The sequence below is a fragment of the Lutra lutra genome, chromosome 4, assembly GCF_902655055.1.
Source record: "Lutra lutra chromosome 4, mLutLut1.2, whole genome shotgun sequence".
In the NCBI taxonomy this organism is placed as follows: Eukaryota; Metazoa; Chordata; class Mammalia; order Carnivora; family Mustelidae; genus Lutra; species Lutra lutra.
Window position 1 is genome coordinate 196,512,838 of NC_062281.1, and position 276,457 is coordinate 196,789,294.

The following is a 276,457-nucleotide window of genomic DNA, read 5'->3' on the forward strand; positions in this document are numbered from 1 at the left end:
AATGCACAAAGTGAACCAACACAGACGCACAACCCAGCCCCGAGGACACCCGCCCCCGCCTGCCGCACCTCCACACGTAGGGTGTAAAGGTAGGGGCATGGAGAGGGGGCCTGCCTCCACCCAGAGGCTGAAGGGAGGCCCCAGGTGTCACGCTGGGTGGAGGGACGACAGGTGCCCCAAAAGTGCCCTCACACCCGCAGGCCCCCTGCCCCCTGCCTCGAAACCCTGTCTCTGGTAAGTCCCCGGGAGCTCTGAGACCCCCCACTCCCGCAGCCACCCTCCCAGCTCGGCCCTCCAGACCACACGGAACAGTTCCTCCCCCCAGGCCAGTCTCTGCCAACTGGTGGGCCTGGGCAAACTCCCCTCTAGAAAACTCTTCCCAGGCCTCTACCTGCCCCTGGCCCCAGCCCCCGAGGCCCCCTAACCCCTGCCCACACCCCTTGCCCCCCGAACCACCCATGCCAGGAAGATCAGGTGGGCTGCCGTGTTGCACAGACCTGCCCAGAGGAGGCCAGCGTGGGCCTGTGGGGTGGTCGGCCCTGTGCACTCAGCAGCCCCAGGCCTCTCTGGCGGGGGACGGGGGCTGGACCTCCCCAGATGGTGCCTAGCAGGTGTCCGGCAGCTCCAGGCCCAGAAGAACCAGCACCCAGTTCAGGTGCCCAGCAGCCTCCGCTTCCACACCAGAGGGCCCCAGAGCATCAGGGGTACGCCAGAGAAACAGGCCAGCCTGCACCCCAAGAGTAGCCAGAGGAGCCCACACGTGCCCACACGCTCCTCCCCACACTCAGGAGCTCCTCCATGAGGGGACCTCCAAGGGCCCTGCTGGGGCCCCCACCCCCAGACCCTGGTCAGGAAGGCTGGGGCCAGTGTCAGGCCGCCCCCTCCGCACACGGCATTGCTGCTCCAGCCCCCAGAACGGGAGCTCTGCGGCCTACCCTGCCGCCCACCCACCCCGGAGGCAGCCACGCCACACCACGGCACACCAGGCTGGAGGGGTGGCTAAAGGGGGGGCTGGGTGAATGAGGGTGACGAGGACGGGTCACAGGGAGAGTGCCCTTGGACGGTCCACCCGGCCCCTCAGGAGCCCAGGCTGGCTTTGTTCTGAGGGGCTGAACCCCTGCCTGTCCCTCTCTCAGCCCCAGGCCCATCGAGGGGTGCCCCACACTCCTCTCCATGGCCTGCTGGCTGAGGCAGGCGCCCCCCCACAGCTTCGGAATGCTGTCATGGCCAAGGTCCCCAAGGCCTGGAGGAAGTGGGCCACAGCCTGCTTGCTCGGAACCTGTGGTGGTCACTGGGTCTGCCCTGCCACTCTGCCGGCGGAGAGGGGCTCCCCTGCTCACCCCGCCACCCCCTGCCCAGACCCTCCCCACCCCGCGAGGATCAGGCAAAGCACTGGTCCTCCGGTTCTCCACGGCCTCCCCTCCACCGCCTTCCTGGGGGAGGGGTGGAGGAAGGCCTTTCCCGGAGCCACAGCAGCCCTTCTATGAGGGGGACACCGGGGACACACGTCCTGACGGGTCCCACTGCTGGGCTCTGCCAGAGTGAGGATAGACGGGGGGGTACTGTCCATGGCCACGAGGGCCCCTGGAGAGCGACAGTAGCACGCGGGTGCTGGGCGTGGCTTCCGTCCAGAGGGACGGGGGATGGCAGGTCCTCCACTGGCCAACGGCAACAACAGCGGGGCAGGGAGGACCTGGCCCTGGGGCCCCCCAGGGAGAGTCCTGTGAGCCACCGCTCCCCCACTGAGACGGGAGGTGGAGTTAGGGCCCCCACATGGCACTCAGCCCACCTGGGACCTCCATGACACCTTCCATGCGGGACAGAGAGACCCGGACGTGGTGAGCTGACCCTGCACAGGCGCTAATGTTCACCACCAGCTGGTATCGCCTCCCCACTGTCTGCCGGCCCCGCGACCCCCGGCCGCTCACCAACCCCAGCCTCAACGTCTTCCTACGTAAAATGTGGCAATCACAGGGCCAACTCTGGGGGGCTGGGAGTAGCACCCATAACCAGGCCAACAGCCCAGGGCCCCGGAAAGGGAGGCTAGGAGCACGAGCCAAGCCCCTGTCCCCGCTGCCCGGGGAATCACGTGGGCACCTCCCCAGGCCCAGCTGCTGTCCAAGGCAAGTAGTGGCAGGTGAGTGACCTCTAAGCTCTGGGGGAGGAGGGGACCCTGCCCCTGGCAGAAGGCAGAACCGAGGGGCCCTGTCCTCTGAGCAGCACCCCCATCCCCCCACCAACTCACTGCAGGTGATGGCTGCTGCCTTCTAGACAAGAGGAAATCCTTCTGCCAGCTGCTCTCCAGGAGGCAAGGCCGGGTGGAGGGGCCTGATGGGGTCCCCGGCCAGGCCCCTCCTTGGGAACCTCAGGTCTGCTCCCTGAAGGCCGGCACCCACGTCTGGCACCAGGGCCGGCCGTCCCCAGGTCTCAGCTCTTTCCTTCTGTAAACCTGGGGGGACAGGGTGACTGCCATGGCTCCATGGAGCGGGGCGGAGTGACCAGGCCCCGGGGGGTGCCCCCTTCCGGTGGGGAGACCAGAGGCAAGCAGCCTTTCTTCCCTGAAGGGTCAGGCCTGGTGCCCGGGCAGAGGCCCTGCTCTGCCCTCCTTCCACCAGCTGGAGGGAGAACACAAACCCTACTTTGCAGGTTTGGCCTTTCTGAGGGATGACCGAGATCCCAGGGCTCTGCTGTGTGAACAGTCCCTCGCTTCACCAGCCTGCGGAGAACAGCACCTCCCCACAGCTCGGCCGGAATCACCGCCTCTGGTCAGGGCTGCCATGGCCAGAGCTGGGGGCACATACCAGGACTCGGTCGGGCATGTGCAGAGGCGAGATGGAGGGACGGGCCTGGCCTTCACACACCCACCTCTCCCCTCCGTGACACTGGCCCAGCCCCCCAGGGAAGGGACCGACCACAGTCCCCAGAGGAGACACTCGGTCCCCAAGGCAGAGTTTCAGTAGTGTCAGGGCAGCCATCTGCACTTGGTGGGGGGTCCTGGCCCACCAGGGTCACAGACCCACAGGGCTGCCACCTCCAGCGCAAAAATATGGGGGCTGTGGCCTGCGAGCCAGTCCCTGGGGCTGGAGGGAGACCAGAGGCCGGGGGAAGGAGGCCTCCTGGGAGGCAGGTCTATGGAAGTCCCCACCAGCTCCCGGAGTTAACCAGGCCTCCCCATGGCTTCCCTGGGTGACAAGACCCAAAAGAGCCAGCAAAGCCCATGAGGTGGGGGGGACCACCGAGTACCCGTGCGGCTCTGGGCTCCGGGCCTCATGGTTTGGACCCCCACCCCACCCTCAACTCAGAGGCAGCCGGACCTGGGGAGGCTGGAGGTGCCCTGGCCTTCCTCCTGGTACACGGGGTCCCTGGCTGCATTCCCCACCTGGGGTTATCCTAACTGTACCCAGTCCCGCTTCCAGAGGGCCAAGCAAGGCCCCCCAGAGTCCACCTCTCGGGAGCTTGCGCGGAGCCCCAGCCTCGGGAACGCGATCACCCTGTGGCACGTCCCTCACATTCCCTGCGGTGACGAGGGCCTGACGCTCAGAGAGGCCACTATCTGGCCTAGGAACACACAGCCCAGGGAGTGGCAGGGCCAGGCTTTGACACAGGCCGGGCTCTGCAGCCCCTCCCGCCTGGCCACGACCCCACACGTGGCCTCACATGTGGACCCTGCCTGCCCAGCCCAGGTGTCCCCTGCAAGGGGACCCAGGTAGGGGTAGAAGGTGTTAAGCAGGACCAGGCTCGTGAATTAGCCCCTTTTATACTCTGTGGAGGGCAGGAGGCATCCCTGAGGCTCAGCCATGTTCAGTGGGGCGAGCAGAGGCTCTGAGGAAATGGGGCGCGTCGTGATTAGCGGAGGAGATGACCAGAGGGCCGCCGTCCCACGCTGGACAGGCCCTGGTGAAGGAAGGAGAACCAGGCCCTTGACAAGAGGCCCCGGTGCCCTGCCGCACTCCACCTCCATGCTCGGCCTCAGAAAGGACACAGCTCACCCTGCGGTCCCATCTCTGACCAGCCTTCGGGGTAGGGTCCAGCGGGCAGGAAAGCCCCCGGGGGAGGGGGGACAGTGGCCGCAGCTCTGGATACAGACCAGTGGCTTAACTGCATCCCAAGGCACACTGAGACCCAGGGCTAGACGCAGGGACACGGAGGCCTCCCGCGCCAGAGGCCATTCCAGCCCAGAGCTGGCCTCCTGATCACGCACCAGAGCCGCCCGTGCCCCCCCCCCTCCTGGCCCCTGCGCCCTGCTAGGGCGGGTGGCTCTCCAGGGAACAGCGGAGCTCCAGAGAGCACCAGGGAGCAGGCTGGGAGGAGGCTCTGGCCTGTCCTGGCCTCTCTGCCTTGCTCCTTGGAAGCTGGGGAGGGCAGGCAGCCGTGGCTGCCAGCGGCGGCTGGACTCTCATCCCCTGCCCGCCGCACAGGTGAAGATGCTCAAACCAGTCCCCTGCCCGAGGCCACACGGGGGCCGGTGGCGGAGCAGGGGGACAATCCCAGTCTGCCCCGCTCTGGGGGTCCTCCTAGCCCCGGTTTCCCCGGGCGGGGCCTGGGCTGCACCTTCCCACCAAAGCCAGCCAGCCCTGGCAGAGCCCCCTGACCCGCTCTCCCCTCCCCACGCACCGTCACGCCTGAGTCCCTCCAGTGGGGCCCTCCGGCTGGCAGCGTCCCCTGGGAGCCCATTTCAAAGGCCCATCTCTATCTATGGTGATATCCCCACCTCTCTCCAGCTGCGTCTTCCGTGCTCCCAGGTAGCACCTGAAACCCACTATAGCTCGAGAGCCGCTCGCGGCCATGCTGAGACCAGGGGTGCCTCGGCAGAGCCGCTGGCCAGTGCCCCAGGGGCTGCCCAATCCCTCTGGTACAGAGACGCCCTAGAGACCCCAAGGCTGTAGGCCGCTCAGCCCCCCGGAGCCAGCCCTCCCCTCACCAGCAAAACAGCCCGCTCTGATGGAAGGGGCGCTTGGGAGTCCCCACCCCTCGGGGCGGCCATGACCGCCAGCTGGCTGGGTCCAGGAGCAGCCATTCACTGAAGCGGAACCCCCACCTCCCCCAGGAGGCCAGGACCTCCAGAGCACCCCCCCACCCTCCCCCAGGAGCCTCTGGGCAGCTGGGGTGGTAGGAACCCAGGCCTGTCAGGGGCTCTGTGTAGAGCAGCTCCGCTCCTGCCCTCCACACGTCCCCATCTGTAAGGCCTGGGGGGCTGAGATTTGGCTTCGCCGTCAGCCGGCAGGCCCTGGGCAGGGGCATGGCGGGTGCACAACAAGACCACCGTAGAGGGTCAAGGGCTGGCCTCCAAGAGGCGCACCCACACCCCGGAACTGGCGCAGAAGGTCTCTGCAGGTGTGACCAAGCTAGAAACGGTCGCCCCAGGTGGGGCGTAGATCCCACGACAAGCGTCTCTATGAGGAGGACGGGAGGACACGTGGGGGACCGGGGCATGTGAAGACAGAGGCGGGGACTGGAGCGACGCCGCAGGCCCTCAGGGCTGGAGAGCAGGAAGGGCCCTCCCAGAGAGCCTCTGGAGGGCATGCAGCCCTGGACACCTTGACCTGGGGCCCCCAGCCCCCCAGCAGGGAAGGAGGTTCCTGCTCTTTTGCTCTGGCCGCTGTGGGGCACCGCGCAGTCCCCTCGGGCTGGCCTGGAGGACCACCTCCCATGGCATTCGCGGAGAAAGCAGCCTTCCTATTAAGGTGGGTGTCTCTGCCGGGTCTAACTGCTTGGGGGGCTCCCAGACAAGGTCCGCAGTGGCCTTGGGGCCCCAGAGCCGCCAACACTGGCAGGAACTACACACTCTGTGTGAATGACTGGATCAGAGCCCCAAGCACTTCAGAGGGGCACAGAAGGACCGTAGGCTAGGTGCCCACAGCCAGTAAGGGGACCAGGAGAGGCCACGCTGGGGGTAGCAGGTGGCTAGCCTGGGTCAGAGGCTTCCCTGGGCTCTTCCACATGTTCCAAATGTGTCCGTGAGACACATTTCAGAGATGGCCCCCAGCCCTCCCTGTCCTTCTGCCTCCCAGGCCCACGCCGTCCCTGGTGTCCCCATCGTGCCAGTGTCTCTCCCGGCTCCTCACACTGGCCCGACTGCCAAGTCCCCTCTGAGTACAGCAGAGTCTGAGGATGGAAAGTGGGGAACCCAATATGCCCGCTGGCTCACCTCCTTCCCCTGAGCAGCCTGGAGGCCTCCCGTCTCGGGACTGCACGTCTACGCACATGCATGTGTGTTGGGGTCCACACGCGGGTGCGGCAGGGGAGCAGGGAGACGACCCCCCAGGACACAAGCGAGCTGAGTGCCTTCCCCACTCGGGCTCTGGGTTGAGTGGACGTCCTGCCCCAGGCCTCTGCACGCCCAGCGGCTTGCCGGTTCCCCCCGCCTCCTGGAGCCTCCCGTCTGCTCGCCGTGGGGAGAAACAGGTGAGGAGCCCGCTCTGCCCGAGGGAGGTGGAGACCCCAGAACCAAGCCCCAGAGGCTGCTGGGAGCGCAGAGGGGGCGGAAAGACTGGAAGAAGGGCCATGAGGGGCCAGACAGGGGCTGGGTCAGGCCCCCTCCGGAGACCACCATGCCTGTGAGAACACGTGTGCACACACGCAGGCTGAGGCCTCCATGCCACACTCAGCTCCGGGGAGTCCCAGAGCACCTGTCGGCCCAGGCCCCCTCGCCCCAGCCCCAGCTGTCCAGGTCTCGGCTGGGATCAGTGAGCAGGAAGCCTCCTTCGTCCCCCGCGCTGGGCAGGTAGAAGGACAAAAGCCCCATTCGTGGCTGGCTGGCGGCAGCCACTGGAGACAGCTCCCAGGAGCCCTTGCTCCCTATGCTGTGTCTGTTACACAACAAACCTAAGAATAATCCAGAGGGCGGGCAGTGCAGGGGGGACGGAGCTCTCCTGCTTCCCGGGACCTCTCAAGCTGGGGCTGGGGGCAGGGCCGATGGCACGGGGGTCCTGCTTCTGCCTGGGGCCTGAGGCCATCTGGAGACCCCAGGGCCAGCCAGGTGTGCACCCACCCCCAGCACCTGGGAAACCAGGTCACAGACAGAGTTCTAGCTCCCCAGGGCCAGCCAGGCAGATGGGGGAGGCAGGCAGAGCCCCAAAGGTCCAGGGCCATCGGTACCCAGTGGTCCTTGGGGTCCAAGGGCCTGGCCGGGTCTGCCGTGGGCGCTGTGGATATGATCATGTGGATATGATCCCACGCCTCCAGCAGCCACCCCTTCTCCGCACTCGGGGCCTGGGGGCTTCCGTGGATGCGACTGCACGAGACAGAGAAGGGAGACCTAACGGTGACAGGAGTGCCCGCTGGCAGCCCGGCCCTCGCCCCGTCCAGCGCTAGAGCCGGTGGCAGGCAGCCTGTGGATCTCCGGTCCAGACTCCCTCCCTTCCGGGGAGCAGGCAAAGGGCTGGTGTGACGGTCACACCCAACGAAGTAGCCCTATTAGGCACAGGGTAATAGAATATGTACCAATAGGCCCGCAGCTCTTTGTCTATCACAGGCATTAAAAATTAAAATCCAATTACAACTCCTATTGTCAAACCCGGCTCCTGCCACTTACTACAACCCGTTGGGGGGAGCGGATTATGTAACCTGAACTCTCAGCTTCAGGGACTGAGGGCCTGGGCGGGACCGGACCACCCGACCACACCAGGAGGGTCTGCACGGGTCACAGTACCCCCTGGCACCTAGGGGACCCCACAGACCTGGCTCGGGTACCAGCTGAGGAGGTCCCCAGCAGACCACGCTCAGGAGGGGGCTGGGCCAGCCCAACCTCCTCCCTGCTCACAGCTGCGCCCCAACAGCAGCCCATCAGTGCCGCTGGTGGCCAGAGGCCCCGAAGGCCCCAGACAGACCCCACCCCAGCTCTGTGCTCGCTTCCAAAGCCCAGGTGGGCCAGGGTCCAAAACGTGAGGGTCACCGGGCCCACCCTCTGGGAAGCCCCAGGATATGAGGGCACTGCCCAGCACAGGCTCACATTGAGTCCTATGACCCCCCAAGAAGTGTCAGCTCTCTTGCCTCTGGGGGAGGGGGTTGGGGGGGCAGAGCCACAGCCTCTGGCCAGGCACAGGCCAAGACAGGGCCACCAAGATGTTCAGGCTGGGGGAAGGGGGCTGAAGGACCCTTCGGTCAGACAACACGCCACCCGCCACAGACACCCTTCTTTCTGGAACCCTCAGACCCTCTCCTTAGGGCCATGCAGACGTGACCATGGGTTAAATTCAGTGAGAACTTCCGTGAAGTGGGGGCTGGGCAGCGGCAGAGCCCGTCCCTTCTGTTTCCCCAGGCAGGGGCCACAGTCAGGTCTCGGGGCACACATGCTGGCTCCTGACCCCAATTCTGACCTGCCCCCTGGGACCCGAACTCCCCTCTGTGGCTACAGTGCTCCGATTGAGGCTTTGGTCTCCAGGAACCCTGGCAGGACTCTAACGGCCTCTTCAGGACAAGCATCTCAGCCCCGTGGCCCAAGTGCCAAGAGAGCTGAGCCTCCTCTGTGGGAGATGAGGGCGGAGGGCACAGAAAGGACACAAGTATGGGACAGTCCCATCTGTGAGGGGTGGGGAAGGCCATGGGAGAAAGGCCACTCTGGCTGGGGAGTCAGCAGTCTGTCTGCCTCCAGGGTGTCTAAGCAGAGTGGGAGTGGGGGTGGGGGGAGCCCTCCTGAGCCCCTGGCATCTTCCCTCTGCCGGCTCCAGAAGTTTCCGCCTCCCCTAAAGTGTGCCCCTTACCTCTGCCAGCAGGCCCTGCACTCCAGGAGGTACTGCTTCCCTAGCGTCAGTGCCAGTGCCCTACAAACAGCCTGGGGAGCCCCCCCACAGCGCGACTGGGTCCCCTGCCAGGGCAGGCCCCACCACACCCCCCTGCCAGTGCTGGTCAGGGCCGGAGCCCCACATGCAGTGGAGCAGAAGGGCCGGGGCCAACCGTGGCCGCATTCTGCCCAGCACCTCCCCACAGGCTCAGATGATGGCCGTGCCCCTGCCGCACCGTCCACACCCAGTGAGGGGACGGGGTGGCCTCCCGGGGCTCAGCGGGAGGGTCAGCCTCTGCACAGGGTCACAGCCCCAGCGCCCCATCCGCCCGAAATCAGGGGAGGAAAGTTCGCAGCGGGTTGCCCCAGATGCCTCCACGCGCACTTGGGCCTCCAAGAGAGCCCCTCACCTGCCGGACGCGATCCCGCACCCACACCCCCGCCCGCCGCCTCCAAGATCCCAGCCCTCCCTCCCGGGTCTGGACCTCAGAGGCCGCTCGCGCCACCGCCCCGCAGCGCAGCGGAGCCAACGGGGCGCCCCCTCTCCGCGCCGGCCCCGACCCGCCCGAGCAGCGGCGCCCCCGCGCGTCCACCGAGCCTGGGGCGCAGCAGCGGGAGCGGCGCGGCACCTACTGTGCTTCGGCGGGGCGGCTCCCGCGTCCATTGTCTCCGCGGCGGCTGCGGCGGCGGGGGCGGCGGGGGCGCCGTCAGCAGCCGGCCTCTGGCTCGCGCTGGGGCCGGGGCCGGGGCTCGGGCGGCATCAGGCCGGGCGGCCCGCAGCGGGCTGTGCGCGCCGACACTGCGCCCCGTGGAGGCGCCGCGCGAGGAGAGCGCTGTCACTCGTGCCGCCCGCACCACACCCCCTGCCCGCCCCGTGCGCGGTGGGGGCCGGGGGCGCGGGCTCCGCGGCGGGCGCAGAGCGGGGAGCGGGGCGCAGAGGCGAGGAGCGCCGAGCGCAGAGCGGGGCTCGCGGCGCAGAGCCGGGGGTAGAGCCGGACGTGAGCGGGGCGCAGAGCGGGAGGCACAGTGGGGCCCGCAGGCTTTCCCCGCAAAGGTGCGGCCTCGTCGCTCCCTCTTCTTCCCCCTCCACGCCCCTCTGCGTGGCCCCAGGCGGTGGGACTGCGAAGTGGGGCACCGGGGACGCTTCCCAGTCCAGGGGCTGGGCGCTGGCAGAGCAGGCAGCTGGGCGCAGCGGGCAGGGGTGCTTGCCTGGCTTCACCCCTCCCCCAAGATGTAAGGTGGAGAAAGCGGAGAAAGCTGCACAAGGGTCTCGGCCTGGTGGGTTGAGGGGCAGCAGCTCCCCCACCAGGCGGGAGGCACCCTTAGTCCACGTGCGGGGCGGGGGGGGGGGGGGGGGGGGGGGCAGTGCCCCAGGCGGGGGGAGGGCTGCTTCCCACTGCCGTCTTGGAAATAGGACGAAGGGCGACAGTGGGGCTGGCCCACAGCCTCCTCTCCCCAAACCAGCCTCATACACCAAGGGGGCCACGATGTCAGAATACGTCCCCCTCACACTGCTCGGGATCTTAGAGGTCCCCCGAAGCAGCCACAGAGATGAGCCCTGAACCCTTTGGGGCCCTCCCTCATAGGACCTCCGCACCATACCAGGCTTCCTGGGGGCCCCCACCTCTGCCCCCTCCTCCCACCCCCTTCTGCAGGAGGCAGCAGTGGGAGAGGAGAGGGGACACAGATCGAGAGAACATGTCCAGCGGGCAACAGTGTCCAGGGAGGCTAAGACCCCACCAGCTGCCCCTGGGCCAGCGACAGCAGGTGGCCCGATGCCAGTGAGACCAGCACAAGCCTCAACCAAACTCTTCCCTTCTCTGGGCTTCGGTTCCTCCAGGTTCCGCCCACCCGGCCCCCAGCACCCTCCTCCCGACAGGCGGGGGGCCCAGAGCCCAGAACAAGGGCCAGGGCTGCTGGGTCTGCTCCCCACCCCGACCTACAACCCCGAGTGGCCAGGACCCTGAGATATGACAGAAGGCGGGTGGGTGACAGCCTCTGGGACATGCTGGGTGTGGCCCTGCAGAAGCCACACCCAGGCCAGGATGAGACTCTCGCTTGAGGACCCACAGCGTGTTGGGATCATACCTGTGGGTACCCACAGTTAGCTTCAGAGACATCACAGCAGGGCCCTGGCCGGGCAGAGGCTGTGGGCTTCCCTCTGCCCTTTGCCCATCCCAGGGCCTCCAAGGCTTTCCTCAGAGTGATAGCCCCGGGCCCCCCTGCGTCACTGCCTGGCTGAGAGCACCCCCACCCAGGCTGGGAGCAGGCCAAAGTAGGTGACACTGCCACCCGTCCCCATCTGCACACCTTTTCCCCAGCGGCATGGGGCTCAGCCAGGGGAAGAGGTGGCTGGTCTCAGAGGGACTGGGACGCCAGTCCTGGGGGCAGAGATGCCTGGACATGGCCACGTCCCGGACCTTGGGGGTGTGGCCCAGGGAAGGAGGCCCAGGGACAGAGAGACCGAAACCAAGCCAATGAAACAGAGAAGCCCGGACTCCCACTGCGAGCAAAGCTGGGATGCAGACCAGAGACCCCGCCTTCTGAACCAGACTCCAGACACTGTGAGAAGCAGGGGAGGGAGTCTGGGCAGCCCAGCCATGAGGATGGGGAGAGGCCATCGTGCAGGGCACGTGGTGTGTGGACATGCCCACCATGACCTCCGGGTCCTCTGGGAGCAACTCCAGCAGCGAGGACAGCCTGTTCTCCCCCGTAGCCCTCCATCACTTCTCCTGAGCACTGCCCTGGCCTGTCCTCCTTTCCCACATCTCCCAGACCCACTCTGGCCTCTGGCCTCCCCCAGCCCCAACCCACCGACGCTGCTGGAACACAGGCCTGTCCAGGCGGTTCCTGGCTCCAAATCCTCAAGGACTCTACTCTCCAGTCATGGAATATCAGACCCTTGAGCCTGGCACCCAGGGGGCCCCACCGCCTGGTTTCCAGGGCCTAGAGCAAGGCATCTCCTCCAGGAAGCCTTCTGTGCTTGCCTTGTCCCTGGTGCTCACCCACTTTGAGACCACAGCGTCCAAGGTCTGAGCCAGGGAACTTCACACACCGTGTCACAAGGGGCTTGCCCTTGTTTTGAGTGTCGCTGCCTAGGAAGATCACAAGGTCCCTGCAGGCAGGGCACCACGTGCCCCCTGCTCTCCCACACACACACGGCTTGGGCCCAGCTTCAGGGCAGCCTCAGGCGTGTGTCTGCTCAGCCTTGGCGGAGAGGAGTCCAGCCACACTGCCCAGCTGCCCCTGTATGCTGAGACTGTCCCTCCGGGCGGCGCTGCCTCCAGGAGTAACAGGGGAGCCGGTGAGAGCCCAGCGAGGACACGGGGGCCCAGAGAGGCACGCGTGGAGGCAGCCGGCGGCACAGCAAGTGAGGTGTGGGGAGCCGGCGCGCGCCGAATCGATACGCCTAATTGGGGGAATGTGCAATTCTCAACCGGCTAAATTTAGAAAGTGTGTGTTTCATTTTTCACCAGCATCTGGTCTTAAGACGTCGCGTTCTCAATCAGAACTCAAGACAGTGTGCGGGGATCAGGTCTCAGCATTGCCGGCTCCGGCCTCCCACACACACAGCCGGAGCCTGCGGACAGACCGCGGCCGGGCCCGGCCGGCACTAGCACAAGTGCTGTGCCAGGCATCTCCCATGGGCACAGGAGGACGCGAGGGCGGCTGACCCTCTCCCAGTGCAAGCATTTCGCTGCCCACCTGAGGAAGGGGGAGGATACCCTGGGAGGGCCACCTCTGATGAGCCAAAGGTCTGGAAACCACTGCCAGCCCTCAGGGATCACGGACTCCCAATAGCACCTTTTCTTTGAGGGGGACACTGAGGCACAGAGAGAAGGCACCTGCCTCAGGCTCCTGGAGACCAGGGAGCCAGCCCCCGAAGGGCCTCTGTCAGTGGATGCGGTGGGTGTATCCACCTAACTCTGGTCGGTCAAGGCAGGGTCCACAAGCTGGGTCAGGGCTGGGCAAGGCCACGTCTAATACGGCCATCCACACGGCCAGGGTCTCAGCTTCTGCAGGCCAGCCCAGACCCCTGGGCAGGGCACCCCAGCTCTGGAGCGGGGGCTGGAAATGCTCCATGATGCCCTGGCCACACCAGGGCGAACCCCCTGCAAGCCCCCCCTGGCCAGGGGAGGGGGGAGGCTGGTGAGCTGGAAGCACACAGTGGATGGTAGCTGGTCCCAGCCCAAATGACCCCAGACCAGTTGAGCAGAACATGGGCCCCGCAATGAGCAGCTTGTCTCCTCGTGTCATGGAAGCCAGCAGGGGAGGTGAGGGGGGTGCCGGGGCTCAGGGCCCAGAGGGCAGCTGGATGGGGCTTTCCCCGCCATGCATAGGGTGCTGGGGATACCCTGTGGCCATCCCAGCGTGGAGGTGAACATCCCCTCCCAGGCCTCCCCGTGGGCACCCCAACCCCAGAGCCATCACCCCAGATCGTTTCTGCCTTTGCCATGTGGTCTGTGCTGGGCGGTGGGGGGTGACTCTGGGGAGAAGGGAAGGGGGCAGGTGACACGGAGGGAGAGAGGTGGGGGCAGGGAGTGTGTCTTGGAGAGGGGGGAGGGGCACAATGAGAGGCCTTCCCACAGACCCTCGGCCCCTCAGCCACCCCGGTTGTCTGTGGAGCAGGGGACACAGGGCCCTGAGGCAGCAACATCCCACAGTAGCCAGGATGCTGGCTAGGCTCACCCTTCCTGCAACCTGCACATCCCCGGGCCCCCAGCTGGGAAGCTAGGAATTCAGTGTGACCCCAGCCCCAGCCCCCAGCCCTAGAGGAGGCCTCTGCCTACTGACCAGCATAAAGCATGCACCCAAACTACTCCCTGTGTAGTTTACAAAAACCATGCGGCTGACACTGGGAGGGCTCTTGGAGGGGCACAGCAGGAAGGGGCCTCAGATGGGGGCACTAAGCTTTACCCAGTGGAGGTGGGGTAAACAGAGGGAAAGGGGTTGGAGGAGAGGCAGGTGAGGGAAGCATGGGCCAGTGTCAGATCACTAAGGGTCTTAGAGATAAAAGTAAGAAGGTGTTACATGTAGTTGGGGCGGGTGCGGTGGGTAGAGGCAGGAGGAAAGGAGGGAAGGGGGGCGGGGGGAGCTGTAGGAAGGAGGCTGTCTGGCAGCCTGGGCAGCAGACACAGAGGTAGTTCAGACAGGGCATGGCCGTGCAGGTGGAGGGAAGTGAGGACCAGCGTCTGGGGGTGCTCTTTGCTGCAACAGGGAACCTGGGAAGAGGGGGGTCTGGGGTGGAGCTGTCCATGCTCAAGGTTTGAGAGCTCCAGGCAGAGCAGGCCCCAGAGGGTCCCAGGTGAGCTCGGGAAGGAGTGGGGGCTGGACATCCTGAATGGGAGTGACCCCCCCAATGGCAGGGGCCGCTGGCCAGGCTCCAAGAAGAGCCCCCAGCCCAGCTGGGCGGGACGCTCCTTGCCTGATGCTTATCTACTCTTTTCCAGCTGGCTGGAAAGATCTGAAAGACCCTTTCATTCCACGCTGTTCCCTCCCTGCCTGCTCCGGGCACAGGGGCCTGGGCCAGCGAGTGTCGGCTGTTGGCTCTGAGCTCCAGGGTGAGTCCTGGGGGGCGGGTAGCCGAGCTCACACCCCATGCCCTTCTGCGGCTGGCAGCAGGCAACAGGGACAGGGCTGGGCTACTCCTGCGGCCCCAGGGGGATGGAGGGAGGAGGGGCCCTCACCGGTTCCCCTCTGAGCCCAGCAGGCAGTAAATTCCACCCTGTGCCAGGCAGAGCTGGAGCCCCCAGGGCTGGGCTGCACCAGAAGCCAACCTCCCTCTTGAAATCAGGGGGGGCAGAGCCACCTTGCCCCCAACGCCGCCCTCCCCAGGCTCCACATGCAGGGAGGTCCTGCGACCCAGTGCACCAAGCCTGGTCAGGGGAGCCCCCTCCCCAGTCCCTCCTCCCCCATTCCCACCTTATAAGCACCTGCCTGTTGTGCAGTCTCAGGGAAACCCAAACACCTTCTGCTAAGCTTGCCGCTGGCTGGGCTGGCTCTCTCTGGCCTGCCAGGGCAGTCAAAGAGCCAGCCCCCAACCCAGAGAAGCCCCAGCCCCGCAGTGTCAGGACGTGGGCTCCCTGGCCCCACCGAGGAAATGCCACAAAACCAGGCTTCCCCTCCAGAGGAAGCAACCCCCAGACCGCCCGCCACAGCACCCACACAGCCTGGCCTGTCCACCGGCCTCCAGACACCCTGGGGACCACCACCAGCTCCATCCCCTGCTTCTGACCGCTGACCCCTTTCCTCCTCCCTAATGCAGAGCCCCTCTTCCTGGCCTCACCCAGGCTACTCGCTCCCCCGCAGACTGATCCGTAGGGTCTCAGTCTGTCAGGCTCCCATCTGCCAGCAGAGCCAGGTCTGTGTCCCAGGGCCCAGCACCGCTCTGACACACGTCAGGCTCCCATCCGTGGAAAGCTGGGAGCCGCCAGCCCCACGCTCATCAGAACCAATCTCCCATGTGTGACCAGCTTCAGGCCACGGGAAGCCACAGCTTCCGGAGGACCCCAGCCTGGAGTTCGGGTCACCCTGTGGGTTCAAGCACAGATATAACAGCTCATGGCCGCATTCACCCAGCCAGGCTGGCCTCCCGGGGACAAGAAGCATCAGCGCCCAGAGTGCCGGGGAAAGCGGCCACAACTGGCAAGGTTCAGGGAACCTGTCCCAGGAACCCCAGAAGCCTGGCGTGTCTGCCCTTGCTGGGGAGGAGAGACCCTTCCCACACTCCCCCCAAACTGGAGATTCGAACTGGCCACCAGCTAGAACTCTGTCTGCAGAGCGAGGTGGCCCCAGAGGAAGCCGACACCCACCGAGTCCTCGCAGCGGTCACTCCATCACTCTGGCTCGGGCGCAGGACATGATGTCACCTCCCCAAACCAGGCTGCGCCCTGGATACAAGGCTGCCTGGGGGGGGCGGGGGTGTCCCTGCCTGGGGAGCGAAGGAGCGCGGGGCGGGCACCGTCCAGGGAGCTGTGGTCACCTGCCCACCTGCTCCTCAGGGTAAGGTCTGCTCCCGGCGGGCTGGCTCCGGAAAGGCAGCGGGTGAGGCCACAGTCCCCTCTCTCTGGCCCCTGCTGCACGGCCGGCAGCTCAGCGAGAGGCTAGAGATGTGCACGTGCTTCCGGGGCCACAGTCCCGAAGACACAGGCCTCGGAGGAAACAGCGGAGGCACAGCCCCGCAGCCTCCTCTGTGACCATGAGTGCTTCTAGACTCCCCGACACTTGGTGGCAGCTGCTGGGCCGTGCCTACTGGACTGTGAGGCAGCCGTTAAAAACCAGGCTCCAGAAGAAAATTCCTGGGTTTGAAGGGAACGCAGGCCGCGTCCCAGCCCCAGGGTAGGGCTCCTCGGGGCACGGTGCCGGGAGCTCAGAGACCTGAGTGAGCTCAGAGCCTCCCGGAAGGTGCCCACGGCAGTGGGCAGACCCCATCTCTTCTCTATATTTTCCCGTATTTTCCAAAGCATCTCCTCTGAGGAAGTTTCGCTTCTTGCTTTCATAGTCAGGAAAAAAAGAACTACAAGCAAGATGACACACAGAGAGCTGGCGGGAGGTCCCAGGGGGTGGCAGGGGATCTGAACACACTTTGAAGGTCCACACATCCTGTTCCCGCCTGGTGCACACAGGTTTGCTTCCCCTCCCTCCGCCTCCCGGCCCCGGCTCCGCGAGGACACAGGCCTGGACATGCACCCCAGCCTCCCCAAGCCGGGCACCCACACGTGGAGAGGAAGGCAGCAGGACCAGTCAGCTCCAGGCCCCGCCGTCCCTCAAGCAGCCCCAGCCAAGCACTGGGGATGCCCAGAGAGGGCAACAGAGGCCTGCTGCTCCCGCTCCAGGAGACCCGCAGCGCCAGCCCAAGAGACCCCACCGTCTCCGTTCCCTCTGTGCATCAGGTCCAATGTTATGACCTCGTTCACCCCGCAGCATCCGGACCCTCTTGCTGACACTCCTCGGGCTGGACCCTCTGTCTGGAAATCTTGCTGTATGAGCTTGCAGGAGTGACTGAACATCTCTGAGCGTCCTGGGGCCGCATCACACCTCAGCACAGGGCTGGCCCAGGCCTTGGTGGGACAGGGCACAGTGAAAGAAAGACCCTTCTCAGCCCAATGGCCCAGCATCTGGGGGGGTCGAGCCATGGAGTGGGGCAGCTCAAACTGGCCTCCCACCCCCACCCCCAGAGCCCATGGGCTGTCCGACCCCTGCCGGAGAGCTCCAGCTGCTGCAGACGGCCCATCCCCGGGGATGCGGGCCCAGGTGCCCAACATCTGGGGCAGGTCCTCCAGAGTTCTCCCACTTTAAGCCCCTCTGTGCCCTTGGAGGAGAAAGGAGGCCATGATCTGGACCCCCCAAGAGAAAGGACGGCACGGCACGGCAGCCCCTCCCCACCTGGCTGTAGGAGACGCAGACTGGGGAGCAGCCAGGTGGCTCCCAAGACCGCAGGGTCCCCAGGGTGCCCCTCCCCTGCCAGCTCTGTTACAGAAGCCCTTTTCGGGTCCCCTTCATACGCACGCCAGCTGGGGCCGGGGTGAACCTGGTGCTCCCCTCCCAGAGGACAGACCCCAGCCTCCAAAGCCTTGGAGGGAGTGCTGGTCTGTGACCAGGTGGCCAGAGGACAGCCACTCCCGCTCCCCCGCTGAGGCCCTGTCCAGCACCCTGTGTGGCAGCACACCTGGTCCGGCAGGGCGTGGCCTCTATGTCTGTCCTGCTGAGTCCCACAGGCCTGGCTCTCACCCGGCCGGCCCAGCATCAGGACCCCAGGGCACCAAGAGCTGACCGGCCACCTGCAGAGCCCTGTGTGTTGTCTGTCGGAGCCAGAGAGTTGCCCAGACTGCGAGCTCAGGTCTCTACCGGCCCCCGGAAAGGACCCCGTGCAGCCCCCCCTCAGAGCCTGTGCCCGGCACCCCCGGCCCTCATCACACTTGTCTTGAGGTTGTCAGAGAGCAGCTCCAGTGGTCTCCCCGACCCTCACCCACGGAGCAGCCCCCAGTCGCTCGAACTGAAACCTGTGACCGCGGATACGCAAGGACAAGGGTGAGCAACCTGCCGTGGAGATGGCCACCTTCCAGGCACCGTCCCACTGTCCCAGCCCTGGTCCTGGGCCGCTGGGGTCCATGCACTCAGCTCTGGCAGGAAGCGACCTTTCTCCCCAGCACAAGGGGGCCGAGGGGCTGAGGCCACACTCACTTCCCCACCGGGAACTTGGTGCCTGCAGCCCATCGCAGGGAGTCCCGGGATGGGTGGCACAGAGCAGGCACCCGGTGACGGCTCTGCCCCCACACAAGCCACCGACCCAGGTCCTCGAGACCAAGAGCCCAGAACAGACCCCAACCACACACCCCCCTGGGCACGCCCTGAGCCTCACCCCCCCCACACACACACACCGTCTCCCCTCTGGGACTGAGCTGACATCAGCCAGGACGGCGCTGTGCCTCACGGCAACCGGACAGACATCAGTCCAGACCCGGAGGAATCCCCTGGCCACCAGGGAAACAGAACTATAGCCACTGACTGTCCCCAAGCAGCCGCCAGGACATGTGGGCTGCTCCATGGCCTTGCTGTTTCCAGGGCCCAGGGCCTCTCCTGCCCTGCCTTTGCTCAGTGGTGCTGCCCCAGGGAGCCTTCCAGAAGGACCGGCCGCAGCCCTTGGCCCAGAACCAAGCGCAGAGCCTGTCTCATCTGCATCTGCACCCATGAGCCAGGCATGGAGGGGAGGCAGAGCACAGGGTGCACCGGTGGGGTACAGAAACAGGAGGTAGGACAGGCAAGGGACAGGGCCACGGGGAGGGGACAGCAGTCCGAGGGTGAAGCCCGTTCCTCCCCCATGGCCCCTGGCTCCCACAGCCTCCCCGCAGGGCCCTGCCTGGGTTCCCCATTCTCTGTTCCAGCACCCCTTTCTCTGGGTGTCCGTCCCAGACTGAGCCGAGCAGCAGCCCCAGAGCCTGGGCAGGGGGCTGTGGGCCTCTGAGCAGACGTGTCCCCTTGGCAGAGGAGACCTGCTGGGACATGCCTGGGGAATGTGGGAGAACAAGCCGGGTCCGGCCCCTTGGGGCACAGGGCCGCACAGAGCACACACACAGCCCACTCCACACACACACACGTGCACAGAACCTCACAGGGTGCGCGCCAATTCCTGGCACATGCACGTGCCCACGCGCACTTCCACCGCCGCTACCCTGAGGGGCCTCCCCCCGAACAGGCAGCAGAGACCCTGGGGACGAGCAGGTCCTCCTGGGCAAATCTACCCACCGGGATGCACGCACATGGGCCACCGCCCCGAGACGCGGGCCTGCTGGCCGGGCCTCACCCCGATGGCCCTCCCTCTTGGCTCTCCTCCCCCACCTCCCGAGAGAGCTGAGTCCGGGTCCACACACTGCCCATCCATCCAGGAGGAGCCAGGAGGAGCCAGGGCCCCTGCACCAGCCAGCGAGGCCCACCCACTGCTGCTCAGAGACGAGAGCGGGAGAGCCAGTGGACTTGGAGCTGTCTGCTCCAGGTGGGTGCCAGCTCCAAGCCCAAACTCCCGAGTCAGGGGCTGGCAGGACCCCAGCCCAGAGGTAGCAGCTCCGCCCTGGCCCAAGGGGCCTGAGCCGTGGGACTGGGCACAGACGTGCCCCAGTGGCCTCCGCTGCACCCAGGGTGCGGGAGACTCAGGACCAGTTGTCCTGGGGCAGAAAAGGATAAGCCCCCTGCCTCTCGGAGAGCCTTGCCCGGCCTGCAGGCTCCCACCGAGCAGTATGCGAGTCTTCCACATGGACAGACCGTCTCTGGCTCGAGCAAATTATACGGCAGGAGAGCCACTGCAGCCCGTGTCTGCAGGCTAGCCGGTGTCTGCCGGCTCCCACCCTGCCCTTGGGGAGGGGCTCTCCCAGCTGGCCAGGCTCGCCTGCACCCTTGTACTCCTGTGTGCTTCCAGGCGTTGGAAGCCGAGATGCCACAAACAAGCGTAAGGCGGTGGTTCCGTGGCACATTCACGTGGCAGGACCTTCGCTAGCCACGTACCTGAGATGTGAGCGCTCCAGTGTGCACACGACACCCCAACTCTCCGGAAGTTGGAGAGGAGACCGCATGCTCCAAACCAGTGCTACCCTATTCCGGAGACCACAGATGCCACTGCCTACAGGCCACGGGGAGGCACAGACCAGACAGGCCCAGGGACACTGAGAGCCTCCCCGGGATGCACAGCCCGGCTGTGCTGAGGACCCCCGAGCTGGGCCAGGATCCCAGGGGTCCCACTGACACAGACAGAGCTGGCAAGCAAGCCAGCAGCCCCAAAGCCATCTTCCTAACAGGAAAGTCTGTTCCCTCTGCCAGCCTTGCCCTGGCCCTTGAGCGGAGGGGACACCCGGGCTGCAGGCAGTGGGGGCTTGACCTTGCTTGGGTCCCCTCTCCCACTCTTAGCCCCAGCCCTGCAGGAAGCCTGCATCGCCTTTGCCTGAAGCCGCGGGGAGCCCCCCTTGGACGCACTTGTTCCTGGACTACAATTCCTGCTCAACTAGAGGAAAGCCAGGGTCCTTGGGTGAGGCCACCTCAGCCCCCCATCTCGGAAAAAGACCAGCAAAGACATGTCACCCTTGTGCACTGGGGATGGGGCACACCAGCCACTGTTGGCATCGTGTGCTGGGCCCCCCGCCCACGGCAGCCCCCCTGTTCTGGGGGCACAGGCAGAACTCTTTCTCCCGGGAGGGAGGACTGGACTCCGAACCACGTCCGTGTCTGACCAGAGGCCTCACTCACCCACAGGCAGAATATTGATGTTCAGGAAAGACTGTCCAGTCCTCAGATTGGGCCCTGGGTCCCCTGGTGGGGGAGCCATCATGGAGGGTGGAGGCCTCTAGTCCGCCGGGGGCAGCAGGCGAGAGATGGGGCTGGCCTGGGTCACAGGCTGGGGCCAGCTGTGCGCGGGAGGCCGGAAGAAGCCGCTCTAAGGTCCCTCTGTCCCTGGGGCCCCCGGCGTCCCCCTCTGGAGTAGAGGCTGGACCTGCGTGTCATTACACACCTGGAGAGAGAGCAGGGCGGCAGGCGTGAGGCTTGGCCGGCCATCCAGGCCAACGGCAGGGTGGGATTGGGGCCCTTGTTGTAGGACAGCCCAGCTCACCGCCCTCCGGAGTGGAACAGCCCACCCAGGTGAGGGCCGGTCCCCACAGCATCACCAAAGTGTGACCGTTGCCCGGCGCTGGGACCTTCCCACAGCTCCATGAAGTTCAAAGACAGAACAGGCATCGTTTCACAGAAATCAGCCCGTGCCTTCGGCTGTGAAGGAGGAGCCGGTGTGCTGCGGGCCGTGGTGGGGCAGGCCCCGGGGCCCAGAAACGGCCGAGGAGGCTGCCCTCTCACCCTTCCCACAGCCCTTGGCACCGTCCCCCCCCCCAGCCCTGGGGCTCAGGCCCTTTCAGCCACCTGACGGTCTGTGCAGGAGATGGAGCGCCTTTGTTCTCCAAACCCCTGGTGGGGCCCCAGGTTCTGCCTGCCTCCTTGTGCCCCCCAAGTCTCAGCCCCACTGGCCTCTGCTCAGGCTCCTTTCCAGCTTGGAACCCCCACTCCAGCCAACCAGCTCTCCTCACTCCAGCCAACCAGCTCTCCTCACTCCAGCCAACCAGCTCTCCTCACTCCCCTGGCTGCCTCCTTCCAGGGACTTCCTCCTCCCTGGGGGCCAGAGAGGGGCTGCAGAGGCCAGGTGGGAGGCCACTGGGCCCAGGACAGAGTTTCCCGGCCTAGCCTTGGGGTAGACCTCGGGACACCTGGGCACTCCAGACACCCAGAGCCGTGCTCTGCCCAAGGAGGAAGCATGACTGAAGGTGGGCAGGCCCAGGCTCCCCACGGCACCCCCTCTCCCCAGGTCCCCTCAGATCAATCTTAGCACATGACGCTTGAAACCCAGGCCTCTGATGCCCCCTCCAACCCCCAGGAGTCTGTCCCTCCCTCATCCTGGCCCACTCCGGCCCCCGCAACCTCCATCTGGCCTACCCCCTCCAGTAGACCTAGAATTTGCCCGCCATGGGCTCCCCGGGGTCCCGTGCCTCAGAAGAGCATGGGGAGAGACCTGGTGGCCCAAAGGCCAGGGCACCCAGGGCTCATGGGTCCCTCCAGCCCCAGCCCGGCTCTGCCCACTACAGCCCTTCACGGGCGCACCCTCTGCTCCCGGTCACCCCTCTGCATGCCCCAGCCAGGCTCACCGGCAGGTGTGGGGTCTCCTGGCCCAGGTTCACCCGAGGCAGCCAGATCGCTACAGCCCACCAGGCCGGAGCAAGCTCCTGCCGCCGTCCCAGCCGGCTACTGCCGGGTCCCTGAGCAGGCACCGCGGCTTCCTGCCGCCCCGGGAGCCCAGGATCCGTGCCCGGACACGTCTGTAAGCGCGGGCCGGGCGTGGGGCTCAGCAGGGCTGGCACAGTAGAACCTAATTAGGCAACAGCACCCCACCACAAGCCGGGGCGCGGCCGTTACGGACCGTGAGGTCAGCCCTTGGCATAAGCCCGGCCGCACCTGGCCGTGTGAGTAGAGCCCCACCCCGCCGACCCCTGCTCCTCAAGCCATGCCAGGCTCCCCCGTGCTGCCCCCCTTCCAGCCACACTGGCACACTGGGCCCCCTGACAGTGTGGGGGCCCGCGGCCGGGTCAGCAGCCTCCGGAGTGGGCGCTGCGGGCAGGAGGCAGGGCCCTCAGCCGAGCCTCTTCCTCCTTGCAGGGCCCCAGGGGAGGAGGGGGCCTCCTCCAGAGCGCTCAGCCTCTGCCCAGACTCCCACCCAGATGCCAACATCAAGTCCTGGAAACTGGCCACTGCCCACAGGTGACCACTCACGGATGACATTGTTCAGAGCCAGCCTGGGCCAGGCCGTGGGACAGGGCGGAGAGGCCCACCTGACCCCTGACCCCCCAGCGCCGGCCTAGTTAATCAGGACATACAACCCAGGCCCAGACAGGTGGGAGGACAGCCCAGCCCAAGTCCATTTGCCAGGGGTGTGATGCTCACACCCAGATGGGCACGCCCACCCCCATAGAATGGCCACCTGCCCCCACCAAGCCCCCAGGGGACAAAGGGGTCCATCGCCTGCCCTTGCCAGTCCGTGGTGCCCCACCCACCCTTGCTGTCCTTGCGCACAGGGAGAGCCAGTGTGTGTCCCCCCACGCCCCAGGGGCTTCCTCCCCCCGTGACTCTGATGCCCGCCGCACCCCCTCGCTGTGTCCTGCAGACTCCTCGCAGGAGTGCCAAGGGGCCCACCGAAGCCCCAGCCTGTCCCCAGACACCTCTTCCTCCCGCCTCACCACCCCCAACCCCGTGCGGCGTCACCAGGTCTGCCTCTCCCCTCCACTGGCGTCCACCGGCCCGGAGCGACCCCCGGGGTGGGGAGGGGAAAACAGGCCAGACACAGGTACCAGCTTGGGACCCGGCCGCTCTGCCCCGGAGAGAGCACCACACAGGCCCCCCGGGGCGCGGGGAAGACGCCGGCAGGGGCGTTATCCAGGGCGACGCACAAGAGGAATGACCGGCTGCGCAGCAACAGCGGGAACAAGAAGCATCCCCTGAGCACAGAACCGAGCCAAGGAAGCAGAGGCCGGAGGGGGCACGCCGGAGGGGGCACGCTTCCCAAAGTGCGGCCACGGGGAGCCCCGGGGGTCCCCAGAACCCCCAGCACAGGGCACGCGGTCTGCTCTGTCTGCACAGCCTCCTCTTCTCCCCTGCGCCGACTGCAGTACGGCGGGTGAGGCTCTGCGCGGACCAGGCCCGGCTCCAGGCAGCACCGGGTCAGCCCTCCCCCCACCTCCGCCTGTCACCAGGCGCCCTGAGTCACAGAGAGAAAGCCACTGCCCTGGGGACTTCCGGAAGGCGAGCTGAGGTTCCCAGCGCCCTGTGTGAGCCGCCCGTGCACAGGCGGCTTGCGCGCGCCTCAGTGGGCACCGCGCTCCCAAAGCCCGCACGGCAAGCCCCGCCACCTGGGGGCAAAGCGACAGGATCTGTTGCCGATGACGTTCGAGCTGAAGTCGAAGTGAGCATTTTGGGGCGCACGTACCCGGCACGGCGAGTCTGATGGCTTCCAAGTGTCTGAAGGCATCTCCTCATGGCGGCGTGGCAGCGCTAGGGACAGACGGGTGTGTCAACGTCCAGGAAGTCTGCCCCCGCCCGCCCCGGCCCCCCGGCCCGCCGGCCAGTGCTCAGGTAGAGGGAGATCCACTCGTGGGGAAACACGGACCACTGGGACCGAGGAGGCAGAGCCCCATGCTCACCCACGACCCCCTCCGTCCTTGCCTGTGGCGGGGGTCAGGACCATGTGCTGTTCTCGGGGGGCTCCTGCGTGTGCGCCCCACCCACCTGACCCCCCCCCCCCCGACAGCAGGTGCGGTGGCCGCAGGGCAGCCACAGATCCAGAGCCCAGCCCCTTCCTCCTGCCCGGCATGGCAGAGACCTGCAACCCCAAACACCCCCTTCTCACTGGATTTGGTTTTGGGGGGAAAAGCTACTCTTTATAAAATATTATTTATATTAACGTAAACAGGTACAGCCACTGTGGAAAACAGTATGGAAGTTCCCCAAAAACTATAAATAGAAAGACCGTAGGACCCAGCGACCCGCTACCGCGCTGCCCGCAGACACACAACACGGATCCGGGAAGACGTGAAGCCCCCGTGTGTCCCGCAGCCGAGACACGGAAGCACGCGCGTGTCCACCGCCAAGTCGAGACGTGCCACACACACGACGGAGGAGACTCGGCCGTCAGCAAGGGGGAGCGCTCGCCACCTGCCGCTGCGTGCGTGGACCGAGAGGCGTCACGCTAAGCGAAGCCGGTCCGTCCCGGAAAGACAAACACGCGATTCCACACGCACGTGGAACCTCCACCCCACAGCCAACGAACAAAGACGCAAACGGACTCTTAAGTACAGAGAACACACTGGTGGTTTCCTGAGGGGAGGCAGCTGGGGGGCGGAGGGCTGCGGACTTCAGTCACGGGATAAGACGTCCCGGGGATGGAAAGGACAACATGGGGACCGCAGTCAGCAGGACGCAGTACCGTCCGCACGCTGGGCCATGTGCACGCCCAGGACTCCTGGGCCACCGCCTGGGCCCCGGCAGCCGCCGCGCACGGCTCTCAAGTCCGCCTCAACAGCAGACGAGAGACGTTCTCTGCAGTGACGCGTGATGAGTCGACGGTTATCCAGGAGGACTACGTCGAGAGAATTCTTTTAGATGACGAGTTTTCATACTTGGCGAAGTAAATACCAGATAATAATCATAACCAGGAGGCACTGGTACGATTCACCAGCAGCTCCCGGGGGGCAAAACCCTTGATGGGCGGTTGGGCGCTGTTTGCCAATTTCCACGTAAATGCGCCCGAGGCAGCCAGTTTCCCGCCCGGAGGAAACGCAGCTGCCGATGTCCCCGGGAATGGTCGCCGGGCAGACGCTGGGACCCCGCGGCTTCGAGATGAGGGCGCCGACGGCAGCGGGACGCGGCCTCTGAGGAGACCAGAAGCGTGACTGTTCGTTACCTCACGTTTCTGACACAACTCATATGTTTTACGTAATTTAATTAGTTTAATTTGATTTTAACAGCGGCCGTGTGTCACAGACAGCTCGCGAGCCCGTGCGCACGACCCAATCCCCACAGCATCAAACACCCCGGGGACCCCAGAAACGGCTCGGCCTGGAAACGGGCCCAGAGACCGCCTTGTGCTCTGCTAAGACTGATTTTTTAAAATTCCGGCAAAACCACCCCATCCGTGCTGAGAAGACGCACCTGAAACCCACCAGGGCACATCCAGGGGGGCCAGACAGGCAAGTGGCGATCCGTCGTGAGGACTGGCCCCTGCAGCCCTCTGTGCTTGAGGACTCCTGGGGTCAGAACGCGCTGGAAAGCATGGCCCGGGAGCTTCTCTGAGCCTTGGTTTCCTCACTGGTCAAGCAGGGTGCTGAGCGCCCCTTCCCCCACAGGAGATGGCAGGCGTGGGGTCCACCCGCGGTGGGGGCCTGGAGAAGCCCAGCCTGGCGGGCAGGCACAGGTCCCTCCCGGTCGTCACGCCCTGGGACCCCCGTGCCTGGGGACGCTTTCCCATGCTCGCACCAGGAGCACACCCTTGGGGGCAGGGCACACCTCATGACTGGAGACAGGCCTGGGAAGCTCCCACACCCCGCCCGGGGGCCGGAGCCCCTGCCTGCACTGCATCTTCTCCCCTCAAGGGCCACTCGGGCCTGACAAGCAGCTGCAGGCAGAGACGTAAGGAGGCAGTTCTGTCTCCACGCCACAGCCCAGGGCCCGTGAGGGACAGCAGAGACCCTGCCTTGAATGCCTCCATCCGACAGCTCCCCTCAGCCCAGGTGAGACGCTGAGTCTCTGGGGTGGGGGCCAGAGTCTGCAAGAGGCCAGCTGAGGTTTGGGACAGGAGGAGGGCAGAGGCGCAGGGCCGGTCCCCACATCCCTCTGTCCTTAACCCAGAGCTCACTGAGTTCCTGATCAATGACAAACCCTGCGGCAACCCCATACCCACCAGCCAAGCTGCCAAAAAGCTCCAGAGCAGAGGAGGGAAGAGGGGCTCAGAGGAGCCCAAGGGCTGGCCACGCCCCCAGGACCCTCTGCAGAAGGGGACCCTTCAGACAGAAGGGACAGCGTGTGCAAACGCTCTGCGGCAGGAAGGGCCCTGTGATCCGCGGGCCCAGGGCTGGCACGGAGCCCCGGTCCCAGTGTGGACGGAACTACAATGGGGCTCCCGGCGTCCTCCAAGGATTAGCCCGTAGGAGCTCGCATCTCAGTTGGGGGGCACCTCCCAAAGTCCTGCCTGCCAGGCCCAGTGCCTGCCGTCACCTGATGGCGCCCCAGGCCACCTGCTGGGCCACAGAGCAAGGGGAAGGAGGGGCTGGGGAAGGCTGCAAGGACCCTGTAGGCCTCCAGCCCAGGAGCCACTGTTTGGGGGCGCCCTTTCCTGCCCTCAGCACCAAAACAAGAGGTCCTTTGTTCCATTCTTGTTTGTTCAGGAACACTCTGAAGCCCCTTGTGGAACCAGGACCCCGCAGTGACCTGTCAGAAGTGCCACACTCGTGCGGCTCACTTCTCAAGGAGGCAGCAGCAGACCACATCCCCAATCATAAAGCACCGTGCAGGGGACCACGCCCGCGAAGGTGAGTGCAGCGGGGCGGGAAACTGCAGGGACCTGAAGGTGTCCTCCTGGGCGGGAGCAGCCTTCGCCTATCAGGGCACCCATGTTCCTGCACCCCTCTTTTCAAGGTGCCCATAATATCCACGGGGCCTCCAGTGCCAAGGTCAGACCCAGAACTCTGTCTTCAGGCACTGGGAGCCTCTGAAGATTCCGGAGCAGGGACAGGACGGTTCGGTGCCACAGGGGCAGTGAGGCGGGGGCCAGGTGCTGGCCAGGCGCTCAGCCCCACCACATGCCCAGAGCCACCAGATCCAGCGGGCCCTACTCGGCCCCGGCCTTTGGTGACACATAAGGTAGGTCACGCCTGTTTGTCAGTTTATAGCCAATAAACGGGCCAGAGCAATGAGCGTGCGGACCAGCTGGAACACCCAGAGCCTTTTGCTGGAGGCCTCAGACCCGCCCACCGGCCTCTCTGCTCACAGGAGAACCCCAGGGCACACTCAGGGCACCCCGGGCCACACGCGGGCCTCTCAGCCTGGCAGGGGCGTCCGTCCCACACGCGCACGAGGCCCCACAGGTCTTGTCGCTTCAGACCAGGAAGGTCATGGGCCCTCAACAGCCTCAGTTCTCCCAACTGTGCAGCGGAAATCTGCCATCTGCCTCTTCTTGGCTCACGGGGGTGTGCCCCGAGCGGGGCCCGAGGAACCAGGAGGAGCTGCTGCCCTTGGAGGCTGCTGATGTCGTGCAAACCCACGTTCAGGAACCAAGTGGCTGCACTACGGAAGCTGAGCACATGCTCCCAGAGCCCTGACCCGGAGGAAACACCGGCGGAACAGGCCGTGGCCTGGGTCCCCAGGAGCACCTGCCCTGCCCTGGGTCACCTGTCCACGCAGTCCCTCTGCCTTCCACAGGGGGGAGCCCCTGCTGCTGGCCAGTGCCTGCACCGGGAACAGAGCAGGGAGCCGGTCAGGAGGTTCCCCCAGACTGACCCCCACTCTGCTGGCAGAGGCTTTCACCACCTGCTGCCCCCTCTTCCCAGGACCCCGAGCCACTCAGGCCCCCAGGGCCATGCCCCCCAGCACCGCAGCCAGGCCCTGCGGCTCCCGGAGCCCGGGGAGCTGAGTGCCTCTACGGCCTCCTTTGGCAGAAGAGGAAACCGAGACCCAGGAAAGGTGGGGACCTGCCCAGACGTGGCAGCCACAACGAAGAGGCTGCCCGAGGACGGTGGCGCCCCAGGAGAGAGGAGGAGCCTCCAGCACCCAGTCCCTCAGAAGTGGCCACCTGCCCACAGCCCCACCCAGGACATGGCCCCAGGACAGGCCTGACCTGCCAGGGATGGAGGCCACACCCCTGGCTGGAGTGAGGGGAGCGCACGGGTGACCAGCGCCACTCCTGACACCCTGCCCAGCCTGCTGCCCCGCTGAGGCTTCCCCAGCGGGCTCTCCCTGGTCCGTGGGTCCTCACTCTTGGGAACCCCACTCTGCAGGGGCCTGGCCTCCCCCCGACTTTCTTTCTCCCTGCAGCCCCACAAGACCCCTCTCTCTCATACGGATGGAGCCCTCCCTCCCCTTCTGCCAGAGCAAAGCCTCCTCGTCCAGGAAACCCTCCTGAACAGTCTCTTCCTTGGGCCCTTAGCGCCTCCCACAACCAGCACGGCCCGGGACGATGCCGCGCCCGCGTGAAGACCCCGCGTCTGTCCAGCAACAGGCAAGGCCATTAGGGGACAGCTGTGGGACCGGACAGAACTGGGACCTGCCTGGTGCCTGCTTTTACCAGAGAAGAGCCTCTCTGACCTTTGGTCACTGAGCTCTGCCACGTGACGGTAACCCCTTCCTTCCCCAGCCCCTGAGTTCGGCTTCCTGTCCTGGCTCTGGTGGAACCCTGACCATTGTCCCGAGCCCCACAGCGCCAGGCTGGCTCTGCTCCTGCCAGACGTGCTATTCTGCCAGGAAAATGCCATCCCTGACCAGCACAAGAACATACTGGTTCCCAGCCACCCTCTGGCGTCCTGAATCACTGACATCACCCCCCAGACAAGGCAGAGCCCCAGGCCCAGGCTCGGTTCTCTGGCCCCTCATCCTGACCCCACCTGACAAGCCCCCCAACTGGGCAGTGCTATGGGACCACCCCTCAGTTGAGGCCTCTGCTCAGGGGGCTGGCAGGAGTCCCAGGGTTGTGTAGCCCTGGCTCTGTTCTGGGGTGCTGCCTCCCCGCACCCAGGGCTGCCCTCCCCTCCACAGGCTGCCCCCACCCCTTGCCCACTCATGGCCCCTGGATGTTCTTTTCGGCCGGTGGAGTGAGGTGCATTCCTGGGCCGCCAAGCCCTCCAGGCAGTCACGGGGCGGAGGAGCCTGTCCTCTGTTTGTCCAGAAGCTGCTCCCCACAAGGCAGCAGTGCCCTCCTCTGCTCAGCACCCACAGGGCTCCTGCCCCATAAGGGACACACACACAGCCTTCTCCATCATCCTGTGTCCCCCTGGATTGACATCTCTGCCTGGGAACCCCCACTCCCAGTCCCAGGACAGGGACGCACCCCACCTGGCATTTGACCCGAGGATCCTGAACCCTGGCGACAGCAGAGGAAGTCACATGCTGAGCCTTAGTGAGAATGGGGGCAATCAGCTGACCCACAGGGATTTTCCTTCTCTCCTGCTGGCACTGTCTTCCTCAGCACGCGTGTGTGCTGGGCTTGGCGATACGACGGCCACCCGAGCAGGAAGGCTATGCCAGGTGGAGCCGGCCTCCCTGGCGAAGCAGAGGGACACTGGCAAGCTGCCCAGCAGACCACTGGGTGGCCCCCTAGGCTGCTGGGCGGCACTGGGTGGAGGTGGGAGATGAGGTGGGGACCGAGGTTGAGGTATGCAGCGGGGCTCCCGTGAGGGGCCGGAGCAGACATCCGGGAGGAGGGACAGCGGACACTACATGCTGGGAGTTAGACTCCTATTCCACAGGTGGCCTGGGACCCAGGTGACTCGAGCACTGCCGTCATGGACCCCTAATAAACACCAGCAAATTCTATCAGTGTTCCCATTTCACAGCGCAGAAAACAGAGGTCCGGGGCTTAAGTCAGCTTGTGTGAATGTGAGAGCTCCCTGTAAGTGACCGAGGGCCTGCGAAGGTCACAGCTGGCACGTCAGAGACTGGCTGGCACTGAGTCAGAGATCAGCACAGCCAATGGCTCGGCATCCACGGGACACTCCGTTTAAAAACGGAGCAACCCCGGGCCGCCTGGGTGGCTCAGTGGGTTAAGCCGCTGCCTTCGGCTCAGGTCACGATCTCAGGGTCCTGGGATCGAGTCCCACATCGGGCTCTCTGCTTGCCAGGGAGCCTGCTTCCCTCTCTCTCTCTCTCTCTCTGCCTGCCTCTCTGTCTACTTGTGACCTCTCTCTGTCAAATAAATAAATAAAATCTTAAAACAAAAACAAAAAAAATGGAGCAACCCCTTACTGCACGCCCAGCCCACAGACAGCGGCCCCACATCAGGGCCGGACTCCAGCCGGCCACCTCGGCCCCACGCGGGTCCACACAGCTCTCTGCCTTCCTGACAGAGGAGGTCAGAGTCACTCTGCCACCGCTTTGAATTCTGATCCAGGTTCATTCTAGGGTGAAACTCACTCCCTGATCCCGGGAAAATCTGCCCACTGACCTGGCGGAGCAGGTGGGCTGACGGCACCACCTGCCGGCCGCTCTGCCTTGGGACTCCAACCCAAAGTCCTTTTAGGGCCCACGGGGCAGCCCCCGCGGTTGGGAACTTGAGTCTGAACCCAGGAGGGACCCAGGTCCCAGAACAACACACACTTGGTCGCATGGTTCCTGGCCCTGCCCTGTCCTGCCCAGGCCGAGGCCGGAGCGGGGGAGCTGCCGCAAGGTACCGTCCTGAGCAGCGCCCACGGGCCGGTGGGACAGGCCAGCGAGGGAAGGAAAAGCCACACCGCAGCCGGGTGCCGGTGGGCGGGGCTGTCTGCGCGAACCCACCGGCCAGGGCGTCTTTGGGACCAGGACGCGCGGAGCGTTTCAGGCTGGCGGACGCAGCTGGGCAGAGACTTGTGAAGGACTCGGGGTCTTCCACCGGCCACCCCCAGACGAGGGGTCTACCCTGCACTGCCCACTAAAGCCTCAGGCAGCCTCGGTCTGCAGGAAACAGGGCCAGGGGCAGGGGCTCGGCTCCAGAAGGGCACGGAGGATCCAGCGGCAGGCGGGACTGTGGGAACCGCCCAGGCCGCGCCTTCCCTCTCGGAGGAGCCCACAGCCCGGGGGCCGCCCGTGAGCTCCGGGCCGGTCTCCCCAGCCCGGCCGCAGCCTGGCGGCTTCTCCGCGCGCCGCGCGCCCGCAGAGGAGGGCAGCCGTGGGGCCCAGCCTGCGGCCTGGCCCGCCCTCCGTGCCCCCCCCCGCGCCTCGGGCAAGGTCGGTGCGGCCTCGGCGGCTCCCCAGCCCTGCGGGACCGAAAGCGCGCGGGGCTTCCCCTCCGCGGCCGGGCCTGGCGCCACGCAGGTGGGCCTGGCGCGCGCCCTGCCCTCCCTCGGCCGCGCCACAGGTGCGGCCCGCCCTTCCGCCCACCTCCCTCCCCCCGGCCCCTCCCCACCCGGCTCCAGTGCCGCGGTGGCCTGCGGCTGGCCCTCGGGCTGGCCCGGCACTCGCCCTCCGCGTGCGGCCTTCCCCGGCGGCTCCTCCAAGAGTCGGGCGGCGGGACCCTCGCGGAGCCCAGCGCCCGGCGGCCCGCTGGAGGAGGGGCGGCGCCCGGCCAGTCATCGTCACCGTGGACCCCCGAGTCCTGCTCGCTCCCCACACAGCGACCCTCGGGGCCGGGACCCCGCCAGCCGCCCCCGCGCCAGAACCAGGCCCCGCCCGCGCCACACCCCCGACTCCCGGCCCCGCCCCCGAGGCGCCGCTCCGTCCACGCCCCCAGCCCTCATTGGTTCTCCCCCCCCCGACTCCGCCCCCGGCCTCGGACCCTGCCTTCGTTCCCGTCGTCCCCAGCGCCGCACGGCTCCGCCCCCGGCCCCTGCCTGAGTTCGGACCGCCCCTCCACCCCTCGCGCTCCCGACCCCCGCCCCTGCCGGCTCCCACGTCGCCTTCAACCCTCACGGCTCCGCCCTCAGCCCGGATTCCCGCCCGTGTTCACGTCGCCCCGCCCCCTCGCGGCCGCGCCCCCGGTCCCTGCCCGCGTTCACGTCGCCCCCAGCGCCGCATGGCTCCTCCCCGCACGCTGCACGTCGGTTCCGCCCCTGCGCTAGGACGCGCAAGGCCGGCGCCGCACTCTTGCGTCATCGGGCAGCGCTCCCGTGGGCGTGGCCAGGCGGCTCCCAGGCCTCGGCGCGTCGCGGACATGGCCCCCGCCGCCGCCGGCCCCGCGCAGGTCGTTCGCGCGGCGCAGAAAGACGACTACTACCGCGGCGGGCTGCGGGGCGCGGCGGGCGGCGCCCTGCACAGCTTGGCGGGTGAGCCCGGGCCTGCGGCGGGAGGGAGGGGACCCCAGCGCGCGTCCGGCGGGCGGGGGCCGCGGGGCTGGGGGCCCCGAGCGTCGGGAGAAGCGGCTTGTGGCTACGCCGCGTCCCGCTCCGGTCTCTCTGTGCCGCTCTCGGCACTTCGCAGACGCCGCCCGGTCAGTTCCGGATGTTCCCGGGTCGGCTCCGGCGGTGCGCCCCGTGTCGCGGCGGAACATGGGGGTCCGTGGGCGCGTTTAGCTCGTCTGAGGTCGCCCCCGGCCAGAGCCGCCTCGCTGGGGCTCCGGGTCGCCGCCCCCCTCCCTGCGCTTGTGACCCGTCTGGGTCCGGGACGGTGGCCGGGGCGGGCCCTGCAGGGGACACGGCTGCGGGGGTGCGGGGAGGCCCTCCGGAGGCCAGGCCCGGCGGGGACGGCGAGCAGCGCGGACGTCCGCGCCGGGGGCAGACTGCGCTGTGGGACGGTCTCAGCCTGTGGAGCGGCGGCTGGACCTTGGCGGCGGGAGGAGCCACGCAGGGATTGGATCCTAACCGCCAGCCTCGCGCCCTCCTTCTCAGGTGCGAAGAGGTGGCTGGAGTGCAGGAGGGAAGTGGAGCTGCTGTCCGACGTCGCCTACTTTGGCCTCACCACGTTTGCAGGTAGCCCCGGTGGGACCCGGAGACCAGAGGCCCGGAGGTGGGGTGCGAGTGCCGCTGGCAGAGTGAGAAGCTCCTGGAGCGGCTTCCCAGTGTCCCTGGAGCTGGCCAGACGCAGTCTCGGGAAGGAGGGGACCCTGGGGCCTTCCCCTGAAGGAGAGGCCAGGCCCTGAGCCCCAACTGGAGCCTCTGAAATTTCCAGGGTGTCTTTTCTGTTCCCTTTTGTGTTCCTGGGGATCTTTGCCCTCGACTTTGCCCGGGGTGCCCATGGGACAGTTTCTCTGTAGCTGAGTTTTGTGGCTCGACGGGGGTCCTGGCACTAAGCCCTGGCGCAGGGCAGGGTCAGCAGGGCCCCAGTGGAGCGTCGTCCTTCAGAAAATGCAGGGACCTGACAGCAAAATCCAGCCCAGGGAGGAGGAAAAGGATGGCAGGCCCCTGCCTCAGTTTCTCAGGTGGGTCGCCCCCACACCCTCACCGGCAGGCTACCAGACCCTCGGGGAGGAGTATGTTGGCATCATCCAGGTGGACCCGTCCCGGAGCAGAGTACCCTCCAGGTTGCGCCGTGGCGTGCTGGTGGCGCTGCACACCGTCCTGCCCTACTTGCTGGACAAGGCCCTGCTGCACCTGGAGCTTGAGCTGCAGGCCGAGGCCGACAGCCCCAGGCCCTCGCAGGGCAGCCTGGCTCTGGGCGGGCGCGGCCGGTCGGGAGCCAGGCACTGGGTGCACCGGCACATGGCCACCCTGGCGGAACCGCAGAAGAGGACGTTCCTGCGCGCAGTGGTGGTGCTCAGGCAGGGCCTTGGCTGCCTCCAGCGGCTCCATGTTGCCTGGTTCTACATCCACGGGGCCTTCTACCACCTGGCCAAGAGGCTCACAGGAGTCACTTACGTAAGTCACCGGTGCTGTGGGGACTTGCTCGCCTCTGGCTGCTGTGTGTTCAGCTTCCGGCGGCTGGCATGGTCACAGGCCGGGACCCTCTCCGGAAAAACACGGTTTTACTGCATCGCGTTTGCTGGCAGACCCTAGAAAGTCAACCCTGAGGGAGAGGCTCGTCTGCCTCCCTGCCGCCAGCACTTGCAAGACGCCTGCCCCAGGCTCCAGGCCCCCGGCCCACGCCCACTCCTTCGCAGCTGCCCTGCCAGAGGGTCAGGTGTCGCAGTGCCTCGTGTCACCGCCAGGACTTTCCCTGGGCTGAGTCTGCCAAGCAGTCCCACCTTTCATCCTGTTTCTGTCCTGGTGCCTTTGTTTCCGCATCCACACGGGAAGCCTCAGCTCAGGACCCTGATCGCAAGGGTCACCCCCTTTCTTGCCTCACTTGGCAGCCCCGTCCGGTCAGCGCGCACTCCCGAGAGCCGCCGGCTCGCCGCCCCCAGCTTTAGCGAGGGTGTATGCCGCGCGGCCGTAGCAGAGGGGCCAGACACACGGCCTCGACCCGGGCAGAGAGGGTTTTGCGCTCCTGGGGTCTTCTCTGCACGGACACATGGGGCCTGCCTGGCTGGGGGGCTCCAGCTAACGGGAGGGAGAGCAGAAGTGGAGGGCAGCTACCTTTCCCTTCGGGGGTGTGGTCTGATGTTGGGTGCATCCCTAGCTGCGGTGTCACACCAACTGTCTCCTGTCGCTGGGGGAGCCAGGTGTCCTCCAGGAGCTGCTCTGTTCACGGGACAGAGAAGCAGGTTAGCAGCCGTGCCGGCGCGGCTTTTCCTCCTGTTCCCCTAGGCTGTTGTTCGCAAGACTCCTGCTGGCACTTTTCTCTGAGCTGTGAGTCCCCCGATGCATGCCCCCCCCCCCCAGATCATCGCCTGCAGCCGTAGGGACTGGACTGCAGACTTGGAGCCCGGTGGCTGTCTTCCTCACCGTCACGCAGCACTCACTGTCTCCTCCAAAGTGAGGACCTGAGCTGTCCAGCAGCGGCCCCCGCCTGCGCTCAGACCTGGCGAGGTGCTCCTGCCCCCCTCACTCAGCAGAGAGACCCCGTGATCGCTCTCTGTCCCCCCTTGTGCCAGGAGGGCAGGTTTTGGCCTCATTCGATGGGGCACTCTACTGCTGGGGGGTTGTGCCAACTGATCATGTGACTGTCCCTTGGGGTCCCTGACAGCTTTGCGTGCACTCTCCAGCTACGGAGGACCTGAGGGCTCGAGAAAGCTACAGGCTGCTAGGAGTCCTCTCCCTGCTGCACTTGGCCCTGTCCGTGGGCCTGCAGCTGTACGGCTTCCGGCAGAGGCAGCGCGCCCGGCGGGAGTGGAAGCTGCACCGTGGCCTGACTCTCCGCAGGTGTCGGGGGAGGGGGGCAAGGGGGGCTCCTAGCCCAGCTGCTGCAGCCCTGCGGGGGTGGGGGGGGCAGCGGCAGGGGCTGAGCAGCCTTGTGTGCGGCATTGCCGCTGGGGCTCTGGGCCAGCACTGCAAGGACTCTCGTGGTGAAATCTTGGTTTCTCCCTGCCCCGTCACCAGGAGCCACGCGGAAGAGAAAGCCGTTTCCAGAAACCCCACGTGTACACTGTGCCTGGAGGAGCGCAAACACTCCACAGCCACGCCCTGCGGCCACCTCTTCTGCTGGGAGTGCGTCACCCAGTGGTGCGACACCAAGGTGGGTGTGCCCGGGGTCAGCAGCGGCAGTCCCAGAGCGCAGGCCTCACGGGCAGGTGCACGGGCCAGCCCAGGCGGCTGTCGGGAATCAGGAAGCCTGTCCCAGGTTTGTCTTAGGATGAACCGCATCGGGACGTACCTGGAGTCAGGGGGCTCCAGTGGCGTGTCCAGAGGCATTGCCGGGAGGTGGAGACAGCAGCCGGGCCATGCGGTTCCATTCCTGGAGTCGCCCCAGTCCCCCAACCCCGCCGCTGCTCAGAAGCTCAGCTGGCCTGCATCAACAGGACCTTCTCTAGCTGGGCCGATGGCGCCGGGACGGCCTACGTGGGTGGGAGCTCCGTTCAGGGTCATGCCCACGACCAGAGCAGGGGCCGCCACACCATCTCTTACAGCCGCGCCAACGCCAGTGAGGGGTGGGGTTTCTGGGCCCCCAGCAGCCCTGCCACCCAGGCCCGGCCCAGATGGAGCTTTCTCAGGGCTGAGGGTCGGGAGGGCCGCACAGGTGAGGTGGGTAGACGAGGAGCGGGATGTGCACCTCAGTCGCAACCTCCTGTTCTCACCTGAGGACCTTCACCTCCGGCAGTTGGCCAAGGGGCGTTCCTCAGAGCCCGTGTCCGGGGTTCACAGGGGCCATGGCCTCAGCCTGGCCGCCGTCACTTAGAAAAAGCACCTGTGAATGTCTGCACCACGTGGGTCTCCCTGGAGTGTCACACTCAGCCTCCACTTTGGGGCTCCTGCTCCCCATTTTGAGGGAATCCCCCAAGAACACACATTCCACCTCCCGTAAGCAGGTGGCCCCAGGCAGGAACGCCTAGTGGGAGATGAGTGGACCTTCCTGAGGACAAGAGGAATCCAGCCTGTCCTTAGGAGCGGGGCCCCTGGGATGGAGCCAGACAGGACCCCACACACTCCTCTCCACACGACACTCCATAGCAGCCGGGTGGACAGACGGCCGCCTCCCTGGCTTGGCCTCTGCTCCCAGCTCCACACCCTACTACCCCCGGGTCAAGGCCCTCCCTTCAGGTTTGTGACTTCTGAAAAAAATGCTTTTTTGAAATGGTTTTCATTTGAAGTTAAGAGAGATGCGCGCGCCTCCTGTGTTCCTGCAGGTGCCGGTGTGGGAGGGCCCGTGCTGGGGGCCGCGCTGGCCACAGCATCCCTGCCCTCCCTGACCCTCCTCCTTCCCCTGCAGGCGGAGTGCCCCCTCTGCAGGGAGAAATTCCCTCCCCAGAAGCTCGTCTACCTGCGGCACTACCGCTAGCCCACCCGAGGGCAGAGGCACGGGGACTATCAGGAGAGAAACCCCGTCTACTTTCAAGGTCGCTTTTACTTGCACAGGAATTGCCTAACTCCGATTTTATTTCCTGTCACGTGAGAAACTACACGAGCAGCTTTGGGACAGAAGCTGGACCTGCCTGCACGGTCCAGGTCGAGGTCTCTGTGCCGAGTGTGGGCTGGCACTTCCCCGCTCAGTCGCCCCGAGCCCACGGTGCCGGTGGCGAGCGGCAGCTGGGGCAGAGCCCGCCAGGGGGTCCGCAGCCCTGCCCCCACCCCCACGGTACATCTGGGTCACTCCTTCAGGAGCCGGACTGTTGGACGAGGTTGTTTCCGTCCCATCCCCAAACCATATGCTGGAAAGTTGGTTCCAGAAGTGGGACCAGCCATTCCTGTGAGGAGAGGAGGAGTCTGTACCCAGCGCACAGTGGACGGTTGGGGTTTGGCCCAAGGGGCAGTTGTGGGAACGGCAGACGATGGGGCTGACCCGCTGGTCAGTCCGCCAGCCCCGCTGACCTGGAAACCTTGTCCTCATCGGCAGAGGCAGGCCGCTTGGTGGCTCGGGCACATCCACTCACAGGAGCAGTAAGACCCCAAGGAGTCGGGTCTCCACCTGCAGCGCGTGGCTCGTGCCGTTTCATACACGGTCAGGTCTGTGCTGTTCCAGAGGATGGAAGTCCCCATCTCGGCCGAGGTCTGTCTGCCCGGGGCTCGGGGTGCACAGCCAGCCTGCAAGGGAGGTTCTCCGCCTTCTTCACACCTAGGCCACAGCTGCCTCTCAGAGCTGAGCTCTCCCTGAGGCCTGGGCAGGCTGGCTGTTCGCGCCAGGTCACTGCCGTGTCCAGCCTACTTCCTGCCACCGTTTCGTTATTTTCAGGTCTTTTAAACAAAGTCTTTAACTTGTGCCAGAGACTACTTTGCCATGAGCTTCCGTAAGAAACAAGAGCCACAGAAGCGTGGGTACACTGAGGATGTCGTCAGGGTGAACAGAAGGTCCCATTTCCTAAAGGACGAGAACCTGCGGTCAGGAAGTCCCATCCCCTGTGTGAGGCTGCGGCCCGGGCTTCTGGCAGAGGCCTGTGCAGACCACTCCGGGATCTGAGTGGACACGGTCATCCAGGGACGCATCGCTCCACACTCCTCCGCTGCTACGAGCTGGCCACCTGAGACAGGCCCCCGTGACCACAGGTCACACTGAGTAGGGGCCCCAGGAGAGCGGCTCCACACTTCCTGAGGGCCTTTATGGACGCCCTGACCAAGCGCAGACAATTTCCCATCACTTAGGCCTGAGCATGTAGGAAAACGGTATGAAAAACAAGTGTCCAGAGTTTCAACACTTCAGGTACCACAGTGTTGTATCAAAGGTACCGATTCAGGACCTCATTGAAATGCCAAGATTAAGGGGCACCTGGGTGGCTCAGGGGGTTAAGCCTCTGCCTTCGGCTCAGGTCATGATCCCAGGGTCCTGGGATCGAGCCCCACATTGGGCTCTCTGCTCAGTGGGGAGCCTGCTTCCCCCTCTGCCTCTCTGCCAGCTGTGATCTCGGTCTTCAAATAAATAAATGAAATCTTTAAATAAATGCCAAGATGAAAACGCGCGATCAGGTACGTAGAAGGTTTCCTACGGCCTCCTGGAAGTGAGGGGAGCTTGATCTCAGATACGTAAAAATCGGCCCCAAAAAGCCAGACACCAAACACATTCAGTGCCTACAACCCTGGGACAGAGGCGAAACTGGGCGGAGCTACGAGTCTGCAGCGCCTGAGACCAGGAGGTGGCCACGGCCTGCCCCTCGCTCCTGTGCCCCAGGGACCGGCCCAGCTCAGCGCCTGCCCACAGGCGGCAAGCTGTCGTGTTTCAGACAAAGACTCCACAAGAACAGGGACACGGTCTTTAATAACGTTGGAATTAAAAAGTCGCTTAGTAAAATGTTTACGAGTATTTGTTTCTATCACATCAAAAAAGTTGACAGGCGGTCAGGGTTCTGCTTTCCCGCGGAATGTGAGGAGGCGCGTGTTAACACCCACAAATGGGACTACCCTTGCCAGCGTTTCTGTAAAGGGGCCACTGCATGAGAACAACTTCAAATTAATCAAAAACCACTCTTCAGGTATCAAAGAAATGTGTCAAAATGATTCCAAACAATTAAAATAGAATATATATATTTGTAATTCCAGGCCCTCAAAAGCAATCACGGTAATTAAGAACAAAGTTTTGAGTCATTATGATAGAGACCAACACGAACTGTCTCTGGTACCAGAGATGAAACTGGGAAACGGGCATTAGAACCCCCGAGTTACTGGAAATCGCCTTTCCAATGTCCTTCCAACACACAGGAACCAGGTTAGCGTCCTCCTCCAGCTGGGTCACAGGCCAAGGGCATCCGGGCTGGGGGCAGCTGGGCGCAACCCGGCTGCTTCTGCGCAGGTCTGTTCCAGGCCGCCCGCCCCCTCCCACGGCCCCGCCTGACTGTCCACCCAGCCCACAGTTCACTAGAATTCTGTCCGTCTGAACACTTGAATGTCACTGAAAAATAAATCAATGCAATTTGGTTTAAATGTCAGTTTCTTCAAGAACCTGATATTTCAATTACAAATAATTGAAGCTCCTTTTTAAAAAGAAAATTCGACTCCCTCGAAACCAAGTACTTTATGTGCAGGAAGAAGGCATTGTTACAACGGCTCAGAACCGTCCTCGGGCCCCGGAGGTCCGGCCGGGCGTCTAGCTCGCGAACGTCTTGCCCGCGTCATCCTTCCCCTTGTACGTCCTCTTGCCGTGCGTGAATGGGATGTACCGGTACTTTATCATGTGCTGGGGACAGAGACACTCACTTTAGAGTGGCTTCACCATGAACTACGTTTCCTCCAAATCTGAATCCGACCGTCTCCACGCACAGGGCAAGGAAACCAGGGTGCCAACCAGCTTCTAGTCCCCTCCCCACCGGTGACACAGCAAAACCCTCCTGAGCTCACTGGAAATCCCGAGGGTCTGGGAAAGGTGTCATGACCCCTTGCATGCAGGAAGGGCTAGGGCCGGGCTGGGCTGGGGACCCCTACGACACCCCCAGAGGCGTGGGGATAACGCTGCCCTGGGAGCCATTTGAGAGTGATGTCGGCGTAACACACGCTGACTGGTGGGCCCTGGGCTCTGAGCCCCCAGGACGATGTGCCAGTGAGGTCAGCATGGCAGAACCGAGGGCCTCGCCCACCGGGCCCCCAGGGAGCGGTCTATGGGGGACAGCGGCACCACAGGACACATCTGTGTTGGCCACCTTGGCGGCAAGGGGCTGCGCCACGCCCCTGTGGCCCAGGGCTTCGTGGTGCTCCCAGGACAGACCAGACCCGAGCGGGGTTCCCCGCGCCCCCCGGCGGTGCCCGCACTCACCTTTATTTGCCTCTTCATGGTGATGCAGAAAAGCATGAAGAAGTACATCACCAGGATGGGCCAGAACACCGGCACGTTGAACGCCTCAAAGAAGGTGCAGGCCATGGCCACGAGGATGCCCTTGGTCGCCGCGTGCCTTAAAGCAGGGGAGGAGGTCAGCGCGGCCAGCTGCCCGGCCACCTCGGACCACGGCAGCATCCCTGCTTGGGGCAGCAGTGGCACGGTGTTTCCTACAGAGGGCGCCACGTGGAACCACAACACGGCAGTCCCTTAGTCCCTCGAAAGCCCCCGTCACCTTCCAAAGTTAGAGTATGAAACGTTCAGTGAAAACGTGCAACTGCGCAGGCCGACGCGGCGTCTCACGTCTGCCCCCGGGAATAAGCCCCAGGTGCCCGGCAGGCCCCGCCCCTGGACCGCGCATCGCTGAGACCCTGGGCCCCCGGGCAGCCCCCTTCAGCTCAGCGCCGAGCCCGTCGGGCTCACGGCTCTACTGAAAACGCTCCTTGGCGCTCCCACTCCGCAAGGCCAGCTTCCTCGGAGTGACCTGCAGGGCCGGCCGGCCTGCCTGCCGTCAGCTCCCTGCCCGCAGGGCCCTCGCTCCAGCCCTGCACACCCGACAGGCGACCTGCGGAGGGCTGCCGCGTCCCACACACAGCACCAAGAACACAAAGGTGGGGCAGCCTGGGCCTTCGGCTTTTGGCTCCAACAGATACAGGACAGACGAGGTCACAGCCTCCATGGGGTGGGGGTCACCTTCATGCACGCTTCGTGCATGACAGCAGGGTCACCCGTCCACCTGTCCCACACACCTCGTGCAACATCACACAGATGTCACCACCTCCTGGAGGCCTGGGGGACAAGCCAGTCCCATCCGAGCCCCACCCCAGCACGTCAGTGAAAGCAGGTCTTCCCAAGTCTGCGTCTGCCCCAGAAGGGCCCAGCCCTGCCTCTGTGCAGACACCCCGAGCAGGAGGGCAGGGGAGGCGGTGGGAGGAGCAGCACACAGGCCGGCCAGTCCGAGCAGGGCGGCCAGAGCCCGCGCACGCGTCCTTCCGGAGGCCACGTCTGAACATACCCAGGCCCCTCCGCCCAGAAGCAGCTTCTCTTCTGCTGGTTCCGAAGAGCCACCTGGCCCTGGGCTCGCCTACAGAGGTCCCTGTGACCTGCCTCCACGTCCCACCAAGTACTGCGACTCACATTTTGGATGAATGTTCGAAACACACACAATAAAACTCTCGTTTTTGAAGAAGTCTTTGCTGGCGAACTAGAACAAAACCCCTCTGTTCTGTCTTATTAGCCACACTGAGGACAAGTGTCCTTCTCAACTACCCTCAGGAATGAACTCACCAAAATTTAAACTCTGGAAGCCTTCGAATGAAGGGCCGGAACTCCTCATTCTGTTTGGTTGGTAATGAGGGGCCGTCATCTGAAAGGCAGAATCTCCGTGAGACACAGCAGGCGCCTCACCCACCTGCTCCCGTCACTCCAGCTTCCGCATTAGCGGGCCGCGCGCGTGGCACACACGTTTTTCTTACTTAACCGAACAGAACGTGGGAAACCTTCAACTGATTTAGAAATCAATTCATTGCTTTAGGAGATTCAGAACAGAATTTCTTTTTTAAAAGAACTACACGTTTCAAACGATTGCATAAAATGAAGCAGCAGACCAATTTCCAGACGCACGTCAACTGTAGCACACGACGGGACACGGAGAAATGAGAACGCTGCCGGAAAGGAACAGAGACGCACAAACTTTATCTGCCGAGAGTGCAACTCAGAACAGCTACGCCTCCGGCACGGAGCCCCCCACGCTGAGCCCCCCACACTGAGCAGGATTCAGCCAGACGGCCCCGCCTCCCCAGGCAGGCGCCCTCCCCAGCTACACACACAATCCCAGGCCTACGGAGAAGCTCTCCTGACCATCTAATGCCCCCAAATGGCAACAAACGGGACTTGTGTCTCCTTTCAGGTTTTCATCAAATGCTCCACGGAGAAAAACCACCGGCTTCTGGTCAGAATCTGAGCAGCCCGGGGAAGCCGGCCAGTGCCCAGGAAGCGCTGGGGTCACAGAGAGGAATCCACGGCCGGCAGCTGCACCTGGGTTTTCCCACAGTGGCGACACATGCTGGCAGGAGGGACCAAGTCCCCAAGTCTGTACCCCACCCCCACCTACCCTTCCCCAGCTGGACAGGCAGGTGTGGACACGGCCCTGCTACCTGGCCCAGGGATGGCCAGGATCAGCTTGAGCCAAGAAATTTTCAACCCATCATCCCTGGAGACCAGGGAGCGTCCCCACCCTCAGCAGGGCCCAACTGTGTGCCGTCAGAACCCCAGTGGGCACTACTGGGCACAGCACGCTGCCCACAGAAACCTCTGGGCCCCCAAGAAGGGGGCCTACCCAAGGGCACAGACAGGACTCGAGAACAGTCTTGTCCCTGCCCCCACGCACTCTGCCACGCGACCCTGGCCAATCCGGTGACCCAAGGGACCTCCACGTCTTCCTCAGCAAGCCGGGGTGGCAGGAACGCCCACCCACGACATGACAAAGTTTAAGGACTCCACCCACACCCCGGTCTGTCATCACCGATGTTCCAAGTGCCCTTTAAACACCAAGAGGACAGTCTCAAAAGTTCGGATGTCCAAGGTTTCTAGAGAAAACGAGGCCGTCTGTGAAGTGCACAAGATCCCGAGCCGCGGACAGAGCCGAGCAGACGGTCTCTACCGTACCTGAGTCCTCCATCAGGGAAGGGTCCACTTTGGGAGAGAGGAAGGCTATGAAAAGATTGAGGTGGTAGATCCCCAAGGCGTAGGTCACGATGTACCAACCCTGCAAGAGAGGAGCCCCGTCAGAGCCGCCGCCCAGCCCCCGCCCCAAGCAGCCCCCAAGGCTCCGGAACTCGCGGCCTTGTTTGCGCTCAGCGTCAAAGCGTGCGCGACCTGCTCCCAGTCCAGAGACTGCAACGAGGCCAAAGAGGCACCGTGAGCGTGCGCGACGACAGTCCAACTCCAGGGACTGTGCGACAACGGACACGCCACGGGGCAGAGAACCACCTTCCGCAAGGGGCCGCAGGGACACCCGCGCACCCGAAGCCGCCAGCTCCCCACAGAGCTGCAGCAGGAGGATTTCCTCAGAGCCACGCGCCTGAGCTGGGCCGCCCCACAGGGCAGGTGTGGACCAGGCACCAAAGGACGCTGGCGTGGATGCCGGGCCCAGACCCTGCCTCACGGATGGCTGCCCACACTGGCATACGGGATCCGAGCCATCCGCTGGGACACGCCGGCTCTGACGCACGCGGTGGGCCCCTCACACCGCCACACGCTGGTCAGGGCTGTTACCGGTGTTTGCCCAGGAGAAATCCAGAACCGGATCAAGGATGAGGTTAAAAAAACTTGGAGGGGCGCCTGGGGGGGCTCAGTCGTTAAGCCTCTGCCTTTGGCTCAGGTCATGGTCTCAGGGTCCTGGGATCGAGCCCCGCATCGGGCTCTCTGCTCAGCGGGGAGCCTGCTTCCCCCTCTCCCACTCCCCTCCCTGTGTGTGGGCTCTCTCAAAAAAATAAAATCTTTAAAACAAAAACAACAAACAACAAACAACACGGCGGAGCCAAAAACCCTCCTCGGAAGACGCCAAGAGACGGGGCGCCGGCGCGGCACCACGAGCCCGGGGTTCGGTTCATTCTGAAAAGCATCAAGTTCAGCCTGTCACCCCAGGATGCGGTGCATCGTCAGTCCTAAAAGCCCAAAAACTGTGCACACAGACGAGGAAATCCTTCTGCCTCCGAACTTCCCAAGTCTGAAAACGACGGACGGGACGCGGGGGCTGAGGGGGCTTCACACCGCAGAGCCACGCCTGCGGCCACGGCAACAGCACACATGGCTCAGAGGACAACTGCGTCCCCACGTCACCCGCAGCCCTCTCCCAGGTCTCCGGGTCACTCTTCCCGTTAGAGGACGGACCGAGTTCCCACTCAAACAACAATCCTGACGACAACCACGGTCAACTCAGAGTCGACGGCAGCCAGGCTGCGCCCTGCCACCCGGACCCCTCCCACTCCAGAAACAAAGGGGAAAACCCACGTGCCACCATGGGCACACCTGGGCAGCGTGGAGATGGCAGGGGCTCGGCTCCCAGCCCACACCTACCTGCAGCAGGTAAACTCGAATCATGTAGACGAAGCTCAGGCCCAGCGTCACCAGCCATCGCACGGCGGTGTACGGCGTGGACTTGTCGAGCCAGGACTGATAGATCTAGAAAGACAGGGGTCACACGCTGGGGACCTCACAGCACACTTCCCGGAGCACGGGCTTTGCACGTGAAGTCAGCAACGCAGAGCAGCAACCACGAGGACCCCCAATTCCCGACACAGGCCCACCCCTGAAGCAGAATGAGTACAGAACCATCTCTCACGGCATCAGCCCGAGGGGTCGCTATGGGGCCACCTGACTTCACCCCGAGAACACGAAGAACATGGGCACCTTATGCGGGGCTCAGTCGGCGAGTCCCGTGCCTCCCGGAGCCGGCCCCAGCCCCACCCAGCAGCCCCGGGCAGCCCCAGCCTCAGCTCGGGACCATCCGCGGGTGTGGCGGGTGTGGCGCTCAGGCGCGGGGGCCAGAAGGAACCCTTGGTCTCCCCCATACAGGCGCGTGCACGTGTGCAAGCACGTGTAATTCGCAGACACGCGCTAAGTTTAATTTTCAGTTAACTTTTTCAACTCTTAATTTTTTATGAAAAACTTTAACTGTTCATCAAAGCAAAAGTACTCGCCACCTGGCCTTCGATAATTATGAAGTTTTCCCAATGTTCTTCTGTAACTTTAAGGACACACATTTTTTAAATTCTAAGCCAAAACATCAGTACGCGCAACTGCCCCATCGGACGCCCCAATTCAGCGTCTGAACGTGGCTTCAGGCACTGCTGCCCGCGCCAGGCCTCGGCACAGCCCGCGGGGACGCCCGTAGGTCCGCACAGAGCTGGGCCAGGGCCCGCGGAGGCAGTGGCCCGGAGAGAGGACGGTAAGCGCATGGCAGCGGCCACCGCCACCCAGGAGCTGAGAAGCGCTTCCATGTTTTTAAAGGTTATTGGGGACAAAAAAACAACCCAAGTGTATGGCAGAGCACACGGTGGCCTCCTAGGCCTCAAGCGCTGTCTGGCCCTTTAGGGAAGGACAGAAGACACGAGCTTGTCTGCAGCCGCGGGAACGTGGAAAGCGAGGCTGGGAGGGCGGGCGGCCGGCGCCCCGCAGGGAAACGTCCCGAGGTCAGCGGCTTCTCACTCTGTTCAACTCGTCCGCTCGTCTGCCAGTCACTTCGTCAACGCACCCTCGAAAACCAACCTGTCCGAGTCTCGTGAAAAATCTGTACACCACGGAAGGTTTCCCATGGACCGAATCTCCAACACTGTCACCTTCGGACATTCTGTAACTGAGAGACAGACAAGAGACTTTAATGAAGACTCTCAGGGGCCCCGTCACTGCGCCCTAGTTTCACCAACACGACCGAGCAAGCTGCTCCGCTGCCCGGTACTTCTCTGGGTGCCTTCGCCGTGAGCCGTCCAGGAAAAAGCAGCAAGAGGGCCGCCCGCGCAGCTCAGCCGGTCAGGTACCCGCCTCGGGATTCCGGCTGAGGTCACGACGCCAGGGTGGGGAGCCGGAGCCCCATGTCGGGCTCTGCACTCAGCGGGGAATCTGCTTCCGATTCTTCCTCCCTGTGCCCCCCCACCCCACGTGCTGAAACAAATAAACCTTGGAAGGGGGGGGGGGCCGGCGGAGAGCCAGAACGGTGCGGCACTGGGCGGACTTGTGTTTCTGCGAGCGCTGCCTGGCCTGCGCGCCTCCCGCTGGTCCCCAGGAGCGGCCCTCGCCGACCATGGAGTCCTGTGGACACACTTTCCCTGGGGCTGGTCCACACCACAGGCCACTGCACCCGTGTCTCCCTCCTCCTGCCTATTCCTAGGGTTCCCCCCAGCAACCCCTCTCTCCAGGCCCAGGGCTCTGTGCAGGCTGCTCCCCAGGGCACCCGCTGTGCAAGTCCTGGCCTCCGCTCCACGAGCGCCACCCGATCCCCAGCGAGGGAGCCCAGGCCCGGGCCCCGCTGGTGGCAAGTGAAACTGAGCTGCGCGCTCCAGGCTACTTCAACAAGCTGCTGTGGGTCCGAGGAATTAGCTGACGAGAAGCCCGATAACCCAGGGAGCTTAATCACCCGTATCTCACTAAGGACGAGAGTCTCAAACAGTCCACGCCACGGCCCAAGGTCAGGAGGTGCTGTGCCAGACCTCAGCCTCTCCGTGTGAGCACAGACCAGACGACGGAGGTGCTGCTGAAGACGCCCAGGAACGCTCAGCGCTGCCCCCCACTACCTGCGGGCAGCACCTCCCCGACGAGCACCAGGGCAAAATTGGGGCCCGGAAGCAGACGCAGACTCCAGCTCCACGTCTGTGCCCCAGGCTCCTGCGCTGTACGGCTGGGCAGCCGCGGTCTCCTCACCCGGCCCTCGGTGCTCCCGGACCCAGAGCCCTCCCAAGCACACGGGACAGTGAGGCTCACAGCGGCCGCAGGGACCCCACGGGCCGCAAGGTGAACCCACACCTGCCCAGGGCCGTGCTTCCCTGCCACACCCTCACGGTAAGCGCTCGGGACACCCTCTGTCCCATACGGAGTCTGCAGGCCCACAGGACCCTCAACCTCCAGCGGAAACTTTCAATCACAGCCGAGCGACTGAGACCACCTGGGCGGCCGCCCCGCGTCACGTCCACGTTCCAGGTGTAACTGACTCCGCTGGCGCCGTAGGCCGGGCAAGGGCCAGGCGTGTCCAGGAGCGGACGGGGAAATGCCCTTTGCCCTCACGAGACGCAGGAAGAATGGATGACTGGACCGAGCTGATGACTCACGGCCCCGGGGCCCCAGCTCCCAGGAGGTGCGTTTCCACACTCAGGTGAGAGAACCCTGTGTTTCAGGACGGGCTGGACCGGAACGCACTCCCCGGGATGGCCAGCCTCCCGGTTCAGGCCACAGCTCGCCGGCAGAAAGCTAGAGCAGCAGGCGTCTTTGTCCTGGGGGCCCGCACAGGTCTGCTCCTACCTGCCCACGGGCCGCGTTCACCAGCAGAGCGCCCCGCCCCAACGGAGGCAGGGGAGGCAGTGGGAGCGCCTGGCGAGCCCTGGACGCACGCACTAGGGCCGGACGCCTGCGTCCTCCAGAGGAGCGCGCAGAACCACTGCGGACGCCCGCCCGCCGGCAGCGGCTCTCCACGTCTCAAGGAGACGGCCACAGTGACGTGAGGAAGCGCAACCTCCCTCCAGAGTCCAGTCCGGCCACTTTCGAGCAGGACGGCCGGGGCGGCCCCTTGTTCCAACCTGCGAAACAGGGTGACAGCGCCTCAGCGCCCTCCTCAAAGGCTTCTCCCGGGGAGTCAGCTGCTGAGCCTGAGCCTGGCGGGGGGAGCGCCCCGGCCCCGCCCCGCACAGGGCCACACGGGAGCCCCTTCCCTCTGCTCAGCTGGAAGGCGGCCTCTGCGGCGAGGTCCGGCAATCCGAGTCCCGTCACCCTGTCTTTACTCCGCGACAGTCAGTCTCTGACTTTCACCCTGTTTCTCCGTCGCCTGTTTCTCCGTGCGCCCCTCCCGCGGAACCTCTGGGCCCCGGCTACCTGCTGCCCCTGAAAAGGCCCGGCCCACAGCGGGCAATCGGCAGATCACCTGTTGGGGCTCCAGCTTCATGCGGACCCGCGTACACACGGGTCAGAAGCAAAATAACACCATTCCCAGGACACACCGTCCGTGTCATGCCGGAAACCCTGCACAAAACTGTGTGCCGCGTCCTGGGCCCTGCCCCTCTGCGCTCCCCCAGCCGCGAGCGCCGCACTTAAAGCATCGGAGCCGGCGGCCAGGCATCCGGGTCGGCCCCGCTTCGCTCCTCCTCCCGCGCTCCTGCCAGGTGCGGGGCGGGGCAGGGCAGTGCCACCGGCGGCCTCCGGTGCGTCCCCTCCGCTGAAACGCCCTTCCAGACGCCACCACTCATTCTCGGCCGAACCGCCTTCCCGGGCCAGGGCTTCTCCCGCCTCGGAGCGTGACTGTCCTGGACGCCCGCGCCTGGCCGCGACCACGGCGCCCCCGGTGACCACGGCGCCCCTGGCCGTGGAGCTGGGTCTCGCTCACGGGGACTCCAGCCGCCCTACTGAGAAGAACGATCTTCGGGGAAACTTTGGGGCTCCCGGGCCGCCCCTCCTCTGAGGGCACGAGGGAGCGGGACCCCGAGAAGGCTCGGGGCGAGGGCGGCCGGCCATGGGCACCGTCGGACGCGAAATGGGCCCGTGGACGAGGGCTTTGCGGCCGCGCTGTGCAGGGTCTCCGGAGATCACCTTGAGCAACCCCACTCGCCGCGTCGACGCGCCCCTACCCGAGCCCCACGGACGAACCACGGGCCCGAGGAAGGACCGACGGGGAGGAGCGGACGTCGTGCCCGAGCCGGAGGAGCGCAGCCGACCCCTCCCTGCGCGCCCGCGGGTGGGGGCGGGGGCGGTCCCTGCGCGCCCTCGGGGTTGGGGGGAGGACCCACGACCCCAGTCTCCGCCCGGCCTAGCCCGCCGCCCCGCCCGCCCGGACACCCGCCGCCCGCCGGCACCTCGCCGCTCCCTGCGGCCGAGCGCGGTCTCCGAGGGCCGCGGGAAGGAGGACGCGGGCAGGCGGCCGCGCCGGCGCTTCGCACGGTCGGGAAGGGCCAGCCGAGCACTTCCGCTCTGTCCTGTGCGGCACCGCCTCCGGAGCCTCCAAAATGGCCGTCGGGGCGGAGCCGAGAGCCTCCAACCATTTCCGCTTCCGGTGCGGGGCGCCCGGGCCGTTGGCTGGGCGGTCCCCTCGGCGGAAGGGACGTCATGGCGGAAGCGCTCCGTGCTGCGCATGCGTAGTTGCGTCTAGGGCTCCGGGCCGGCACAACTCCATTTCAGAGATTGCTATCGCCCAGGGACTTGGCCGACGGGCCAATGGAGGAGAAGTTTGCGGTTGCTAAGGAAACCCGTAGCGGCAAAATGGCGGCTGCGGGCGGCGGAAGCCCGAGCTGTAGCCAGCCGCTTCAGGACCCGCCGAGGCGGCCGCCGCGGGACGGTAAAGGCTGCGGGCCGGGACCGGGTCTCCGTCCGCGATGCGGGGGGGAGACGGGCGCGGTCCCGGCGGCCGCCGCGCGCTCTCGACCCCAAGCCCAGCCGGCGGCCCCGGGGGAGCCCCGGCGCCCCAACCCTGGGAGGGGCGGCCCCGCGGCGGACGGGCTTCCGAGCTCGCGGAGCCGAAGAACCGTGTTGGGGTAGAGCCCGAGCCGCCCTGCGGCGGGTGCCGGACCCCGGGGACTCGCACGCTGCCCGCGGCGCGTTTCTGGGGAGGCGCGCCCCGCCGTCCCCCCGGGGCGCGGGTGTGGATTTTGTCCCGGGAGCGCGAGAGGCCGCGGGGAGCCGTGCCGCCCCCCCAGCCGGCCACCGTCGCCGCTCCGCACGCCGCGGCCCCCCCAGGGACCTGCCCCACGCGCGCGGCCCCCCACCCCCGGGGCTCGCTGGCCGGCCCGGGACCTGCCTTACGCGTGTGCCTCCCTCCGCTTGCAGGCCGCGGCGTCTACGTGTACCCGAACCCCTTCTTCCGCTACGACGGCGAGTGGAGGGGAGGAAGGACGCACGGTGAGGAGGCGCGGCCGGCTCCCCCGCGGCCGCGCGGCCCCGCACCCGAGCCCGGGGCGCCCGCCGGCCGCGGCCCCACAGGCCCTCTCGCTGGTGCCGGGAGGGCCGGTCCCCGCAGGCTGAGAGCTCACCGGGCGGCACATGCCCGGGGCCCGAGGAGCCCGCAGCCCGCAGCCCTCCCCGGGGCTCCGAGCACCCCGGGCAGGGGAAGCCCCACCCTAGACATCCTCCCTGGGGTTAGCTAGTCTGTCTCTGCCCGAGTGGACGTCGCCCTCGTGGTTTATTTTGATGAGTAAGAGATCGCCCAGTTTCGTAGTATTCCGCGGCTACAAACGGAGACGTGCGGGGCCCCCGCGCCCCAGGCTCGCGGTGGCCGCCTCCGCGGTAGCCGAGCTGTGGGACGAGCCCGGCCTCCGCCCCGGAGGACCGGAGAAGGAAGACGCGGTCCGTAGTAAGGACGATTGATCAGCCGTCTAAACATGAAAAATGAAAAAACCCGAAATCTTGATATTTGCAAGTTTGGGGAAGGAACTAGAGGGTATTACACGAAGGGAGATAAGTCAGAAAGACAGACACCTGTGACCTCACGCATGCACGGGTCGTAAGAAACAGAACAGGCGCTCGCAGGAGAAGGGGGTGAAATAAAGTAACAGTAAAACAGAGAGGGAGGGAACCCACGGGAGATGCTGAGCTCTAGGAATCAGTGAGGGCTGCGGGGGTGGGGGGGTGGGCATGCGGCATGGGGGGACCGGCATGGAGGAGGGCACCTGCCGGAATGAGCCCTGGGTGTTGTGTGCAGCTGACGAACCCCTGAATTCTACCCCGGCGACTAGTACCACAGTGTACGTTACCTAAGTTGAACTTAAACAAAACAAAAAAAAAATGTTTTTTAAGGGAGAGATTACCTACTTATATGGAAAATCTCAGCATTAAAAGGAAGTCCTGAGCCTGAGCAGCCGGAGCCCCGCCAGGGGTGGGCCCCCACTTTCCCGTGTGGACGCACACACAGTGTGACATCTGTTTGGGGATTCTGCCCGCTCACGTCCTCTGCCTGGTTTTCTGCCGGAGCACTGGTCGTTCAGCATTTTCTTATGTAAGCTCTTTCTGTGTCTGCTTTTGTCTGAAACCTCTGCTTCTCTTCCTCTGGGCCGGACATGCAGACTCCTGTCTGAGACCCTTGCCACAGCCTGGCCTGGACAGCAGGGTTCCCCCTTTTTCTTTTTATTTTTTAGTTCATTTTTTTTTAATTTACTTCTTTTTTTTTAAGATTTTATTTATTTATTTGACAGACACAGATCACAAGTAGGCAGAGAGAGAGAGGAGGAAGCAGGCTCCCCGCTGATCAGAGAGCCCGATGTGGGGCTCAATCCCAGGACCCTGGGATCATGACCTGAGCCGAAGGCAGAGGCTTTAACCCACTGAGCCACCCAGGTGCCCCTGTTCCCCCTTTTTAAATGTTTTCTTGAGTGCCGCCCTGTGTCCACAGACTCCGTTTCTTCCGGCCCTGGTGCTGGTGGAGGCCGGGTGCCTGCCGTGTCCCCTCTGAGGAGGTTAGGATGGGACCTCCTGCACTTGGACTGCGCTGCTGTCATCCCGGCTGAGACAGTGGGTCTTAGTTATGTGTCGAGAGCGTTTTTATGAGAAACGTGTATGTGGGTGAGTTTGCAGAGAGCAGGCGTGGATGAGAGAGCCGAACACGGGCCTGAGACCTTCAAAGCCCAGGTCTTCCCTCGGGGAAACCAGTCCCGCCACACGTGGGCAGTGGGTGTTTCTCCAACTTCGGTCTGACTTCACATCATGATTTCTTTCCCCAGGCCAGGGCAAGCTGCTGTTTAAAGACGGGAGTTACTACGAAGGCGAGTTTGTGGACGGGGAGATCACGGGGGAAGGCTGCCGGTTCTGGGCCTCATCAGGTTAGGGGGGAGATGGGTGTGGGTGTGCTGACTACTCTCTCACAGACTGTCTCTGCTGTAAGATGTCCCTGGTTTCTGGGTGCAGAAGGCACCTGTATTTGTGAAGTGTGGGCCCCCCGCTTCCATCACGTCCCCCACGTCAGCAACATGCCAACCTAGGGCCGGGCCAGCCCCTCTCAGACCTTCTCTGGCAAACGTGGTGGTTGTTCAACGTGGAGGGAAGGCCCACCCCCACAGGTTCTGACCCACGGAGGCCTTTGCCCTTGGGCACCGGGATGCCGTGGAGAGGAGATCTGTGCCTGCACAAGTCACAGGAGGGCGGGACCGAACCCACCTAATCCTAGTTTCTCCCGTTAGCCACAGTGAACAGGAGATGAGACTCGCTCACGTGTTCTGAAATGGCACTTGCTGCCCCCGTTGGTCAGGGCTGGGAGGGGCGGGGCTGGACCCACAGGGATGCAGAAGCAGCTCTAACCCCGACTGCCCTTCTCCTCATCTGCACCAGGGGACACCTACTCTGGACAGTTTGTCCTGGGAGAGCCTCAAGGATACGGCCTCATGAAGTACAAAGCTGGCGGACATTACGAAGGGGAGCTCTCCCACGGCCTGAGAGAAGGTCCGACGCCCACAGGAGCCGAGTGCGGCAGGGTGCTCTGCGGGGAGCCCTGGGCCCCAGCGCCCCGCCCTGAGATCTGACTCAGGGCCTGACGTCCGGCCGGCAGAGCCCGGCGGCGCTCTTCCCTCTGCCCCCAGAACCACGTGCAGTTCCGTGGGGGGCCGTGGCCCGGGAACCCTGCCCGCTGGGGCTGAGACCGTAGGGCGCACCTCAGTTCCTGCTGTGCTTAAAACCCAGCAGCTCCGAAAACCACCGTTGAATTCCTCGCCTGCAGCCCTGGGGCTCAGCCGCCTGTCCCTGGCTCGGCGAGGCGAGGCTTCCGGCCCCACATGCTGTCACCCCTCCGGTGGCAGTGGCGGCAGCTCAGGCAGGGCTGGGGATCCTGGACCCTGGCCCGGAGCCTCAGTGCGGCTGGGGGGCGAGAAGCAGCGGGTCCTCTGAGGACAGGCTGCTGGACAAAGCCAGTCAGGAGGGCACAGGCTGGGGACGAAGCAGGGTCTGCCCTGGGGGGTGCATCCCGGCCGCTGGAGACTGAAGCGCTGGCTGTTGTAGACCAGCCCCAGAGGCCAGCCCCGCAGCCCCGCAGCCTCGGCGTCCTCGCACGGGGAGGTGCGCGCGCTCCCAGCCGTCTCGCACCACACGGTGAAACCTGTTCTCACACTTGTGTCCTCTGGCCTTCGTTTTCTTTTTCTTTTTTAAGATTCATTTGTTTTAGAGAGAGAGGGCATGGAGCAGGGGAGGGGGGAAGGGGGAGACTCTCAAACACACTCCCTACCCAGCGCGGAGCCTGACGTGGGGCTCGATCTCGTGATGCTGAGATCATGACCTGAGCTGAAACCAAGAGTCGGACCTTCCCCCAACAGATCCCCCAGGTCCCCCGTCCTCTGGCCTTTAGACCAAGGGCCTCTGAGTTGGTCACTGGAGGCCCGACACTGGCCTCTCTCTGTGAGGCACAGTTTCCCGTGGACTGACGCCTAGGCAGAGCTGTGGGGTGGCCCCAGCCAGACAGCAGGGCACTCCAGCCTCAGATGCTGGGGCCTGGGGGAATTTAAGGGGTGCCCCTCCCACCCTCGCTCAGCACCTTTGAGAGCTGGACCCCAGAATCACTTTCACAGGCGTGACAGTCCCTGGTGCCACACCAAGTCACAGGGCTGTCTTCCCCAGGCGCCCCCAGCCTGGGAGGGTGACCCGGTTTCTGGAGTGGGGCTGACCCCGGCTTTTGTCCTGATCCACTGCCGCCCTCTGGGGGGGAGGGGTGGAAGCAGGGTCCCCCCCAACAGGAGGCAGGAGGTGGCGCTCACTGCCCTGGGCTCCCTCCCTAGGACACGGGCACCTGGTGGACCGGGATGGACAGGCCTACTGGGGGTCGTTCCATAACAACAAGCGGCACGGCCAGGGGCACATGGTCTTCCGGTGAGTATGCCGTCCCCCCCTCCCCGGGGCGTCTGCAGCACTTGGGCGTCTGAGCTCTTAACTCCTGACCCTGGTTACCGGCGCGTTCAGTAGGGAGAACCTGACTGCCGGGTAAACGCCTGGTGGAAGCTTGGGTGGCGGGAGGGGGCCGGGTGGGGCCTCTCTCAGGCACCCCGGACACGGTGGGTTGCCATTGGTTGCTCGCACGTGATGCCGCCATGGCCACGTGTGGGTTCACAGCGACTTTTCCTCAAGCCTTACGTGCCTGCGGGCCGGGCGGGTAGGGCCACAGGCCGCTGCCATCACTCCCTGCCAAGCTTCGGGGCCGCCTGCCCGTCCACAGCAGGCCCTGGCAAGGCATGAGCTCATGCCATCTGCTCGGGGCCCATTTTTGCCTCGGGCCCGGTGGCGCGTGCTGAGCCCCGGCCGGAGGAGCAGGTCTGAGTCAGCGCCGCCACCTGGCCCTCCGCGGTCTGAGAGCAGCCCCTGTGTCTGTGTCCCCAGGAACGGTGACAAGTACGAAGGTGACTGGGTCCGGGACCAGCGTCAGGGGCACGGGGTGCTATTCCGTGCTGACGGCTCCACCTACGAGGTACCTAGAGATGTGGCAGGACCCCCAGGCTCTTGGGGGCCCCGCTGGGGTCCTTGTGCCACCCGGACACCCTCATGGGGCTCCTCGGTGCTGTCCTCCCCGCCTGTGAGGAAGTGAGGGAAGGGCCCCGGCTGACACTTTCCCTGTCTGGCTCCTGTGATGCCCCACACCCTGCCGTGTCACCTGTGGGAACGGGGTGACGCTTCTCGTTCCCTTGAGGACACCCTCGGGGCCGGTGACAGGTTTCTGATGAGAAATGCCCGCCTCGGTAGTGTGAGGGCACAGGCGAGGGTGCGCACCCCTCATTGCGCAGGCCGTACCCCTCGGGTCTGACCAGGAGTGCAGGGTCAGGATGCACAAGCAGGTGAGGGAAGACCTCACTGGGACCCCAGAACCCATCGTTCGTTTTTCTTATTGGACACTGGCCACGTGCCCAGGTGGGACCCAACGGAGTTGGAGCCGGCAGCGTGTGTCCCCTGGAGGGCCGGCTCCTGCGGCCGTCGGTGGCCGGAGTGATGGTCGCCCCGTCAGCCCCACAGGCAGCTGGGGGGCTTCGGGCCCAGCCAGCCTCGCTCCTGTGCTGTTCTGTGAGCTGAGCCCTACATGGTGACAAGCGCCTCCACGCCCCAGACAGCAAGGGCAGGGTGGGAGAGGCGCTCCGGGGGCAGGAGGGCAAGGGCGTGGCCTGGCAGGAGGTCCGGGAGGGGCCCAGGGAGGCAAGGAGCCTCAGCAGGGCTGGAGAGGGATCGTGAAGGTCGCAGGAAGCGCTGGAAGGAGGCAGTGGTCCGCTCTCTGCGTCTGACGGTCCCTCCTTGTTCAGAGGGCTCTGCGGCCATTAGGAGATGGGAGGGGACAGAGAGCAGCCTTGGGATTTGGACGGAAGACACCAGCCTCGCTGGCAGGTTGGATGTCAAGGCAAAGACAAGAGGAAAAGCAAGGGTGGCCTCTGGATCTGGGACCTGAGCATCAGAGGGAGGCGCTGCTGGGAGCCGAATCCCTCGGGGAGACAGGAACACCCGCATGTTACCGTGGAAATGGGCAGCCAGTGGAAGGCCCCGTGGACACCCCCAGAATGGACCTGGGGCCAGCCCGCACGGCCGGGCTCCTCGGGAAGGGAGACTCGTGGTGTGTGTCACGTCTTCACAGTGACTTTGCCACGGTGGCTGCGATGCCCCCACTGAATCCGGGGCCACAGGAACCCAGGTGCCGCTGCACACGGCCGTTCACGCGGGTCCTGCCGCTGCTGAGACCGCATCAGGAGGCCGGGGAGAGACGACGCGGGGTCCAGCTCCCGCAGCACGGAGCCAGTCAGGAAGAGTGGCTTTGGGCGGAGAGTGGTAACAGAGCTGGCAGCGTCACCGAGACAGCAGCTGGCGGGGCGCCCAAGGGGGCAGCTGGCGTCCCAGCCCCGTGCAGCAGAGCTCGGACGCCGGCCTGGAGCGTGGACGGCCCCCGCAGCAGCCTTGCCCTTCGTCACACAAGCTCGGCCCAGGAAGGCGATACCCCGGCCTCGGTCAGGGCAGCTGGCAAGGGCCAGCGTCCCCTGTGCACATCCGTGTCGCTGCCGCCCCACTGCTTCTCTGCCACGGGCCGTCCGCCCAGTCTCACAGGGCCAGCTGTGGGGCACAGCACGGGCACCACAGACAACCGTCCATGGTTCTCCAGAGCTGCAAAGGGGGGGAGACACTGGGGGCAGGTCTCCGTCCCCTGCCGCCCCACCGTGCCACAGCTGGCATCCATGCCAACGTGCAAACCAGCCCTCGAGGGGCCGGGGAGGACAAGCATCAGAATATTCACGCCACAGGCACTGGCCTCTGTCCTCAGCCCTTCTCCCCACTTCACGGATACGGATGAGGACACAGGCCCAGCAGAGGGGTGGGGAGTTCCAGCCTGGAGCCCCAGTGAGAGTTGGGGGGCGGCTGCATGGCCTCTGATCCGGGTGGATCCCCTCACAGCCAGTCGGGCCTGCGGAAGGAGCACCCCGTTCTGCGGACCCCCCAGCACTGCCCTGTTCCTAGAGGCTTTTCTGGCCCTCGGCCCCTCCTCCGCCCGCTGGGCCTCACTGCAGGGCTGTGGCGGCCCCCGGGGCCCCCATGCAGGCCTCCCCTGCATGTCAGGGCTCAGCCCGGAGCAGACAAGGGCAGCCGCTTTCCACACCGCAGGCTGACCCGGGGCACCCACCGCCTGCCCAGGGCTCCACCAGGGGGCAGCCCAGCCCCGGAGCAGGGCGGCCCGGCAGCCCTCTCGGGGCTTCTCCCGCTTGGCTGACATTTTGCTCCAACTTGAGCGCTGGAGCCCGGTTTCAGCCCGAGCCGCCCCGGGCTGCTGCTCCTGCTGGCCAGGCTGCCGCCGTCCCCAAGTGAGGAGACATCCACCTGGACGGTCGCCCCTCAGTGTCACAGGCTGCTCTGTCCCAGCCTGCAGACCTCAGGACCCCCACACGCCCTCGAGGGAGGTGGCGTGTCTTCGACGAGGGGCACCTCCCACAGGAGTCAACATGGAAGGCTGGTCCTCCGGCCACATCTTCCCCAGGATGCAGACTCGTGTCCACATGCATTTCTGTTTGCTTGGCAACTTCCCAACTTTCCGGAGCGTCGTACCCAAGGACCTGGGACAACCGTCTGCCACCTGCAGCTGTGAGTGCTGCTGGGACACCCGTCCTCCGTGGTGCTTGCGGTGTCTGTGCCGGCCGCCCCCAGCCACGCGCGGGGGCAGGGATGTGTGCAGCCACCTCGCCCACAGCCCCGGCGCTGATGGGACGACTCCAGTGGCACCCAGGTCCCAGAGGGCAGGCGCGGGGGTCCCTCACGGCATTCCTTGGTCCTCCAGCCACTTTCTTAACCAGCTTCCAGAAGGCCGTGCAGACGGGGCGCGTGGAGAAGGGCTGCGCCCAGGAAAGCCACATGGAGACCTCGGACACGACAACCTCAGACTCGGAGACCTTGGACACGGAGACCTCAGACCAGGCGCCCTCAGACACGGAGACCTCGGAGTCAGAGACCTTGGACACACGGCGCTCTCGGACACAGCACAGCACCTGCCGCCACCAGCACGCATTCTGGAGCCGTTGGGAGACTTTGCTCACGGTCTGTCTCCAGGCCTGGCCCATGGGGAAGGCGCAGGCCTCTCCACGTTGCAGGGACGCCTCATGCCTGACCTCCGACCCCCGGTTATCAGGGTCACCCTGTAGCCCGGGCGGCATGGGAAAGAGCTGGGCGCTACCGCAAGGCGCGTCTCCCATGCGGGCACGGTATTCCCTGGGCTCCCACTGAGCAAACAGTCGGCCTCCTTTAAAACCATCTCTGCGTATCGTGAAACAGGCCTCACGTGAAATTCGCAGTTGTTCCCGCTAAGGGCACGGCTCCGGGCGTGAAGCACAGTACACTGTCGTGAGCCCGTCCCCACCGTCCGTCTCCAGGACGTTCCATCTTCCAGACTGACGTCTGCCCCCAAGAAACACTAGGCCCCCGACCTGTGGCACCCACCCCGCCACTTTCTGTCTCCGCGGATCTGACTCCGGCAGGAGCCACGCGTGCGGGGAGTCCCGCAGGGCCTGTGCCGTGGGAAGCGGCTTGTCTCACTGAGCACGATGCCCTGGAGCTCCGCCCCTGCCCTTTCCTCTCTCAGGCTGGATAACAGTCTGTCACATGGAGGGACCCGGTGCTGCACCTCCGTCCGTGCACCCGTGGACCCCGGGGCCGCTCCCACCGCTGGGCCCTCCGAGCACGGCTGCTGGGGACGCGGGGGGCACAGCGCTCAGCCCCTGCACCCAGGTCTTCGGGGCGCATACCCAGAAGACGAGCTTCTGGACCACGTGGTGGCTCCCCGCTGGATTTCTGGGGAACCCCACGCCGCTCCCATGGCGGCTGTGCACAGGTTCCGATCTGTCCACACCCTCGCCTGCACTTGTCCCTCCTGCCCTTGAAGACGGCTGTCCCCACGTGTTCTGGCCCTGCCCACAATCCAGCACCGACTATTGCCACCATCGAGGGATGTGGCCTCCCTCCGTCCTTGATGGGCTCGTCTGCCCGGCCTCACCATCCTTCCCGGCGTATCCCTTGACTGGACTGCCGGCCCTGACAGCTGCTGTCACCCGGGGAGCACAGGCTCTGTCACACACATGGCCGGGACGCATGAACCATCCTGTGCCTACTGGTGCGGCAGGGTCTGTCCACCTCTTGCTTTCTTCCCAGGGAGTGCCGACCCCCACATGAGGCCCTGGGCAGCCACAGACCCCACCCTCTTCAACCCCGAGCTTCCCAGAAAACTGTCCTGGGCCCCTCTCACCACAGATCTGCCAGCTTCTGATTTTTATTTATTTTTGAGGTAATTTTATTTCGTCAAAGATTAGACAATAGAGGCTGAGCTGTCCCTTGGCCATGTCCTGTGTCAGCGAATAGGACAGAGAACCTGCCAAACCCAGAGAAGGGGAAGTTCCAGGAGGGGTGGTACCTGCAGAGGCGCACTCGGGGCCACATGGAGTGGGGGAGCGGGGACACCCCCTGCCCGCACACGGTTAAGTCTGCCTTCCCGTGGCAAGTGCGCCTTTGCCCCAAGGTTCCTGCTGCCTCATCACCAGATCCCCCAATGCAGACCATTGTAAGGAGCCTTTAAGAAGTTAGTCCCAGGCAGAGTCCACTCCTGAAAATCATGTTCTAGCGTCTTCTGTCAGGACATAAAAACAATGTATCCCTAAGCCAGAACTGCTTCTCCCTCTCCCGTGACGGGGGCCGCACGGGCAGGATTGGGGCGGGTGGTTGTAACCGGCTCGTCTTGGAGAGAACGTTTCCTGCCTCTGTGACCCACTGAAGGTTCTGCCCGGGTCACCCCCGGGCTCCAGGCTTGCACCCGCTGGACCACCTCCAAGGGACATGGGGGCGGGCGTGCCCAGCAGCGGCAAGCTTACTGGCTCCTCCGGGGGACATGGCTGTAGCACAGTGACCCCCGCGGGCACAGGGCAGCTGCTCCTAGAGGCACAGCGTTCGGAAATCCCTGGTGGAGCCCAGGAGCTGGTACCGCTCCGTGGAGGCGAGCCACGTCCCCCGCAGAATGGAAGCAGATCCAAGCTGTCGGGGAACCTCGGTGACTGTGCAGCAGAGCGGTCCCTACCGTGTGTCCGCAGGGGGGTCCCTGCCAGCAGCTGCCAGCTTCCGGCCGTCCCTGGGCGCCTCTCCACGCACGCTGGCTGTGTTTTCGGGTTGGCTTTCCCAGAGGGAGGCCTGCTGGTCGGTACACCTGCTTGCCGCACGGGGCGGCCGGCCTTCTGTGCGTCCTCCCCTGCCCCCAGCTCCCAGCCGCCGCTGTGCTCACCTGTGTGTCTTTGGGAATGCCGCTGGCCGTTATGTCCCCAGGCCACCCTTCACAGCCCAGGAATGTGGGGCCCTGAATGCAGGGGTGCACTGCACACAGGACAGTCGGGCATCTGGGTCTGCTCACACACAGGGGAGGGGTCCGGACTGCCAGAGCCGTCGTGGGGGCCAGCGCCACGCTGTGTCCTCTGTGCGGTCCGCACGTCAGCAGGCATCAGAAACAGACACAGAAAGGCAGCAAGAGCCACAGTACACACCTTGACATCCGAGGAACTAACGAGCAAGGTCGTGGAGATCCAACACAACAGCCATGACCCTACTCTTGCTGGGGACACGGATGAACAGGGGGCACACCTGTGCCCCCACATGCCGGCCTGTGTGCCCATGGCAACCCCACAGGCTGCCCCACAAGCTGGAGACGCAGGCCCCTTGGACAGTCCCAGGGCCCAGGCAGGTGGCCTGGGGACATCCGTTTATGTGACCTAACTCCAGACCACCCTTTGCTGGTCTACAAGGTCGTGACCTCCCAGACGGTGGTCCTCTGCTCCAGCTCTGAGGTTCGACGATGGGGGAGGCCGTCCCAGTACCGCCCAAGGCAGACATTGGGGAGCTGGGCCATCGGGCCCTCGTGGTGTGGCCAGCCAAACCCTGGCGCCACAGGCAGGACGTGACCCATGTGCCAGGCTGGACATTCAGTGTGTGCTGGGGGGGACCGGGGGGCGTGGGGGGGCAGGTGGAGAAGCACAGTAGCTCTTCCCTCGGAAAGGAACATAGAATCAACAGAAGAGGCTCCCTAAAATGAGAAGAGAATCAAGCTCTTCTCACAGTTTATTCCCACCACGTGTGCCTGGGAGAGCACCCAAGGAGGCTCTCATCCCAGCGGCCCAACTATCCTGGGAGCTGTGGGCCCACCGTGGAGGCATCTGCAACACCCCCTTGGGGTCCCAGGGGCCCCCCAGCAGCTGCAGGGTGACAGGCGTGGCTCCCCGCCATCCCGCAAGACCATTTCCTAATGCTGGGTCCCGTCCCGCCAGTGTCTGTGGTGTGGACAAAGCCCCGTGCCCCCTCTTCCTGCATCACCCTATGGTGCACAAGCCCTCAGCAGGGCAGAGGGGCAGGGAGAGAGCAGAGGGAGCCCCCGCCCCGGGTGGGATGCGCCCCCCAACTGTCCTCCGGGGGAACCCCCCACCCCCTCCATATGACGCTTTTTAAAGTATTGGTTCATGCATCGGGTGCAAGTCAGCTGAGAAAGGGCAGAGTTTTCAAAGGTAGGATTTATAACATCAATTAAGATTCCGCGCTGCTGGGCAAGGTACGCTGCGCCCTGGAGCGCGCCTGTCCTGGGGGAGTCTGTGTTAGCGCTGCAGACACCCAGCCCCCCCAGACGCCCCAGCAGCCTGTGAACGACCCGGGAAAACAATAGAAGGTAAGTGTAAAGCCCCGCACGCCCCTGGAGTGGGTGTGGGACACATGGCCCCACCGGCCGTCCTGGACATCTCTGGGTGTGGAGGACCTGCCAGTCTGCTCCCTCTCGGGCCAACCCGAGGCTGTGCCTTCCTCCAGGAAACAGGGAGAGGACTGGGCCGAAGGAGGGAGCGCGGAGACAAGAGGTGGCCGTTCTCACGGCAGCAACAGCTACGATGCGGATGACGGGCCAGCAGCCATCTCACGGCTTAGAGAGCCTCTCGGCCTGTCCTGAGCCCTCACGCAGTCCTGAGGAAGCCAGAGAGTGTTTATGACTAGCGTCCGTCCGTCCATGGGAGCTCTGATGCCGGGCTCCAGGAGGGCGGGAAAGGGATGTCCCCTAGGAAGCACCACAGGCTTGGCTCCATCTGGCGGGAGCATCTGGAGCCCACGATGGGGAGCCAAGCGAGGGAGGTGTGGACGTCCCTGCTGCAGGCGTGGGCGGGGTCAGTGCTCTGTGCACACTGGACTCTGCAGCCAGTTTCCAGCATCTTGAATCCCAACCTCCCACCTGGGAGAGCCCCTGAGCACGTGGCCAGGCTCCACGGGCCCCACGCCCATCCCCAGCACACCTGCACAGGGACGGGAGCGAAGACTAGGAGGCGAGGGCAGGTGGCAGGCCTGCCCCGGGCACGCAGCGGGCAGAGACCCCAGCTCTGGCCACTGGGAGGGCGGAGGGAGGCTGGGGAAAGGTGAGGGGCCCCTCATGAAGGCTCTGTTCTCCCGGAGGCACAGCCCCCACCCGTGGCCGCCGCCCCCAGCCTGGGCCCCTGTCGGGGCTGACCGCATCCCACTGTACCAGCTGTTACTGCCAGGCCTGGGGACTGAGCCCCGTGGTTCTAAGTAGACCGCACAGTGGGTGCTGGGGGCAGTGGACGTGGCTTGGCTCCTGTGGGGTTTGCGTTCTTTTGGCTGAGAGTCCTGTCGCCTGAGTTGAAACCGGTGACTTCTCAAGTCCGAGGATGGTATCGTGAGGGAAAGGGTTTCCTGGCAAACAAACCGTCCAGCGTCGTCTTCACATCCAAGCCTCACCCGCCGGCTCCCAGCAAGCAGAGTCCCCGGGGGCAGGGGCTTAGCGTGCAGGCCCCCTGCCCTCCCAGGATTGTCCCCACACTGACCACAGACAGCAGCCCAGCCCAGCGCGCCCTGCTGTCTCCCACCCAGGTCACTTTGCCCATCCCATTGAGAGAGCCGCCCCACCACACACGCACATGCACATGGACACACAGATGCACACGTGTGCACACGGATATGCAGATGCACACGTGTGCACACACGCATGCACACAGATGTACACACGTGCACACATGGGAGCAGGGGCGCGTACGTCACCTCAAGCGTGGACACACGTGCGCAGTGACTCCCTGATCGCAGGGCCAAACGCCCACGCTGGCTCTAGAGTGGCCCCCGCAGCTGCCAGCGGGCTCCCTGCCCCTAGTCAGGACAACAGAGCGGGGCCCACCAGTCGTGACACTGGGGCCTCACCTCCACTTAGGTCCGGCCCATCACCTGCACACGTGAGCCACTTCCTGGAGAACGTGACCTCAGCCTCGTGTGGCCCTGAGCATCCTGGGAGAACCACCAGGGTGCCCAAGCCGTCATGGGGCTGACTCGGCTCTCTGGGCCTCCCCACAGGTGGGGAGCAGCCTGGCACCCCAGCAAGCAGCCCAGCCGCTCCTGCCAGCTGTCCAGTGCCCTGGCCCAGAGGCCAGATGTGCTGGAGCCTGGCCACGGAGGTCCCGCCCCCACCCCGCAGCGTGACCTGGCCCCACACCCCTGGTGCTCGGTGACTCTGTTCTCCAAGTCGCCCCCCGGGCTCGGGGCGTCCGAGTTCTGCAGAGCTGCGGCTCTCAGGGCCATTCTCACAGCCCCATGGCCCCTCGTGGTCCCTCCCAAGGGAGAGCCGGGCGCCAGCCTCCACTGAGCTGCCTCCCACGGCACCTGCGGGCAGCGCCCTCCACATGGCACCGACAGCGCCCGGGCCTCGGGAGAGCAGGGCAGGGACACGGGAGCCCCGTTAGCTCCCTCAGAGGAGCGCATAGACCCACACGGCTTCCGGCTGGTTTTTCTTCTAACAGGAGTAATTCCCACTTAGATGAAATACCATCAGGACCTTGAAGTTTTCCACGGAAACAGTTGTGGCTCTCGCGTTGTCCTCACGCCACTGTGCCTGCGGTTCAGAGAGGCTGCTGGGCGGGGGGGCAGGGGGGTTGCACGCGGGCTCCGAGGGCCCCTCAGGGGGCTTGTTGCTGGTGGGGGCTCCTCGCCCGCACCAGTATAGTCTCTACTGAAAGGGTCTTTGTGCTCCCAGTGCCCCGTTCGGAGCATTCGCATAGGAGCCGTTGTCCCCAGACTTCCCGGCTTCTCACGATTCCACTGCGGAGGGACTTGGAGGCAGGGCGGTACCACGTGATTGCCGCCCCTCGGGGGTGGTTTTCCAGCAGCCTCAGTCCTCGTCTGTGGGGCGGGATGGTGCTTGCAGGGACCCCGGGCCTCCCCGTGCTGTCTCGTGTCATCCATGGGCTCTGAGTCCACACGGCTCTCTCCGCAGGGACAGTGGCACGGCGACGTCTTCAGCGGCCTGGGCCAGCTGACCCACTGCTCCGGGGCCGTCTACCACGGGATGTGGATCAGTGGCCACCCGGTGGGTAGGTGCCTCTCCCGCCCCTGCCTCCTCCTGTCTTCTCGTGGGGTCACGGTGGGGTCTGCTGAGTTCTGTCTCCGATGGCCACAGGCGCTCGCACAGGGATGCTGAATCTGGAGGTATTTGGGGTCAGGGGTGAAGTGGGATCTAAAACCCCAGCCCCTTTAGGAAAGACACATTCCAGTCGGGTTTCAGAAGGACTTGTGACTGGTCTGCCTTCGGCTCAGGTGAGGATCTCAGGGTGCAGGGGGTCTGGGGGCCAAGCCAGCCTTCCCCAGGGTCCACCGGGAGTGCCTTTGTAACTGTGCCCTGGGAAGAGACCCAGATCTCAGCCCACCCCACGTGAGGGGTGCTGGAACCCCTGGGTGTGAAAGCCTCTGGGAAGGGGGCATAGGACGTGTCCTCGCATCTTCCCAGCAGAGTCTCAGCAACCACCAGAGTCCACCTAGGCCAGCTGAGGCGGACTCTGGCCTCCCCCTGCTGAGGGCCGGGTTGTCCCCCCTCAACGGAGCAGGGCTGTCCAGGCCCACCGTCTCCGTGAGGCACCTGTGCGAGCTCCCTCCTGGCCGCACGTCCTCTGTCAGACTCAGTCTTGTCCTAAGCTTTAACCACCCTCACCCTGGTGCCGCTACCGGCTGGGGACGCAGGGGGAGCAGACACCGAGAACGCCATCTCCAGCTGCTCCGACCCCAGAGGCGCCCCGCACGTCCAGCCTGTGGGTGGCCGCGCCCCGGCCAGCTCCCCAGATGGTGTCCAGGGCGCCTCACCTGGCACACACGGAGCCACTGACCAGATGCAAGGAGGGCGGGGCCAGAGTCCCAACCAAGCAGAGGTGTGCGGGAGTGTCCTCCCAAGTGCAAATCCGAATGCCCATGAGCCACTCGCTCACAGCCCTTCGGCGCTGGGTGGGCTTTCGAGGCCTCTGTAGTGTAACCAGCTCTGCAGTAAGTTGCTTAAAAGTCACAGCTGACCCTCAGGATGGGTCACAGTTTCACTCAGTGACGGCCCGGGTCGCTGTGTGGGGTGGCACGGGCAGGGGACTTCCAGCCACGCATCTGATAACCACACGTCCCTCCCCTTGCGGTGCCCTGGGAAGCGCGGCTGTTCTGTGGGGGGCCCACGTGGGGGCCTGGGCTCGCGCGGACAGCGGGCCCCCCCATTCAGCTGTGCCGCGCTCTGCTCTGCTCTCTCCCAGCACAAGCCAAGAAGATCGTGATTCTGGGTCCGGAGGTGATGGATGTGGCTCAGGGCTCTTCCTTTACCGTGAGCGTTCAGCTGCAGCAGGACAGTGGGGAAGTGGCCGAGGGTGAGTGTCTCCAGGGTGACGGCTGCAGACGTCAGGTGCTTAGGGTTAGGGACGAGATGCCCTGTGTGGCTTCTGGTACGGGGACACCTGCGGTGACTCTTGTTTTGTCCTCATGTCTGGAGCCTTGCCAGAGGGGGCGTGTGAGTCCCGTGTGTGTGCATGTGTGTGACATGGGCGTGTGCCCATGGCCATTGCACAGCTCACAGGACGATGTGTGGCTTCTCGGGGCTGCTGGTGTCTGCGGGGGCCTGTGCCTGGCGAGGGGCGAGTTCCTGTGTCCTCCATGGGTCATCGGGGAGGACAGATCTCCAGTCCAGCTGCGTTTTGGGGAATGGTATCAGCTGAGCAGCGACATAGAGGTTGGGCAGCTGACCTGCCAGAGCCCTTCCTGCCCATGAGCAGATTGCCCGGTGCGGAGAGGGGCATCCTGGCCTGGCGGCAGGGCGGAGGACCCCAAATGCGTCCATCAGCGCCCCGGCGGTCACGGTGCGGTGGCTGGGCAGGACCGCTGGCAGTACATGCCTGCCTGAGACGCTTAGTGTCTGCTAGTTTGCCTGGGGTCAGCAAGCTTTGACGAGGGCGCCACGATGAGCAGCACCGAGCAAGGACAGTCACAATCAGTTCATTTTAACAACCCTATTTTGGTGTCGTTTTTTTGTGTTTTTTTTTTTTTTTTAATTTTTTTAATTTTTTTTTTTTTTTAATTTGACAGAGATCACAAGTAGGCAGAGAGGCAGGCGGAGAGAGAGAAGGAAGCAGGCTCCCCGTGAGCAGAGAGCCTGATGTGGGGCTCGATCCCAGGACCCTGGGATCATGACCCGAGCCGAAGGCAGCGGCTTAACCCACTGAGCCACCCAGGCGCCCCTTGGTGTCGTTTTTATGGCTCGAAATTCTCAAGTATTAAGTGACTCCTAGATTTTCAGTAAATTTACAGAGTAGAGTACCACCAGCCCCCAGTTCTGCTTCAGACCATTTCCTTCGCCTCAGAAAGACCCCTGCTGCCCGCCACAGCCCGGCTCCCACAGGTGTGCCCTCTGTGGGCACTTGGATGAGTCCCACAACCCGTGGCCTCAGGTCCCGCATCAGTGACTGGTGTCCTTGGCTGAGGTGACCCACGTGGACGTGCTGGCGCTTCACGGACCACGTCTGTGCCTGGTTTCCCGGCTCATCTGTTGGTGGACATTCAGGTCCCTGCACTTTGGGCAGCTGGGAAGGTTTGGGGCAAGTTCCTGTGCGGCCTGTGTTCTCTGTGTCTCGGTCATGCACCCCTGAGTGGAGCTGCTGGGTCATATGGCAGATTTATGTGTAACTTTCCAAGAAACTGCCAGACTGTTTCCCAGAGTGGCCACCAGTTTACAGTCCCACCAGCAGCATGGGGCTCGGTTCCCCCCACCCTGCCCATCCGCAGCCATCCCGGGACTGTCAGCCAGCCCGCTGAGGCTCTGAATCGCACTTCCCTCCCAGCGGTTGGGGCCGAGCAGCTTTTTGTGTGTTTACTGGCCCCGTGTGCGTCTTCCCTAGGGAAATGTTTATCTAACTATGTCGTCCATCTTTTTAAATTAGGCTGTTTGCTCTTCTTGTTTTTCAGTTATTGGAGTTCTTTATGTATTCTGGATACTAGTTCTTCATCAGTTACATCTTTGCAAATCATTTCTTCTGGTTGCGGCTCATCTTGTGGTTTTCCTTAAGCATTTTTTAAATATTGATTAATTTGAGAGTGAGAGCATGCGAGTGTGGGGAGGGAGCAGAGGGAGAGGGAGAGAGAAAATCTCAAGCAGACTCTTGCTGAACACAGAGCCTGAGTCGGAGCTCAATCCCACAACCCCAAGATCATGACCTCAGCCAAAATCAAGAGTCGGACGCCTTACCGACTGAGCCACCCAGGTGACCCCATCTTGTAATTTTCTTAATGCTGCCTTCTGAAGTGCAAAGGTTTTTAATTTTGATGAAGATTTGTCAATTTTTTCTTTTATAGATCATAATTTTGGTAATGTATGTAGGAATGATTAGCCCGACCCAAGTACACAAAGATATTCTCCTGTTTTCTGCTAGAAGTTTTGCTCTTGCATTTCTGCAATCCATTTTCAGTTAATTTTTCTGGATAAGATAAAGTTCTCAGTTCATCTTTTCTCTTGTGGCTGTCCAGCCATCCCAGTACCATGTGCCGGAAAGTCTGTCCTCTCCCCATTAAAATGCCTCAGCACCTCAGTCGAGAACAACTTCACTGTCAGAGTGAGGGTTTGTGCAGACTCTGGATTTTGCTCCATTGACCCATATGTCTGTCTCCACACCACACCATCTTCATTATTGTAGCCTCACTCTGATTTTGGAAATTAAAGACTCCTTCGATTCTGCTTTCTTTTTTAAAATTGTTTTGACTATTCTGGGAGCTTCATCTTTTATACAGTTTTTTTAGGATCAGCTTGTCAGTTTCTGCAGGGGGGGAAAAAAAAAGCCTGCTGGGATTTTTGTTAGGGATCGCTTTGACTCTGGCCGGGAGGAGCCACCATGAGCTGCACTGCATCTTCCCATCCATGAACATGGGACACCTCCCCATCTATTTATATCTGTACTTTCTCTCACCAATGTTTTGTAATGTTTAGTGTGCAAGTCTTGCACTTGTTTTGTTAAAGTTATTAATAATGATAAATAATTTATCAGTATTTTGTTTATAACTTAGTTATAGTTGGTCTAGTAATTAATGAGTCATGTTTGTTCTTTTTATATTATTATGGATGGAATTGTTTCCTTACCTTTATTTCAGGAATTGCTAGGCTACAATTGATTTTAAAACAACATCTTATGTCCTGTGACCTTGCTGAACTCATTTGCTAGCTCTGCTGCTTTTCCTGAGGATTTCTTGGGATTTTGCTATATGGAGAATCATATCATCTGCAAAAACATCCAATTTTGCTTCTTCCTTTCCAGTCTGGATGAGTTTTCTTTCTTTTGTCTGCAATATTTTCTATTCCCACTGGCAGTGACCAAGGTCTCCAATGGCTCAACCTCCTTGCCGGCATTTGTTGCCATCAGTCTTTGTAGTCCTCGCCATCCTACTGGGGACGAAGTGGTGTCTTGCATTTCTGATACGCTCCTCTAACAAGTCATGATGTTGAGCATCTTTTCAGATAGTTATTGGCCATTTCTATGTCTTCTTTGGAGAAATATCTATTCAGATATTTGCCCATTTTTAAAAAATGGGTAACTTGGGTGGCTCAGTCAGTTAAGCGTCTGTCTTCACCTCAGGTCATGATCCCAGAGTCCTGGAATTGAGTTCCACATCAGATTCCCTGCTCAGCAGGGAGCCTGCTGTTCCCTCTCCCTCTGTCCCTGCTTGTTCTCTCTCTGTGTGTCAAATAAAGAAATAAAATCTTTAAAGAAATAAAATTAACATTTTAAAAAATGGGTAAGTGTCTTTTGATTGTGAGTTATTAAGAGCTCTTTATGTATTCTGGATATAAGTCCCCTTATCAAATATCTGATTTGCAAATATTTTTTGCCATTTTGTGGATTGTCTTGCACTTTCTTAGTGGTGTCCTTTGAACACAGAAGGTTTGAATTTTGGTAAAGTGCAATTCCTTTACTTTTTTCTTTTCTTGCTTATGCTGTTGGTTTCATACCTAAGAAGACTCCCTAACTCAGAGTCATGAAAATTTACTCCTGTATTTTCTTCTAAGAATTTTATATTTTTAGCTCTTACATTCAGAACTATAATCCATTTAGAGTTAATCTTTATGTGTGGTGTGAGGCAGGGGTCCAGCTACATTCTTTTGCATGTCAATGTCAGTTGTACCAGTGTCATTTGTTGAAAGACTGTTATTCCCCCCCATTGAATTATCTGGGCATTCCATTTGCTAAAATTTTCTTTAAAGTTTTTACATATTTTTTCATGAGGGATATTGGTCTTGAATTTTTCTTTTTTTTTTTTTTTCTTTTTTAAGATTTTATTTCTAAGTAATCTCTGCACCCAATGTGGAGCTCAAACTTATAACCCAAGATTAAGAATCACATGCTCTACCGACTGAGTCAGCCGTGTGCCCCCAATTTTTTTTAATATCTTAGTCTGGTTTTGCTATCAGGGTAATGTTGACTTCATGTTTCAATTTTCTGGAAGAGTCTGCATTGAATTCATATTATTTCTTTCTTAAATGTTTGGCAGATTTCAATATGAAGATCATTGAAGCCTGTCGTTTCTTTGTGGGAAGACTTTTTTTTTTAAAGATTTTATTTATTTATTTGACAGAGATCACAAGTAGGCAGAGAGGCGGGGGGGGGGGACAGGCTCCCCGCTGAGCAGAGAGCCCAATGTGGGGCTCGATCCCAGGACCCTGAGATCGTGACCTGAGCCGAAGGCAGAGGCTTAACTCACTGATCCACCCAGGCGCCCCATGTGAGAAGACTTTTAACTACTAATTCAATTTCTTTAAGTAGCTATAATGTTATTTGGGTTATCTACTTCTTCTTGAGTGAACTTTGATGTTTGTGTCTTTGAAGGAATATTTGTTCATTTCATCTGAGTTGTTTGATTTATTGTCATAAGCTTCTTCATAATATTCCTTCATGTCCTTTTAATGCACTGATACCACCTCTTTTGTTCCTACTAAGGATCATTGATTTCTTCTTTCTGTTTTGCCTGACTCATCTGACCACAGGTTACCAGTTTCATTGGTAAACAATCAACTTTTGGTTTCATTGATTTCTCTATTATTTTCTGTTTTCTATTTCATTAATTCCTATTATGATGTTATTTCCTTGCTTCTTATTTTGGATTTAATTTGCTCTTTTTTTCTTTTCTTTTAGTTTTTAAGATGGAAACCAAGGTAATTGACTTCAGACCTTTCTTGACTAACACAAGAGTTTATTGCTATAAATTTCCCTCTTAGAACAGCTTTAGCTGCATCCTGAAATTTTTGATAGGTTTTGCATTCATTTTCATTCAATTCAAAATGCTTTCTGATTTCCCTTTTGATTTCCTTTTTGACCCATGAGTTATTTAGAGATATGTTGTTTTGTTTCCAAATTTGGAGACTTTTTTCATAGAATTTGTTCTATTTTGGTAAATGCTGTGTGTGCACTTTAAGAAGTATATGATTTTTGCTTTCATTGGGTAGAACATCCTATATATATCAGGTGGATTTTATTGATACTATTCTTCAAGGTCACGTGTGCTGCTGATTTTTTGTCTGCTTGTTCTATCAGTTGCTGACAGTGGGATCTTGACATCTCTAATTGTAATTGTGGATTTGCTTATTTCTGATTTCATTTCTATCATTTTTTGCACCATGTATTTTGAAGGCCTATCATTAGATGTGTAACATTTAGGATTTTTATGTCATTTAATTAGATGACCCCTTATCATTGCAATATTTCCTTTTTCATCTTTGGTATAGTCATTGCTAGGACAACTACTTCCTGTAATAATAATATAGTCCACTCCAGCTTTCTCCTAACTAGTATCAGCATTGTGTATCTTTATCAATACTTTTACTCTCCACCTATGTAAGTCTGTATTTAAAGTGTGCTTTTGGGGGCGCCTGGGTGGCTTAGCGGGTTAAGCCGCTGCCTTCGGCTCAGGTCATGATCTCAGGGTCCTGGGATCGAGCCCCGCATCGGGCTCTCTGCTCAGCGGGGAGCCTGCTTCCTCCTCTCTCTCTGCCTCTCTGCCTGCTTGTGATCTCTGTCAAATAAATAAATAAAATCTTTAAAAATAAATAAATAGGGGCACCTGGGTGGCTCAGCGGGTTGAGCCGCTGCCTTTGGCTCAGGTCATGATCTCAGGGTCCTGGGATCGAGCCCCGCGTCGGGCTCTCTGCTCTGCGGGGAGCCTGCTTCCTCCCCTCTCTCTGCCTGCCTCTCTGCCTACTTGTGATCTCTCTCTGTCAAATAAATGGATGAAATCTTAAAAATAAATAAATAAAGTGTGCTTTTTGGGGCACCTGGGTGGTTCAGTCGTTAAGCCTCTCCCTTCAGCTCAGGTCATGATCCCAGGGTCCTGGGATCGAGCCCTGCATCGGGCTTCCTGCTTGGTGAGGAGGCTGCTTCTCCCTCTCCCACTCCCCCTGCTTGTGTTCCCTCTCTTGCTACATCTCTCTCTGTCAAATAATAAATAAAATTTTTAAAAATAAAAATTTAAAAATAATAAAGTATGCTTTTTATAGGCAACATATTGTTGGGTCTTAGTTTTTCATCCAGTCTAATCACATCTATCTTTTATTTTATTTTTTTTTAAGATTTTATTTATTTATCTGACAGAGAGCACAAGTAGGCAGAGAGGCAGATGGTGCGGGGGCAGACTCCCCACTGAGCAGGGAGCCCAACTCGGGGCTTGATCCCCGGACCCTGAGACCATGACCTGAGCTGAAGGCAGAGGCTTAACCCACTGAGCCACCGGGGCACCCCAATAAATAAGTAAATCTTTAAAAAATGGAGGGATTTTTCAGCCTTTATTTCCTCAAATAGTTTTTCTATCACAGTTCTTCCTCCTCTCTTTCAGGGGCCTCATTACCCACGTATTAGGGTGCTTGAACTTGCCTCACTGTCCATGAATTCTTTTTCCCCTTCCCCCTTCCTCCCTCCTTTCACTTTACCTTTGTTTTTCTTCCTCTTTTTTCCTTTTTTCTCTTGGTGTTTCATGTTGGTGGTTTCTATAGCTATGTTTTCAAGTTCGTGAATTTTTTTTCTACAATATCTCATCTGTCATTGATCACATACCGTGTACTTTTTTATCTCATAGTTTTTGTCTGCAGAAGTTCAACTTTATTTTTATATCTTCTCTGTCTCTACTTACATCTTGAGCACATGGAGTACGGGTCCAATAAAAACTTCGGAGAAGGGTCCTTCCTACCGGTCCTCACATCTGGGTGCGTTCTGAGCCGATTTCAGTTGCCTGCAGTCCCTCCTCACTACGGAACGTACTTTGCTGCGTTCTTTGCCTAGTAATCTTTGATTGGTGCCAGACACGGAGGATTTTACCATTTGGTGGCTGGGTATTTCTGTGTTCCCATAACTCTTGTTGGACTTTGTTCTGGAGCACAGTTGGCTTATTTGGAGACAGTCTGATCCTTTCAGGTTTTGCCTTTATGACGTGTGAGGTGTGGAGGAGAGCTCCGTCTGAGACCCAGGATCCCCACTGTTGAAGCCAGACCTTCTGAGAGCCCTGTCTCGTGTGCTGTGGCATCCATTCTTCCAGTGTGGCCAGCAGGAGTGAGCGCCACTCCCAGTGCCATGCAAGCCCAGGTCCCTCCCGCCCTCCCCTGTGGCTCTTAGCCTGGCCTTGGGCATTTCCTCGCACTCGTGCACAGATATGTGCTCCACCGTGTCCCCAGAGGTCCCTCACCTCTCTGTTCCTCTGCCTCCAGGACTCCAGGACCCCTGCTGTGTGCTTCTCCTCCTGGCCTCCCAGCCCTGTTTGCTCACTGAGGAGTTTCCTGGGCTCTCTCAGTCCCTCTCCCTGCACCCGGTCCCCCTTCTCTCAAGGCAGTGGCCTGGACAGTCGGGGAGTCCACACCATTTGTTCCGCATCTCTCAGGGGCCGCTGTCCTTGCCTGAGATCCAGGATCTTGAAAAGCCATCGCACCATCGTTATATTTTCTCTGCCTTTTTTGGGTGCTTCGAGTGGGGCATGAATTGGTTCCGGGTACTCTGTGGTGACCAGAAGTGGAAGTCGATCAAATCCCGGGGCCGCTGTGGCTCTCTACTCTCCTTCCAAGCCGGAGTGCTCGCACTGTCAGCCCTGCCATACCTCCTCTTCCACAGGGGCTGGACGGCGGGCCTGCACTGACCCCGCTCGGTGGGTGCCGTCGGCTGTCCTTCTGCACCGGCCCCAGAGCCCACACGGCCAGGCCCTATGCTGGGTGCGTCGGGCGCGCAGACAAGGGGGCACAGGTGGGAAGTAACAAGCACAATGTCTCCCCGAAGGCAGGACCGTGGTGGAGACAGGCTCCAGGTGTGTCTGCTCCCAGCCAGGGCCACCCCCATAGCCCCGAGGACAACCAACAAGAAGAGGCCCCCCAGAAGCACAGCGAGGTGCCTGGAGGCTCAGGCCCCCAGCAAGGGCAGGAGAAGTTGGGGCAGGGAGGCAGGGAGCTTGAGTTGAACTTGCTGCGGCCTGGGCCAGCGTCGCTGCTGCGCGCCCATCACTAGGCGTCCAGGCCAGGACAGGGAGGGAGAGACCTGGGTTCTTGTGGCTGTTCTGTCCCTTCCTTGGCACAGCCTGCTTCTCTCCCTCCCAAGGCGAGGACGGCCGGGTTTTGAAGATCTCAGCCGGCGTCCGGTATGTGCAGCTCCCGGCCTACTCAGAGGTCAGCTTCTTCAACGTGGACAAGGACGACCAAGGGACACCCATCCAGACCCCATTGTGAGTATGGACGACCCTGGACGTCACCCAGGTGGCGTGGGGGACGAGGAGTGGCCCAGACCTGCTCCACCCAGGCCCGTCTCCACATCGCTCCCACACTGGCCAGGACCCCAAGGGCACTGGGCACACAGCGGTGACCCGCGGACATGCTATGCTCGGTCTAGGGAACAGGAAGCAGTGGGGGCCAGGCAGGGGACTGGCAGCAAGGGCTGGGACTGCAGCGAGGTATCACGTGGTCCCAGAAGAAGACTCTCCCCACCCTTCCTTCCCACCATCTTAGTCTCAGAGTGGTTGCCTCCGCCCCTCCTCCTCCCCAGAAGGGCCCCCAGGCCATCGTGTCCCCCTCAGCCAGGTGGCACCCTCAGCTTAGCATCCAGCAAAGCCCAGTCCCACCCATTCCCTCCACAGCGGGTTTGACTGCATGGCCTATCCTCTGTGGAGTCCCAAGTCTGGGGGCCAAGAGCCCAGAGCTGCGCTGGAAAGTACCAGAGACCCGCAGCTCCCCACCAGAGACCTGAAGCTGGCACTGGCATCAGACACATCTCACGGCCAGAGGGCCATCCCTAGTGGCCCTGCGGGTGAGTGCCGTTAACCAGCTGGTTGGCAGTAGTTGGCATGAGCGCTTAGGGGCGTGTGGAGTGACAGCGGGTGCGCTGGAACCTGGGCAGGAGGAAATTAAAGCCTTGAGAAGCCAGGCATGGTGACCCTGGAGGAGACAGACCATGCCAGGAAGATGGGGCCGGGCCTGAGCAGGCGTCCCTCTGCAGGGCCAGCCCCCATCGCTGTGGGCTGAAGGGCAGGCTGGGAGCTCCCTGTCCTGGGCATCCAGGCCCCTCGGGCGCAATCCCAGTGCCACGGTAGCATTGGGAACAAGCAGTCCCAGGGGCCACCTCAGGGGCCGTCCTGCAGTCTCCACAGGCACATCTGGTCATCGCCATCAGTATAAAATGAGGCAGTTTCATTCGCACCAGGAGCCTGGTGGGAGAGTGCAGACCCTAGGCTGGTGGGCTCAGGGCTGTTTCTGCATCTGTCAGACTGAGGGCTGGGCCCGGAGGCAAACCCACCAAGGCCACTGTCCCCAGGAGGCTATGGTCAGCCTGGACAGGACACCCGAGTGTAGGAACGGCCCTTGTGCCCCCACCGCCCCCCCACCAAGGTCAGCCACCATCTGCAGCCCAAACGGTCCTGCGGGTTCGCCCGGTTTTCTGGCTGCTTCCGCGCCTGCTCAGAGTGCACAGCATCTCCGCATGCACTTGGCTCCTGGTGCCTGGAAACCTGCAGCCATGGAGGGCCTGGCCTGGCTTTTCCGTGGATTATTCTGAACGACTCCCGGAGAGCAAGTGCCGGAGCTCAGGATGTGAATCCAAGTTTCACGTCTGCCGTTCACTGTGCCCGGGCCCGTGGGCCTCCCACACGGCCTGATGCCTGCAGTCCCATGGCCTTCCTCTTGCTGGGGGGTGGGCATTTGCGTCACCCATGGCGTCCCAGCCGAGCATGGCCGTGGGGTCCCACCTGGTCCCCTGTGCCCACCCTCGCCTCAGGAGCAGCTGCACCAGATCCTTGGGGACCACAGCAAGCTCAGTATACGGAGCTCCGGGGTCCCCATCGGACAAATTCACGTGCACGTTGGCTGTGGGGGCCTTCACGCGCTCCTGGGCCCTTTGAAGAGGGGCCCATCCCCGGAGTTAGGACCCCAGCCCTGGACACCGCGTGCGAGTACTCCTGAGTCACAGAGCAGGACGGGCGGACCTGGAGTGCTGGCACAGGGCCCATGGCTAGACCCAGGCCTGGGCTCTCGCTGGGGGGAGCCCCATGCCACAGGGGTTGGGGGGAGCCTTGGGGGACTGCTTCCAGTGCAGTTTACAGAGGCAGTTTTACACTGTGGGGCTGAAGAGTTCTCACATTTCCGCATAAAAACACTCGCTGGGCCCCTTGCCTTCCACTGGGAGGGATTTCGGAGCCTCTCATGAGGTCTCCGTGGAAACCAGGCCCAGAAAGGGGGGTCTGTGTCTGCTCCTTGACGTTTGGTGCAGGCGGCCCCGGGCCCAGCCCTCTATAAGGGTTTGGGGTGCTTGCTGCTCGGGGAACGGGCCTCACCCCATGCTCGGGGGGCTGGTGTTGGGCTGCCAGCACGTTCAGAGATGTTTCCAGCTTGGCTAGGATGGGGGTGGGGCGCCGCAGAAGATGGTCCTTGGGGAGACCAGGGGGAGCAAGTCTTTGGTTTTGGGAGAGCCACTCGGGTTTGAGCTCTGCAGGCATCCCAGTGGCCTGCTGGCAGGTCTGCGGCCGAACGCCAGGTCCCGGGTCCTCGGCTGGTGCGTCTGGGGCTGATGCCAGACGTGGGGCTGATGCTTCTCTGCCTTTTCTGGCCAAGCTTCTCTGTACAGGCCTCCTCTTCTATAAAGTGACCAGGGGCCTCTGCCCACAAGATTGCCAGTCCCATGGCGGCCCCTCCTGTCCCCTCATAGGGTGGCATGCCGGCGACGTGCACACCTGCCCACGGGTCAGGAAGGGTCCCCCGTGCCGCTGTGTCTCTTCTGGGGACCAGTCCGTCCCCAAAAGCTCTGGAGGACACTCGCACTGACCGTGCTTGTCCCCATAGCTGCCCCAGAGCTCCCCTCGCCCCACTGGTGCCCAGGCCCTCCGGACGTGTTGGCAGCGAGCTCAGGTCTGCTCTGGGTCATGGACACACAGGCCGGCCGGCTGTCCTCTGGTGCCTTCTGCGAACGGCGATGAAGCCATTGCATAGGTCAGCTCTGCACGGGTAGGTGGTGGGGATCAGTGTAAATAAGAGAAAAGCCCAGGTGATAACGGTGTGACTAAGGGCGAGGGCTCGTGCTGTGTGGGGTCTGGGAGGCACTAGCTCAGCAGGGCGTGAGGCCCTCGTGCCGGCGGGACACCCAGAAGAGACCTCAGGGGACGCAGAGCTGCTTGGGTGGGAAGTAGGCGAGGCTTTTCTTTTTTTTTTAATGAAGTGGCTTATTCTGTCGCTACACGGGGTAGTAGCAAGTTCTCCTGACCGTTATCTGGAGAGACAGCAAAAACGCGACAGTCCGTGGCAGCCCCACACGTATGGGGAACATATGTCGGGGCCCTTTCCTTCGCATGAGTGAAGGTCTGTATTCGCCAAGGCAAGCCGTGAACTGCACCACTCCCCCTTACCCCTGGCCTGGCACAGAGCTTTCTTGCGTGGCTCCCGGATCCCGCCTCCCTTCCTTCCGCCAGACCTTGACCGAGGACCCCCAAGCCCCACTCAGGCCTGCACCGAGCAAAGGGGTTCCAGCCAAGGGTTACTGCGTCTGCTACCTAGGTGACAGTGCGCCAGCCTCGGGCTGCGGAGCAGGGCACCTGCTGAGGCTGCCATGGGTGCTGGCCACACACATTTGGAAGTCTCGGGGAGCAGCCACTGGCGACACCCAGCCTCCAGCCAGGACACGTGACGGGCCTCCCAAGTGCAGGGCAGAGACCACAGCCGGGAGGGTTTCAGGCAGAGAGATCAGTCGACACAATGCCTAAAACAGACCAGGGCCAGAACATCTCCCAGGTGACCGTCCCTCTCGAAGCTACTTTCTGTGGCCCCCGAGCAGAAATGTTCTCCCAGCACACAGACTCCAAGCCCAGGGTTTCTCTCTCAGCCCCGGGTCACAGGCGGCATTGGACGCCCTCCCACGACGGAACGCACGCCACCGCACAGGCAGACATGCGCCCGGCTCTCGCTGAAACCTCATCCCATGGCGGCGGCCATGCTCTTGGCTGGCCAGGAGCAGCCCTCCTTCCAGGTCCACACTCCGGGCTCACGTGAGCGCCCGCTTCTGACAACGGTGGGGGATTCAAGTCCACCAGTATTCACTTCTCACGTGGAAGTTCCATGGCGGGGCGAAGGCCCCCGGGATCACCAGGGATCCCTGTTCCCATTCCCTCTTCTTCTCTGTCGTCCTTCCTGCACCTCGTGGTCCCAGGGGGCTGCACAGGCACCAGCCATCACACCCCTATTCCAGACCCCGGGAACTAGAAGCAGAAGGAGCACAGGCCTGCCCTTCTAATAAATGCCCCTTCGAAGACACCCACCATCACTTATCCCTCATTGGCCAAAACTTGGTTACGTGACCACACCAGGCCACAAGGAGACAAGAGATGCAGTTTGCCAGCCAAGACCAGATTGTTAGCCGGAGCCGGGGTGGGGGAGATATTTTGTGTCAACCAGCCATCTTTGCCTGAGGGTCTGGAAGCCACAGGAGCAGACCTGCCATTGGCTTACGTCTGAGAGCAAGGCCCTGGACCTCCCGCCACCTCCAGGGATGGACGAGGCGAGTGACGCCCCCTTCATCTGTTTGTAAGAAGCCCGCCGTGCCCCTCAAGCTCGTGCCCTGTCCCACAACCAGGCTGTAAGGCAGTGATCAGTGGTTTTGGTAAAACCAGGCCTGGAAGTGAAGGAGTTCAGCCTGTTAGACCAGCGGGAGGTGTGGGAGACGGGGTCCCCCAGCCCCAGGAGTGGCTAAGAGCACGGGGAGCCACGGCCCCGTGGCGGGCTGGCCAGTGCCGACAGCCCATACCCTGCCCTGCTTCTCTGCCTCAGGGTTTGCTCACAGTCGAGAAATAGTGCGGGCAGCCCCCTAACGCTGGACAGGGGTCCCCTTCCCTAACCAAAGGGGTGGGCAAAGGCAAGGCTGGGGTGGGGGTGCCGGCCACCAGGTCTGCCCCCCAAGCAGCCTTCACGCAGGGCCCGGCATCACAGGACCCCTGGCGGGCCTCCCCTGCAGCCTTTGCCCCTGAGGGTGATGCTGGGTGCGGGCTGGGAGGTCCCCCAAGCCTCCCGACCCGGCCCCGCCCTCTGTGCTCCGCCAGCCAAACTGGAAAGGTGCACCAGCTCAACGCTCAAATTTTCGAGGACTTCAGGGTTTCCATTCTCAGCGGCCAGGAGGGTGGGTGCCCAGGAGAGGAGGGAGGGAAGGGGCTGGAGCCGCCCTACAGGGAGGGAACTACCGTGGAACCGAAGCGGAGGGGGGCAGCGTCTAACACGAGCACGTGTCTGTGTCTCTACACGTTCTTGAGCTCGTGTGCCAACACCGGTGGGGGGGCGGGGGACATGGAGCACAGTCCCCGGCCAGCAGAGAGGCACAGGGGGACCCCGCCTGCCCTGCCCCAGCCCCAGATTTCCCCAGCCACGTTTGCCTGGCCTCTGTGGTCGCTGAGACCGTGGAGCTAGACACTGGCACCTGCCAGTGCGCGGCCGTCGCCCACACCCCGCGCCCCACAGGGACCTGCTTCTCGGCCCTTTTCTCACCCACCCAACCCACAATTAAGAAAGTAGACACTCTAAAACCTTGGTTTCCAATTACGCAAATAAGTAAAATGAAGAGAGAAAACGCTCTCTCCAGAGGCCTCGTGCCAGTCATACACGGTCGTGAAAGTCAGTATTTGATTATTTTGTTGATATGAAATATTTCAGTCGCTGAATTGTTCTAGCTTTCGAACAGACGAGTTGCCTTCCGTTGAGAAGAACGGGCGATTTCATGGGCGTGGATCGTCGCCAGGTTTTCCAAACCCTATTTTGGTGAAATTACAGCGCCCACATTTCAGTAACAAAGCACACTGATGTTATATTCAAAAAGATTTTTATATTTAGACACTTAACCTTTTGTAATTCCCACCCACAGCTTTAAACGTAGCCCCTTTATGTTAATTGCCGTCAGTGGGGTGTCTGCTCGCCCCCCTCACCCGGCAATTTAGGCCCATGAGTCCTAATGCAGGTGCTGATAATTGCAGCGGGACATTGTCAGGCGGCGGAGCCCAGGGGCCCAGACAATCCGCCATAAATTGGATTTGGGAACCTAATAAAGCTGTAGCAGGGAGAGAACCTCAGACTGCTTCTCTCCCTCTCTCTCTCTCTCTCTTTTTTAAATGCCTAAAACCCTTGCAGGGAATGTGTCCAACTGACCTGAGCGGCCCCGTCTTTTCCATTTGTTGAACAGACGGTTCCGAGTAGTCGTCAGACGGGATCTACGGAGAATCACCCGTCATTGTAAGATGATTTTGAAAATCAAGGTGCCCTTTGCCGCTGATCCAATCTCACCGATAAAAGGGACAGAAAGTGTAGCGGAGAACTTCTGGAAATCTCACCGCCTCTCGAGGTGGCAACACATTTTAATATTAATCGTCCGTGGTTAATTATGGCAGAGTAGCTGGCACGAAAGATCCGTATTTTTAAAAGGGAAATTTGTGCTGTAGGTTTCTTGTCGAGGAATCCCACCGCGCGGACGGACCCTCCAGGACAAGCAGGAACAGGTAACCCGGTGCCTCCGAGGCCAGTGCAGGGAAGACCAATGGGACCATCGTCAACGTCAGGGGCGTTTCTGCCTGAAGCAACGCCCCCGAGGGCTGGGCGGCCCCGGGGCCTGAGACCACAGCTCCCCTCCCCGCCCCGCCACCCAGGCTCCCTGGTTCCCCTCCTTCTGCAGCCCCTGGCATGGGGCCAGGAGCACCCACAGGACCCCAGGCAGTGGGTCTCTGGGGGGACCCTGGAGAGAAAGGAGGGGGGCAGACAGGCCTGGACTTCCATCAGGCTTTGCCAGTGCGGCGCCCTGTGGGCGTGCCTAGGGGGGATGGTTGCCCCGGGAGCCGGCTCAGATCTCTCTCTCCCTGGCTGTGGCCCCAGAGGCCTATTCCAGGGGGCTCACACCGCGGTGAGGAAACGTTGCTTGGGGTGGGGGGTCGGGGGGCCCCCTCCCCCACGGCCTGGGGGATTTAGGCCGCCGGCTGGACAGGCCCCAGACCACCTAGAGCCACCAGGCCGGGCGGCGATGGAGACCGTGTTTGTGTCCTGATCTGCCTCAAGTTTAGCCTCTGATCGTTAAGCCACCAAGTGGGGTGGGGACACAGCCCACCCAGCCGGCTGCCCTGTGCACCCTTCTCCCTCCTGGGAGCAGCTAACAGGGGCTCCTGGTCTCCCGTGGTCAGAGCCATGCTTGCCCTCACCCCACGTCGTGGAGCCTGTGGCCTTCTCCTCAAGCCCAGAGCTGCCTGCAGCTGTCTGTCCACTATGAGAGGGCACAGCGCTTGGGTCAGGCCCCTGCACTGACCCAATAGGGGCCTGGGGCTCTCCTGGGGCAGGGTGTGGCCCCTGGGATTCAGGGACCACTTTGGGCAGGAGACTTGAGGAGGGCAAGAGGCCAGGGGGGACCCTGCACCCTGACCTATCCAGGATTCCCTGGGGGAGGTTCCAGGGAAGGGTCGGCTTGGAGTTGCTGCCATCCTGGCCGTGGTCAGTGTGGCCCAGGCACGCGTGACCGGCGCAGTCAGGGCCTGGGCTGGCAGGGAGAGGCCCAAGCCCGGCTAGAGGAGCAGGTCTGGGTGCGGCTGAGGACCTGCCCTGGAACGGAGAGGATGTGGGCCGGGCATGTGCGCACGTGGGAGGGGAGGCCGCCCACGGCTGAGGGTCTACCAGCCAGGCTGTACCAGCATGAGGGGACCGATAGATGTGTGTCTGTCTGCGCGTCTCCCGTGTACTGAGAACGTGTGCTTACACCCCTGGTCACGGCCAGCTCCTCAGGGCCCGGCCCCTCACCACACATGGGGCTGGCCGGCTGCAGGCCCCACAAGGTTTTTCTGGGGATCTGAGATCCAGCTTCCTGCTCCTGCGAAGGCCACTGGCCCCGGGCGCTCTCCCTCACCCGCTCGCTCCTAGAGACACAACAGATGCCCCTCGTCCTTGCCCAGGAGAATGCAGGCCCAGCCTCAGCCCGCTGCCAACTCCATCCCTCTTGGGAGGCCTCTGAGTTCTGGACGGTCCCCAGTGGAGGGCCCCGCACCTGGCCGCTCCCACCGCCACAGGTGGCCCTCACATCGGGATGCGGCCACTCCCCAGGCCCCTTCGTGGCTTCTGCCCAGGCCCATCCTGAGAGCCCGAGGGACTGCCGCGCTCGGAGCAGCCCCTGGCCGGTCCTCCCGGGACGGGCGGTGTCCAGGGGCAGAAGGGCTGCAGCGGCCACTGGTGAGAAGGCGCCCAGCCCACCACCTGCCAGCAGAGCCACGGTGGCAGCCTCCCAGCAGTCACCTGCCACAGCATTGGGAGGTCCGCCTCCACGTCGGGTCCCGCGTTCCTGGGCCGCTTCTAGGGACCCCCACTCCCCACCCAGACGGGCTGCGGCTTTCCAGCTGAGCAGCCAGCTCAGGACAAGAAGCAGCCGTGGTCGCCTCGGGGGCGGCCCGGCCTCCATCTGGCCCCTTGGTACAAATGGCCTGGCTGGAGGAGCCTTCTGGAGGCGAGGAGTGGGGGACTGTCAGGGACAGGAAGGACCCCCACATCCGTGCCGCTCTCCCAAGGGCTTCCCACCATCTCCCCCACTTTCACTGCCGCTTGCAGTTCCGCGGGCTCCAGGAGGGCGTCTGCAAACAGCGGCGTGGCCTGGGGGTAGCACTGGGGGAAAGGGGACGTTTTAGCCCCTTGGCGGGGCACCAGGTGCACAGCCCGGTCCGGAAGGTCCCATGCACGGTGGCTGACGGGACAGGACGAGAGCACTGGTTCGAGGCTTTGTTTTCTGAGCGTCCAGAAAGGACTTGGGCCAACGGGAACATGGCTTTGTGTCGAGTCCGTTTTCCAGGTTCAGTGAAGGAAGGGGAAGGCAGGCATCAGGTTCCTCCTCAGGAACGGTGCGTGGGCCCTGCCGAGTGCAGCCCGAGGGCCACGGGGCTGGGGGTTCTGCACGCCGGCGCGCCCGCCCCACCCCAGCCAGGCCCAGCCGCGAGCTCCCCGCTGGCTTAGTTCTCACACAGGCTCCTTGGGAAACCGTGGAGTTTGAAAGCCTCCAGATAAATCCACGAACCCAGCCTTGCCCCGGGCCTGCAGTCGGGTGCAGCCCTAGGCGCCCACATGGGGCCCGTCTGTGTGTGGCCGGTCCCCCCCTCAGCCTCGGGTGCAGCCTGTGCGGACGCATGGGGCAGAGGTGGGGGTGGGGGCTCCTGGTGGGGGCTGCCCCGTGGTCACGTCCAAGACAACATCTGGGGCCCCCCTGGACAAATGGAAGGGTGGGGTGGGCAGGGGGCACCCAGCCCAGAGGGAGCCCTTGTCTGGTGACACAGGCCATCCGAGAAGGGGCCTGAGGGTGTCCACCCGGCCCTGCCTGATACTCACGCTTCCTGCTCTCCCTCTGGGTCATGGAGACCGGGACCCACAAGTCCTCTCCAGGCCGACGGCTCTGCCTGTGGGCGTAGCCCGCTCCTCGGCTAAGGGACCTGCCCTGCCCTGAAAACTAGTGGGGTGTGTCTGGTCACCTCCACGCGAGGTGGCTCTCGGCCCCTGAGGGCCGATGACATTTTATTTCTCTGATTCATGTAAATGAAGCAAACATTCCCGCCTACGCCTGGCTCTCCCGGGCCCACGGGGCCGCTCGACGGTGGAGGCCCGACCCCCGCAAGGCTTGCTTACCCCCGCCCCCTCCGCCCTTGTCTCCATGTCCTCCAAGGCTGATTAGGGAGTCTAATTGAGTTGGCTGTAAAAAGGTAATTAATCGACGTTTCCTCCCAGAGCGGTCAAGCACCGATCTCCCCGTGGCGCACCTCCCGTTGCGTGTCCCCCACCGCGGCCCCAGAGGCAGCAGTGACCTTTATCTTGCTGATAATTAAAGTCGACATAAAGGCTTTGGAAATAACTCCTGAGAGCTGGCGATGGCATCTGCGGGCGGGGCCCTGCCTTGCGGGTTGGCCAGGCTGGGGGCTGCCCCCCAGAGTGGCCAGGACCAGGTCTGTGGGTCGCTACAGGCCCAGCAGGACCTTCACCCCAGAACCGTCCCGTCAGGAGCAGGAGGGGATCGCAAGCACTTGCTTCTCTGGGAGGCTCCCTTGGGGCCAGCGGGGCACGGGTGGAGAAGGACGGGCTCCCCAGAGAAGCTGGTGCCCCTTGGGCAGCTCTCAGATGGGTGGGGGCTCTGGCTAGGAGCTCGGCTGGGGAGAGGGCGTCCACGCTGGCCTGCGCCGTGGGCCTGGCGGTGTTTCTGCAACGAGGTCCTTTGTCAAGAGGTGGTCTGACATCCTCTGGGTGGCACCTACGGCGGGGCGGACGGGTGAGGAAGGGGCCACAGGAGGGGGGAAGGTTGGGGGGTGTACGTGGCCCCCCTGAGGCAGCAGGGGCAGGACTGCCTGGACAGGGCACCTGCGCAATGCCCCAGGCTCAGGGCGCCAGCGGAGACTGGGGGCCCATCTTGCAGATGCTTGGCGTGCGGCGGGGTGGTGAGCGCCGACGAGGTGTGGGACTGTCAGGAGTGGCCAGCGCTGGAGCTCCTGTGGCCACAGGGCTTGCTTGGTGTGTGCTCAGGATGCAGGGGAGAGTCGGGGGGGTGGGGTGGAGCAGGCGGGGACCTTGCCTGGCAGCGGGTCCATGTGCTGGGAGCAGGGCGGGCCCCACAATGGCGACTATGGAGGGACCAGGACCACGGGGATGCCAGTGAGGGGAGGGACGGAATCTTGGATGTCGCCCCCATTTCTGGCGGGGCAAGCAAGAGTGGGGACAGCGAGTAGGGGTGGGAATTGGGTCTGGGGGACCCAGAGCTCCCCATCTGGGAGGCAGCACATGGAGATTCCTGCAAGGAGCTGGGGCAGAGGTCTGACCCCAAGGAGGCCAGAGCAGGCCCGCTGTGGTTCTCCACTCGTGGGCAGTAAGGTGCCCACCCGAAGGGGGTATGCATGGGACGGTGGCATTGGATGTCCACCCAGGAGGCGGGGGGGGGGCGGTCAGCTGTGGCTGCTGGTGCCCAGGACAGGGCAGGCCCAGGAAATGTGCACTTACGTTAGGGCAGGGACACCAAGCCAAGACTGTGGGAAACCCCAATTCTCGACTCTTCGTGTGAAGCTTGGAGCTCATGGTCCCGCCCCGGGGCCCACGGCACCCCGCACAGATGCAGCTTTAAGTGGGTCTCAAATTCCTACGCGACCTAGGGAGCCCTGTTCTCTCTCGGGGGCAGAACAGGGTCTGCAGGGCCTCACCCGGACCCTCCAGGGGGGTTGGGGGGTAGGGGCATACTCTGAGACTTCCGGCCAGCCCACAGCACCACCCACCCCACAGGCGCCCTGGGCCACAGTCCACGCACGGGTGGGTGGCAGGGGGCAGCAGGCCTGGCCCATCGGGACATCTCGCAGGCAGAGCAGATAGAAGCTGACTGACCACTTGGATGTACGAGCCAGGAAGCCACGGTCCAGCTGAGATGCGGAGGCGAAGGAGGCCAGGGGGCCATGTCCAGGAACAGGGGCCAGCATGCGGGGACCAAGCTTGGGCAGGCTGGGGTATGCCCCAAGCACCAGAGTTGCTCATTCCTGGGAAGGTGGCAGGCCTTGATGTCACATCTGAGAAGTGGGGATGATGGGGGACAGACAGGTGTGTAAGCCCCGTGTGGTCACTGTACTTTGTGCAGAAGGGGCACTCGTATGCAGGGACCCAGTCTTGCGCGGTCACCCGGATGGGAGTCTAGGCTACAGCGCCAGGGTCCTCACCATCCAGAGGCGATCGGCTCCTCCCGAGCTCGCTAGAAGCTGTCCATCGCTCAGAAATAGAACTATGCCACCAGCCCCGCGGCCCCCAGTCACTGCCCAGGACATAAATAGCGTGAGGACTGCAAAAGCTAATGGAGAGAAGGTCCCTCATTAAAGAGTGTCCTTGCAGAAGGACAGATTTTGCTTTTTATAATGCGCCATAATGATGAAGACAACTTTGAGAGAAATAATTCCCTACCTGTGATTTCGAAATACTTCTGGGGCCTGTGTGCGTAAGCTGGGCTCCAGGGAAAGGGCCTTAATACCCTGCAGCCCCTGGGCCCCATCCAGTGCATGGATGAGAGCCGGCCCGCCGCGCACCCGGGGCGCCCCCCAGGCCTCCCTACAGACTCCCTTAGCAGGAGCCTCCAACCCATCTTGCCCACCCCCGCTGTCCCCACGGCCCTATCCAGCCACCGCCCTGAGGTCTGACCACGCCTGCTGGTGGCTTCTCCCTGACAGTGGGTGAGTGCAGGACAAGGACCTCAGGACAGAGGTCCGTTGAGAGAGCCGGGACCCCAGCCCCCACAGGAGAGCGGACCCTGATGCATGTGTGTTTGGGACAGCCCTGGTGACAACCCCGTCTCAGCCACCAGCTTCCTGTGCCTGGGACGGAAGGAAGGGGACAGCAGGGCCGCAGCTCCATCTGCCAGTGGGTGGAGCCTGGGGAGGGGACTGCCAGAAGGAAACACTCCATACCCCGCAGGAGGAGGGTATGAAGAAAGCCAGGATGGACAGGGTACATAGCGGGGTTTCCGCTGCGGGCCGAGCCCAGCCCACCGCCATTCTTAGATGCCAGAGGCTTCTGTGCTCCACACTCATCATGGATGTGACCTGTGGTCACCCGTAGCACAAAGCCATGAGGTAGAAATGTCCTTCTCAGAGCACACCATGCAGGAGAGGCCCAGCCCGGCCCAGCACAGGGCCTTCAACCTAGATCCTCTCTAGGCCCTATCCCTGGTGCCCAGGACCCTCCCAGCCCCAAAGAATCCTCCTGCCGGGCACTCACAGTGGGTCCCAGAATACACCCGCGGGGAGACTGCTATGTTCCCCCCGGCGCCTCTCCGGGCGTGCTAGGACCAATGTGTGTTGTGGGCCAGGCCCTGCCCCCTGCCGGCCACTCACCTGGAGAGAGCCACACAGCCAGTATACCGGGCAGCAGGGCTTTCGTGCCCACATGGCCGCCCGTGGCCCCGGCCAGCTCCGCTATAGAAACCGCCCTTTGGAGAGGCCACGGGACGGGTTCTCTCCAGTCTTGATTTCCTGCTGCTTCAGAGTGTCTTTCTGCTCTCCACTTCCCAGGAGAAACCTCTTCTCCCGCTTCCTGGGGACGCGAACCCCACTGCCCTGAGGACTGCCAACGCGTGGAACAAGGTTGCGCCCAATTCTCAGATGTCCGCCTTGGGCCCCCACCTCCCGGGTACAGCCCTGTCCTCTTCCTTGACAACCTCCGTGAGGTAAGGGCACCCGCCGCACCCACCGTGGCTCAGACCGCACGCTGCCCAGCACCAGGGCCAGACCACCCGGGAGCCCCTCTGAGCCCTCCCTCGTCACTCCTTCCAGGAGACAGACAGCAGGTCCAGAGGCGGCCTGGGCCCTGGCAGGATGACGCCCAACGGGCAGGACCCGCCAGGAGGCAGCAGGTAGGAGAGGGTGACCGACTCGGGACATTTGCCGCTTTGGCGTAGCCTCCCAGGTGCATGTCCTCAGGGGTGGAAGTCAGGGCGCCTGGGGTTGCAGGTGCTGCTGTGGCCGCTCCTTTCTGCCCACCCCCCGGGAGCCCAGCTCCGGTCCGGGTCAGCCTGCTCTGGGCCATGGCTCAGACAGACCCGAGGTGGGCAGAGCAGGGTGGCCTGCTTCTTCAGGGGACGCCCATGGCAGGGAAGCCAGCTGGACAGAAAGGGATGCTCCTCGAGTGGGCACATGGGCCAGGAGGGGCCCACTGGGTGGGCAGAGCAGCCCTCACTGCTGTGCGCCTGGCAGCCACGGGCTTACCACACACCAGCCACATATCTGCCACGGCCCCGGGGTCCCCAGAAGCCCATCCCGCGGTGGAGCAGACCCTGGACAGGGACGCGTGCCCCTGTGGGGCCCGAGGTGACAGCATCTGTCAGTGCCTCTCGGCCGCACGCTTTCCAGCCCACGGCCCTGCTGGGAGGAAGACTGACTTCCAGAGAAGTCTTTCCCAGCATCGGCTTGTGGGAGCAGCCCCTCCCCTGCCAGGCCTTGGGGCCCAACTGGGAGCTCCCCTCTGGGAGCCGTGGGGGGATGGCAGCAGCACCACGGGCTGCATGCGGAGGCAGAGAAATCACTGCTCTTGAAAGACAGGAGCCCTCCCCCGGGGCCCGGGTGCACGGGGCCCGGCAGGGGTGCTGCAGGGGAGATCGAGGCCCCTCGGGGGCAGGGAGGGGTGCCAGGCCTTCCCGGATGTCCACCTGCAGCAAGGACCGGTGCGTGTGGCCCCACCAGGCCTGGGGCCCGCGAAAAGAGCCACGTCCGAGGGCAGAGGCCTTTGGGCACAGACGCGACGATGAAGCTCGAGGAAACTGGGAAATGCAGGAGAAACGGGAGGAGGCCGCGGCGGCCGCCGCTCCCGCAGTCAGATGGCTCCCGGCTGACGCCAGCGGGCGGGGACCGGGCCGGGACACCCGGAGGCTGGCACGGGGTCGGCCGACTGACAAGCCTTTGGTCCCACTCCCGCGGCGGAGCCGGGACGCGCTGCTTGCTGGGGAATGTGCCTCCCCGCATGGGCTCTGAGTCGCGTTTGCGCGTTAGCTGTGAGGCCACTCGGCTCGCTGAGGGGAGAAGCGCAGACTTAGGAAAAACGGCCAGGATCCTGCTGAACGTGGAGACGCCACCTTCACCCAGTGTTTCGGTGACAGGGACGCGTGTGAGACCCAGAAGCTGACGCCCAGCGTGCAGGGACCTGGTGCTCAGGGCAGAGTGGAGCCCGCTGTTGTCACCGCGGCAACTCTGAGGCCCACCGCCAGCCAAGGCTCCTTCCAGCAAAAAGGAGGCCCTCGCTGTCGCTGGCCCTGTCGCTGGCCCGTGCCTCCTGCAGGAGGGGCCCTCATGCTGGGGGGTCGCAGCGCCGGGAGGGAGGGGCCCGCTGGGGGTCCTCGTGCTGGGGGATCGCTGTCCCAGGAAGGCACGTTTGCATGTGAAATGCTCCACATCTCAGGGAGCCTTTCGAGCTGGTGACATGGCCGTGACGCAGGCCGGCCGTTGTCTGAGGTTCATGGGGGCTGCTGCCCTGTCTCCCCAGGGAGCCCGGATCTCCGGGCAGAAGCCTGGGGAGATGGCTTTCATGGTGAGCTCTGGCGGCTCTGGTGACTTGGCGTTGGACGGGTCATCTGTAGGAACAGGTCTGAGCCTTGGTGAGGCTGCAGAGTGCCCCCCGGAGCCCACCTCCCTGCCCCAGTCACAGGGTCTGTGTGGCATGACCCCTCTTTCAGACCCCAGGGCCCCCACGACAGCGGCCTTCAGGGCCCTGTGCTCTGTGTCACATCCGGACGCCTGGCGCCCCCCTGGCCCCCATGCGGAGGAGTGAGGGGGAGCCTGCCCAATGCCCCCGGCCAGCATCGCTCTGCTCTGGGGACATGGGCCCTCCCCGACGCCCCCCGCCAGCTCCTGACTCTGGTTCCGGCACCGGCTCCCCACACCAGCAAACCTGGCTCCTGACCCCCAAAGCCCACCTTTTGGAATTCTAAGAAAACCATCCTTCCTAGCGAGCGAGGCTGGCCCTGGCAGGTCAGAAGGCCTAGATTTCACACGGGGTCCAGTTTGCCAGGTCTTGGCCAGGTCTCGGGTGTGTGGCTGCCCTTCTGTCCACCCCCCCGGTCACCTCCACGTGAACGAGATGCTCCCGACGCTGCGAGCCCCCGGCAGCCAGGACCCACAGGGGAGGGGACAACAGGAAGGGGCTCTAGCAGCTTCCTGCCCCTGCCAGCCCCCGCCCAGCACGCTGCCCCCGCCGTGCTAACCCTAACCCCAGATGTGTCCCGCCAGCCGGGCATCCCAGCCCCGAATTCTGCATGTCTGGCTCTGCGTTTGCCTCCCAGTCTAGACTGAGCCCCCTGGAGGGAGTGGCCATGGGGAGAAAAGGCTGGGAGGGGGCGGCTCCCCAACCCTGTCTCCCCGTGGCAACAAAGGGGCCGTGCCCAAAGCAACCCCAGGGACACAGAGCCGTGGGCCCTGGTGCCCGCACCCCCAAACCATAGGCTCTACCGACCTCTCTCACCTCCCCAGTGACCAGAACCGTCCTTTCCGACCCAGTTCCCAAAGTTAAGAACTTCCGTGTGTGCAGATGGCTTCCACACCCAGAGACCCTCCACATGCTGCCCCCTCCCAGTGGCCAGCGACCAGGGTCACAAAGCGGCCTGCGGCTGTTGGCACCAGGTTCAAGAACTCTTGCGGGCAGCGGGACGGAGGGACGCATGGGCTGAGGTGACTGTCCCAGCCGTGCACAGCCTCAGACCCCAAGGTCGGGAGGCGAGAATGACCAAGCGGTCCGGGTGGCTGCCATCCCATCCCACTTGGTGTGGCCCGAGTGGGAGAAGGAGTCTGTGGGAGCAGCCACCAGGGCTGGGCTGCGGGTCGGGGTACAGCTCGCACCAACATAGGCCATCTGTCCTGCAGGACAGCCTCGGCGTGCCCTCACCCCCGGCAGCACCCCCCCCCCACTGCCAAGAGTCCCTTCTGCGTGCTCCTGGGCCCCTGGGAAAGGCCAGGCCTCGCTGAGCCTCCTGTCGCCGTCAGCTGTGGACCTTTGTCCATGCCTGGGGCCCGTCACCCCTCACAGCCGCTGGAGGCCACGTGCTCGCCCACAGACTCACTTTGCCTGTGAGCGGCTCCTTACCACCATCCAGGGGCTCACACGATAGACATGATTGAACAAGATTAAGAGAGACTCGCCACCCCGTAATTTTGGAGCCTGGCAGAGGTTTTCATTTCCGTAAGAAGGGTAGCGTGCTCCGGAGGACTCCCCTGTGTCTTGTTACAACTTCCAGGCGTAATTCCGCATCAGCCTCCATGGCGAAGAGGAACCAGCTTTGTGCGTTTTGGCGGAAGGAAGGGAGGTCAGATGCCGTGGCCCCTGGGCTCCCAGAGGCTTCTCCCCTCCAGCACACACGCTCTGATGGCTTATGCTTGGGGTGTGTGCCTGCCCAGGGAAGGGGCGCTCAGGGGCAGCCAAGTGCTAAGGGGCCCAGCCCCCAACCCACTCGGGGCCCCTTGCGACGCGAGCCCCACCTGGCCACGCCTGGCAGAGTCCCCTGCCAGGAGGGCCCTGGATGTGGATGACAGGAGAGGGGCCTGCTGAGGTCCCGAGCAGGGTCCCAGGGTCCCAGAGGGTCACGGCCCTGCCTGACTCTTTTCCCAGGGAATGGCATGGATCAGGCCTGGAGTTGCTGCCTCCCCTGGCTTGGGTGTGGCTGCTCCAGTCCCCGAGTGCCCAGGCCAGCCAGCTCCTGCAGGGCAAGGCAGCCTGTGGACGGGGCCCCTCAGTGTGGACCCAGACAGGGCAGGGCGGCAGATGGCCATGGGAGTCCCACATCTACCGTATCCCTGTGGCAGAGCGTGGCAGTTGCCGGCTGGGCCCAGCCAGGAGCCACGAGGCTGCATCTCCGTGCCCGAGGCCTGGGGTGAGGCTGTGTCCCAAGGGCCCCAGGGGCCTACTGCTGTGCTCCGTGGGCCAGGCCAGACCTAGCGGCACAAGCAGGACTCTTGGGCTCGCACCCAGCTCTGGCTCTTCACCGGCCGGGCCTGCCCGACTGGAGCCCGTGGCCCTGCCGGGGCCTGCACCCCGAGCCTGTCCTCGCTGGGACCCCGGTGACCACGGAGCATCGCCCGGTCTGCGGCTTGTCCCCGGGAGAGTCCAGTTTCCACCGCAGGCTTCTCGCTGCCTTCCTGCGGAGGCATTCCTGGCGCATCACGGGCTTTCACAACATAATACAGAACCCTGTCAGCTCCTGAGTGATGTGAGATCGTGTCGACTGCAGGAGACAGAGATGGTTTTGGAAACGTGGCCGTGAGCGTGCCCGGCCACCCACGAGGATTCCATTGAATCAGGGTATGGCCCCCTCCCCAAAATCCTGTGTGTGCTCTGTGGTGAGACATGGCCACCGTCCACAGCCCCAGCCGGCAGCCTGGGAGGACCTCGGGGGCGACCTTGCCCCTGCCTGCTCGCTGCCGGCTCAGCACATGGCCAGCCGGACCCTGACGCACACTGGCCGGCACAGCCCCTCCGCTGCTCACTCAGAGAAAAATGGGTTTAATTAAGACTTCCGTGATTAGTCATTTAATCAGTCATCAGACCAACACAGATGGAGCCAATTAATCGTTTTACTTGAATAGACGGGGCTGGCGGCCCATCCACGCAGGGTCACACAGGTGACCACCGAGCACCTGATGCAGGCCCCCACCTCTCCACGCTGACCCTGCCCCAGGGACACAGGTCCACCTGCCATCCCCCACCCCCGTCTGTCCTGGGGCCTGGGCACTATCACGACCCAGAGGTGCTCCGGGCAGAGGCCTCCACAGTCAGCGGGGTCCCAGCAAAGACAGGCTCGGGGTGCCGACCCCGGTGGGGACTCAGGCTCCAGGCGGGTCACCCTTCCCTTGGCCACAGGTCCCTCCCAGAGCGGGCTCAGTCTCTGCCCCCTGTCCCGAGGCCAGCAGCGCCTCTGGGTGTGTTCCCGGATAACAAGAGATGGGGATTGATGACTTTCTCTGCTTCCTCCGAAACTCTGGAGACGAGAAGTGAGCACCATCCCGAGCAGGAGTAACCAACGGAAGCAGGTGTGAGGGCCCGGAGGGAACGGCTGGGCCAGCGTCCTAGGCCCCCCGTGGCACAGGCGGGATGTGTCCCACCTGATGCTGGGCTGGGATAGTGACCTGGGCAGCAGATGGAGGCTGGCGGTGGGGGGGTGTCCTCACAGCTGCCCCCCCCCAGCAGGGCCCCCCTTGGCTTTCTGGGCCCAGAACTGACTGCCCGCTGGGGACAGGAGCCCCTAAATGGTCCTTGGAGCTCCGCGCCCCCCGCTGCCCCCCGGGTCCAGGCCGAGATTTCCCCGGGGGCCTCTGGTGCATGTGCGTTCAGCTGCTCTCCTGCCGGCGTGTGCGGGCCTCACTCCGAGGCGCCCCTGTACCCGTGTAACTCGTGGGCCCAGGGTGAGCTTGGGTGAGGACAGGCCTGCCTGCTGGGTGCCCATGGAGCCAACCACCCTCTGCTGAGGGGGAGAAGCCGGGGCTGCACTCCACGGCCTGTGTATTCTGTGGCTCTCGCTCGGGGCCCGTGGGTCTCAGGGGCCCCTGACAGGCTGTGTCCCAGCGCAGCCCCAGATCCAGGCCAGCTGTGCTCTCGCAGTTACCAGACTGTCCTAATTTTGCAACTTTCTTCTGGGCTCTCGGTAGGAGCCATAGAAAGCCCTGGGGCTCGCTTCCCATGTGAGTGGGTCGGGATCGACCCCTGATCGAGCCCTGAGCCTGCGCCCCCAGCCCCCCGCCACCTGTCTGGACTTCAGTCAGTGCTCTCCTCATCTGACCAAAGGGCCACCAAGCCCACAGCCCTGCCTGTCCCTCGGTGACCTGGTGGACAGGCCTGAGTCACCTGGGCTGCTGGAGATCTTGGGCTCACCCGAGGGAACCCCCTTCTCCTGCCGTCCACTGTATGCTTGGCTGTGGGGTCTTCACACCCCCTCCCCAGCTGCCCGCCCCACCCCGTGTAGCTGCCCAGTTAAAGGTCAAGTGCACACATGGGCTCCGGGCCCACTGGGTCAGGGTCAGCTGACCGGCCTCAGGCTTCCTCTCCAATTAGGGCCATTTCTTCAGCTCTGCCAACCTGCCCTCCCCAGCCAGGGCCATGCAGAGAAGCACAGAGAAGCCACACGCCCCAGGGTTTGCCTGTGGCCCCCAGGCCCCACCCAGGCTGCTGCCGACGGACAGCGCCTCAGTGACAATTCTGCTTAGGGTCAGACGTGTTCGTGGGAATTCCAGTGGGACAACATCCCCAGGCCCCTTCTTGGTGGGGCCTTGTGACTTGTCAGCGCGGCCCTGAGAAGAGGTGGGGTCAGGAGAGCCTGTCGAGGTCACATGGCTCAGACAAGGACATTCTTGGGGCCTAAGAAAAAGAAAAGACACGGGGTCGTGGGGGGCACCAGGGCCAGCTGTGCAGAGGGGAAGCAACTGCACCGGTGAGCCCCTCAAGGAGCTGGGCACAAGGAAGAACCTGCAGGTTTACCTTGTTGACCTTGGCAGGAGGCCATCCGGTTCCCCTCCTGGGGCCCGCTGGGCCACGCATCCCACGGGGGCAGGCAGAAGGTGAGGCCCACGAGGCCTTGCGGGGACTGGGGCCTCGATACGGGAGAGTCACGCGGGGCCAGCCCCACCTCACAGGGCCACAAGCCATTGGAACAAGATGCCATTTGAGGACTTTCGAGGACAACCCCAATAGCAGGGGCAGAGGCTTCATGCTCAGCCTTCCACAAGGAGGCCCAGCCCTTCAGGAGTGGCCACAAGGACATGAGCTGGGGACACCAGGGCCCCACATCTCAGTTCGGCCTACAGATGCAGAAACAGGCTTCTGCTCCCAGCCAGGCTGAAGTGCGGGGGCTGGATCCCCCCGGCCCCTCCAGGTGAACAAGAAACAAGTGGAATAAGATCCAGGAAGCAACAGCCTCGCCGTCACGCCGCCGCAAGGCCCCAGCCCAGTTCCTGAGCGTTTCCAGGTGTGGTGCAGGGAGGGGACCCAGCAGGTCCTGGGGTCCCCACAAGGACAGACATGGAGCTGGGATTCCTAGGCAGCCAAGGCAGCCAGAGTCCGCAGGACGGAGCACGGGAGAGGAGAGAGTCCTGGAGATCTGCAGAGCACGAGGAACGTGCCTGAAGCCCGGAAAACCACAGGGAGGGTCACGGCCAGTCCTGCCCAGAGCTCACACAGGGCTGTGGGGCGTTGGGTCCAGCGGTCAGCCCGGAAGACCTCCGGATTCATCCCAAGACATCAGAAGAGTATTTAGTATTGGGGAATAACGAACCCTGTCTTGAACTCTGCCTGATACACCTTAGGAGCCAGACCCAAAAGGATCCAACCATCTCCAAGTAACGGAACAGCGTCCGACACACGGGAGCCAGGAGAGGAAGCCATGGTGTCGGTCGTCGGGCTGAGGGTGACCAGGCACGCAAAGCAGGAAAGTAGAGCCCGTAGCCAGGAAGAATAAACCAGTCAAAGCCAACCCAGAAACGACAGAAACGGGAGAATCGGTGGATGGGGACGGGAAACGCGGAGAGGAGATGCTCGTCCAGCAGGGAAGACCGGCCGCGCGCGGCGATGCGGGGGTGGGAGGGAGTGGAGTCGCCCGCGGGAGCCGACACGCGTGGGCAGGGACGGGTGGAAGGAAAGGAGAGCCGTGAGCTTCCAGGGACGCCACGGCAGCCCCCCAAATGCGGCCCGGAAAGAAAAGCAAGAAAAGCTGGTGAGGGTCACGAGCAGAGCTGTCTGTCAGACAGTTCCCACCGGCCAACCACGCACAAGGTCAGGGGCCGAGGCACACAGAAGAGTAACCTGTGGATTCAAGACACAAGGAGCCCCAAACACAGGAAGCCTGAGGACAAGGACAGCAGCTGCGGGTACAGAGAACACGCAGGACGCGGCACGGGGCCCGGCCCCAGCCCAGCTCCCAACAACGCCCTCAGCCCCCCGCCCACCCACCGGGGGCTCCTGTGTCTGCCCAGGAAGCCAGTCTGCTCTGACAGCCCCTGAGCCCCGAGGCTCAGCCCGCGGCGGTCTACACGGCCCGCACCCAGTCCGAGTTCCCGCTGTGTCCCCGGCTCACGCGGCCGCCCAGCGCTGCCGCCTCGGACCCGCCCCTGCTCTCCTGGGGCACCGTGTCCCCACGCCATCCCCACGGCGTCCCTCTAACGGGCGCCCCTGACATCTCACTCCGCGGCTCCCCAGCTCCTTCCCGGCTCTGCCTCTCCTTCTCTGGAAGCTGGCAGGCGGACAGACTCTGGTTATTCTTAGTGCGGAATTATTTATCCGCGTTCCTGCTCACCCACACTTCAGAATTCGTAACGTGGCTCCTGGGTCCAAGCCAAGGCCCATTTTCCCCCACTTGAAATGAAGTAATTTTAAAATCTTTTGTCTTTAATTTTTTATCACCCAAACCATGCCTGTGGTAATTAAGCTTGGCAAAGGGTCGGAGCCTGGCGGGTCGCTGAGTCGATGCCAGGGAGCCCCCCGTCCTCCCCCTCCCCCACCAGTTCTGACAGGAAACCACCATCCACGGAGGGCAGGGGTGGGAGGAGTCCCCCAGGTCCCACTGGGTAGAGAATTCAGGGCAAGGCCCAGCCGGCCACACTCGGGACCTCCATCCCGCCAGGAAAGCTTGTCTGGCAGCGGGAGGAGTCGGGTGGGCCGTCCCACCAAGGTGGCGGGGGGCGGCTGAGGGCCCGACCCAGGGCAGAAGCTGAGGACTTGCACCGGGGCTCAGACAGGGATCCTGCACCAGGAGTCCCCTTGTCCTCACCGGCGCACGGCTTATCCCCCTGGGCAGGTGACCGCCCCTGTGGGCAGGCAGAACGGGCACAGCGCCGCGCACCACAGAGAGGAGAACCTCCCGTCAGGTCAGAGCCTCAGGCTGCCCACCGGGCCCTCCTGTGGCGGCCATGGCCAAAAGTGAGGGTCTCTGCCCCTCAGACGTGGGGCCAGGCCTGGGCCCATCCCTCTTGCCTCTGCCTGCTACCTTTCCAGTCCATTCCCGTGAGTCTCCCAGACAGCAGCGGCCTCGGTCCTTCTGAGGGGACCCACGGGGAGGCACCGGTGCCCCACGGCCCCCGTCCCACGGCGCCCAGCTGCCTCGGGAATGTACGTGCCAAGTGCAGTGGGCCCGGTGCATTGGCCCTTCCCGGAGCCGCTCCCTTGCCCAGCGCTGCGCGGCCTCGTGCGCCCAAACCTGCAGCTCGGTTCTGCTCGCAGGGCTGCTGGCTGTGGGCCGGGGGTGTTTGTGCAGACCCCACACAGCCTCTGGCCGTGGGCTCATTCGGGTGCAGACAGGAAGGCACCAGCCGAGGGGCGGAGAGCCGTCCGGAGGGGATCGCGCACACTGCCCTCGGAAGGCGGGGGTGGGGGGTCTCCGAGGACAGGATGGTCGCAGCTGTGCCCACGCAGGGCCGAAGGCTGGGGCAGTCATTCAGGGCTTTCCTTCTCTTCTCCCTGCAGGCCTGACGGGGCGGCCTCAGCCGAGCCAGCAGCAGCTGCCTTCCCAGGTAGGTGGGCACGAGGAGGACCCAGTTGAGCGGGCCAAGGCCACCAGTCACCTCACAATCCACATGTATCCTAGTTGTGGACCTTTCGGAAGGTCCCCTGCACCCCCTTCCCCTGCACGCACCCTTAAATTCAACAGCTCCCAGCCTGGCCACCCGGCATACCATCCCGGGCACCCCCAGAGGCACCAGAGGTGGAGGGGACCCTGATGGGCCCAGGGCCTCCACTAGGCCCTCTCCAGCTTCCGTCCCTTCGCGAGGGCTTCAGCACGGGGCATGTATGGCGAGGGGTGCTTGCCCATCCTGCAGTCCTCTCTGTCCCCGTGGGCAAAGCCCCGCTTCCTTGTGTCCAGGGTCCTGAGAGGAAGGCTGGCGGGCCTCCAGGTCTGGGCCTGCTCTGACCCCGTGTACATATGGGAGTGTCGGCAGGACTGTGCCCCTGAGCCCACCTTGTACAGGAGGAGGGCTGGGTCCTGGTTGGCGCCCCCCACGTCCCCCTTTGGGCTGGCACTGGGGGTCCCAGCAGCAGCCCCACGAGTCTGGTGCCATGCTCCCCATATCTCATGCCCCTGGGACCCTCATGCCCCAGGAGGAGGGTGGGCAGAGGGGACGCGCTGAGTTGGGAGGACCAATGGGACTGGCTGGAGGAGGGCCAGGCCCTGAGGAGAAGCAGTTTCCAGACTGTAGGGACAAGCCAGCGGGTGGCCAAGTTCCTGGGATGTGGGCCGTGTGTCTCTGTGGGGACGCCGGGCACAGGGCCCGCGACCAGAGCGTGTGGGCCGGGCCTGGGGTGGCCGGCAGCCAGACCCTCTCCTGGCCACTGGGAAGAGCGTCAGGAGCGAGGTCAGACGAGGCTGGGCTGGGTCCCGTGGCCGCTGCCCACGAAGCCCGGCTCCCCGGCCGGGCCGCAGGCTGGCGGAGCTGTGTTCCCGGGAACACCTAGAAACCCCAGCTGCTTGGAAACACTGTGGCGTTGCCATGCGCGGGTCTCCTCCAGGCCGGCCCAGGAGGCCTGGAGCCCAGGGCTGTGGAATGTGGGCCCCCCCGGGCCCCCCGAGCTGCTGAAGGGACTGACTCAGAGCCCAGCCAGTTCCTGCCACCGAGCGCTCCCTCACCCGGGCCCAGGAGCGCACGGTGTCCGCAGGCGTGGAGAGGAGAGGGCCTGCGTTCCAGACTGGGCGCTGGAATGTTCTCCCTGACGGTGTGAGCTGCGTCCTGTGCCCCATTTCAGCTGCGGCCGCATTCCTGGTGTGAGCAGGGCCAGCCCAGCGCGCTTTTTCCACGCTCCGGTGCCAGCCCCCTTGGGCTCGGAGGGGGAAGGAGAGAGGACGGTTTCTAGGGCAACCGCACTTTCTGTTATTTCTTATTTTCTTTTTTATGGCTTCTCCAACTTTGAAACCCTGCAGACAGTTTACAGACGGTGAGAGGGAAACTGCTGCCCCTTCTCCTGAGCCCACCGGCGGGCGGCCTCCTGCCCCAGCCCCCAGCCGGCCCAGCCGCCACATCTCCCCAGCCGTCACTGCTTAAAAAAAACATCTTAGAGAAAATGAATTCTTTTTCTGCTAAAAAGACGGGGAGTATTTTCAAAAGAATCCTTGCATTCAGCCATGCAGCCCCACCAGCACTGAGAGCTCTCCGCACCCCCAGCGCCCGGGTCACCGGCCAAGGAGTAGGCCCAGACCCTCCAGCGGGGCACCGAGGCAGGGTGTGCGGGAGGACAGGAGCCAAGGCTGGACAGAGGCAGGGGCAGGAGCCTGGGCAGGCGGGGGCTGTGGGGGCCGCAGGGGCCACGTCTGAGCACCTGTCTTTTGCAGGGGAGTACGTCATCATGATCTGCGATGTGACCAACCCTCCCTTCCTGGGCCACACGCTGCCCACCGCCTTCAAACACCTGCGGGTCTTGGGGAAGGGGATGGACCAACGGCCCCACCTGGCTGGAGAAGGCCCCGACACCCAAGCTCGGACAGCCACCCCGTGCACCTGACAGCCCCCAGGGTCGCCCTCGGGAGACCATCTTCACTGTGAGGGGAAGGAAGAGCCATGTCAGCTCCGCAGGGCCCCTTCCCCCACTTCCCCGGCGGGCCCGAGGGCCACCCTCGCACACCCCATGGCTTCAGTAAAATGCTCAGCACCAGCTCCTGAGAGACGCCTGACCCACACAGCCAGGACCCCTTGAGGGGCACCTCCGCTCCCCCTGGCCGGGCTGGGGAGAGGCTGGTCCTGGTCTCCCGCCCCAGAGTCTGGCAGGACTGCCTCCCAACAACAGTCCAGCCCCCAGAGGGTGGCTCCCCCACCCCACCCCGTCCCACCCCTGCCACAGGCCACTCAGGGACATGGGGACCTGCTGCCATATGAAAACCCAGAGGCTCCAGCGGGTGATTGGTTTTCTGGAAGCGAATTGCGGGTCTGGGGGACCGTTCTTGAAGTTCACGGCTGCCTCTGAGACCAGCCCAGGGCCTGGGAGCGGGGACACCCCGGGAGGCTGTGGCCATTGGACAGGGATGGGTGGGGGACGGGCCAGAGCCAGGACCCAAGGCCTCCCCTGGCTCCTGCCTCCAGGGCCGCTGGGGCCCACCCTGTGCGCGCCGTGAGGGCGGGAGCTGGGCTGGGCCCTCGCTGGAAGCCCGTCACCTCTTCTCTGAGGAATGGGGAGCAGGGAGGGACCACCCAGCCCCCAGCCCTGGGAAACACATTTCTGCTTCCTGTCCCCGGAACCCTACGGACCCCGCGCCCCTCCACCCAGCACCCGCAGCCCTCCTGTGCTTGCGTCTGCACTCTGCCTCCCACCCTCCGGCCGGAGCCCCCCACCCCTCCCTCAGGCGCCACACGCGGTCCCGCGTCCACGTGGCCGAGGCCTCCGAGGCCCCTCCACTGGGCCACCCCCTGCCCCTCGCCCCACAGTCCTCATTGTTCAGGCACAAATGCTTGGCTCCTTGTCTCTGCTTCTCTCCTGCCCTGTGGTCCATGGCCCGGCCCCACCTGCCCACACCCTGCACACAGCAGGCGCCATCAGGGTTCACTCCCCATGTCTGTGCCAGGACCTCCAGGCCAGCCAGAGCGGGTCCCGCGCTCACTGCCCTTACCTCCTGCTGCTCCCCCTAGCTCTCTGCCCTCCGCTCACACCGGCCCCTGCAGCTGCCCCGTCCTGCCTGGTTCTGCCTCAGGGCCTTTGCATGCGCTCTTCACACCGCCTACACTGCTCACTTCCCTGAAGCCACCTTCTCATGAGGCCTTCCTTGGCCACCAGCTCTGAAGCCTCACCCCACCTCCAGCGAACACTTCCTGCTCCCCAGCCCACCTCACATGCGCAGGTCAGGGGGCTGCCCGGCCCGGCCATGTGTCTGGTTTCAGCCTCCAAACAAAGGGAGGCGTTGCGTCAGTTTTGCTCCCTCGTGTAGCCTCAGCATCTAGCAAGGGCCTTCTCCTCAGAGGAAGGTGGCTTTTCCACGTCTCACCGGGACCCAGTGTGACCCCCACAGTGTGACCCTTAGAGGCCCTCAGCAAATGTCAGCTGAATGAGTGGGTGAATGGGAGCCCCTACTCTGTGCCAGGCAGAATGGGACAGTGGAGGCAAACCGGGCAGAGGAGGTGTGCAGGGAGACTGGTAGCTGAGTAACTGGAAGGAGGGAAGGATGGACAGAAGGGTGGGTGGACGGACAGACGCGTGGGTGGTGGACAGGTGGATGGACAGTGGTTGGGTGATGGGTGGGTGGATGGATGGACGGACGGACAGTGGTTGGGCGGATCAGCGGATGGGTGAGGATGTGCACAGAAGGACAGATGGGTAGACAGATGTGTGGCCAGGTGGGAGGACGGTGGGGACGGATGGACGGAGCAGAGGTCCGTCCGTCGGTGAAGGAGGAAGGCTCGCGCAGAATAGTTGTGTTCTCACGCTGAAGGCAAAAGCGGCGGAGGAGGAAAGGATCCCTGGGTCCAAACCAGACAGCCTTTCTCACCCCGGCCAGCCGCCCCTCCCACCGCCCTCCCTGCCGTACTCTCGTCTGTCTCCCAGCCAGTTCGGGCCCCGGTAGGACTGGCGCGGTGGGCGGACCAATCAGCCCCACAGACCCTCCACCCAAGTGCTCCGTCCCCACCTCCAGAGCCGGTGGGGCAGCCCCCCAAGAGCCAGCTGTGACCACAGCGTCAGGCCACTGGGGGGACACGAGAGCCCGAAAGGCAAAGGCACTCCTGGACCTCCCGGACCGGGGAATGAGGTGCGGGGGAACGAGCTGCAGCCGCCGCCCTTCCCGGCCCGTGAGCTCAGGCGGCCACAGATGCCGCCAGCCTGCCCGAGCCGGCTTCTGCCTCGGGCCGGCCGCCTGCGTAGGTGTCTCCAGCAGTGAGGCCCCAGGAAGGATCCGTTCCCGGGACCCATGGACTCCTGGGTCAGAGCGCCTGGGTCCTCAGGGCTGCGTCCACATGGGTCTGCACGTCGTGGACAGACCGGGGTCAGGAGGCCACCCACTCCGGAGACCCCCAGCTTCGTCTGCACTCACCATCCACCTGGGTCTGTCCCTGAGGCTCAGCAACTCGTTCCGTGGCTCTTTCCTCTTTTCCAGATGAAACCACACTCCTGGCAAAAGAAAATGAAAATGATGTTTATGTTTAGGAAGAGAAGCGTGCTGGGCACAGAGCGCTCCTGTGTTTCCCAACTTGTCCGGGGGGTGGGGCGGGGGCCTTCGCTATTTCTATCCAAATCATCACCGTGGGGCTCAGTCACAAAACCCAGGGAGCAAGTTCAGAGTCAGAGCGCTGAACAGACCTAGGTCCCTGGAGCCCTGGACGCAGGGGGAGGGGAGGAGGGTCAGCCCCCTCGGCCCCTGGGCAGACGCAGAGGAAGGCCGACTCTGCAGGCCTGCACACACACAGCCCCCGAGACCTCCTACTTTCCAGTCACCCCAGCAAACCCCAGAGGGCTCTCCCCACCCACCCCCCAGCACCCTGGATGGCCTACAGGGACAGGGGCCCCTCAGCGAGGCCTGGGGAGAGCTCAGATCCCATGGACCCATGTTTGGGCAGGTCCCCTGCCCCGCCCCACTGCCCCCCTCTGCTGGGATGCCTGGGTGAGGTGCTTCTGAGCCAGGGACCAGCATCCCTTCCCGGGGCTCTGCCCTGGGACTCGTGTGTGCGTCTGCTGTCTGCGCGGGGCCTGCTGGGTGGGCACCAGACGCGGCTGCTCTCACCCCGACCAGACCCCTTGTCCTCACACTGGGCCCCACAGGCAAAGCCACAAGAAATTTGAATTCTCAAGAAAAAAGAAGAGGGAGGGTGAGCAGAGGCCAGGCCGCAGACACCGGTCCTGCCTGTGCCCTCCAGGCAGCACAGCCGACGCACGGCCCATCCCGGGGTAGGACAGAGCCTGGGGTGGCGCCTGGGGGAGAGCTCCCCCGGACCTCCAAGCAGCTGTGACACGGGTCCTCAACAGGGGAAGGAGGGGCCTCAGCCTGGTCACCGCTCCCTGAGTCAGGGCAGGGAGCGTCCGTGCTGTCCCAGTGGCCTGGGAGGCGGGGGGCAAATGACACCGAGGGTCCCGACTGAGTGGCAATGTGACAGCCCGTGGAGACGGCACCCTCAGGCCCCCGCAGACATCCCAAGGGCCTTCTCCCCAGAGGAAGGCGACTTCTCCGCGTCTCACGGAGACCCTGCAGGCAGCAGGGGCTACAGTGCAGGCGGCAGGCGGCTGCCCCCCACATGCCTTACACATCGAGAAGCGACCCAGCCCCAGGAGGCTCGGGGAGGGGGTACTGGTCCCAGCAGTATCTGGAGAGCAAGCCGTCCCTCCTGGCCAGTCTCTCCCCGTGGTCTCCTCTCCTGCCATGCCCTTGCTCAGTGGACAGCGACAGAGGGGAACCCCATGCTGAGCACCTGGCCAGGCAGGGCCTCGAAGAGAACACACTCGTTCTTCACAAGGACTTGTCCAGCCAGAGTCAGAGCCCAAGAGCTCAGAAATCAGGGAGACAGAGAGATCAGACGCGTGTCCCTCTGCCTGGCCCACCTCCCAGCAGGGCCTTGGCGAGTGTGATGTCCCCAGCCACCCCTCGCCAGCCTGGCGTCGACATGGGACCAAGCCCACCCTCCCACAGGGCCCCACCTGGCACAGACAGCTCGCCCAGCCTCCTCTCCCACTGGCCGGCGGGTCACCGGGGACGCCCGAGGGGGAGGCCTCCTGTCCGCAAAGCCTGGCCAGGCTGCCTGGTCTCCGTGCCGGGAGGGCAGCAAGGCTGGCCGTGTAGAGCCCCGGCTCCCGGGCAGAACTTCCTGGGGTATTCCTGTGAGGCCTGGCTCAGTCTGCCAGCCACCTGCGTGTCCCAGGTGGCCCCCAGCTCCCTGGGGTTCCTCGGTCCTGAGCGAGTGTTAGTGGGGTCACCAGGCCAGCTTCAGCAAGACCATCTCTGGGCAGGCAGCTCTCAGCACGGGCAACAGTCACAACTGCGTGGGCCGTCCCCTTCCTGCCCCTGTCCCCTCAAGGCAGAACACAGCCACTGAGAGCCATTCCACAGCCTCTCTGACAGAAGGCTGGGCCACAGTGGGCACAGGACACCTTGAGAGGCAGACGAGGGCCTGAGCAGGTGCAGAGGAGCTGCCTTGGGTCCCCTGCCCATCAGGTAATCCTGGGGGCCCACAGCCTCAGGCCGGGGACCACTGTGGTTCCTCCACAAGCTGAGGGGGTGGCCAGGGGCCATGAGTGGGCCAGCTGGCACCCGGTACTGGCCGAAGCTGCCCTGGCCTCGGTTCCCCTTGGCATGAGGCCCTGGGTGTCCAGGGGCAGGAGGCCACCCCACTGCCGTGGCCACGGAGTTTTCTGATGGAAACTCTGCATAGGGCTGTTGTCGGCTGGTGGGGCAGCTGGGTAGCCTGCCAGAGCCTGCCCAACAGGCTGGGCTCAGCCGTCCCCACCCCCATGTGACCCCCAGATGGTGTTGCCCCCCCAAATTCTAGAAAACTGCTCCTCCTGGCAACTCTGCCCCGGGGTTCAGGGAACTGCCAGCTGCCCCCCAGCCCTGCTCCCTGGAAAACCAGAGGTAGCAGGAACCAGGACAACACCCCCCCACAAGTGCCCAGCAGGGTGGACCCCAGTCTATGGGCCTTTCTCCTTGGGCAGTCTGGGGAAGGGCGTGCGAGGGGTGCTACCCACTCCCTCAAGTATTCAAACCCTCCTCAGCCCTGCCTGCACACGGGTGCTGGCCACAGGCCACGGAAGCCACCGGAGCCTCTGTGCAGGCCAAGATGAGGGCGGGGCGGGGCTGGCCTTCCAGGGGTCCCTCACTCTCTCTGCAAATCTCTAGTGAGCCCCGGGTGGGCTGACAGGGAGGTGAGAAGGCCTTTGTGTGGATGCCGCGGGGCAGGGGCAGGGTTCGGTGCTCACTGGGTGGGGGGCACGTGGGAGTGAAGGGGTGGTGGGAACAGGCGGGGTGTGGGGGGCTGGGCCTGCTCTGTGTTAGCAGAGGAAGGAGAAGGGAGCAGCCCAAGGGGCTGGGGCAGGAGTGGGGGCAGGCCTGGATGTGGACTGGAGGGTTGGGTCAGTGGGGTCCCAAGTGGGGCACAGTGCTGGGGAGAAGCAGGATGTGTGGTGGGGGGCGCGGTGCATCGCCCTGCTGAGGGTGAGCCCGCACCCCAGGAGGGGCCGGTCCTGGAGGAGAAAGGGAGAGGCAGGAGGGGCTCACAGGTCACCATGTGGCTTTCCATGGGTGTTGGGGTCTCTGGTGGCCGCACCTGCTAAGGCCCACAGCCCACTCCCCAGCCAGGGCCCTGACAGCGGCCCCAGGACTCGGGCCAAGCCACCGGGGCGGGAGGAAGAGGGGCCTAAAGAAAGCGACTGGGCCCGGGGTGGGGGGTGTCCCCCTCGCCCCCCGCCCGCAGTGACTCGGGGCCGCATTAGGACCCCTGGGGGGCACAGTGCCCGGGGCCTCTACGGAGCCCCGGGAAGGAGCAGAGTTCCTGCGGCACGGGCGCCTTTCCGCCGGTGCGGAGCAGGGAGGTGGCGGTCCCCCTTGGCTCCCGCATCCCGGGGCGCGCTCAGGCCCCGTCCCGGCCGCGGCTGCAGTTCCCGCCTCCGCCGCCGGGGGCCGCAGGTGAGCTCGGGCTCCCGACACGTAGGCACGTCCGCGGCCCGCCCGCCGCCCCGAGCAGGGACCGGAAGGGTTAACCGCGCCCGAGACGCGGGGTCGTGAGGAGGGGGCACTTCCTGCGCCCGGCGCCCCCGCCCCACCCCCCGACCCCGCGCACGCGCCCGGCCCGGCGAACCCCAGCTCCCTGCGCGCCCCCGGCGGCCCTCGCAGGGGCGGGAGAGGGGGGACGGGGGGGGGCGGGGCGGGGGCGTTGGGGGAGGGGCGGCCCGGGGACCCGGGCGCGAGGCTGCGGGAGGAATTCCGACGCGACGGCGGGCGGGGAGCCGGGGGGAAGTGAAAGCGGGCGGCGGGGCAGCCCCGGGGGGCGTCCAGTCGGGCTCCTGCCAGACGTAAAGGGAAACTGAGGCCGCGCCCGCCCCATCCCCGTCCCGGCCCCCGGCCCCCGCACCGGGCCCCAGAGAGCGGCTCCGCGGAAGGAAGCGGGGACCGGCCGGCCTGCCCGTCCCCCAGGGGCGCGCCCTCGCGCTGACCTGGCGGTCCGCGGCCTGGACCCCCGGACTCGGAGCGCCCCCCGTGTGGACGGTCGCAGGGGGCTTGCGGCTCACCCCGCGTCCCGGCCCGGGGGCGAGCAGGGGGACGGCGCGGCCCCCGCCCTGCGCACCCCTCCCCGCGCGCGCTTCCGGCCCCTGCGGAAGGAGCAGGAATCGGGGAGGTTTTGGAACGGGCGCTCAGTTCCCCGGAAGGTTCCAGCCCCGGCCTCCCCCCTGGGGCGGGGGGGCGGAGAGGAGCGTCATCTGCATCTCGCTGGGAGGGGTGGGGGCTGGGGGACCCGGTTGGGGGCAGGAGCCGGCCCCCCTCCTCGCTGCCAACTCCAGACCTGGGGGTCCGAGGGCGGGGGGTCTGCTTGCCGACGACGTGGGTGCTTAGGGGGAGGCTAGACCCGAGATGGCCACGAGCCCTGACCTGGGCCCCTGTCCCAGCTGACCGCTGCCCTCCTGCCTGGGAATGCAGGTGTCCAGGGAAGGCAGATGGCCCACCAGTGACAGGGGCCAGTGACACCAGCCTGGCCACACCAGCCGCAGCCTGCCCCTGGTCCTAGGGCCTCTGGACAAAACAAAACCCCTTTCCAGCCCCTCCCCAGACCTTGGCCAGTAGTCTCCACAGAACCCCAGCGCCTTTGCGGGGGCTGTTTTTTCTTAGAAACGGGAAATTGGGGATGTGGGCCACCTCCATAGGGTCAAGGCCCCACCAAGGGCCAGGGAGGGGGGCTGGACCCCAGGGGAACTCAGCACCCTGCCCCGTGCCTCCAGCTCCCAGTGCCCGTGGGAACCCCAGGTGCCTAAAGCAGAGAAGGTCCAGGATATCTTCATCTCCCTGGTGGGGCTGAGCTGGGGGGTTGTGGGAACACGGAGGGAGAGCAGAGGTGGGGGACATGGGGGCCCTGGTGGGCACCCTGTCACTTGCCAGCTTCTGTGTAAGCCGGCCTGCCCTTTGCACTCACACAAGTGTGCGGACATCACAGCAGTGTCCATGGCCCACCGAGGGGAGAGGGGATCTTCCCAAGGGCGCTTTCCTGCCCCCCCCCCCCCCCCCCCCCCCGGGCCTTGAGCTAGACTCTGGTGTGTCCTCTGGGAGGGGCCAACCTCCGATCTCAGGCTCCATCCCTCACAAGGTGCCTACCCCTGGAGGTTTCCAGAGCAAGCTTCTGTGGCAGGAGGAGTGACCTGGGTAAGAGCTTGGGCCAAGCTTCCTGCCAGTAAGGGCTCCTGGGCCAGGCTTGGAGCAGGAAGGCCCGACCCCAGCCCTGCCAGACACCTGCCTTGCATGGGCCGCTCCACCTGCCTGTCCCTACCACCTCCTACAGTGGAGCCACCTGCTCCAGGGCTGGGAGCCCCAGCACCCGCGGCCCCCAGCCCCTGGCATGGGTCTGAGCACAGATGGCTGCGCGTGTGAGGCCTGCAAGGCTCACATCATCACTGCATGTGGGGAGGGTGTGGGGGGGATGGGGCGGGCAGGCATCCAGGCCCCGAAAGTTCTGCACCCCCGTGCCACGGTTGCCTGGCAGTGGGCAGAGCACACAGGAGGGCACAGAGCATGGTGGGTCTCCGTGGGTAGGGTCAGGGTCCCCCTCCAAAGCCCTGCTCTTACATCCGGCTGGGGTCAGCACACCTGTTGCTGAGGGCACACTGTCCTGCGGGAATCTCCGGCCCACTTTCCCTATAGGACCCCTGCCTTCCTGCAGGTGGTGGGGACTCAGACTGTGCTGGGCCCCGGCCAGCAGAGTGTGGGTGTGGGACCTTGGGATTCTCGGGAGCCCTCCAGCCTGTCCCTGCCTGGCCAGTGAGAAGGGGGGGGTGGCCTCCGACAGGACAGGCAGAGAGGGAGGGGGTGTTGGTGGGGAGTGGAGGTAAGTCAGGCTCCAGGTTGGGCAAGCCAGGGAGGGGGCTGCTGGTCACAGCTGGGAGTATGGGTGGGGTGGAGGTGGGGGACCACACTGAGTGCCAGGGGCTGACCCCGCAGTCCTCCCTGGGGGCCCAGGGGAGGATGGGCCGTCCCAGCTGTTACTGTAAATGGGCAGGCGGCTTCCTCTTTCCATGGAGGGCGCGCCTGGCATCCGCCTCCCCAGATAAGGGTACGAGTTCTTGGCCTGTGGTCAGCCCCCCTGACCACAGGGTGCTGGGTGGGGCCTGGGGGGCCAGACTATGGCTCTGGGGCCAACAGGGGACTGGAAGAGGGGTGGAGATCCCAAGACACAGACGAGCAGGAATGCCTGAGTGCACAGGGGACTGGGGTGGGGCCGGGGCTGCCCGCGGTAGAGGCAGAAGTGAAAGCGGAGGGTGGGGGGGAGTGTCACAGGGCAGGCCCAGAAACCAAGGACCTGGGTAGGCGCCCGGGAGCACTCCCTCTGCCCCAGGCTCCCCGCATCCCCGGGGCCTCGGGCAGTGTGGAAAACAGCACCATCCTCGGAGCAGCCCACGCCCGGAGCCCAGCTCAGGCCAGGGTTCTGGGCAAACGAGGCCCAGCGGCAGGACAGCCTCGTGGGTCCCTACTGGCGTGGGCAGTCCTGAGCCAGGGGACCCAGAGGTGGGGCAAAGAGGCAAGGCGTGGCCAGGAACACTGGGAAGGGGCTTGACAGCAGGCGGCACCAGTGTCCTGCTGTCCTGCATCAGGGTGCCCAGGGCCCCTGAAGACTGAGGCCGTAGGGGGAGGGACAAGGGAGGTGGACAGCAACAATCTCAAGCAGACCCCCCCACTCAGCATGGAGCCTGGACAGATGGATGTGGGTCTCCATCCCCCCACCCATGAGGCCGTGACCTGAGCAAAAAATCACAAATCGGACACTTAACAGTCTGAGCCACCAGGGTGCCCCAACCCAGGGGCCTTTAAAGTTAAATTCATACCCAAAAGTGAATCCGGAGTTGGAGCCCCAGCCCCGGGGAGGTATTGGCTGGCATCTGTGCTTCTGAGGCGGCCGCCAGCCCAGCTCCAAGGCCCCACCTGGGCTGAGCACCACACTGGCCACGAGGTGCCCCCATGGCCTGCACTGGGCCTGCCACCCTGGGGAAGCCCCCTTCTCCAGCCCGCATGGGCCTCCTGCCCTCCTCTGGGACTGCCTCTCCCCTCCTGTCTCTCCCCTCCCACCAGCCTCATTCCTCCCACATTCGGGGCCTGGAGCAGCCCGTGGACCTTCGCCCTGGAGCCAGTGGGGAGCCGAGAGCCTGTGGGCCCTGAGCGGCAGCAGCAGGAGATGCTCTGCGGAAGGTCAAGGCCTGGCAGCAGCGCAGGGACACCCGTCTGGCAGGCCCCAGGGAGGGGACATCAGTGGCTGCATTGATACCCTGTGGGAATGGCAGGTCTGGGCAAGTCCGGGGGGTCACATGAGGACCTGTCGCCCATCCAGGTGGGCTTGTTGTGAGGCTGAGAAAGGGGCAAGTGTTTGGCATTGGGCACAGGTAGGGCCTTGGCTGCCCGCCGGTGCCGCCCTCGGCTCCCACCCAGGGCCACTGGGGAGACCCCAGAGGACAGCGAGGAGCAGCCCTCCCAACAGAGCGCCACACGGTGCCCTGGACATTGGGCAGATGTCGTCATGGGGGGCCCACACCCTAGGTGTCCAGCCCTGCCCGGGAAGGAGGGCACTCAGATTCTGGCCGATGGTCCCATGGCTTCACAGCAGGGAGTCAGGCCAAGGTGACACCCAGGTGATGGGGGGTTGGGCTCCGCTCTTGGGGCTGAGCCCCACTATGTAAGCGTGTGGTCCACACCTGCAGGCCCAGGGCCCCAGGCAGGGCCCTGGGGCCCCATAAGCAGTAGGAGGGGGCAGGGGCCTGGGGCTTGTAAACCATCCACCTTCCCTCATCACCTGCCCCCCAACCCAGGCTCTATGAGATCCTGGGTGGCCCCCCACGAGGGGCTGGGATCTTGGCCTTGGGGAGCCTGTGGACAGACATGGAGGTTCTTCCTCCTGGTCCCCACTGTCCATGCTCCAGGTCCAGCCTGGATAGGAGCCTGGAGCTCTGGCAGAGTGGGCTTCTCCCGGCTGCCTGGGTGCGGCTATCCAAAGCCCAGCGGACTCGGTCCCCCTTCCTGGGACTCCCGAGGACTGCTGGGGCTTCCCACCACCCAGTTCTCCAAGTGACCCCCGTATGACCTTGGAAGGGCCCCACTGGAGCCGGGAATTGGGACACCGGCAGCCACAGGGACCCGGGAGAGGTGGCAGCACAGGGTTCCCAGCACCCAGCATGGCCAGAGTCCCCAAGCTTCTCCCTCAGGCCAGCACGCTGGGGCCCAGGGCTCTCAGGCCCAGAGGGGAGCTGGCCATCTGCCCCGGAACAGGGGGGGGGGGGCGCGGCAGACCTCCGGCCCCCCGCACAGTCCCCTCCAGCTGATATCCGTGGGCCACAGCCAGGTGGGACCTAGAGAGACAGACAGCACCCCAGCCAGGGCGCTGCCCACCCAAGCCCCATGTCACTCAGGGTCGATGGAGACCGAAGGTCCGCACAGTCTGACAGGCAGACGGACACCCCCGCCCCCACCCTGGGCTCAGGCCCAGATGGTGACCCGGGCTGGGGGGAGCGTGGGGGGCCCAAGTACGGCTGTCCGCGGCGCACTCTCCAAGTCCTTTATTGTACAAGGTCATCTGCTGGGGGAGAGGCGCCAAGGGACTGCGGCACACAGCGAAGTACGTAAGTAAGCAAGCTCTCTCCGTGTTCGTCTTCAATCAGGCATTTATAAACAAGAAAGCATACATTAATTACATAAAAATAGTTTTCGATAGTAGAGTAAGTCATCATGTCGTCATTAGCAGCAGCAGAGGGGACGCGGACAGCGGTGCGGACGCTCCTGGCGGGTAGAAAGGTAGAGCTGTGGGTTTTTTTTTTTCCTTAATTGAAAAAAAATGTCGCTTGTGACTCCTGACTTAAAGCAAGAACAAGACGGCCGCTCGAGCCTGGTGGATGCGGGGGGTGGGCAGGGGCAGGGAGGACGGAGCCCGGGGGCTGGCGGGGGGTCCGTCCCCTCGGGCAGGGGAGCTGTTCTTCCTTGTTAAAAACAAGACAACTACCAGGTAAGAAAAGAGTTTCTGAAAAAGGAACCACCGTACACGCATGTGATACAACAGTGTCGGGAACAGTATTTACAGGGACCGTCTGTACATGGGGCTAGTCCGTACGAAAAGCAGGATATTACGTGTGTGAGTTAGCTGCTCCAAAGATATGAATGTTATTGCTGTTGTTTTTCCCTTCGTTAAAAATCCTCTTTCAGCGTAGAAATAATGAGTGACTAAACTGAACACACAGTCATCCAGATAATGGTGGGTGTTACACACAGGAGAGTCTACAGCCGACAAGATAGATCCCTCTTCTCTCTTCTGCAGAGAAACCAAACGGCAGCTGCGCCAACCAAAGCCGGGTCTCGGGCCCCTCAGCCCGGCCCCCAGAGGACGGGAGTGGCCAGAACTCGCCGGTGCCCCCACCCCTCGGCACCCCTCCACCCAGGGAGCTGCCCAAGAGGGCTCGAGCTGCTGGTGACCGGGGAGCCTGGGACAACCAGTCCCCGCCACCCCCGGGCAGCCGTGGCACGCCCAGCTCTTCCCGACCTTCCGGGATGAAGCTGGCATAGGGAGGTGTGGACCCAGCAGAGAGACGGTGACCAGAGGCGGGCAGGGCGAGGGCGAGGGGAGGCGGGGCCCCAGCAGAGAGCTCTGAGAAGCTCACCGCCCTCCGGGACCCCAAACTCCCAAACCGAAAAGTGAGTGGGAGGCCCTGGGCGGCAGGCCCCAGGGGCCCTTTGATCTCTCTGGACTTTCCGACTTGGCACCAGAGCACAGCCAGCCAGAAGCACGGGGCACAAGCGCTTAGACCTCTGCCCCGGCGAAATCACGTAGTTTCCCTTGAAGAAACGACTGAAAACACACAGCTCTGGAAAAACAAGGCTGAGCACGGCACTGTGAGTGTGGCATAGCACAAGCAGCCCCTTCTGGGGCCGGTAATAATGCCCATGGACGGGTGCACACGCGGCAGAGCGCTACCGTCCCATGCATACAGATCTCGTAACTGCAAAATAAAGCAAAAAAAAAAAAAAAAAAAAAAAAAAAAAACCAAACCAACGCTGCATATATATGATGTCCCTTTGCATTGCACTTTAGAAGGGGGGTCCAGCAGCACCTGCGCCTCTCCCCCCACAGTAAACCACGGGCGGGAACCCTGCAGATGACACGGTCACCAAGCCTCTGCTGGTCGCCGCGGCAGGTGGCACCAGTCTTGGGCGGGCGGTCTGGTCTCTACCTCCGTCTGCGCTCACAGCTGCCTCGGCATTAGAATGGGGTCAAGCGAGGAATTCTGGTAAGATCTTTCTCGTGTACATAAATACCGTAATTTCAGGATGGGTAAGCCGCCTCTCGTCCACTGGGAGATCATTTTTCAAGCTTGGGCATAAAAAACCTTATACAATTTGCATGAACAGTTGAGAGTAAACGAGATTATTTGGAATAAATGCAAGGAACTTATTCTGATAGTGGCAGATTCAGTCGCTATTGAAGACAAGTATCTCGGGGGTAAAAAGACAAGTCAGGGTTTGCTGTACAAGATGCTGGAAGGCACAGAACTACCCCCCGAAGTTCAGTTTTTGCATTTTCGTTTTGTGATTCCCTTGTTCAACCAAGCACCAGAGGGGGTTTCTAAACACTCGAGCACTTAGAATGTGCACTGCTCTATAAACGGGTTCGCAATATTTGAAAAGTAAAAACCTCAGTTAACTGGGGAATAAAAAGAGACAGGAAGATTTTTGACAAAGTGCAGTTCTAAATATACGTTTAAATGAACAAACAAACAAAAAAAAATAGTGAAGTAATGCTGTTTTGTTCCAACGCTGCAGCCTCAGTCCGACGCAACAGGAGTGGCCGGGGGAGGGCAGCCGAGGCAGCGCGGGCCTGGCACTGCCCCGGCACTGCCGCACCCCCACCCCCCAGGGCCGCCGGCTCTTCCCAGCAGCAGCACAGGAAGCCTGGGTCCTCGTCGCTGAAAAAATAGACTCTGGAGAAAACCCTCTCTGTCCCGGGGCCGCCGCGGACGAGCTGCGATGGCTTGGCGGGGCGGGGCGGCCGCACCCCGGCTCCCTTAGCAGGTCCTTGCATGGCGTCACGCGTTGCTGGGGCTTTTAAAAGTTAGTCATTAAAAAACCTGTTGATTTTTCTGAGTATCAAGTCTTCTTATTGGTTTTAAATAGCTTATAACAAAAATGTAAATGTTAGAACGTTCCGGCAAGCACAGGCTGCTGCCGACGCGGACTCGGCCCGGCGGCAGCTGGGAACCCGCTTGCACACGTGAACTTGGCCAGTAGAAAATTCTGCAGTGGGTTCCAAAAGTGTGTGGCTCCAAACACTCGCTTGGTTATAGGCACAGTAAGACGTTGTGCTGTGTGGCCGCGGGGCCGGCCCACCGGCGCGCAGAGCCCCCCAGCCCCGGCCGCGGGCTGCCCGCCCACCCGCTCCCTGGGGCGCCCGCCCCGCGGCGGCAGACGGTGGGGTCCGCTAGGGCTCCGGCTCGGCCGTGCTCTCGGCGGCCTCGGGGCGGGGCCGCGGCCACAGCTGCTCCCGTAGCTCCTTCACCACCTTCTCCAGGTGCTCCCGCGCCTCGCGCTCCCGCAGCAGGTCGGCTCGCAGCTGCTCACGGTCCGCCTCCGCCTGCTGCAGCTTCACCTGCAGGTCCTCGATCTGAAAGGAACGCGGGCGTCAGCGGCACCGCCCCCGCCCGGCCCCCTTCCTGCGTGGGAGACGCGGCCCGCAAGGGAGGCGGTGACAGGGGCACGCATGACCCCAGTGCAGACGCGGCACACACAGCCCCGCGGGTGGGGAATGACCGAACCCTAAGAGCTGCGGCCCGGGGGTGGGGGGTACCATGCTGACTCCCTGAGGCCAGGCCCGAGGAGGGGGGCCGCAGGGCCCACTGCCCCCTACCTGGGACTCCTCCTAGCCAGGACGGCCGGTCAGGCGGTGCAGAGACTCTCAGAAGCGCCCACGGTGGGCAGCCTGCAGCCCCCGCCCCAGGATAAGAGCTGGGGCTGCCTGGGGGCCCCCTGCACCCCTGGGGCCGGCTCGGAGCCAACTCCTCAAGCAAAATCCCCAAGGAAGGGCCTGGTCTGGAGGGAAAGAGCCACAAGGAACTCCCACACGGCGGCCCCAACCGACCGGACGACCGCCTCTCGGTGGGGGACCAACACGGCAGCCCAGAGAAGGGCCCCCCCCCCCGGCCTCCCGAGCCGGCAGTGGGTCCCGCGGGTGCCAAGAGAACACTGGCCGCTTCCCGCCCGGGGCCCAGGAGCCGCTCCACAGTGGCAGCCAACAGGGGCGCTCTGTGGCCCTGCCTCCCGGGTGGCGCCACAGATACCCGCCACGAGGCCCCCCGCCAGTACCTGGGCCGAGTACTTGGCGCGCAGGCGGCCGGCCTCGCAGCCCTTGTCGCACACCCGCACCTGGCGCGCCTGCTCCAGCTCCCGCTTGAGGCGCAGGCGGGACTCGTTGGCCTCCCGCATCTTCTTCTCGTTCTCCGCACGCAGACGCTCGATCTCCTTCCGCAGGTTGCGCTTGGCCTCCGTGGCCTCCCGCAGCTTCTCCTTCTTGGCCACGCGCAGAAACTCCAGCTCCTGGAGAGCAGGCGGCACACACAGTGGGCCAGGGGCCGGAGCGGGGAGGGGGCCGTCCCCTTGCTGCCCCAGCCTTCCCGTCCCCATGGGGTCCCAGCGCACTCCAGCCTGCGGTCTGAGCACACAGCCGTAGCGGGCAAGCTTCCGCCGGGCTCCCAGAGCCGCAGGGGTCCCTCCGGGCAGGGCCGGGCGCCCGATGCACAGCCGAGCTCCCGGGCATGGGCACGTGCGGTCACGCCTCCACCCAGAACCAGGGAGAAAGCGTTCTGAGCGAGTGCCTGATATAGACACATCTGAAATCCTGGGGCTCTCGGGAGCCGTGTGTGCGAGGAGCCCCTGTGTGAAGCTGCCAGACGCCAACCGTGGAGGTGTGAACTCAGCGGGCACCGGGGGAGCCTCCTGCAGGGCCGCAGAGCCCGAGGGTGAAGGCCCACCCTCCCCGAGCCACGGGCTCTGCGGGGAACGGGCCCAGAGGACAGGACAAGCTGAGGACCTGGGGACAGGGCACTACCGAGGTGGGAGGCGGATGCGGGCGGGGCCCAGACACCCTGGCCTGCAGTCCGTGCTGCACAAGGAAGCAGCCACGTCTACGGAGTCAGCTCAGAGCCAGCGTGTGCGCCACCTGGTCCGGCCGCCACACTCGCCACAGAGGAACCTGCTGCATCTGCCTCCGACAGCCCCGCGTGTGCACAAGGGACCCTCGGCCCGGCCTGTGCTGCCCTAGGGACAGGCCAGCGGTGGGGGCGGAGCCTCACCTGGTGGAGGCCGCGCTTGGCCTGCAGGGCTGCGCTCAGCTTCTCCTCCTGCTTCACGCGCATCTTCACCACCTCGTGCAGGAACTTCTCTTTGGCTTCCTTGGTGTCCAGGCCGCCCTCCAGGGCCTGCCGCAGGTGCTCCAACTCGGCCTCCAGGCCGCCGCTCGCGGGGTCGACAGGGGCCGCAGCCTCAGGGGCGGCAGGGGCGGCAGGTGGGGCGTGCACGCCGGGGGAGCTCAGGTCCTTAGCGGAGCTGGATGAGGTAAGGGACGGGGAGGAGAGCGAGGACAGGGAGGAGGTGACTGCGGAAACACAGATGGAAGCGGAGGTCACCAGGGTGCTCAGCACGTGGCCGTGCGGCACCGTGCCTGGGGCAGGCAAGGACCCCGACTCACACGTACATTCCTCCCTGCTCTCCACTTCCACCTCGGCCTCCGAGTCCTTGTCATCCTCTGGGGCGGCCACAGCCACGGGCGCCGGCGTCTCTGGGGCTCCAGGGGTGTCCACGGTCAGCTTCCGCTTCCGTGGCTGGAGGCAGGTGGCCAGAGGCTCGGGGGCCCGGGAGACAACGGTGGTGCACGGTGGGCTGCTCATGACCTTCTGCTGGGCCGGTGGTGCCAGGGCCACGTTGGGGGCTACACCCGTTTCGAAGCTCTTGTACGAGTAAAAGCTGCAGGGTATGGGGGGGCGTTGGGGCCACAGGCATCTGCTCCCCACCCCAAGTCCCCCATCCCACCATGGCCAGCACGTGAAAACTCCTTGTGGGACCCGCCCCCTGGAGGGTGCGAAGGAGGAGATGCAAGCCAGTGGCCGTAGCCCGACCCTGTCTAAGGGACCAGCACGGTGGTGACTGCCGGTGGCCCCCCTCCCAGACTGCTTCCAGGCCCACGCGGCCCCACGTGCAGGCACTCACAGTAGGCCTGCAGGAGCAGAGAGCCTCTGGGCCAGCACAAGGCGGCTTGTGGGTGGGAACAAACACAGCAGGACCCCAGGCCCTCCATTCCCCCTGCACTGAGCCACCAAAGGAGCGCCCAAAAGAGGGGAAGCCCGTCCTGAGACGCGCAGAGCAACAGCCTTTCTTGGATCGTGTCCACCTTGAGAAAGACCTTAGGCAGCTCCTGGCCCAGCAGGTGCTTACAGACACCCAGGTGGCAGAGCCCCAGCCCGACCCCTGTGTCCTCGCTGCCTGCTGGCATCAAGGGCGCTCACCTGTCACGAATCAGGGCCGGGAGGTGCGGGGAGAGCTCTTTGTCACTTGCGGACACTGCTGGGGACCAGGGTCGGAAAGCGGAGAGGCGCTGGCGAGGGTGAACACAGCCAAGGCTCTGCAGGAAGAGAGGCACCGGGCGTCAGAGGTCATCAGAGGCTAGGGTGCGGACCCCTGTGGCACCCCTCTTCCCCCCTCCATCCCCTGCCCCACACCACCTTGCTGGAGGAGCTGGCCAGGGTCCGCAGCCAGCCGGACTGTTTGTCCTTCTCAGATGATGTAGGGAGTTGGGCAGAGGCATCATCTGTCTTCCGGATGGAGGCTGGAGGCTCGGAGGAGACCTGTGAGAGACACGAAAGTTGTTGGTGCCTCTAGCTCTGGGCAGGGTCTCCCAGCCAGCAGACTCGACCGTGCACAAGGCGTGAACAGTGACGTGCAGACCCGGACCCCAGCAAGGGACAAGTCGCATCCCTGCATGCCCTGTGCGGCTGCCACACTGGGACCTCACCCCACAGCTACAGAAGGCTCAGGGGAGGGCGCCCAGGCAGAGCTCAGGGCAGGACCTCGAGGGGACAGTGCTCCCCTCCCCGCCACAGCCTTGTCTGCGCACGGCCGACTTGGTGCCCACAGAGCTGACGGGAGCCTCAGACTCTGGCCTCTTGCTGCGTCCTGCCTGGATGGGGAGGGGGAGCCCGGTGGGCAGGCTCACTGGCCAAGTGTGGGGCCCTCCATTGTGGGGGGGTCACCCATGGCCCCAGAGTTCTGGGTTCCACCAAGCAGAACAGACAACTTGCTGTCAGCCAGAGCGGCCGTCTGGCAAGACCCCAGGAGAAAGGTGTGACAACCCTCCACCACGTGCCCGCGGCTTCAGGACCGAGGCCACACTCCTTTTCTCCTCGCGCCTCGCAAAGGTGCCTCCAGTCTCCCAGGGGCCCCAGGTTGTGTGTCTGCCGGATGCTGTGGTCAGAGTGGCTTCCAGCACAGGTGTCAGGATGACAAACGCCCCCATCCTGATGGCGCAGGATCCCAAGGAGGACAGGGCCTCTGCCTGAAAAAACGGAGCCGTCTGTGGAAGATGGACAGTGCCCCACGCCCAGGGCAGCTGCGCCGGGGCCACACGCAGCCTGCACCCGCCTAGGGCCAGGGGCCAACACGACAATGCGCTGTCGCTCTCCCAGATCTAAACTCAGGAGGAGAGAGCAGAACTGGGGGGCGCTCTGCTGGCAGTCAGGGAGCCTTGGAGGGGAGACCACTGATGGGGGGAGGGAGAAGGGCTCCTCCCACCTCCAGAACACTTAGAGAAGGTCCTGTGTCATAAACCTGGCCCCTTGGGGGGACATGGGCTTCCCGGGAGGGGGAAGAGGGCAGGGAGGCAAGTGGTCCATGGAGATACCCTGCTTACCAGGGCCATCGTCACCAAATACCAGGGACACAGGACTGGCGGGACCCTGGGCAGAGGGCCAAACCAAGCCCCTCACACGTCCGTATGCACGCATGTGCGCGGGGCCCCCACCACCTGACAGCCCTGCTCAGGGGACAAACATGCATGGCGAGGACGACTCCGGGGACACAGGCAGCCTTGGGTCCCAGGGAGTAAATACTAGGACCTCGGACCCTGTGCAGGGACGCACTGGCCTTTGTCCTCACAGAGAAGCAGCTGCCCGAGGCCCACGCCGCGCTCTGGGGAGGTGCTCCCGAGTGGAGCCCACAGACGACTGTGGACGGTCTGCTCAGACACGAAACAATCGTTCGGGAAATAAAGACCCGTTTGTTGGTGCTTTTTAGGGGAAGAGCGGCGGTGACGTGCGGCCTGGACACCGCCTGCCGCCTGCGAGCGGGTGGCCGGGGCGGGCGACGGGCGGAGCTTCCTGTCTGAGCAGATAGGAAGCAGGGAGGAGAGGAAGCAAGCCCAGTTCTCACCGAGAGAAAAGCCACAGGCTTGGCACCGGCGCCCGCAGGTTCTAGAAGCCTCAGGGAGACTCCTGGGGGGTGCATACGACTCAGGCTATAGGGCCACCCCCTGCCCCGCACCCACAGGCCACAGCCCCATCTGTCTGCAGGAGGAGTGAGGCAGGCTGGGGGGGGGTGGACTCCTACTCAGGGGCCTGGCCTGCCAGCACCGAGCAACAAACTGAGCCCGGGAGCTCTGGAAAAAGGGCCTGAGCCTCCCCCGCCCCACCCACCCCCAAGCTTGTCAACCCTAAGACGGGGACGTGTCTTCAGGCAGGAAAAACCCCAAGAGCAGGACCTTCCATGAACATGAGAGAGTAGCAGGAAGGGGCCAGAAGGGAGCCTCGCCAGGACATGGACACTGGCCCTGAGGGAGGGCTGCTGCTCCCTCTCCCGAGAGCGACCTAGAGCCCCAGCAGCCTGTGCTTCTCCAGGCCTGGAAGGCCGCCGTCCCTAGCAGGGCCCACGTGAGCCCCCACAACAGCCCACGGCATCCCCATTCCACAAGAGGTCAGTGAGCAGGTAAGGACAGTCACTTCTGGTTCCTGACCCTTCTCAAGGTCTCCAAGCCGGATCACGGGGGCCCACAACCCTCACGGAGGGAGCAGGCTTCTGGGCCCAGGACTCAGCTGGGGCACCGAGACCAGGGCCACGGCAAGCCCACTCCCCCGAGCCTCGGGCTGAGCCTGCCGAGGGTCCTGCAGAGCGTGGACGGGCTACCGCAGCCGGCCACGGCACTGCCCGCGGACGCCCGCCCACAGGACTCCGGGCAGAGCACTGCCCCACGCAGCACACACGCAGCCGCCAGGACCCCGGGCCTACCACGGAGCAGCCGCTCAGCTGGGCGCGGACGGCTCGACGTCCCCGTTGCCCTGCTGTGCGAGGCACCCAGGCGCCCACACACACGTGAACAGACAGGGAAGACGGGGTCTGCACGCAGGGGAATACCGCTCGGCTGTGAAAAAGAATGAAATCCTGCCACTTACAACCCCGTGCATGGAACCAGCCGTGTTGCACTCAGTGACGTCAGTCAGAGAAAGACAATGACCCTCTGACCTCACCCACACCGGAATCTAAGAAACCAGATGAGAGCAGAGAGGGAGGACAACGGCAGTGGGGACTCTTCACTGAGAGACTCTTAACTTTCGGGAAAACAGGGCTACGGGAGGGCGGGGCGGGGCTGCTGGGGGATGGGCAGCCGGGAGGCCGGGATGAGCCCTGCGTGCCCCTCGGGCTGATGCATCACCGACCTTTGCCTCTGAAACCAAGAACCGTGTATGTTAAATCACTGAATTTAAATTAAAAAACACAACGCAACAAAACAAAACAAAAACTGTGGTTACCAGGAGCTGAAGGGAGGTGGGAAAGGGAAGTTGTTGTTTAATGGGTGCAGAGTTTCGGTTTGACAAGATGAAAAAAACTCAACAGGCGGATGGAAGCAAGGCTGCAGGGACTGGACCGGGCCGGCGCTGCCGCAGCGCACCCTGCAGCGTTTAAGATGCTACGTGTTACCTTGTCTATGTTTCACCACAATTTTTAAAAACAAATGCTGTTTTTAAAAGGGAAAAAAAAAAAAAAAAGCTGTCTGGAGAGCACGCAGGCAGGCACCCGGACCCTCCAGCAGCTATGTGCACCTCACAGAGAGGACGCCCCGCGATGGGGTTCTGCACACTCTGTCCAGGGTCCTCTGTAGGTTTACGAGGATTTGGGGGCATGACCTCAGAGTGACTTGACTATGTGACCCTTCTGTCGGGCCGGGCTGTGGGGTCCATCCTGTCAGAGGCTCCAGCAGGCACAGAGGAGAGGGAAGCAGGGCGGTGCTGGGGCAGCGCAGGGAGAGGCCGGGCGGACGACAAGGTCAGCGGCCACCAGGAGCTGGGGGAGCTTCTAGCATCAGCCCTGGGGCCTCATGCTCACAAAGGCCATATTTCATTCCATGCCTGAGCCCCAAATGCACAGAAGGACAGCCTCTGCCAAGGCCCAGAAGCAGGGCAGGGCAGAAGGAGGGCTCCGGACTCCGAGACCAGCGGCCCTTGGATTTCTGAGCCCCTTCCCCCACACTCCCCCATGTTCCAGCAGCAGGGCTGCAGGCCTGGGTGTGGGCCCTGACCTGGCATCTGGGAGCCCCTAGATGCAAGACTCCTGCGAGAGAGGCCACTGCCAGTACCCCACGTGTTCTCAGGGAATGAGCTCATTACCACCTGCCTCCCAAGACTGGCCTGGGGTGAACCCAGGATCGGTCCCCAGGGCCTGCCCTGCCCCCCTTCCTGTGCACCACCCGGACATCTTCAAAGAGAAAGAAGTGTGCGTGGGGGACAGAGAGGAGGGAGAAAAGACGTTCCAGATGCTGCCGGCACTGGCCTGAAGTCCGAGAGCACAGCCGCTGTCCGTGCAGAGCTCTGGCTGCCACAGCAGACACGACCCTTGGCTCCGGTACCGATTCTGCGGTGACACCGGCGGTGAAGAGGGCCAGCTCCCACCCAACTGCCAGGATAGCCAGAGGCCGGCTGGGCACAGCCACGTGCCACGCACCCAGACGGCCTGGGGTAGGGACAGCCAACCACAAGGACAGACCGCACCCACAGAGCCCAGGTCGAGAGAGCAAGGCCAGGCCAGTGCGCACTGCACGTGAACAGACGTGCCAGGCCCCGCATGCGCACAGAGCCAGCGCTACCAGGGCCGCGGCACCAGAACCGAGCTCATGCGGGCGGTACGGGCCCTGAGCTGCTGACCCGCAGGAGAAAGACGTCCCTCTATGTCGGTCAGAATCAAGTCACCTTCTCCACCCAGGTCCACGGACCCCAAACTTTATCTATGTGCACTTGGGGGATATGGGGCCTTCGGCTGAGGATCTGATTGTGACGGTCCAAAGACTCTGCCTGTGATGAGCACCAGGGCCACAGACGCTGAGAATCAGACCCGCGGCCCTGGTGTGCCCACAGGGAGCCAGTGTCCAACAGCAAACACGTCTGTGGAGGGCAGGCCAGCAGCCTCAGCATGCCTCCGGCTCCCTCCGCCTTCTCTGAGACGCCCCCAGCGGGTCCTTCTCTCGCCATGCCCTGTCTGGACACCGCTGGCATGTGTTGCCAGGCCAGGGCACACTCAGAGCTCAGCTGTGTGGGTCGCTCTCAGCCACAAAGGCCACAGGCACCCGGGAGTGCACGTACAACCCCCCCTCCCACCCCCCGCCCGGCCCGGAGCAGATGGGAACTGCGTTGGTTTTGTTTTCCTACTACACTAAGGTGCTCCACCCACTCTGGCCCCGTGGACCAAGGCCAAGGACACATGCTGCCCCAGGTGCCACATGGCGGGGCTGACATCCACCGCCACCCAAGTTCCTCTGATCCAACAGCACTGAGCACCGAGGCCGAAGGAGCGGGAGAGTGTGTCTGCCCAGCAGACGCCTGGGCGCTGACAGGGGAGTGCAGACCTGGGCAGAAGACCAGCCTCCTCACTATGGCCAGCCACCGTGTGGACGTCCGTGCGCCCAGAGCTTCAGATCCCCACCCACAGCTGGCAAAGCCGGGGGCGGGGGGGGGTATCCTGCCAGAAGAAAAGACTCCCGGGTCCCAGAGCCCGCAGCAGCTGGGCCGGGGCTGGGAACCAGGGAGGCACTGGATGGCGATCCGCCTCCTCCCGCAACAGCAGGCCCAGGTGAGGGTCAGGAAGAGCCCCTGTGGCGAGAAGGCCTCCTGGGTGGTCTTCGGGGTCTCCTGGGTGGTGAGCTCAAGCAGCAACGGCCCCAGTCTGGGTGGGCCCCCAGGCCACCCCGGCACAAGCTGATGACAACAGTCACAGGCCTCAGCCGAATGCCAGGGCAGAGAGCATCAGCAGGAAGCACTCGAGGCCCTCTCCTGCCCAACGTACAGGTAGCCTGGGGCTGAATTCTGGTCAATTCCTTGGGGATCAGCAAAGAGAATTTGGAGGTCACAGGTGGGACAAAGAGCAGAATCCCAGGAACCCCAGCTCACTGGAGGCCAGACCTCTGCCAAGGGTCCCAGGAGGACAAAGGACCAATGCCCAGACCCAGGAGAGGCTCCCCAGGGCTTAGGAGCACACACGCCCCTTTCAGACGTCACGGTGGGGATGGACTTAGCAGATCCCGTAACCATGCCGGGCTCTGGACCACACCCAGACGGTATGTCGTTCGCAACTCAGCAGGCGTGGCCAGGGGTGACCCCACGACAGGCTGAGACTGTTCTATAGGTCTCCACTGACCACTGACCGCAGGCGGACCACTCGGTGCTCGAGGGGCCGAGAGCTTGGCAGCAGGGCCCCTCCTTGCTGTGGCCTCAGCCCCAGTCCCTCACAGGCCCATGAAGGGAAGCCACAGAAAGGCCACCCAGGAGAGTGGGAGCAGACCCCACCACCTTGTCCACTGGGGGCTCCCAAGGCAGGGACAGTCCCTCTGGGCAGGGCCCAGCGTCTGGGCCTCCCTCAGCCTGGGCTCTCCACACTGTGCTCGCCAACCCAGCTGTTAATGCCTAGTTACTAATTAATTACTAATTAGACGCCAAATAACAGGTCCTAGACCAAAGCCCCTTTCCCTCTCACCGCCGGTGTGGTGCTGATGGTCCCCGCTTCGAACCTCCCCGACACAGGGGTCTGAGCCAAACTTTACAGAGAGAGTTTGTATACCCCAAATCAAACAAAATACCGCCCCACACCAGCCTCCACCGCCGCCCAGTGTCCCCCGAGGGGTCCTGCTGTCCTGGAGCAGTGCGGGCAGCTTCAGCCCCAGGCCCAGGCCTGCCGCCTTCACATGCTCCTGGTCTCAGGAGACTCGAGCAGCTCCTACAAGATCTGGGTCAGCCACGTGGCTTGGTCCAAGACACCAGCTGGTTGGTGCTGGAGAGATCCCCGGTCTGTCACCCTAAGGGGAGGAGGGCTGAGGGGTCCCCCGGAGCCCTGGAAGGCCACAGTCACGCTCCCAGCAGTGTGTTTGGGTCGGGGAGGCCACCTAGGCCCCAGACAGAGCAGCAGCATCTGAACCTGGGCCCTGAGGCCCCGCCTTGGGGGTGGAGCTTCCCGGCCACACACCCACAGGGAGGGTCATCCCAGGCAGCCAGGGGGGCTGCGGGCACCCTCCAGGGCCCATGGTGCTGGCAGGCAGGGCTCTGCACAGAGATGGCAGAGGGTCCCCAGAAACAAGGCCTAGACACCAAGGAGGCTGCAGCCAGATGGTGGAAAGGGCAGCTTGGAGGCCTCGGCACATGCCAAGTGCCACGGGGGGGGACTCCCGTTTGCTTTCTTACGTATCAGCAAACACAGGGCCCCCTTCTGTGGGTGGACGCAGAGAACACCCAAAGGAGCACAAACCCATTCCCAAGACGCGGCTGCCTGGCCCGCAGGCGACTGCTCAGACCCCGAACAGCCTCCCTGGTAACGAGGCCCCGCGCGAGTCCGATGACAGAGCACCGGCGAAGTGGCTGCCCTGGCCAACACACGTCCCACCTCTGCCCAGGCCATCGCCACAGCCACGTCAGAGGTGCCACATCTCGGCCCAGGAGTGAAGGCGACGCCTCACCCAACGAGGGCACCTCATCCTGCTCCAGAGCAACTCAGCTCGCGGAGCACAGCACGCTTGCCCTGCGCCGGCAACCGGGTAAGGATGGCACTGGGCGTCGGTCCCCGCAGGACCCGGCGTGTGCGTGAAGCCAGGGCTGGCTGCAGAGCCCCGGCGGGTGGCACGGCTGTGTCCGGGGCAGACGCACATCAGGAAGGCAGTCGGGTACCGGGAGGCTCACCAGCCCCTCCAGGATGGCGGCCCCCATTCTGCACAACTGAAGACCACAGAGCAGGCACAAGTTCTAAGACAGTAGCCTGAGGGGCCACGTCCCAACCTCCTGGGTACGCCAAGGGCCCCCCACCCCGGGGAGCTCACACCAAGCTGAGGGTACGTGCTCTCCCGCAGAGCCCCACTACCCCAGCCTGCCGAGGCTGCACCGCGCTGTCCGCCGGCCCTCCTGGCACCGAACCGTGTTCGTTGGCGCGGTCAGCCCAGCAGTCGAGACGGTTCTGCGCCAGGAGCCAGGGAGAGCGTCTCATCAAACAGCCAGAGCTGTTGCGACATCAGGGGAAGGACTTCTGTGAAGTGGCAGGGCTGAGTGAGGAGACGGCACCTACGAGTTCCGCAGAGGCTGAAGCCTGGGCGTGAGGTCACTGGCCCCTGCGTGTACTAGCGACCTCCTCCAGGAGGCCAACAGGACAGCCCAGCGCCGCCGGAGGCGTGGGATCACGCACGCACACCTGCGTTCCTCAAATGGGAAGAACGGCCACGGGGAGGGCCGCGGCCTGTGCAGACCCTCCCGAGGGCCAGGAGTCCCAGGCAAGCGTGGCCGAGGGTTGTGGGAGATCCCGTGGCCAGGCCGGCCCCTCCCCGAGCCCCTACTCCAGCGCTGCTCCCACCCCTGCCTTGTTTCCCCCGGGGCCGGAGAGCGGCCGCGTGAAGGGAGGCGGCCCCAGCCCCGCGGGCGCCGCGAGGACCAGCACTCGGGTGGGGAGGCCCCCTCAGGCCTGCTGGGGCGAAGACTGCTCGCCGGCGCCGAGCAAACGCGAACACGGTGTCCGCAGGGCCGGGCTGCCACTGCCCACAGGCTTCCTGCCGAACCACGGCCGCCGCCGCCGCCCCGGCCGCCGCCAAGGCCAAGCGCCAACACGAGCAGCCAGCGATAGAGGGGGATGTGGGAATTCGTCCAAGTCGAGGCCTTCCTGCGGTTCAGAGGGGGCCACCGCGAATGTGGGGAGACAACCACAGGCCGGGAGGAACAACGTGCAGATGCAGCGTCTGCTGGGGGACCCGCGTCGCGCACGCCAACACACCCCGGCTGCGACGAGGCGCGAGGGGCCCGCAGCTCCCCAGAGGCCACGCCCCCAGCAGCAGGGAAACGCACCTCAAAACCGCAGCCAGAGACCCCTTCGCACCCACCGGGATGGCGGGCATCCGACAAGAATCACACAACCACCGGGGATGGCGGCGGCGTGGGGGGCGGGGCAGGGCCTCAGCCGTGCGTGGGAGGGGCCGGAACCAGCACCGGCAGGGAAGGGGCCAGCTCCTCAGTCAAGACCTGGGAGGACTGAGAAGAGGGACCCAAACACCTGCACAGTTGACCCCTGAGCAACGCAGGGCTGAGGGGCACCAGCCCCCTCCGTGGGGTCCCCAAAACTTGACTAACAGCTGGTGCTGACCACAGGCCTGACCCATCCCACAGGCAGTCGATCGACACACATTTACATCATCCCCCCACGGTAAAGTAAGCTAGAGAAAACAAGGTGTTACCAAGAAAATAAAAAGAAACACCTTTGCAGGACTGGCTGTCCCTGCCATAGCTGACACGGTCTGTCTACAAGACGAGTGGCCCCTCAGTGCACACCGACGTCCTCTATGCGTGCGCTAGGACACACTGGCCAGGTCGCATGTACGTCCTCTAGGAAGTATTTACAGGGTAACAGCCCCCACACTGATCGCCAAGCAGCGACAGGACCGCCTCCCGGCCGCCTCACCCCTCCACTAACACAGGGGCCATCACGAAGCTCTCACAACTGTAGGATCAAGTCACCGTCATAGCGCAGCACTGGAAACTTCGCAAAGCACGGACCTGTGATCACGGGCAGACACCCACTTTCTGCAGTTTCTCCAGTTACAGAGACAGGCCAATCGTACCATCGTGATTTGAAAGCGAAGTTATAAAATCAGGAAAGCAAGCCGTCAGGGCCTCCAGAGGGACCCAGGCCCGTACCTGCACCACCAGGCGGCCCCTCACAGACGGCGCGGGCTCACGGGTTCCTTTGGCGCCGCTGAACACCACGGGGCTCCCTCGGGGCGTCAGGTTTCACACACAAAACCCGTAAGGAAAGGAGCGCTGCGCCCCTGTCAAAGGTCAGGGAATGTTCCGGTCTGGCCCCATCCCGGACCACGGGATGCCCTGGTCTAGGCTGCGGGGTGAGTGGTGGCGAGGACTCCACAATGGGCGGGGCCCGACCTGGCCCAGACCCCAGCCTGCTCCCACTGCGCCAGGACCTGGTGCCAAGACACTGACCAGCAGCGCGGGGTGGGGGACTGAGCCACCAGGAGTGCAGGCAGCCCTCGGGAGGGGAGGACAGTGTGAGGGGCAGCTGGCTCAGGGGAGACAGCGGGGAATGGGCTCCCAGCAGCTGCTCCGTGCCAGGCAAGGGACAGGCATCCTATGTCTGCTCTGCGCAAGGGCTCAGTTCCCAGCTGGGCAGCCCGGGCTATTCTAGGCTGACGACGCGGCTCTGGCCAAGGCTGGAGTGGGGGTGGCCGTATGTAAACCCAGGGGCTCAGGGCAGGGGGGCATCAGTGTGGTTCCTGAGGCCCACCTGGTCCCCACCTCCCGAAGTCCAATGGTCCAGTGTCCTGGGCAGTGGCTCTTTCAACCTGGCGCCAGCTCACAGACGGGGGCACACAGGGCTGCTGGAGACCACCACATACCACGTGGGGCCTGGGCCAACGTGCCCCTGCACCGACCTGAGATCCCAACTCTCAAGCTGTCAGGTCAGCATCCGGGCCCCTCCCTGCCCCCACCAATACCCATGCTCTGACACTCCCTTGTCCGGTCCCTGACCCTGGCTTCCCGGAGACCCAGATCCCTGGGGCTGGCACCTAGGGGGACCTGGGGGGGTGTCCCCATCACTTCTTATGAACCACTCAGAAGACAAAGCAATCCCCGCCCAGCAGGAGGACCAGCCTGTGCCCCCCAGACTGAGGCCTTGGAAAGGCAAGTGGCAGAGGTTCTCACAAATCAGCAACATTGTGTCTGAGCACAAGTGAGTGCTTTCAGCTGGGGGAGATGCCCTAGGAAAACCACATCTGGGGTCTGAAGACATGCGTCCATTTCCGAACTCAGGGACTCAACTAAGCAGTTCTTCCTCGCGGTCTGGCAGATTCTAACAGAATCCAACCACTAAGTGGTATGTCCAAGTTAGAAGCTCACTGTAGGTTTAGAACGGGGGCAGGCAGGACCCAGCATTTAGGCTGCCCACAGGTTCCAGGCGACCCAGGACCTTTGGTCACATCACCCTCACGGAGACTGCCATGGCCTGGGGGCGTGAACCCGTGGGTCTCATCCCCCAGAGCAAAGACAGCAGGCTTAAGTCTGGGACTCTGCAGAGCACGCAGGGAAGAGCCAGCAGCTGTGCTGCGGTGCATCTCCCTGTGACCCTCGAAGAGAGGGCCCCACAGTCCAAGTGTTCATGTTATAATTTCACTCCATCGAGTGGGTCGGCAGGAAACAACTAAGACCACAAATTCAGAGATGAAAACTTTTTCCAGAAATGTCATCAGGCCTTCAAAGCGGCCCACCCTGTGATGCGGTCAGGCCTGATCCCTGAAGAACAGGTCGGGGTGGGGGGTACACCTGCCATGTCTGCTTCTCACCCCACGGTGCCAGCGCCAGGCATCCTCCTCCACAACCACTCCCAACATCAGAGGAGACAGTCCAACACCCCCCGACGAAAGCTGAGCTCGGGAGGAAAAGCCCAAGGGCCCGAGACCAAAGCTGAGGAAAGCCACATGACATGCCAGCCACGCTGACCCAGGGAGGCCCGCCATGACCACCAGGGGTCAAGGACCCCCGCGCCCCACCCCTGGGACACAGGGACCCTGTAACCACGGGACCCCATGGACCTCCACGAGCCCCAAGTGGAAGCTGACAGGAGCAGAGTCTGGGGGCCGCACCACACCATCCCCCAGGCCCTGCGCACAGGCCGCGGGCCGGGCCGCACGGCCTCATCGACAGAGCAGCGGGTAGAAATGCTAAACCAGACCTAGCTCAAAATGAGTAAACGTACACAGAAAAAAATGTGAGAAAAGAATAAGACATCAAAAAAGATCACGCAGATTGGAAAAAAAAGCAGAACTTTCCAGAATAAAAGTAGTTCTCAAGGAAATTATTCAAGCGCAGTGCGGAGGAAAACGAGATGAACACATGAAAGAGGGGAACAGACGTGAAAGAGGAGAGGAGGCATTCCAGAAGGAGAGAGCAGGGAGACAGTGGCCAAGAGCCTTCTGGATTTGGTGAGAGGCAAGCCTTCAGGTTCAGAGATGAGGCCGAGGAGAGACCAGAATGGCAGCTTGACCTTTCAGGTTCAAGGTCAACACCATCATGCCATGTCACTTGCACTGACACATTCGAGTGTGTGCCCTGTTTCTCGGGCCACAAAGCCTCAGCTTCACTGTCACATGGAGCCAATCCCCACTGACGTGGGGCCCGCAGCAGGAGCCGGGGCCTGAAAGCACCTGGAAGGTTGGCCCCACACGGCGGCAGGGGCTTCCTTCCTGCCGGCCCAGACCGGGTCTGCGCATCCCTGAGCACAAGGATGCGGGACCACGTGGGTGAGCACAGAGCCCAGGCGGCTTGAACACCGGCCCCTCCCCGAGCTGTGAGCGTGCTAGGCCCTGGACGGCAGGCAGGGGCAGCTCCCAGGGCAGGGAGTCCGGGGAGAGGCCCGGCAGGAAGGCACAAATGGCGTCCTCCTTCCCACCCAGACTGAGACTCTGTGCGGCTCCAGCAGGGGCAGGGACTCCAGTCCCCAGTGTCTCTAACTGGGGATGCTAGGTGCTTTGTGACGGAGTCCAACTGTCTCCTACAGGTAAACTCAAAACCCCCGCCTCAAAGCCACCCTAAACCAGCCCCAAGACCTGCATTACGGACCATTCCTGAAGATTTTACAGCTCTAGAAACCGCACAGCTATTTTTATAAGTCCCATTAATATTTTCCACAGGATAATTCATGTTTCATATTATGCTTAAATTAACCTATTTCTGATTATTGTGGTTCAGAGGAAGCAGATTAAATTTGCAAGACAACTCCAAACCCCAAAATGAAGTGAAAATAGCAATTTTAAAAACCCACCTTAATCTTTAAAAAAAAATTAAGTAGGTCATTCTTTCAGTTACTTCCACACTGTTGAGTAAGTCGAGTCTCCTCTGAGGACAGCCCGGCAGGGACTGCTGGGTCTTGTGGCCCCTTGCCCAAGTATCAGAGCTCATGAGAGCCAGCGGTGCTCCCAAGCCAGGGCCCGGACACTCTCGGCTCCAGTTAGCACCTTCCTTCCCCCAGGACCTCCAAGACCTTGGCCAACCCAGGCCTGCACACCATGGTGGCAGGACACTTTGGGCTTGAGCTCCCAGAAGGAGAAGCCCCTGGAGCTGGAGGCACCACTGGGCGCGGAGGTCACCTACCCGCCCGTCTGTCCAAACACAAAGAAGCCCTCTCAAACGCAGAGGCTGGGAGGGAGAGGGTTGGGGTGACCCACCCCTCACCCTTCTGCAGACTCACAAACATGACTCCTGTGGCCCAACCACCCTCACGAGGGGAGGGAGAGGCTCACCTCCACTGAGCCAGGGGGTCTGGGGCCCCGATCAGAGGTGTCCACTGGACCCAAGACTGAGAATGGGTTTGGATGCAGACACTGGATGTCCGCCCTGACCCTGTCCCATGGACTCGCCAGCAGCCGTCTGGATACCACGGTGTCCTGTGCCCCTGCAAAACCTCACTTTTAGCATCAGGAAATGTGTGGGAAGTCCCCAAAGGGACAAGGTGGGGTGGAACAGGATCCTCCCCTTCTTTGACAGTCACCAGAAAGTAACTGTGAAAAGCACGAAAACAACGAAACAGAACTCCAAGGACAATGAAGCTGTTTGGAAAATTGGTGGGAGTCTTGTGTTCTGGAGAAGTGGGGAGCAGAAGGTTCCCTGGTTGCCTGGCAGTCACGGCGCGCCTCCAGCCCCAGCCAGAGACGACAGCCGCGCCTTCCGCCCGACCGGTGTCAGAGCCACCGCTGCGCAAGAGCGAGGGCCACTGTGGTTCCACTCCGAACAGCGGGCCGGTCGAGGACCGGACAGCAGGCCCTCGCCCCACAAAGTCCCCTCTGAAAGGATGGCCACCCCTCCTCCCTCACAAGCCTCCACACAAAGAACCGGCAACTCAGGGCTCTAACAGACCCAGTCCGGGAAGGGGCACTGCTCTTCAGAGGGCGGGCCGCGGGCAGCATGGCCGGCAACTGACTGGTAATGTTCCCGCGGATGCCCCAGCCGACCACGACACCTGTCGCCCTGGGCCAGGCCCCCCTCTGGCACACAAGCAAGAGCCTGGAGTTTCCGCTCATCTCGTGCAGAAACACGGCACACGGCACCCAGAGCAAGGCGCCAGGCAGCGGCCACTGCTTCCCGCCCCTGACCCCCGCCCCCCTGCACTCGCCTCCTGCGCCTGCCCTCAGGAGGTGCCCGGCTCCTCCCCACCTCTGTAGGGTCTCCAGCGCCTCCCACATGGACAGAGCCCGCCGGCATATCCCAGTGACCGTCCGCCCTTCGGGAATCTATACACCCTGCTGAGGGTGGGGACCCCAGGAAGCCCCTCAGCTGCCCTCCTCAAACCTCCAGGTCCCTCCCCCACGCTCCCATCCCCTGACCTTGTGCTCAGAATAAGGACAAGGACGGGAGCTCGTGCGGTCTCACGTGTGCGCGCGCCTGTGGGCACGTGGGGTGTGCGCATGCATGTGACCGGTCGCCTGTCAGAGGTGGAAGGCCTCAGAGAAAAGGCACCGGGTGAGGGGTACTCTGGAAGTCGATATGGGGTGTGGGGTGACATGGTCTGAAATGAGGGGAGTCCTGTCAGCTCTGCCCCAACCCCAGGGGCCTAGGAGGTCTTTCACTGAGCAAAAGAAACTTCTTTCGTACCACAAATCCAGTGGGGCTGGCAGGGGCGGGGTCACTGGTGGCCCTGGGAAGAGAGACCTCCCCACTCCCCTCCCAGAACCAGCCCGGATGCCCGCCCAGCGGGGAGCCACACCCACAGGCCTCCAGGATCTGGGCCTCCTGCCTCTGGCCGCCTTCCAGTAAAAGGCCTTCCCACTCCTTGAAACTCAGAGTCCGCCACCAGCCCCACGTCTGGGACGCCGGTGCAGTCCCGGAGCCTTGGCCAGGGGCACAGCAGAGGTGTTTCGGCTCAGAGGACGGACCCAGCAGGCAGACAGGACCACGAGAAGCGGCAGAGCACTGGGGACACCCGGGGACACTGACCCCACACAAGGCATGTGTCACCAGCCACACACCTCTCTGGGTGCCGCCACACCCCATCACCCATTCCTGAAGGAGGAGCAGCTGGGACCAGAGAGCCAGCAAGCCCAAGCCTGCCAAGCCTCCTTGCAAAGAAGCCTCCCATCCGCTCAGCCCCTCTTCCCACGCACAAAGGCTCCAAGCAAGGCCCAGCGCCCCCGATGAATTATGCATAACAGCTCAGCTATGACAGCGCCGCGGGAGGGCTGGCGTGGGGGCCCAGGAGGGGGAGGAGGAGGAGGAAGAGAAGCCTGGCGGCTGGCATCCTGGAGGAGGCGGCGGAGGTACCCCAGCACGGCAGGGCCACTGGCGTCCACGTGTGTGTGACACAGGTGCACAGGGTGCCTGGAGTCTGGGGGAACCTGAAGGACCAAGAGCTCCAAACTCAAGCCCTTCGGGTCCCAGAGCCCAGCTGGCTATCACATGAGTCCCGAGGGCCCTGCTGTGCCCCCAACCCCATCGAAGCACAGAAGAGCCGCTACTGGCCCCAGCGATGGTGGGGAAGGCCCCGCGGGGGGAGCTGGAAGACCCACAGGGCCCAGCCCCATGCCTTCCGATCTGAGCACCCTGGGAGACGCACGAGGGCAACGGTGGCCTTTGGGCTCCCCGCAACCGGACCTCCACTTCAGGCAATCCACCCTACAGAACCACCAAGAACGGAGGTTTCCAGAAAGGTAGCGGGAGAGAGGGGTGAGGCATCTCCGCTCATCTCAGCTGGCCCCGCGAGGAGGAGGCTGGCAGCCCACACCCACGCAGGCCAGAGGCCCCTCCTGAAGCCCGCCGTGCGCAGCAGACCCAGCATCTCACCCCAAGGCAGGGCCTGTGGGCAAGGAGCCCAGGCTGCCCACGCTGGGACATTCCCCTTCCTCCCGGGCCAGGGAACTTTTCCTGCAAAGGACCAACACTTTCCAGTCTTCAAAATCAAAATAAAAATATCCCCAAGCGGCGTCCATTCGTGAGAGGACACGCAATCTGTCTCCACACAGAACGGGAAAGCGTGCCAGGCCCCCCAGAGCCTAAGACTCGCACGAGAAGCTGAGAAACCCCTGTAGGCCATCTGAGCCCCGAGGCTGGGAAAGGGGGTGTGAGGAGCCCTGCCTTCTGGGCGCTCGCAAGCTGGGCCTCAGCTCACTGACTTTTTCATCTAAAAGGAAGATACTCCCCAGGCTGGCTCCGTGGCTGTGCCGTGTGCGCGCCGGGCTCAATGCTCTGCCGTCGCCGTCCCAGAATTCTTGATAATCTCATCTTCGAGAAAACGTTATTTTTAAGTGACACTGGATGACTATGGGGCGCGCATGGAGCCAGAGACTCGAGGAAGGTAAAGCTGGGGGAGTGAGGCCCCAGAGCCAGCCGGGTGCCCCCACCCCAGGAGGCCAAGGCTCCCCTGCCCAGGGCCCGACCTGAGCGCTCTGCCCAGCTGAACGTGTGCGGGGACTGGGGCACCGTTCTCTTCTGTCAGCCTGCTCCCCCGCCCCGGGAAGGGACCCGCGGAGCGCTCGCGTCGGCTCGTGTCGCAGGAAGTGACCGAGGAACAGCCGAGTCAGCTCTGTGCTGTGTTTCCACTGTTCCGGGTAAGGAGGAAACACAGACGCATGTTCCAGGCACAAAACGCAAACTGTGTGACTCCAGCGACCCTGCATCCGAACGAGAGGCTGCTGCGTTTGCTCGATACAGACATGAACAGGACAACCTGGGGCAGGAACTTAAATTTTCTATTTTTTCTTACTGAAATGCCATTAAATAGCAATAAAAACCATCGTGACAAGTTGAAGGACTGCGAGAAAGAGAAACGTCTGCATTTCAGTGGCTGTCGCACTTTCCTCCTGCATCACAGACCCAGGGCCCGGCACATGCCTTGACCTCAGCCACGGCCACACGTGGTCCCGGAGGAACCTGGGCAAAAGCTTCCCACAGAGGGCAGAGTCCAGCTGACCCGCCGCACCTCTGAATGTCCCCCGAGAGACCTCCTAGCCGAGAGCCTCGCAGCTGGACGGCCCCTCACACCAGATGGGGGGACCCTGGAAGGCCATTTTCTAACCTGAGAACAAAATCTTTCGAAGGAAGAGTCTCAAGCCCACTTGTTGGCACCTGCAAATGCACGGAAAACCAGCTGATGTCAGAGAAGACGGAGATCACTGGAGAGAGGGCTCAGCCAAGCCAAGCCACAGGGCCCAGGGAGCAGGGACCACACCCACCCACCTGGCCCCGCTCGGCTCCCCGCAAGGCCGTGCTTCCGGAACACCACCCCCACCATCTCTGAATGGGAGCCTGAGCTCAACACACTCATCACACTGCCCAAGAGTCAAGAATATTCTGGTCGGTCCACAAAGAAATAAAACTATACATCAGCAAGATCAAGGAAGGTTTCTGTGCTCCTAATTCAAACTAAAAGTGAAACAGTTCCTTAATTCTTTTTATCACCAGGAAGGCCTAATTTAGGGGTGTGTTCGTAAAGAAAAGCGTGTACGTCATCCTCCCACTGCCCTCTCTACACTGGCCACCTCCACACTATACCCTGAGCACCGACCCCGCCCTCCAGCCAGGGGACCCTGTCACGACGACAGGCCCCAGAGGAGGGTCATGCCCACCTCGCCCCTGCCAGACCTCCTGAGGCTGAAGGGACTGGAAGGGGAGAGTCTCCGCAGCAAGAGGTCGGTTCTGAAGGAGACCCTGCCTCCCTGCGGGGCGTGCTCCAAGGGGCTGCCCCCGGCAGGGAGGGGGCCTGGGCCCTGGAGCGGCGGTGAGCAGGGTGACACAGCCTTGGGCCCCTTACCTTCACAGTGGCTGTTACACCCACACATGCAAATGACCCAGAGCCTGGCGAGGAGGCAGAGGCTGGGAGGGAGGCAGGACCTCAGGGGACGCACAGAAAGGACGCCAGACCCCTGCCTGCACAGCATGTGGCGCGCCAAGGCTCCAGACCTCATGCGACTTTCCACCGGGCTGGACAGTCCCGCTAGCAGGACAGGGGTTCCCGGGTGGGGGCCCTCCATCCTGCAGCTGCCTCAAGTCTCCCCCACCCCAGGGCAGGTCTCCCCGCCCGGCTGGTCCCCCCAGGGCAGGCGGCAAAGGCAGCCGGACTGCGGAGGACGGGCTGAGCGCGCACCGCCCCTGGGAGCTGATCCCGGCCTTCAGGGCCGCTGGAGGGACGGAGCACTTTCACCTCCCAGCCAGGAAGTGGAAATGCGAGGCCGGCCCCGCCCACACGCCCGCTGGCTCCGTTCTGCTTCCTCAGCGCCTGCCCCCCCCCCCCCCCCCCCGCCCCGTCTTGTTTTCCTCCCCATAGAAACCAACACAACAGGCCTGGGGGGGGGGCGCTGCCGGGCCACAGGGCCGCCTCCACTTCCGGGCTGTGGCAGGGAGGTGGCCAAGGACCCAGAGTCGCCGCTGGTAAGGCCCAGGCGCCCGGCTGAAAGCGGCCCACACAGCAGCAGAGAGGAGCGCGCTGATCGGGGCCTGGGGGAGCCCAGTGGGCGGCACCACGGCTCGGGGCTCGGACCGCGCAGGAGGCCAGAGACACCAGAACGGCCCACGAACAATGCGGATTCTCGCTGGGAAACAAACAGCACACTCTGCGGAACGCACGTGTCCCTCGCACACGCCAGCAAGCTGGGACCCAGGTCTCCGAGGGGATCCAGCCTCCTCCTGTCCAGAGGTGCAGTCACCGCCAGGTGGTGGGAGCCGGGCACCAGGCAGGGGACAAGCTGCTCCCGGTTGGGAGGTGGCTGTGTGGGTCCCGACAGGCTCAGGTGGGCTCTGGCCCAGAGGGACCCGGAGGAGAGCCAGGGCGGTGTGCGTCACAGAGGCCTTGGCCAGGGGCCCCAGGGGACCGTTCAGACCACACCGGCTTTGTCACCTGAACAACGGGGTGTCACAGGCTCTGCTGTCTTGGGAGCGCCAGCAGAGGGAACACAGCAGCATCCCGCAGACCACCAACTCCAGACGGGCCCGCCGTCTAGCCAGAGCCACGACACCGCCATGAACTTCAGAATTCTTCAGAACAGGCAAACCGGCCCATGCGCCAAGGCCCCAGGGCCTGCCTCAGAGTCCCCGGACAGGCTCCCCACGCCCGCCCCACAAGGGAGGACACTGGCCTGGGCTCGGGGCGCCAAGGCTCTCGCCGAGCAGCCAGGCCTACATCCTGGTGACATCCCTGCCCTGAGGGACCAGGCCTGGAGCCTGACCACCCACCGCCCCACCGGCCAGCCCTAGCCGGGTGGTGGCCCCCTCACCCAGGAAGCCAGCAACCATGTAGGGAAGGGTGGGGTCTCCCCAGAAACAACTGGGCAGGGCAGCAGCCCAGCCAGAGAGAAGGGCCGGGAGCCGAGCCATCCTGCGGCCTCTCATCGGCGGAGGAGGAGGGCGACCCAAACACCTCCAAAGACCTCAGAGTGAAGGGCAGAGGGCGGGGGACAGTGTTCAAGTCGGGAAACGGGCTCCCGTGGTTTCAGAAGGCCGCAGCTACCACAGACAGCCAAGGCTGACCCCAGCACCAAGTCTGCGGCCTGCTCTGCTCACTGAGGCCAAGGGCACCACAGGGAGGGGGACCCGCCCCAGTCCCACCCAGGCCCACTTCCTCTGAGACCGAGTTCCAGTGAGATGGATCAGGGCCTCCTGTTTTGCTCTTGAACATTCACACCACAGCGCGTCCTCTCACCAAGTTCATCTGAAGGCGTCTGCACGAGGGCTCAGGTAGGACAGTGTCCCTGCGCACTTCCAGGGCGAGCTCTTTCTACAGGCCACCAACAAAGGCCACACAACCAAGACCATGGGAGTTGTTCAGAAGGGCAGAACCCGAGGGGACACGGAGGACAGGAAGCCAGGCTCCTACGACATGGGGATGCCCAGGCCCCTCTTCCGGTGCCATGAAGGGTGACTTCCCTGGGAAGGGACTGTGGGGCAGGAAGTGGAGTCACGACTCTGGACACGTCTCCTCAGGGACGGAGAACACAGATGGCGAGGGAGTGGGCTGGGGTCCCCACTTCATCTGCTTCTTAAAAGACCCCACTTGAAACAGCTTCTCTCACGATGGCTGCAGGGAAGCAAGGACAGCAGGACGTGCAGGCCCTCAGTTTCCCTCCCAGGACACTCACAATGGACCAGAATTAGGGAGAAAGAGCCCTTCTGTCTGCCGGGCTGGGACTGTGGGTTTGCCTTGGCGGAGCGACAACTTTCCACTGGCCCGTGCCCCTCCCCCAGCTCCCTCCACTAGCAGCTGGAGCTGTCCTCAGAGAGAAGGAGGCATTTCCTGTGCCCCCCCAATTTCCCAACATTCTTGGCAAGCCCAGAGAGGAGAAGGCCGCAAGAACAGGGAGGGGGCCAGGCGTGCCCCCCAGGCACACAGGACTATAAATCAGGGGGACAGAAGACAGAGTGCCCAGAGAAAGTGCTTAAGGCTGATGGGGCAGATGGGGGGCGGGGGGGCAGGGTCTGCTCTCCAAACCAGTTTCTCTCCTGCTGGAGTGTCCACCAGGCCCACACTCCCCATAAAGATGCCAGAGGAAGACTGAACGGGCAGGTGGGCAGGAGTCAGGACAATGGTTGAAATGGGTGCCTGGTCTTGAGGTAGATGACCCTCTAGGACACAGACAGCCAGGCGGGCAGGGGTTCAGGTGACTGTCCAGTCACTGGCCACTAAGTCCCCCCCCCACAGTCATGGCACAACAAAGGTGGCAAGGGTCCAGGGGGCACTGCCAGCCTCCCTCAGCATCTCAGCTCCCCGTTAGGCTAGGTAGCGGCCCTGAGGGTGGTCCTGGGGCTCCGAGACACTAGGCCCGTGGCAGCTGCTCAAGAAACGTCTGCAGTGAAGGCAGGAGGCCAGGCCAGACGGGGCGCCCCAAGCACAAGCAGACCCCAGGATAAGGCGGCCGCGGCCCCAGCCGACTGCCTTCTCCCTCCTGCCACCAAGGCCACAGGACGCCTTGTCGAAGACGCCGTCCCCAAACGCTGTCACGAGCCCCTGGGTGTCTCAGGGCACCTCAGTCCCTGGGGGCAGGGGCTCAGCCATGGGGTAGCCTGAGTTTCCTGGGGGTCAAGGCAATGGCAGTGACAGTGGTGACCGCCTCCTGGTCCATGGACCTCGGGAGCCACTCCAGTGGGCGCCCAATCCCTGGAGAGGCCTGGATGGCTCCTCCCCGGAACAGCTGGATGCACCCAGCTGTTCCAGGAAATCTGCCTTCGTCTGGCTGAGACTGATTGGGGTCCCCCGCCCAAGGCCACCGCCGAGCTCCACAGATGCCCACTCTGGGGTGCACCTGTGCCCTGTCAGCAGGTGCAGAAGAGGAACGTGGCTGGGGGCCATCCCGCCGGACTCGTGGGTGTGCTGGGATGCCAAGTGCGCATCATGAACTACTCAACTACAGCCCCACGGTGGCCGACGGCTTATCTCCTGCCTCCAACCTTGCACGCCCCCTCCCCAGGATCCCTGCCTTCTGCTCAGCCCCTTCCCCATTTGCCTGGAGCCCACAGAGCCCAGCACATTGCTCTCTGGAGCGGGAAGGAAAAGCCACTGCTCCGAGGATGAAGCACGAGACGTATGTGAAGGGACACATTTTTGTCCTGGTGAGGGACCACACAGGGCTTCTCCACCGGGACTGCTCTTCAAGCAAGGGTTAGAAGTCCTCGGATTCACGAACGGCCCCTATAAAGGCCACGGTCCGGCCCCAGAGCCTCGAGTCAGCCGCTGAACCTCACAGTCTCCCAGCCGGGACGCAGCACAACTGCACCTGAGCCGGCGTGGCCAGACCAGCACATGGCTTGCTGCTGCCCAGCCGGGAGGGCCGCACCGCCAATCTCTGCAACAAGGTGCGGCCCCAAGACACCACCCTGTCTGGAGAGCGGGAGCCCTGGCCTCTACTGGTGTGCTGAGCGTGAAGACTTGGCTGGGGCAGCCGCTCTGGGCCACGAGGCAAGAAGCAGCAGGAAGTAGTAACGGGGACAGTGCGTGGGCAAGGACACTAGCAGCGTCCATCTGTCAGAGCTCTCGTCTCTAGACTTCACTCACTGGAGGGAGACAAGCGCAGCGCCCTGCCGGGCCCTCAGGCTTGCCCCTCCGCCCTCTGCCGATGGAGTCTCACTGCGTTTCCGTGACCCTCACGCCACTGCTTACCCAGGAAGCAAAGGACAGAAGGCACCAGCACTCACCCATGCCCATTACAAACACACCAGGGCAGATGGGCCCCAGCACCCCCCCCCCAAATTTCACACAAAAAAAGAAAATCCTCAAAGGTCAAGGTCGTGAACATGCTAGATAAGAAGCTACGGGAAGAGGTCTTCATCCTTTCTGCACAAAACCTGCGGAGCCAGCCACCAGGAATCCAAGACCCCTGGGAGAGCGCCGCCCTTCCCCAAAGCTTCCGCCTCCTGGCCTCAGGCAGCCCTGCTCAAGACGTCCCACGCAGGAGACCACAGCACCCCTCTGGGGCAGAGCCCACCCAGGCCGCCCGCTCCCATGCTGCTCACCCCAAGACACATCCCTGGCCTAGGCAGCAGAAGCAGGTGGCCTCCAGGCTTCCACCCTCCCTCTGGGTCCAGGCCACCTGCACAGCCTCCTTCCTTCAGAGGATCTCTGACTACAGCAGGTGACCTTCGGAGAAAGCGGAGGGAGGAGTCCTAGTGCTGGGGGCAGGGCGCCCAGTCCCAGAGATGCCAGGGAACCACCTCTAGGAAGCTCAACAGGGAGGCACATGGAACCCCGGCCTCGCGCCTGGGCTGTGGGCACAGCGGGTGAGGAGGCTTCGGGGGGTCTGAGCAGATACCAGCACTGAGAGGCTCCCGTGGATAGAGGCTCTCACAGGACCTCCCCAGGCTCAGAGAGAAAAGCCGGAAACAGCAAGAACGAGACGAAACTGTTCGATCCCAGGGTCCGCATGCCCCCTGAGAAGACACCAGGAGCAGAGAGAAGATGCCTCCCCCCAGCACCCAGCCCCAGCTTCCTCCCAGGCACGTGGGACCTGCAAAATTCACGCAGAGGCCAGCAGGGCAGGCCAGCAGCAAAACGCATGGCCGGGCGCCAGGACGTCCCAGGGGAACTGTGGAGGGGGTGCGTGGAGGACTCTCCCACAGAGCCAGGGAAAGGGCGGCTGTGGCTTTGCCAACCTGCCCCCAGCCCCGGCCAGGCCAGGCCCCCTCGGCAGCTCCCGGCAAACGTTTAAAGACACAGTAGAATGGTCATGGAGGAACCAAGCCCCCCACGCCCCTCTCCTGCCCCAGGGCTTGGGGGGCTGAGACCAGAGGCAGAGCCGCCCAAGCATCCCGGCCAGACCCCTCCAAGATCACAGGAGGAACCAGGCCCCCAACCCAAGAACACAAGCTCCGACTGCGGCCTGAAGGCAGAACCGCGGGCCACGCACACCCCTCACCCCACCACGCTCCACGGGACTGTCAAGGTGGCGGGGCGCCCTCCCTGCCGGAAAATACACGGGGAGCTTTGTGGCGACAGGAAGCACACCCTCCCCAGTGGGGAATCGGCACTGCTGCCTGCCCAAGACCACAGGAGTGTCCTCCGCACCGCTGTGCACATGAAGGGCCCCAAACCTCTCTCCTGCCCCAACACCAGATGCCCACCCCCGCCCCAGGTCTCGTGTGGCCCTTTTCACAGGTGGGGCCCCCGGATGATCCTGGCCAGCGGGAGAGACCCTCAGTGTCTCCCACACAGCTCTCCTGCCCAAGTGGGTAAGCAGTGCCTGACTCGGGAGGGACCATGAGCCACCAGAAAGCAAAGGGCAGCAAACACCCACCATGTCCGAGGCCCTGTGCCCCTGGAGCAAGGAGGGCGGCAGGTGCTGCCTCACGCCAGCCAGAGCGGGTGATCAATGACGGGAATGGCAACTGGTCATCAGTCTGCGTCGGGGACACATGACAGCCACGGTGACAAGGTGTCACCTCCCACCTGTCAGAACGGCTCAAATCAACAACATGAGACAACAGGCTGGCGAGGACGCGGAGACACGGGGGCCTCGTGCACTGCCGGGGGGGATGCGAGCTGGCGCGGCCGCTCTGGCTAACCGTGCGGAGTTCTGTCCACAGCCTGAAGGAGAACTGGCCTGCGACCCAGCGACCCGCTACCGCGCTGCCCGCAGACACACAACACGGATCCGGGAAGACGTGAAGCCCCCGTGTGTCCCGCAGCCGAGACACGGAAGCACGCGCGTGTCCACCGCCAAGTCGAGACGTGCCACACACACGACGGAGGAGACTCGGCCGTCAGCAAGGGGGAGCGCTCGCCACCTGCCGCTGCGTGCGTGGACCGAGAGGCGTCACGCTAAGCGAAGCCGGTCCGTCCCGGAAAGACAAACACCGTCCGACTTGACTCGTATCCGGAGTTTAAGACACAGAGACACGCACGTGCGAAGGAGAGCGCGACCAACCGAGGAACAGACTCTGGCTACAGAGAACGTGCCGGCGGTCCCCACGGGAGGGGTGTGAGATGGGGCCGAAGGGCGCCGCGGTGAGCTCCAGCGTCACAGGGAAGGGCTAAGTCGCAGTGCTGGGCGTGTGATACAAGACGCCACCCTGTGCGTCAGCCGCGATTCATTCAAACTTGACCAAAAAACGGGACGCGGCCGCAGGAGCCGGAGCCGGAGGCCTGCGCTGCCCGGGAGTGGCCTTCGCCCCTGCGGTCCCTTCCAGTCCCACAGACACACCTGCTGGGCCCCTGCCCTGGCCACAGCGGGGCTGCCTGTGGTGGGGCGGGCTGGACCGGAGCCGGGCGGCCCGGGGGGGGGCGCACACAGGCTGTCCACACGCCAGAGCACACATGGCCACGGCGTGGGCGCAGACCGCCCAGCGTCACAGGGCAGGAGGAGGACGGGAGCGCGTGGCCCGCATGTGCGCCACATCACGGGGAAGTGCGCGCAAGCCTCGCAGCAGAAACACTCCGAGTTCAGAGAAGACACCAGAACAGAGGTGTGAGGGTGGTTTCCCCAAATACCGCAGCGCTTCCCAGCCTGTGCACAATCTCCCGTTCCTGACTAACGCACAACACACGAGGCCCAAACGGGAGCCGGGCGGGGTGCAGAGAGGGGCAGAGCTGCAGGAAGGAAGGAGGGACGAGGACGGCCTCTGCCCAGGCCAGGAGTCTCCCAGCCCTTCCAGAACGCTCTCCTTACCTTGAGACCCAGAAGGCCGCCCACCACCGCCAAATACACCCACGTCTGGAGAATGACCCCGGGACAGCCCACAGGCAGGGCCCCTTAGGGACCACGAGCATGCCCCCCTTACCGGAGCCCCAGAACCCCTGCCCTCCTCCTTCCCGGGGCCATGCACTCCCCTCAGCAGAGCCTGGAGCACACGGGCCCACCCTTGCGCTGACCTCCAGCTTCAGGTCACAAGCAGCCCTGCATACTCCTAGCTACCAGGCCCCACGCAGTGAGAAGCTGCGACAGCCCCTCCAGGAACCAGGAGCCAGCACAGAGCTCTGCAGGCAGGCAGCAAGGGTGTCCCTCCAGAGGAAGGCCACTCCCCCATCCTCTTCTCTCCCTCGGGGAAAAGGGTGGCCGAGGGTGTGAGGAGTTGAAGCACACGGCTCCCCGATCCCCACACACCCCGCCCACCCGGCACCCCAGCAGCCTTTCCACTCTGCAGGAATCCCAGGGTCAGGGGCCCACAGGGAGTCACGGCCCTCAGGACACCACGCAGGTGCCCAGCAGAGAGGGACAGGCAGCCTGCTCCTGCTTCACTGTCCCGCGTCCCGTGGACGGGTCCGTGCAACACCAGCACAAGGGGCCCGGTGCACACCTGTCTACACAGCATGCCCAAGAATCTTCCAGAATGATGCAAACGGAAAAGCGGGGGCCGGGAACGGAGACCCGTGCCCACCAGCCTGAGGCGCAGGTGCCTGCCACAGACCCTCCACTGGGGCTGGTTAGGAGCCAGATGGCCCTGGGGTCCTCAGAGGAAGAGCCCGCCTGGGACAGACACCTGGGCTTTGGGACTGCTGGCTGAAGGACGCGTGGCCAGGGTCTCCAGGTGCTCCTGGGCCGCAGCCACTCCCACTCCTGCCGGGTGGTCCCTGATTGAAGACTGGGCGCTCCTACCCCCACCCCGCCCCCTGGCAGGGAGCCCCTCCGGTAAGGCATGCTGGGCCAGAGCACGGGGACGGGGGTGTTGCACTGGGGGACCCTGGGGTAGAGGCACCCGGTGGCCGCCTGCCAGAACCAGCAGCCTACCGGCCCCCGGAGCTGGAGACCGGGGCCAGGAGAGAGGAGAAAAGTTAGCCGCGGCCCTGCAGGCCACACGCCGCGCCGTCAACAGTGAAGTATCGGTGTGGGGGAGCGCGCCACGAGGACAGCGTGTACAAGCCCGGCCATGTCCGTCTGGGGGCTTCTGGGCAAGCAGTCGCGGAGCAGAAATGCAAACTAGCTCCCCGGCCCTGATCTGTTTTTTTTCAATCACACGGAAAGGCTCTCCGGTGCCCGAGCCGGTGGGAGCCGCACACCAAGCGCGCCGTCCCGCTCTCCCAGACACCAGCCCCGGGCGCCCCTCGGCCGCACTCCCAGCCCCACGCGCACGGGGGCCCCCGGGACGGCCGCTTGCTCTGCTCCTTGGGGGGCACCTGGCTCTGGGGGGCGGCGCTGCCCCGAGCAGCCCCGGTTTCCACCCGCCCGAAACCAGGCCTGCGCGCTCTCGCTCCGGGCGCCCTCGTGAAGCCGCTGAAACACGCCCCCTTGGCGCCTGGCGATTCTGACCTTCGGGCATGTTTATCAACCCCCGGAAGGCCTTGTCCAGGCTCCTGCCTGGCGTCCGAGCCGAGGGCGAGGGTCGCGGGGGTCGGGAGTCTGCAACAAAATCGGGGCAGTGACCTTTCGACCCGGGGCTCTGCGCGGCCCACGCGGGGGCTGGGGGTGGGCGCCCCCACAGCCAGGCCGCCCTCCCCAGGCTCCTCAGCTCAGACGGCCCCACACCTGCCACGGGGCCTCCGCCCCCTGGAGAAACAGAAACAAGCCACCAGCCACCGGCCAGGCGCGACCCCCACCCCAGCCCCCCTGAACCAGGGAGGGCCGCCTGTTGCTTGGCACCAGGTCCTTGTTTGAGACGTGGCTTTCTAGAACCTGGCCAGGCGGCCCTTCCCCCCACCTCAGCCTCACCGTTAAGACATGTGTCCTCAGCTCCTCCAGGCCCTTCCGCAGCCAGCCTGGATAGGGGGAGGGGTGTCCCAGGGTCCCCGAGGGCCAGGCAGCCCACCTAGGAGCCCCTCAGGGGCAAGTGCTGCATCCCTGCCCCAGGGGGGGCCCGCAGGAGAGGCGAGGTGCGCCCCAGCACTGGGGGGCTCCAAGGAACAAAGGTTTCTGTGGGGCAGGAGCCACTCAGCACCTCGGGAGCGCCTGGGTCCGCACACGGCACACAGAGAGCACAAGGACCTTGGGTGCCACAGTGCGGCGGGTCCCCAGACCAGCCCCTCACCTGGGGCATGAGCAATGGGCTGCCACAGGCCCGCCTGTAAGCAAAGCCGACCACACGAGGCCTTGGGGCCAAGCCCCCAGGAAGGAGGCCGTCTCCCCACAGCTCCCCCAAAGCCCCAGCAGATTGCTGGGGGTCCGGGGCCATCCACCCGGATCAGTCGGGGAAAGCTAGAAGGGAAGGGGGCAGCATGAGGGTGAGCCTGACCCCAGGTGAGGGGACTGTCCTAGAGCACGGGCCAGTGGACAGGGATCCTGCTGCAGGCCCCAGGGTCCCCACAGCCCTGCCCAGGGATGGCACAGCAGGAGGGGGCTCGGGTGAACTCGTCCGTCTGTCCCAGGCCTGGTGCCACAGCTGACCCAGCTGAGAGCCCTGCAGGGAACAAGCTGGTCTGCGCCGTCAGCTCAAGGGTCGCCTGCAGTCAGAGCAACCCCGCTCCTCCGCTGCCAGCGTTCAGGAACCTGAAGGAAGAAAAGGGGCCTGGGCTCTGCCGCAGCCCCAGCTCCCCCGGAGACGGGACAGCCTGAACTTTTCACCCCTCAGCACAGACATCAGGAGGAAGGGGCCACAAAGGTGTCCGCCAGGGAGGGGGAGCCTGACACCATCCGCAGTGTGCTCCTCCCCCAACCCCTCCAAAAATGTGTATTGCCCGTTTTACAATCACCAGATGGAGACCCCAGGCCTGCAGGCCTCCTCACTCCCTGTGACCTCTCGTAAACATAAGCGGGGACAGAGCCCAGGACCTACGGCCACACCCCCACTCCGGGGGGGGGGGCGGGGGGGCCCGCTGCAGGTCAGCCGGCAGCATCCAGCCCTTGGCATGGGGGGGGGGGGGGGGAGTGACCAGCATCTCAGACCCGCTCATGCTGAGAACCAGAAACAACCTTACAACCCAAGAGGCAGTGGCCCCAGACGGCTGATGAGCGGGCACCAAGGCTGGTGGGCTGCCCTGCAGGGAAACAGCCCTTGCTCCCCCATCCCCCCACTCAGGAGCAGTGAGCGCCCAGGGCAGGGCCCCCACAGGAGGGGGACATGCAGGGACGCGGGTGGGTGTTGGCGGATTCACACGCCCACCCTGATCATCAGCACTCCCTGGGCCTGCACAGGCAAGGAAGAGAACAAAGATGAGCCAGTCTCGCAGGGCCTCTAGTGAGGGCAGAAGGCAAACCCACGGTCTCCGGATGAGGACGCCGCCACTGTCACCCACCAAGCCTCCGGGGCCAGGGGGGACAGGCGGTGCCAGAGCAGACGTGGTCGGATCCTCCTTCCTCCACAAGGACCCTCTGCTGCGCTGCTGACACGCAGCCAACCGCCGGCGCCCTCACTGCCTCCAGGCTCCTCCTGCCTGTGTCTTCACTGCCAGCCAGTGCTCCCGTCCCCAGCAGCCCCACCGCTAGCCTCGAGAGTCACTCAGGGCCCTGGGAACAGAAGCTCGCAGCCAGACCCTCGTCAGGCCTGCCCCAGCCTGTCCCCCCAGCCCCCGCAGCACGGTGTGGCCTCCTTGGGACTCACCAGCAGCGCCTGTGCACCACGCTGGCCAGAGGTACGCAACAGACGTCAGGGCAGGCCCAGGGCCACAGGAGGTCAGGTGCGCACACTCCTGCAATCCCGACAGCGGGGCCACACCAAGGCCCAGGGCGGCAGGGACATCAGAGCCGCGATGAGCAGGTCCCCGCTGTGAGTGGTGGGGGGACCCCAGTGCGCACAACTCCACCAACAGCCTGACGGGACAGTCTGCAGCTTCCGAGCAGGTTTCTTGGAGGGTTCCAGGGCAGGCGGCGCCCCACACCCCCGGCCTGCCCTCCCTGAGCTGAGGCAGGACCCCTCAAGCAATTCAGGGAAGACACCCCACAACCAGGGAGAGAACCACGCGATAAAACCAGCAGGAAAACCCACCCTCACCTCTAAAACCAAACCAAATGTGGTTCAGGATGGTCCTCTCTGAGTGACGCACGGTCTGCAACCCGCGATGAGAGGGGGGACAGGGGGGCAAGGGTCTTCGGCCCCAACTGTTCCTCACCATCTTCTCCAGTGTCCACGGCCTCCGCCCCACGGCCCCCGTGGTCAGCCGCCACTGCCGGGGGGCTGGGCGAGGGCCCCGGGGGCCTGACCCGTGGGGTCCTGCTGTGGCAGCAGAGTCCACGCACAAAGTAAAATGTCACTCAGCAGCTGGGATGCGGCCAGCGCCTCCTCCCTACCCCACAGGCCGGACACCGCTCCACGGCCAATACCATCCAGTACCGTCTGCCCCAGACGCCCCACCTGACACTCAGGTGTGCTCGCCCCAGACACGGATCCAACACCTGGCTACAGCTGTCCGAGAGCCTGGACGAGGGAACGGGGGACGCACACTCGGGCTGCCACACCACGGAGGCAGCCAGCCGCCTGGAAAGACCCAGAACGTCAGTATAGACAACATGGTACCCACTTCCCGGGTCTCAGAGCACACCCTGTATCCTCTGTGCTGCAGCCCTGTGCCCGGGAGGTCCAGGGTGAGGGCTGGCAGGCACATCTGGGAGAGGGAACAGTACTCTGTGGGGCACCCCGAGAAGGATCCTGAGTGCCAGGGCCCTGGGACAGAGTCTCTAGGAATGAGCGACCTCCCCCGAGGGGCCAGCGGCAGGGTGCAGCCCTCCCCGGACCTGCAAGGCTCGTCCCGACAGCCAGGGCGGCCACGGTCCCCTCGGTGCGGGAGCAGCAGCCACAGTGCATGGAGCTGGCCACAGAGCCAGGACCGGCCCGGCTGCTCAGAATGTCCAGCCGAAGTCGCCTCATATGAGCTCTGAGCACAAACCGGCGAGAGGGGCTTCCGCTCACTCCCAGCACCGGCTCGCAGGCAGCAGGGCCTGGGACTGGCCCCGGAGAACTGTCCCGGAGCACCCAGTCTGCAATCCGAGCCAGCCCCGGGGTGCCCAGGCTGCGGTGTCCCTGAAGCACGCGCGGGCACGGGGTCCGAGGGGGGCAGCACCCGCCGCGGAAGCAGCCTTTCCCTGGTGCTCGGGCCCAGCACCTGCCCCACGCACCCAGCGCGCTTCAGATGAGAGCAGAGCGGCGCCGACCCGGGGTCCCGGGCGCCCCCCACCCCGAGGCGCGCCCGAGACCACAACACCACCCTCAGGCCCGGCCAAGACCCTGTGCCACTGACCAAGCAGGCCTTCGGCTCTAGCTGGGGACGCAGCACCTCAGGGCCACAGGTGACGCTCACGCGACAGAGCACAGGTCAGCCTCGCCGCCCTGTTCACCCTGAGCCACGTCGCAGACCTGTCCCCTCCTCACACGGGGCAGGGGGATCGCACTGTCTGCAAACTTGTACAAACAAGCCAAACGGCGATCCTGACTCGGCTGACCCCTGCACGGCACCTGGAGGGAAGCGTGAGTCCCACGGCCGCCGCCTCACTGCCGGCCGGGCCTGTGCGTGCAGGTGCGCCGAGAGCTCGCGGATGCCAACCCTGGTCTCCCAGGTGTCGCCCGGAGTGCGGACGCGAGCCGGTTACCAGACCCCAGGCGCCGGCACGCCGCAGCTGCCAGACTGAATAGTCAAAATCACGGCACTTTGTTCATCATCAATTCCGACTAAAATTGAAAAGGCAGTAATGAAGATGTTAACAAAACGAATTTAATGCAGCCAAAATTATTGCAAAAAGGAAAACATATTTGCTCACAATGGACTTGCCAGTCAGCACAATTCAGCCATTTTTTAAAACCGTCTACCTCCGAGCTCGATCTGCTCACCTTCCTTCCTACAGCTGAGACCGTCCCCAGGGATCTGTCGCTCCAAGTCTTGAGTTACCTTTGCTTTCTGCCGCGGTCACTGCTCGAGGGACACACTGGAAGCCCTACCTGTGCAGGGAGCCCCCCACGCCACCACCATCCACACCAAGCAAGCGCACAGCAACTCAATTTTGATCTCATGTTTCCAGGGTCACTTACGAAGAGAGTGTCTGAAGCGGAAAGCCGGTTTTAGCTGGGGGCCGCGACCACACTGCAGCCAAGATGGCGCCACAGAGACCAGGGGGGCCAAAACCCAGACCAGGCCCAGGAGCTGCCACCCTCCAGCCGCTGGGCGTTAAGCAACTAAGCACAGTGACCCCCAGATACAGAAGCAATCGCGCTGAGCCCTCAGCCAGCCCCAGCTTACCGCCCCGAGGGCTTCTGGGCAGGCGCAGTGACCAAGTTGAGCAAATGGAGCTGGAGGTCCAGGGACCCACACGGCAGGGGAGAGTGGCACAGAAAGGCGCCAGGTCTGCCAAGCCCAGATCAGCACATGTGCGCCAGGAAGTTACACAAAGCTGGGAAACCTCTGAATTCCTGGGGTCCTGTCCACTCGGGAAAGTTCTGTACAGGATGGGGAACAGTCAGCCCCAGAAGGGGATCTGGACCCACCAAACAAATCAGAGAACACCTGTGAGGACCAAACTATCCCCACGTAACTTAACCGCCCCTCAGAGCCGAGCTCAAGAAGATTTACAGAAACATCCAGCACAGCACCTAGACAGAAATTTCCCAACGTGTGCAGCCAAAGAAGCAGGAAAACATGAACCGTGATGAGCATCACTCACTAAAACTGACTGGAACGGGCAGACACAAGCATTCACAAAGGACATTAGTGGCATTCGTAACGCCGTATTCCGCAGTTCAGCAACTTCCACAGAGACGCGGAAGATCTGTCCAGAGTCACACACAGACCGCACGCTGCACGTGAGGCGGCGGCGACGGGCAGGAGACCTGGAGCCTGAACACGCACAACAGAAAACACCCGAGGGAAAGGGGGCGCTTCAGAGTGACAAGAGCACCTGGGAGCGAGCTGGGGCCCTGGCGGCGTCGGCTGAGTGTCTGACTCTCGGTCTCGGCTCAGGGCCTGATCTCAAGCTCATGAGTACAAGCTCCGCATGGAGCCTGCTTGGAAAGAAAGGAGGGAGGGAGGGAAGTGGTTTTCCAAAGAAAAACAATAAACCCAAAGTCTCCATAACGCCCCCAAACACATGCTATTAAAAAAACTACAACAAAAGAGGCGCCTGGGTGGCTCAGTGGGTTAAAGCCTCTGCCTTCGGCTCGGGTCATGATCTCAGGGTCCTGGGATCAAGCCCCATATCAGGCTCTCTGCTTGTAGGAGCCTGCTTCCCTCTCTCTCTCTCCCTGCCTGCCTCTCTGCCCACTTCTGGTCTCTATCTGTCAAATAAATAAATAAAATCTTAAAAAAAAAAAAAAAAGTGAAAGAAAAGAAAGCTACAAGGAGATGGAACAAGCAAAAACAGCAAGATGAAAGACCCAGACCTAATCTCATCAATAATCACATTTACTGTCAGTCATGTGAACTCCCCAATCAAAAGGCAGAGAAAAATACATAAATAGATAAATAAAAAGCAGAGACTACCAGATCAGACAGAAAAGCCACATGTAGCCCACAGGAAACCCATTTAAAAAATACAGACACACACACAATAAATTAAAAAAACAAAATAAAATAAAACCCAGATACAGATTAAAGTAAAAGGATGGAAAAACAGGCAGCTGGCTGGCAGAGTCAGGGAGCCCGTGACTCCTGGTCTTGGGATCATGAGCTTGAGCCCCACACTGGGTGTGGAGAGGATTTAAAAGTAAAGGTTGGGGCGCGTGGGTGGCTCAGTGGTTAAGCCTCTGCCTTCAGCTCACGTCATGGTCCAGGGGTCCTGGGATCGAGTCCCGCATCGGGCTCCCAGCTCCACGGGGAGTCTGCTTCTCCCTCTGACCTTCTCCTTGCTCATGCTCTCTCTCAGTGTCTGTCTCTCAAATAAATAAATAAAATCTTAAAAAAAAAAAAAAAGGATAGAAACAGGAATGTCATGCTCGCAAGAGTCCAAAGAAAACTGGAGTAGCTAAACTAACATCCAAGTAGATTTCAGGCAAAGAACATTAACCAGGGAGAACGTGCAGGATTATATTGGTAAAACGTCAAGTAATCGAATACAAAAAAAAAGCGTAAACATTAATGCCCCAAATAACAAAGCTACGAAACACATGCGGCAAACCCGATAGGACAGCATGGAGACAAATCTGTAGTTCCACGAGAAGACGTCAACCCTCTTCTGCCAACACTGGAGAGAGCAATAAACAGAAAACTGGCAAAGATACAGCACCACCGCCACAGAGCAGCCTCAGCAAGCTGACCTGACCAGCTCACGGCGCTCCCCACAGGTCCTTCTCAAGCGCACCGCGAACATTCACCCAGACAGACGATACTCTGCACTGAATACAAGTCTCACAAGCTTAAGAGGGTCCACGTCACAAGTGCGTCCTCTGACCAAGGTGGAATTCAACTGGAAATCAGTAACAGAACGATCTGTAGAGCATTCTCAAGTATTCGCAAACTAAGAGACGTCTCACTAACCCATGCATCCAACATGAAATCAAAGCAATTGTAAAGTATTTGAACTCAATGGAAATGGAAACAGCATATCAGACCCTGTACGAAATCCCTAAAACAGGACTTAGGAGAAAACCAAATATTTGTATCTGAAAACAAGAAAAGTCTTAAATAATGCGTCAGCTTCCAACTTATGAAACTAGAAAAAGGACCAATTCAATCCAAAGCAAGCCAAAGGACAGAAACTATAAAGATCAAGACAGAAATCGATGAAGTAGAAAATAGAAAAATAACAGAGAAAATCAGTGACATCCACACTGGGTCTCTGAGATCAGTAAGTTGATAAGCGTCTAGCCAGACTCGTCAGGAAAAGAAAAAACGGTCAGCATCAGGACCGTGAGAGGTGGCACTGCCACGGACTTCTGCAGCTGCTTAGGAAGAAGTGATGGAACATGAGGAATGACATTGCGACAACAGAGCCACAGCGCAGAGCGAGTGGATCACCCACACACCCGCCGACTCTCAGGCCAGAGCAGGAGCCAGGGCAGCCCAGCCTCGCTCACTCCCCGCAGAAAGCCCTCCGGACCCCGGTGGGCCTCTGTGGTTCAGTGCTACCAGGAATTTTTTTTTTTTTTTTTTTAATTTGACAGATAGATCACAAGTAGGCAGAGAGGCAGGCAGAGAGAGAGGAGGAAGCAGGCTCCCCGCAGAGCAGAGAGCCCGATGCGGGACTCGATCCCAGAACCCTGAGACCACGACCTGAGCCGAAGGCAGAGGCCTTAACCACTGAGCCACCCAGGCGCCCAACTACCAGGAATTTTTAAAGAAATGAATGTTTCAGAAAATGGAAGAAAATGGAACCCAGTAACTCACCGGGTTAATAAACTGAAAAAGACATTCATCATATTATTAATCCCAGTAAATGCAAAAAAAGCTTTTAATCAAATTCAACACCCATTCCTGATCAAAACAAACTAGGGCCAGAACTGCAGGGACTCCCTCCGTCCCAGAAGCAGCATCTACGAAAGCCTCAGGGCCAAGCGCAGGTGGCGGAGAGAACACCGCACGCTGGCCCGAGCCTGGGGGCCAGGAGAGCCACTCGCACCCCCTCCCCGCCACACAGCGCTACGGCCCCACCAGGGCAGCCAGGCCACAGCCTGGGGGCCTCCAGGCCGCAGGGGGAGAGGTGACGCATTCCTTGATCACAGATGGCATCGCCATCTACGCAGAGAACAGGCTGGAGGCTACAGAGAAAGATACTAGCAAAGTTGCGGGGTGCGGGGTCAACGCACAGAAGTCAACGGCGTGGGCAGCACCAAACCAGGAACCGAAACCTGGAAAGCAGCACTACTGGGGACGCCGGGGGGGAGCAGTGGGTTAAGCATCTGCCTTGGGCTCAGCTCGTGATCCGGGGTCGCGGGATGGAGCGCGGTTTCTGGCTCTCTGCTCAGTGGGGGGCTGCGCCTCCCTCTCCCGCTGCCCCCCACGTTCACGCTCACGCTCACGCCCTCGAGTAAATAAACAAAATCTTAAAAAAAGCAAAGCAGTCCTTGCAACTCTCACGCTGTATGTCAACAGGAATTGAGACAAAACCTGAAGTCATAAAAAACAGGGGCGCCTGGGTGGCTCAGTGGGTTGAGCTGCTGCCTTCGGCTCGGGTCATGATCTCAGGGTCCTGGGATCGAGTCCCGCATCAGGTTCTCTGCTCGGCAGAGATCCTGCTTCCCTCTCTCTCTGCCTGCCTCTCTGCCTACTTGTGATCTCTCTCTCTCTCTGTCAAATAAATAAATAAATAAAATCTTTAAAAAAAAAAAAAAAGGAAACAGCGGCACTGCTAACGTAACAGCACAGGGGAACCCCGGAGACAGTCCAACAGCGGTGGCAGAAGGTGCCAGGGCCTGCGCCCAGAGACTACGGGGCGCGCGGAGAAACCCTGGTCACTCGCACGAGCCGACCAGCGCTGCGACGCGGCCTGGGAAACGCAGGGTCGTAAGACGTGCGCTCTCCCCGGACCCATCTGTAACGCCCACAGCGACCGAATCACAACTCGGCCCGGTTTTCCTTCACGAAACAGCAAGCTGACTACTGCGCGCGGGAGGCCGAGGACCCGGGGAAGGGCGGAGCCGGGCGCGCCTGCCACCGGACGGCAGGACACGAGGCCACACCGTCCACACCAGCAGGGGAGCGACACAAAGATACACAAACAGACCAAGTGAGCACAACAGGGTCCAGAAACAAGGTCCCACGCAGGGACAATGGCCTCTAACCGAAGCGCGACGATCCCCGGGGGCTGAGCCCACGCAGCGACACGCGCGAGAGCCACTGGGTCCGCACAGGCCGAGACGCGGACTCGGACACACACCTTGCGTCACCCCCGGCTCCACTCCGAGTGGATCTCACACCTGCGTGTAAACCCTAAAGCTACGCAAGTTCTAGGGAAAGGCAGAGCAGGGGCCTCTGTGACCGGGGTCCGGCGCCCCCCGTGCGCCGCAGGCCCAGCCCCCGGACACCGGAGCACCGCGGGGCCCGCCGCTCGCCCCCAGCTCTTCAGAGCCACAGGTGAGAAGAGACGGGGCGGGGGGCGGGGCCTTGTGAAGCACCAGCGTGAAGGGGTGTGCGGCCACGACACAAGTCCCAAAGCTCGACACGGCGGCAACGACCCCTGCAAGGACGGGCGAAGTCCCGCAGGGACGCGAGTCCACGGAAGCCCTAGAGGCCCGTGGCCGGTGTGAAGCGAGGCCCCGCCCCGGCGGCCTCCCGGAAGCACAGGGAAAGCCACAGCGACACGCGCCGCATGCGCACTAGAGGACACCTGGCACGTCGGGGACTTCAGCTCGCTTCCGCACTGCCCGACCCAGCCGCTCCGCACCGAGCTGTGCCGCCGGGACCGAAGCGCGGCCCCACCGACACTGCCCCCCGAGCGCTCCCAGCAGTGTCCCCAAGCAGCCGAGGCCTGGGGCTGGGTCGCTAGGAGGGCCCATCACCTGGCCGGGCGGATGCATCATCAGGGCAGGGCCGATCCAGGCGACGGGACACTAGCCAGCAGTTACACACGCACAGCGACACACAGGGGCCTCAGAATGATTCTGCTGAGTGGAAGAAACCAGACCAAAACACAGAGAGAGAAATGTCATTTATATAAAGCTCCGGAGAGACAAACTCATCTCTAGTCCCCGCGGCCGCATGGGGGTGGGCGGGGAGGGGCAGGAGGGAGGAATCCGGGACAGGAGCAGGGACACTCGCAGGTGCAGGACAGGCTCCTCGTCGGGACCCCAGTCATGGTTCTCCACGGGAAACGACGTGTCAAAGGTGTCACGCCGCACGCTTTAGTATGCTGTGTCTTTACGAAGCTGCTTTAAAAGACGACTACACAGCAATTACCCCAACTCAACCCTTCAGAATCCAGGGTTCATTTGTTCTCTGGACTTAAACGATCCCCACAGGTCAATGACAAGTGTAGACGAGCAGGATAAAACCACCATTTCTTCCGCGGCTGGTCCCAAACATATCCTTTTCCATCCCATAAAGAGTCACAAAAATACAGCAACACTGCATTAAAATCACTTGTTTCTCTAGATCAGGAATTGGCAAGCTCTTCCTGTAAAGGGCCAAATCGTGAGTATTTTTAGCTCTGAGGGCCCTGCGCTCTCACTCACAGCTCCTCAAAGCTGCTGCTGCGCCACAAAAGCAGCCACAAGCACTGTGAACAAAAGTGGGCGTGGTTGAGAGCCAATAAAACTTTATTTATAAAATCGGGCGGGGGCTGGACTTGGCCTAGGGCCAGAGCAGGCAGAGCTGCAGATCAGGGCTTCTCCCAAGCCCCCCCCCCCCGTGCAGCAACATCACCTGGGAATGTCCTAGAAATGCAAATGCCCAGGGCCTAGCTCAGACCCAGGATCAGACACTCGGGGCGCGAGACCGAGCAGCTCGTCATTCCTGAGAATTCTGAAACTGCTGGCCCAGAAACGCAGCAAGAGCGCGGGACTGATCCAGAGCCAAGAGTGAAGAAACCAAACCAAACGCTTCACAGAAGTCTACCGACCACGCGCCCCAGAGAGGGCGGTGCTGGGCCTCTGCACTGTGGGGTGAAAGTCTCCTGACTAAGACACTCGAGAGAAAAAACTCCCAACAGGCAGGAAGGGTCAGGAGCCGCCTCCGGACAAACCTCTGTGACCGGAGGGTGGCTGCGGGTTCTCTTCACTCCTTGACAAAGTTTTCAACCTGCTTTAAAGACGAGCTCTAGAACGTCTCACATTCCCCTCGCTCTGCACTTCCCTCAGCAAACTCCGACCTCTGTCACTCCTTGGGCCTGACCCAATCTGACACTACAGGGTGTGGGTCGCTCTTCCAAACAGGAGTCAAGCCCGCACTCCGCCACAGACGCCGAAGCGAACCGTGTGTGAACGCGCACGCACGCACACGCACGCACACGCACGCACGAAGCGACAGGCCAAGAAGACAAGTCCTGATCATCTGAGGGTCGCTTCTGAGTAAAATCACAAACCACCGGCGTTCCCGTGTCTTCCTTTTCAAAGCGGCTCTTTATGTCCTTCCTTCCTCGGTGCTTAAAATGCCAAGACCTTTTGCGAACTCAGAAAACACATCAAGAAAACAGAACGAGGGCGCCTGGGTGGCTCAGTGGGTTAAGCCGCTGCCTTCGGCTCAGGTCATGATCTCAGGGTCCTGGGATCGAGTCCCACATCGGGCTCTCTGCTCAGCAAGAAGCCTGCTTCCCTCTCTCTCTCTCTCTGCCTGCCTCTCTGCCTGCTTGTGATCTCTCTGTCAAATAAATAAATAAAGTCTTTAAAAAAAAAAAAAAAAAAACCAGAACGATTAAACTACATCATTTGAGTAAAGAAAAACCAGTTTTAAGAAGGAGGCAGAAAATGCTTCAACCCCATGCTCTCGAAAATCGCCAAGGGGCACCCGGCCAGCTCTGAAAATGGAGCAAGCAGCTCTCGATCTCAGGGTTGTAAGTTCGAGCCCCATGCTGGGTGTAGATTTGCTTAAAGATAAAGTCTTAAATACAAAAAACCTGCCTACCCTGCTCTTCAACAAGGGAAGATTGTGGACCTTGAGCACATGCGGGGGCACGAGATGGCCAGGAGGAGGGCAGGCCGAGGCCAAAGAGCTGCGGAGAAAGAGCCCCGGGCGCCACAAGGGAAAGCTCGGGGCAGGAAGAGACCGGTCGCCACAGGACGCGGATGGGAGGTTTCACGGGAGCGACATCAGGGACCAGCCGCCAGGTCCCCATGAGGGGCGGCCAGGCGCCAAGCGTGGAGAAAGCGGAGCTCCGAGACAAGGCAGAAGCAGGATTTCGGAGGAAACCAGCGCTAGCACCCCTGGGGACGGGAGACGAGCTCACAGCCAGGAGCCATGACAAGAACAGGGACAGCCGTTACAAAAGAAATAAAAGCAAAGCACACCTTAGGAATTACAAGTGAAATCACAAAACCCGAAAGTGGACAAGGAAACAGCGTCTGGCAGCAAACCCCAGGAAAGCCCTGGAAAATGACACCAGAGATGGAGAACGAGAAGGACCGAGGCCTGCCAGGCCCGGCCAGCCAGAGGCGCCCCAGAGCGCAGCGACCCACGGACACCCACGGCTCAACCCCAAGCAGGGGCTAGGCTCCTGGTGACGAGGGCACACAGGGCCGGCACAGGACCACACCGATACCCGGGGCCAGGCCCTCTGCGCCCACCCTCCAGGCACTGGGAGCCAGAGGACAGCAGAGGTGTGGGCCACACACCCAGTCCAGCACTGGGGAGCCTCTGAGGTGGGCCACGGCCAGAGGCATCGCCGTGCCAAAGAGGAGGAAACAGGCAACCGACTCCAGGGCCCAAAGCAGAGTGAGGGCCCCGGCGTGGGGAAGACAGGGAGCAAGGTCAGGTATGGGACGCCAGATCTGGGGGAACATGGCCACACAGTCGTAAAGTAAGCACAAAGGATGGGTTCATCAAACATGAGCCCCGGGTGACGAGGGCAGGCCCCGCAGCGGCAGGCACAGGCTGCAGGGGGCTAGCAGCGAGGCTGGACTGGGGAAGTGGCGCCGCAGGTGACAGTTACAGGAGGTCGAAAGGATAAACAGTGAACAACAGGAAGTCCCTGCCAGAGGCCAAGTGGAGAGAAGAGGACGGGGATGCCAGGTTTGTGCCATTCATCGGTTAGCTGTAGACCTTGTCCACGGATTCCCTAGGCGGCCCACGAAAGTTGAAGACAGCACCCACCAGAGGGTGCACGGGCCTGCCCAGGGAGCGGGGCGCCCGCCCGCGGCGCTGTCACTCAACACAGCGGGCCATGCTGGGCAGCCCCACAGGCGGGAACAGGCATCTGGAGGAAAGAGGGCCGCTGCAGCGGGGTGGGGAGCACGTGGAGGATCCCAGCCTGCTCCCACCCCCGGCCCACGGAGCCCACCCCGCGAGGCAGCAGTGACAGCTGGGCGTGCACACAACACCGTCTGACAGTCAGTGGGGGCGTGTCCAAGACGTCCAGACGTAAGGCCCAGTACATTAAAATGAAAAGCAGCCAAATAAAGATCTAACGATCTTGAGCTTTCCGTCTGGTCCTTCCCGGGTGAGGCAGCACCACTGCAGGGCCACTAAAGGGACAAGGAGGAGACAAGATGGCCCACGATGGGGCAGCCATCCCCCAAGGACCTGGGACAAAAGGAGATGCAGGGAGAGGGGCAGTGCTGTGTCCTGGGCAAAGCAGGAAGGCGTCTTCCCTCAGCACAGAACCCCGCGATCCCACCGTCACCAGGCTCACGGAGGCTCGTCTTGGGCAGAGGGGCCTAGCAGAGGACACGGCCCGAGTGCTGCTGTGGGAGGGACCGAGGACCAGCCTGCCACCGGCTCCGACCACACCCACCCACCGAGGCTACAGCCTGATCTGTACCCCAGGCCTTCCAGACTTCAGAGTCATCTGGAGATGAACCAGCACGTACCCGAAGGACCCAGAGAATCACCGGTCCCCCTGGGCCCTCCTGGAGGCCACTGACAAACGCAGCCTGGGCGTGTGAAACAAAAAACACACGGCACAGCTCAGGACCCTGAATGCTACGGGACCGCAGCCCCAGAGGGCATGCAAGGTGACCCATGCCACCTCTGCCACGGCCAGGGTCTCACGGCAGCCCAAGGAAGGGTCTGGCTTTGCTCTCAGCACCTCCGGGGAGGCCCTTCCCAGACCGCGGGGCAGCAGGATGACCTCCCTCGGGAAGGGCAAGGCCACAACAACAGGACGGCAGCCCTTGGTGCAGCACGTGGGGGCCCCGGGATGACTCCTCAGTCAGAGTAAAGGCCTCGATGTGGGTCAACAGGACGAACGTGACTCGCGAGTATGAAGGATCTAGAGAAATGGAGAACCTTCCCCAACGGGAAGCACTCTGGCCAGGACGTTTGCTCTGGTCCACAGTGTACACAGGCCACCGGCACTAACCCTGGCCAAGGCCTCTGCTGACGAGTCCCCCACCCTCCACTCACCCTTACTGCCCCCTGGAAGCCGTGGGGCTCCTTCCCACTGAGGCACAGGCTCCCCAAGGCCGCAGCCCCCACCTGATGAAGGTCTCTGTGCAACACGCGACACGTAGACCGACACGAGGGCGGGGTGGCGAGGGGCAGGGGCAGCAGCTAACAGCACCGGGTATGGGAACACACTGGGGGGGCAGCCACCCCCCACAACGCCCCCCACCCGGGCCCCTGCAGGCAGCGTGCTGCCTCCACAGCCTCGTGAGAAGGCCTGTCCCGCCTCTGCCTCCTGCTGCCGGAGTCAGGTGACCGCATGGGGGGGGCACGGCCTCAGACGCGAAAGCGAGACCCCTGGCTGAGGCCGGAGCCTTGGGCCCAGAGTGCATGTGGCCGAGTCCCACGTCAGGCTCCTTGCGCAGCAGGGAGTCTGCTACCGATTCTCCCTCTCCCTTCACCGCCTCAGTCGCTTGTGCTCTCCCAAATAAGACAAAAATTAAAAGAAAAGAGGGAGATGAGGACAGTTTCAATGCTCTCATTCCAATCCAAAACAATGGGACAAGCATCTGAAGGAGGCCACGGCCCCGCCCAGGCTTCCTTTCCCTCCTGACCCTACTCGCCACACACAACGACACAGGAGGACGGGACGGAACAGGGGCCGGGCCTCCGGGGACACGTCCCAGCACAGGGAGCGAGCACAGGAGAGCACTCTGAGCGAGGGAGAACGTGAGTGACCACATGCCACCGCCTTTCTGGGCACAGCTGACAGAGGCACAGATGCGGGACTGGGGAAATGTCAACAGACAACACCACAGGCGGTCCCCAGAGCCAGGAGCCAGAGAAAACCGTGGAGCGGAAGCAAGTGGCTCAGTTTCCATAAATGACTTACGGCAAAGAGAGGCGGGAAACGGCCAACGTCCACCTGAGAGACATCCTCCACATCTCCGTCTGCCCTGGGGTGACCCAGCCCCACCCTCAGCAGGGGCCCCGGCTGGGAGAAGGACGTGCCCGTGATGGGGACAGGGCTCTGTGCCTCTGGCCCACCCTGCTGATGCGGTTCCCTCAGGGCCCCCCAAGAACGCGCAAGCCACCCATTCCCCCAAGGGTGTAATAGTGTCAGGGGGTCTCAGGAAAAAGACCTCAGGAGGGACTGAGCCCTGGGGGTGGCCAAAAGAGGGACAATTTAGCCATCAGAAGAATGGCCAGAACGGACCACAACCCTGTCGCAGACTGAATTAGAAAACACAGTGGGCAGTGACAGTCCGGCAGTAGGAAGGAGGGAGGGCAGGCGCTCCAGAAGCGGACACAGGGTTCACGGGATCACGGTAACCGGGTCAGCGGGGTAGGGCAGGGGCGTTGAACCACCAGGAGAAAGTTCAGCACGGCAGATGCGGAGGAGGTCTAAAGTCCTCCGCGTGTTACTGATTAACCGCGCAGGGAAAAGGCAGACCCCACCCAGGAGCACGATCAAAGTTCCCCGCCGGAGTAGAGGCAGGCCACACGAGCATCCAGCCACTGCTGGGGAGGACGCCGTGGCACCAGCAGGCTCCCATCTGAGATGTGGGAGCTGCATCTGACCAGGGGGCGCACCTGACCCCGGGTGTAGACGCCTAACCCACAGGCTGGCCCCATGCCTCCCAGTGGACCCATGTCACCAAGGACCAAAGGCAGGGGAGGGGCCCCGAAGACAGGCAGCTTGGGGGCAGAGGTGTGTCCTGGCGGGTCCTGGGCAGATCGGGGCTACGGGCTGCTCTGGGGGGGTCATCTTGTTGTGCCAACACGAGGACGCCCTCATCTGCAGGACACGTACGCCAAAGACGCGCTCGCCGATCAGAGGGCGCGCCCACACCACACGGTGTCCGCGCTCGCAAACCTCAGGGAGTGCAGCTCTCGCGACTCCACTGGAGGCCTGACGATTGTCCAAAACAAAAATCCCAAGCCAAGGAGAAGCAGCGGGCTTACAGACCCCTCTCGGCTCCTCCGTCGGCCACCCACGCCTGGAGGATGCAGGCAAACACATAGGGCCAGAAAGGGGTATGAGGCACCCTCGGGATGTCCCACCCAGCAGGTGCCACATCTGAGCCGTGGGCTGTGCGGGACTGTGAACTCCGCCCCGGAGTCCACTCAGCGGCAGCCACGTGACACCTAGCTCTCAAAATCCCCAATTTCAGGAACTGTACCAAACCCTGGTCATAAAAACCAGTATCAAATTCCAGCTCAACGCTCCAATACAACGATCCAGGAATCCGACGTGCGTGTGGACTGGACCAACAGCAGCAGGAGGACGGAGAGAAGCACCCTTGGTCCGGCCAGGCCTGTCGAGCACAGAGCCAAGACCCTGAGACCCTAGCCCGCAGCCAGGGTTCCCGACAGCTAGAGACGTCGCTCCAGGAGGCCCTTCTCACAGCTCCTCACCCCACACGAGCAGGACAGGGCACCGTCCTGGTTCTCCACTCACTGCCTTGTTCTCATTTTCTGAGAAACCTCGCTTTTCCAGATAAGAACTGCCCTGGGGTCGGGGGCACCGGCTGGCTCAAGTCAGAAGAGCATGTGATTCTCGATCTTGGGACATGAGTTCAAGTCCTGCGTGGGGCGTGGAGCCCATTTAAGAAAATAAAAATCGCTCTGGGGTCAATTTTACCTGGTTCTGTCCTGAACCAGGTAAAATTGACCCCAGAGCCAAAGATCACGGCAGTGGATGAAGTCACCACTGCTGGCTGAATTACCAAAAACCCTGTCTGAAGAATTAAAAAGGCCACCCCACTGGAAAACACATCCTGGGGCGCCTGGGGTGGCTCAGTCGGTGAAGCGTCTGGCTTCGGCTCAGGTTACGATCTTGGGTCCTGGGATCAAGCCCCGTGTCAGGCTCCCTGCTCAGCAGGGAGTCTGCTTCTCCCTCTGCCCCTAACCCTGCTCATGCTCTGGCTCTCTCTCTGACAAAGAAATAAAATCTTTGGAAGAAAGAAAGGGAGGAAGACACCTCCTACCAGCCTTGCTCTGAAACAGACCTCTGGCCTTCCCTCCAGCCAGAAGTCACCCGAAGATCAAACTTGGTACCAGCCCATCACCAGGCACTGCTTTAGGGCACGTCTGTGTGCCGCCACCCTCAACCGCACTGAGACCAGGAGCCTGGGATGTCCTCAGCCTGGACGGCCTCGAAGACAGGGATGGCTCCCGGCATCCCAGCAGGTGAGTCGGGGACCGTGTGGACTTGATCACACAGAGACCCGGTCAGACACTCCATCACCTGTCTCATAGGGGACACCACACTGTGGACGTCCAGGGGGGAGCACAGCCTGCAGGGGGTCACGGACAACGGACCGCACGGGCCCCAAGACACGGGCACAGGGAGCCTCCGCACCTGGCACGCCCCGTGCGGTCTGCTCACAGCACCTGCTGTCGTCCATCCGACCGGCCCGGCTGCCTCCTGTCAGCTGCCCTGGCTCTGGGCAGAACCGGAAGGTGCAAATCTTCATAGCACGGCACCCTCATCACCCTCGTCACCCACTACAAGAGGGTAAGCTGAGGCCCAGGGAGGTGGTGTGACCAGAGTGAGGACAAGACCTGGGCCCAGGCTCTCTGTCTCTCTCTGAACTTCTAGAAACTCCTACTTGGCCAAAAATACCAAAAAGCTCCAATGACTCCTGCTTGCAGAGAAAGTGAGGTAAGGAGAACAGGGGGGTTAACATCAGACTCCGGGACAGCAGCCTGCCTCGCGGGGAGCAGCGCACGACGCAGACGAGCAGCCTCAGAGAGATCTCCAACTCCCATTTTTCTTTACCCCAAACACAAAGGGCCACCCCATCCCCCAGGCTTTCCTTCTGACCAGCACTGGGGCGGGGGGGGGGGGGGAGGGCTGGTATTTGCAAACCAAACATCAAGGATCCTCCCCCTCCCAGAGTGCCCTACCCTCCTTAACACAGAGACAGAGCTGTCGCATGGACCAGGAACCTCAGGTCCCTCGGCTCCACGCCTGCTCCTGAGCAGGAGGCCAACACGGGCCATCTGGGAGCCAAGTAAGAGGAATGGCTGCTGTCAGTGAGTCACCAGCTCGGTGAGCGCAGCCCCAGGGATGGGGACACAGGCAGTGGGGGCCCAACGTGTCTAGCCCAGACAACCCCCAGGCCCTCCAGGCCAACACCCTAAGAGGCAGTGGGCCAGGCCCTCCGGGGCTTGGGAGAAGGGCCGCGGCCACCCCTTCAGCCTCACAGCCTTGGTCACGTACACACACTCGCCTCCCCATGAGGGGCCAGAACACGGTGGCATGTGGCCCATGTGAAGGACCACTGTCCCCCAGGCCACCCGTCACCCCCAGCCTCCTGGAACCAACAACAGAAGCAAACTAATGCAAACCAGGGCCCAGAACTGGCCTGGCCCTCAAAGTCTGCACACAAGGGCCGTGAGCCACGCAGACGACCGCCAGCCTCACGGGAAACGACGTTCACAGGTGGAGAGAGGAAGCAAAGGGGCCGACGGTCCCGGGCACGTGCTTCCCAAGCTGCCAACTTTTCTAAAGCTGTAGTGGACTTGGCCACAGAGCCACCACACTCCCCCAGCCCGCCCTGTGCACTCAGGTACCCACCTCCCTTCATCCTGCCGCCTAAGGGCATCCCCAGGGTCCTTTCCTCCCGCTCGCTGGGTGAAGTCAGGGTTAAGCCATCGGGCTCTGAGCTGTCCCCGAGCTGTTGTCTCCTGACACTGAGTCCCTTATGCCACCCACACCTGGTGAGGGGACTGAAAGAAAGGAAGATCTTTGGTGAGAAGCACTTTCAGTGAATCAATTTTTTTTTTTTAAAGATTTCACTTATTTATTTGAGAGACAGAGAGAGAGCACAAGCAGAGGAACTGCAGACGGAGAGGGAGAAGCAGGCTCCCCACTGAGCAAGGAGCAGAAACTGGGCTCAATCCCAGGAACCCGAAATGCTGACCTGAGCCAAAGGCAGACACTCAACCGAATGAGCCACCCAGGCGTCCCAGTGAATCCATTTCTGTCTTCAAGAATTTCTCCAGATATGCATGGCACCTGGGTGGCTCAGTGGGTGAAGCCTCTGCCTTCGGCTCAGGTCATGATCTCGGGGTCCTGGGATCGAGTCCCGCATCGGGCTCTCTGCTCAGTGGGGAGTCTGCTTCCCCCCCCCTCTCTCTGCCTGCCTCTCTGCCTGCTTGTGATCTCTGTCAAATCTTTAAAAAATCTTTAAAAAAAATCTTTAAAAAAAAATCTTTAAAAAAAAAAAAAGAGAGAGAAGATGGGGCACCTGGGTGGCTCGGTGGGTGAATCCTCTGCCTTTGGCTCAGTTCACGATCTCAGGGTTCTGGGATCGAGTCCTGCATCTGGTTCCCTGCTCAGCAAGGAGTCTGCTTCAGATTCTCTCTCTCCCCCTCTCCCCCTGCCCCTCTCCCTACTCATGACCACACATGTGCTCTCTGTAAAAATAAACAAAAGAAAAGAAAGAGGAAGAAGAAGGAAGAAGGAAGAAGCAGGAGGAGGAGGAGGGAGGAAAAGGGTGCACCAAGCCAGCCCAGCCGCCCCTCAGAGCCTGTGGCCCCCTCGCTGCCCTCTCCCATCCCCAGGCCATGGCCCAGCCTTCTGTCCCAAGCTTGGCCCTGTCCAGGCACACACGCGCACAGGCCACAGCTCTCATGCAGGCCTCTGTAGAAGGCAAAGGTAACTCTCAGCACAGTGGGCAGAGTGGGGCCGCCAGCCCACCAGCCTGACCCTGCGGCCCTAAGCAGGTCCCCTCTCCCGGCTGGGCACAGGCCAGGCACACAGTAGATGCTCCATAACAAAATGACACGTGTTCCCGCCATGAGACTTGCTCCCCCAATGACACAGCCCCTCACCCCAACAGGCCGCGGCCACCTCTGCACTGGGCATGAGCCCCTGTCCAGATGCAACAGAGTTCCCGTGGCACCAGGCTCTCCTGCAAAGAAGGGGGGTCTCTAGGGGCGCCTGGGTGAGCATCGGACTCTCGGTCTCAGCTCAGGGCTGGATCTCAGGCCCCTCACTGGGCTCCACGCTGGGTGTGGAGAACCCACTTAAGAAAAGATGTGTCCCCAGCCCAGAGATGCCCCTGCCTCGGCCACACCAACAGAGGGCTGGCCGAGCCCACTACGTGCAGCAGATGGGACACCGCGCACCACTCGCCACAGCGGGGACTAACGCGGAGAACACAGACACGGCTTCTCCAGGCCAACAACAGCCCGACTCGAAACAGGACAAAGGACCTGAACAGACATTTCCCCCAAAACAACATCCGTGTGGCCGACAGCATACAAGACACTGACCAGCACTCGGCATCTGGGAAACGCCCAGCAGCAGGACCGGCAGAGGCCACCTGGCACTCACCAGGATGGCTCCCTTCTCGAAAACACGGAAAACACCTTCACGAGTGTCCTCAGCAAGGACGTGCGGAAACAGAGACCCTCGGGCACGGTGGGCGAGAGCGGAAGAGGGCGCCGCCGCCGCCGCGGAAAACAGGCCGGTGGCTCCTCGAACGAGGGAAGCAGCTCCAGGAAGCGGCAGCGGGTCTCGCGCAGGCTCTGCACCCCAGGGAGGGAAGCAGAGTCTCAGAAGGCCGTCCGCACGCCTGCGTTCAAGGCTGCGCTTTCTTTAAAAGCTACAACATGGGAGCAACCACAGTGCTCCTCCCCGTCGGAGCGAGAAACAGACGGTTCGGCCTCAAGAAGGGCGGACATGCCAGCGCCGCGCCCAACGTGGACGCACTTTGCAGAGACACCAGAAACAGGAGCACAAACCCTACAGGACTCCACTCACTGGAGGTCCCTACAGAAGTCACATTCCGGGACAGAAAGGAGAAGGGTGGACGGCTGGGGGAGGGGAGGGGGAGCGAGTGTTTCGTAGGAACAGACTCTCCGTTGGGAAGATGGAAAAATCCTAGAAATGGATGGGAGACATATACAACATGACACAGCACAATGTGGACGTCCTTACGTCCCTGAACTGCGCACTTAAAAACGGTAAAGAGGGGCGTCTGGCTGGTTTGCTCGGTGGAGCGAGCGACTCTTGATCTCAGGTTGTAAGTTCAAGCCCCATGCTGGGTGTAGAGCTTACTTGAAAAAAACGGCTAAGATAGCAAGTTTTGTGATATATACTTTTTAACCTTAATAACACAAATACACAAGGCAAATTACAGAAATTCTAAAAATAACACACCAGCCAAAGCCACTAGAAAAAAGTTAAACAATGAGATTTTCACCTTCCAAACTAACAGAGAAAGATATCCTGAATGACAGTAACCCAAGCTTGTGAAGGGATAGAAAAATGAGCACCTACTTAACTCTGGGGATGTGAACGGGAGAGCTATGGGAGAAAGAATTCGGTAACAGGTAAAATCAAGAACTCTTGAGGGGCCCCTGGGGGGCTCAGTGTGTTGATGGTCCGCCTCCAGCTCAGGTCAGGATCCCAGGGTGTCGGGATCGAGCCCCGCATCGGGCTCCCTGCTTGGTGGGGAGGCTGCTTCTCCCTCCCCTCCTCCCTCTGCTTGTTCTCTCGCGGTCTCTCTCTGTCAAACAAATAAATAACAATCTTTAAAAAGAAGCCCTGAGAAGGCCCTACACCTTCCCAGTGCCTGAGCAGGGAAACCGTCAGACCACACACCAGCGCCACCCCCAGCAGCGATTACGAGGTAGAAGAGACAGACGTGTGGACGCTGTGTGTGCCCTCTTTGATCCGCCAAGCCTCCTGTAAGAAACTCACCCCCACCTGACCTCACACGTGCCCAAGGAGGTGCGCTCAGAGTGAGAGCGGACCTCAGCCACCACGGGACAGAGGACCTGCCCTCCCTGCAGGGGCTGGCCCACCGGCGGAGCCACGTCAGAAAACCGTTCCGGGGGATCCAGGCACCCGACTCGGTCCTCTCGTCCCCAGCCCATGCTGCAGACACGCGCACACACGCGGGCCAACAACCAGCTGCGGCTGTTTTCCGCGGCCACCCAAGTGGGAAGCCAGAAGGCCACCAACACAAGAATCGGGACAGGCCACAGAGCAATGAGGCGGCACACAGGAGTGACAAGAGCACCAGGTGAGAGTCCCGCAGAGATGAGAGATGAGCATGACTGATGGGGCCGTGCCAGCTACGCGGGGACACAGGTCCAGACGTGGGAGGACACAGGGGAGGACGTCCCCGGGGAAACTCGGGCACAGTGCAGGGCTCCCCCTGGCCAGGGGCGGGGAAAAGCAGCCCACGGCTCCACGAGGCTTCCGGGAAGCATCAGAGGCAGGACACTCCCCAAAGCGTCACCTGGAGCCACGCACAGCGCGCGCCCCGGGTGTTACTTCCAGAGCCCTCAACAGCACGAGGACTTTGAAACGCCTGCCAAGCGCGCACACGCACGTGCACACAGAGGCGCACGTGCACAGGAGGCCCGTCGCCCACCGGCCAGGCGGCCCTGGGTCGTGTGCAGCAACCTCGGAAGAGGCGATTCCGAGACAGCGGGAGCCGGACGCGGGCGGGCGTTCTCCTGGCCTCGGTCCCCTGCCGGCACCAGGGTCACGGCCTTCCGCAACACTGGGTATGTCAGATACTGAAAGGCCAAACTGTGAAGTAAGATGCTGGGATTCGCTTTAGGAAGGAGCGACAGCCCGCTGCATACGCAGGGAGGGAGCAGTCGGAAGAAACGAGCGACTGAGACGCCGCGAACCGCCGGGCTGGCGCGTGGGCTTGTGCGAACCCATCTCCCGATTTCAGTGTCAGCGTGAAACTTCCGAGCATAACAGCACGTTTTCCTAAATCCACACACACGTCCCGATGACGGGGCAAGAAACGGGCTCCCCACTGGCCCCGTGGGGGGGGGGGGGGGGCGGGGACAGGAACTCCCGCCCTTGGGGCTGGGAGACGCAGGGAGGGATCCGGGTCATTCCTCTGGGCTTCTGCTCGAGCAACAACGGCAGGGGCGCCCGCCTCGCCACCAAGCTTCTGCACCCGCCTCGCCCAGCCTCTGGCCCCCACACCCGCCGACGGGACCACACCGGCTGAGGTTCAAGGGGCCACGCGACAGCGGGCCGTGCTGTGCGTCAGCCTGGCTAGGTCCCTGCCGGCATCCTCAGCCCCCACGGATCACAGAGAGAACAGAGACCCAGCGTTTGTCACAGAGACTGAGAGAAGACAGATCCACCGAAGGAATCCCAGTTCTCATGTGAACGTCTAACCGACAAAACAGAAGGCCCACGTGCACAAGAGACATCGAGCCCAACCAGGCAGGGAAATCTAAGGGTTCCCTGAATACCACAGAGGACCCTCAGTAACTCGAGACCATCTCAACAGCATGGGCGGGGAAGTGAAGCAAGTTCTCCCGTAAACGGGAGGAGATCCCAACACAAACCCAAGGGACACATGCGCTGACCCCCCCACCCAGCCGCAGCCAAGGAACACTGGGCCGGCCCTGGCTGAGCCCACAAGGTGCACACCACAGTCTGGTTTGGAAGACTGGGGGGCAAGGGTGATGCAGGACGGAAGCTTCCCACCACGCGGCCAGGAAGGAGCCCCAAAGTTCGGATTCCCCAGGGCCTTCGGCAGACGTCAGAGACCAACCGGGGTGTACACTGTGGCCACGCCAGGACCCAGGACCCAGGCCCATCAAGGCACAGGTCATCAGGGCAGAGCCGGCCCTCTGTGGGCCCCTCAGTCAGGACCCTTCCTGACCTCCGTTCCAGGACCAGGCCCATGGCCCCAGCCCTGGGTGTTGCCATGGGCTCCTGGACCTGAGTTAGGAGCCTGCGACCACAGCCGGCCCAACACTCCAGGAAACACGGGACACGCTGTCACTCATCGAGCCGCACCGAGGCGACCCAGCGGCTGACCTTGTTCTTACAGCTTCAAGAGCTCCCTAAACTGAGACAGAATCGACCAAGGTCAGGCCGGCTGGGCGACACTTACTGCACACAAGAATGTTTAAAAAAAAAAAAAAATCACAGTTTTGATAGTTCTGCAAAAAAAACTTAGCAAATTTACAACAAAACTGTCAAGTAATTAAGGCAAGGCACTTCACACATGAACTTAAACTGCTAATTAAAATCCCCTCGCTTAATTGACTACATTTGCATATCATTCAACTTGGGAGCACAATTTTTTTAATGGTTTGGGCAACACAGTTGTAACGCCAGGAAGCAGGAGGCAGCAGGTAAGGCGGAGCCAGCAGTACCCACCGCGGCCACGCGGCCACACCGGGAGCCGAGCTGCGGCCAAGGCCACCCAGACTGTCCCCGAGGCGCAGGGGTCACCCACCCCAACGGGGCCAGCCAGCCCGGGGCCAGCTCCCGATGCAGCGCTCTCGCTGCCGCCCAGGGCCCCCACCGAGGGGGAGAGGAGGAGACTTGCTCACTGTGGCCAGGGCTGGGGACAGCACCTCCCTGCTGCCCAGCACTTCTGCCTCAACCACCCCCCCGACCCGGAGGGGAACGCCCGGCAGATTCCAGAACCACACGTGCGACGCGCGCACCTGTCCCTTCCTCCAGGGAGAGGGTTCCCAGCTTCGCCAGCAGCACTCCTGACTGCCCCCTTCTTCCCTGGTTCCTCCACATGCTCACCAAGCGCCAGCCCTGCCATTCGAGAAACATACAGCTCCTTGTGCCGAGGGGCCCAACCAGCGCTGGGGCTCAGGGGAGGGCAGACGCCGACCTCAGCACGACACACAGAACTCGGCTGGCCAGGGTGGCTTTGGGATCCAGACTGGGCACCATGAGACCCAGGCAGATGAGAGGCCGCGGGTGTTTCAAACGGGGGTTGCTGTGTGACCCTTAGCGCAGAACCCGAGTAAAGACAGCAGACCAGCGTGCACGCCCCCCACGGCTGGACCACACAGGTCTGCAGAGACAACAGGCATTTCTGGTCCCGACGGTTTCCGCGCAGCACTGAGGGGCTCTGAACAGAGAACGTCTGGCAATTAGAAGCATGTGTCCACAGGGATGGGCGGACAGCACGAGTGGTGCCCAAACTGCCATGGCCCCATGCAAGGAGGGAGCACCACCCCATGGGTACCACGAGACCCACGGACGCCACACGCAGAAGCAGTGACAACAGCAAACTCCAGCTCTGAGTACGCAGAGACAGAAGATCGGATGTGGAAAGGGAGCTTCCTCGAGGTGGGGGCATGGCCTGGTGCCAGCCAGCCTACCCCCACTACCGGCCCCGAGAAAGGTTCACCTCCCAGTCAATCACAAAGACAACACTCAGCTGACAGCAGACAGACGTGGACAGAGCGTGAGAAGCTGGCTCTGCTCTGAAGGGGAGGCAGACCTGGCCCACCATCACAGGGACTCACAGGCCATCTAGACACCCCCAGCCTCAGACCCAGGCAGCCCGCCAGCCTTGCTGGGGCCAGGGTCCCTGCAGGCTGCTGGTGATGGACGTGGCTGCGCGTCCCCCAGAGTGTGGGGCCGGGACAGCACTGGGGTCCTTTCCTGGTCATGAAGCAGGACAGACCTTCCGTCTCCCCCCGCCAATCCCGCTGCACAGCCCACTGTGAAGGGGGGGTGCAAAGGAGAACATGCCACCAGGCCCAGGCTCCGGGCAGGTCCCCAGGCGTGAAGTCACAACCAACCAGTTCCTATGATGATGTAGCTGGTGGTTCCTGTGGGACAGAAGAGCTAACTGACACCGGCCAGAAGACCCCAAGCCACAGCCACCACCCACACCCCCATGCCTAATGTGCTCCCAGCAGGCTCAGCCCCAGGGGCTGGGATACGCAGCTGAGCTGTCATCATGTGACTGTCACCCCGACCTGCCACCTCATATGTGGCCTCAGGGGCAGGGCTAGGAGGAGAAGTCCACCCCGGAGCCCCACCAGCACCCTGGGCCCTTAGACCCCCACAACCCAGCTCACCCTCGGGGCAGGATGAGCCCCTGGCTGGGGCTTCCCTCCCACATAGCAGCCCTACAGCCAGCCCTCCTGCCACCCCCCCCCCCCCGCCCCACAGCGGGTTCCTCTGCACCAAGCAACACAGGGGGTCCCACAGGAAGCCTGTTCTCAACAAGACCTGTTTCCTTTCAAAGTAGCCCGCTCCTATCCCGGTGGAAGCCACATCGGGGCAGGCACTACGGCCAGGCTCGTCCACTTCCGGAGCTGACAATACCTTCGTCCCACAGCAGAAGCCAAGCATCTGGGTTCAAACAAGGTTTCAAGCACCCCCACGGGCCTAATCAAGCCACCTTCTTCAAGCCATGCCGCACGACCAGGACGAGTGACACCTCAGGGACAACAGTCTGCCCGAGAGAGTTCCTACACCTCGCCTTCTCCAGCTAAGAGCAGAGCTGCCCCAAAGCCCCCAACAACCAGTGATTTCATGCCTCTGTGAGTCATTCAAGGAGTATTCGTTCTGGGGACCCAGCCGAGACCAGCCTGCGCCCTCCATGAGGCTGACAACACGACCACAAGCACACAGGTCCCAAGCCCACCGCAACAAGGGCAGCCCGGAGAACCAAGCCCAGGGGCAGCCAGACCACGGCGGGCTGCGAGGCCCGGAGCCGCACGCGGAGACTTCCTGGATCACCATCTAGAGCTGAAAACCACCAAGCCGACGCGTCCTGTGATTCCTTCTCATTCGACAGTTACAGCAGATAAAACGCAAACACCGCGCACCACGGCGGCCTCCGCTGTTTCCCAGGCTCCTGCCAAGACCCCTCCTGAAGCCTCCCATCTGTTTCACCAGCACAGAAGACACACGGGTTACCAAAGGGACAAGAGTTTCTAGCAAAAACCAGAGCAGCACGCAGGCCACACGCTGCAGAGAGCGGGCACCGCGGTCACCGGCAGGCCCACACACAGCCAGAGGGCTCCCTCCCGCACAGACGCCCCGGCCACTCCGGTCCTCCTTCCGGAGCTACCCGCATCCCCACCACCTCACGTCAACATCACACCCAAGTCCGGGTCCTTCGCCATCCTTCCTCCTTAGTAAATAAGGAGGCAAGAGCAGTGGCGAGTCCCGGAAGTAGAGGACCCTCCCCTCGTCCCCCCAAACCAGCTCCCAAGCTCTGTGACTGGGAAGGCCACCCCACCTCCCTGAGCGCCTCCAGCGATGCCGCCAGCAGAGGCAGGAGGGCGTCCGGGTCGGCCTCTAGACCGTGCCCCCGACTCACGAAGAACAGCGTAAGCGCTACGGCTCACCCCACCACCAGCCCTGGGGACAGGCTAGAGGCTTCCCAGGCGTGACCCGAGTTTGCCTGGACACAGCACACCTGGTCCCCTGGGGGAGTGAGCAGCCTCTGAGACGTGGCAGGGGGGGAACCATGCCGTGCTCGCACGCGCAACAGGGGACCACGTGCATAGCCCCCCAAGGGCTACCCACGCCTCTTCATCCCCGCGGATAACCCAACGCTACCCGGAACCTGCTTCAGACCAAGCGAGGCCGTGCGGGGAGGAGCCACCAGCACACACAGCCCCACGCCCCCAGGAAACGACTTCCTGTCCCTTCTCAGCAACTCCGTCTGCCCCCCACATCTGAGATGGTCGATAAACGGAAAATGGGGAGCCATGGGCACGGTCCCCAGGCCGCGCCCAGGCTGCATCCCAAAGCCCCCGCCCCGCCCGCTCTGTTTCCCCATTTCCTCAGGGACGCAAACCAGGAGGGCGAGGGCCTGACCAAGAATGGAGGCCTTCTCCTCCCACCCGCCTCTCACAGACCTGAAGGAAATAGCTCAGCCTCTATATTTTGACTCAAAACAAAGAAACTTTTTAAAAACATTTCAGTTGAAACTTGCATAATTCTTCCAGTGGAGAAATCCTCCCCGACTTTCGCAATCCTTAGAAAGAGACACATTATTGCTGCTTGTGGAACACTCTCCGGGCCACAAAGAGTCCGGCCGCCAGCCTCGGCCACCGCCCGCGGTCACCGCCCGCCAGACAGCTGGGGCTGCCCCGGAAGCACCACCTCCCCCCCAGGTCCCCGCAGCCAGGGCTGTGGGGCGGGGCTCGGTCACACTCCCCCAGACTTCCTCCTGCTCCTGGCCCGTCTGCCCTGGCCCGACATTTCAGACACACATTGCACAAACCGGCTGCGGAGGGCTGAGGAACCGAGACGCGGAAGAGTCCGGGACCCTACTCCCCAGGCTCCGTGCTGCCTGGGGGACCCCGGAGAGGCAGCAGGAACAGACAAAGGTCACCCGATGACCCTGCTGCCCCAGGCCAGCTGCCGCCCTGGGAAAACTCCAGAGGCTAGGGACCCCGCCCAGCTCCAAAGACGGGTCCTGGAAACAGCAGGGCGGCCGACAGAGGGGCAGGCAGACAGATGGACAGGCAGCCCACGCCTGGAGGACCGTCCAGACACGGCTCTGCACACACAGACAGGCCGAGGCCCCTGGCCGGCCCTGAGGCCCTCCCCCACTCTCGCACAGCCCACTGCGGGGCACAGGGAGAAAGCAGGGGCCTCGTTCAAGCTGCCGTAGCCCCCATGTGAGATGACTCCCAACCTTCACTCTGGGCCCTTCATCCGGGCGACCAGACCAACTTGCAGACCCCGTCCTTCTGCATGGCGGGGGGAGGGGCGGGGGAGGAGCCAAAGCCCATCCAGGGTTACCCCCAAGATAATTCAGAGCATCATCTGAGATGGCTCCCCACGTCCTCAGCCAAGCATCTGGAGGCAGAAAATCACCACGGAACCCCACAAAAGCCTACAGCAAAACAAGGGGACAAAGGGGCAACCGATCCTCTGAATCTCTGCTCACACAAGAGACGGCATCAGGGTAAAGCATGGTCGCCCCAGGAAAGAGGGGGTCCCAGATGACACACGCAGGTCACAGTCTGCTCCAGCCTGAAGAACGTTCTTTTTTTTATTTTAAAGATTTTATTTATTTTTTTGACAGACAGAGATCACAAATAGCAGAGAGGCAGGCAGAGAGAGAGGGGGAAGCAGGCTCCCCAAGGAGCGGAGAGCCCGATGCGGGGCTCAATCCCAGGACCCTGAGACCATGACCTGAGCTGAAAGCAGAGGCTTAACCCACTGAGCCACCCAGGCGCCCCTGAAGAACGTTCTGGACGGCACTCCTTCCCAAGAGAACTCCAGCTGAAAGGAGCAAAGCACGCCTCACTCACTAGGGGAGGGTCCACGGGCTGGAACCCTCTTCCTGGCCGGTGCACTTAAAAGCCACAGTCACTGTCCAACGGGGCCACGGGACGCCAGGCCACCAGCGCTGCTGGCCGGGCCTCTGCTTTCAGAAAACACAGCCCGTGACCAGCAAAAACTCTCAGGTGACACGAAGGAGACTTCCCATGGGAGGAATTCAGACAAGTCCAGTCACCGGCACTCACGCCGGCACTGGGCCCGGGAGCACAACGACCCACACAGCAAGCCCCTCCAAGAACTCGGGGGCCCGAAGGCGGGGGCTCGAGAGACACACACAGGCCTGGCTCTCCAACCCGAGAATCGGGACACCCCGCAGGACAGCAGTTCCAAGGAGCCCGTTTCCGGAGCCCAAGCACAGCCCTGCGGTCGCCGGAACGGGAAGCCTCTGGAGGCCTCGCAAGGAGCCCCACGCAGCAGCCGAGCCGGCCGCACCGACGTCCACCTCTGACAGCAACCGGCCTGATTCAGTCCAAACACCGTGAGCCACAAGCCAGAGGGGCAGGGACAGAGCCAAGGGCGCGGAGGAGCGGAGAAGTCTCCGAGTCCCCACCTCCTCGCCACATGTCCCCCCAGCAACAAAATGACACGTCCGCACCCCCACCTGACAGCGGACCCCTGCACGCCCCAGGAAAACACGCCGCCGCCGTCACACCACTTACTACGGTCCCCATTTCACACACGAGGACGCGGACGCACAGAGCTTAAGCCGCCGGCGCGAGGTCAGGCAGCCAGCAGAGGCAGGACGAGGCCGCTGGAGCAGCCCCACGGGTTCCACAGCCGGACCGGCCCACTGCGGACGCCGAGGACAGCAATTGTGGGGAAGGGCTCAGAGGTGGCTCCCCGGTCCCCCGGAGGCCCCTCCTGGCCCGGCGGCAGTGCAGCGCTGACCGCTGACCGCGTCTCTGGCTGGCAGGAGCCCCGGGCGGCACCTCAGCCCCACAGCCTGGAACACACTCCAGCTCCCGCGGCCTCGACAGAACCCAAGGCCCCAGGGGAACCGTGTCCCCTACAAGGAGAATTCTAGCACATTCTTTGTTCCCTGCTGTCCTCATCCTTGGTGAGTCAAAAATATTAAACTAACCTTCCGAACAACTGAGAAAATTCCAAAACTGACTCCACAAATCAGCTGTCAAAGGCGGGGGGAAGGCGCAGTCAGAGACGGACAGGGCTCTGGGGGTGCGACGGGGTGGGGGGGGGGTCTTCCCAAGCAGCTCCTCCCAGTGCACGTCGGCTCTGGGCAGCTGGGGGTCCGCTCCCACCCTGAGCTCCACCCGCCTCACTCGGGGCCTCGGCAGGCACACGGGCGAACACGTGCTACGCCAGGACATTTAAAGAGGACGACGCACCCCATGACTCCCAACTGCGGGGTCACAGAGCCAAGGCAGCAGGCAGAGCCCCGAGCCCGGGCCGAGCAGAGAAGCTGGTGAGCCAGCAGCAGAGCCCCCCAGCAGCTCCCGGGAAGGCCGGCGCCGGACTCTGCTCCCCGGGCTGCGGGGCACGGCCCCGCTGCTCCCCACGCAGCGCCCGGGCCTGGCGCTCAGGCTGCGCCTTCCCTGAGCCGGGGACGGCCGCGCCCAGAACCACAGCGCCGGCCTCGAGAGACCCCGGCCCGGGGCCGCGGCTGTGACAAAGGGCCAGCCCCTGGCAGCCGGAGAGACCACAGCACACGCCCCTCGCGCCCCCCGACTCAGACACCGACGCCGACACAGCCTGCCAGACAAGGGTCCCTGCCACGGCTCGGCCACGAACTGCAGTCTGAGGCCCCCCAGGCCGCGGTGGCTGCGGAAGGTACGGGCACCCCAAGCGGGAAAGCCCGCGGATCCCGGAGGGTGCCCATCCCGCCACCCATCACCAAGTCACCCGAGGTCAAACGCTTGGGCCTTCCCTGCCAGCATCCCCCGCTCAGAAGCCCCAACCCTGCCCCACAGTCTGCGGCGCCGGAGCTGCGGGCAGGAGCGCCGCGGAAGGCCTGTGCACGCGCACACGCGGCCCCTCCCAGCACAGGCAACAGGCCCTGCGTCCCCAGCCCCCTCTCCGCTCACCGAGACGCTGACACTCCGCTGGAGGGGCGCCCGGAGAAAACTGGGCGGGAGCATCTATTCACAGATTTAGAAAAAAAACTTTGATGCAGTAGCGGAATTAATGAGGCCTCCTCAGAATAGCTGAGCCGGTGCAGCGCTCCGTGTGCGGGTTAGTAAGGGGGCTCAGCAGAGAAGTTACGACCGTTGGGGAGGGAGGACGCCAGGAAGAGGCGGCGAGGACCGCCAGCGAGGGGTCTCGGCGTCCAGCGGCCCGGAGCTGCCCAGCCGGCTACCCAGCCCGGGCACGGGTCCTCCGCCCGGCAAACAACAGAGCCCAGGCCACTGCCCCCCGCCCCCGGCCCGCAGCGCTCGGGAGACGGGCACGGAAACGGGCGTGTCCGCAACAAACCGCAGGCCAGGAGCTGCTCCTACTCAGGGCCCCAGGTGCGCACTGACCAGGCCTCAAGCCCCGGGCCAAGCAGCCCCGGACCCCACACGGTGGGGGGAGGGGGCCGCTCTGGGACTCCCACCCCGGCAGGCCCGCGGGGACACAGCTGCAGCCGCGGGGCCTCGGCCCGCCACCGCGGCCTGGACACCTGGCCTCGTCCCTGACTCTGGCTCCCAAGACTTCAAGGCGCAAACAGGCCCCACCGGGCCCAGTTCCGTCTGCTGAGGACCAGCACAGGCACCGCTCTGCCTGTGAGCGGGGCCGGGGGGCCTCGGTCCGCACAGCCCCTCACAGCCCGCGAGGAAGGCAGGCCCAGGCCCGAGGCTGCAGCCTGGGCCCAGCCCGGATCTAACTTGGCAGGACCCGGAGCGAGAGCGCCCACGCCTGCAGCCTGCCCTTCCCAGCCCGCCAGGGCAGCGGCTGCGGCCTCGGGAAGGCTTCTCCACCCAGCAGCCCAGCCCCCAGCCCACCGAGGCCCCCCCACGCCAAGCCCGCCAGCTCCTCACAGGGGTCGAGCCGGAGGACCGTCCCGCGCGACTGTCGACGGGGATGCCGACCCTACCCTGAATTTCTTCAAAACAAACCCAAATGCTGAGAAAAACCCCACATCGCACCGACCGAGCCCCCGGCCCAGGAGGCCCCCCAGCTTCCAGGCCCTGGGACCCAGCGCCCCGGTGTCCTCCCACCCCCTCAGCCGGCAGGGACACTCACCCGGGGCACCCGCCGCTTGTACTTGTTGCCGTAGTCAAACTTCTCCTTCACGTCGTCCAGGCAGCGGCCCAGGCGCGCCTGCTCCTCCTTGCCCGTGTAGTCCTGGCTCAGCAGGATGTAGGCCCGCCAGTTGGCCGAGTCGAAGCCCCAGTGGCAGGTCCGGTTCTCCAGCGCCTTGTGCGAGTGCACCACGAACTTGTGCGGGGGGTACATGAGGCGGCAGTCGAGGCACTGGATGCAGGCGGCGCTCGGGCTGCTGTAGAGCTCAGGCACCAGCAGCCCCTTGCACTTGCCGAAGCACTCGTGGTACACGCGCACGCTGCGCTCGCTGAGCTCCAGGCCCAGCGCCAGGCTGGCCGCCAGCTCCTTCTTGCAGGGCGGCGGGTAGGCGCCACCGTACAGCAGCGCGTTGCACAGGCGCTCGGCGTCCGTCTTGGTGATGAGCCCGCACGAGGGCGCCGAGAAGGGCAGGATGCCCATGACTTTGAGGATCTCCAGCTGGTCCGCCGTGCAGCGCGAGCAATAGATGTGCAGCTCGTCGCACACCGAGTTGATCTGCTGCAGCGAGAAGTCGCGCAGCACCGAGTTGAGGATCTGCGGCAGGCACAGGCGCTTCTCGCCGCCCACCACGAAGCACGAGATGGTCTCGCCCTCCAGCACGGTCTCGCAGCGCTCGGTGGAGCGATCGGACGGCATGAAGAAGGGCCCGGGGAGCACCGGCGGCGGCGGCTGGATGGCTGGCAGGTGCAGCACGGGCGGCGGCTCCGCGGCCGCGGGCACCGGCGCCGGCACCGCAGCCGCGCTGGCCTCCTTGGCGCTCTCCTTCTTGTAGGCCTCCTGCGCCCAGCGCGCCGAGAAGGCGGCCGGGCCGCCCAGCGAGCTCATAGAGCTCAGGTGGAACTGCTCCAGCGTCTTCTGCAGCCCCGGGTGCGGCTGGAAGCCGCCGCGGCCACCCGCCGCCGCCTCCATGGTGCGCTCCGGCTCCCCAGGCCGCTCCCGCTCCCGCGCACCCGGGCCCCCGCGGCCCCCGCCGCCGCCCCGCGCGCCCCGGCGGCGCCCCCGGCCCCGGCCCCCCCCCGCCGCCGGCTCCCGCCCGATCACGGCCGCGGCCTCGGCCTCGCCCGGGGGCGCAAAGGGGTAGGCGGGCGGGGCGAAGGGGTCCCGCCGCTGGAGCCCGCCGGCACCGGGGCCCGGCGCCACATCCACGCGCCCAGCGCCGCGCCCGCCGCCGCCGCCGCCCGGGCCCCCCGCGCGCCCCCCGCGCGCCCCCCGGGCCCTAGGCGCGGGGCATGCCCCTGCGCGCGCCGCCAACGCCAACGCCAACGCTCGCGGGCCCGGGGCTCGCGGGGGGCGCGCGGGCAGGTGCCGGCGCCGGGAGGCGCGAATCGCCGCGGCGGCCGAGGCCGAGGGGCCCGGGAGGAGCGGGGACGCGGGCGCGGGGCCCGCCGGGCCGTCCTCGCGCGGCGCGCCGCCGCCGCCCCGCTCCTCCCACCGCGCGGCGCCCGCCCGGCTCGTCCCGGCGGCGCTGGCCGGCCGCGTCGCGCCCGCCGCCGGCCGCCCCGGCCCGGCCCGCGCCCACCCCGCCGCCCGCGCCCGGCTCCGCGGCCCGCCCGCCCGCCTGCGCGCGCGCGGCTTCCGGGGCGGCGGGAGCGCCTGTAGCGGCGGCCCTCAGAGCGCGGCGGCGGCGGCGGAGGCGCGGGGCTCGGCGCACATCCTCCCGGCGGCTCGCTCCGGCTCGGACTGAGCGCCGAGCGCTGAGCTCACGCCGCCGCCCCGCCCCGCGCCGCCCCGCCCCGCGCCGCCGCCCCGCCCCTCGCGCCGTCTGGAGCCGCGCGTCCGCCTCAGCCGAGCGCCGGCCAGGAATGCGACCGCCTCCCGGCCTGGCTCTTCCAGGAACGCGCGCTCCCCCCGCGCCGCCACCACCCAGCCCGGGGCTCGGGCCGGCTCGGCCGCCCTCGGGCCCGTCCGCCAGGGACTCGGCTCCGCTCGGCCGAGACTCGGCTCCGCTCGGCCCCGCCCGCCCCGGACTCGGCCCCGCTCGGCCCCGCTCGGCCCCCGCTCGGCCCCGCTCGGCTCCGCTCGGCCCCGCCCGCCGGAAGGGCGCTCGGCGGGGGCACGGCGGCGCCCGGGGCCCCCCTTCCGGCCGAGGCCGCTTCCTGCGTGGCTGGGAAGGCGCCGGTTCCGCCGCCGCCACCGCCGCCGCCGGGGCCCAGAAACCCACACGCGGCCCCCGCCACAACCGCAGACTCGCGGAGGGGCGGGCAGGACGGGGGTGCCACGCCACGCGACCGTGGGGAACCCCGCACACGACGGGGACAGCCCTGGGCCCGACCCGGGTCCTGCCGAAGAACGGGGACGCCAAGGGGGTCCCTGCACGTTAGGATTGCCCCGGCCGAGGCGACCCCGCGCGGGCGCGCACACACGCAGCCTGTCCCCACGCCCCCGCACGTGCAGGCGCCGCAGCCCCCCACCCGACCGAGCGCCCGGCCACCCCGTGCCCTGCGCCCTGGTCGCCGCGCGCCGCCGGCAGGGCCAGCAGCCTCAGGGCAGGACGGCCGGCTCCACGGGGCCAACCCCTCTCCGGGAGCGCCCGCCGTGCGCTGCGCCCACCGGCCCTGGCCGGAGTCAAGCCTGGGGGGAGTCCTGGGAACCTCAGGCAGGCGGCCTGACCCCCGACCCGGGCAGGGCAGCCACATAGCGTCTGGAGAGGGTCTGCGGCAAAGCCGGGGGGAACACACCCCGCTGTGGGTCCTTCCAGGGACTGGGGTGTTCCCGGGGGTGGGAGAAGATGGGGGGCCCCAAGCGGGACTTGACTAGGTAGCCCCCAGGTGAGGCAGCGTCTTAGCGGGACCCGAAGAGGTGGGGACTGGACATCCCAGAGAGGGTTCTGTCTGTCTGTGCTCCAGCCGCAGGCGGACGGACAGTCCAGCCGAGTTAGGCGGTGGCGCCTTCTCCGCCACAGGACAAGGGCACCCGTCTCTAAACACCTTTCTGGGTATTGCACTGGGTGACACGTGAAGAACACCCCGGAGCAGGGCACAGGAGAGGGCCGAGCCCGCTTCAGCCTGGGTGAGCTTCGCCTGACGCCAGCCTGTCACCCCCTGCTCCTGCCTCCCCAGCGGAGGCTGACACTGCCCCCAGTCCAGAGCTCCTGGGGGTGGCACCGGCCCTCAGGGGCTGACCTGTCATCTCTACAGGCCCAGGATGCCCTGAGGTGCAGGCAGGTGTCTGGAGAGGCCACGAGGACCGGCGGCCACCCCAGCCCTGCATGGCCGCAGGCGCAGGGAGACACCGAGGAGGGGCTGGAGACTCAGTGCAGAGCTCCATCCGGAAGCGACCACTCTCCTCTGTGAGCACGGGCCTTCCCCTCCACTCGCCTGTGTCCTAGGGCTGTCCCTCCCACCCTTCTCTCTGATCCCCCCAGGAACAGCTTGTCTCTTGGCGACATGAAACTCAGAAGGGGTATTTAAAAACCAAACAAAGGGACTTCGTGCTTGTTTGGGGACATCATTCTCTTGGCCCACATCTTGGGCCAAAAAAGTTCATTTATGTTGCACCCTGAGACGGTCGGTTCCTTCTCTGTGGACTTGAATTCCACACAGCTCAGGCAACCTGTAATCCAAAGGAGGTGCTGGGGCACTGGTGGGGGGAGCTGGAGACGGTTTCCAGCCAAGCGCAGAATTTCTCGCTTGGGCCCTCCCACAGGGGCCCTGAGCCCGTGGTCCTCTTGATGGGCAGTGCCTGGATCAAACGGGCCACTTCCCTCTACATCCTCTGGCTTTATAGGGGTGTAGGGACGAGTCCCACGAAGGCAGGGGGCAACATTTTTCCAGAGCTGGAGGGGATATGTGATGGGGGACAGGTGAGCATCAAAGGGCCCTGGGAAGCAGGAAGGGACTGGATTGCCTCTGAAACGTTTCCTTCTCGGTGGACTTTGAGGCCTCCTCCCCAAGCGATGTTGAAGTCTCTGGAGCAGTGAAGCCCACCTCACAGGCTAGTCATGCCAAGACAGAGCCAGCCAGGCCCCCTGTCTTCTGCCTGGCCCAGTGGGGGGCTCTCAACCCTGCCGTCCTTCCTCCGACCTCCAACCCACCCGTGCAGCTGGATGGTGGGGTGGCTCACTCCTCCACGCCTCCCGCTGCCAATGGCCAGACACCAGGCTGCCAAGTAGAAGGTCCAGACCACGGGCACAGCCCCATCAGAGGGCAGGGACAGGGACCCACTACACCTGTGTGCCACCACTACCCCCCTCCAGCTCTCTGGCTGATGACTGTGGGCAGCAGCTCACGCGTGTTCACATTTGCGGAGCTCGTACCTCTGTAGGACAGAGACAAGTGCTGGCGGCAATGGGGTGGGGGGAGAGCAAGTTCTACCCACATGGCTTCGATCTCCTGTGGAAAGACTGGCAAGGGAAGGACACATCTGCTGGTAAAGGAATAAGGTCCCTTGGGTGCCGTGGAGACTTGAGGGGTCACAGGAGTCCAGTTTCTCGCTGTTAGAGATGGGCATTACAGATACGGAGAGGGATAAATGAATCGTGTGTGTTGAATTGGAATTAGCAATACTAGTGTGAACCCACAAGTTTCGATATTTATAAACAGAGAGAAAAACTATAGATGTAAACGTGTTTGTACAAACATCCGTGTCATTCTTCGCTCTGTCTGGTGAGAGGGCCTGAGAGAGGTGACACCCCAACAGCAGTGAGCTCACAAGAACCTGCATCCTGGTTTCTAAATCCCATCCCCCACTAGCTGGAACCAGAATTCTTTGGCAGGATGGCTGGTCTCAGGGCTCAGGCGGGGAGAGTGCAGGACGATCCTGGAATGCCTTCTAGTGCCCAGAAGTACGGAAGGGCTCAGAGCGTAACAGGGACATGTCAGAAGGACGTGCGCCAGCTCGAAGGGGCCCCCCCACTGGCAAATCAGAGGTCATAATTACAGGCATGAGCTGTGATCATGGAATAAAATAGGAAACCACAAGTCCACGCATATTCAGGTACTTATTAAAATAAATGGATTTGTAAGTTGAAAGTTTGATGAGAAGCCATTTGCCTAGTTTTCAAGTTCCTCACACAAGGTCCCCATTATTCACCAGGGGAAGAGGAGTGAGTTCCGAGGGGGAGGCTGGCAGATACCACCGTAACCCAGCGGTCTAGGTGGGCACCGTCACTCTGTTCAGAGGCGATCCTGCCTCACAGACAGGGACGGCAGACCACGCATCCCTTCTGTGATTCTCCTGCCACAGCAGCATAACCCGCATCTGATCAGGTGAAAACTCGGACACCCACATGGAGGCTCTACAGAAAGGGGTCAGGGTCTCAGCAGTCAGGGAAAGGCCAAGGAATGTTTTGGACCTTTGGAGACTAAAAAGGTGAAGACTCAGTAGGACGTGTGGCCCTGGGCTGGTCTTGTTGCTGCAGAGGACGTTACTGGGACAACTGGAAAGTCTTGGACGTGGTCTAAGACCGGACGGCAGTGTCCCCGATTTGGACGAGGTGCTCTGGTTATGTCCGAGGACACCCTTGCTTTGGCGTGTGATAGAGCAACTGGTCAGCAATCGCCAGTGCTTCTGGATTGTGGGAGGTAGGGCAGGGGGCTCCTGTGCTAGTTGTGCAACTTTTCTGTAAGTTCAAGATTGTTAGAAAACACAAAAAGTATTTTTAAGAATGTTATAGGGAGGAAGCATAAATTCTCTCTTCAGCCCTGCGTAGTTTGAGATGCCTGGCGGAGGAGGCCCTAGCCTGAGGCAGCTGGAAGTCTCACCACTGTGCCTGTGGGGTAGGGCCTGAGGGGACACTAGCAGAACACCGAGAGCCCAGAGGAGCTGGGCCCTTCCCGCTGCGGCGCGCGCCGGAGAATAGAGGCGCGTATTTTAAATGTCCCGTGACAATGCGCAGCTCTGCAGAGCCGGACGCACGAGCCACAGTGGTGAGGAGAGTGGAGACCAAGCAGCCTACATGAGGCTTGGGGCTGGCCTTACACCCACTGTGGGTTGAGAGTTTAGGCCAGCGTGGGACAGAGTTGAGGTCACAGGCCGTTTCTGAAATGGGAGTTGGAACCATCGTGACAGCCCGAGTTAAGATGCAGGTGTCCCGTCTGTGACGGGGACTTCCGACTCTGCCCATCAGTCTAGAGGCAGAGTCCAGGGAGCAACCAGCCCAGACCAGGACAGGAAAGAGGGTGCCAACAAAACTTAGAACTGATTGGGGCGCCTGGGTGGCTCAGTGGGTTAAAGCCTCTGCCTTCGGCTCAGGTCGTGATCCCAAGGTCCTGGGATCAAGCCCCACATCGGGCTCTCTGCTCAGCGGGGAGCCTGCTTCCTCCTCTCTCTCTCTGCCTGCATCTCTGCCTGCTTGTGATCTCTGTCTGTCAAATAAATAAATAAAATCTTTAAAAAAAAAAAAAAAAACTTAGAACTGATGGAATATAGGACGTGTTCAACTAGAGGGAAAACTGGTGCCTGTCAGAAGAGGCAGGAGGGACTAGCTATAGGCACAGAGAGAACTCAGCAGGTGAAAACATAAAAGCAAATATTGACTCCAGGAAAAACAAAATATCTAAACAGAGTTCACTCCTTAGATCACCAGAGAACAGTATTTACATAATTAAAATAGTGCAAACAAAATAACCAAAGTTATGAAAAACTTCCCAAAAGAAAAGAAAGCAGGTTGGGAGCAGAGGGTACTGGTGAGAGCTCCCCCAGGGACACCCCAGAATGTCTAAAACTGGTTTTAAAAAAAAGCAAGAGCAGATAATTATTTTATTTTATTTTTTATTTTTAAAGATTTTATTTATTTATTTGACAGACAGATCACAAGCAGGCAGAGAGGCAGGCAGGGAGAGAGGAGGAACCAGGCTCCCCGAGAAGCAGAGAGCCCGATGCGGGGCTCGATCCCAGGACCCTGGGATCATGACCTGAGCTGAAGGCAGAGGCTTTAACCCACTGAGCCACCCAGGCGCCCCAAGAGCACATAATTTTAAAACATGGAGAAAACTCGGACAAGAAACGGATGAAGAATCGAGAGAGGCCGAGGCCAGGCCATTGAACAGGCCACTACAGACTACAGACTTGATGAAAGTGTCCTGACCTTTGGGGTTCTTTCTGTTCTTTTCATCTATGTATCTGTCTTTCTTTGCTAAGAATTAAAACACACAAACCAGAACTCTAAACTGAAAACAAATAACAAAGAAAAATGAACTCACATTCCCACCACGAAATTCACAGCTCAGGAGACGATACCTTGAATACGTCATTGATTAAAGAAGGAATTAAAATGGGAATTACAAAATGTTTTAAAGCAAAATGATAATGAAAACGGTGCCGATCAAAATTCCCAGCCGCGGCGGACATGGTGCTTAGACTTGCACAGACTTCAGTTCCTGTATCAGAAAACAAGATCCTGGCTTTTGCCAAATGAGGGAACTGTAGATATTTCTAATTTCTTCTTTGTGACAACCTGCACCTCCTAGTTTTCCAAAGAAGCTGTTTTTGGCTTTGTTGACGTTCCCTTGTTGTGTCTCCTGGACAATTCTGGCAAGGAAGGACCCCCCCCATTCCCCACGGGACATTTTGTGAGGTCGGCCTCATGGCCCATTCGTCCCACATGGCTGAGGGGGTGCATCTGCCCCCCCTGGGATGGTCAGGGGCCAGGGGCTGTGCAGGGTCGCACACGGGTCCCAGCATCCAGCATGCATTTAAGACCTGCCTTGTGGGGGTCAACCAAGGCACCTGGGAAGCTGAGCAGAGACCTGACCATGGCCACGGGGTCCCACTCTGGTTGCCACTGGGAATGAGAAGGTGAGCTCAGAACGCTGCTGTAGGGCTGACGGCCTCGCCCTGGGCCCCTAAATCCTGCTTGTCTCCCTCCGTGGGCAACACCCCCATGCACCTGTCCCTGCCCAGGAGCTGCCCTTGTCTTCCTGGAGGGGGGAGGAGGGAAAAGGAGGGTACCCTTTCCCATGCCAAACAATTACCCTGGGGCTCCATGGCACAGCCAGCCTGGCAGCCCCCCACCATGGCAGGTTTGGCCTCAGCGGCTGGAGGAAGCTGGCTGGGGCTCTTGGGAGACTGGGCAGTCCTGCCTGGGACCCAGGTGGCTGCTAGCTCCCACCTCTGGGCCCACACCAGCCTGGGAGGGGGCCTGGCCCAGGCCCCAGGGCCCAGGCGGGAAGAACAGCTCAGCCAACACAGACCACTCTGAGGTCGAGGAGCCAGAGCAGAAGGAAAGCTGAGTGGGAATGAGGGAGGGGGACAGACACTCCCACCCCCTGCCAGGGCCCCATGCTCAGGGGCCTACTGACCTGGCTCTGGGCCTGTGTCCTCAGCTGGTGGGGCACTCCAGAGAGGACTCAGCCTGGAGGGGTGCACAGAGAGCCTGTGTGGGCGGTCTGCCCTGCGGGCCCATCCCTACCCCCAGGACCCTGTCCCCACAAGCACCTTGTGCTGCTCTGGAATGTGCACCTTGCTGGGCATGATCTGCCCAGGGCTCCGGCCGTGCCCCACCGATCATAGGGCAGCCACCGCCCAGCCGCAGTCCCAGCCCCCTCCACGTCAACAGTGAGGGGTGAGGGCACAGCGCTGCAGGGCAGAGGGGACGCCAGGGCCAGGACATCACCAGTGTTCTTCAAGGTCCCCCACCCCCACTCTCTCCCTGTCCTGCAGACCTTGCTGAGTGCCACCCAGTGTGTGTGGAGACCCCGATGGGGGCCAGAAGAGCCAGCTCTGGTCTGCAGGAAGTTTTCCTCCGGCACCTTCTGAAGACAGTCGTCCCGGGGCCGGAGCAGCCACACTGCTGGTGACAGCAGAAGGCCACGTGGTCAGAAGAAGTGGGATCTGGGTGCCAGGGGCTGTGAGCCCACTCAAGGATGGCTCCCTCCCGGCGCTGGGGGCAGGGGTGCTACCGTCCCCCTGTCAAAGCGGCACACGAGGAGGCTCAGGGCGGCCCGGGAGCTGCCCGAGGCGCCAAGAGGTCCAGGGGTGGGAGCCTGCGGCAGGGTCTGGACAGGTAGGCTGTGGTGAGCCGGCAGGGGCCGGTGGGAGCTCTGAGGGCCAGACTCCAGTGACCCCGGCATCCGGACAGGGCCAGCAAGGAGCTGTGGGGGCCCATACCCTCCCTCCAGGGAGCCCCTCTACTTCCCAGCAGCTGGGGAAGGCGCGGGGTCCGCCTTCCAATCGTGCAGAGGGCATCCCACCTCCTGGGCCCCCACACCCACCAGTGACGTCCCCCCCCCTGCCCCCCCACACCCCCAGCACCAGGACACAGGCCCATCTTCCCTCCCTTGGGCCCACAGCTCCTCCCGCTGCCCCCTTTCTGTCCTTCCTGCCACACTTCCTGGGCTCCCAGGACTGTCCTCAGCCCTCCTGTGCCCCCCACCGGGGCCCTGGAGCCAGCCTCCTCTTGCCTGGCACTAGCTGCCCTCGGCCTGTCACCTGCCCTTGGCTGTTGGGGGCTCTGTCCCTCCAGCAGTGAGTGGCCAGTAGACAGACACTCCTTCAGTCTTGGTGAACTAACTGAGCCACGGACAGAGTCAGATGGGACGAGCCACTTGTGTGGCCCAGTGACCCTCTCCGACTCCCTCTCAGCTGCAAGGCACTGCCCTCGTGACCCCCACGCCCTAAGAACCACCCCAGCCCCACGGCAGGCAGCCCCTCCAGGTCTCGACAGAGTGACTGGGCTGGGTCTAGAGTTCGAGCCTCCTGTAGAGGATGTGGGGGGCACCGCACACCCCAAAGGGGAGAGACCACACGGTGGGGAGGGGCTGGGAAGGCAGAAATGAGGAAGACATCTTCGGAGCAGCATCGTCCCATGACGAGGAGGGCAGGGCAGGAGGGCGAGGGCAGAGTGCCCACTCCTCCAGGCCTCCCTGAGATGCTCCCAAGAGAATTTTAGATGACTTACAGGGGTCCTGTCAGCACCTGGCTGGTGGGGGGGAGCGGGGCCTGCACCCCAGGCCTGGCCACTGTGCTGGGCCCCTCCTGGGCCTCCTCCCACACCAGGGGGACCCAGGGCCCAGGGCCCCTCTCTCCTGGAACCAAGGCCGCAGGCTCCTCTCCCTGAAAATTGTAAACTGCAAATCAGAGACACACTGGGTTCCCTGAGCAGGCCCCCTCCCGCCCTCCTGCCGTCATTCCTGGCAGGCCTTCGAGTGAGCTCACGCATTACATAAGGCATGTGAGCTATTTCTTGGGGGAATGAGCTCCCCCTGCACGGGGCTCCATTTCCCTCGCCTGCTCCAGCCGCCAACCACCACCAGCCAAGGGGGTCTGGGCCTAAGAGGGGAGACTCTCATGTTCCTAGGGTCCCCGTGCAGAGGGAGGGGCTGCCCATCCCCTGTCCCAGCCGGCACCCCTCTGAGAACAAGCCGGTCTTCTGCACAGAAGAGACTGAGGGTCCTTTGGCAGGGACACCCTGGAGGGCAGGGGGTGCCGACCCAGCCCACCTCAGCCTCAGGAAGAAAGGCAGGTGTTTCCCCAGGGTGACGTTGGTCGTTGCCCCCAGGAGGAGCTCGGGCTTTCCTCTCTCTCTGGATTGGGAGTCGCCCCCGTCGGCACCCACCGCTGGGGGCTCTGGGCTCCTCTGAGGACACCTGGTCATCCATGGGCACAAAGCCCAAAGACGGTTCAGCCAGGACTGTGCTCTTGGGAGGAACAGCGACCAGATTTCACTTTGGTCAGAACAGAGGCTCCCCCGGTGAACGGCCACCTGAAGGAGAGGAGCCCCCAGGAGGACAGCCGTGGTTGAGGGGGGGCGCCAGCCCAGGGAGCACTTCACGGCTCCTCCCAGGACTCTTGGTTCTCAGCTGTTGGAGGAGACGGGCTTGGGGACCTTGGCCCCCCGCCTCATTTCTGTGACTGGGACTGAGGGTGACCCGTGAGGACACAGTGGACCCCCAGAGGACACAGCGAAAGGGACATGCAGGCAGCACTAGCCCGGCGTTTCAGGGGTGGCCTGGAAGGAAAATCGGGGGCAGGGGGCTTGGGGGGCTGCTGGGGGCGCTGGGGTGCTCTGAGCTCTTTGCTCCTTGGAGGGCTGCTGGCGGGGGGCGGGGGCAAGCTCGGGCCTGGATGGGGTGGGAAGCCCTCTGCTTCCTTTTGCCTCGAAGGAAAAGTCGGGAGGAAACCCAGCCAAGTCCAGTCTGGAGCTAGTGGTCCCCCCAACCCCTCCCCCCCGCACCCCGCAAGGGAGCCCAGGGCCTGGTCCTGCTTGGGGACAAAGCTCCCTGGGGCAGCGGGGACACCCGGAGGCGGAAATGCCGCCGTCCCTCCCCAGCCCCCGCCCCGGGCCTCTGTCCCCGCGCGAAACAAGACCACGGCTCCTTTCTTTTCAGAGACTCGAGTTCTTGGAACGCACACCCTCTTGGGTTTGCTATTTTTACCCGCCCCAGCCTTCCGGTCTCCATGGCGACACCTCCAAACAGCAGATTCCAGGCGGCAATGACGTCACCTTTCCCCTTCCTGCCGCCCAGGCCCCCCCCCCCCCCCGGGCGCCACCACGCGGGACCCCAGCTCGCGCCCCCGGGCGCCCCAGGCCGAGCCCCCGAGACCGCCGTCGCAGTGGCCTCTCCTGTCCCCTGCCGGCCCAGCAGCGGGGCCTTCAGCGGCCGCGGCCCTGTCCCTCCCCGCGCGCGGCTGCCGGAGCCCCGTGGCGGAGTGCACAGGCCCAGGGGCGGCCCTCCCTCCCGCTCCGGGCTCCCTGCCACGCCGGCTGCCCTGTGGGAGCTGCCGCGGGCCCTAGCGGCTGGGGAGGCAGGGGCAGGCCGGCGCCAGGCCTCGCTGGCTGCCCGGGCAGCCGCCTGTCTGGCCTGGGAAGGCCCCGCAGCTCCCTCATCAAAAAGTGGGGACCGTGGCGGAGGGCCTCGGAGGTGGCTGCGGTGCTGGGAGGGCCTGTGGCCTGGTCGGCGGAGGCCCTGGGGCTGTGCCGGTGGGCCTGGGGTCCCCTCCTGCACCCGGCTGCCCTGTCCAGGCCTGTCATGGGCCACATGCTCTACACCTTGGTCCTGATCGGGCAGCTGAACTAGGGGCCTGTGGCCCGTTCTCGGGGGGCCAGGTCTCCTCCAGTCCATCAATAGGCTATTGTCTGTCAGGGTCACACTACCCAGCCGTCCATGTAACGCCCAGCCCAAGGTTCGTCATCAGCCCCGACGCAGTCCGAGGGCGTTTGGGACCTGGTGGGAGTGCGGGCCCCTCCTGGAGAAACACCTCAGGTCGTTGGGGGGGTGCTTAGTTTGCACTGGGAACTTGCTGTCTGCCCAGCGGAAGTGGCTGAAGTATCCTTGCTGGCCTGCAGGGTGGGAAGAGCTGCCTGGGGGCACCCCTCCTGCTCAGACCAGGACCTTTCTCTCCCTTCCCGCCAGCAGCCCACCAGGTTGGGTGGGCCTGCCACGGGGCCTACTGGGATGCGGGGGTCGCCCCTGAGCAGAGTCTGCTCCTCCCCATCACCCCAAGGGACCACAACGAAATAAACCCCAGCCCCACCCCAGCAGTCTCCCCTCCCTGAAAGCAGACACGGGGCTTGGGGTTCAAAGTAAGGAGTGACCTAGGGAGGGCAGAGAGGGCGTCGTGGGGGTGTGCCGCCCCTGGCCTCGGCCAGTCAGGGGGTCAGGGCCACAGTCTGTCCTGCCGACATCCGGAAGGGCAAAGGAGACGCCCAGCCACCGTGCTGTTAGCCTCCATCTCTGCTCCCAGAAACAGTATTGAAGAAGGTGTTTTCGAGGCTCACATTCCTGTCCTCCTGCTCCATCTGAGGTACGAAGCCCCAACTCGCCCCGTCTGACGTGGGCAGGCACAGTCGCAGGCCCGGGCACGAGGCACACAGGTGGGCGGCCCTGTCTCCGGAGCCCCACACAGACACACTCACAGCTTGGCGTGTGGGGAGCGCCGCTGGCTGCGCAGGTGGGCCTTCCCACCTGCCCCCTCCCCGGGGGCCTCGCTGTCCCACGGCCGTGGCCCAGGGTGCGGAGTAGGGGGAGGCCCTGCAGGGGCCCGGGGCAGGCCGCTGTGCCTCCTGAAGTGGGGGTAACCCTAGCAGGAGGGGGACAAGGCTTGTCTGGGGAAACACCTGTTCCAACAGGCTCTGTCCAGACAGGACACAAAGGGGCATGCGGGATCCTGGGAGCCGCTGGAGAGGGAGGGCAGGAGAGCAGACTTAACACGAATGGTGTGAAATTCGAGGATGAACAGCTCGTGGCGCCGGAACAGTTGGGGAGACGGCACCCCCAGCACCCACAGGCCGCCCTGCCTGGACTTTGCGTGGCTCTGCCCTTCTGCCCTTCTCACTCTCGGTCTTTATGTAACGGGCAGGCTCCTGGGGCTGCCTCTGCCTTTACCCTTTCCTCCTGACCCGACCATCTGGGCCCCTGCCAGGCCCCACGGGAGGCCCCCAGGCTGAGCTCTGTTCAGCCGACGTGTTCTGCTCAGGCTGAGGTCCGGGGAGTGGGGGGGCAGGGGAGTAAGGAGGAGGGATGGGGGGGCACTTAGATGACTTACTAAGCCAGCTGCTCACCCCCAGCTTAGCTCCCCCAGGGGAGGGGGTCTTGGGAGACCCTGCTCTGAGCCCGAGAGGCCCCCAGCCCCACAGCCCATCGCTGACAGGCCAGGGCGGAACAGCCACCAGGTGGGGTGAACGGGAGGGAAGTTCAGCAAACAGCACCCCGGCCCCACTTGGCTGCTGGGAGCACTGAGGCCTGGGCGCAGAGAATCGATTCGGAGCAGCCGAGACTACTCTTCTGAACATTTTGTTCCCAGTCCTGCCCCTGGCCTGCCACGGGGTTGGGGGAACAGGCAAAGAGGAGGGCCCTCACCTGGCCCAGGCATGCCGCTCTGTGGTCCCTGGGAAGCCCCTCCCGGCCTGCCCAGGGACCCCCGCCCACAGCCCTGCCCAGGACCTTCAAAGCTGGACGTGCGGTGGGAGGGACGTGGGTACGGGGAGCAGGCTGCCTGGCCTGCCGCCCCCCGGCCCCACAGACACCGCAGGGAGGGTCCTGTGGCCACAGGCCTGGCAGAGGCCTCCGCCCAGCACCTTCCACAGACCATCCCACCTCCAGGCCGAGTGCTGCCCAGCGGCCTTGTCTCCGTGAGTAATGTTTAACTTGGAAGGGCTGCAGCGGAGAAGTTAACAAGTCTGGATTGCTATCTGCTTGCCAGGGGGGCAGAGGGAGAGAGGCAGGGAGCGAGGGCACCACTGAGAGGGAGGAAGGCGGGGGAGGCGGGTCTGAGGGCTCTCACCACGGCTGCCCCCCTGGGGACCTGCCCTGGGAGCTGGGGCCCGCCGCGGCACCCACCCCGTGGGAGCGGGAGCTTCAGGCCAAATGCCTAGAAGACATACCAGACATGCGGCGGAGCCCCTCTGGCCTCAGTTTCCCCTGTGGGAAACACCCTGGTCAGGAGGAGCCTTGGGATCCAGCTCTGGGGAAGAGAGCACAGACAAGTACCCACACACATCACACACGCAGACACGCAACACATACAGCAACACAGACACGCACACGGGCAAACATGCAAACCACACACAACTTCTGTTCCATTGGGACCCCGCAGTCCTGAGGCCTGAACACAGGAAGTGAGGATGAAAGGGTGAAGCCCGGGACTGGGGAGAGGGGGGTAGGGGGCGGGGGCGGGGCTTCAGCCTGGACAGGGCCCCCAGGTGGGCGTCTGCAGCTGCTTCTGCCCTGCCGGGCGGCCCTCCTTCCCACCCTGCAGTCTCCCGGCTCCAGGCATCCACCAGCCACACCTGAGAAGGTTGAGGGGTGCCGGGGAGGGCTCCACTCCCAATGACCAAGGGGAGAGGCTTCTGCTTGACCCTGTGTCATGGACAGACCCCCCTGGGTCCCCATGGTCCATGGGGTCTGCCTGTCTCCCTCACCAGAAGCCTGCCCTGAGCTGGGCCCAGTTCCTCGCACCAGGCCAGAGGCCGGCCCCACCCCTCGGCCACTCCGCAAATCTAAGACGACATATTTCCCACCAACATGCGTTTTCCCCAGGGGAAGATGCACCCCTCCTCAACCCCAGAGTTTTTGCTGATTGGCTCTAACCTTGGGGGCCTGGACCTGCTGGGTGGGCCCCCAGGACCAGGTAGAGCAGGGGACCCACCCTCACGGAGTAACACACATGGATGGAAAATGCTTGAAGGGAGCCCCTTTCCCCTCAGCCCCTGTCCTTCACTAAAGACAAGCTTGAACTTTCTCCTTGAGAATTCCGGGTTTGTGACCTGTCTTGTAAGCTGGACGGAATAAGGATGTTCCCTCCACGATGTGCGTGTGACTGCACGTCGAAGCCTGCATCTAGGGCCCCGCTCCTGCCTTCGGTAGCAGCCGGCCACGCATGTGGGGGCCACGCACCTGGGGGCCTAGCCGGGGCCAAGTCGGTCTGCACGTGCGCGTCCCCCAAAATTTCTACGTCGGAGCCTAACCTCCAGCTGGGGAACTGAGGCCTGCGGGAGGTGAGTAGGTTCTAAGGCGGGACTAGAGCCCTTACAGAAGGGACCCCAGAGAGCTCCCTCGCCCCTTCCTCCACGTGAGGACACAGCAGGAAGTTGGTCTCCTGTCACCCAGGAGAGGGTCCTCACCAGAAGCTGACTCTGCCAGCCGCCTGGTCTGACTTCCAGCCTCCACCACGTGAGAAAGACATTTCTGTGGGGCACAAGCCCCCCCAGTCTGTGGCCCTCAGGGGGGACTGCTGGGCAGCGACAGGACTCCAGGGCCTCTCTTTGTCCCCATGGGGGTCCTATGGCCGAGAGCCCTGGCAGACCAGGATCTCGGTGGTATCCTCCCAGTCCACTTGGCTTGATGGCTCTTTCCTTGTTCCGCCCATCCCCCAAAGCCAGATGCTCTCGTCGGTGGAGAAGAGAAGCTGCTCCCTGAGGGACACTGACCGTCCTAGTGTGCCTCCCGGCGGGGGACAACCCCTCAAGATAATGATTGTGGGGAGCCTGAGTTAGTTCAGGGTCTTCTTGGGTCGCAGACTGCAGCCTGAGCCAGGACAGTCCTGCAAGAGGCGGGCCTGCTGCCCCCAGGGCTGGGGGTGCGGGAGGGTCGCCGGCCACGCTTGTGGGCTGCGGGTCAGCGGGCCCGGGCAGCTGGGGTTGCTGGGTGTCAGCCTCAGGAGGTTGACCTTGGCAGACGGGGCGGGGTAGCCTGGCCTGGGCGCAGAGCCTGGGTGGGACAGTCATTCCATAAGGGTCTGGGGGGTTGGCAGGGGGACCTCCGAGGCTCAGGAGTTGCCAAACAGGAGGAATGAGCCTCGTGGTCTGCCCAGCCTTGGGCTGGGTCTCCTGAGTACCCACAGCACCCCACACTTCACTTGATGCTGTGCCCTCAGTCCCTCCTATGCGAGGCCCCGGGCTGCCACCGAGTCAGCGAGACCTGGAGCCTGGGCGGCCGTGGGGGAGGGCTGGGTTCAAGTGCCAGCTCTGTGCTCATGGTCTTATGGTCTGGGACACAGGGACAGAGGGCTCCAGGCCCCGGCAGGCCTGTCTGTAAATGGGGTGAACAGTAGCACCTCCATTGCGGGGCTGGATGTGGGCAAATGGGCCCCGATGTGAGCATGGCCTGAGGTTCTGAGCCCCTTGGGGCAGCTGCCCCCAGGGCAGGGTTGAGGGGAGGGGGGAGGGGAAGCAGCTCGCAGAGGAGGGGCCCAGCAGCTCTTCCCGCCCCGGGCTCCCATCAACCACCAGGCAGGGCTCTGAGAAAGCAGGGACCTGTCTCCACCTCCACTCCAGGCAGGGCGTGGGGCCACCAGTCCCACCACTGGGAGGCCAGGGGCTGCTCAGACCCCAGCTACCCACATCCCCTCCCTGAAGGGGTGGACTGTGCCAGGCCAAGCCTACCCCCCGAGGGGCACCCATGTGTGGCGGTGGCTGGGACCCCCGACTCAGCTGCCCGGCCTGGGTGGGATGACCGACAGCAGAGACCTGAGCCCGGCTGTGGGTGAGCAGAGTCAGGGAGAGGCCAGCATTCCCTGTGGGAAAAGGGGGAGGCCTCAGAGGAGGAGAGGGGCTGCCTGGAGGGGCCTCCGTGGTTCCCTCAGTCCTTCCAGCTCTGACTGGGGGGTGGGGGCAGGACTCGGCGGAGTGGAGGGGGTTGCCCCCGATATGCCCAAGAACAACCCCACACATGTCCCGTGTTCCAGACCGCAGGGCCCTTCTCCCTCCCCTCCCCATCCCCGGGGTTTTTCACACTGGCATCCACCCCCAACCTCCTCCCTGGAGTGGCCCGATGGGCCTGAAGGTGCCTCGGACTGAGGGGCTGGCTGGCTCCCTGGGCTGCTGCTCTGGCCAGGACCCCTCCGCCATACATCCGTGCCTTAGGGGCTGGAGGGAGGGGGTGGGGAGGGGGGATGACTGGCCGCAGGATGGAGGGCGGGCCCATCTCAGCGGCCCAAGGGGGCTTGGGGTGGCTGCCTGCCTGGGTGCTGACCCCCGGCTTGGGATCCCACTGGCCACACATCTGCGGGCCTCAGGCAGAATCCTCGGGGGGCCAGGTTGCCTTTGAGTCTGAGGGCTGGGCAGCAGACGCAGGAGAAGCCCAGCGGGTGTGGGCCCTGGGGGGGTCCAAGCTGCTCCTGCCTCCTGGAGGGTGAAGCCAAGGGTCTCGGGGCAGAACACCAGCGCCGGCAGAACTGCCCCGCCCCTGCCCCTACCAGCTTCCTGCCCCAAACCTGGCAAGTGGAAGGGGGAGACACAGACCCTCTGCTGGGACTGCTGTACCTCGCTGGGTTGCAGGCTGATGACCCTATGACCCCAAGTTGCAGCCTGGCCCTCTGGTTGGCCAAAGGGTCCCAGTAAGACTCAGATTATGAAATAACTTTAGGTCCATAACTCCTGAGGGTGGGGTAAGAGAGGAGCTGCTCTCCCGGCCTGTGCCCCCCACCCCTGTCCCCAAAGACCTCTACCTGTTATTGCCAAGGAAGTCAAATAGCCATCCACTGACCTCTGCCCCAGCCTTTGTGTCACCACACAGGGCCCAGGCCTCTGTGCCCTTAAAGAGAAAAGGAGGGCAGAGCAGGATGGTTAGGGTTAGGGGAAGACAGGAAGGAGGGGGAGAACAAGGGGAAAGGGCCAGGGGTGGGGGAGGAAAAGGAGGAGGAGGAGGGAGACAGAGGGGAAAGGAGAGGGGTGAGGGAGGAGGGAAAGGAGGGAGAGGAGGAGGGTAGGAGAGGGGAGGAGGGAGAGGGAGGAGAGCAGAGGGGACGAGGGGAGGGGATAGGAGGAAGGGAAGGGGAGGAGCAGGGAGAATGAGGAGGGAGAGTCCGGGAGGAGGGAAGGCCAGGGCCCAGGAGCTCCTCCGCCAGAGACAGAGACGAGATGACGGAGACGCGCCCCCTGCACTGTGGGCCACACCCGGGGCGCAGGCAGCCCAAGCACACCTCCAGGGGAGGAGATGGGAGTTTCCCAGGTCCCAGCTCTCCCACACAGACATGGGGTGACACAGCCCGGGCTCCTGGCGGCCGTGGTTCTGGTCTGGGGCCTGGAAGGCACAGGGACCTGCTGGCGTCTCAGCAAGTTGAGGCCCCTGTGGGCAGGTCACCCGAGCGGGCAGCCGGCAGTCGACGGGGAGAGCCGCTCCCCTTATCCCCTCAGAGCCGAAGCCGGGCTCTCGGGGAGCGCTCGGACCCGGGATCGCCTGTCCTGGACCCTGCCCAGGAAACACGTGGGTTGGAAGCTGAGCCGGCTCTGCTCTGGGGATGGTTGGCAGGACCCAGGGAGGGGGGAATGAGAGAGGGGGGTTTGGGCTGCCCAGCTGCCCCCAGCTGCCCAGACTGTCCTTGGTGCTGGCACCCAGGGGAGCATCCCGGGCCTGTGGCACGAGGGCCCGGAACTGGCAGCCCGATACCCCAGGACCTCTCCAGAGGCCACAAGTCCAAGCCCAGGGTACGGGCGGGGCGGGGCTCCCTCGGAAGGCCCCTGGAGGGTCTTCCCGGCCCCCTCGGGCTTTCTGGGCTCAGGGCTGCAGGGCTCCGGCCAGCCTCTGTGTTTTCGTGGCTGTGTGTGCAAGCCCCCCTCTTCTTGCCAGGACACCAGTCCGACTGGCTCGCGGGCCCACCCTAACCCAGGGCTGCCTCATCTTAACCAGATTCCATCTACAAAAACCTGGCTTCCTGACTGGGTCGCGCTCACAGGTTCCCAGCAGACACGGAATTTCATCCAACGCTGTTTAACCCCCAATCTCCCCAAAGCTTGGTCTCTGCTTGACTTTCACTCCCCCCACCCCGGGTCACCCTCGGGACTGGCTGGCTACTTCAATCTGGGTCCCTCTGCGTTGGTCCCCTGAGGTTCTGGGGATGCTCTGGGTGTAGAGTGTGGGCTCCCCATCCTGGGAAGGTACACTGCACCCCCAGCCTCCAGTTCCCACTCGTGGGGCAGGAAAACCAAGGAGCACCCACCACACGGAGGGAGGCCTCGTGGTGGAGCTTTGGCTGGGCCAGCAGGGCTTCTCGGTGGAGGGGACACCAGAGCAGAGCCCCGGGGCCAGCAGGATGTACCGCCTGCAGGCCACAGTGAGGGCAGAAGCCTGAGCTGCAGACTTCGACCAGGACAAAGAAAGGATCAGGGTGACTGGGCAGAGGGCAGCAGCCGAGAAGGGTGTGGATGCTGGGGCAGACGGGGACCTCGCGGCCATCTCTGAGAGGACCGCTGGGAGAGGGGGGCTTCGGGAGAGAGGCAGTGGCCGGGATGGGGCGTGGAGACAGGGCCGCCATCCCTCCCGGGCCAACTCCCCAGCTGTTCCTTGGCTGTGGGGCTCTTGGGGTGGCGGCTAGAGGCTGTGCCAGCCCAGGGCTTGAGCCCAGTGAGCTCTGGTGGGGCTCGGCCGCGGATGCCCACGCCCCGTGGGGAGGCCATGCCGTAAGGAAGCTGCGGGCCTCTGGTTCCCGAACCGGTGAGTGGGCCCCACACCCCCACCCTACTGCCCCAGGGGTCCTGCCACATTTCCCAGGCAACTGTTTCCATCCCGCCTGTCTGCCTGGCCCTCCGCACCCCCGCGAATGCTGCGGCCTGGCACAGCCCGGCTGGCAGTTGTGGCCCAGTGTCGCCCGCCAGCTAGACTCGTCCAAAGGCCTGGCTCTGGGGAGGAGGCAGCCCAACGTTCGAGGCTGTTCTCACCTGATGAGCAGGCGCTGCTGGGCCACCCTGAGGGCCACAGGGCCCAGGCGGTGGCAGCCCCGCTCCCCGCTGTGAGCACACACAGCGCCTGCGGCCAGTGTCACCTAGAAGTTGGACAGCCACCCTGCTTTCCAGGGCTTCCCAGGTCACGCCTGCCAGCTTCAGTCCCCGTCTGTCCATCCTCGCCATCTTGACCCCATCTGTACAGTGGCCTGATGGCTGACCCGGGCCCCCCCAATTCCAAGGAGGGTGCAGAGAAGCTAAATGGGGCTCAGGCCACTGCAGCTGGCTCCAGGCCAGGATCAGCCTAATGGCTCTGCCTGGCTCAAGCCCTTCGGGGAAGCGGAGGCGGCCGGGGGCGCCTGCTGGGCTCCTGGGGCTAGCACTGGCCAGAGGAGCAAGCACCCCGTTCCCGCCTTGGCTCTGAGAGCACTGGGAGCCGAGACATTTGCTCCTTGGGTGGAAGGTGCTGGACTGGGACAGGCCCCTGACCAGCTGGCCACACACGTCCAGTCCTGGGACAGGCACCTGGGCGGGGAGGGGTCATCACCCACAGATTCCGCCCATCCCTGTGGACAAAGCCGGGGGAGCGGAGAGTGGGCTGCCCGGGGCTGCAGGGCGGGCATCCCCACCCTGGCCCCTGGATCACCTGCTGCTCTGCCCCATGGGGCCTGGCTGAAATGGTCGTTGCAAACAGGAATTTGGGCTCAGCCGCAGTCCCAATCCGAAGTTAATCTCCAGGGAAGCCCCACTCAGCACCTGTCCCGGTGGCAGGCTCAGCCATTCCAGCCCGCTCAACTGGTCAGCCTCCAGCGTCTTGCCGGTGACGCGGAGACAGCTGCAGCAAGGTGGGTCTGTCCTGTCATCCACACTCTGGTCTGCTCCAGAAGGCCCCAGGGCGGGCAGGGGCGGTGAGCAGCTGGGGTGGGGGGTGGCGCAGGCGGGACTTCCTGACGGCTCCCCCCAGCTCCGAGCTCCGTGGAAGCGCCCCAGGCCCTGGGTCCGGCCCTAACAGGGGAGCTAATCCCCAGCAGCTGGATGAAACCAGAGAGGAGAAGCCCCCCAGGAGGATAGCTTGTACGCAGGGCTCTGGCGCGGCTGCCCCCAGAAGACCAGGCCCTGAGGGCCTCTGTTCTGCCAGTGAGTGCAGGCCTGGCCTGGGGGTCCCAGCTTCGCCCTTGGCCGTCAAGGGCAAACGAGGACCCCCAGGCTGGCTCAGGGCAAGGAGCAGGGCCCCCCCGCCCCGCCACCTCTGTGCCATAGGCTGCAGCCAGGCTCCTTCAGGCCAGCCCTGACTTGGCGCACCTGCTTTCAGGCCCAGGCCCTCGTCTGTGGCCCATCTGAGACCCCTCCATGCCAATGCCTTGCTCTGCCCTTCTCAGTCGGGTAGTGGGGCCATGTGAGGCCTGTAGAGAAGGGGATGGGAAGGGGCAGGCGTGGCTGGGACTCTGAAGACCCCAGTGTCCATCTCCAGGAGCCCACGTTCAGGAGCAGTAGCTACTCGCACCAATGTCCCCACGCACCTTCCCAGCATGGCCGGGGAGCTGAGTGCCCACTGATTCTCTGAGGCCCAGCTATGCCTTCCTCCCTCTGAGTGCCCCCGTGGGCACCCGGCTAAGGCTTTGAAGCTGCGGAAGCTGCAGCCAGGCCACGGGCCCATGTCTGGGAGCCGCTGACACAAGCTGTTTGGTGGTCCTGGGTCTGCCGGACACCTGCACCGAGCCCCACCCGGGAGCCCTCACATCTGGGGTGCCCTTTCCTGGGAGCAGGCCCGGCTGCAGGCCACCTCTTTCGGGGGCTCCCGGGACCACCCTGCGTGGTGACTCTGCTCGTTTATGCACGTGGGGCCTGTTTCCGGTTGGTCAGGACCAAGGTCTCTGTCCCCTGGAGGCCTCCGGAATCTAGAACAATCCTTGACATAGGGTGATATTCAGGGAGTGTTTGGTGAACGAGCCCGTCCCCATTGTGGAGGTCTGCACTGGCCACTGGATGCAGGGTGACCTCAGCACCATGGAGAACAATGCTGACTCAGGGATGGGGGGCCCTTGGACTGGAGTGTGCAGTGAGGGGGTGCCCAAGGCCTGGGACTGGAAGAGGGCAGGACGGTGGCTTGCGGAGGGGCGAAGGTGAGGAGGTTGGATCGGTGCTGTGGGAGCCCCTGAGGAAGAGGGTGCAGAGCCCCAAAGCTGCTGGGATTGGGGAGACCCGAGGGGTCCCAGCACCTCCAGTGACATCTGCTTGTCTATGGAGGGGAGTCCCTGCCACCCAGCCCCATGCACACGGCAGCCCTGGTGAGGGTGGGGGTCACCCTGGGGCCCACCGGGCAGGGCTCTGCAGGAGCAGAAGCGGCCGAGAGTGCCTGGGCATCTGCTGCCACCAAGTGGTGGATCGAGTGGTGGCTGGACCGAGCACCTGGGCCCTGAGTCTCAGGGAATCCCCTCCCAGGCCCTGAACCCGGAGGACCCCCCGCCACCCGGTCCCTGGCCAGGACGCCGGCCTTGGCGGGCCACACGGAACTCGGTGCCTCTCTTCTCCTTTTCTTAACTCCGAGAACCAAGTTCCTCCCGTTAGAGGGAAACACAACGGTCCTGAGATGGACAGGCCGAGCCCCCTTGGACGGAGCGGGAAACCGAAGCCGGGAGCTGCGCGGTGCGCGGAGACCGCGGAGCCGCGGGGCAGGTGGGCTCCAGCTGAGGGGAGCTGCCCGGGCAGAAGGGAAGGGGTCCCGCGACCAGACTCACGCCCAGCTCCTCCTTCCAAGACTCTGCGGACCCCAAGCCTCCAGACCGCAGCAGGAGACGGGTCCCCCCAACCCGCAAGTCTGTCTCAGCTGGAAGTCAGCCCCCGGGGCCGCCCGGCCTTCCCCACCTCAGTCCCACCTCCGGGGCAGGAAGGAACGGCGGCCTCCGTCCCCTCCAAGGTGGAGGTCAGGACTCCTTCCCTCCGACAGCGTCCCAAAGGGGAGGCCGCCTCAGGGCCCGAGAGCCGGCTGCGCGGTGGGGTGGGGGCCCAGGGGCGGTGTCCAGCGCTGACGCGGGAGGGGGCGGGGCGCGCGGCGAGGGGCGGGTCCGGGTCCACGGCGTTCTTCAGACCGGAGGTTGGCGCGGGGGGCGGGGTCCCCGACGAGGGGCGGGGCGGGGTCCCTGGCGGGGGGCGGGGTGAGGGTGGGGTCCTGTGCCGGGGCGGGGTCTGCGCGCGGGGCGGGGTCCCCGTCGGGGGGGCGGGGCGGGGGGGGAGGCTGTGCGGGGGCGGGGTCCGCTGCGGGTCGCTCACTTCCGCCGGACGCGCGGCTGGGGGCGGATGGAGGCGGCGCGGAGGCCGCGGCCCGGGCTACGCCGCCGGAGGCCGTCCCCGGGGGCCGGGTGAGGCCGGAGGCCGGGGGGGAGAGGGGTGGGGTGGGGCTGGCCGGGGATGGGAGAGGAGGCCCGCGTCCCCCGGCCGCTCTGGGGCTCAGGGCCGCGCACCCACGTGCTTCCCGGAACCCCACTCGGTTCCGCGCCCGCCCGCCCCCTCGGGGTTGTCCCCCCCAGCCCTTCTTCCCCGCCGGGGCCCCCGCTCACTGCTCCCCGCACCCCCAGCGGCCGCGGGGCGCCCCTCCCGGGGGACGGCGAGTGCGCGCGGCCGTGGGCGGAGCTGCTGCGCGCCGCGAGCGCGGACCTGAGCCCCGACGGAGAGCTGCCGCCGCTGCCCGCCTTCCCCGGCCCGGTGCGTGGCGGGGGCCCCTGGGCGGCCGGGCGTGGAAGGGGGCGGGGCCCTGGCCGGGGAGGCGCCGGTGACGCGGCCCGACGACCCGGTTCGGCAGGAGCCCGGCGGCGGCCCGGAGCGCAGCGCGCCCCCCGAGGTGTTCACCGTGGGAGCCCGCACCTTTTCCTGGACGCCCTTCCCGCCGGCCCCGAGGGGAGGCTGGGGCCCCGGACGATCCTACCGCGTGCTCCTTGGGGCCCGGGGACGCTCGGGGTCCCCGGCCCGGTCCCCGCAGCGACGCCCCGCGCCGGAGCCCCACGGGACCCCTGGCGCCCGGGAGCAGCTGTGGGAGGCCGCGCCGACCCTGCGGAGCTGCCCCATGTGCCAGGCCAACTTCGCCCCCGGGTGAGTGCGCCCGGACCTCGGTTCCCTCCTCTGACCGCAGCCCCGTACTTGGCCACCGACCCGGTTCGCCAGACGGCGCGGGTGTACGGGTCTGCCGGTCCCCCTCTCGCACGTCTCTTGGAGCCCCGGGGCCAGGCTGCAGTCTCCTCGGAGCCGACTCTGCAGCAGGGGTGCAAGGAGCCCCACCTCTGAGTCTCAGGGACCCTGGTGGTGGCAGCCATCCCCAGGCTTAGGCTGCCTCCAGGGCCCCTCTGGGGCTTCAGGTCACCAAGCAGTTTCCTGTGTAAAGCGTCCCACCTGAATTTTCATAGGGGATGGGTTTTAAAAATGAGGACTTTGTGTGTCTGGAGATTCTGTTTTACGTCAAGAACTCATTGTATGTCTTTATATTCTTTTTTTTAAAAAGATGTATTTATTTTACAGAGAGAGGGAGTGCACACGATTGGGGAGGGGGGCAGAGGGACCGGGACCAGACAGGCTCCCTGCTGAGCGTGGAGCCCGAGCATGACCTGAGCCAAAGCCAAGAGTCAGGCTCTTGACTGACTGAGCAGCCCAGGAGTCCCTCTTCGTATCTTTTTTTAAGCGAGGGGAGTGGAGTCAGTGTTGCTGAGCTGTTAAACCCAGAGTGCCCAGCTCGTGGGCTACGTGTCACACAGCTAGGGACGCCGGTGTGGGGGTCACGGGTGCGGGTATAGCAAGCGGACGGCAGTTTTCGGTAAGTGGGCCAGCTGCAAATGTCCTGTGGCTGGGAGGTGGCGTGCAGGTCACAGGCCGCCTCCCTGGTTGTCCGGAAGCAAACACCATCCCGGACGAGGAGGGCGACCCAGCTGATGGCAAAGCAGACACCGTCAAAGCCGTGGCTTGGGTAAGTGCACAACGTGCTCGCACAGGTCTTAGGTGCTGCTTTGACCAGAGACGCGGCGTCCAGTTCTGGTTGCGTGTCGGCTCCTCCAGCCTGCACTGCTGTTACCGGAGCCGGCTTTGAAAGCCCGGTGTTGGGGTGAGCCCAGTACCCCCGTGCTTTTCTCCTTGTGCCCCACAGCCCAGGGTTGGGGAGGTGGGAGGAGCTGGTTTGGGCGAGACGGTGGCTGTCCTGGACGGGGACAGCGTGTGGGTGAAGCCCCAGCAGGCGGAGCCACAGGCCGGGCCTGGAGGACATGGCTCAGTGGCCCACGGGAGCACCAGGATATTTGCAAAACGTTTCCAGACCCAGCGCCTCCCTGCACTGCCCCCTGCGCGTACTCGTGTTTTGGGATGGGTGTGAATTGCGAGTCCCGCTGGCCAGTTCTGAGAATGCCGAGAACACTCTTTAAAAGTAGTGGCCTTTCTGCTTCACCGCTAGTCCACGAATCCCGGGGCCAGAGGATGCCACAGCAGGCTCTAGAGGGAAATTTGTTTTCTTGGCAGAAGCTTTCAGGGTGCCCCCTTTTCCTCCTCTTCTGGATGGGGCTTGTGCTGGGAATGCTGGCATTTCTGCCCAGTGCAAATAAAGACTCCCGACGACAGAGACATCAGAGAGAAAAAAGTTCCCGTTTTGCGTTTTATAAGCAGTTCAGTTAAGGCTTGGCAGACTGCCTCATTGTTTTCCGAAGTAGGTGTTGGTGCCGTGGGGTCCAGGCTGCGGCATGTCTGGATCCACATGTAGCACGTTCTTCCGTGTGGCTGCATGGGATTGGGTGCTGGGGCCACACACCCCTCAGGTCCTCGCAGTGACTGAGGAGACTGGGGGGACATGGGTCATTGCAAACAAAGGTGTGGCCCTTGGTGGGATGCTCGGGACCCTGGGGCAAGGAGACTGCCTGGGCTCCGGGCAGGTCTCACGTAGCAGGTGCGCAGGGTAACTAAGCTGTCCTACCAGCTTGTGACTTTGCCTAGAAAAGCGTCAGCTTTTAGTGATTCTTAGGACTTTTTTGATATATATTATCCTTTATTTTAAAAATTTTATTTTTAAAATATTTATTTACTAGAGACAACAAGAGAGGGAACACAGCAGGGGGAGTGGGAGAGGGAGAAGCAGGATCCCCACTGAGTGGGGAGCCTAACTTGGGGCTCAGTCCCAGGACCCTGGGATCATGACCTGACCCGAAGGTAGATGCTTAAACTGACTAAGCGCCCCTCAAAAAATGTTTTTGAGTAAACTCTACACCCAAGCTGGGCCCTGAACTCATGACCCCGGGGTCCAGAGTCACATGCTCTATGACTGAGCCAGCCGGGCGCCCCACATGGGACACATGCGAGCCAGAGACTGAAGCCGTGCTCAGCCCTTCTGACGGGCCGCGGGGGCGACTGGTGACCTGATGGCTTCTGGTGGCATGTGTGCTTTGGGGACACGGTGCTGTGGGACGTGGGCAGTGTTTTCAGTTCACTCAGAGGTCGGTTTTAGTCTGCGATGTGGCGAGCGGTTATGCGGTGGACGCGCCGGGGGTGAGGCCCCGCGCCCTGGAGAGCCACTTGCTGCTGTGGTCACGGCTTCTGTGGCCTCCCTGATGCCTGCAAGCCGCCGGGGCGGTTGGGGAGACAGACCCCCACGGGCCACTTGACGTGGGGCTGGGGAAGCCGGAAGCTGAGTCTCGTCCCATGTGTGCGAGGAGAGCCTGGCATCGTACCGGCGCCGAGTCCCCGCGGGCCGCCGTCCGGTCCCGTCGGGAGAGGCTCTCGGGCCGGTCTCCCGTGACCGCACACCGGGCTTCCGTGCGACAGTGAGGCGGGCCCGTCTCGGGGCAAGCTGTGGTGGGAGGCTGCCAAGACCAAGTTCTCTCAGTAGGGGGAGGTCTGGAGGGTCCCAGAGGGCAACCTCCCACCGCGGGGTGCCACCTGGAAACTGCAGACGAGATGACCTGTTCACCCCTTAGACTCTTGGGGCAGCCTTGAGGGGGCACGCAGCGGCCAGCTACTTGGGAGCATGGGGACCAACCTTAGATTCTGAAAGGGCAGCTCGTGGCCACCGGAAGGGGCACAGGCGCCCAGAGCAGCGGGGGAAGAGGCGGTGGTGTGGCCCACGCTGTCTGCAGTGATGCTCCAGGGACAGGCCCTTCCACTCTGGCCAGTGAGCGTGGCCAGCTGACCAGGATGGCTCTAGACGGGCAGAGGAAAGGTCATGTCTGCGGGTAGGGAGACGCCGACTGGGCAGACCACCTGCGAGGTCACGGCGTGGAGGCGTCCCAGAGGGTCCCGTGGGACCCACAGCGACAGAGGGGGGTCTGCTCTCCAGCTGCAGAGACCCAGGGTGCCCACCTGGGAAGAGCCGCGGGGGCAGGACTGGTGAATGCTCCATAGGGTGCAGGTGGGGCCCCGGCCACCATGACATGTGCTCGGTCTGGGGCAGAGGCTGTGGGGGACGTTTAAGTCCCAGTGTGAGGTGGGTCGTCATCCACGCTGCCGAACCCTGGGAGGTGCAGGGAGGCTGGGCCCGTCGGGAGCATCGGGGTAGCAGGAGGCCAAGGGGCTGAGGGCAGACCAGCTGCTGGGTGGACACAAGGAGCATCGCTGGTCACCGCCGGTGGGCTCGGCCTCTCTGTGGAGGGTGTCCCCCAGCAGTCCTGCTGAGCACCCCAGCTCTGCCACTTGGCACAGACAAAAGCTGCCCATCCACGGTTCTCAAGCACACCGGAGACAGTCCTGCCTGGCTCGCCCTCCTCGATGGGGTCAGATGAGACCAGGGATGGAAAGTGCTCTGTGCCACGAATCTAGACCCTGCCCCACAGCCCACTGGACACCGAGAGGCCTCAGTGCCCCCAGAGTTGTAGGATGGCAGCCCAGGTTCACTGAACCCCATCTCTGAGGGGGCTTGGTCTCCCCACGTCAAGAAGACACAATCTCAGACCTGAGCTGCGTGCCCCCTTCCCACCACTTGTCCCTACCTCTCGGGATGGACCCTGGTCATGTTCCTGGGGCCCCAGTCTTCGTGCTTTTCCTTTTTGGGGTGCCAAGTGGGGTGGGTTTTATAGGTGAGGACGTGACCCTCTTACAGAGCCCCAGCCGTGGGCAGGCTGGGGACTGAGAAAGGGCCACCCTCGACCATGAGGCCTGGTCAGGGAGCCACCAGGTGGGCTTTCGGGCTCCAGGACAAGCAGCTTGCTGGGAGCCGTGAGGTTATCAAGCCGAGTGGGCTCCCGAAGGCCCCAGGAGGCCCAGGCAGACACAGGGCACCCTTCCCCCCCAGCCTCAGACGTGGGCACCTGGGTGAGCCTTGAGAACGTGTCCCCTAATGGGGACATTTGACCTGTTCTGGATCGCATGGCCGCCCCTGGACCTCCCCCGTCCCCCGTTTCTGACTGGCTTTGGAGACTGTCATGGGGTTCTCTCCGGCTGGCCTTTGGTGTGGTGGTTACACCAGGGGAGGGCAGGAGCCCGTGGCAGGTGCCCTGGTGAGGCGGCATGTGGCCAGCCGTTCCCTGCGTGTGGATGACTGACTCCTCCCTCTCGCAGTCTGGACGTCGATCGCCACCTTGCTCAGTGCTTGGCGGAAAGTGCAGAAGACGTGGTGTGGTGAGCCGACGTTGCCGCCAGCCCAGCCCGTGCAGAGGCCCAGGCCCAGGCCAGAACCACGTCCTCCGCCTTGAAAGCCGCGTATTAAAAGTGTGGACTCGGGGCGCCCGGGTGGCTCAGTGGGTTGAGCCTCTGCCTTCGGCTCAGGTCATGATCTCAGGGTCCTGGGATCGAGCCCCGCATCGGGCTCCCTGCTCCACGGGGAGCCTGCTTCCCCTCTCTCTCTGCCTCTCTGCCTGCTTGTGATCTCTGTCAAGTAAATAAATAAAATCTTAAAAAAAATAAAGTGTGGATTCCTGGCGTGTGTGTGTGTCGGGCCTGACACACGGGCTTCTTTCTGTTTCTGGCCTCGCCAAGCAGTGTGCTCTTCTGCCGTCAGAAGCGGACAGAGGTGCGTGGCGGAGGGACCCCAGCCCCGGGGGGGGGAGCCCAGTCTGCTGAGCGGAACAGGCCGCCCCTGCAGACAGCTGGACGGCGGGGTCGCACGTCCTCCCGCCTCCGCACACCCCACTCGCCTGCGCTTCACCTCCCCGGATGAACCGCTCGTTCCACAGTGCTGGCCGCCTGGGCCCAAGACCCCTCACCGCTGGGCAGGCGGGGACTTAGGGGAGGGTCCAGGCCAGCATGCCGGAACATTAGCACCGGCCAGGGGGTGGTTGTGCTTCCAGGGCAAGTGGAAGATGGGGCACGAGAGTGTCTGGAGGTAATTTTCCTTCCCGTGCCAACAGCCCGCAGACTGTGGGAGAGCTGGGCTTGCATGGCCTCCACGGTGGCCGCAGAGCGGTGGCGGTAGGGGGCAGGTCAGCGGTCGAGCAGAGACCGTGGAGGAAACTGCATGTGACCGAGGGCAAGGTGCCAGTCTGCAGACCGCGTGCTGCGCGACCCCTGCCGTAGGGGCTTCTGGAAGAAGCACAGCTGGAGACAGGAGACAGTGGTCACCAGAGGGCAGGTACGTGGGACGTTCAGGCAACGAGGCTCCGCTGTGTGGTCTGCACTACAGACACGTGTCCTCTTGCCCAGACCCGCACTGTGCCCCCAAGACGTGAACCCGGCACCCTGGGGATGAGGACAGGTCTGTGTGGTCTGTCACACGTGGCCCCTAGGAGGGGAGGGTGGCAGTGGGGCAGGGGAATGTGGGAAATCCCTGCAGATGCCCCGCAATTTTGACGCGAAGCTGAAACGCTAAAGTCAGGTTTTTTTGTTTGTTTTGTTTTTTTTTATTTGACAGAGATCACAAGCAGGCAGAGAGGCAGGCAGAGAGAGGAGGAAGCAGGCTCCCTGCAGAGCAGACAGCCCGACCTGGGGCTCGATCCCAGAACTCTGGGACTGTGACCTGAGCCAAAGGCAGAGGCTTTAACCCACTGAGCCACCCAGGTGCCCCTAAAGTCAGTTTTTTAAAAACACCTTCCGAAACTGCTGAGAAACTGCTGAAACACCTTCTGAGAAACACCTACTTTTTTTAAAGATTTTATTTATTTATTTATTTGACAGATAAAGATCGCAAGTAGGCAGAGAGACAGGCAGAGAGAGAGGAGGAAGCAGGCTCCCAGCTGAGCAGAGAGACCGATGTGGGGCTCGATCCCAGGACCCTGAGATCATGACCTGAGCCGAAGGCAGAGGCTTCAACCCACTGAGCCACCCAGGCGCCCCAAAACATCTACTTTTATAAGAAATAATAGTGTGCGCGTTCCCTGGTCTTCAGTAGACATAGTAGCAGACACGAACTCTGGCTGCGGAAGGAAGACCGCTAGTGGCAGGTGTGCCCACCAACCGCAGGCGACCATGGCCTCGGCCACAGCCACGGCATCTCCGTCCGCGGATCATCCCGACCCCCTGGGCCACTCGCGAATGTCAGGGCCGCTGCTCCCACCCTCCTGTGGTGCTGCCTTCACCTCCTTATACAGCAGGCAGCTGCGAGCGTCCCCCCCCCCCCCCCCCCGCCATGTCTGCGCAGGAGCCACTGGTTGGTTCCATCGCTGCAGATCTGGGGCTCCCTTCTACCCGGACAGACACTGGCATTGTGCCCAGTGTAGCAAAATGACCCCACCAGTAGCAAGGGGGGCTCGCAGCTCTCTCTCCCGCACACACGGTGGGCTCTCCCTCCCCGTGTGACCCCACCTGTTCCAGGGCTCTGCTCCCCAGTCCCGACTGACCGCCCGTGAGCCCCGTGAGACCCAGAAGTTGGCTCTCGGGATCTGCTCTGATCTCATTTCAGTCTTTGGAGACAAGTTTTCTTGGCTGTAGTTGAAGTGCTGGGTGAGACACGTCTCCGTGTTGTAGGAAGGTCACCCTGCAACGGAGGGCGGGGGGGGGGGGGATGTCCAGCGACCTCGGGCGGCCTGGGGTCGGGGGTCCCGCAGGTACCCACGCGGTGTCCCGCCCTGAGTATGAGAGTCGGCTCCTTGCCGGACTCAGGGGAGGACAGGGGCGGTGCCATACATGCACCCCTCCATTTCCACCTTCCGTGCCACAGCCTCCTGCCCCAAACCACCAGCCACATGGCAGACTGCTGGGAGGGTGTGCGGGGACGCGGGGTCCTGAGGGCGGTCTAGGAGCCCTCCCATGCTGCCCACGCCTCCAGCCACACTTCCTGGGGTAGAGACTTTGAGAGCCCCTGGGGCGTTCTCTCCTTCAGAACCCCTTCCATAAGGTGTTCCCCCGAGCAGGGTGGCGGAGGGACACGCGCATCCTGTGCAGGCGACTGGCCGCGGGAAGCACGGCGTCAGGGACGTGCAGGACGTCCGTGGGTCTCCAGGTGCACTACTAAGGCTGGGCACTCACACACGGACCTTCTTACATTTTCTAACTCTGAGCATCGTTATTGCCGACAAAACTACTGTCTCAAAGATTCGATACAAGAGGTCACATAGGCACTGCTTAGCGTCTGCACAAATATTTTGTGCAGATTTCGTTTTCCATTTCCTCCCTTGTTTTGGTCTCCGGGGGCTTCGGTGAGCAGCACTAGAATCCGGGGTCCGGTCTCGCCGCCTGCCCACAAACACCCTGACAACGGAGACGCGTGCGTGTGACCTACGTGTTAACGACACAAACTTACCGGGACTTAGCAAACCTCGAAGATTTGTAAATTCTTCACTGCGGTACCCCCAGCAATCGGGCTCCCGTCCCCAGTCCCCGCCCGCTCCAGCGCCTCCCACGTGGGTGTCGCCCACAAGGCGGGGCAGGTGCTGACACAGAAAAAAGGCACCGGGAGGCTGCGACATCATGGGCACATTTTATTCCTCGGGACATCACAGGCTAACTCTCCTGGCGGAGCAGGTCAGTTCTGTTTCCGTGGAAAGTGTGCACCTTCGGAATCGTGGGGCAGTTTCTCCCTTGGACGCGGTCACCGCGGCTCCTCTGCGGCCCAAGCACAAGAAGCAAATTCCTCCAGCTCGAAGCCGGCCGCGCGGGCCCAGACGCAAGACTGTTCCGCTCCGAGGAGGGCCGGCTGGACGCCCCGTCCACGGTCTCTGCGGCAAGTGTCCCTCCCTGGCCGCGCCTGGAGCCTCGCGCCCAGCCTGGCATGCATGCGCTGTGGTTAAGGATAGAGTGAAGGGGTCATTCACAGACGTGTCCGTGGCAGAGAAGACGGCCTCACACGGACTCCTCGGTGGACAGCAGTAACGGGTTGATGTACTCAAAACCTTCAAACTCCGACTGGTCGATCCTCTTGATGACGTCCCTGTGTGGACAGGCAGGGCGCGAGGATGGGTGTCGGGCCCTGCCCCCAGGCCCACCACTGACCCGGACGGGGCTGACAGCAGGCAGGGAGCCCTGACCCCGTGGCCGCCCCCCGCGGGCCTTACTCATCGTCCGGGGTCAGCTGCACGGGCTCGCTGGTGAACTGGGTGTCGAAGTTGTCCAGACCATACTCGTCGGTTATCTGGGGCTGGAACGGCGGGAGAGCCTGCTTCTTCTCCAGCTGGGAAGAACAACGCAAGAAGTCAGGTTGACGCTGTCCGTCGTCTCTGTGGGATCGGGGTCTTTGCGGGGACTTAAATCACAGAAAGGAACAGGAAGACACTGTTTCACTAGGTGTTCGAAGGCCAGTTTGCGTTTCCCTTAAACACGAGTCTAGGAAAAAGTATCTGAAGCCAGAAAAATCCTGAGTTTAGAAATGCTGGTTGGACAAGGCCACGCTGGAGGTCTGCATGCCCGCAGCCTGGCCCCTGAAGCCGAGCGGGGCTGGGCTTGGGAGTGTTTTCTGTCCTACATCTTGGAAGCCCGGTCACAAGGGAGCTTGGACGTGGTGGGGCCACCGCCACCCACACCTGTCGTGCTGCGACCTTCTTGCCTGAAGAGCCGTGAAGGACTCGCTGTTTCTTTTTTTTTTTAAAGATTTTATTTATTTATTTGACAGAGAGAAATCACAAGTAGGCAGAGAGGCAGGCAGAGAGAGAGAGGAGGAAGCAGGCTCCCTGCTGAGCAGAGAGCCCGATGTGGGGCTTGAACCCAGGACCTGGGATCATGACCCGAGCAGAAGGCAGCGGCTTAACCCACTGAGCCACCCAGGCGCCCCAGGACTCGCTGTTTCTAATCGGAAGGGGACGCTCGACAGGCAGGAGACGGTGCTCCTCAGGATCCGGACCAACTCCCAACTCACCTCTTATGGGTCTGAGACGTGCTCGCGCCGCGAGGTGGAGACGGGGTGCCCGCTCGCTCAGTCCCTCCGGGACACACACAAGCTCCCCCCACCCCGGGGTGCGCGCTGTGCACCTGCGTTGGGCCAGGCACGTCCCCAGGCACTAACACGGAGCGGTGAGCGAGAGACACAGGTGCCTGCCCCGTGGAGCCATCGTGTTGGGTCCCCTCCCTGCCGCGCAGCCCCGAGTGAAGCTGGGGGCAGGGGGGCAAGAGGAAGCATGAGGCAGACGGCGCACCCCGCTGGGCCCTCGGTAGGGCTGAGCCTGGAAATGCCCGCCACGTGGGGCTCCACACGTGCCCGTACGGGCTGTTCAGGAGCAGCGACGGTGCCCGAGCAGGCATGGGAAGCGGGCGGCACGGGCCCGCGCCGTTGGGTGGAGGATGCGGGGGTGTCCCAGACTCGGGCGAGTCCTGGCCGCCGGCTGCCACAGGGCACGTGGCAGAGGACGGGCCGCCCCTGCAGGCAGAGCGGGCGGCCTGTGCGCGGGGCCCGAGGCCCCGACCTTGCTATTTCTCACCTTTTCTACATGACTCGCCACGTTCCTTTCTACGAAAGCTTTTCTGACGGGGGGTGGGGGGCACGTTTCTCAGGCCGCTTCTCCACCCCGGGTCTCGCTGCGCTCGGATGTCAGCAGCGGCTCCCAGCGGACCCAAGCAGCGAGCAGAGCTGCATCTGAGGCGAGCAGCTCCCCGGGGCCCCCCACGCCCCCCACTCGCCCTGGGGCCCCGGCCTCTAGTCCGCCCGGCCTCCCTCCGAGCGCATCTCACAAGCGTTACCCCCGTTCCTCAGTCAGAAGCACCGGACGCCACCGGGGGACAGGCCACGGCGGGGGTGCGCCGTGTGAGTGGAAAGGACATTGGCAGGGGCGCGCCATGGCAGCCGGGCAGACTCCAGTTCTGAGGGCCTGAAGGCAAGGCGGGGCGGGCCACCCTGAAGGGGGTGTTGGGGGCACCAGGGGCTCTGTGACACCTGAGAGGAGGCAGGAGGTCCCCGGACAGAGGCGGGTGCTGCTGGCAAGGCTGGGCGGGAAGCAGCCCCACACCGGGGGTGGGGAGAGGCCCAGACCCTGGAGGCTGAGGCCCCCAGGACGGGGTGGGAGAGGCGGGGGGGGGGGGCGGTCCAGGACGACTGCATCTCCCGGCCGGGCTCCTCTTGTCCGCTAGTCCCTATTTCCCCAGCTCCGGGTGACGCACCCCCCACGGGCTGTGTGCAAGGCAGAGACTGTCCTAGACCCTGCCTCCTGGCCGTGGGGGCAGCGAAGGAATTCCGGGAGCTGCCTTGTGAGGGCAGAGGGACCTCAGCACCCGTGTCTCCCCCTCCACTACCTGCACAAGCCTCCCACCGGAAACAGCACCCCCTGAGAACTGCGGGTGCTGGGCTCAGGACCCCGTTTGCGAGGTAGCACAGGTCTTCCCGCTGGGGTGTGTCAACGACGGCAGTGGCTGAGCAGGTGGTCACTCACCTCCCGGGGCCACGGGTGTGCCCGCATGCCCCCCATGTCCCCGGGGAACCACCTACGCATTCCTCGGAGCACTGGGGTCTGGACGTGGCTTATAAACGTGGACACAACTTGTGAAGGAACCACATCGTTTCACGTCTACGCCATCGCCCCTTAGCGTGCGGATCACGGCAGGCACAGGCTGCCCTTGAGAACCAGGTTTTTGGCAAGGAGGCACTGACCAGGAATGACCAGATGCCACCCCCAGCGCGCGGGCTGGAGCCGCGCCACAGTAGGCGAGGTGTTCACGAGGGCCTTTCCAGCTCAGCGGGAGGACGCCTGCCTCGTGGGGGGGGCTGCATGTTGCCATGGGCAGACCCTGCCCTGGGCTCAGCCCCTCGATACGTGGTCTGTGGAGCTCCGTGCGGCCTCCAGGTTGTGGACACCTGGTGGGGGCACTTTCCTCCGGGCCAGGTATCCCAAGCTACACTGGTAACAGTCAGAAACCAGCCCAAATCTACATTTCCTCTCCCTTGTGCCCTCAGTTTTTTTTTCCTTCCTTCCTTCCTTTTTTTTTTAAAGTAATCTCTGCATCCAACATGGGGCTTGAACACACAGCCCTGAGATCAGGGGTCTCACACTCCACCGACGGGGCCCACCAGGCACCACACCAGAGGCTCCTGTGCTCTGAATGCTGTAGAGCACTTGGGTCTGATAACTTCGAGGAAGAGGATGGAGATTCTGTTTTGAAACCCCCCAGCTGCGGCCCGGACAGGGCTGAGCATGGCGGGGTGGGCGCGTGGTCTGAGCACGGGGACCTCACCACGACCCCACAAACGCACGGACAACAGTCCCGTGGGGGGACATGACAGTGACCGGAGGGAATGGATGTGAGCTGCTCTGCCTGCGGGGCCGAGAGGCGGACCTCAGCGCTGGCTGCGAGGCTGCCATGACGCTGCCCCCGAGGGGGCTTTTTTCCAATCTGGTTTGAATGAAGTTCGATGTTGACTTACTTAGCTAACTGATCTCCTTTGTCTCAGAGGAGCACACTTTAAAGGTTGTGTTTCAGGAACTCCAACCATTTATGTATTTTGAAACAAATTGAGTTCAATCTCCCTTTAGTATCAGGAACCACCGTGTTTGTAGCCTTCACTGCTCGCCGTGTCCCAAGATGGGACCAAGAAGGGCAGGTTCTGGAAAGCCAACCATGAAACCGGCTCCCACCAGGGGCTTTCACACAGAATCCACCAGGCAACGTGGTCCGATTGAGGACGTCCCCAGATGGAACCCAGGCAGCACAGCACGTGGTGGGGGACACCCAGGCAGGACGTCTCCCAGGGCCCCCGAGGGTGGCCCCACCACACCCTTCGTGCCCAGCCCTCCCTCGGGGGTGGGAGCAGCAAGTAGGTCCCCGTGCTTTACCAGGTCCCAGTCTATGCTGCGGAAGAACGCGTGAGACTTGATATCGGAAAATCCCGTCTGTGGCCGGCAGCCGAGCCTCTCTTTGGGGTCCTAGGGGTCAGAGTTCAAATAAGGACCATCAGTATGGAGCAAAGCAGCCCGGATTCACAGCCAGAGGACACCGGCTTCCTGCCCCCGAGGCGTGCTCTGGCCGGCTCAGCCACCCGGCTGAAGGGCAGACGCCGCCTTCACTGCGTCTCTCTTGGGCATAATCTCTCGTTCTGTTCTGGCAAGTGTGACTGAAGACCGACGGTGTGCGGGGCAGAGGCCAAATGAGGAAGCAGTACCCCCACCCCCGGAGGTCCTGCAGCAGCCACGGCAAGAGCCACGCGCCGTGGTCGGCCCTCCTGGCGGCCACGCTGTACCTTGTTTAAAAATCCTTTCAGGACGTGGGAGGCCTTCACCGAGAGGAACCGTGGGATCCGGATGGGCTTCTCCAGGATCACTGCAACGAGGGGTCGCGTGAGAAGTCGCGTCACTTCGAGCCGCGAGCCGCGGGGCTCGCCCTGCCCAGCCACAGGAGCTGGGCGGTCTGCAGGGCTCTCGAAACCCCTTCTGAGCAGGAGAGCCCAGGGCGTTTTCAGTGCCCCGGCCCCTCCTCCCGACATCCAGCAGGGTCTCTCCCCGACAGAGGGGCCCCCCACACCGTGCTCAGGATCTCGCAGGAGCCAGCAGCCCCCTCACAGCCCCTGGAGGGCGCCTCTGCACAGGACTGCCAGAGGGCGCTGCGGGGACCACCGTGTTGGGGCACGGGCCTCCCGCGGAGTGAATTCTGGCCCAGGGGCAGGTGTTCGTACTCGCGGGTGGCAAGGAGCCCTAACCGGGTCCCGCCTGCAGGGCATGGGGGTGGCGGGGCAGGAAGGAGTCTGGGCTAAATCAGGACAGGCCATCTCTCCCGGCGAACCAGCCCCCCACACCACGGCTGCTCCCACGTCCCCAACACAGTCTTTCCGTCCCTGAGAGCGGGGTCTGCGAGACCGACCTTGCTTGCGGGGTCAGGTGGTGGGGGAGACCCAAACGCACAGCCTGGGGGCAGCGCCTGGACCCTCGGGAGACGGCTCGCGGCCCACGCACCTTGGAAAAGGTAGTCCTCCGTGTTCATGTCGGGGTTGTCGGTGATGATGTCAAAGGGGGAGCGTCCGGCCATCATCTCAAACATCAGAACGCCCAGCGCCCACCAGTCCACACTGAACCCTGGAGGGACAGCACAGGCGTGGCCTGCAGTCGGTCGGCAGGGGCTGGGCCTCGGTGGGGAGGCGGGGGAGCACGGCCGCGGGCATGGCTCTGGCCAGCGCTGGGATGGGTCCCCTGACGTGCCCTGAGCGGCCTGGCCTCCCCTCTGCCCAACGTCATGGGGCCCTTGTCTTTTTCTTTCTTAACTAGCTGCAAAGCTGTTTTCACATCAGGGCCATTAGCCTCTTGCTCACCTCTGCTGGTTTTCCAGATTGTCATCTGGCCCTTTAGTCCCGCCCGTGGCGCCCCGACCGCGCGGACTTGTGCTGAGCAAGCCGTCCTTCCTGCTCCCTCTGGCTTACTACCTCAGCTCCAGATCCCGTTCTCAAAGCCCGCAAGCTCTCCTTCCCAGTCTTCCTGCACCGCCATTTCACGGTGTCTCACGGCACCGGGGGTGGGGGAGGGAGAGCCGGCTTCCATGGTGCCTGCGGCCTCTCGGACCCTCTGTAGCAGCTGCCCCATCCTGGATGGGACCCCCGCCCCAGGCCAGCTTCTAGACGCTCCATCCTGGTCTGCCCATCTGCCATCTGTCCTTCCCTGTCTGTCCTTGGTGACCCCGGGAGAGCAACCTGGCGGGGCCTCTGACCCGAGCAGGCAAGGGACCTGCCCACCCAGCCAGCCCCCATGTCAATGGCAAAGGAAATGTATAAAAATATTTGGTGGCGTCTTTGTGACACATTCCACTGAAAACACTAGGACACGAGAGTATGTGGGGTGTGACATACGCACACAAGTAACACATGTACATCACACACGTGCAAACACAACATCGTGCGAGCACACAGGCACATCCTACACACACACACACACACAAACATGCACCATGCTCACACACATAAACACATCACACACAAACCACGCACACGGACTACATGTGTACAAACGTGTCACACGTGGCACTTCACACACATGCACACACACACATGTGCCCACGTGATCTTATTTTTGTCTCAAGCCGAGAGCGCAGAGGGGCAGAAACACAGTCCACAGGGGCTGCAGGCGGCTCAGCCGTCCCACTCGCTCCCTTTCCCACGGCGGGGGCGGCAGCCAGTGGGGGCACTTGTGTACACGCATGGTGCTTCTGCTTCCCTACCCGTGAGGGGTCCCATCAGTTCCTCCACCAGGGGCTGCCGGAGTGGACACCCAGGAGGACAGAGGGGGCCACACAGGTTCAAGGAAGGGCTGAGGCCACATGGTGACAGGGGCCAGCAGCAAGGTGAGGGTGTATTTGGCCACTGGGCTTGGGCCCTGGAGCCGTCGGCCCTGGACAGGTCCACCTGGCCCGCTCTGCCCCGGGACCACGTCCCTGAGAAGATGGTGCCTCCAGGAGCCGGGGGCCGTCCCTGTTTGCACCCGCAGGCCGTGTGCCAGCGAGCCGCCCCCCACCCACCTGGCAGCCCTGCTCACCGTACTCCTCCCCCCGCAGGATCTCCGGGGCGATGTAATTCGGGGTTCCGCAGAAAGTGCTGGTTGTACCACCAGGGCCCAGGCCTTCCTGTGGGGACAAGTCTGTTACCAGGAGGGAAGAAACTCGGCAGTCACCCCCCACTGGCGGGACGACGTGTCTCAGAGAAAGCCAGCGTGGGGCAGGGAAGGCGGTGGAGGTGCCTCAGCCCCCAGAAGCCACGGAGCCCACGCGGGTACCCCTGCAGCAGGGGCGTCGCCCAGGGACCACGTACTCGCCTTGCACATGCCATAGTCCGTCAGCTTGATGTGGCCGTCGGCGTCGAGGAGGACGTTGTCCAGCTTCAGGTCCCGGTAGATGATCCCGCGCTCGTGCAGGAAGTTGAGAGCGATGCAAATCTCGGCAGCGTAGAACCTGGGGGCAGCGGAGAGAACCCGGCGAGGAGCGTGGGTGGGGGCCTGCGCAGGCCGAGGGGAGCTGGGGGGACGCCGGCCCCACAGCTCTCCCAGCAGACACCCTGGCGTCTTCTCGCAGAGGAACACATGGGCCAACAAGGCCACGAGACACACTCGATGTCCACACCGTCAGGGAGACACAAGTCCAGACTGCCTCCCGCTTGTGAGGATGGCCACTCTGACAGACAGATGGATAGCCGGACAGCCAGACCTGCGGGCGAGGGCTGGGGAGACCAGCACGGGCAGCCGCTGAGGGAACAGTGTGAAGGTGCCCCAGTTAAATCCAGAAATCCCCCTTGAGCTAGGGTCTGGGAGAAAGGTGTGCACGGCCCCGTCCTAACTGCCCTGTTCAGCGGGGCCAAAGGTGGAGGCCACCCAGGTGCCCCTCGCCAGACAGATGGACAAGTGAGCATGGCCCCTCCACGCAGTGGGGAACTCCTGAGCCTGCGGCGACCGGGCCGGACCTCGAGGACTCTCGCTCGGTGACATGAGCCAGTCCCAGGACAAACGCGGTCGAACTCCCCACAGGAGGCACCCAGCGGGGACCAGGGAGGCCAGGGGGCCAGTGTCTCGTGGGGGCAGGGCGTCTGTCCGGGGAGATGGAATGTTCCAGAGACGGACAGCGGGGACTGCTGCACAATGGTGTGAACGTGCTTCGCGTCTCTGAGCCGTGCAAACGTCAAGGGCACCGTGAACTTCACGCGCCACCCAGTTAGAGAAGAGGCTCGTGTGCAGGGAGGGACCGATGCCTGACTCACTGTCTGCCTTTCCTCAGACTCACAAGCTGCACGAGCTGTTTCAGGGGAGGGCGTGCGGAGCACGGAGAGCCCTGGGGAGCAGGAAGGGGCAGGAACCCTCAGGTTCGGGTTCCCGTGGCGGCAGGAGGGCGGGTGGCAGGCATTGTCACTTAAACAGAAACAGGCTCTTCCTCTCCAAGCGCCAGTGCCCTGCTTTGCATCGGTGTAACAAGATCATTGTTGGCACGGTGCCCACTTGGGGGTTCCCGGCCGGAGCGTGTGCCCCCCTGCCCAGGTGCTGAAAACAGGGCAACGGCAGCACCACGCGCAACACCGTTGTGCACACCATCTCCCAGGAGCCCCCACTTCTCCAGGGGACGTGCCGTCCTGCTCTGGTGGCCGAGACCCAGTGGGCCGTTTCTGAGGTTCTGCAACTCAGGGGACCCACAAACCCTAGGACCCCTGAGCTGCACCAGAGGGGACAGCGCGTCCTCTCTGCCATGTCCCCCAGACTCCACCCTCCCTTCCAGCTCACTGTTGGCCTCTAAGGAGGGGTCCTGCTGCCCCCGCCCGCTGGCACAGCACCCACCTGGCATGCTCCTCTGGGAGTTTCCTCTGTCTCTGCATGTGGAACATGAGGTCCCCGCCATTGACGTACTCGATGACCAGGAACAGCCTGCAGGGGGACAGAGGCGTGGGGGCTGAGATGCTGCACGGCCCAGGCCCGACGTCGCTGGAGGCAGGTTCGACGTGGGGAAGCACCGTGACCAGGAAGAGCCGAGCCTGGGTGCTGGCAGGTCAGCTCTCCTGTGAGGCCAAGGCAGGGAGGCGCCTGGGGACCCCTGACCCCTCAGGCCAGAAAAGAAAGCAGCCCCGACCGAAAAGTCAGGCTCTGCACCAGGTCCCTGGGGCATCATCCTGAGGGACGTCGAGACTCTGCCTGTGGGGTCTCTTGTCCTGATCAGTTCTGGTCCTGACACAGGGAAACAGCACAGACAACAATTCCTATCACCCAGCAGAGGAGCACGTGCTGTTCCCGCGGGACCGGTAGAGGCAGGACACGGACCTGTGGGCCCACCGTGGAGGCCGAGGGGCCTGGGAGAACAAATGCAAAAGCCATGGGAGGGGGTGGGCATGTCTGGCGAGCGATTGTTCCACCCTCCAAGTCTGGATGGACCCCAGGGAGGCATAAGGAGGTAGTCTGTCCCCGGGCAGGAGCCCCAGTGGCTTGAGTGGGGACGGCGCAGTAGGGGGCACCGAGGACAGCCTACGAGCTTGCAGAGATCTGGATACCAGGGCGGAGAGAAGGGGGTGGGGCCACTGGACGGCCTGTTCCAGCACAGGGGTGAGTTGGAGGCAGGGAGAAAGCCCGGGGGCAGCGGGGGCCAGGGTGGGCCAGCATGACCCTGCGTGACCTCGTGGCTAAGGAACCGGGACCACACACCGTCCCAGGCTCTTCTGCAGGACATCTTTCTCACGTTGAGATGCCGTTTCCAAAATTAAATTCACGGGCAAGAAACACCTTGTTGAGGGTCCCTCACAGCTGCTCCGGGTGGGGAGTGGGAGTGAGCGCGGACAGCTCGCGGGTCGGCTCGTGGGTCACAGGTGGCCAGCCACGAAGATGGAGGTCACTTTATACGAGTGAGCACCGAGCTGCGGCCACCGTGGAGGTTTTCGTGGGTGCTAACCGAGCGACAACCAGAAACCCGTCAGTCCGCAGGCAGAAACGGGCCTGGACCACAAGCGAGGAGCCTTTGGCCCTCATTCTGTGCCCCTGACTCCCCAGGGTGTGTCTAGATGAACGAAGAAAGCTCGCCCTCCCCGGGATTCGCCTGTGTCCATAAAGCTTCATGGGCGCGAAGCTACATCCACTCACGTACGTGTGTGTGCCAGCGCTCACGCGACAGCACGTGCGAGATGGAAAACATTCACCGTCTGCCAGTGCACATCCAGTCCTGTCGGCCACCGTGAGGGAAACGCGGTGGTTATCGCACCCCTGGGCAGGGACCTCGGGCCTAACGGTTCACCAAAGTGTTAGAAAAAAACTTTAACTCAAACCTCTTAGGGTGACCTTGAAGCGCAGGTCAGAGATTTTCCACAACAATCAGGGACCGTGTCCCCGGGACACGGCTCACTTGAGAACCTGCCCCCTCCCAGCGGAGGCATGCACCCCGACATTGTGCTCCTCGGGAAGGGCCTCCAGGGCCACTGGCCCACTTGCGGTGACATCAGGTGACAGGGACAAACCTGACGCCAATTCAGAGAAACTAGCGGAACACACGGCTCCTGTGGGAAGCAACGAGAGCCCGAGGGGGCTGGGGCGCGAAGCCGGCGTTCAGACGTGTGGAGAAGCGGAAGCCGAGGCATGTCCCTTCCCACCCGGAGAGAAGCCCAGCGCGGGCGTCTGGGACGAGGCGCAGCCAGACTGGCCTCTGCCCCGGACGTCACCGGTCGGGATTTGCCCACTGGGCGAAGCTGGTCGGGCCCAGTCACCGCGGAGGGGCTGTTTTCCTTCCGCAGCAGCTGCAGATGCAAGTCTTCGGTTTGCTTTGTGTCTTCTTCCGGTCTACAGACCGACGTGAGGACAACCGGGACATGGCTTCAAGGAAAACTGTACCGGAGCCACAGGACGTGGACTCTCCGCCGGCGTCCCGGGGGCCTCAGAGCCGTGTAGCGGGGCTCCCCTCCCGCTTGGGGGCACCGCCACGTGCCGCAGCTCATGGGGCGGCTTGGGAGTGGCCTGTGTCCTTGCACCCACGACCCCGGGTCACACGGCCATACCAACCCACCTGGAGGGAGGGAAGGGATGGGTCCAGAGGCCTGCGGCCACCCGCCAAGCTCCGGGCCGCCCTCGGCCAAGCTCCCGTACCGTCCGCTTGGCCGCCGCCCCAGGATGGGAAAGAGGCAGAACTGTGGGGCCGGGTCACCTCCGACCTCGCGGCCCTGGGCGCCTCCGACCCCGCGGCCCTGGGCGCCCCCGACCCCGCGGCCCTGGGCACCCCCGACCCCGCGGCCCTGGGCACCTCCGGCCCCGCGGCCCTGGGCACCCCGACGGGAACCCGGGGGCTGCAGCCCCTGCTGGCCAGAGCAAACTCCGCACAGGGGCACTCACAGAGCTCCCGGGGGAGAGCTGGGCGCGGCCTCACCTCCTCAGCACAGAGGACCCACGACACCCTCCCCACACTGCCCCGTGGAACGAAGTGCCCAGCCCCGCCCGTCAGCTCAGAGGGAAAGACCGATGCCGCCGGACAGAGCGCGCGCTCGGGTCGAGAGCTGATGCCGTGTCCGGCCCACCACCTGTGTCTGTAGATGAAGTTTGACGGAGACACTACACGTGTCTCTCTGCATGCACCGCGTACGTGGTCTTCGCACCACCGCAACCTGTGGTCCTCAAAGGTGAAAATACTCTTACTCTCTGGCCCCTGGAGAAGCAGTGCCGATGGCTAGTACACAACCTAAGAACAGCCATTCCCACCTCACCGACCCTTAGGCTGGAGACTCAGCACGTCTGGGCATTAATGTTTAACACGGTGACCCCAGCCAGAGGGGGAAGCAGGGGCACTGGGAGGTAAAGGACTTTCTCAGGATCACAGTCGCTGTCTGTGAGATCTGACACCACAGGATCTGGGCGAACCCAGAACCCACACTTGGAACCCCCTCCTGCAGGTACCGTCCCCACATCACAGGGGTGGCTGCCCCCAAAGGAACTGTCCGATGAGGAAGGAGAAGATGCTCGGGGGACAGAGGAAAAGAAAAGAGAGGCAAGGTGATAAGTGGCAATCGGCGAGCACAGCGGGACGGGTCAGGTCAAAGATCAGAGGACACTGGCAGACGGGAAGCTGATGGAAGTCGGGGGGGCAGACAGGTTTATGTTGTTCAAAGAAATCTGCCAGAGCAGGAGACAGCCAGCTGGGCCTCGGGTCCCCCCAGAGAGGAAGAAAGCCAGAACATACCCCCAATATTTGGGGGCCTTGAGGCGGGGCTGACCCCGGTAAGCTGGGGCCAAAGTGGGACAGTCGCCCTTGGGCGGGAAAGGGAAGGGAACCCCCAGCCCCAGGACGCCATCTGACCACGAAATGGAGCAAACCACGAGACGGACATAGGGAAGCAGCTACAGGAGGGCCAGGGTGGGACGTGAGCACCAGGAGAGCACAGACAACCAGGATGCGGGACGGGAGCTCCTTCTCCTGCAGCAGCCGGTGGTGCGCCCACGGGGCAAACACAAGAGTGTTCCCGCGAGGCCAGGAAGAGTCCAGGCTCGCCCTCCACCAGCTACCGCACGAGGCAGCCACGGGCCATGTCATCGGACGCACAAGGAGCAGGCGTGGGCTGGAAAGGAGCAGTCGTCTGCCCGCCCACGTTCTGACCACACCCAGCGGACACGGCAGGCAGAACCGCGGCCAGGGCTCCGGGGGCACCGAGCACAGGAGCTGCAAGCACGCGGCCACCAGCTCCGCTGGGAGAAGGGGCGAGGAGTGTCCAGGATGGACATCACGCCAGTGGGGAAGCCTCTGCGTGACGGAAACGTCGCCCCCACCGAACGGGAAAGAGCGACAGGAAGACACAGGAGGCGAAGTGGGAGCAGCGACGGCCTCGGCCCCCCGCGTCCACAGCGACCTCCCTGCACGGGGCGCCCGGCCGGCTGGGTCGAAGGAGCACGCGCTGCTTGATCTGGGGCTCGTGACTTCGAGTCCCATGTTGGGTGCAGAAATTGCTTAAATAAAGAATAAAAACATTGCGTCAAGCTCTTAAAAGAATTCTCTGAAGTGGCTTCTGACGTCACCGGATCGTTGGCAAAAGCAGTTTCAGGTCTGCCTGACAGCGCCCTCTCATCCGGGCCTGAGGCCTGCCCGAGGCCTGTACTGGCCGAGGACGAGGGGGCCCCCGGGCCTCATCCAAGTCAGGTCCCCGCGTCCCACTGGCGTCCCCAGGACAGACAGCGCAGCCCACAAGCCTGCCCCAAGGCGGCCGGCTGCCCCCCGATGAGGAAGACACACAGCCGCTTGCACAGTCCCCGGTGGATGGAGGCCAGTTCCTGAGGGTCCGCGGCGGCCCAGGGCCTTGGTCACCCGCAGCGTTTCTAAAAGCAGCGCGGTCTCCCTGCACCCGAGGGTCAGATGAGCCCCCCCCCCCCGCCATCTCGTGACTGCTGCTGTGAGTAACAGGCCTCCTCCTCTCCACGACGCCCCCCGGGCTGGGTTGTCTGCAGCCCAAGCCAACCTGCCTGGGAGCCTGAGGGTTAGGGTGCCTCCACAGCCCGCCTGCCGCCGCCCCCCGCGTCCATGCCTTCTGTTCTGGGCTTCGGTTAACTTCCGACTCCAACGAATGTGCTGTTTGGAAGGTGCAGAGATGCAGTGCCGGAGGGGAAGGCGCCAACCCCCGGGTCTCGGGTGGTTCCTGCTGCGCCCATGGCCTCCCTCCATGAGCAGAGGCCTCAAGAGAACCCGGTTTTGGGACGCCTGGGTGGCTCAGTTGGTTAAGCGGCTGCCTTCGGCTCAGGTCATGATCCCAGTGTCCTGGGATCGAGTCCCACATCGGGCTCCTTGCTTGGCGGGGAGCCTGCTTCTCCCTCTGCCTCTGCCTGCCATTCTGTCTGTCTGTGCTCGCTCGCTCTCTCTCTCTCTCTGACAAATAAATAAAAAATCTTTAAAAAAAAAAAAAAGAGAACCCGGTTTTCCCGAGCTCCCCCCAGGAGGTTCAACCCGGCTATGGTTCTGCTCACCCACCTCTCCGCTTGCCAGCCATCACCCCTGCTCGACGAGGCCTGACCTCCTCCGTGGCACCTGTAGCCACAAACACCTGGCGCACACATGCTTGCCACTGACCCCAGCGCCCCCGGCTCTCTGTGGGCAGACCCTCACTTCTGCCCCCAGATCTCTGCCACGGTGTAGCCTGGTGAGTCCTGCCGCCCACTCCCCGGCATCAGGCGACACGTACCGTCCTCAGCTCCATTCTGAGGCCTCCTACTGGGCCTCCATGTGCCCAGTGGGTCTGCGCCCGTGCCCGGACCCCACACCGCCAGCCCTCCTAGGGACTGGGCATCGGGCGTCCGCAAGAGGGTACCACCGGGCCTCCGTGTCCCTGGAGCCCAAGTGGCTGTGGACAGCTCCAGGATGACCCTCCACATCTCTGAGCCCCTTTCTCCTCCTTCCAAACACACACCGCCTCCTCCAGGACGTGGCCCTGTGCCCGTTCCCCTCCCCCCACCCCGCTCCTTCACCGCATTCCGGCACCCGCCCTGCAGCACTGTGGTGCCCCCTCGGCGGGGCCGGCCCAAGCCCCGGCGCAGGCCCTCCAGACCTGCAGGCGAGTCCTCGGGGGCACATGAGAAGGAAGAACACATGTGACAGCACCGGCCAAGTGGCACCAATATCCAGACACCACCCTGAACCGATAATTCACTCATGCGTCAAGGTTAGCACGCAGCACAGGAGGCGCTCCCGCAAACAGCAGGGGTGACAGGCTCGTCTGCAGGCGCAGCCACGTTCCACGCGAGGGGAGCCTGGCGCGGGAAGTGGCGGCACAGGGCTGCGAGCGAGCTCGCGTGCTGGCGCAGGGAGCCGACGGTCAACATGAACGCCAGCTTGCTCGTCTGAGATTGGGGTCATGCTAAGTGCGACAAACGTGCCCAAACGGCAATTGGGGGGGGCTGCTAAAAATAGTCACCTTAGCTACACCCTTCAGCCCATTTTTTCCTGGAATTGCTCAAGCAGAAGCAATTTTGTAGTTAATTTTCGTTGCGGCCATCGTCTGGGAAGGATGGGCTGTGTGTGGCCGCGAGTTGTGGTTTTTCCACAGTGCAGATGCTCCTTCTGGGTTAGAAGAACCCTTGGTCTCCACTGCGTGTGACCCAAGTGCCCGGCCTGAACCCCCAGGGGAACGGCAAGCTGCCGGCGCACTCGGCCGACCTCCCCCCACCGCGGCCCCCAAGCCCAGGCTCCGGCGGTTGCTGGTCGTCCTGTGCACAGGTGCGGCAGGTGGGGCTCCCGCCCCCCGGACACAGGCCTGCGGCAGAGCCTCCTACAGCCCGGGAGCCAAGGGGCGGCCTCCTCAACCCCCCGCTGGCGGGGCTCCCTTAGTGTCCTGTCCCCCAGCTGCCCACACCCCTGCTTGCTGGGGCCTCGTCATGTCCACGATTCAGTCCCCGTGGGTGTCTGGCTGGCTGTGAAGGTCTGTGGGCGCCATGCTAACCGCCACCCGACCGTGACGGGGGACGCTGCTGGTCCTCCGGGGCCTGCACACGGCGCCAGCACGGAGCGGGCCCTCAAGCGGACGGGGAACAGCAGTTCCCCAGGCGCCGGGCCTCGCTGTCAGCATTTTAACATCTTACTAATTCCAGCAGCGGCCCTAAGAGGCGGTGTCCCTGCTGCTCCCTGTTCCCAGAGGAGACTGGGGTGCAGACAGGTTACCCCAAGTTCACACAGCAGACAAGAGGAGGGCTAGGCCTGCACCCCAACTGTGACTCTAGTCCTCAGGAAAAACTAGGTGCCATGTGCACTGGGCCCTCCCAGGCTGTTCCCGTGGGCTTCTCAGAGACGTCCCGACTCTGTACGCAGCCACGCAGCAGAAGCCGTCTGCCGGAAGGTCATCCCGGCTGTGCGATCCAGCCTGCTCAGGCATGTGCAGGACTTTGAGCTCCTCTTGGAGCGGTTTGTAACGTCTATAACCCTCACTGATTCGTGAGTCACAAGGAACACGACACGTGTTCACTTTATACTTGTACCAAGCATGTGACTGTACCTTAAAGAAATATTCTTTAGGGGCGCCTGGGTGGCTCATTGGGTTAAGCCTCTGCCTTCAGCTCAGGTCATGATCCCAGGGTCCTGGGATCGAGCCCTGCATCGGACTCCCTGCTCCACAGGAAGCCTGCTTCTCCCTCTCCCACTCCCCCTGCTTGTGTTCCCTCTCTCAGTGTTTCTCTCTGTCAAATAAATAAATAAAATCTTTTAAAAAAATAAAATAAAGGGGGGGTGCCTGGGTAGCTCAGTGGGTTAAAGCCTCTGCCTTTGGCTCAGGTTATGATCTCGGGGTCCTGGGATCGAGCCCCACATTGGGCTCTCTGCTCAGCAGGAAGCCTGCTCCCCCCACGCCCCGCCTGCTTCTCTGCCTACTTGTGATCTGTCCCTCTGTTAAATAAATAAAATCTTAAAAAAAAAAAAATACATACACACACACACACACATTCTTTAAACAGCATAACTGCCTACAGGGTGTCAGGTACCAAGTAGACGCTAGGGGCCCGCAGGCACTCGGAGCCACACTGCTCTCTCCAGGTGCGCGCCACGGGCTGGGGACACGGGCACACACACAGTCGGGGTCAAAGCAGGCACATAAAAATGGCCCAGGGGAGACACCCTATCTGGACTAACCAGGTGTTTGGAGCTTCTAGACAGACTGACAGATCCTGTAAAAATGAGATAAACTTGACATCCTGGGATGGGGCCTTCCCTCGGGAATGTTGTAAACACACCTTCTACACGTCAGTCTGGAAAAGCGGAGCGGCCATATCACAGGGTCACACACAAACACTGAACAGACACACTTGTTTTCAGTTCTCTTCGCACACCTGGAACGTGACACACAGACCATCTCCGGGGGCGGAAAGTTCTGTGCTCCCGGCAGTGGAGACAGGAGGGAGGTTGAAAGTCTGACCCTTTTACACTCACACCCCCACGAGTTCACACACCAAAATCAACCAAAACAAGTCTTTTGGAATCTCACCATTCAGGAAATGTGGGGTTGGGATGGGCTGTCTGCCCTTGGGCATCATGTGTAATTCCAAAGACCGTGGTCAGTGTTTCACAGAGGCATGGGGAGAGCGCACAGAACACAGCAAAGGGACCTTTCCAGAAGCTCTGAGGCAGGAGGGCTGGGGGGAGGGCAGGGCAAAGTGACAAAGATGGACAGAACAGAGCGATCCAGGGAGAAGCCTGGTCCCAGCAACCTGTCTCGGGCCCAGGGGCCTAGACCACATCCCAGAAGCAACTGGGAGAGAATCAGAGGAGCTTCAAAGCAGGAGAAAGACACTTTAGATCTGTGTTTTCAAAATATGGCTTAATTCCAACATGGGGTACAGTGACAGCCTGGGGAGCCCCAGTGACCAGATGCCCCAAAGGGGCTATGGTCAGGGTTCAGGCAGGAGAGAAGGGCAGAGTCTGAGACACATTTAGGAGGCCGTGTCGGTGAGATCCGGAGAGGGGACAACTACAGATATGGGGGAAAGGCCATTTATCCCAGGTGCCTTGTGCCTTGGACACACAGGTGGGTCAAGGGACTAAAGGTCAGGAGGGAGGCGAGAGTGGACGGTGTGGGGACGTACGAGTCACCAGTCTGATTTACAGCTGAGCTGAGTCATCGTGAGCCGGACAGAGACTGTTGTCCCCAGAAAGACCCATTTTCCAAGCCTGGCCCCTGGCTGGAGTCTGGGACTTAAGTGGTAGATGACTCCCTCCACCGATTAAAAACCTCCCCCGAATCCTAGGCGCGGTCTGCGGTGCATAAAACAACATGATTTCTGCGGACACCGGCTTTCTTCTGAGAGCCTGGAATACTGTGGCGCGCGCCAGCCGACTGCGGCCTGTGTGATCCCACCGGGCAGCTCCCGGCTGCTTTCCTCCCTGCGTCACCCTGCGCCTCCTCCCCCTGCCGGCTCTGCTTCGTACCCTGTCACGGCAGGAAAGCTCAGCCTTTTGAGTCCTACTGTGTGCTGGTCCTATGAGTTCTGCTAAAGCACCGAACCCGGGGGTGGTCCAGAAGACCCTGGGCACAGAACAGAGTCAATATTTTTTGCAAATAAACAAACTGAGTTCAAGTCAACTGACTGAGAAGAATTCTAAACCGAGTATATACTGACTATCCCAGACCAGTGATTTTCAAGCCTTTTAAAACAGCAGGATTTCAGGGGCGCCTGAGGGGCTCAGTGGGTTAAAGCCTCTGCCTTCCGCTCAGGTCATGATCCCAGGGTCCTGGGATCGAGCCCCACATCGGGCTCTCTGCTCTGCGGGGAGCCTGCTTCCTCCTCTCTCTCTGCCTGCCTCTCTGCCTACTTGTGATCTCTGTCAAATAAATAAATAAAATCTTAAAAAAAAAAAAAAGCTTAAAAAAAAAACAACAACAGGATTTCAATATAAAGTTTTACTAAGTGAAGTTGCTGGCATTTTTTTATTTATTCTGCTTATTGGTAATATCTGTGAGCACAGAAACCCGCCTCATGCCCAGTACGGCGTCCCAACACCTAACCCAATGCGTCTACTCCTGTACTTAGTAGGATGTTTTCAATAAATATTTTATAAATGCAGTTAAATAATTTAGGTTCAAATCCATGAAATTTACTTGATACAAGACACCGGCGCTGAAGAGAACAACAAAGTTAGTTTTGATGAGCCAAAACAAAACAAAAAAATCAAACATAAAAACCCCAAAACAAACCCATACTTGCAGCTGAAAGAACCCTAATGTGATGGTGGAAGCCGCATGCCGACTCACTTGCTGTGCAACGCAATTCAGAAATCAGCAGAATCTTAGAAATACGCTCTTTTTCTTACCGACTTGTTGTCTGGAAGCAGGAGTGTAAGCCGACCAGGAAAGGGTTGCTGGATGCCTGCTCAAACACATGCTTCTCTGTCTGCACCCAGTCAATATCCTGAAATAGAAACCAGGGCGTGTTAATGAGCCTCCTGAATACTCTTCATCCTCGAGAAGGGGGGCAAGAGAGAACCGTCTCTCACCTCCGCTTATAGGAAGACAGTGCAGACAGGAAAGGAAAATGCCCATTAAGAAATACATCACCACCACCACCCCATCTCTACCACCATCTTCACTGTCATGTTCATCACCATCACCACCACCACCATCACCACCACCATCACCATCATCACCATCATCACCACCACCACCACCATCACCATCATCACCACCACCATCATCACCACCACCACCACCACCATCACTACCATCACCACCATGACTACCATCATCATCATCATCACAACCACCACCACCATCATCACCACCACCACCATCATCACGACCATGATCACTACCATCACCACCATCACCACCACCATCACCACCACCACCACCATCATCACCATCACCATCATCACATCATCATCACAATCACCATCACCACCATCATCGCCATCATCTGTCGCCATCTCTACCACCATCACCAGCTGTGTGCTGGCCTCTGAGCTACAGACTCTCCATGCACTGCCTCATGTGCTCCCCGTGGCAGCTGCGGGGGGCTAGTATCATCACCACTTAAGACAGGAGGAAACAGGATGGATGCTTAAGCAGGTTCCCCCACGTCCCATGCCCATCTCTAGAGCACCAGCTCTAGCACAGGGCTTTCTCCCAATCCACGCTGGAATCTGGGGAAAGCTGCAAAGTGAAGTCCCTTTAGAGGCACAAAGATTCCACAGCTCTGATTTCATTCCGATCCAGAAAGTGAGTTAGATGAAGTTGAGCCTCTCCTCCTAAGGGTTGAGAAAGCGAGAGGGAAACAGATGTGTCCAGCGTCGTGCTGCCTGCCCCGGAGGGTGTTTGGAAACAAATGAGCAAACTCTCAGTGGGGTTCATCCTCCTTGGGCTCAGTCCAGAGCTTCCTCTACTCCCCAGAAGACCCCCCGGGTGGTCCAGCTTTGGAGCCAGCCATCCAGGCAGAGGGGTCCCAGCCCCGCCTCTCCTTGAGCTCAGCTAATGCAATGGCCAGTTGGTAGCCCCACAGGGCGTCTGGCACCGCACAGGAGGCCCTCAACCGAGCTCCCAACCAGCCTCGGCCATCTGTGCTCCAAAGGGACCTGGTCACCCAGGTGCTCAGGTGAAAACCCTGGTAGAAGGCTGAGACTTGCCTTCCCTCCCACATAATAAAGAAACCAGGGTCTCCCACTCACAGGCAGCTGCTCCTTCCTGTCTGCAGACTCCCGAGGCCGTTTCAACAAAGTGCCATCGACAGAGGGCCTGAAAACATCCAGCCCCAGCCTCTGTCTTGAGCCAGAAGCCTGAAATCCGGGTGCCGGCAGGGTCACACCCCCTCTGGAGCCCCGAGGGAGGACAACCTGCCTCTTCTGTGCCTCCCTTTGCACACTGGTGTCTGTGTGTCTGTTTCCTTCCCTCTGTCTGTCTGTCTGATCTCTGCCTTTCTCTAAAAGGACACATGTTACTGGACTCACGGCCCACCCAAACAATCCAGGACGATCTCCCCAAGATCCTTCATTTAATCACACCTGCAAGGACCCCATTCCCAAGTAAGTTCAGATTCACAGGTTCCAGGAGTTAGTATGTGGGCATATCCCCTGCAGGCCACATCTAGCCCGCTGCAGTGTCCCCACTGATGTCCAAGGCCCACACTCATGACCACAGACACCAGGGTCTCGCAGAGATGCACAGACAGGCATGCGACACATGCAGACACACAGAGGCACACACACACACGTGTGTACACGCAGCTCCCACTGACTCCTAGAGTCACACTTTTCTCGAGAGATCACCTACAAGTCCCACCCCACATCTTGGTCCACAGGGGATGATTTAAAGATGCCAAGAATGAACCAAAGCAGTAAGTCTCTCCTAATTGCTTCTTTCAGTTCTATGAACTTGACTTCAGACAATCCACTAACTTTTCAGCTGGCCAGGGTTCCAGTAAGGGGGTCTGGAATCATCCTGCTGTGCTGCTAACCAGCAGTGAAGACTGGAGCAAGCCACCTCCTCCTAAGCCTCAGTCTCCTCAGCTGTGAGGCACCGGTGCCACCACTCACTCACAAGCTCAGCACTCAGGGGCCAGTTGGGCAGTCTGTGCACTGCACAAATGCACCCTGCTGTTAGGGCAAGTAATAGCTCTAGTTTAGCCCCAGCTCTTCCCTCCAAACCACGAGCCCGGGCCAGGGCTGGGGAGCCCTCCTGTGGTCCACTGGGCCCACAGAGCTCAGGCCACCTCATGTACTACACGGGCCCGAAGCAGCAGCAATTCCTGGTCCCCACGCATCCAAACCCTCTGCTTCTAAGACCCAGACCCTGCACTCAGCTGTGAAAGACCAAGACACGAACCCAAGAAGCCCACAGAGAGGCCCAACACCAGCAGCCATCCTGGGAATGCGGGATCGAGCCACAGGGAGGCGCCGCTCCGCGCCCCTCCGCGATAATCACAAACCAGAAAATGGCAAGTCCGGGAAAGGGTGCGCGGAACTGGGGCCCTCGCGCGTGGCTGGCAGGGACGTGAAGCGCGCACCTCTGGGCACGGCTTGCTGGTTCCTCCCACAGGGCAGTGTGAGTGCCCCTCTGGGGCAGCACTTCCACTCCCAGGTCAATCCCCCAAGAACCGGAGACGGCACCTCGAACAAACGCCCACACGTGAACATTCACCAGGGCACAGCTCACAGTCGACAAAAGGTGGGGGCAACCTCATCTCTTATCACAGATGAACAGATGAGCCGAAGGTGGTCTGCTCAGAAAATGGAGTATTATTCAGGTATAAAAAGCAATGAGGTTCCGGGGCATCTGGGGGGCTCAGTTAGGCGCCTGCCTTCAGCTCGGGTCATGATCCCGGGGTGCTGGGATCGAGTCCCACATGGCGCCTCCTGCTCTGTGGGGCGCCTGCTTCTCCTTCTGCCTCTGCCTGCTGGTCCCCAGCCCTGCTCATGCTCAAGCACTCCCTCTGTCTCAAATAAATAAAAATCTTAAAAAAAGAAAAAAAAAAGCAAGCAGGGACGATCTGACACGTGCTTCTATTACGGGGATGAACCTTGGAACGTGACACCCACTGCGAGACGCTGGACATGAAGGGCTGCACAAATGTCTACTTTAAAATGGTTAAAACGGGGCATTTCACTACGTGCACTTTACTCCCATTGCAAGAAAGAGGCGGCCGGGATGAGGTCCTGAAAGGATGCGTGAGCTGGCGTCGGCACTCACCTCGTCATCATGGACCAGCTCCTTCTTCACCACCTTCATGGCATACATCTGGTCGTTCTTCTTCAGCCGCACCAGCAGGACCTTGGCGTAGCTCCCACGCCCGATGACCCTGATCAGGTCAAAGTCCTGCAGACCGAGCCCCTGGGAGATTTTGATTCCGTCCATCCCATCAATGACCGGCTGCAGGTCCTGAGGACGAGAGAGGACGTGAGAAAGGAAAGGCTCCTGGCCGTGGAGCTGATGAGTCCCTGCGGGCGCTTCTGCTCACAGGCTCCGACCCCACCATCATGCCAGGCTCCCCAGTCACAGCCCCAGGCTGCCGTGTGAGTACGGGGTTCCCCGGGGCCTCCCACAGGCCCCCCAGCAGCGCTCTCCGGGGGTCAGAATGCTTCACCAGCTGAGGCGTGCACAGCCCCACGCCTGGGCTGCAGAATGAAAGAGAAAGGCGATCCCGTGAAAACAGAAGCTCCTCGCCTATCATCCTTTCTGGCAAGGCTATCGGCTGTGAACTCAGGACAGACAGTGCTCCTGCCTCATCCCAGACGCGGACCGACCAGGTAGAAAAATTGGGAAGTCCGGTCACTCTAGAGAAGCTGTGGTCCAGGAAAGGGGCAGCTGTTCTGAGGTTTTGTGAGCGGAGGCTGCCAAGTCCTGCTGCTGTGACTTCTTCACTCAAGGAAGCACTTGTGTGTGCCTCACTCGCCACCCCGAGCTGGCCGCACTCTCAAGGCCAAACGGAACCTCAGTCCACATCTGGGAAGACCACAGAACGGTAGCAGAGGGCTTGCCCAGACGAAGGCGTAGACCCTGACCCCGGGATTTCACGAACTCACGCATGCTCTTCCTCCCATTCCTGGCACAGCAGAGTTCCCCAAGCCCTCGGAATTCCCTAAGCGCAGAAAAGGTATCTTTTGCTATGTTCATGAGACAACTTTAGAGACACCCCAGGCTACCTAAAGATGGGGGCCGCTTGCCTTGCCGGGGGACCAACCAGGTGACTGGAGGCTTGGAACCCAGCCTCACCCCGACCTCCGACCTCCTTCAGGGATGGGAGAGGGATGAGGGGCTGAGCCCATTCTCCAGTGGCCAACAACCTAATCAATCGTGCCCCTGTTATGAAGTCTCCTAAGAAACCCCGAAGGACGGGGTCTGGAGAGTGGGGCGGTGGACACGTGGTGTGCCTGGACGGGCACAGGAGCTCTGCACGCTTACCCCACCCTGACCGCAGGCAGCTCCCGAGTTAGAGCCTCTGATCGTAAGCTAGTCATCTAGTAAGTAAAATGTTTCTCTGAGCTCTGTGAGCTGCTCAAGCAAATCAGTAAGCCCACGGAAAGGGGCATGGGAACCCGATTCACAGCTCACTGGTCAGAAGCGCAGGGGACCACCGAGCCTGTAAGTGGCCTCTGAGGGTGCCAGTCTTGTGGCCTGAGCCCTCCAGCTGCGGGGGCTGATGCGAGCTCCAGGCAGATGGGGTCAGAATGGAGCGAAGTTGTGGAACAGCTGGTCAGTGTCCCCCAAGAACCAGAGACCTGCTCAGTGATGTGCGGAAAACACACCAGACAAATAAAGGGTTTTATGCCAATAAAATTTGACAAAAACTGCGGCCCAAGAGCCAGGCCTGGACCTGCTCCACCATCTGGGCACGGAGGGTGCAGGGGAGACGGAACCCACAGCAGCATGGAGCCACGGCTGGATCCTAAGAGGCTCTGTGACGGCAGCCCCCGGGAGAGGCACAGAGGCCATGCCCCGGGCAGAACTGAGCTGGGGCCTGGGCTGGCGCACGCCCTCTCCTCTCTGCCCGCCAACAGACCAACATCACTGTCCTGCACAGCCCGCCCACCAAAGCCGCAGGGTGCCTGGCTGCCCATGGGCCGCGCCCATGCGTGCCAGCACCCTGTAGACTCGCGAGCTTCCGATCTCCCAGGGGTGGGAGCATCTGTCCGCCGGTGGCAGGAGGCGGAAGACAGCTGCGGAGAATGTAAGCACGTGAACCTTGGGACGGGGGGAGTCAGGTCACCAGCAAATGTGCTGTGTGTCCATCAGTGTGCGTCTCATGTTGGCCCACCTGGCCACAACCCTGCCCGGAACGGGACAAAGGGTAATTTCTCCACGACGGCAGCCGTGCGAGAGGAGGAAGGGATGCCGCCCCTCAGGAACCAGCCTTCCCACCATTTCTCGAAGCACACGAGCCTGGGGTCCCTGTGCAGCCCACTGTGGGCCCAGCCGCCCTGTACTGACACGGGAGGAGCCAACTGGGCGCCGTGGAAAACAGGTCCCCGCGTGCCAGGTGTTCACACACGCCCTCTCAGCTCACCCTCACAAAAAGGTGTGGCCATTATCCAGCTTGACCAAAGACGACTCTGAGGTCAGAGAGGCCAGTGACCCCTCTCGCCCCTGCAGCGCACAGCTGTGAGATCCGCACAACCACCCCACAGCCTCACAGCAGATTCCCCGCCCACGTCTGCCGCAGCCACTGGCTCTCTGTCCGCCTGGCGATGCGGAGGTTCCTTCTGCGCCGAATACTGGAGACTCCACGGGACTCCGCCCTGAGCCCCTCAGTGTGTGTCCCCAGAGATGTCCGCAGACCAGGCCCTCATAGTGGGCAGCAATTCCCAAACCTGTCTAGTCCGTATTTAAATCTCCATCATTGCCCCAGAAATGAGCTAATGAACTTCCAAGAAGAAACTGTAAACACTAATGAGCCATTTCATACACTCACCTCAGAGTCCTCTTTAATGTCATGCTTCCGGGTTGAAGAAATGTAAGCGACTAGTGAAGAGAAAGAAAAAAACCAGGACATCGCAGGCATCGTCAGGAGCCCGGCCTGGGACGTGGGGGCTCCCCGCCGCCCCTCCCTCCCCCGCGGGCCCCTGTGCACACCCGGCCCAGGGGAGGCCGGGGCAATCCTGGCGCAGTCACACCTACTCGCAGAGGCCGAAGGAAATGCAGCCCCTGGGTCCCACCCAGACCTCCTGACTCTGCACCTCCGGGGGTGGAACTTGGGAACCAGCATTTGTGATGGGTTTTCTCAGCGAATCATCTAGAAGTAACTATCCGCAAGATTTCAGTGCCTAGCCTTCCAGATGTTCTTGGAGTATGCAGGTGGGGGGAAGAGGCAATGAAGGGATGATGAGGGGACGGTGGTGGGTGGATACGTAAACGGGGGGCGGGCTGGCTGGGTAGGTAGGTGGGTGGGTGGGTGTGTGGGTGGTTGTTTATTAGAAATCTCCTTTGTGTGAGGTTGCGCTAAACGCTTTATGTTCTGTGGCCTCATTTCATCCTTCCAGGGCTCTCAGGGCACAGAACGCAGATTTATGACGTGGGGGCAGGGGCTCTTAGTGCCTAGACTTTGGGAGCTCAGAGCTGGGCTATCAGTCCAACCAGTATTCAAAACCTTTCTCCAAATTAAAAAAAAGTAGCACAACATTAAAAAGAGTCTCTCCCCCACTACAAAACCCCCACAAAATCCCACAGAAACTCAAGAACCAACTTGATAGCAGGCTTTCCCATGGAGACCAGCCTCTGCAGCAGCCCACCCGTGGGAGGGCCTGGCTGCAGTCGCTGCCACAGCAAGTCCTTTCTAGAACTTCCAAAGTTAGTGCCGAGGAGAACGCCCGCCTGGACCCCCATGGCAGCCACTCTCAGAGATGTGTGCATCCAGGGAAGGCCGCCCCACACTGCCACCTCTGCCCAGGGATGAGGGAAGGCCCTAGAGACGCCCCCGCCCCCACAGTGAGGGGCCCGTGCTTGCCAATATTGACCCTCGGAGAGCAGGTGGGAGCTAGAAAGGATCTGGGGTCAGAAGGGGAGGCACGCAGGAATTCCAGGGTAGAGAGCCTGGGCTCCACCAGCAGGAAGAAAGCAGCCCCTACTTCCATCGGTGTCCTCAGAAGGAAGGTCCGTGTCGTCCTTGTCATCCACTGCAGGTTCTTGGGAAGGCATGACAGAATCCTGCAAGGGGGTGGGCATTACAGAGTGACCAGGTAGGTGTTACGAACGAGGTAGCTCTGGAGACACTGTGTCACTTTCTATCACCACCTCCCCTGATAGACACATTGTAGCCCACGTCCTAACACCAATTCCACCGATGCACCTGCTGTCCTCACCACACTGGAGACAGGAAGACCCACACGGAGCTCTCCTGTGATCCTACAGGGGCGGCCACCCAGCGCCTCCAGCTGTGATCTTTCCAGCAAGTGCTTTACAGAATGGGGCATCTGCACACCATGCTCAGAAGTCCGCCCCGCCCCCACTGCTGCATCACAGAGTCCCGGGGGCTGATGTCACAGCTGAGGCAGCCCCAATTGGCAGACTCTAAGCTCTGGGCATTGGCAGTCCTCAGCTCCTGGTGGCTTACATCCTTGGGGCTGGCCTTATTTCTTAGGCTAAAGCGGACCTGTGGGGTCAAAGGGTATGTGCACCTTCTTGGTTTTCGGCAGCCACGTCTGAAAGGACATTGGGAAGATAGTGTGCATTCCCCCCACACCGGTCTGTGGAGGGACCCCACTGCCCGGTGCACAGCACTATCGGGGTTAGACATCAGAAATGAACAGCACGTCAAAGGGCCAGAGTGCTTCACGTGCACACTCACAGGCTGGTGGTGAGAGACACATGGGGGGTGCGTTCTCTGACTTTCAGGGCGCCCTGGGGCTTTCCTTCCGCTCCAAGCCTGGGGTACAGACAAGCCTCCCCTGTACCTTCACCCTAGCGCAGCAGAGGGCCCTGGAGGCCCCACAAGAGGCCCCCCACCCCAAGAGTGCAGGGGGCTCCCAGGGCTTGGGAAGGGGGCCTCACCCCATCTGGGGTGCCGGCCCGGGTCATGGCTCTGCCACCCACAGGCACCCCCTCCTTTCGTCTCCATGGTGGCAGGCTCTCTTCCGGACAGAGGGAGCCTGAGGGTCACTGAGGCCGCCCCCCGCAGGGCCCTGGGCTCGGGGCCGCCACACTCACCATGCGCCTCTTACAGGTCAGCGGGACGAGCACGTGGCAGCGCTTATGCACCAGGAGCTGGCAGTGGACGCAGCGGTAGCCCTGCCTCGCGAGACCCCATATCCTCTCACTGCACTGGCCACAGTACGCTCTCTGCGGGCAGGAACAGCAGTTGTCAGGGCCGGGGTGGCCCCGGAAGCCAGAGACCCAGCTCAGCACCAGGCCATGTGGCGCTGTCCCTGACCGGGAGCTGGGACAAGGTGCAGCCAGTCAGCTGACCACCTGGACACAGGCTCTGCCTGACCTCGGGAGCCCCCACTGTGGTCCACCCCAAGGCTGGGGGAGCTGAGGGCTGCAAGGAGGGGGCGGGGACCCCGCTCTTGCAGGGCTGATGAGACGCCTCCTTTGGGCAAGGACGCACCCCTGCTTGCGGGGCAGGAGGGGGATCGCAGCTCCGGCCAGGCTGTGTGGGGGATGTCCAGATTCGCCTCGGGTGACCATGGCAACAGCATTCTGACGTGTCGTTACTTTGAACAGCTAGGGGCAGTCTGTGATTATCTGGGGTGTTTTTTGGGTATTTTTAGAGATTTTTAAGTGATTCGTCTTTGTTCTTCCAGGTTCTGAACATGGGAAGCTAATGGCAACTAGGGCTTGTTCGGTGATGTTTTCCCAAATTTTGACTGTTACAAAGTGCAGGAGGATGAATGTGTTCAGAAATCTGGCCACACGTGGCAGGTGGTAGTGTGAGTGGTGCTGGGCCCCCGTGACCGTCTCTTTTCCAGCTGTAACTCAAATGCAGGTTTAACAAATTTCATTCTTTTGAGAGAGCCTCTCCTTACTCCTGAGGAGCAATGAAAACAACCACAGTTGTACTGAGCAGAGTTCATTTACGACGGCTGATGGAATCCTCTTGGCACGTGGGAGTGGGATGCGGTGGCGTGGACGGACCACGTGCCCGGAGCTCACGGCTACGGGCACCGAGACGCCGCTTCCACGTCCGTGAAGTGCGAGCGGGGAAACCAGGGCCTGAGGGGGCCGGTCCCCACACACAGAGCTTCAGCGACCAGTGCCTGGGGCAGTGCCCAGCACACAGTGGTGCCCAGCACACAGTGGTGCCCAATGCAAGTCCGCTAAGATCAAGTAAACACACACCCTCCCCCGTTACTTTCCACTTTGGAAACAGGACAGAAAAGCACTTATTCCAAGGCTTGCGTGTTGCATGAAGCACCCGTCCCGCGAGCTGCCAAACACAGACCCCGGGGCTGTCGGGGAGCAGGCTGAAGGGCAGCGGACGGCGGTGAGGGCTGGACGGTGGGGCCGGCCACGGGAGCACCGCCAACGCCTGCAGCTCTGGCCACCCTCCTTTCGTCCCAGCGCGGCCCACGTCGGGCAACCACCGAACGCCTAAGCTCGGAGAAGAGCTTCCTGTTCCCTCCTGCGTGTCCGGCTGCGTCAAAGCACTCGTCAAGCCGTTAGGAACGATCCACCTTTCTGGTGGGACACACCAACGCGTCCAGCTTCCCATGGTCGCCGCCGCGTAACCAGCCCACGACGCTGCTCCCGTGGGCCCCTGGGTGACCTCACAGCGTCACGGCCTCCTTCCCCAGCTAAGTGGGGCCAGGCGGCAGGCGGCAACCTGCTCTCCCCGGGCTCCGCACCAGGGGCGCAGAAGAGACGTGGGACCCGCGCACCCATGAGGCTGCCACAGGCTCTTATCTCAGACCTGTGTTTGAACCGTTAACACTTCAGGGAGTGCGATGCTTAAAAAACAGAATAGAACCTAAATCCAAAGCTTCGATACTCTGAAATTCACCTGATGAATAAATCCAGGGTTTTTAAGCGTTTTTAAGCCTCACGTGCTGCCAACGTGGTTCTTGGCTCGTGTTCTCCATCGCGCGTCCTCCTTTCCCGTCACACTGAGCTCTCTTCTGTGTGAGCCTGTGGTCAGGGTTCCCACGGGCTCCTGCTGGATGCCCTGTCCCCACTGTGCTCTGCGTTTCTTGTCAGGTGAGCACTCCTGTCCTACCGATTCACCTGCGTGGTTCCTGCAGCCCCGCTGGCCCCCGAGGGGCCCTCCTAGGCTGGCTCATTAGGCTGCAGGTCTGGGGTTCCAGGACAGGCTCTGACCTTGCCCTCATGCCCTACCTATCCATGACACTGGTGTCGCCTCCTTTCCTAGGGTGGAGGTCTTGATTTCTTCTTCAGAAACTCACTGGATCTCTCCCTTAGATTCACCAGTGGAACTTTTTTTCACTGTTCCAGAAGAAAAGTCGTGTCAAGGCCAGATAAAGATCTAGGCGAGGAAACTCACTTTCTGCCCTTGGGTCACTGAGGAAGAACATGAGAAGTGATCTCTTGTGGGCTGTCCCCCCTTAAGTCTCGCCCCGTCCTGCAGAACCAAGTGCGCAGCTCTTAAAACATCCTTTCAAGTGACCAGTGGAGGGGAAATGCACAACCCTGTGATTAACATGGGGAACGGGGCAGACCCGGCCTCTAGTGTCTGGCCAAGACAGGGGACTCCGAACCAAGGGCAATCGGGGGGAATCATCGCAGTCGCCCCTCGTCCTGCGAACAACTAAATAGTCTACGAGTCGAGGGTCTTTGGACTGGCTCCCTTCTCAGCCTCCCCATGTCTGTAAAAACCCACTTGGGCTGCTCCGAGGACAGCTGACCGTAACAGGGTGAGAGTGGGGGAGTAGGGGCACTCCTGTCAGTCCCCGCTCCTCCATGGGGAGGAAAGCCTATTCTCAAGGATTTGGGGGAGGGGGCAGGAAGGGAAGGGCAGGAGGGAAGGAGTGTGAGGGTCTGCATCCTGCAACCAGAGAAATGTTTTTCTCCTAAAATCTGTGGAGTGGGGGAAGCCCGGCCCCTCTGGGCTGCCCGGGCCCCGCCTGTCTTGCTGGGTGGGTGGCTTCATCTTGGACCAGTGAGTCAGTCGTAATGAAGGAAACAGCATTTCACTGAAAGTCAACATGCGGGGGCATGGGGGGGGCACCGGCCTCCAAGAACCTTCTGTCTGACATCCCGAAGGATGGCCAGTCCCATCTGGCTGAGACCCCTCTCTGTCCAGAACGACCCCAGTGCCCAGATGGGCAGAAAGAGAAGCCACTGGCCACAGAGCTGTCTGGTAAAATGCAGGGTGAGGGCAGCAGGTGCCTCGCACCCTGGGGGTTGGGATGTTTCCGTCTCTACACACTGTCAGCAGCCAGGGCTTGTCCTTCTGGTTGGCTCACCACAGCATCTCCCATCCACACCCTGTTGGTCCTCCCAGAGATGGGACACTACCCATGCTCCCCACTCTGTCCCCACCCCCAGCAGCACCTGGCACTCAGGGTCCTCTCATACGTTCTTGCTTGGTGACGCCTGACCTCCCCAAGGCATCTGATACTCCCTGGACCCCGTGTTCTCCTGCCACCCATCTGGGTTCCTTCTCATTCCTCACAGACACGCCCCATGCTTTCTTGGTCCCTAACACTGTGCCCCTAGATCTCCCCTAGCTGACTCTCCTCTAGGCAGTAGTTACAACAGACAACAAATCTGTGTTCAGAGTCTCTGCGCCCAGAGCACTGCGTCTGGTGGGGAGACAGCAGGCACAGAGCTGTGAGGAACACCCGGTGCACATGGGAACGGGGGCCCCAGGGAAAGGGCTGCAGGGATGACTGACTGACCCAGATGGAGTCAGGTGCGGCATGAGCTCTGAGCACGTGGAGGATGGGGGAGGGTGGGCGGGACAGAGTCTCAGCACGTGCAAAGGCCCTCAGGGGCACATGTGCTTGGCTACAGGAGTAGGCTGAATGGTGTCCCTCGAATTCGTGTCCCCTTGGGACCCCCAAATGTGACCTCATTTGGAAAAAGAATTTTCGTAGATGTACCATTAAAATGAAGTCCCAGTGGACTGGCAGGCCCTAAGCATGCCTGTTGTCCTTGGAGAGAGCAGAGGCCACGGGAGGACAGAGCAGACGTGAGGCTGCAGCAGCAGGAAGGACACTTTCTAGGGCCACTGAAGGAGCACAGCCCTGTGTACACCTTGGTTTTGGGCCTCTGGCTCCAGAATGGGGAGAGAAGGAACTTCTGTCCCAGGTCTGCGGGGCTTTGCACTGGCCGCCCTGGGACACGAAAGTCCTTGGCCAGTGAGGCCCCTGTAGGCACCTCCCCTTCCACTGTGAAGTGGGACGATCCCAAAGCCACCTGAATTGCGTCACTTCTAGAGAACAGAAGCGCATCCTGAAGAGAAAGGATGGAAAGCACAGGCCGGGAGCCATGTGTGTGGCAGACGTGGGGTGGTCGGGGTCCCAGGGCTCACAGGAGATGCACAACGTGCACGCCAGCGTCATCGGTCAAATCTGCAGACCCACGTTTGACCACAAGCAAGCTAGGACCTTGAAGCTCCCACGCCCCACGCAGGGGCGGCCCGACCCGGGCCAGCAGAGCAACACGAAGACACCCCCCCACACTTGCCAGGCAGCCACCACGTGCAGAAAAGGCCCGGTGCTTCTGGAACGGGCTTGCGTGGCACTCTCAGCAGCAAGTGTCCCCACCTTTCTCTTCGCTGGTGAGGGCAGTGCAGGCCGGGCGGTGACAGCCCAGGAGCTGGGGGCCGAGGGGTGGCACTCACCCTGTTAAAGCGCTTGGCCTGGAAGAGATGGCCGTTGGCGCGGTACAGCTTCCTCCATCTTCTGGCTCCGCGGCGGTAGATGGATTCTGGGGGGGACAAGAGAGAGGAGTAAGGAAACAGTCCAGCAGTCTGCCAGCCCCACCCCACCCGAGGTACCCGTGGGGATGGCCGCCCTGGAGCAGGGACAGCAGCCGGGCAGCCCCCGTGAGGGTCCAGCTGGGACGTCATCGGAGGCCAGTGCACTTCCAAGCCCGCCTCCCTGTTTTCCTTTCCACCCTCCTTCCCTCTGGGCCTGGAAACCAGGCCCCCTTTCCACACGGGGTGCGGTGCACACGGGCTGCGAGCCTGTGCCTCACCATCCACGGAGGGCTGCAGCTGCCACGCGGAGTCCACGGTCAGCCTGACGTGCAGCCAGGCGTCCTGTCCACCCGCACACGAGAGACCCCCGCCCGACAGCTCTCGGGGCAGAGGTGAGGCAGACACACCAAGCCCTTACGCTGAGTCCAAGGTTACCAAGCGTGTCACTTTCAAAAACGGTGTTCCAGAATCCAAATTTGTAAGAAGGACGCCGCTAACCAAAAAAGCTGGAATTACACATTTAACTAGAACCGTCGGTTTCGTTCTTCCCCAAACATGCTCGTAACTTTGCTCCTTCCAAATACTCTGAAGCAAACACCAGTACAAACAAAATACTCAGGACACAACGAGCTGCTTTGTGCTTTTACAAAGTCCCACACTGAAAGCCACTTTCACGAGTTGTGGAAGTGCCACGAATGCACACCAATGTGGAGACCAACGAAATGTTTTTAAAACAAGCAAATCACCAGCTCTGGCTGGACCCTGCTGAAATCAGGTCACAGCCACCGGAGAGCCCGCTTCCCTCCCTTTAAACGGGAGACTGAGTGAGAAACAAGATGTCTGGATTCCTCTGTGGCAGAAGCCCCCAGCGGTGGGCAGCTGGGGGGCTGGCAGAGGCCCACACATTGCCCAGGACTCCTCAGAGGTTTCCAGCCACAGACTCTCAGGCAGCACCGAGACGTGAGCAGGGACACGTGGGAGGAGGTGGCACCAGCCTTCACCTCCTGCTCTGCCACCTGCAAGTTCACACCTGGGCGCCACAGGACACCAGGACCACCCTCAACCCTCAGCTCTAAGGAGTCCCTGGTGATGCCCAGGGCCTTTGTCCAGATGATCGGTGTGTCCTGCCATATCCAGCCCTTCCAGCCTACCTGGCTTGATCTGGGGGAAGGCTGGTGGGGGGGGCAGGTCCATGCTGATGTCCACAGGACTGACCGTCCCCACATCCCCAGGCATGCCCCTGACCCTCCCTGCATGTGGCATTCACAACCCCCAGCCGTCCTGCAGAGAGAAGCCACTGAGTGACAGACACAGACGGAGGGACAGAGAGACACAGGGGGAGCTAAGCTGGCCCGCTGGGGACACCCTGGTGCCAACACGCTGGTTTTCGTGTACCCAGCGCACACACCACACAGAAACCTACATAGCCCCCCGACCAGACAGCCTTCCAACCTGTTAGAGCCGCCCAAAGTAAGAAGCACAAGGATGCCCTAGCAGAGGCCCAGGGTACGAGGGGGAGCACCGAGGGGACAAGACCCAGGGCTGCATGCGGCCCCGCAGGCCCAGAGCACTGGAGGGGGACTCACTGTCTGAGGAGGTGCAGGTGTTCTAGGAAGTGTTAGACCAGTGCCAGGTTCGGGATGGTGTGGCCTCTGGGGGCACCCCGGGTGGGCGGGCGCTGGTGAGGCTCTATCCCACTGGCCGCAGGGCCACACCTGTCCGCTACCCTGTGCTCTGTAGGTTCGCGAGTGACACGCCTCGCAGGTGCCCCACAGCCGCGCTAGATGGAAACAGGTAAAACTGCAAAAGCCGTGGGAGGGGCCCAGGCAGCAACAGGGTGGCCACAAGTGATTCTGGAGGTCTCCCTCTGACACATCTTCTTTAAGGACTCATTTGAACCGTTTTGGGGGGGGTTGAAGCAGGGGGGACACCCCCGGGAGCAGGTGAATTCAATTTTAAATAAAGTGCATCAGATTTAAAAATGAAACAAAGCTCTAAGTAGCCAAAGAAAGGCCCTGTCCCCTGCTGTGGGTCCTGCCCATGGGCGGCCCACGGGGTCACTGCTGGTTGCCAGGAGGTCCACAAAAACACTCCCGGGGCTGGGTCCTGCCCACCCATCTGCCTGCCCTGTCACCTGAGGCAGAAGTGTGACCTCCCGGCTGTCGGTGGAGTGTGGCTTCGAGGAAACGTGTGTGGCTGCCGCGGTCGATGTGGGGGTTCACTCTGTGTCAGCAGGGCTGGGCCGCGGAGCCCAGACGGGCAGCCAAGGGCTGTTCTGGATGTTTCCGGGAGGGTGTCTCTTTTGCTTTGTTTTTATCTGTTTGTTTTTTAAGTAGTCTCCACACCCGTGCAGAGCTCATTGCAAAGCCTGAACTCACAACCCCCAGATCAAGACCTCAGCTGAGATCAAGAGTCAGATACTCAAGCACCAGAGCCACTCAGGAGCCCCAGGGGCATCTCCGGAGGGGCCTGACATTTAAACCAGTGGACCTGGAGTGAGGCAGACTGGCCTCCGTGACATAGGTGGGCCTCATCCAATCAGCTGAAGGCCTGACTAGAGCGAATGACCGGCATCCCCGAGTAGGAGGGAACTCTGCCTGCGGCGGCCAGACTTTCAACTTGAACTGAAGCTCGGGCTCTTCTTGGGTCTGCAGACTGCTGACCCGTCCTCAGATTTTGGATCTGCCCATCTCCCTAACTGTATGGGCTGGCTCCTTACCACAGAGCTCTTTCCTCTATACACACAGCCTACTGGTTCTTTCTCTGGACACCCCCGACTGATACGAGGTCTCTAAGATGGTGTTTACCTTTATCCCCACACTACGCAGAGACAGGATGCCGTTTGCAAAGCCCCTGGCTTTGCAGACCCCGGCAAGGCACCACGGTCTTGGCATGGCCTCGGGCAAGGGCAGGGAGCGTCGCTCCCTCCTGGGGTGTTCGATCCATGCCAGGCCACTGCCTGGAAAGCAGCTGTTGGAGTCACAAAGAACCACAAGGGGCAGCGGGACAACCTTCACTTATAAAATATCTATGTGTAATACACACACATGCAATTTATTTATTTCAGATTTACAGAAAGTTCAAAGACACTACAGAGAGATCCCACGTCTCTTGCCCACAGCTTCCCTCCTGCGACACCTGACTTCCGCTGATGTATTGTCAAGACGGAGATGAACACCACGGCTGTTCCCTAAACTCCAGCCGGAGCCGGCAGCCCCCATACACTTCATGGCTCAGGACACTTCCAGACTTTGGGAACATTGCGGCGAGGGCACGGGAGCCCACAGCGTGCACGGCCCGCGTCCTCCCATGGGCATGCGGCACATTTGTTACGACTCGTGGAGCAATACTGACGTGTGGCCATGACTGCGCACATACTCTACTCGGACTTCCTTAGCATCTCCCTGCCGCCCTTGTTCAGGCCCAGATGCCCCCCAGAGCCCCACAAAGCCCTTTGCCCCATTTGCCCAGGCCCCTTTTGGTGGTGGCCGTTTCCCCACGTCCCTGGCTGAATGACCCTGCTGACACTGAGGAGAGCGGGTCAGACGCTGGGTCGAGTGCCCCCCTCCTGGGGTCTGCCTGCTGTTTCTCTCAAGACTGGATTGGGATTACCACCTCCCTAATTTTTTTTTTAAATTTTATTTATTTATTTGAGAGTGAGAGAGCACAAGCAGGGGGAGCAGCAGGCACAGGGAGAGGAAGAAGCAGGCTCCCTGCTGAGGGGCTCCTTCCCAGGACCCCAAGATCACGACCTGAGCCGAAGGCAGAAGCTTCACCGACTGAGCCCTCCAGGCGCCCCTCACCTCCTTAACTTCTGAATTAACTGAGCACCTTTCCTGAAAAACCCACATTCCCACCATGGCAGCCACCAAACCCCCCAAACTTTTGAACGTCGGACTGTTTACTAGAAGGTTCCCTAAGTGCAGGGCTGGATGCAGTGGGATGGGACCCACTCGGCCTTCCTGAGATCAGCGGGGGCCCGCCATCCTCTGCCCTGGCAGGCCAGGGCCATCCGCCTTATGGGCCACCAGCTCCAACAACTGTCACGTTCGCAGATTCTTGGTTTCTGCCTGGAAAGTCACAGCCCCTATTCCTGATTTGAAGTGACAACCGCCGTGTAAATGGGGGAAAAAAAGAACACATGTCCTCAGAGAGCACGCGTGTGCAGCAGGGGCGGGTGCTCTGGGAACCGCGCTGGCTCTGCGCCCCCACTGCGCCCCACCGCGCCCCCACCGCGCCCCCGTGCGCCCCCGTGCGCCCCCACCGTGCTCCCACGCGCCCCACCGCGCCCCCTTCTTGCCCGCTGATTTCAGCACCCGCAGGAAAGGGGCCTCCCACACAGGTCGGGTGGGCAGGAAAGGCCTCCATGGGGGGCGGTCAGGGCCCTGCCTGCGGCACAAGGCAGCTGCCCAGAGTCCCGTCGGGTCTGAGGTTCAGCCTCGGCTGTGCGGTCAAGGCCGCGCTCTGAGGTCCGTGTGCCGCCAGGGGCCTTCCCGGGCGCCCGCGCTCTGGCCTGGGCACCACGGCGAAGGCCGGGCAGCTCGCAGCAGCGCCCGGGGCGCGTGGGCTGCTTTCCCCCCTCCCCCCCCAGCATCAACTCCAACCCTTGGAAGAAGCTCTTCGCTTGTCTTTGAAATTCTATAATTAGGAGGCCGCAGGGAATTTTAACGAGCTCAGTTTCTATGGCAATGCCGCGTCTTGAGGGCTCTGACAAGAAGAGATTGTGGAGCGACAGGGTGAAGAAACCCCGCGGCCCGCAGACACGGGGACGAGCGTGGGCTGTGCCCGAGTTCCGGGGCAGGGCAGCATGGCCGGCAAAGCCTCTCGCTGTTCACGGGCTACAGGCCACAGGCCACGGGCCAGGGTAAGCAGCACAGCCCCGTGCCACGCCGCGAGGACGGCCGCAGAGCCCCGCCCGGGGTAGTGCTGCCCGGATGCGGCACACGTCGGGGCGCAGTGCATGGGGACTGTCCCATGCCGCCCACCCCGGGGGGGGGGTGACCCGCTGAGTGACACGGCCCCAAGCGGGGGCAAGGAGCTGGTGAGGTGGCTTCGGGCCAAAGGGTGGGAAGTGGAGTGCGGCCGAGAGCAGGGGCCCAGGGCAGAGGGGGTGTCGCCGCCTACCAGCTTTCTCCCTGCCTGCCGGATGGCAGCTCTGACTGGACTCTGTGGCCCCGGGGGCAGGGACCGCCGGCTCTCTGAGCGGCTCTCCTCAGTACAAGGCTCAGCCTGGCTCATTCTGGGCAAGTATCTGACACGAAACAGTAAGACAAAGGACACATTGCCAGGGCTAGGACGGCTAAGACATCCCGGTCCCTCGGTCCTCCAGGACTGTGCAGAGACGTGCATGCCGGGGCAGAAAGGTGGTGGCTGGTGCTCCTGCAGGGCCCAGCTGTGTCACATCGCCCGCCGGGGCTGGGGTTCAGAGAACACGTGCCCCAGGACCCCTGTTCTCGCCAAATGCACATTCCACCCACGGGCTCCTAGGACGCACTGCCACGTGACCTCCTAGGACCAGCAGGCTGGGGTTTGGGTGGGGTCCCGACCTCAGTCTGGCTGCCGGGGAGGGACCTGGAGCTGTGGAGAAGCCCGGTGGGCACCCTGGCTGGGAGGCTCCAGAGGACAATGGAGAGTGTGGACGAACACGCCGTCCCTGAGTCCCTGAGGGGACCCAGCCGTGGCTCCCGTCCCAGGCCCGCAACGAGCAGGTGCCACGGAGGGACGTCCCCGAACACAAGCCCGCCTCTCCAGACACGCTCTGTGGGGGCCTCCCTCAGGGCACGTGGCCCGTCTGCTGTGGCCCCCGCGGTCTGCCGTGCCTGCCCGCACGGCCACCCAGCAGCGGCGAGGTAGCCCAGGCTCCGGGCTAAATCCTGGGGCTGACCTGCGGGCACACTGTGGATTACAGCTGGGACTGTGGAGACCACGCAATGGTGAGCCTCTCCACCGAGGGGAACGGGGACGGCACTCGGCTCCCATCTCTCCAGGCCCAGCGTGCAGCCACCCTGCCACGCGTCTCCTAGCGCGATGCCCCCATGCCAGCGGCGGGGACATGGTCCTTGAGGCTCCGCATCCCCTTCAGGGCTTCCCGCTGGCCCCTTCCCCAGCAGCCAGGGTGGGCATGGGGCACGCGCTCCGCGAGGCCACAACGGCAGACCGGGGGGAGCCAGGATGCCACGGTGGGGGGGAGCTGACACGCCGTGGAGGACGCGGTCAGTGGGTGGGGAAGGGGATGGGATGCCACTTCTCCCTCGAGAGGAAAAGGCCCCATGGAGGACAGACAGGCGCGGACAGCCCGCGGGAGGGCCTGCATAAACACAGGTCCCCTGCTTTGGAAGCCGATGTCTGATTCCCGCGCTAAGAAACCTGGTGCGGCGAGCAGGCGTGGGCCGGCACGTGCCTGGGGATCCGGCCGCTGACTTTTTAAAATGAGAGCTGCTCGCCTACAGAGCCCCCGACCGGAGCCGCGGCTGGGAGGGGCTGGTGGCGCCGTGCACACAGAACCCACCGGAGCAGTCACCCAGCACCACGGCGCTGCCTGCCCAGGGAGAGGGTAGCGGCCCTCCCAGGGGCTCCTCAGAGCTGCCCCTCCCTCACCAAATGCTGTCAGCACCCCTTAAGAACACCAGTCCTACGAGGTTAGTTTTAAGGGGGAGGGATTTAACAGTTCAACTTTCTTTTTCCTTTTTTTAAGCTTTTATTTATTTATTTATCAGAGAGAGAGAGATAGCACAAGCACGGGGGGAGTGGCAGGCAGAGGGAGAAGCAGACTCCCATGGAGCAGGGAGCCCGACGCGGGGCTCCTCCTAGGACCCTGGGATCACGACCTGAGCCGAAGGCAGAGGCTTCACCAACTGAACCCCGCCCCACCCCCACCCTCCCCAGCGCCCCCAACAGTCCAAACTTCTAATCATTTTATCACAGATACCTTAACTTTTCATGGTCCAAATCAAGTTTTAATGAAACGGCTAACCAATATTTCACAAAGCTTCTGTGGAAAAATGGGCACCAACTTCCGAGTAACCTACTATAAATAAATTCACACTGAACGCGACTCCTTTCTACGGGGAGGATTTCCTCCAAAGACTCACTTAGAAGGAAAAGCGCTAGTTGCTGCTCAGCGCCCAGCGCTGCAGCAGGACCCGGGCCTCTCTCACGACCAAGGCCAGCGCCTGGGCAGGGAGTGCAGAGCCTCGGCGACGAGGGCACCAGAACCACCTGGCGCCCTGGGAAGCGGCAGCTTGGATGGGGAGCTGGGCCCTGAAGACGTGGGCTGGCACCAGGAGCCGAGGGGCCTCAGTCTAATTCCGTCTCCAAGAACGAACCACAACAGCAGGAAAACAGCAAGCAAATGTGCGAGCAATGCCGACAGACGCGGGAGGGGAGGGATGTGTCACCAGGCCCACCTTGTGTCCTCAGGCTGTGGTATGAGTTCTGGGGAGGGTTGCAAACGGAGAGCAAGACCCGCAGGCAGCTCGTGGGCACCCGTCTGGAGACAGAAACCGGGGCCCAGGACATCCAGGCCAACCAAGGCCTAAGGAGGTCTTGGTCAGCCCGGACGCTGTGACAATACCGATACCACCAGGGACTGGGGACACACACTCAAAGTGAGTTCTCACCGTCTGGAGGCTGGGGCCGGTCCTGCTGAGAGGACTCTTCCTGGCGTGAAGGTGGCCTTCTCACTCTGTGTCCCGGGCTGAGACAGCCCACTGGCCCTTATAAGGGCAGTGACCCCATCTGAGGGCCCCGCCCTCTGACCTCAACCATCCCCTCCCCAAGGCCTCATTCCAAACACTGTCCTATTTGCAGTTAGTTCTGGTTCTGAGGGACAACATTCAGTCCATGTAACACTCTGCCCCCGGCTGCCTCCCCCAAATTCAAGTCCTTCTCACATGCAAAACACACTCATTCCATCTCAACAGCCCCCAAAGTCTTAACTCCTTCTAGCATCAGCTCTGACGTGCACATTCTGATCTCAATCAGGCAACCTTCACCTAGAGACAGGATTCCAGTCCAGCTGTGAACCTGTGAGCCCAAACAAGATATGAGCTTCCAAAATACAATGTTGGGACAGGCCTAGGATGGCCAAGCCCATTCCAAAAGGGAGACACAAGAAGGAAAGGGGACGGGTCCCAAGAGAGGCCACAGCTTGGCCAGGCAAATCCTATGAGATCTTAAGGCTGGAGGACAGTCCCCTTTGGGCTGATGCTCTGGCCTCCAGGCCCCTGTCGCCCCTGCCTGTGAGGATCTCTCAAGACTCCCGAGAAAAGGAAGCTATGGGGGAGTCAGTCTGTTGAGGCATCAGCTGAACCCTGAGCACACACAAATTCAAGGAAAGAGGCCAAGAAGCCAAGCAGAAAGCAGCTGCTAAGTGAAAAACAAAACAAAACAAAACAAAAGCCAGCCCAGGTAGAGATTTTGGCTGACTCATGGTGCTCGGGAGACAACAGCTGGAGATTTGGGTCCTGGAAGCCCCCAGACCTTCCAGGTTGAGATTACTGAAAGACATTCAAGGAAAACGGGAAATGGACCAACTTGAGCTGAATCAAGGTAATCTGTCCACATTCCATCTGCCAGAATAAAATTAAATCCTCTCAAGAGAAAAATATCATTCGGAATGCCTACAGTTTTTCAAACACAGTATCTGATATTGCATCAAAAATTACCAGGTGGGCCGAGAGAGAGAAGCGTCCTGAAGAGTCAATACAGACAGACTCCGGCGACTCAGATATCTAAATGTTTTTCAAAAGCAAGATGAGAAGATTTCGCCATTGAACTAGACCTACAGAAAATAAGAGAGGCTCCAAATATCCTAGGACTTCAGAAATTTAAAACAAAACAAACAAACAAAGTAATTGAAACCAGTAATTCAGGAGAAGGATTTAAAAGCAGATTAGACCAAACAAGACACCTCAGTAGAAAATACCCAGATTGAAGCACAGACGGTAAAGAAAACCAACGTGGAAAAAAGAAAAGAAAAGAGCATAAGAGACATATGGGTATGGCGAGAAGATGTGGGTATGGAGTCCTGGGGAAGCAGGCAGAGTGAACAGGGCAGTAGTTGAAAAGACACTGATGGACATTTTCCAAAAAGACAGAAGACATTATGCCCTACACCAAAAAAGCTCTACAAACCTCAGTTGGGATAAATTCAATAATACCTCCCTCTCTTTCACAGGGCTGCTGAAATAGAAGAACAAAGACCATTTTAAAAGCAGCCAGAAAGAGGAGAGAGTGCGCGCGAGCATTACCTTCGTGGCAACAAGATCAACAGGTGACTTTCCGACAGAAATCACAACAGCCAGAAAACAACGTACCAGAAATGCTAAAAGAACAATGCTTATGGCCTACATCTGTGTACCCGGTGAAAATCAGCCCTCAAAAATGAACACAATGGGGCGCCTGGGTGGCTCAGTTGGTTAGGCAGCTGCCTTCGGCTCAGGTCATGATCCCAGCGTCCTGGGATCGAGTCCCACATCGGGCTCCTTGCTCATCGGGGAGCCTGCTTCTCCCTCTGCCTCTGCCTGCCACTCTGTCTGCCTGTGCTCGCTCGCTCTCCCTCTCTCTCTCTGACAAATAAATAAATAAAATCTTAAAAAAAAAAAAAAGAACACAAAATAAAGACATTTTCACACAAACAAAACCCAATTCATTGTCAGCAAATCTATGCCAACGAGAAATACTAAAGGAAGTATTTTGGACAGAAGAAAAATGGCCTCAGACATTAGCACGATCATGCAGGAAGAAAAGCAGCACATTAGAAGGTTAAATGAACAGGTAAATCGGAATGGGTACCGTTTAAAACAGTATTTTTTTTTTTAAAGATTCATTTATTTATTTTGAGGGGGGAGAGAGTAAGAGGGGCAGAGGGGTGGGGGGAGGAGGGGCTCAGAGGGAGAGGGAGAGTCTTCAAGCTGACTCCCTATGAGCGCAGAACCGGACATGGGACATGAACTTCTGACCCTGAGATCATGACCTGAGCCAAAACCCAGAGTGGGATGCTCCCCTACTGAGCCACCCAGCTGCTCCTAAAAACAATATTAATGATGACTTGTGAGGTTCAAAATACATGTGACGTTCACATACAACAACAACACCATAAAGACAGACAGAGGTTACATGTAACTGAAGTGTTGTAAGGTCCTTGTCTTACCTGGAAAATAGTACAAATATTTAAGGTACGTTCCAAGAATGTGTTTCATAATTTCTAAGGCAGCCAGAGTATTTACAAAATATTTTTTAAAGTATTATTTAACAAAGCTAATGGAGGGGCGTAAGTGGAGTAACACTTGACTACATCAAAAGTAGCCAAGAAAGGAAGGCCAAAAGGAAACAGATGGGTTGATGTAAAATGATTATTAAGATAGCAGATTTAGGGGCGTCTGGGTGGCTCAGTGGATAAAAGCTTCTGCCTTCGGCTTGGGTCATGATCCCAGGGTCCTGGGTTCAAGCCCCACATCGGGCTCTCTGCTCAGCGGGGAGCCTGCTTCCTCCTCTCTCTCTGCCTGCCTCTCTGCCTGCTTGTGATCTCTGTCTGTCAAATAAATAATAAAATCTTAAAAAAAAAAAAAGATAGCAGATTTAAACTGTAACATACCAGTATGATGTTGAATATAAATGGACTAAACGCTTCGGTTAAAAGACATGGACTGTCTAGAGTACACTAAAAACAACTAACTTCTGCTAGTACGATTCATTTGCAAAATCTGACACAGAACAGTTGTAAGGAAAAGATTGACACATAAACACTAAGTTTTCCTGCTCCCCAACATATGTACACACAAAGGAGACTCCCAGGCTAAAGATATTTTCCATCTTAAATAGCAACCTCTCATGATGGTAACAGCATCGATCCAAAAAGCAGATATCATGACCCTAAAGCAGTATTAATACAGCACAAAACACATGATGAAAAAATAACAAAATAAGAAAAAGAGAAAAAAAAAGAGATAAATCCCTAATAATTTGATAATATCTATAGCTATTAAAAATGGTTTAGGGGGCGCCTGGGTGGCTCAGTGGGTTAAGCCGCTGCCTTCGGCTCAGGTCATGATCTCAGGGTCCTGGGATCAAGTCCCGCATCGGGCTCTCTGCTCGGCAGAGAGCCTGCTTCCCTCTCTCTCTCTCTCTCTCTCTGCCTGCCTGTCTACTTGTGATCTCTCTCTGTCAAATAAATAAATAAAATCTTTAAAAAGAAAATGGTTTAGGGGCGCCTGGGTGGCTCAGTGGGTTAAGCTTCTGACTTCGGCTCACGTCATGATCTTGGGGTCCTGGGATGGAGCCCCACGCTGAGCTCCTTGCTCGGTGGGGAGCCTGCTTCTCCCTCTGTCTGCTGCTCCCCCTGCTTGTGCTCTTTCTCTCTTCCTCAAAATAAATAAATAAACAATTTTTAAAAATAATACACCACAACTTAAGATAACAAGAGAAGACATACAAAATCTCAGATTTCTATTTTAAAAATTAAACACAGAATTTAAAACACTCCCACAAAGGAAACTCCAGACCCATAGGGCTCTACTGGTGGATTCTTCCAAATAATTGAGTTAGAAATAGTCTCAATCTTACGTAAAATTGTCTCAAGAATTTTTTTAAAAAAGCTTATTTAATTTTATGAGGCCAATATACTTCCAAGTCAAATTCTGACAATGACACAGGAGGACTATAAGCCAATCTCTCTCACAAATACAGTTGCAAAAACACCACACAAAATATTAACAAACTGAATCTGGCAAAATGCAGAAAAGGTCATATATCACAACCAAATGGGGTGCAGGAAGGGAATGCGGGGTTGGCTGACATTCAATCAGTTAAATCACCTTAAAAAAAAAAGATTTTATTTATTTCTGTTAGAGAGAGGGCTTGTGGGCGTGCAGGGGGAGGGGCAGAGGGAGAGGGAGAAGCGGACCGCCCCCTCCCCGAGCGAGGAGTCTCGATGTGGAGCTTGATCTCACAACCCCGAGATCGCAGCCCGAGCCTGAATCAGGAGTCAGACACTTAACCAACGGAGCTGCCCAGGTGCCCCCAATTCACCTTATTAACAGGATAAAAGAGAAGAGTCTGTCAGTGGATGAAGAAAAGAAGCATCTGATAAAATCCGGTACAAGGGGCACCTGGGTGGCTCAGTGGGTTAAGCCGCTGCCTTCGGCTCAGGTCATGATCTCAGGGTCCTGGGATCGAGTCCCGCGTCGGGCTCTCTGCTCAGCAGGGATCCTGCTTCCCCCCCCCCGCCTGCCTCTCTGCCTACTTGTGATCTCTGTCTGTCAAATAAATAAATAAAATCTTAAAAAAAAAAATCCGGTACAATTCAGGACAAAAACTCTCAACGAGGCCTGAGACCTCCTTAATTTGATGGGGGGGGGGGGTTTACAAAGGAAAAAAAAAGTCCTTCCACCAAAGTCCTTAACAGTGAAATCCGGAGTCACCACTTCCGTCCCACACCGTTTCAGAAAGGTGAGCGCTGCGGGGTTGGAGAGGCGGAGATAAGCCCATCTGCTGACAGCGCTGCTCTAGGAAACCCACGGGAACCTGCAGACAAGACCCGGGGTTAACGCGTGGGGTTAGCGCGGCTGCTTGACGAGTCGGTATGAAGCCCCTTCCCCGATACGTGTCAGCAAACAGAACTGTGGCGGTAACACCATTTAAGACGGCATTGACAATGAAACACGAGGCAAGCGCCCGACAGAAACTGTGCAGGACGGCCGCACGGAGGGCTACAAAGCGTCACGGAGGGAATGGAAAGAAAGGCACGTGGGTGCGCGGGGTTGGAAGCCTCGCCGCCCTGAAGACGTCAGTCCTCCCGCGCTGACCTATGAGCTCAGAAGCGATCGGAACTAAAGACAAACAAACAGCCTCCCTGGGTTTTTGGAAACTTATAGGCCACTTGGAAAATCCTCACAGAAACGGAAAAGGCAGAGAGCAGCCGGGGTAATCCTGGAGGACAGCAACCCCGAAGGACTTAGAACGCGTGGTATTCACGGTCACTGGAGCAGATTTAAAGCAGTGTGATGTTGGTACGACGGATCAACAGCACAGAAGTCCAGAAGCGGGTCCCCACACAGACAGTCATCTGAGTGATGACAAGGGCGCCCCTGAAGTGTGCTGGGAAAGGGCTGGTTCCTCAACCAATGGTCCTAGGTGGACGGTTATCAGCAAGGAGGCAGCGGCGCTGGGCCGCCATCCCACACCAGCACGGAGCTCCCGCCCGCCCAGAGTCGTGGGAAGAATGAAAGCTCTCGATCTTGGCCCAAGAGAGGACGTTCAGGCCCCTGGGGCACAGAGGCATTTCTTCAACACGGTAGGAAAAGCACTAATCGCAACGTCCCATTTTCTTCATGAGAAGAATGAAGAGGCAAGCGGCCGAGTATAGGAGCAAATTTGTGAGGATCAAAGAACTTGTCCAAAACACATAGAGGGCCCGTACACATCAGTAAAAGAGGTACACGGCCTCGGGGCGCCCGGGGGCTCAGTCAGTGAAGCCTCTGCCTTGGGCTCGGGTCATGGTCTCGGGTCCCTGGATGGAGCCCCGCACGGTGCTCAGCGGGAAGCCTGCTTCTGCCTCTCCCTCTCCTCCCCCTGCTCGTGCTCACGCTCGCTCTCTTTCTGTCTCTCATATAAATAAGTCTTTAAAAGAAAGATGTACAGCCAAGTAAATTATTTTTAAACACCCTGATTCTGAGACTGGGCAGAGGACGCGGACAGGCACTTCACCCACGTGGGCCTGGAGGGAAGCCCGAGGCGAGCAGGAAGGCACTGATGAGTCAGAGGCAGCCGGGACGCGCAACCCCAGGCCGGGATGTGATGCCCCTTCCCGCCTGCTCTGCCGGCACCAACCAAGAGCTTCCGACAGCCGCAGTGTGGGGAAAGGCGTGAAGGAGGGACTCCCCACGAGCTGCAGGGGACGTGAATCCACATTGATCACAGGTGTGCTCCTGGCACAGACCTCCTACAGCCGCCGGCCCTCTGGAGGGGTGAACAGTCTTCCATGCTCCGAGATGACTCGGGGCCTGCCCGCCCCCTCCAGCAGCAGGACGGGGCTGGGGGCACCGGAAAGGCTGAGGCCGGACTGGAGGCCTGGAACTTTCAGCACCTCAGCACCAGGGCCCACCGCCGGGGATGGGAGAGGGGCTGGAGGTGGGCCCTGCACCCGCGGCCGATGATTCCATCCATCACCTCCGCAACGAAACCTCACCGACATCCCTAGCTGACCAGGTGTGGGGAGCTTCCAGGCGCTGAAGCTGGACAGGGCGCTGGGAGCCCCACGGCCCCAAGTCCTGCCCCCGCGTCGCCTCCATCAGCCCCTTCCTGAGTTGCACACGTCACAAGAAGCCGGTAAACTGGTGTTTTCCTGAGCTGCGGGAGCCGTTCCAGCCAGTCACTGACCTGATGCCTCGGAGCACGGGTGGCGTCAGGCTGGGGCAGCCCCGCGGGCCAAGCCTCCGGCTGTGGGGTCCGCACTCACCCCAGGCAGACGCGCCGGAACCGAGTCAAACTGCAGGACGCACACGGGGGCACACCTGGTTGCCGGCAGGGAAGAGCCCACACGGGGCGCCGGGAAGCAGCGCGGGTACCCCGAAGTGGCCCGCGGCCTATGGGTTCCCGCCGTGTGCAGGCAGGGGGCGCATGCCAGCCGGGGTGTGTGCAGGGGCCCCCCGCGGGGCGAACACCACCCGCTCTGAGAGGACAGACACGCCGGCCGGTGCGTGTTCTCACCCTGGAACCACCCCGCACGGGGAACGGTAACCCAGAACCACACCCAGCACCGCGGGGACTCTCCCCCATGGGCTCTCCATAGGATTCCACCACAAAAAGTTCAAAACCGGGGCGCCTGGGTGGCTCAGTGGGTTAAGCCGCTGCCTTCGGCTCAGGTCATGATCTCAGAGTCCTGGGATCGAGCCCCGCATCGGGCTCTCTGCTCAGCAGGGAGCCTGCTTCCTCCTCTCTCTCTGCCTGCCTCTCTGCCTGCTTGTGATCTCTGTCAAATAAATAAATAAAATCTTTAAAAAAAAAAAAAAAAAAAAAAAAAAAAGTTCAAAACCAAGCAAAACTCCACGGGGAGCGGGGGTGGTCAGGAGGGGGGCCGGGATTCTGGGCACAGCTGAGGTGGACCCCCTAAACCGGCTGGAGGCTGACGGGCGCCTCTGTAAAAACTCACCCAGTTGCACACTCGAGAGTTTACAATTTCTGGAACAGTTTATTCTGGTTAAAACCAGTGAAGAAAGGAAACAGGACCAGAGAACGGAGGCCCCAGATCCTCACATCCCTCCCTAAATAAAAGCTACCCCCACCCCTGCCAAATCGGAGCAGGCTTAGCAGCTTCTGGAGTGAGTTCTCAACAATTTCTTGGCTTATGATGATGATGGTTTTTAAAAATTTGCTCTCTAAGATTAACTTCTGGGACCCACACTCAGAACGTGACCTGTTCCTTGATTATCCTCGTAAGTCGCATCAAATAAAAGCACTTCTGAAGAACTAACGTCCACCGTATCCTTTCTGTGCAATGGAACAGGCATTTCGTCCGTCCCACAAGCTCCTTCCCTAACCAGACAGCGAGAGCCCTGATGTCCCTCTGATGAGCACAGATGCTGGGAGGCCCAGGGCCCCTGAGGCGTATCTGTCAGCAAGTCTGGTCCATCAGGCCCCAGAGCGCACCCTTCCTGTCTTCCCACATGCTCCTGGCACGGCGTGTCCTCATCACAAGAGCCTGGGGAGGATGGCTCTCTGCCTGATGTCTCCAACTATCCCACAAATGTGACCGGTCCTGTGGTGCCCCCAGTCACCCACCCTCGACCCCTGGCAAGCCACCCGTGCACTGCCACGGCGCCTCTGCCCCCAAAGCCAGCCCCATGGGGCCTCGACCTGGTGCCCAGCTCCCGGGGCCACGGACGGTCTGTTCGGATGGTCAGTGGGCTGCCCCTCAGCCACTCCCCTCCCCTTCTCCACGTATCAGCTCCCCACCCTCAAAGATCTGGGCACTGGGTCCCCTTCTCTCTCTCAAGACCGATGACCTTGACCTTCCTCCTTGGCCAAACTACAGACCTGCCATCCCTCAGAATCACCCCTCCTCCTGGGACTGGACCACAAACACCTCTGCACATGTCCACACCCAACCCTCCCCCTGCCCCAATGCCAGCCCCCCTTGTCCACATTCCTCATGGGATCTAAGAGGCCAGCGACCAGAAGTGCCATCACTGTGCAGACCACCAAAGCAAAAGACCACTGCCCAGTCAAGCGGGACCGGTGGACCGTCTAGACGTACCCTGCTCTCAGGGTGCTGGGAACTGAGAGGTGCATCCGTGGGGACACAAGGTGGGGTCTGCTCCCAGCTCTTCTGGGAGAAATCTGGTGCTGGTCTTCTCCTCTCGGGTGGAAATTTGCAAACCTCAATGGACAGATGGTTGGAAGGCGGCTGGATGCACCCATAGCTGCTCCAAGCTGAAGCACGTGTGCTGAGGCCGTCCTTCCCTGACCACTCCAGCCCCTGCACAGGCGAGCCCCTCATCAGGACTCTGGTTGCCCCCGCGCACAGCAGGGGTTTCTCCAGCATCTGCCCTGCTGGACCACGCTGGCCAGGTCCGTCTGTGCTCGGCACCAGGGCCCACACGCAGGACACCTGCAGCCTTCTGGAATGACTTGGCCCCGAGCAGACTGGCCCCTGTCTCATCCTTTCCCTGCACCTTCACGGACATCTGAATGCTGGCAGGAAGACAGCTCTCAGCTCATAACTGGGTGTACAGTATGAACAGGGTCTGCCCTCAGGGAAGCCCAGGGTCTGGGGGAAGCAGGTGCTCTCAGGAACTGCATGGCAACGACAGGTGTGGCACCCCGAGTAGAGGCCCCAGATGGCCACGTGCAAGCTTCTGAGCCTCCAGCCCCCGAACAGGTGCTTTACTCCCCGCCCCGTGGGGCTCCACTCCCCAGCAGCCCAGCCCGCCCCATCCCCGTGTAGCGGCTTCTGACCAGTGAGGCTTGAAGGGCTCCCAGGGAACCCATGGGATCCAGGGACCAGTACCAGGCCAGAGGCTTGATTTGGTCCCTGAAGGTGTGACCCAGCGGCCACGGGACCAGAGAAGGCACTGAGGGCGTCACCTCAGCAAGACCGAGGGCAGAGCCCCTCCAAGGAAGCCAGGCCTGTGGAGAGAAGCAAGCCCTGCCACCTGGGGACGAGCCGTAGTCTGTACTGGGCCCACCCGCTGCCTGTCGCCGGTCACTCACGGAGCCCTGAACAACTGTGCTGGACTGATGGGCTCTTCCCTCTCCCTGGGCCACCCTGACAGCAAAGCCACACTCCCCCAGCACCCCAGCCAGGGACCAAGTCCACCAATCTGCGTCTAGACCTTTCCAGACTCACCTTCACCCCACCGCCTCCGGCCTGCCCCGGCCAGCAGCCTCCCCCCGGGGCGCCCAGTACCAGCAGGATCAAATCTTAGGGACACACACGGGCCGCGGGCCTGCGTCGGGACCTCCCCTGATGCCACCCAGAGTGTGAGCCAGCATCAACCCCCAGGGTCACTGCCGGGACCCCTCTCTTCCTCCCCTCCATTCCAGGGGCTCAGCTCCATGGGGCTCCCCACCCACTGGCCACCTGGGGGAGCTCAGGGCGGGGTTATAATTTGCATGTCTGATACCCACTGCCACACTCGATCAGAACAACCCAGGTAGGAGGAAGGGGAAGGCAGCACGCAGACGCCACTTCACAGAGGAGCACACTGAGGCTGCCCAAGGCCAAGGCGTGGCCGGAGACGGCTCCTCCTCTCCCGTCCAGGAAGCCCTCCAGGGCGCCAGAAACCTTGGGAAGCTGCATAGCTGGAAGCCTCCATGATCGGCTGGACGAGGGCCCCAGAGATGTCCCCCCACCAGTCCCTGGAGCCTGTGAGTACGTCACCTTACGAGGTGCAGATGTGACGATGTTATGGACCCAAGACGGGAGGGGGGCACGTCGGGAGTCGGAGAGATGATGCACGGGCACGAGGCACACCCTGGCTCACCTGCCCTCAGTGTCGCATTGGCATCAACCCATCACGTTTGTGCCAGAGACTCTGGGACAGGGTCACAACGGGGGCCTCAACGCCACCGTCTCACCACGGTCACCAAAGCCACCCACCAATTCCCCCTCCTCCTCCATTCAATCTGCCGTGAATGCCAGTGGCACACAGTGCTCTGCCAAGACCGGGATCCACAGGTGACCAAAGTGTGGCCCCAGGTCCAGAGACCCAGAAGTGACATGAGCACAGACCCAGGACCAGGAACCCAGAGGGAGCAAGAGTATGGCCTGGCCTTCAGGAGCTACCACGGTCAACACGTGGTCCCAGGGATGGAGGGGCCCTGACCTTGAGGCAGCTGGAAAGCACAGAGACAGGAGAGGCCAGGCAGGCTTCCTGGAGGAGGAGACATCTGAGCTGAGTCCTAAGGAGGTGAAGAGAAGACAGGATGAAGGTCAGGCTCCCGACAGGCCTCCACCAGGCCCAGGAGGACCACACGTGAGGACTCATGGGAGGGGTCTATCTTGATCCCTTTCTCTCTGAAGCGCTACTTAAAGGATGGGCTCACCCGGGTGACTGGGGGGCTCTGTCGGTGGAGCCTCTGCCTTTAGCTCACGTCACGATCCTGGGGTCCTGGGATCGAGTCCTGTGTCTGGTGCCCTGCTCAGCAGAGAGCCTGCTTCTCCCTCTCCCTCTGCTGCTCCCCCTACTTGTGCTCTCTCTGTGTCTGTCTCTCTGTCTCTGTCAAATCAATCAAATCTTTAAAGAAAAAAGAAGGATGCACTCTCCGGCCATCCCAGGTCCACGGTATAGGACTGCGCCGCGGCCTCTGTTGGCCCTCGAGCAAGATGGCGGCAGGCACCTTGCACGGGAAGGCTGGGCGCAGGGGCGGGCACAGGAGTGCGCGGACCGACGGAGTCAGCAACGTGGAATGTAATCCCAGGGCACCCCCCACTTGACCCCTGCTGGGGACACTCCCAACGAAGCAAAGCGGCTGCGGTGTGCACGGGGACTGTGGGCTCACCTGCAGCCGGAAGAGGCTGGAAAGAACCCGAGACCGACGGGTCCCCGGGTCCACGCGTGCGGGGCGCTCGGGGCCACGCAGGGAGCCGGAGCTGGTGGGGTGCAGGGCCTCTGCTGTGCGACTCGCACCCACCATGCTCGGGTACGCGGCTGCATGGGATGCACAGCAGCCACACGGACACGCGCAGCTCTCCGGTGTGGAGTGGGGGGCCCGGGAGCTGAGTGCCAGGAGCCGGGCCCTGAAGACCACCCCTCAAATGGCCAAGATTACAGAGGGGGGGCACGGAGCTACAGTTAGCAGGGGTGACGGACAGCGGGGGCGGCGCGGGGAGCGCTCTGCACGCGGGGTCAGTGACGTGGCCCTCGTGCTCACGATGCAACGGCTGACATCATGCTGTGCCTACGTGGGCAGAGCCACGGCGGCTGGGCACACCGTGCAGGACCCCCTCCAGGGTTCTTGCGACTGCCAGCCTCAGCGGTCAGGACGGAGGTCCTCTCGAGAAAATGGAGACAGTTCCGGAAATTGGCACCTTGGCTACCAATCTGGCAATATTAAAAAGGGACAATAAATGTTTTCTTGTGTTGGTGAGACGGTGCTATTACATGATGCTTATCTTCTAGAGACATTTGCTACGATATTTGTCCACAGATGACAGGAAGGCCAGGATGGGGGCTGGGGGCTTACTGGCCGGCCAGAAGTTACGGATGGAGCTGAAGAAAGGGTGCGTGAGTCTTCACTACACAATTCTCTCTACCTTGGTCGATGTTTGAAATTTTTCATAATAAAAATTTTCTTTAAAGAAACCCTAAGAAATTCATTTCACTTTTTGGCTTTTGTGCCCACTTGGAGCAGGAGCCCCAGTCTCTCCAAAGCCAGCTCTGGGGGGAGAACCAGGTCGGTGGAGCCCCTGAGTCAGCTCGGGATGGGGCGAGCTGGGTATCTTCCAGCCTCAAACAAGCCAAGTGCAAATGAGACCAAGGGGGACCAGGGCCACGGCTCCCACAAGAGCTGCCTGCACGTGCCAGTGACCACGGAGGGCCCTCCCTCAGGGCTTGTCCCAGCCCCCACACAAAGCTCTGTGCACCCAGAGGAAGGACTCTTGCCCCATGACTACTAAACGTCCCAGAGAAATCCTCCCAGAACCGCCCGATCATGGCCCCCAGAGCAGGGCCTAGATAAGACCCAGAGGGCCCTGAGGCTCCTCTTGGAAGCTCTCAGTCATGTGGCCGCCTCAGCCCAAATCAGTCGGCCTGGACGTTGATAAGGGCCTGACGTGACCTGGAACAATGGGCCACTGCCCTCACTTCACTTCCAGCCCATCCAGAGGGAAACAGCCCCGTCGGGTCACCAGGGAGCCCTAGGTACCCTCACCGCCTCCCCACACCGTGCCGGGCTCGGTCTGCAAACGCCCTGCACGCCCCTCGCCCCGTCCTCCTCAGCAGGAGGACGAGAGCAGGGACCCGGCGGAGCGCAGACGCAGCACCCGTGGGAAGGTCGGCAGGGCCACAGCAGCTCGTGCCGTTAAAGCCCCTCGACAGGAAATCGCCCTAGCGCCGAGCGGCCGGGCACTGTGATGAGAAATGACTTTCCGTGAACTGAGTCTTCAAGCCCTCCCGGCTGAAGGCCCACCCGAGCGCTGTCGGGATGTGGCTGGCCATCCTCGAGCGAACGAGGTACCCGCGTGCCGTCTGACCACAAACGGGCCGCGCGGGAAGTCAGCGCATGCGGGGCTGAGCCCTCGCTTCCGGACCGCACACAGCCCCTGTCCATAGCCACCCGTCCACGTCCCCCGGCCCATGCTCCCCCCACCCCCACCACTCACCTGGGAACCACCCCCAACCCTCCTGGGTCTCACCAGCGTTCTCCCAGCACCGGGCACTTGCACATCTCCCTGGTCCTCTCCTCCTACTGTCTCTGGCCTGGTGGGCAGCAGGGGACTGTACAGCATTCGGCAGGAGTGACCGCACTATAAACACGTCCAATCACGTGGCTCCCACCTCTCAGTGGCACCCCGCCCCCTGCCACCTCCAGCCATGTCAGCTTCCTCTGTGTCTGAGCTCCTTCCAGCCATGCCTCGTTCCCTCCCTAACCGGGGTGCACAGGGTGCCTCCCCAGGGAGAGAGCAGCCTCCCCTCAGCCCCTCCAGCCCCGTGCGGGTGACGTGTCTGCAGACTCACCTGTCTGCTCCTTCTCTCCCCTCTAGAACACAGACTCAGTGTGGTTGGGCGGCGCCATCCCAGCCCTGAACCAGACCCGGCCACGGGGGCCTGTGCACAGGAGGTCCTGGGGAGCAGGCGATCTAGAACGGACAAAGTCCCCATCTTCCCTGGGGCTCCGGGGCCACCATCCTCAGAGGGGCTCTCACAGTCTGGCTCTCACAGTCCGGCCCATTTCTGACATCCAGCTGCTGATAGTTGAACACCCTACCTTCCCTTTCCGTCTCCCCACATCTGGGCAAGCTGTTGAGAAAGCCCAGATGCCACCTCTTTTCAGCGTCAGGTGTGAGTTCAAAGCCCGTGTGCGCCAGCCCTGCTCCGTGCCTCACCCCAGACCACCACCGAGACCCTTAGCGGATCTCTCCCCAAAATCTCAAGCTATTTGGGGGCAGCCCTGAGCTCACCCTGCTGTCCCAGAAAGCCTCATTACGGGTGCACACCCCAGGAAAGAAGGTGGGTCCACCCTCCCCCACCCCCGGGATAGCAGACACGGAGGGGGCGGGGGGAGACACAGATGCAGGCATGGCCAGGAGCAGCCGGCACTCGCCACACATTCCCACCCCATGTGCCCCATGGCTTACTCGCCGGACCGGAGTCCCCCAAGGGCAGGAGTTATAGTCGCATCCCCAGCTCCCGAAGGGTCTCGATGAATGTGCAAGAAACAGAAAATGGCAGCGCACCTTCAAGCATCTGTACCTCGCCCCTCACCTTGTTCTAAAAGGGACCCAAGAAAGCAAACGGCAGGTCTCCCCGCCGAGAAAGGCTTATAACCATCGCGGTACTAAAAACGTATTCGTCATATCGATGAGATTCAACGTCAAGAGACGGTTTAGACAGAGTGCTGGGGCAATGCGTCCCTAAACAGGCCTCGCGCACCTCGGGAACCGGGGACACGGCCTGCAGCTCTGTCTTCCGTTGAGAGAGGCTTCACCCTCCCCCCACCCCAGAGAAGACAAACAGCACAAGAAAAACTGGGGAGGGTCCCGTGATCCCGTGGTGGGGCCACTTCCGGGCCGTTATGCTTGCTTGCGGACCCGCAGTGAGGTGGGGGGCGGCGGTAGACTTGTTTTCTACAACGTCGAGATAAAGAAGAATGAAGTTTCTAGGAATCCACGGTTGACCCAAACAAACAAACAAAGAACAGAAGACTTGCAGGCAGGACCTGCAAACCCACAGCAGACCCTGGGAGATCTTGAGGCAGCGCGAAGGGGTAGGTCCAGGACAGGGCTGGAGTCACAGTCATGCCCCCACTCTGGCCCAAAACGCCGCCTGACGCGAGGCCCCTCGACGTTTCGCTGCCCGCAGCAGGGCAGGAAGAGTGGCTGTTCTATGTCCGCGGAGACGAAAAGCGGGAAAGGAAGCCGCGGTGTGGCTCCGACCGTTCATCCACAACCCCCTCTGGTGGAAGGGGCCCTGGAGCTGCACGGACGGAGGCTCAAGCCCGTCCCCGCGCGTGACGCTCGGCGATACCGTCAGACGGCCGGTCCTGCTCGGTGCCCGCCCCGTGGCCCTGCGACATACCCATGGCCCAGCTCTCCCTCGACCCACACGGGGGATAGGGCACCGGCCGCCTGCACAGGCGAAACCCCATGTGTAACTGCTGACTCCCCAAGAACTCAACGACGAGTTCCCTACTAGGGAACAGGACCAGAAAGCCCTACCGACAACGAACGCTTAGCACGTACTCTGGTGCCCCGCGAGTTACACGGCGTCTCCTGACAACGCAGTCAGCGAGAGAAAGGGAAACGCTGCCAGGATCGTAAGGAAGATACGTTCACACCAACGTCCAGACGCGTGCTGCTCGAACCGAGCTGCTCAAGGGTCCTGTCCACGGGCACCTCGGTGACGGCAGTCATGGCTCTGCGGGGCACCCCCTGGTGTCGGTCACTTCTCGCTTACGTGACACGTCTGTGCCGTAAACCATGTGTCTCTGTGTCTGTGGGTCTCTGCCCGTCGCCACCCTAACCCTACCCTCTCCCTCTCTCGCCCCTGCTATGTCCCATTCATGCGTCTACTACGTACCCGCCACACACCTGTCACCTATCTCCCGCCGACCTCTGTGTGTCTGCCCTCTGTCCGCCGGGGCCTGCTAGGTACCGCTCCAGAATGAGGACACCCGGGTCCGTCTGCGGCCACAGGCCTCCTGGGAGGCAGGTGTCGCCATCTCCGTGTGCCAGGCAGGACTTCCGCATTTCTAAATCCTGCCTGACCCTTAACCTCCAAGTAACAGCCAGACACGAGGGCAACAGAGGGGGTAGGAACACGAAGGCGTCCTGGGACCTGTTTCAGCGGGGGAGGGACGCCCGGAGGACCCCAAAGGCTGCGAAAAGGCAGCACAGAGCACGGAAAGGGGCTTGTGGTGCAGGCACCTGGCGCTGGACCCTCACACCAGCCCCACCTGCCAGCCGTGACAGGCAGGCTCTCCTACCACCCCGGGCTTACGAGAGGGGTAAACTGAGGCACCGGGAACCTGAGTCCTTTGCTCTGGGTCCCACAGCCGGTGGCCAAGAAACCAAGTGCGGCTAAAGTGGCCGCCTCTGGTGACAATGGCTGAGCTCGAACAAGTGAATGGGAAAAAAAAGAAAGAACAGGAAAGAAGAACAGACTGAAAAGATAACACGTAAATCATCAGTAAATCATCATCGGGGCCTCCCCCACTGAAGGGGACTCCTGGGGTTTCAGGACAAGGTCAAAGGAAAGACAGAGGCTCGGCCCCTGCATGGGGAGCCAGGGTCCCGCGAGGAGGAGTAAGGAGGGAGAGCGCCCGCCAGCCTGCCCTCAGCCAGAGGACTTGGCCCAAGTGTTTTTTAGATTCTTAAATTCTGTTAGAGATTCAAAACAGCTTCAGTTATTAAACACATAAAAGGGACCTGTTTCTCCTAGAAATTAAGCCTTTTGAAAGGCTTTAACAACTTACTCGGGGGGAAGCCCTGCGTTGCCAAAACGAAAATCTGACCAGGTTGGGGGCTGTGATTCCCATACTGCTCGAGGGACCCGTGTCGGACAGAAGGTCCCCCCAGCCCTCGAGAGGCCAGACCGGGCCCAGAGCAGTCCCTCAGCCCCTCACCAAGAATCGCTTCAATATCTCTGTACAAAACGAAGTTTAACTATTTCCTCCTTACACTGCTTATTTCAAAAGTCAGACGTAAGGAAGAAAGGCAAATTCACCAGAGCCCCTGGCCTCCAGGAGACAGGATGGCACCACGCACGGAGAGCCTCCCATGTCCCCCCAGGAAAGCGTGCTGTAAAGCCCACATATCAATGATAACAAAATAAAAGTGTAATCCTTTATTCATGCAAGTTCTAGCAAGACCAGAAACTCCCCCCAAATGAGACTCCCCACCACACAGGGGCCTCGGCTGACCCCACTCCCCCTCAGTGGGGAGGGCTGTGATGGCCCCCAACAGCCACCGGCCAGTGTGGCCGTGTACGGCACGGAGCTGGTGTGTTTGTGCCCCTGTGCAGGTCACCCCAGAGTGGGAAACTGAGGCGAGGAAAGGTCACGCACACCTGCTGGCCAGTGAGCGACAGAGGAGAGGCCTGGAGGGAAGCTGTCCACAGCCCCCCACCAACCAGGCCCCCTGCCTCTCGGGTGCAGCCCCAGTTTCTCTTGAGGCAAGTGGAGGCCGTGGGGGCACGAGAAGCAGTAAGTGGGAGCGAGCCCTCCACATGCACGCTGGGCGGAGGACAGGGCCAAGCTGAGGGCAGACGACCAGCGTGCGATCCCCCCTCAGCCCCCGCTTTCACCCCAAGCAGCTGTCCAGGCTCCTGGGCAGCAGGAGCCCCCTCCAAAGCGGAAGGGGCGCTGCTTACAAACTGCCCGTGAGCTCCGCACCCCGGCGTCTGGACGAGGCTGGCCTCGGAGAGGGTGGGGTGTGGCACCGAGATCCAGAGGCAGAGCCCCGGGAGAAAGCCCGACCTCGAAGACCAGAAGGAGGGGCGGCCAGTCGGGGTGACCAGGGGGCAGGGACAGATGAGAGGACCCGGCTGGCAGCCGGTGACCGCCCAGGTGAGCAAGGGGACAAGGCGAGACACAGCAGCACAAAAGTTGCTGTTTCCGCGGAATCCTCACTACCGAGATGCCCGTCCCCGCCGGGTGCGTGCTTCTCCACGCGGCAAGTTTAGAAATAATTTTAGCAAAGCCACCTTCACCACCGCAAAATGAAATTGAACCGAAGGAAGAGGCACCGTAGGTCACAGGAGGAGAGGGAGGGTCAGCCTGTGGGAGGAGAGTGTCTCCCTGTTCGCCTCTGGGCCAGGGTATGAAGAGGGAGCGTCACTGCGCTGGGAGGACACTGGGGACAGTTAAATTCAACAGCGACCGAGTGTGGGGCTCAGAGAAGACCGAGGACCTTGCGGTTTCCAAGCCGGCGCGGTCACCCCGGGACGGGGCTCGTGGCTATCACGTGCTCGGTAGTGAGTGAGTTTTGTCTCTTCCCACAAAAGGGCATCCGAATCTCCCTTTCCTTACTTTGAAAACATATTTCAAGACTTTTCTGACCTTGCAAGTCTGTTTTCGCTCGACATGGACCACGGGCGTTCAGTCCCATCAGAGCAGGAAGCAGGTCACACCCACATTTCAGGTTTGTTGGATTAACTCCTTAGAGGCTCATGAAATGCACCCCTGTGGACGGCCAGGAACCCTGTGTAGCCTCCCCTCCCGCCTCTCAAGGGTGCTCTGCCCAGCGGGTTCTCCTACCAGGGCCTTTGCATGTGCCAGGCCCCCTCCACCTGACGAAGCCCCCAGCCCACTCCTTCCACAGGGCTTCATGCCCGACTCAGGCTTTGGCGGGCTGTCCCGGGTGTGGGGCCCCCTGCCCGCCCCATGTTTCTGTATTGGCACTGCCACCGCGGCCACTGACACTAACTGTAACAGAATTTCAAATGATCTGTTTCTGCGTGTTTGCTCGTTAACAAGGGGGGATTAGGAGTGCACCCCTCCCGGTGGGTGCTTTCCCAGCCTCTACCCCGCACCCACCCAGCCCGGGCGTGTGGGGACCCCCGTCAACGTGCAGGAAATGTGCCAGAGAATGAACTCCTGAATGAAAGAGGACACGGCTGGAGAAGGGGACCTGCCGGAATGCCGTGCTGAGGGTAACCCTAGAGAGGGAGAAAAGGGCCCCCTTCCTCACTACTTTGTACTGCATGTTACACCTCGATTTCCTAACTTACTAGCCCAGCAGCTCAGGAGAAGGGCATCCCTGCTGGGGCCGTGGGCCGGAGAGGTTTCTGGTCACACAGAGCGCAGCTCCAGGAGCAGATTCCTGACGGAACCCAAACCACAAGGGCACGAAGACGGCTGTGTTATTAGGGCGAAAGCAGTCAGAGCCGGTCATCTGGTCCGGAAGTGCCGGCACAGAGGCTGTCTAGTAGGTTCTTGGAGGCTGGCGGGCACGGCCATGGTGGTCCAGCACCAGCCCAAGCTCTGCTTCTCCTGCTTGGATAGAGTAGAGCTGAGAAGCCCCACCGGGCAGGAGACCCACCAGAGGCTTCAAGGGAAGGAGCTGGTCTTGAGGCTGAACTCCGAACCCCTCTCAGCTACAGCTCGCTCATCCTCTCAGAAAGGTTGGGAAGCAGCACAGCTCCCGAAGTCCCGGCCGCCGCTCCCAGGAGCTGAGATGCCCCGCCTGGGTGTACACAGAGCTGCCCCAGCACTGGCCCCTGCCCCCGTGCACAGGGGAGGCTCCGGGGGCTGCTGTGTTCAGAGCCAGGGTCACAGCCCATGCTGATGTAGCACACGTCCCGTTCACACCTCCCCACCGGGGTTTTTCTCTGACTGAAGCCTCGCAAGTTTGGAGAAATGGTCTGAAGGCCGGCACAGCCCGGGGTGGCGGCCCAGCGAGAGGCTGCCCGCTGAACACCCCGGCATCCCCAAGGCCAGCCAGGGAGGACTTCTGTCCTCTCCCCAGGGACCCCTGCCGCACCTCCCACATCTTCCAACAGCCCAGCTGTTTAGTCCCACAGCGAGGCCAGAGAACATTCGGTGTCCCCAGGACCCTCGGTCACCCCGGGGCGTGAGACAGCACAGCCCCTCCCAGGCAGCCATGTGCCCGACACACACGTTCACACAGGCAGCCGATGCGCCTCCCTGATCCTGAGAAGCAGGAAGCTCAGCCCCTCGCTGGAGGAACAGGAGCCCGGGTGTGCACCAGCCACTTTCTCCAAAACCACCAGCTCCTCCCGGGTGAGGGACCACAGCCTGTGTCAGCCGGCTCTGCTACCTCTCCCCAGCGAGCATGTGACGACCTTGCCCCCAGCCCCCTCATCACTGGAGCGCCAGGACGGTCAGGGCATCGGGCCCTTTCCAAAGGGTCAGAGACAGCTTAGGGCCCAGGAGGAGCACCAGATGTCAGGGCAGAGCTCGGACCTCGGCCGAAACGGGGGAGGAGGAAGGCAGACCCGCTTTCTCCTCTGGAGGGAGGCCAGAATCCTGACAGCAGGAGGCAAAGCCCCCGTGGCCATGGCCTGAAGCCAGTTCTCCTAGTAGGTCAGCAGCACCCAACGGACACCCTGGGGCTCCCTGGCTGGGCCTCAGGCCACCCCTCCCCGCCACGCCGCTGACACGGCTGAAGCTGGCAGCCCTGAGCCTCCCCCATGCGTCTGTCAGGACGGGGCTGAGGGACAAGCACGGCTGTGACCCCCTCTGGGGTGACAACTGACACAAACCAGTCTTGCGCACACAGTAGCCCATCGACCTTCCCGAACACAGCAAAACGCAACCCAAGCGTAAGTAGCAGCTTCTGACGGCGAAGGTGGGAGCGTGTGCAACCGCGTGCGCGTGCGACCGCGTATGGGGTGTGAGTGTGCGCGGGAGTGTGCGGGGACACGCAGGCTGAGGCCATCCCGGGCTGCTCCCACTGTGCCTCCCGAGTCTCTGCTACGGGGAAAGCCGGGGCTCGACGACGGTTCGGGGGTTTGGCAACATGACCCTCTGCGTGGGAGACGCTCGACCCACAACCCGGACTTGGGGCCTTAGGCAGGACCGCTCGCTCCGACCCTCAGGAACACCGAAGCTGCCGTGTGCTCCCTCGGGAGGGCCCTCGCGACCTTCACGGAAGGCATTACCGACGCGGATGGACGGGCCACCATGTGTGGGCACCCACAGAACACCAGCTTGGCGCCAAGCGCATTTCTACATCCTTGCACTTAATCCACTCAAATCCACGTGACCTTTGTGTCCACATCTGCCATCCGAGCACTGGGACCCAGGGAAGAGCGCGAGGGGCCAAGGTCACGGGGCAGGAAGGGGGCCTGGCAGACGCTGCGAGTGGAGGCTCCCGGCGGTCAGGCCTCCGGACACGGCACACAGCCCACAGCACTGTTTGAACACCCAGTGACCTGACATCTGTGGGAGCCTCTGGGGCACACACGGAAACCCCCCGCCTCCGATGGAGGGAGAGGCCAAGGGTGGCGTCTTCACGACCACCCCGAAGCCCACAGCGGGTGAGGTGCAGGCAGGCTGTGCCGCACGGCCCGGCTCAGGGCCAGCCAGGGCGCTCCATCTGCTTGATCCCAAACGCCCCCCTGGGAGCCAGGGCCTGGGCAGGCCAGGTGGCCCGGAAGACCGACACGCACTGGCCAGGAAGTGCTGACCGTGTAGGTGCTGGGAGAGGAGAAGCAGGGGCAGGCAGGCCCCGGTGGGCCCCACAGGACCCGTGGGTCCGGGCACTGGATGCTGCCTCCGGCACGACGGCGGGCAGTGGGCACCAGAAGGCGCGTGCTAAAGGGAAGGCACAAAGCACCGCCGCCCTTCTCCTCCTTACACACTCGGGAGCAGCTTGGAAACCAGCCACTCCTGGGAGTTCCTCCTGTGGTGGTCTCACTCCCATTCCACCGCCACGTGGCGGGCCCTCCTCCTGCACTGGTACGTGGCTTTCATTAGCAGCATGTCCTCCCCCTGGGAGCGCTCAGCCTGCCACTGTAGCCACCAAACCATAGAAGGATCGTCCACGCCCAGAGAACGAACAACATAGCCCCAGGGCTCCCGCCAGAAAGCAAAGGACGCTGACAGGTCCGCCGAGTACTGACACTCAGAAGTCCCAGCTGGACCATCTTAGAACCGAAAAGCACAGCGACGACAAGCAGACAATGTCACACACTGTGCAAAACCAGAACCGCAGGGCACACGGCAAGGCCCCAGGTACCGTGCGGCCAGGGACCAGGCTGAGAGCCTACCATCCACGGGTGGTGTGACGGGCCACGGGTGACCAACACACCCAGCAGCCCTGGACCGTGGGGCAGGAGCTCCTGCCCACTGGGCAACCACAGGCTGCGGCAGACGAGCCACGTCCACATCCTGGCTCGGGTGGGGGCACGGGGACACTACACAAATGGGTAGGAAGCACGGGCGAATCGCGACAGAGCTTTTCATAAGGTAGAGCAAGGGAGACCAACGTGGGGCAGCAGCATGAGTTAATTCAAGGCCAAGAGCAGCGAGCAGAGGGTGGGGGCTGCTGGGGGCAGGAAGGGAGGCCCCAGCAGAAGCCTCGGGAAAGCCGCCATCGGAGACACAGCCATGGTAACCACGCGTCCCCCACGGGGCCAGCGCTGGCATGGCGCATGCATGCTGCTTTCACGCAGCGGGAGACGGCACAGGAGGCCACGGGCCCCAAGCCCACGCAGCGCACTGTGCAGGCAGGCAGAGATGGGGTCCGGAGAGGGGCTGCTCCTGTGACAGGAGGTGATGGCAAAGGAGGAGCACCCCACGGCGGCCTGGGACAGAGCGTTCCGGAGGACCAGCGGGTTCCCGAGGGAGGAAGACGCTCCGGACAAGGCCGACGGGCGGGGGTGTGGGGGCATCCAGAAAGAGACATGATCCTTAAACTCAACATGGGAGATCAACACGGGGGCCAGGGCAGCCCCACACCCCAAGTCCCCTCTAACTGCTGCTCTCACATAGGCCAACACACGGGGGTCCCCGCACGGAGCAGGCTGGGGTCCCACCCTGACCAGGGACCCAAAGGACCCAGGGGGTGCTGGGCTCCAAGTGAGGGGCAGCAAAGAGGACATGGGGAGGCCAGGAGGCAGCCGGGTTGGCCCATCCACACCTGTCTATACTGCCCAGACCCATCTGGGTGACATCCATGCACATCTACACCGTCCACATCCACACGTGCCTGTCCCTGTCCACACCTGTCGCCCCAGTACCCAGGTCCGTCCACACCCGTCCACGCCTGTCACGCTGGGGTGGACGCCAGGAGTGCCCATGCCCCGGCCGCAGCCTCTCTCTTTTGGCGGGATCCCCCGGCAGGCGCTGCATTTGCTCTGCACTGCGCCTCTGTCACAATAACCCATCATGGTTTCTGTGCCAGCCCGGGTCTCAGGGGCCAGCTTGTAACTGGAGCAGCCGGGCAGGGCCTGGGCTTTGGGGCCCGGAAGTGAGTGTGGCAGACGGCCCCCGCTCCCAGGAGGGAGGCAGGTGTGTCAGAAGCACAGGTCTGCGGTCTATGGTTCAAGATATTAGGTCTGTTTAATGCCTTGGCTGGGACAGAAATCTAGTTCCCCCCAACCCCAAATCCCTCGCACCCCTCCCACCCCCAGGCCCTCTTCCACCTCCCCTGTGTGAGCACCCTGAAAACCAGGGTCTCCACTTCCCCAGATGAACCATCTTTTAATGCTAAAAAATAATTAAATGTAAAAGCTCCCTTCGTACAAAAGCAGACCAGCTAAAATGCACGAGTAAATCATGCTTGTTTTGTTTGCCTCTAAGAGCATCGACGTGAAGGAGCTTTACGTAAAAACAAACCCACAAAGCTTCCGGTCTCCCGGACCCCACGCTTTCTTTAGAAGCCAAAGCGAGGACAATGAAGGTGGTTTTCCTTTACCTGTGACCCTCGGCCTACAGGGGCCCAGCACCTGCCCCCACAAAGGGTGAGGGCCAAGCAGGGATGGCCGGTCACTCAGTGCACAGACCACTTGGCGCTCTGCTCCCGCCTGGGGTGTCCAAGGCACCCCCAGCATGCAGGGCACCCTGAAGCGGGACCCCTGCAATCTCTCCCTTCTCCGCACTGAGCTGGGTCTTCCCTTGTATGGAATCATCCCACAAAGCACTGGGACTGTCCCCACCGCCCATGCACGGCAGGGGCCAGAGTCCGGGGCTGGCTGCTCTAATATGTCCTGTTCTCCTGGGACTCATCTCATGTGGGAAAATGTGCTGGGGGTGGGGGGCTGCGATGACTAAGCCCACGGGGAAGGCTGGACACAGACCCAGTGACGAGCGACCAGGGCAGCTGGACGGGCCAGAGCCCGCAGGCGAGCTAGCATCCAGGAGGGAGAGAGGAAGGGCCTGACCGCTCCCTGCTACCCTGCGAGCAGGCGTCAACCTGCCACCGCTCGCAGGTCCCTCCTCACACGACAGTTTCTGCTCTGCACAAGCTTTCTTCCTTCGAGGACACGGCAGACGTGGCTCGTCCGTCCTCCGCCCGGGGAACACAGTGCCTTCGGTGTCCTGCTTCCTCCCTGTGGGAATCGGGGGGCTCCAGCAGGAAAGGCAGAGACCAACACACCCGGGGCATGGTCTGTCCTTCAAACCCAAGCAGGACAACCCAGCCCAGGCGAGCAAACCAACTGATTCAAAGTGCGCAGAAGGACCCGAACAGATGTTTCTCCAAAGATACACACGTAGCCAAACAGCACACGGAAAGATGCAAACGGCACCAGTCAGCAGGCGAACGACAAATCACACCCACGGGGAGCCGGCAGCTCACCCCATCACAGCGGCTGCCACGGAAAGCGCACAGGGGCGCCTGGGTGGCTCAGTGGGTTAAAGTCTGCCTTCAGTTCAGGTCCTGATCCTAGGGTCCTGGGATCGAGCCCCGCATCGGGCTCTCTGCTCAGCGGGGAGCCTGCTTCCCCCTCTCTCTGCCTGCCTCTCTGCCTACTCGTGATCTCTGTCTGTCAAATAAATAAATAAAATCTTTAAAAAAAAAAACTTACAAAAAAAAGAACAGGAATGCACTTTAACTACTGAACCGGACACTTAAAAAACAATTAAAATGGTTATGTTTTATATTATGTGCATTTTACCACAATTCAAAAAAACCCAAACCAACAAACCAAGCTACAACGGTGGGCTATACAGTTCTCTGAACTTTTATTAAAATATATCATAACCTGCGCATTTGGCAGTTGTTTCTTTTTAAAGAGTTTATTTATTTATTTGACAAGCAGAGAGGCTTTCCACTGAGCAGGGACCCCGAGGCGGGGCTCGATCCCAGGACCCCAGAACCACTACCTGAGCCGAAGGCAGAGGCTTCACCCACTGAGCCCCCCAGGCGCCCCTACATTTGGCAGTTTCTGAAAATGGTGTTCACAGTGTGTACTCGATAATTTCTTAAATCATAACATCAAGAAAATTGAGATCCTACAAATTAAAATTAATATGGTTAAAATATTTTAGGGAAAAAAGTCCAAACACAAAAAAACCGAGTGTTATAATCAAAAATGGAAAGCCCTCCCCGTCCCACGGCCCCCCAAGCAGATCACCGGCGTCCAGGGCTGCAAGACCATCCCAGGAAGGCTCTCTCGGGCATTTCCCGATGCTCTGAGGCTGGCCACACCGGGCACCACAGACAGAACCACACGGGAGAACAGGGACAGGAAATGAAACGAACACTCAAAGCTTCGTTTCCACGTGTGCAAGGGGCCTGCCGGAGAAGCACGGTATGCCAAGTCCTTTCTTCCTGTGCCAACACATCCACCTCCGGTCACCACTGTCCCTCTTGAGACACTGGGCAAAGATGCCACAGCCATGAGGGCTCCCAAGCAGCTGAGCCGCACGTGTGACCCCAGACTGCTCAGTCTCCCACAGTCTGACCCAGAGAGCAGAGGGGACATTCTTCCTGGGCAGCAGGAGCACCAACACAGCCCACCCCTGACCAGTCCCAAGATGTGGAGACCTATGGGAACACCCCCAGTGGGAAGGGGGGAGTTGAGTCGTCCTGGGCGGCACCGTCACTGAAAGATGTCTATGGAGGACACACCCTTGCAGAAGTCACAGGGGGCGGGGGTGGGGTGAGCCCTCATGTAGGGGGAGGCCTTTGAGCGGAGACTGGAGGGGGGGCATGGAGGGAAAGGGGGGTGGAGGGGGGATGGGGAGGAAATGGGGAAGGCACGAAGACAGGGGATGGGAGAGGCACGCCGACCCCCTGGCATGAGCTGTCTGGGCAGAGGGAGGTAGGGCTAAGGCAGTAAGGGGACTCTGCTGGCCAGAAAGAAGTAGGGGGCCAGAGGAGGGGCCAACAGGGGTAGAGGGCCAGTAGGACTCCTGTCTCCAGGCTCCTTCAGCCGGCAGAGGTGGGTCACCCAGGCGAGGGAGGCGGAGTGGGGACCAGGTAGATGCAAGTGACCTTCCCAAGGTCGGGGGGACAGCGGGGGGACAGGGGAGCAGCAGTACCCAAGGCTGAACTGGCCCGCATCTCCGCAGAGCCCCTCCTCGCTGCCCCAGGGCTGGCAGAGAAAGCCGCTATTCAGGACCGCCCTGCTCTGGCCAGAACAAAGGACGCCTTCACACCATGTGTCCAGGCAGCCAACACGTGCCAGTCACCAGGCACCCTGCCCCGCACGCCTGTCCCGGGGCCCCACCTCGAGGCTGGAGGGCACCGTGGCCGGGCTACGGCGGGGTGGGACTCCGTGCCCTCTTCCTAAGAGTCAGCTGTGTGTCCTGAGGAGACCACTGGCGGCAGCAAACCCCTCCCCCTTCCCGAAACGCCGACCACAGGAACGCACCCCTGCATTCCTATGGTCTTCACATAACGAATCTTCGTGATGACACGACACACATATTGCCCAGGCACCGTGGCTCTATCCCTTGGGTCACACAGCACCGAAATTTCCCGGATGACTGGACGGAGACCCACGTAAGCACAGCCAAAACGAGGGGATTGCGCAAACCCCACGAGCGCCCGGGCCCCGAGACCCTGCCCACAGGTGCCGATGCCCAGCCCTCGGAGCGCGGGGGCCCCGTCCAGCCGTCCGCACGGGCACCGGGACCGCACCCTGCGAGCCGCCGTGCTCTAAACCCACGGTCTTTCCCCGTTTCTCACGGAGCTGCTCTGCGCCGACAAGAAGGACGAGCTCCAGGGCCCGTGGCACCACCACACACAGCCACCACCTCCGAGCCGCACCCCGCAGTGTCGGAGTGACCGAGAGCCGGGACCGAGAGCTGGAGCCCGGCCGACACTGAGTGCTGGGGCAGCTCGGGCACCGCTGCTGGAAGGCGACATGGCGCAGCCCCTCTGGGGGACTGCGTGGGGGTCGCTCACAAGACTGAAGCCCCCATTCTCGTGCGGGCCGGCGCCAGGCCTGTGTTCCAAAGGACCGAAACCTTCCGTCCACACAGGAACCTGCCCACAGGCGTTCAGAGCTGAGACCCGCCCGAGCCTGGGAGCAGCCCCGAGCCCACGGCAGGGGACGCGGCAGGGGACGGGTCCGCGCGCGGGGCTCACGCCGACGGCAGGCGTCACCAAGCGCCACGCGAGGACGAGCCAGCAGGCCATGAAAGACGTACACGCATATCGCCGAGTGAGAGAAGCTGGTCTGAAGGCCACACACCATGTGACTCCAGCTACACCACGTTCTGGAAGAGGCACGGAGACGGTAAAACAAGGCCGGTTCCAGGGCAGGAGGGATGAGCCACTGGAGCACAGAGGGTGTCCGGGGCAGTGAAGCCACGAGGATGGACGCACACTCGTCTAGACCCACACGCTGCACGACACCGAGAGTGACCCCAGCGTCAGCCGCGCGCTCCGGAGGACGATGACGGTCGACCGTCACCAATGCCCCCTCCGTGGGACACAGAGAACGGGGCAGGCTGGGGGCATCTCCACGCCCTCCTCTCACCTGAGCTGTGAATACAACTAGCTCTAAAACAACAAAGAATAAATTGAAAGAATCATTCAGAAAAGGTTAAGTGGTAAATCTTGTATCACGTGATTTCTTTTAAAGCCGCAATTACCAGAGAAGGAGCCCGAGGAGGGTGGTGGTTGAGGGCCACGCACATGCCGGGGCTCCTTCCCCCCCAAGACACTTTGCACGACCAACGACACCAACCACCTGATTCCCAGTCTTGAAGCAGAAGTCATTATTCTGAATACAAATTTAATTAATAGTTATAGGGACACCTGGGGTGGCTCAGTCGGTTGAGTGTCTGTCTTCAGCTCAGGTCATGGTCCCGGGGTCCTGGGATGGAGTCCCACATTGGGCTCCCTGCTCGGCGGGGAGCCTGCTTCTCCCTCCGTGCTCTCTCTCGTTTGCTCTCAAATAAATAAATAAAATCTTTTTTTAAATGAGAGTTAATAATAATAAAGAACCACGTGCCTTCGAACACGTAAGAATGCCTGTGTTGGTGGGCACTTTGGCACGGCGAGCTGTGTTTTGTATGTTTCCACAAAAATACCGAACTGGGTCCTAAGTGTCACACACCTCTGAAGCGTTACATCGCGAACGCAGAGAACACAAAGTTCACGGGACATGTCCCGTGGGGGAGGGCAGCATCGCCATCCCAAAAAGCATTTCAGACCAGTCCCGCACGAGAGAACCTGGAATGGCCTCAAGTCTTACTGGTCTCACATGAGAGAGCAGACAGGTTCTCCCCAAAATTCGAAACAATCCCCAAAATTTATGTGACGTTACCAGTAAGAATCATGAGACTGAAAAGAAAGGGTTTTGTAAGTGGCCAGAAAGTAAAATTTTGTCAGCTGCGGCACAGGGACATGGAGGCCCTCGTATTGAGGTTTCTCTACAGAAAACACCACGGACCTGCACCATGAGGCCGCCACCAGGATTCACAGTCTGAAAATCCAGGTGAGGAAGGGGAGAAGCACATCAAGCCGATGTTCACCGAGTAGTGTAATTCCAGCTATTTTTCTGGATTTTGTGGGGCCCGAGATATTCATTGGTTTTTAAAAATGGGTTGTTTCTTTTGATCTCTATTCTCATCCTAAATACATACACATACTCCTATTATCAGACACATGGATGGTCGAGACGTGGAGAAGCACGTATGCACACGGAGACCACCTTCGCAGCAAGAGTCGCTAACATGCACGCGCTCCTGTGTTCATGAGGAGATGTGCAGGTCGGTGAGACGACCCTGTGACACCGCGCCACCTCCCGTGCAGCTTGTGTGTCGGAATCAGGCTGACGTGTTGTACGGTCTGGAATAAGACAAACCAGGACGGGGGACACGGCTGGGGAGAAGGGACGGGCTCCCTCCAGCACGAGGCCCGCCAACACCGGTGAAGGGCTCCCGGGCCCCCCGGCATGGCGACAGGAACGCCCAAGTCCAGCAAAGCCGCGGGGGGCACCCAACACCCCTGCAGGACGCTCCGTGCTGGAGGCAGGTCACCGGGGCCACGGCTCAGAGCAGGTGTCTTCAGATAAAAAGAATTTTCAAAAAATTACAATAAACAAAGCGTGGTTTGTCAACGGGGAGGCTGCAGGCACCGTGGCCAAGAGCGTGGTTTGGGCTCAGCTGCCAGGGGGCTGTGGGGCCACAGGGAAGACCAAGAGGGCCACCCCTCGGAGCCCCGGCTCTGAAGGTCTGGGAACACATTCGCACCCCAACTCCGACTATCTGGGATTCTGTGGGAGGGTCTCTGGCCTCAGCCAGACCCCAGATGTTGGCTAACTGTGCCATGTGCCCCCCAAAATCACGGGGATTGTGAAAATGCAGTACAACCCCAGGTCCTTGTCTTCCCTTTAAGTCAGTGCACAGAAATACCAAAAACGCCACCGATAAATTTTTGTTAGAACAAAACACCATCCAAGGACGTGCAATTTAATGACATAAAATGACGGGCTGGTGGGTCCCACAGCAGACCCAGGCTTCCCTGCCCACACCCCCAGGACCTCTGAGTGGCTCCCGTGACCACCCACCACACCCACGGGTCCGTTCCTGCCCTCTGCCACGCAGCTCCCCGTGGCACTGCCCACTAAGCTGGTTCAGAGACCCCGGGAGAACCCCAGAGCACATGACTCCCTTCCTCATCTCTCGCCAGCAACAGGGCCGCCCTGCCCCAGCCAAGCATTACAGGATAGGGTGGGGAGCTCCGATCACAGGCTCAGGTCCGTCCCCATGGGGTGCCAACTGCACACCCGTGACACACCCCCCAGTCTAGCACCTGGGCCCCACGTCTGACCTCCCCTGGGTGATGATGGCGTGTGGCCAAGCAGACCCAACTCTGGGGGACCTGAGTGGTGGGACACCCAGGACAGTGGGACCTGAACGTCCTTGGCCCCCGTTCCCCACCTATGTGCCCAGCGTGGGCAGCGGGGAACAGGCCGGCCAGCCACACGTGTCCTGCCCCACATGGGGGCGGAGGCAATTGGCTGAGCCCAGGGAGCCCAGGGTCCCCCAGGGGAGAGCCCTGCCTCTAAGCTCCCCCCACTGTGAGAGTCTCTGCCTCCTTCTCTCCGCACACGGTGGAGGGGGCTTCCCAGCACATCTCCGGGGGGTTGGCATAACTCGGTGACATTCTCCAGGCAACCAACATGTGATGCCACAAAAGCACACGCGGGCAAGTCTGTCCCAACCTAAAAACCTGTGGGATTCAGGCCACAGGGTTCAGATCCCACGTGGCAACGGACGTGTCAGAAACAACTGCTTATTGAGTTTAGAGAAATACCGTAGACACACACGTGCGTCTGAAAAGGCCATTCACACACTCAAGCCTTCCGGGAGCTACGGTCTCCTGGCACGCTGCACCCGCACGCGCCCCGCCAGATACCCGAGGTCCTCAGCAGCGTGGCTGCCCTCGCACTCGAGTACTTTTTTTTTGGAAAGGGGTCATCTTTATTAAAATTAACTCTTTCATGAACAACACGTGTCTTAAGTCTCAAG

The 276,457-nt window shown here is 62.3% G+C and overlaps 7 protein-coding genes and 1 long non-coding RNA gene across 18 annotated transcripts in view; 5 read left to right on the forward strand and 3 right to left on the reverse strand.

Moving 5' to 3' along the window:
- Positions 1-9,091: 9,091 nt before the first annotated feature.
- On the forward strand, positions 9,092-9,712 carry LOC125097430 (putative HTLV-1-related endogenous sequence). The gene has a single exon (XM_047724959.1). The coding sequence runs from the start codon at positions 9,092-9,094 to the stop codon at positions 9,710-9,712; it is 621 nt and encodes a 206-aa protein (XP_047580915.1).
- A 22,364-nt stretch (positions 9,713-32,076) lies between these two features.
- Positions 32,077-38,662, forward strand: PEX10 (peroxisomal biogenesis factor 10). Its single transcript, XM_047724325.1, has 6 exons — positions 32,077-32,238; positions 32,800-32,880; positions 33,359-33,765; positions 34,973-35,148; positions 35,326-35,461; positions 36,653-38,662. Exons 1-6 carry the CDS (start codon positions 32,127-32,129, stop codon positions 36,719-36,721), a joined length of 981 nt encoding a protein of 326 aa, XP_047580281.1. The 5' UTR covers positions 32,077-32,126; the 3' UTR covers positions 36,722-38,662.
- A 216-nt stretch (positions 38,663-38,878) lies between these two features.
- On the reverse strand, positions 38,879-48,868 carry RER1 (retention in endoplasmic reticulum sorting receptor 1). 2 transcript variants are annotated; one of them, XM_047724326.1, is made up of 7 exons: positions 48,733-48,868; positions 45,449-45,536; positions 44,258-44,362; positions 42,845-42,944; positions 41,465-41,543; positions 40,118-40,253; positions 38,879-39,544 (listed from the first exon to the last, which is right to left on the reverse strand). In XM_047724326.1, exons 2-7 carry the CDS (start codon positions 45,527-45,529, stop codon positions 39,455-39,457), a joined length of 591 nt encoding a protein of 196 aa, XP_047580282.1. In that variant the 5' UTR covers positions 45,530-45,536; positions 48,733-48,868; the 3' UTR covers positions 38,879-39,454. The 2 variants fall into 2 exon arrangements, with proteins under 2 accessions (XP_047580282.1, XP_047580283.1); XM_047724327.1 differs by lacking the exon at positions 48,733-48,868 and adding an exon at positions 48,508-48,632.
- A 164-nt stretch (positions 48,869-49,032) lies between these two features.
- MORN1 (MORN repeat containing 1) lies at positions 49,033-98,744 on the forward strand. 5 transcript variants are annotated; one of them, XM_047724324.1, is made up of 15 exons: positions 49,033-49,211; positions 49,700-49,771; positions 51,586-51,684; positions 52,190-52,300; positions 53,623-53,713; positions 54,218-54,305; positions 63,630-63,726; positions 64,918-65,028; positions 73,261-73,384; positions 73,793-73,962; positions 79,613-79,669; positions 86,207-86,361; positions 86,468-86,547; positions 96,120-96,166; positions 97,978-98,743. In XM_047724324.1, the coding sequence occupies exons 1-15, from the start codon at positions 49,091-49,093 to the stop codon at positions 98,145-98,147; spliced, it is 1,593 nt and encodes a 530-aa protein (XP_047580280.1). In that variant the 5' UTR covers positions 49,033-49,090; the 3' UTR covers positions 98,148-98,743. The 5 variants fall into 5 exon arrangements, with proteins under 5 accessions (XP_047580280.1, XP_047580275.1, XP_047580276.1 ...); XM_047724319.1 differs by having other exon boundaries at positions 49,077-49,771; positions 97,978-98,744; XM_047724320.1 differs by lacking the exon at positions 79,613-79,669 and having other exon boundaries at positions 49,077-49,771; positions 96,117-96,166; positions 97,978-98,744.
- Positions 98,745-109,439: 10,695 nt separating this feature from the next.
- On the reverse strand, positions 109,440-175,913 carry SKI (SKI proto-oncogene). 3 transcript variants are annotated; one of them, XM_047724338.1, is made up of 7 exons: positions 174,821-175,913; positions 115,551-115,673; positions 115,335-115,450; positions 114,527-114,795; positions 114,126-114,427; positions 113,140-113,370; positions 109,440-112,441 (listed from the first exon to the last, which is right to left on the reverse strand). In XM_047724338.1, the coding sequence occupies exons 1-7, from the start codon at positions 175,787-175,789 to the stop codon at positions 112,259-112,261; spliced, it is 2,193 nt and encodes a 730-aa protein (XP_047580294.1). In that variant the 5' UTR covers positions 175,790-175,913; the 3' UTR covers positions 109,440-112,258. The 3 variants fall into 3 exon arrangements, with proteins under 3 accessions (XP_047580294.1, XP_047580295.1, XP_047580296.1); XM_047724339.1 differs by having other exon boundaries at positions 113,200-113,370; positions 114,521-114,795; XM_047724340.1 differs by having other exon boundaries at positions 114,521-114,795.
- Positions 175,914-198,165: 22,252 nt separating this feature from the next.
- Positions 198,166-203,715, forward strand: FAAP20 (FA core complex associated protein 20). Of its 2 annotated transcripts, XM_047727954.1 has the most exons (4): positions 198,166-198,277; positions 198,494-198,620; positions 198,718-199,004; positions 203,433-203,715. In XM_047727954.1, the coding sequence occupies exons 1-4, from the start codon at positions 198,216-198,218 to the stop codon at positions 203,494-203,496; spliced, it is 540 nt and encodes a 179-aa protein (XP_047583910.1). In that variant the 5' UTR covers positions 198,166-198,215; the 3' UTR covers positions 203,497-203,715. The 2 variants fall into 2 exon arrangements, with proteins under 2 accessions (XP_047583910.1, XP_047583909.1); XM_047727953.1 differs by lacking the exon at positions 198,166-198,277 and having other exon boundaries at positions 198,288-198,620.
- Positions 203,716-206,712: 2,997 nt separating this feature from the next.
- Positions 206,713-276,457, reverse strand: part of PRKCZ (protein kinase C zeta) — a 94,972-nt gene continuing 25,227 nt past the window's right edge. For 2 of the 3 annotated variants that reach the window (XM_047724349.1, XM_047724350.1), the window contains 14 exons: positions 238,322-238,407; positions 233,728-233,859; positions 232,650-232,728; positions 231,497-231,546; positions 228,778-228,966; positions 225,411-225,508; positions 215,456-215,542; positions 213,953-214,088; positions 213,677-213,764; positions 212,111-212,230; positions 211,402-211,481; positions 210,998-211,087; positions 207,299-207,414; positions 206,713-207,174 (listed from right to left, as the gene is read on the reverse strand). In XM_047724349.1, the coding sequence (XP_047580305.1) occupies positions 207,087-207,174; positions 207,299-207,414; positions 210,998-211,087; positions 211,402-211,481; positions 212,111-212,230; positions 213,677-213,764; positions 213,953-214,088; positions 215,456-215,542; positions 225,411-225,508; positions 228,778-228,966; positions 231,497-231,546; positions 232,650-232,728; positions 233,728-233,859; positions 238,322-238,407 (1,439 nt within the window). In that variant the 3' untranslated portion in view covers positions 206,713-207,086. Of the gene's footprint in view, positions 207,175-207,298; positions 207,415-210,997; positions 211,088-211,401; positions 211,482-212,110; positions 212,231-213,676; positions 213,765-213,952; positions 214,089-215,455; positions 215,543-225,410; positions 225,509-228,777; positions 228,967-231,496; positions 231,547-232,649; positions 232,729-232,870; positions 232,977-233,727; positions 233,860-238,321; positions 238,408-276,457 lie in introns of those variants that run through there. The other variant, XM_047724351.1, reaches the window with a different exon arrangement.
- LOC125097038 (uncharacterized) lies at positions 208,449-209,714 on the forward strand. The gene is made up of 2 exons (XR_007126464.1): positions 208,449-209,184; positions 209,239-209,714. It is a non-coding gene; the product is annotated as an uncharacterized LOC125097038 (long non-coding RNA).

What these genes read in the sequence shown, in the direction of transcription:
- MORN1 (XM_047724319.1), top strand. Translation starts at nt 49,249, where the DNA reads ATGCGGGGGGGAGACGGGCGCGGTCCCGGCGGCCGCCGCGCGCTCTCG. An exon ending in GATCAGTGGCCACCCGGTGG is followed by an intron (nt 63,727 to 64,917) that starts GTAGGTGCCTCT and finishes GCTCTCTCCCAG; the next exon opens with CACAAGCCAAGAAGATCGTG. An exon ending in CATCCCTAGTGGCCCTGCGG is followed by an intron (nt 73,963 to 79,612) that starts GTGAGTGCCGTT and finishes TTTGTGCTGTAG; the next exon opens with GTTTCTTGTCGAGGAATCCC.
- LOC125097430 (XM_047724959.1), top strand. Translation starts at nt 9,092, where the DNA reads ATGCCTCCACGCGCACTTGGGCCTCCAAGAGAGCCCCTCACCTGCCGG.
- PEX10 (XM_047724325.1), top strand. Translation starts at nt 32,127, where the DNA reads ATGGCCCCCGCCGCCGCCGGCCCCGCGCAGGTCGTTCGCGCGGCGCAG. An exon ending in GGCTCACAGGAGTCACTTAC is followed by an intron (nt 33,766 to 34,972) that starts GTAAGTCACCGG and finishes GGTCCCTGACAG; the next exon opens with CTTTGCGTGCACTCTCCAGC. An exon ending in CGTGGCCTGACTCTCCGCAG is followed by an intron (nt 35,149 to 35,325) that starts GTGTCGGGGGAG and finishes CCCCGTCACCAG; the next exon opens with GAGCCACGCGGAAGAGAAAG.
- SKI (XM_047724340.1), bottom strand. Translation starts at nt 175,789, where the DNA reads ATGGAGGCGGCGGCGGGTGGCCGCGGCGGCTTCCAGCCGCACCCGGGG. An exon ending in TGGCCAGCTCCTCCAGCAAG is followed by an intron (nt 115,451 to 115,550) that starts GTGGTGTGGGGC and finishes CTCTTCCTGCAG; the next exon opens with AGCCTTGGCTGTGTTCACCC. An exon ending in GCGCCAAGTACTCGGCCCAG is followed by an intron (nt 112,442 to 113,139) that starts GTACTGGCGGGG and finishes CGTTCCTTTCAG; the next exon opens with ATCGAGGACCTGCAGGTGAA.
- FAAP20 (XM_047727953.1), top strand. Translation starts at nt 198,327, where the DNA reads ATGGGAGAGGAGGCCCGCGTCCCCCGGCCGCTCTGGGGCTCAGGGCCG. An exon ending in TGCCCGCCTTCCCCGGCCCG is followed by an intron (nt 198,621 to 198,717) that starts GTGCGTGGCGGG and finishes CCGGTTCGGCAG; the next exon opens with GAGCCCGGCGGCGGCCCGGA. An exon ending in CAGGCCAACTTCGCCCCCGG is followed by an intron (nt 199,005 to 203,432) that starts GTGAGTGCGCCC and finishes TCCCTCTCGCAG; the next exon opens with TCTGGACGTCGATCGCCACC.
- RER1 (XM_047724326.1), bottom strand. Translation starts at nt 45,529, where the DNA reads ATGTCCGAAGGTGACAGTGTTGGAGATTCGGTCCATGGGAAACCTTCC. An exon ending in TTCCCTGATGGAGGACTCAG is followed by an intron (nt 41,544 to 42,844) that starts GTACGGTAGAGA and finishes TCTGCCTTTCAG; the next exon opens with ATGACGGCCCCTCATTACCA. An exon ending in CCATGAAGAGGCAAATAAAG is followed by an intron (nt 39,545 to 40,117) that starts GTGAGTGCGGGC and finishes CTCTGTCCCCAG; the next exon opens with CACATGATAAAGTACCGGTA.